This window comes from Macrobrachium rosenbergii, chromosome 54 (assembly GCF_040412425.1).
Source record: "Macrobrachium rosenbergii isolate ZJJX-2024 chromosome 54, ASM4041242v1, whole genome shotgun sequence".
NCBI classification, from domain to species: domain Eukaryota; kingdom Metazoa; phylum Arthropoda; class Malacostraca; order Decapoda; family Palaemonidae; genus Macrobrachium; species Macrobrachium rosenbergii.
Genome location: NC_089794.1, coordinates 3,065,169 through 3,353,526, shown reverse-complemented (window position 1 = coordinate 3,353,526; position 288,358 = coordinate 3,065,169). Strand labels below are relative to the sequence as shown.

Here is a 288,358-nt window from a genome sequence, read left to right as displayed (position 1 = left end):
AAATTAAAACATTATAAACAGTAAAAAGTTTACTTTAAGTTTTTTTTGTCCTTTGTTCCTAAGTACCTAGTACAAAAGCAGTCATCATCAACTCTCAAAGACCACATTAAAAATACTAGCAAATTCTTGTTCCTTATGTGTCTAACTCTAAAAAGTGCCCACTCTGAGATAAAATCACTTGAAATGACTAATGACAGCCCAAAAAACATTTATATATAAAATCTTCATTTCATGCCTGAGACACCAATAATTAAAACTGTAATGTGACTATTTTTAAGAAATGCAACTACCAGAACTTTTACAACAGAATCATTTGTGATGCTATTCGTTACAAGAAAAAAGTATAATGGCGTGCTTCTCCAACAGCCTAACCTATTTTTCTACAATTATAGAGAATTGTTTAACCTAAGCTAAAGTTAAAGTGACTAAATTCCTGAGTGATAAGTCCAGGTAATTTACACTTAGGTCAATACCTGGATTTTAAAAATCATGCTAATAATTTCCTAAGACTTAAAAGAATACTGTAAAACTAAAAAAAGAAAAAAATAAATATTTCGTTCACATAGCAAGCATACCACCAACTTATGCTATCCTTACCTTTGCAACCTTTAGGTATTCTCTCAAGAGACCATGTATAAAGTCCTCTAACATTTTTCTTTCTACTTTCATCATCAACAGCTAATCAATGACCCTCTAAAACATTACTATTACTAGTCACAAGGCCATGCATTCAAAAATACTACATCCATAAGTTGGCAAACAGAATGAAAATTATATAAAAAAAACTGAAGCAGGATTTCAACTAGCATGTCTGAAGTTGTGCATTGTATATGAACACTTGTACCAAAATATATATATATATTTCATTTACACAACTTTTTATTTACATTATTTATTCATGATAGTTTGTCTCAGAGCTAAGCAGCTATGCAAACTTGATCATGATTGAATGCACAAAAAAATATAACTTACCCTACTAAAAAGTAGTGAATACAGTAATTTACATAGCATACCCAATAACATGGCTTAATATTGACATCAGTCAGCACTATCTACATAAAATAATCTATACTATACACCATATTTGATATAATTAACAGTCTTTTATCATTTTATCACGTACGAAAGGCACATACTTTCACTAATATCAATTCTTTGTCCTCATCCATTTGGTTATAAAAGAACTAGCTTAGTATTTTATTATCACCTTAAATACTCAGGATGCATTATTAGATATTTACAGCCAATCCACACAAAATAATCCTTTGCATGCCTAAGACTAAAAGGAATTAAAAAGAATATCACTTAAATACAAGAGTAAGGTTTTCTATAAATTAGCTATGACTGAATAAATGAACCGACTGCTAAGGTAAGTCACTTCACCTTATGAGAAGGATCACTAGGAGTAGATTCTTGAACAGGAAGGCCTAACAGTGATCTCACTCTGTCTGGGACGTTGTTCGACTTAGATATTTGTAAGTATATGGCTTCTGCTTTTTTAAGTGTCAGTTCAAGGTCAATCCGACATGAGATGTCATTGATGTGCTGCATAAAATGGGAGAAAATGTTAATTTATTAGACAAAAATATAACATGACTTTATAAAAGACAAACTGTTAATTTTTAATAACATAACACTCTTCAACAACAGCATTATCCAGCAAAATTATTTTACGTTGTAAAGCCCTATGAGCTTCATGCCTTGAGATTTTGAGAAGGGGTTCCTAAAACTTCTGGCTCAAGACCACATGGGGCTTGTCAACTACTCTCCTGTACAACTCTGAGCAAATTTATTTTTTTATAGTATATTGATGACTATCACTTCATATCAAAGTTGAACACTGTACTTTTACTTTATTATGGTATATTAAAAAATGGAAAACTATAAGAAGTCAAAATGATGAGTTGAAGTTAGCTGAAATTTTTCTACAGGCCACATTATTTCCAGCAACAAACTAGTAAAAATGCAGTGAAGTTTCTTTGGCACAATCGACTTTTCTGTATATCGTATAATCAAGGCCACCAAAAATAGATCTATCTTTCAGTGGTCTTGGTATAATGCTGCATGAGCCGCGGTCCAGGAAACTTTAACCACGGCCCAGCAGTGGCCTGTCCTATATAGTTGCCAGAAGCATGATTATGGCTAACTTTAACCTTAAATAAAATAAAAACTACTGAGGCTAGAGGGCTGCAATTTGGTATGTTTGATGAATGAAGGGTGGATGATCAACATACCAATTTGCAGCCCTCTAGTCTCTGTAGTTTTTAAGATCTGAGGGCGGACACAAAAAGTGCAGACAGACAGACAAAGCTGGCACAATAGTTTTCTTTTACAGAAAACCAAAACTCAGGGGTTGACATTTGCATACAGCAAATAATGTCATCAGTATTTCAAAGAGTTAACTATCATGCTATGTAATTCCAAAAATGTAAGGTTTCTAAGATAGCTATAGCAAGTATACAAATAAAAAAGTTTTGACGTAGGAAAAACCTATTTTTAGTAGTCGTTTGTTTCATCCTCAAGGAGTTACCTTGCATGGTCTACCAGAGCTCCATGGTGACCAAACTAATATCAAAGAATTCTCTTCTAGTTGGTCTTTTTGGCCAGGTATTGTGTCGTACTGATTAACATTATAACACATGATGGAGTACTGTATACAGTAAAGCCCCCATATTCGCGTTCTCACGATTCGCAAACTCACGTATTTGTGGATTTCTCTGTGGAACGTATCTACCCATTATTTCCAGAAAATTCACCCATTCGCGTATTTTTCACTCGAGAAATATTCACTAATTACTGTATTTTCATATCATTTTCATGGCTAAATGCACTTTTTGTGATAAAACTATTAAAATACTCAGGTATAAGCATTTTTTGAGGGTTTTTCTTGTGTTTAAACTATCAAATAGGCAGTTCTAAATATTTTTAGAGGGGTTTTCAGTACTCGCGGATTTTAGCTATTCATGGGGGAGTGCGGTACGCATCCCCCACGAATACGGGGGGTTTACTGTATAATGGACTCAGTGATAAGAGGGCCCTTTCCCTATCTTCAGCTAAGCTGAACCCAGTTTTTCCAACGTCAAAAGAACCTGCAAGAAGGAGAAGTGACTATTCGCATGCACATACACCCTCTTGTTTACAACCAGGCCATTAACCTCTTTGGTCTATAGCGAATGGTTCACGTCGTTACCAGCGCCCAGAAAAAATTTTACTTTTTTCTCCGTTTTCATTATCGAGGATTATAGAAAGATCAAAAATAGCAAGATAAGTATTTAATATTAAGTTCCAGTTAAAAGTTTTAGTTTTAAAGTTTTGGAATTGATAATTTCTTTGTAAAAGCCAGAACCTGGCTTGTTGATTGCTACCTAGTTTTGTAAAGCGTTGATTGCTACCTAGTTTCGTAAAGCAAGAATTGTTTTAAATTCTAACTAAATGTTTTAACTGAAAGAAATGTTCCACAACTTATCATTAATATAGAAAATCCTTTCAGATTATACAATGTCTACAATAATCTAGGCAGTAGGTGAGAATAATTTAGACTAGATTAATAGTGGATGTTGTCTGTAGCCTAGGTCCTAGGATTACGTATCCTTAAATGGCCTAGCTTAGACCGAGGACCCTAGGATCAGATAATAACAGTATCTGGGCAAAATAACTCAATAGCCTAACGATATGGCTACATATTAGTAAAATTTTTTCCTTTTATATAAGCCTGTGCACTTAAGCATGAGCTAAATAATCCAGGACTAGCCTCGGCATTACCTTATATCAAGTTAAGTGATAACTTTTTATGAAACATCCCATTTTTAAACTAAATTATTAGCCTAGACCATGTAGCCTAGGACTAGATGAAATGGTAATCTGTGCTGAATGAGGTGGTAACCAAGCCTTAGGGCTGCATACTGAGGTAATTGTTATATGTAACCCAGACCCTTAAGTGTGAATTAAATAATCAGGATTAGGCAGTAGCCTAGATTAGAGTAAGTTATAGCCTGGCTATAAGGTTACACATAAGTGAGTTACTGTTTTATATAGTAGACCAAATAGCCTAGGAGTGGAGATAAACAACAACCTGGGTTATACAAAAAATAGTAGACTAACTATAAGGTTACATATTAGTAAGTTTTCTGTTTTTATATACCCTAACCTATACATTTAAGAGTGGTCTATAATAATCTGAATTAGGCAATACCCTATACTAGGTTAAGAAAGAACAAATAAGCCTAGGATTATATATAAACAGTATCCAAGGCTTAATAAAATAACATTTTTTTTTATTTTACGACTCGGTAGCATGTCTTAACTAGGACATATAACTGTATACAAGTGGCTTAAGCTCAAAACAAACTCAAAATGGTGAACTCAGCATCTGGGACATCATTATGTGAAAGGTAAGTGTTGGATTAAGGTAAGTTTTGAGGTTTAACTGCCAAGTAGGGGGGCAGCAAATGAAGAACAATGCATAAAATAAATTTAATTCTGACACCAAAGCCAAAAATCTGAAATCATCTCCTCACACAGTAAGATAAAGGACAGCACACCTTTTCTTTTCAGGTGGCTATGCAGCACCTGCTCAGTCACTGCCTCCCAAACTTACTCTATTGAGAGAATAATCCAAGTTATTTCTCAGAAACTCTTTCCTGTTCTTCCATGCTTAAGATTCTCATCATATTTTCCCATTTTTCTAGGCATACAGCAACCTATGATCTTTCACCTTTAGCCATACTCATTCAAATGCAACACTTCTGTTCTTCCATTCCTTGCATATAAGCAAAGTAATGTCTCCTAGTTTCTCATCTTTTCTCTTATGCAAAAATAAAAACCATGCAAAAAAATGTGATAAAATCCTGTAATTACCTTAAGGATCTCTGTGAATCCAAACTTATTCTCCATAATGGTGTTCTTTTCTGTGTCCAGTAACGCAACCACAACTAACAAGTGGAAGTTTGGACAAGGCTGACCAGTCCATAGCACTTCCCATAACCTGAAAAAAAATGATGACACATTATTACTTCATGGACACATGAATTTAGTAGTACACTCTATAGTTAAGCAAATACTCAAATGGAAATTTTTTTAGTGTAGCCACCATTTGTCCTCAAAGGAGTCACACTCTCATGAGCCCCCCAAGGCTTCATAAGACAGACCAACCAATTGCAAAGAATTCTCTTATGATTGGTCTCAGCCAGATTAGTGCTGTGGGTACAGTGATAGAATATAAAGGACTCAGGCTCTTTCTCCTGTCCTGCAGCAACTGTCTAGGTTTTCTCTACATTCCACCAACACAGATGTAACAACAGTGTGTATGTCAGACATCTTCCTCATTACACTCTGGTCTGTCCAAGAGTTCACTAATCCCCAGACTTTGCTCTGGAACAGAGTTCGACTATGCATTTTTCGATCATCATAATACCATTCAAGCTAAGTTCTTTGTTTTAAGACCCAGTGAAAAGTTTTACTTCCCCAAAATTTTACCAGGTAGGCTTATATTTGTCAAAATTGGAAGCCAGTAGGCCTCTTGAAAGGCGAGAAGTTCATAGGTCGGTAGGCTACGCTGTAATTGCCATGCTGTTTTTATCTTGTTTGACCAAGTGATAATTAACATTAAGGCAATAATATATATTAGATTATTTTGTTACTGAATCTCAATATTCAATGACTTTTTAACATTAATAGATACTTTAAGATTACTGATAGGATAAAACAGGTGAGCCTAATTTCTTGCTTACAAAATATTCACGTAATCGTAGTTCCAATCATGCTTCACTTTAAAGGCCAGTACAGTATTTCCTTTGTAGTATTTTATAATCAAACTAATGGATTTTGTGATATAGACAGTTTCCCAGTTATCCTTAGTATCAGTGTTCCTTTCAAGTATTAAAGGTAATATATTCATGTGGATCTACTTCCAATAGGTACTAACCCTGCTGGTAGTGATGTCACAGGTGTTGAGAAAAACTGTCGTAATGCTTGTCTTTTTCCTAACTGAATACAAAAATACTTTTTCGTAATGGTGAGCCTATAGGCTATGTACCCTTTACCTGGTGCTTGGGAATATGCTGGGTAATCAGTCATGTAGAAATATATAGTATGGATATCCATTTAGTTCTCTCTTAATTGAGTTAAGGAGCATTTCTGAGTAAATCCTTGCAGGCAATGTTACTGTAGTAATTGTGAATTACAGTCACCACCCTACTTACGAACATTCATATTATGAACATTCAGAGATACAAACATACAGAGTCTTATGTTAAAACTGTGTTTGGAGCACTCACCTTTGCCACCCAGAAGTTCAAATCTTGCTCTGTGTGCCTATTCTGCTAGTAAGAATTTTTATAAAGAACAGAACACGAGGAAGAAGAACCTGTTCCTTTAACCCCTTCTCTGATTATCCTGAGTATTTTCGTGATTAACTACCCTGTATTCTTCTTACAATCACAAGAATACTCGTTCATATTGGTAGTAGACCCTCTTTCAAGCAAGTACTTATGAAAGAAATTGCTGCATCAGCTGCATTGATCTTTTATGCAGTTCTTCTCTATTTTCCTTATAACAGTTTTCTCTCTGTTACTGCAACTGGTGAGTAACAGGCTAATGTGATTCATCAGGAAGAGTTAAATTCCAGGGATTTCTGTATACATCTATTAAGAGTAAGTCAAATGTGGGCATATCCCGTAGAGTTATATGCACATAATGATAAGTATATGTCAAATTTGGTTGCAAGTTGAAATCTTGAAGTGGCCAACATTTCCCCCAGATTCATCAAGTATGATCATGGCAGTGGATCAGAGCTGACTGGTGATACTAGAGGGATCTACTCTATAAATAGTCGTAGGTCAGCGGGAGGGTGGGGTTTGCTTCATGCTGATTTGTCATTGGTTGGCGGCACAGTGCTTGCCTCCTGTCATTTCTCAGTGTTGAAGGTTGCGCTGGTGCAGCCTAGCAGACCGACGAGGCAGGGGCGTGACATCGCTGGGTGATGCGTGACGCTGCGTGACATCATGGCAGCTCAAATTTTCATTGGCTGCTGGGTTGCCCGCCTCATTAGGTATTTGTTGTGCAACATCATGGCGGCTTGGATTTTCATATTCCTATTTATTTCTATCTTGTTTTCCCTTGTTCTTTGATGAATTTCTATTTTCTATATTTCCTCTCCCTACAGGAAATGTTTAGTATGTATTTTTGTCATTAGATGGCAGGTGCATTGTTTTAATTTGTGAACTTTCAATGTCATATACTGGTCCTGCAAAATTCTCTCCAAATTCATAACTTTCAAAGCATGGAAAAAATACTAATTTTGAATGCTGCATGAATCAAAACTTTATTTTCTTATTTTTAATTTTCTAACATCCAAGGTAATTCTTTATAATACAGTACTGCATGATTTAAAAATAGAGTGCAAATAGTATAATCTATGACTGCTAAGTTATCTCAGGAATGTAAACATCAACAAAAAATTTTGCACTGAATATTAAAAACCAACTTACGAACAATTCAAGATACAAACAGCCGCCAGGGATGTAACTCATTCGTAATCAGGCAGTGACTGAAATATTTTATTACATTACTACTACTTGATGGATATGACCCATGCTACCTTACATCATACCATGAACATGTCCTTGTGGCAGTGTCGGCCCATTTTAATTTGAAGTGTTTGTTGCCTATACTGTGCAGTACAGTGATATAGGTAGCTAATGCTAAGTAGTTTTTAATAAACACTTGTTCCTTTTATCAATACAGGCAGTCCCTGGTTACCGGCAGCCTCGGTTATCGCCGATCCGGTTTTACAGCGCTTATCTAGCAAGAACAATAACCGGGTTTTCAACACCAATTCCTGGTTATCAGTGCCAATCTCCGGTTATCGGCACCGATCCTCGGTTACCGGCGGCGCTGATCCCTGGTTATCCGGATACCGGCGCCGATAACCGAGGATCGGCACAATTATCGCCAATTTTCGGTTGTTGGTGATTTTCAGTTATCGTCACGATGTCAGGAATGGAATCCCACTGATAACTGGGGACTGCCTGTACTGGGCTACTATTACACAGGACCTACACATTACCTGCGCCGTAGCAAATTGCTCAAGGCTGCTTTTCACCTGTGGAAATGGCTCATAACTTCCCAACTTCCTGCCATGAGTCAGGAGAACTTGGTTGGTTGCTGGGCATGTGGGAAATATGCAACACATTCCTGGTAGCAAGTTTAAATGATGAAAGAGCTTATTTTTAAGCTGTCTATGAGTTATAGGTTTCAGTAGGAGTACGGAAGAAGGAGACTACTGTACATTGTTCCAGCAGACCTATGTAGTGTGCTTCCATCCCTCTACAAGCAGAATCCACATTTGGGACAATACTCCTAAAGCAGTGGTTCTACGAACTCCTACTTCAATTCCTCAAATGGAGACAAAGAGTCTTTCTTGGTAGAGAGGTCACTGATACCCAACATAATGCGGATACAGCCACTGGAATTTCCATTCCAAATCTGGAAGATCAAAGGAACAGGCTTCTGCTTTACATGAGCGAGATACTTCAGATCAGAATCTTGCCTTTCCCATGCAGTAATCATGTATTGAAAGGAACCCTGATAGGGTCCACCCAACCCTTTGGAGGGTCTTTACCTTCTAGGGGGTAGTGATTTATCCTGGACTTCTATACTGCTCAGCAGTGATGACACAAATACCTTGGCTCAATCAGTTCATGCAAGCTTCCCTGATAGGATACTTCTGCTTGTTGTACTTTCTATACTGCCAGGCAGCAGTGATACAACTGTCTTGGCTTAACCAGTTCATGCAGGCTTCCCTAATAAGAAAATTCCGCTTGCAGTACTTTCTATACTGCCAGACAGCGGTGATACAACTGCCTTGGCACAGTCAGTTCATGCAGGCTTCCCTGATGGGAAAATTCTGCTTGCAGTACTTCCAGAATTTCAGGAGGAAATCATGAATGATATCATGAAGGACCTTGAAACTGAGCATCAGGCATCAGCACATCAGAGATACTATCCATGATTCCCCAGAGGAATTCAGGTCTGTCCTGGATTTGGAACTGGGTGTGATGTGTAATAATTTCTCATCCTTTAAAATAGAGGATAGAGTGGGGCACACTGGTTTTCTCACTAAAAATCTTAGGTCATAGGAACATGGTAATAAAACACCCAAGCCCAAAAAGAAGTTGAATCAGTTGTCTAAATCCCCATTGAAATAAGAATGGGTAATAAGAGACAGCCTACTCACTCCTAGTGCTCCGACTGGTAACAATAAGACCAGGTCGGACAATATAACCTCAAATTAGAGTGTAGCACAGGCACCAATATCTGACAACCCTGAGAATAATACTGACCATTAATGAAAGGAAAACTGACTGAGGTTGATGTAGAATTTCAGGACAGATTGGCCTTTCCCAATATACTGAATGGCACTTGGTCCCTCTTTCAATAGGAATTCAGCAACTGTCGAAGGAGATAGTTATCCTGCCATACAATATAGCAATGAAAGTCATAGAAGCAAGCTTTCTTCAGTTAATAGAAAATATAGTGAAACAACAATTTTACAGAACCAATAACCTCTCTGGGAGGCATCAGACTTCTGTCTCTTCACTTTTGAAACAATCACCCATGTGCAGGTGGAATTTTAGAAATTTGTGTTGACTAGAAAATGAGAGTTAAAGCCATTTGTCTCTACCATCCCAGGATCTGATAGTGCTACAAAGGAATGGGCAACACTTGACCTACCTGATTAAAGGGAAAAGCTCCCATTGGACATGGCTACCCAGCAATTTGGTACCCCTATAAAAAAACAATCTCAGGAGACTATGCTGTAAGTAGCTATTAAACAGTTTGTTTGAATAAATTTTTCTTTTTTTTATTTTATGTTCGTGAGTGTGTAAGATTATTTGATAAATCTTTATTTTTCCTTTTTTACTTGCAGTTTGCTTGAGAGTGATAGGGTAGAGTGGACCTCCCTTCACCTTAATGCCCATATTACTTAGAATGAAAGAACCTTGTTGAGGAACAGTGAAGGAAACAAAGCCCTTCCTCTGAATTTCCCTCCTAGTCTGATTTATTCAAGTTCCCAGTAGAAAATGACAATCCAAGACACTATAAAGCAGTGGTTCTCAACCTCGCAGCAAGTATTATGAGGCGAGGCCTACGGAAAATTAAAAATTACCAGTCGTTATTCTCTGAACTGATAATATTCAGAAGTTTATAAAAAGAATAAAAATTCAAGTTCTATAGTCTACCATTATAAGAAAATGACAATCCAAGACACTATAAACTCCTTTTGTTTCTCTTTTTTTATTTTTGTAATCTGGAGTACCATAGATGCAAGGGGGCTTGAGGGGGGACATTAGTAAAAAAAACACTGCTATAAAGCGATTGTTGAGAGGAAAAACATTGTGAGAGAAACTAGTGTGTGAATTAGGCTAACAGGGGAAGTGACATATAGAACTCAATAGAAAGAAAAACACATTTGGTTCTCAAATAATCTTTGCTGGCCAATCCCAAGTAAACTTGTGGAAGATTTATCTTCCAAGCATTGGATGTGTTTCTGTTCTGTGAATCAAAACTGTTATATATTAGATTAGGGTTCCTTTAATTATTGAGGGAAAACCATAATAAGTTACATTAAGGAACTAAGGATAAGTTTTGATGAGCTATAGTATTAAATTAGGCTGAGTTAGTATAGGTTGAGTTAGGTAGAGTTAAGGTTGAAGGCCATAGACCACTGTAGTATTAATATAATAAATTAGGTTAAGGAAAGTCAGAGTTTTATTTAATGACCTCTAAATTTGTTCCCAACATCCTGCTCCAATTGTGTAAGAGAAGAGAGCCCCTTCAACGTCTTATTTATTGTATCTGTAAACTTCATGTTTGTTGAATAAATTGTTTACACTTTGAGTTTCTCTGGTTCTTCTTACTTTCTCTGTTACACATCCCTTATTACATATTTAATAATTTATATATATTATTTACTTAATATTTTATATACAGTCATACCCCGAACTTTCGAGAGATTAGGTTCCAGAACCCTCGAGCAGGCAAATTTTCTTGTAAGTTTGGCACGGTCTCTAAAAATGCTAATAAATGCTTATTTCTAAAGTTGAAACACTAAATATGATCCTAACCATGCTCCCAAATTATTAGGCTAACTTTGAAATGAAATTAAAGTTACTGTAATTTCATTTAAAAGTTAGTTTAATACATTACCCTTAAAAAAGAAATAAATGGTTGACATACAAATAGAGAGTTGGAAGAGAATTTCTGTCTCTCCCCTTCTGACCGATCTATTTTTAGAAATCTTCTCAACCTCTTTTTAATAACTACTTTATTCTACATTTCTTTCTCTTTGTTCTGAAATGCTTTTTCATGAACAAACAGTGTTTTTTTATTTGAAATGGATACAACTCTTATTTATTATGTCTCTATGTTTTAAACGTATTTACCACATTAGCACATTTACACTTCGTAGATGGCACAGGTAAAATTAGATCAATTTAAACTATCTACTGTACAGGTAAAGATGAACAGAGAAATAAGTTGTAAAATGTGTGAGCGCTAACTATGAGAGAGAGAGAGAGAGAGAGAGAGAGAGAGAGAGAGAGAGAGAGAGAGAGAGAGAGAGAGAGAGAGAGAGAGAGAGAGATACGGGTTGTCTTTACTTAACAGTGAAATTATTTATCAATTATTACAATTATTACAGCAACAGAGAGAGAGAGAGAGAGAGAGAGAGAGAGAGAGAATGTCCTTACTTGAAATGTTAAGTTATATTATTTATTAATTATTACGGAGACAGAGAGAGAGAGAGAGAGAAGTTATTCTTACGTTGGATATCAAAAGAAGGAAATTCAGTATTAAAATAACTTTTAAATGAAATTAAAGTTACTGTAATTTCATTTAAAAGTTAGCATAATACATTACCCTTAAAAAAGAAATGGTTGACATAAAAATACAGGAGTGTATGAAGATTGGTGTACTATTTCTCTCTCCCCCATTCCACCGATCTATTTTTAGAAGTCTTCTCATCCTCATTTTAAAAACTTCTTCATTCTGTCTCTTTCTCTTTGTTCTGAAACGCTCTTGTCTCTATGCTTTAAAACAGCGCATTTACAGTTTGTAGATGGTACAGGTGAAATTAGATTAATTTAAAATTATCTACTGTACAGTTAAAGACATACAGAGAAACAGTAATACGTAGTTTGCACTAACTATGAACGAGAGAGAGAGAGAGAGAGGGAGAGAGAGTGAGAGAGAGATATAACAGTCGACATGTCTGACAGCTTTGCCTTCAAGCTTCGAACAAAAGATGAGGGAAAGACATTTGTTAGTTTAAAATATGTATCACGTACGAATTTTGTAATCACAGTTATATTATTATTATATTATTATTATTATTATTATTATTATTATTATTATTATTATTATTATTATTATTATTATTATTATTATTATTATTATTATTATTATTTGAAAATTAGTACTTATTATTAGGTAAAAAATTTATTTACCATACAAAACAAATAAACATGTACATGTACCACAAAAATTCTCTCATTTCAGTAAAAGAGAGAGAGAGAGAGAGAGAGAGAGAGAGAGAGAGAGAGAAAGAGATTATTACTTTTATTACTTAATGTTATTTAATTTACACAGAAAAGCTTAAAAACTTATAAATTACATAAAAATTAAATATACTTTTGCTGGGTTTCTCAGTGGCGGTTTTACTTGACGGGGTTCCGTTTTGCGCTGGCGTTAACGAAAATTTACGGAAAATCGTCGAAAATCAAAAATCATAAGAAAACCTTACTTTTAATGCTCTGGGTGCATTGAAAACTTATTATTATTGAGTTTTACATCAAAAAATTCAAATTATGATTATTCTGCCGTTTTGGGGCCATATTTCTTTGCTGACGGTCGTTTAAGCTTTCAGGAAATAATTTCTGATGAATATATTTGAAAATTAACCTCGAACAAATGGAACCGTGTCGTAAACCGGGACTGCCTGTATTCGCAAAGGTTCGCGTGTCTGTGAAAAACTTGTGTATGACAATTAGTTAGGTTCCAATGAAAAGTTTGCGTGTCTGTGAATTTGCACAACTCAAATCGTGCAAGTTCAGGGTATTACTGTATCTTTTACTCATTAATTTATGCTTTGCTCTGATTCAAGGTTATCCTGTTTTTCATTCTTTAATGCTTTCAGAAAGTTCAGCAACTAAAATTGTAAGTTCTTACCCATTTATTTAATCAAAGAGCAATGCAAACTCAATTTAGACAGTACTGGACAGAATTAAAACCTTGTTTATACTATTAACCATAATATACTCTATCCTCTAAGTCAGCGATGTTCTATATAAAGAACCTAGTATACAGTAATGAAAAGGAAAAGCAACTATATTAGTGCATACAGAATTAGAAATTTAAAGAGTCAATAATCTAACCATACCAGTGAAAAACAATTCAAACAGAATTAGCTTTTGTGCTATAAGTTTAATATGTCCTACCTTCTAAGTGTGTGTTCTACATAATGCACTGCGTGTACAGTGATGAAAAGGAAAGCACTATAAATTACATCACACAGAATTAAAACCAAGGATCACTGTTAATTACTGTATCACTGAGACACATACCTGCCTCTAAGAAAAGCTTGAAAATGAGGAGGATTAGCAAGAACTGATGCCTCTTTAAAATAATTTCAAACCGAATGAGGTTAGCAAGTCAGGGTGAATTGTACCCTGCATGAGGATAACTTTCACCTTTCTCATTTAAAACTGAAGGACACCTTTACGTCACTTTACCCCTTCTTGAAGTACACCTCTTATCCCTTATAAAGCAATATCATCTTGGCACATTCTTAGTTGGCTGCCACATTAAGCACTAAATTCATTCATGGACTCTACAGTTGTGGTGCAACAGTTTATAACATATAAATAACCAATATAAAAAAAATGCCATACCTCAGAGTGCTGGCGTAATTGAGCTCTCTCTTGAACCGTACCAAGAGCCATCTAAAACAGAAATAGAAGTTTGCAGACTCCCGAGCTTCGAGGTAGGACATGAGCTCTGGGTCAACCACCTGTACCAGATGATGCACATCCAGAAGTTGTTGCTTCATCCCTGACTGGTCCATGTCAAAATTACGGTACTGGAATTTGAAGTACAACAATGAATAATGAATGTGTTACTGAATAATTAACTTAAAAAAAAAGGAAATGATTATATTACAAACCACTGAATTTTTTCAAGTAGAAAAAATGTTAAAATCAACAAGATTGTTACAGTCATATACTTGCCACCATGTCCATGTAGCCCACAAAGCACCAAAAAGCTGTAGGTTCATTCTGTGTGACATAAAGGATTGGAGCAAGGAGATCACTCATACCCTGGACATAGCCCAGGTCAAAGTTATACATGACATACGTCATCAGAATGTCATGAAGTAACACTACATTTGGGTTGTGCTCTCCTTCAAAGAAGGGGTGGTTCCTGTCCGTTCGGTTCACATCTTTTTCTGTCAATGAAATTGTAAATCAAGTTAAGGATTGATATTTCATTCATAATTATTCTTCTCAGTTTTAACTCTTACAGTAATCTTTTTTCATCAACAAACAACTCAAATTTCCATAATCATAAAATCTGCAGGGCACCTAAAACTTCCGATTTAATGCATAATAACTTCTGATGTAATACATAACAGAAGATTTGTATTACAACTATCCTATAATTAAAATTTATACACAAAATCACAGATGCCTCAAAAGCTAAGAGCATGTCACCTCTATACCAAATACTGAACTATCTAGTTCAACTCTCACCCACACCAATGACAGAATAAACATTTCATGATAAAACTCAAACCTGCAATGGCACAAGAACTGAATGAAAACATACCAATGAGACTTCGGCGTTCTTTGAAGGCACTAAATCTACTCTCTTGGTCTAGTGTAATTGTTTTCCACTGTTGTTTCATTGTGAAGTACAAGTTCTCCTTCTCTCTCTTGTTCTCCTCTCTCTGCATGTAGGTCGAATTCCACTGGTTGTGACCCAAAAGGAAGCACCACAGTTCTCGTCGAAGATTTGGATGGATCCCCTATGTATAGACCGTCAATTAAAAATTCCTTTACCTAGCTAATTTGAAGCCTATCAAAGCAAATGTCCAAAGGATTATGGTTCCAGTATAAGACTGATGCAAAAGCATATAGTTATTCATTCAAAAACTTAATTACCTGAATCATACAACTTGGAGAAGCCTGTAACCTTTAGCTACACTTAACACCCAGTACAGTAACAGACAAAAAAATTCTAATTGTATGATGGACATTAAAGCAGCATAAAGTATGAGTCATGAATATCATAAAATCCCCTTTAAAATCATTTAAGCAATCAAAAAGCCATGAAAATGATTAACAGTGAAAATCTTAAGTTTTTGGAAGTTATATGAAGTCTCTTGAATGGAAAAAATCTGATTTTTACTATATAATGTTACTCCCTTCCATAAATACCTCCAGAATAGAAGGCTTCGAACTGCTATTCATACACAAATACACTGTGTAAAACCTTTGTTTTTGCTGAATAAACTATTTTAAATTATGTCAACATCTGAAATGTTTTCAGCAATTTACATAATGAGATTACAATTGATCCCTAGTATTCGCAGGGGATGCGTCCACAACCCCCCACAAATATCTAAAATCTGTGAATACTTGACAACCCTCTACAAATGTTTATAACTGCCTATTTTCATAGTTCAAACACCAAAAAATGCTCTAAAAATGCTTATACCTGAATATTTTAATAGTTTTATAAAAAAAAAATGCATTTAGTCAAGAAAACATGAAAATACAGTAATCAGTGAATACAGTAAAACCCCATATTCGCGGGGGGGTACCACAACTACCCCCGCAAATGGCTAAAATCCATGACTACTTAAAACCCCTCTAAAAACACTTAGAACTGCCTACTGTACTTGGATAGTTCAAACAAGAAACAAAAAAACCCTCTAAAAATGCTTATACCTGAGTATTTTAATAGTTTTATCACAAAAAGTGCATTCAGTCATGAAAGTTATGTGAAAATACAGTAATAAGTGAATATTTCTCGGTGAAAAATACAGCAAATGGGCAAATTTTCTGTGAATAATGTGTGTTTATGTTCCATAGAGAAATCTGCGAATAGGTGAGTCAGCGAAACATGAGGATGAGAATACGAGGGGTTTACTGTATTTCTCTATGAAAAATACCACGAATAGGAGAATTTTCCGCAAATAATGTGGAGATATGTTCCACAGAGAAATCCGCAAAAAGGTGAAGCCACAAATCCGGAACTGTGAATAGGAGGGGGTTTATTGTATATTTATCAGGTTAAGACAACCTAGATGACATATTAAGGCAACCACATCATGCACAAAGTCTTCAGAGAATAATATTCTTCAAGAACCTTATAAACAAAGCCTTCAGAGAATAGTATTCTTCAAGAACCCTATAAACTAAGTTGATCAAAATGAAAATAAACTGAGAATGGATCTTCTCTGCACCTCCACTAAAGTAAACTTGATCAAAAACTCACATAAATTTAATTTTACATAACCATCTTCATCAACACCTCCACCATCACCTATATTGCTGTGTGACACAAAGAGCCTCTGAAATTCAGCCACTAAAGTCTTTCCTGAGTTTTGTCTTCAAGTATTTACTCATCTCTAACCTCCCTTCACATAGTTTTTATCCAATCTCATACAATTCTCCAAGGATTAAATAAAGTCTAAGTCTAAGCCATTTCAGTCTCCCTTTCCTCATTATCTCATTTATGTACAGAACTTCCATAATTTCCTATTTCCCTTATGGTATCCTTTCTCTCTATCCTGCCATCTGACACCAGATACATATCTTAACATTTTATTTTCAAATCATAATTGTAATCCACATCATACTAGACTTATGTATAACTTACCCCTCTAAATATTCTTTGTTGTAATGGCTCAACATCTAGAATTCTCCCATCATCTTCTATGTATTGCTGGAATTCATCATGAGTAAGTGGTGACAGTCTGTCAACATCAGGCCGTTCAGCAAGTTTTCCCTTCTTGGTTAACAATTCATAACCTTTAAACAAATGCAATTCATGTATTAGGAGCAATAAACCTGACCTTATGAAAAAGAAATCTTCAATTCACTGGAAAATATTCAAAGTACACTTTCAAGATATTACAAATCTTATCTTCAAATTAGAAAAAATGCTCAAGACAAAATAAGTTGTTTACCTGTAAAGCAGTCAAATTAACAAGCATAAATACTTCACCTGGTTCCAGAACTTCAAATCCATTAAGACTGTGGAATATCTCAGCAACGTCATCTTCCCCGTCTGATTCTCGAACATATCCATCCACCCCATTATACACTGTGGGTAAAATAAGCATAGGATATAAAAACTAAAATGATACATGCATCACTTTGCAAAACTTGCAAAATCTATTTCTAAACTGCTTTAGTGATGTAACCCAATGACTGAGATCTCACTGTGGCATTCTCTCTGTATTGCTTCAACATCACAACTCCAATACATTTAACTCCCCACTTTCTTTTCTATCATAGTACTTACTGTAATTGCACTGTACTAAGCAGACCAATGCTCACAACACCATCAAACTTTGGAGAAGACAAATGAAAGAAACCCTTCAAAAGGTGTACTATAAAGATTCCTTCTAGTCTTCAGTGCCATCGACTATCATCTTTTCAACAGAAGCGGGATCTCCTTGTGTAATTACAATTATCATAGGAATAGCTTAAAATTATGTAGACCTTCGGGTCACAGGTCTACTCACACAGGGCTGGCCTAAGAATTCATTCTATTCGTATGGCATTTCAAAATTTCTAAAATTTTACCTAGATTGCCAACTTGGTGCTGCTTAGCATGGCAAACAAGGTAAACTGATGGAAGTACAATGTCCCTATAGGCAAAACTGTTGAAGAAGAAAAGATGCTCATACAAAGGTGTGAACTGCTGCTGAAATTTGCTTAAAACTGCAACCTGCAGTGATACTTCCAAAGAACATGGCTAATCCAAACAATGCTTTTAACCTCACTACAATAGCAAATGCTGGCTATATCTCACTGGATATTGGTGTGACCAACCCAAAATACCTATCTGTGCCAGAATGAGAATATTTGTTAAGGAATTTTTGAGACACAATTTATTAAGAGATTATGTGCAATTGTGAAGATTTTATTTGATGGACAGCAATACAGTTTCATTACAGTGAGAGGTAAAGCTGATACTGTTTTTATAAGACAATTACAGTACAGAGAAGAGGCTAGAACGTAATCAAAAGTTCTACTGTGCATTTATAGATCTAGGGAGGGAATCTGGTAAGAATTACCAAGAGAGGGAGTCTTTTGGTGTTTAAGAAACTGAAAAGTGCCTAAAAAGTGGTAAGGTTGGTTGAAAAGATGTAGAAAAGAACAAGGACAGCAGTAATAACAGCCTGTGGCAAAACAGACACATTTGAAGTTAGAGCTCATTTACATCAAGGTCTGGTAATGGCCCACTTCTATTGGTCTTGGTTATGGATGTAAGGGGTGAAGGGATTAGAAACGTAAATCTATGAGATTCTCACATGCAGATGACCTAGTGATTATGGAAGAGACTAAAGAAGAATTCCAAAGACAGGTAAGAGGGCAGGAATCTCTTGAACTGGGTGGCATGAAGGTCAAGGTGGGTAAAAATGAGGTTATGGTGCCCAGCAAGCGGAGAAAGGATAGGTTACTTATACAAGACAAAAGACGCATAATTTTTTTTTTAAATTGAGAATTTCAAGTACTTAAAATCTACTTTTAAGCCAAAAGGAGGATGTGAAGGTGAGTTTGAAAGCAGAATAAAAGCAGGCTGAGAATACCAAACAAAGTAATAATAAAAATCTACTGTATTATAACCATACTAGTGATCATGTACGACTCAAAAACATGGGTATTAAGACAGCTCAAAAACACAGGCATGAAAACAAGAGGAGGAACAAAAGTTGGAGCAAACAGAAATGAAGATGCTGAGATGAATTTTGGGGACCTCATTAAATGAAAGGCAAGAAAATGAGAGAAACACAAGAGCAGTAATAATTACTGACATCATAAAAGTTACAAATGAGATGGTTTGGGCATGTAGTAAGGATGAGTGAGGAGGAAGGTATGAAGAGAGCTTGGATGGAACCTGTTAGGGGTAGAAGCATGAGAGGGAGGCAAAGGACTAGATGGCATGATAAGTGAGGAAGACTTGAAAAGACACATCAAGGCAACCAACCCTTTACCTTAGGGACAGCAGTGAGATGAAGAGAAAAAGACAGCAACAAGACAAATATCAGGAATCAGTTGGTAGGGTAGAGTTAGAAATTATATCAAAAGGGAAATTACAGAAGATTGCTATGTAGATGAGATAATTATGGAAGGAAGATGGAGATGGCTTGAACTTTCCCTTCATACAATCCCTGAGAGAACAGAACTTGCTAGTGTCAGCTAGACTCCTGTGAACATAATTGAGTTCCAAGTCCCAACTTGCACGAGAACTATGAGAAAGGAGGCTGGAAATGAGTGAAGATGTGTGAAAGATAAAGTACTGAAGACATACTCTTCCATGGCAGCATTCCACAGAGGCCATTTTTGTCTCAGGGTGTTGCAAGACGGGGACAATAATTAAAGTTAAAAACACCAAGGCTCAAAACTCTACTACACATTAAGAAGATATCATAAAAGGTAAAATCCCATAAAAAATGGAGTAGTTCAAACTTTACACTTGCACATATCACTTGAGGTCTAAAAATTTGTAGCGTTCTTATGAAATATTCATCATTATACATAATACTGTATATTCTAACACAAAAAAGATAGTTAAATCTTTATTCTTGAATTGCTGGATAAAAGGGTTTTGTCTCAAATATGGGGCAAAAATTATAGCAAGAATTTGAAAAAGATGGCCATTCAACCACAAAGAAAAAAAGTAAAAGCCACAAAGCATTGCATGTTGGGTGAAAAAAGTGAAAAGAACACTGATTATTGTTTTAAGTGTGCCCAGCAAATTAAGTTGCGATATACAGTATACAGTAATCCTTCAATTATCAGGTTTCACCCTTTCTAGACCTCAATGTCATCTGGAGAGTCCCCGGGACCACAATATACATGTAAAATAAATATACAATTCATAAAAAATTTTAAAAACTGCACTTGAATGGTTGGCAACACTGAGCAGGCAGGTAATGTGGTAATACTACTTCCAAGCATAAAAAGGCTGAGAAAGGGTTACTGTTGGGGTGGTAGGCCAGTGAAAGATTTTGGGGTGGTTGGAGGAGGGGATCTGAATGGGTGGGAAGGGGTAAGTAGATGTTTGACTTGAGAGATTTTGCAACAGTTTTTGGCTCAAAAGCATCAACATCACTTAAACATCATACTGTTTATCACTTTTGAGTGGCTGAGTATTGTGGGGAGAGTGGGTTTTGGCCAGGGTAAGCACTTACATAGTGGGAGGGCTAAGAGAGCTGAGTGGGGAGGGTTGGGTGGGCCTTTTTCAGCTTCAACTGTCATGTCATTTTTTCATCCCATTTATTTCAAAATACTTTTTTTTTTTCATGTTCATTGACTTTATTAATAAATAACCTTTTCTGAAGTTGAATTACCAGCAAACTGAAAAACTTCAACAGATTACAAAATAGTATTGGTGTAAACTACCCAGCCATACTGCATCAGAATTATTCTTGCCCATCGGTGTTTCAGTCTGTATTCGTTAGTATGCGTACACCAAGTATGTGTGTATAAGTACAGTACACATATGCATCATGTTGACGTAAACTACAGTATGCATTTCCTGTCAATTTATATGGCATGGCATACAAAAGATACTAATCATGACTCATCCCAAATACATTAAGACAACTTATGATAAAATGATTAAGCAGCATTTTCTGATCTTGTTTGAAAGAGAGAGAGAGAGAGAGAGAGAGAGAGAGAGAGAGAGAGAGAGAGAGAGAGAGAGAGAGAGAGAGTTTGAGTAATCAATAAAACAGACATTCTCAATTCTCTCTCAGAATTCTCTCTGATATTGCCTCTCCTCTCTCAAAACAAGACTATGCAATGCATTTAGTTCTTGATCACTTTTCTCTTCTCTCAATCTCTCTATCCTCTCTCTCTCAAGACATGATAAAATGATTCAGCATTTCTCTCTTGTTTCTCTCTCTCTCTCTCTCTCTCTCTCGTTGATTTTCACAACTCAAAAACTTTGGCATGTGTCTCTCTTTGTTTCTATAAGCTGCTCATATTCAATGTATGAACTCAATGATAAAGTTAATATCCCTTAAATGGAAATAATAAATATAATTGTGTTAATCAGTAAATATAGTGCATTAGATATTTACTAAAGGTTTTCATAGTAATAGAACTTACGATAGCCTAAGCTCTATTACCTAATGATGTGTTTCAGATGGAGTAAAGATTTCATAAATTTTTGTATGCAATATAAAAATGATAGCGCTCTAATACATCCTGAGAAAGCCCTGAACACACACACACACATTTTAATTAAATGTTTATTCGACTTTTCATGTGAAGGTACTAAAAGGAAGTAGAGGTACCAATATACAGTAGAAAATGGTAACTACTCATTCAATAGAAAATCAGCATGTGTACATGGACATGTGTATACATACACATATGCATCAAGCTGCTGTGTGTTTGCTTGCCTTTATCTTTTTCTCTCTGGGTTATTCTTTATGAAAAAAAAAAAAGTCAAGTCCAACCCATGTAAGCACTTTCAGTACATCACAGTTAAGACAAACCGAGAGAGAGAGAGAGAGAATTTCTGTGTTAATTTTTTAATATATTTTGTACACTGTATACATCAGTTTGCTTTTTATTTTGTGTACAATACTGAACAGTGTATTCTGTTGTTTATAAGCACACTAAAGTGTGTTCTTTATTGTTTATTCCTTATTGTCCTATTTACTGTACAGTACAGTATGTCATTATGCAATACTGACAAGGTGAGGAAGTATATGTATAAAGTTGCTGTTTTACATCCATATACAGGGTTTTTTATTATATATGGAAATTTCCATTATCTGGCGTGGCCTTGGATGTATTAATCTGAAACAGTAGAGATTATTGTACTTTTGAGTCTTGATTTACCTTCCTAAAATTTGAACAGACTCATGAAATGACATGCAAGACAAACTACTTACAGTGCGCCCCCATTTTTATGGGGGAATAGGTTCCAGAACCTACGGCAGAAATTAAAAATCCACAGAAATGCAAAATTCCCTCTAAAAATGCTTGTAACTGGCTTATAACTGCCAAATACCTTGTACCCCTTGAACTAAAGTGCTTGTAACTGCCCATTTTAATATTTCACTGCTTAATTTGACAGTTAAAACAAAAATACACCATAAATTATCATACTAAAACAATTTAATATTTCAAACACAAATACACCCCAAATAATCATCCCAAAACACCCAAAGTAACCTTACATTACAGTACTCTCCTACTACTGTTACTCTTAAGTAGGCCATATACATCCCTAAGACTCTTATAATGGCCTATTTTAACAGTTCATTGCCAAACTTGACAGTTCAAACAAAAATATACCTCAGACCTCAGATTATCATCCCAGAACATCCTAATATTTCAAAGTCATGTTGCAAAATTAAGTATCCCTTATCATTCAGACATTCACGTTTTCTTTGGCCTACGTAACTTTCTGCATCTTTCTGCTCATATTGTATGTAATGCACTGGCCGTATATTTTATGTATATTTTCCTGTGTTGTAAGATGATTTTGAAATGATATTTACTATACAGGTACGTATTTTAGGATAGTAATACTGTATAGAGCATATCTAAAATATGTGGGCAGGGACATGTACATACAGTACCTCCAAACAGAATGCTACGTTTGTTAATAACGTCATGTTAATATTTTCGTAATTACATACAAATACATTTATGATAAAAAAAATTATTTACTACATTAAGTTGTTATTAATCTTTGAAAATATTATTGTTGTCATTTCAAAGTCATCTTAAACATTTTACAGTAAACCTCCCGTATCCACGATCTCACTATTCGCAGACTCACGTATTCTCGGATTTCTCTGTGGAACTTATCTACCCATTATTCACGGAAAATTTGCCCATCTGCCGTATTTTCATCAAGAAATATTCACTAATTACTGCATTTTCATATTTTCATGACTATATGCACTTTTTGTGATATAACTAATAAAATACTCAGGTATAAGCATTTTTTAGGTTTTTTTGTGTTTAAACTATCATCCTAAGTGTTTTTAAGGGGTTTTTACTGTATTTAAAAATAATTTTAGCTATTTGCAGGGGAGAGAGAGAGAGAGAAAGAGAGACCCTTAAAAATAGAGAGAGAGAGAGAGAGAGAGAGAGAGAGAATTTTTCAGTATCATTCGTAGTTATTTTATTTAACCACCAAAGGGGTGGCGGCATCATCATCATCATCATCATCCATCATCATCATCATCGTACTGTATACTGTAATTTAAAAATTTATGTCAGGTATTTGACATATATGACAGGTCCAACCTCCCCCTCATTTCAGAGCTTTGGAAAAGATTGGGATAAGTACAGTATTTGTTTGTTCAAAATTTCACATAATTTACCATAGAAATACATAAATTTTTCATTTACAGTATATTATTATTATTATTATTATTATTATTATTATTATTATTATTATTATTATTATTATTATTATTAACTATTTATTATTATTATTATTATTATTATTATTATTATTATTATTATTATTATTATTATTATTATTATTATATAAAAATTAGTAATTATTATTAAGTAAATCATTTATTTATCATACAAATGTGGTTAATCCTCACCATCTCCCATAAACTTATTAAAAAATGCTTGTGCCATCATTCTCTCTCTCTCTCTCTCTCTCTCTCTCTCTCTCTCTCTCTCTCTCTCTCTCTCTCTCTCTCTCTCTCTCTCTCTCTCAGTATATATATATATTTTAATGAAAAATTTAGTAACTAATGAATACACAGTGCTGCTCTACAAAAAAGCAAATTAGTGATAATTTTAGAGATACAGCCCAGAGAAAAATCTGCAAATTAGTGAAATTTCCCTTACGGACAAGTGGACGATGTGTTCCACAAAAATCCACAACAAAATGAAACGCGGAAATGTGAAACACATAAAAACTGGGGGGGGGGGGGCACTGTATTATAAAAATTAATATACTACACATTAACTCAGGTTGAAGCACTTTTTGCCTTTACTCCCATGTCAAGTTGCTTAAGAGCACCTTTCACACTACACTTATGATGGTTCAACATCTTTGACATTTTAGGTAAATCATTTTTATTCTAGCCAAATGAGCAAATACTTGGTAAAATCAAGGATTAATCAATAAGAGAATTACTTCCAATTCAGCCACATACATAAACTCATAAAGGTCACCAACTGAGAACACACACACACACACACACACACTACTCATCTGTCTTGCATGCACTCTCACTTCCTGGATATTAGGGACCTTGTGTTCTAACATCTTCCATGCAGTCCACCCAAACCTTTGTTTTATGATGCCTGTTACATTCTTCTAAGATTTTCTTCCTAAATCAATCTTGATTCAGTTATTACAAATATCTACACATTATTTTGAATGTTAACTTCTCTACAAAGACATCTGAAATGTACACAGGATGATGAAAAGACAAGCATCCTGTTCAAGTATTTAATCACATTAGCTTTACATGCAAATTCAAAAAGTGATGTAACAAGCAACAATAGTTGGTTGTCCTGAGATTCAGGCTACGGGCACCAAATCAGCATGACCTGAAGGTACACAGAATCATTTGCCTCTAAATCCATTTCACATTACTATGCTAAACTTTCAAAGAATCTTTACAGAAACTTGGAACAATCATGACAGTGAAGGTTTGTGATGCAACATAACTCAGCCAAATACTGGGAAGTTTAACACATACTCAGCCACATGCTAAGAAATCTAACAATATATGAAGAAATGCAACAAATTCAATTTTACTCAACTGTCAAGCACAAAAATTGCAACAATACTAATACACTACTTATTATTATTATTAAAGTAGTTTAACCAGACCACTCAGACTAACAAACTTACTATAATAAACCACGACTGTAAGAGCCTAAATTTCTAACAGTAAACTAAAAAAAGAAAGACTGAATCTGTTCAATTAGTGGGGCTACATCAATCTGGCTTAAAGTCTCCAAAAACACAAAGCCCTCATAAAGTGCAACGGCAGAAACAAAATGAAACTGATAACCCAGCTCCAGACAGACGTACCTACCCTCCCATGGCAATGGGGAGGTTAGGCCACTTCAAAGAAAAGGTCTGTGTCAACCTAACAAATTTGCTTTAACAAGCAAACAACCCCGAAAGCAAACACACACTTCGAAAGGGCATTAACAAGTGAACATTTTTTTCTTCAAAATAAATGATACAACATAACTGGAAAAATGCATATTTCTAGTCAGTCAGAGCAAGGTAATCATTATACTAACTCTTCAAATTTACCTTGTCCTCTTGTTGATAGAAGGGCCATCTTGAAGTACTCCAGAACATAGTGGGCACATTAACTTCTGGACACTGATCAATTGCAAACTATCCACATATACTTAAACTGTTAGAAAGCTATTCATGACAGCTTACCCTTTACAGCTTAAGTAAACTATCGTAAGAGAACACTTTTGAGCAGTCCAGTAAAAGCCTTCCTCTGAATTCTGACTGACTCAACAGTGACTGGAGACAACTGGTATCCAGAGCTTGTTAAGCTACACTAAAGTTTTCTCTTGGAATTCAGACTGACTCATCCATGACCTTCACGCTTCTGGTTTCCAGTTCACACCTCTCTCATTCAAGGAGACTTCAACTGTCACTACAAAACATTTTCTGCAAGTCATGCAGTCTCATACAATTTACTTATAGTAGACTTGTATCTGGAGATAATTTTTTTTACAAAAAAAAAATCATTAAATATGATTTCTTGTTATATATATGACTGTACATTAAGATTCCTTTTACTGTTACATACTGGCCAATTTCCCATTTCTATATACAGTACTATATAAAAATCTATTCTAACATAATTTCTGAACACACCATATCATACTATCATCCAAAATAAGTGAACCAAAATAAGTAAAAATTAATTTAGATTGAACAGCAACAGACTGAAATATATCAAGTTAAAAATCAAGCTAAAAGAAGTATGAAAAAATCTTAGAGAGAGTACTAAATTTCATAAGCAAACCAAGTTACACAAAAACAATTTTTTTTTCCAATTACACAAACGACTATGAAAAATTTTAACAAACACCAAAAACTCTAGCACATCTAATGGACACTTGTAAATAAGAAAGAACTGTTTGGAAAGATATAAAGAAATGGAACTCAGTGTTACAATTACACTACCTTCCGTTAGTAATAATTACACCTGCAGTAGGCAGTAGTACTACCCATTAGAGAACCATCACCATATGACACATTCTTTGCAGCACCCTTAAAGGGTGTTATAAAGTCTTCCTATTTCTCATCTATTTCTTTCACCCCCTTCAAACGTTTATCAGCAGCACTGACATTTTTTGTTCCCCACATTATCTACCAATAGGAGTGTCTATAAATTTAATTCTAATATAGTTTAAGCATTTTATCTCCACCTCAAATCATTAACTGTTAATATTTCATGAACTATCACTGAAAAACTTACTACTCCATATTCTGTAACTCGTATTACTCAGAAATCTTCTCATACGTGTGGACGGACAGAAATCAGACAGTGTTTTACATACATCTACAGTCAAAATTACAGTGCACCACTTCTAACCCTGCTAGGAACAATGGTCTCGCCTAACTTACACACGGCATCATAGAATTTGGAGAGTGTGCTGACAGTCGTGGTGTATGGATCTCTCTTCCAGTTGTTGAAGAATCCCCAAACTCTCTGCTGGGCATTACCCCAGGGAATTCCACTCGGTCCACCTCCCCCTCCCCATCCACCTGGTCCTCGACGGTCTGGCACCAAGTTCAGGGCAGAAAGCTTCTCATCAGATGAGGCCTGCTTCTTGTCGACAATCAAATAGAGGTTGCTGTCCTTTTCAGATCTGCAAAAAATATCAAAATGCATCAGGAAGCAAAACAAGCTCATATTTATAATGATTCAATTTACACACACATACTGGTATTACATATGCAGTTCATTCCATTTACACATGCAAGCTCAGCACATTATTGCACATCATATATAAAAATAAGAGCAGCCAAGACAAAATTTGGAAATGTGTGAAGACAGCATCTAGGATGTTCACTCTCTCTCATGCCCAGTACTGTATAATCTTTTCCTAACCTGTTGGTGACGTGTCGTCTCTAGGCTAATACTCTGGAAGTTTTTATGATTTTATTTTGGCATTGGCATTCTTACTGAGAGAGTCAAATTAATACAGTAGTCCTTCAATTATCTGGATTAACAGAGCCAAGGGTCCATTGGATAATAGCAAAATCCATATAATGGCAAGTAAAAAAATCTAGGAGTGTTCAAGAGCAATTCTGTACCCTTCCCCCAGCGAAATCCATATAATGGTGAGTAAAAAAAATCTAGGAGTGTTCAAGAGCAATTCTGTACCCTTCCTCCACCTACCTTGTTATTACCACATAACCACATAACTGGAAACACTCGATATGCTTTTAAGAACAACCATCACACTTTAAACTGAAAACTTTATGCAAAAGGCAATTATCTACCTTTTTTCCCCCATATTTGTGACAAAATATACTGCATAAATACACTTTAAAAAAAAATGCAACCCCTTCTTTTTCTCTCCCTAATAAATGGCACAGTTCAGTAGGCAGGTAGCCTACATGTGTTAACCACAGGCTACCACGGTTTTATAACCATTAATGTATATTTATACAGCAAATTCCTTGTCAATTCTCACCATATTGTATTACCATATACAAGACAAAAATGTGTAGGCTGTGTGTGATCTATAGACCTAGGCTAGCCCAGGTGTTACACTCAATGTATCCATTTGCAAAAGTCAAACAAGTAAAAAATGCACCGAAGTTTCTTAGGCGCAATTGAGTTTTCTGTACAGCTTATAATCAAGGCCACTGAAAAAATATCTATCTTTCAGTGGTCTCAGTATAATACTGTATAAGACGCGGCCCATGAAACCTTAACCAAGGCCTGATGGTGACCTACCCTATATCGTTGCCAGAAGCACGATTATGGCTAACTTTAACCTTAAATAAAATAAAAAACTACCGAGGCCAGAGTGCTGCAATTTGGTAAGCTTGATGATTGGAGAATGGATAATCAATAGACCAATTTGCAGCCCTCTATCCTCAGTAGTTTTTAAGATCTGAGGGCAGACAGAAAAAGTGCGGACAGAAAAAAGTGCAGACAGAAAAAAGTGCAGATGGACTACAAAGCCGGCACAATAGTTTTCTTTTACAGAAAATTCATAGGCTATTACAGCTCTATATAAATTGGTAATGTAATTTAAACTGATCATCCTTCCATTTGTAATGTTTAAGTTCTCAGAATCAGCTGACTGAGCCTACTACCAAAAGAATTAGGAAAATAATTTTTCACTTGCTAAAAGAAATGAATGTATTAAAAGGGAATTAAAATCACAAAAAGCTGTTTCCTACATTTGTTAAATAAAACAGTTATACTGTACAAAAGGTAAACTAACTCTCTTCTCTCTCTCTCTCTCTCTCTCTCTCTCTCTCTCTCTCTCTCTCTATTCATTAAATGTAATTACTGTATATCATAAACATAAAAATACAAAACTAAAACTCCAAGAAGTTCACGACACAATCAAATGATTGCGTGCACACTTACTTATGTGTTACCATTTTTTTGGCTTTGCTTGATTTGCTATACTGTTTTATTACAAGTTTAGTAGACTCCACGTATTATTATTAAAATACATATCATAACAGTACACAAGAGAACATTTTATCACTGTTGATATTTCATCTCTAATCACTATAAAAATATTTAAAATGCAAATTTCATATGTAGGCAAGACAAAACCAAACAGGCTGTACCAAGTTCACCAATGGCATGGAATGCATCTGTGCATACGTACATACCCTACACATACAATTGCTTTTATCTTTTGGTATGTAAAACTAAAAAAAAATTAGAAAATGCAGTACAAATATAAACGAAATTACTGTGGCATAAAATATAAACAAAACTGTAAGAATATGTGTGCTATGGTCTTAGGCTTTAATGTAAACGTACATTAGTTCTCTCTCTCTCTCTCTCTCTCTCTCTCTCTCTCTCTCTCTCTCTCTCTCTCTCTCTCTCTCTCTCTCTCTCTCTCTCTCTCTCTCTCTCTCTCATATACCAGTACTGTACATGTCCTTTAACGAAGTATCAATTACTGTACCATAAACATAAGAACAAGAAACTAAACTAACTCTAGCATGTTTACAATGCCATCAAATGAGTGCGTCCATACATAGGTATGTTGTATTTTTTGCTTTGTCTGATTTACTGTGCCATATTTCATTACAAGTTTAGTTGACTCTAAGTATGATTATCACATATATCATAACAGTACACAAGAGAATATACTTTATCATTGTTGATATTTCATCTCTAATCACCATAAAAATATTTAGAATGCAAATTTCATATGTACACAAAACAAAAGCAATCAGCCTGTAGCAGGGCCATGCCACAGAATTAGTGTGTACATACGTGTTGTCATTTTTCTTTTTTTTATTTTGCTTTGCTTGATTTATTGTACCATATTTCATTACAAGTTAGTTGATCCTAAATATGATTATCCCACATATCCTAATAAGACAACATTTTATCTCTCTCTCTCTCTCTCTCTCTCTCTCTCTCTCTCTCTCTCTCTCTCTCTCTCTCTCTCTCTCTCTCTCTCTCTCTCTCTCTCTCTCTCTCTCTCTCTCTCTCTCTCTCTCTCTCTCTCTCTCTCTCTCTCTCTCTCTCTCTCTCTCTCTCTCTCTCTCCTAACCTATTCTTTAATAAAATGTGAATTACTATCTCAAAAACATTAAAACACAAAACTAAACAAGCTCTATCAAATCAGGTCTACCTAGCCCTCTTCACCCATCCAACACTGCATCCCCACCCCCTCCAAGCCATCTGACCAACCCTCTTCCCTCCACCATGGAAGCTTCTTGAGGCCTCCCCCAACCACCAGTCAGTCCGAGCATTTGCAGTAGTACCAACATTTTCTTGAGGCTCTTCAGCATTCCTAACCATCAAAGGGCAGTTTTTTCAAATTTTTAAAAATTCATATATATCATCTATCTTTGGGGCCTTGATCCCTGGTCCGGGTGTGTTGGATAATGTCGAGTTTCGGATAATGGCGATCCGGATAATTGATGGATTACTGTACACAATGCCTTTCTTACAAATGATGGTATCATTTGCTTGTGAGTTTGTTTTAGGCATCTTAAACCTTAAACGCCTACTGGACGTATCATACGTCGACTAAAATTGTCTGTTGGGTGTCCAGTGGACGTGCCGTCACGTTGACTACAAAAATTTCAACCTTCGGTCAACCTTGACTCGACCAAATGGTCGAAAAAACGCAATTGTAAGCTAAAACTCTTACATTCTAGTAATATTCAATCATGTACCTTCATTTTGCAACAAATTGGAAGTCTCTAGCACAATATTTCGATTTATGGTGAATTTTTGAAAAAACTTTTTCTTACGCTTGTGTAACTTTCGCCAAAAATTTCAGAAATTCTTTCGTCATTTTGTCATAATTTTTGCACTGTTCTATATTAGCCGTTACATAAAGTTTTATATATGAAAACGTGTGCAATTTCATGTACAATACAACAGAAAATAACTCACGGTTGTAGCTTTTATCAGTTTTGAAATATTTTCATATAAATCACGATAACTGCCAAAATTTCAACCTTCGGTCAACTTTGACTCGACCGAAATGGTAAAAAAACGCAATTGTAAGCTAAAACTCTTACGATCTAGTAATATTCAATCATTTACCTTCATTTTGCAACCAATTGGAAGTCTCTAGCACAACATTTCGATTTATGGTGAATTTTTTAAAAACTTTTTCCTTACGTCCGCGCCAGAAATTCTTTCGTCACGTTGTCGTAATGCATGCACTGTTTTATATTAGTCGTTACATAAAGTTTTATATATGGAAATGTGTGCAATTTCATGTAGAATACAACAGAAAATAACTCATGGTTGTAGCTTTTATCAGTTTTGAAATATTTTCATATAAATCACGATAACTGACAAAATTTCAAGCTTCGGTCAACTTTAACTCGACCGAAATGGTCAGAAAACGCAATTATAAGCTAAAACTCTTACATTCTAGTAATACTCAATCATGTACCTTCATTTTGCAACAAACTGGAAGTCTCTAGCACAATATTTCAATTTATGGTGAATTTCTGAAAAATTTTTCCTTACGCTCTGTGCTGCTGTAACTCGGCGAACATCTCAGAAATTCTTTTCGTCATGTTGTCGTAATGTTTGCATCGTTTTACATTAGTCGTTACATAAACTTTTATATATGAAAATGTGTGCAATTTCATGTAGAATACAACAGAAATTAGCTCATGGTTGTAGCTTTTATCAGTTTTGAAATATTTTCACATAAATCACGATAACTGCCAAAATTTCAACCTTCAGTCAACTTTAACTCGACCGAAATGGTAAAAAAACGCAATTGTAAGTTAAAACTCTTACATTCTAGTAATATTCGATCGTTTACCTTCATTTTGCAATAAATTTTAAGTCTCTAGCACAATATTTCGATTTATGGTGAATTTTTTAAAAAAACATTTTCCTTATGTCTGTGCGGTAACTCGGCCGAACATCTCAGAAATTCTTTCGTCTCGTTGTCGTAATATTTGCACCATTTTATATTAGTCGTTACATAAAGTTTTATATATGAAAATGTGCGCAATTTCATGTAAAATACAACAGAAAATAACTCATGGTTGTAGCTTTTATCAGTTTTGAAATATTTTCATATAAATCACGATAAATAGAAAAAATTCAACTTTCGGTCAACTTTAACTCGACCGAAATGGTCGAAAACTGCAATTGTAAGCTAAAACACTTACAGTCTAGTAATATTCAATCAATCACCTTCATTTTTCAACAAACGGGAAGTCTCTAGCACAATATTTCGATTTATGGTGAATTTTTGAAAAAACATTTTTTACGTCCGCGTTATTTAATTCATGCATCATTTCGTGATAATATTTTCTCTGTGTTGCTTTGATCGTTTTAAAATTTGTTATATACCAAAATCATCGCAATTTAGTGTACAATACAACTAAAAAAATTAACTCATTAGCTCTAACGTTGTGCTTACAGCACGATTTGTATACAATTATATGGTTTTTTTTCCTGTCATATATTCCAATATTTATATATGATAATGATATTTTTTTCATTTCTGATGGTTGCATACTAAACTTCAGGCAATGACAAAAAAAAGGAGCCAAAAATGAACCCTTAATCTTAAAAACTAAGCGTGCTGTGATTTTTTGAAAAAAACTTTTTTCCGCTTCGGCGCTAACTCACCGAACGCCGCCGGCATATGGGAGACGTTTTTGTAAATAGGGCTTCGGCGTTTAAGGGTTAATCAATTTCTTAACAGCTATTCATTTCTTAATTTTCTTTTATGATTTTAACATATAATTTTGTGAATAGTAATTTTTCTCTGTTTTAAAATTTTCCTATAAGAGTATTTTGTGGAGGCTGAAGGTGTTTTTGCTTATTCTGCATGTATGTTAATTTATTATAAATAATAGTACAGTACATGGTTTTAATAATGCCCACTGGGCAACACGAAAATTAAACTGGTGGTATAGCGTTACACCCCATCCACAGTGGCAAAGATATTTGCTTCTCCTTGTAAACCCAGGCACTTCCTATAAGTGCCAGATAAGAAAAGCTTTATTAAAAATTTATTATAATATAGGTGAATAGGTTACCTTCTTTTCCTGTACAATATTAAAAAAGAGTGCCCTTACTTATGACTCCTCCTCTCATTGCTAAGTGTGTTTATGAATAATGAACACATTTCCTGCAGCCCCTACTTTTTAACATTTGACTTTCCCAACACGTACATATCAAGTAGACCACGCAAGAAGCAAGTAGGCAGTTCATTAAGAGGGAAAGAGGTCTAGGATGGACAGTAGCCATAGCAAATCAGTAATTGCACGAGGTGCAGCCCAATAAAGGCATACTTGCTTTTGTGTGGTCTGCTTGATATGTATTTGTTGGGAAAGTCAAATGTTAAAAAGTAGAGGGCACAATAAGAGTGTTCATTATTCATAAACACTTAGCAATGTATATATCTATATATATATGTCTATACAGTATATCTATTCATAAAGAAAACACAAAGGTCATCAACTTCAATGCAAATCTCTACAGAGCAGAATACCCTGGTAAAAAATAAGTACTAGAACATATAGTATGGACTGGAAAAATACACAAACAAGACAGACAAACTCTCGGCTAGCACGCTGTTGTGCCCAGCGTTCAACTCTCCGACTGGCCAATGAAGAATTAGAGGAATTTATTTCTGGTGATAGAAATTCATTTCTCGTCATAATGTGGTTCGGATTCCACAATAAGCTGCAGGTCCCGTTGCTAGGTAACCAGTTGGTTCTTAGCCACGTAAAATGTATCTAATCCTTCGGGCCAGCTTTAGGAGAGCTGTTAATCAGCTGAGTGGTCTGGTTAAACTAAGATATACTTTACTTAAGACAGACAAACAGGTTCTTAACATTTACATCTTAGCATGATCTTGAACACATTTTTTATAGTTTCACTTTGGAAAGAAAAAATACTATTATCTTCATCCTAACTGAGACTTACATGTAGAATTAACATTAGAAAGTCCAGTCATTCAGTCTAATACATCAGAAGCCTAATTGTTAAGTAGGAATTACTCCCCTTCTAAACATGTTTATTTGAAGTAAATTCCAGATTGTTGAGATATATTGTCATTATTTTTTATAAGAGAAAATATGTTGGTAATATAAGGTTCTTAAACATGTTAGGAACTGGGAAATAAGTGAATTTGTTATAATATTGTAGGAGGTAGAGGTGGTCGATAATTTGGTCATTTTATCTTAATCAGAGTAGACATTATTATTAACGATGGCAGTGATATTTACAGGAAAAAAATTATAGGTAACCAATATATAACACAGTTTGAGATTTAGGTAAGTAGGTGAACCTGATTACAGTACTGAATTCAAAAGTTAAATAGGTGAACCCTGATTACAGTACTGAATTCAAAAGTTATATAATTTGGAACAGGTTTTTTCCTAAAAAAGTTTCATAATTGGACTTTTGCCATTACTATCACAAATTGTAATGAGATCACTACGTCACATTTTTTGTACTTTATGTTTGTCCAAAGGGTTGCTATAAATTGGAAGTGAAAATTGAAGCACTAGTCAAAGCAAAGTTTCAAAATCTGGATGGGAAGAGACCAAGAAAAGTGGACAAGGAAAGAACCTTGAGTACTATTTGCACCATGTACTGTACACTATAAACTGCATCCACCTATTGAGAGGAGAAGTCATAGGTAAGGGCACTCTTTTGAATACAGGAAAAGAAAGTGAACCCATTTACCTATATTATAATAAATCTTTAATAAACTTTTCTTACCTGGCACTCATAGGAAGTGCCAGGGTTTAGAAGGAGGGTTTAGAAGGAGAAGTAAATACTGTATCTGTGCCACTGTGGATTGGGTGTAACACGATACCTCCAGTTTAATTTTTGTGTTGCCCAATGGGCATTATTAAAACCATGTACTGTACTATTATTCATAATAAATTACATATATGCAGAACAAGCAAAAATACTTTCAGATTCCACAAATTTATTTTACAGGAAAATTTTAAAATAGAGGAAAATTACTATTTCAGCAACACCTTCTCCAACTGTATTTCCTACTGCTCATTTCCTCCCTTGCAATCCTCTTAAAGGTCTAACGAATTGGTGTTAACGTTACTTGTGTTAAATTGCTCACAAGTATCACTCCCAATTTGTATTATATTGTATCTTGAATGACTTCTCTCTCAGCCTTCAGCTCTCTGAGTAAACTTTACCCACTGCTGTAACAACTCAAGTGATTGAGTGCATTTTCTATATTGCAGAATAGGTGTATGTATTGCTGTGTCACCCTACTGTCCCACAGTGCCTCCCCTTTCATCAATCAACTTTGATAAGATTTCCTCAGGGTATAAGCTATATCATTGTGGCACAATGTTTATGTAACATAATCCGCAGTGCTAGTACAGGCAGTCCCCAGTTTTCGGCAGGGAACCCGTTCCAACAGCATGACAATAAGTGAAAATCGCTGAATAAAAAATCGGTGATTTTCGGTGCTTACCAGCGCCGATAACCAGGTATTGGCACTGATCCCCGATTACTGGCGCCGATAACGGGGGATCGGCGCTATTATCTCCAATTTTTTATTATTGGCGATTTTCAGTTATCGTCATGCCGTCATGAACAGAACCCCCAACAATAACCGGGGACTGCCTGTAAAGCATTAATAACAATACATGTTTTATCTCTCAAAATGGCAGAATTTATTTTTAACCCATTAACTAGAAGATGGGATAAAAGAGGTGGACGAAAAGAGGTTAGTCTAATGTACAATAACGATTGTTCTTTTATAATTATAGTGGGATAAAGATGAGGAGGTTTCTATGTACAATGAACTGTTCTAAACAGTTGTATGTAATCCAAAATTGTGTTATTTCACCAAAATGATGATGAATTTTTAATGAAAAATGAATATTATGTTATCCTAAATATTACTGCTACCGTAATTACACTACCACTAACATTTCTGAAAGGTTACCAAAGGATAAATGTTTCTGTGAGCACAACCATAACTCAATGTTTACATTTCTCAGCCAGGGTCGCACTGATAAAAGTCGATTTCATTGATATGGACTTATTCTTGAATATGCCAATAATATATAAGGTAAAAATGGTTTTATTACCTCTATTATTAGTTTATTTCATAAAGTGAATCTTTTCATGTAAGTCGGTGGTTATCGCACCGAGGCCGTGGCTACCCAACGGATAAACATCACCTAGAATTCAAGGTTTGATTTTTAGAATGGTAGTATAAGACAACCCCCTTTTTAGGGCTGAATTTTACAATTTAAAGGTTGTCTTATATGCAGAAATATACGGTAATTAAGTTGGACAATGATTTTCCCTTAAAGCCTCAATTAAACTAATTTAGAAGTCCCTTCCTTTCTTGTTATGAATATTGACCCCAAGTTTCGAGGCTTATTCGCACCGAAAATCGGCAATTTTCGGTTATCAGCATCTCTATTAGGTATGTATCAGCACCAATACCCAATTATCAGCGCTGATAAGCAGAAATTGGCGATTTTCGGCACCGAAAATTGGCGATTTTCGTCGCTAGACAAGCACAGTAAAACCGGATCGCCATTAACCGAGCCCGCCGTTAGCCAGAGACAGTCAGTCCCCAGTTATCGGCGGGGATTATGTTCTTGACGCCGTGACAATCACCAAAAATTGGCAATAACAGCGCTGATCCCCAGTTATCGGTGCCAATAACCGGGGATCGGCACATATCGGCACTGACAATCCAGTTATCGTCGTCGCTAGACAAGCGCCGTAAACCCAATCGCTGGTAACCGAGGCTGCCGATAACCGGGGACTGCCTGTCCTAACTTTGCCATTACTGCATGCTAGACAAAGGACAGCAGGTCTTAAGTGGTTAGAAATTAGCCAGGAAGTGCAGTAATAACAGTGATAAAGAGGTGAAATTCAGGGAAAGTGCACATATTCCCCTCTGAATTTTGCTAAGTCCTCTTTGCTAGAAAAGACATATCTGGCAATTCGTCACACCTATGGGGAGAGTCAAAACCTCTTTTCCATTCCCAGTCTCACTTTCACTCTCTCACTAACCAATTCACTGTTAAAGTCTGAATTTATCTTGCATATTCCTAGTCCTTTCATCTTAGCATTCACATTCAACATTATATCTGACTTCATATCTGCACTTCGAGCTTAAAATAAACATATATAGTTGACCCCAGTATTCACGGGGGATGCATACCACAACCCCTCGCGAATAGCTAAAATTTGCGAATACTTAAAACCCCTCTAAAAGTTCTTATAACTGTCTATTTTGATCAAACAAAAAAAAACCCTCTACAAATGCTTATACCAAGTATTTTAATAGTTTAATCACAAAAAGTGCATTTAGTCATGAAAATATGAAAATACAGTAAACCCCCCGTATTCGCGTTCTCATGATTCGCAGACTCATGCGTTCGCGGGTTTCTCTGTGGAACATATCTAGCCATCATTCGCGGAAAATTCGTCCATTCGCGGTATTTTTCACTGAGAAATAATCACTAATTACTGTATTTTCATATAATTTTCATGAATAAATGCACTTTTTGTGATAAAACTTTTAAAATACTCAGGTATATGCATTTTTGCAGGGTTTTTCTGTGTTTAAATTATCAAAATGGGCAGTTCTAAGTGTTTTAAGAGGGGTTTTAAGTATTCGCGGATTTTAGCTATTTGCGGGGGGGTGTGGGACGCATCCCCCACGAATATCGAATATGGGGGGTTCACTGTACAGTAATTAGTGAATATTTCTCAGTGAAAAATACCCCAAATAGGTGAATTTTCCGCAAATTATTATTATTAAAATAGTTTCACCAGACCACTGAGCTGATTAACAGCTCTCATAGGGCTGGCCCGAAGGATTAAAATGAAATGGAGCCCCTGAAATGAAATGGAGCCCCAGGTCTAAGCCACAGGATAAGCACTGGGACTAAATGATGAATGAATAATGAAACTTTGAAAATAAGCAAAGACATATGCTTCCACACTAGAACACATGCACACATTAAATACATTTACTCAAGTTTCCATCTGCATAAAAATAAAATAAACAAAACTGAGTAGTGATAAAAATCTGAATAACTTAGCATTTTTAAAATTAATTTGTATATACGTTCCATAGAGAAATGCGCGAATCCGGAACAGCGAATAGGAGGGGGTCGACTGTATATGGTCACACGTTAATTCATTCATAGAAAGCCATATTTAAATTCCTGGCGCCTGCCTACAGACGACAGTCTATGTGTTTTGATTCGCCAGACAGCCTTGCCTCACACTCACCCGTCAAGGTCAACTTTGACAGCTGTCAAATATCTTACTGCCAACACATAACATAAATTCGTCTGCACACACTCATGATCACAGTCATTCTAAATCCTTTTAAGTCGAAAGCAAGACACTTTTATATTATTTGTCATATCAATACTAATAGTATTTAATTCTTTACCCATAGTGGGAATCTTTTACTTTAAAATTTATCTATAAGAGCAGTGTCTCATTCATTCATTCCTCATGTAAGCTAAGTCTGTGAATAATTATAATTGTATGATTACAAACCATACGCTTTACTAACTACATGCCTTGGCAAACAAACCCAATTCACTATGCAAGCCAATATCACGGGAGTCTGCCTTATCCACAAACCCAATTACGCTTATACTTCATTTAATATAACGCACACACGGTTTTATAACTATGTTTCCTATGGCCAGCTCCTCAATTCAGTAGGTATCAAGAGCCAAATTTCAGCTCAATTCTCCAGAACAAGTGCCATGAACAAATTACCATTCTTCGGAACAAAACAAGCCCGTTCTTTTTGAACAAACCAGAACCATTCTCTTGCATATCAGCGTACTATTGTTGCAGTGTTTTATTTACGTTCTCCGTAACAAACTTACGTTTTATAGCCTGTGCGTATTATTATTGGCACTGATTTCAATTTTTATTTTATCTTATATTGTTGTGTGTTCCACACCGCTCGCTTGCATCCTTTTGCAATGCCGAATTTATGACTAACTGACTTTACTCTGAATGGATCCTTACCTCTGTTCCATGTTACCCGTGTGACCGTGAGCAAGTTAACTAAGTTTTGTGTTAAAGTACCTCCAAATATGTGCTATCGTCCATTATGTGTGAAAAATTAATTGCAGTAAGCAATCAGCTTATGCACGTTTGGTTTGTATTGATCGCCTCCTGTAAGCTTAACAAAATCATTCCTTGTGAACAATACACACCATTTGTGCCTTGCACACCTAATAATTGGACCTGTGTCTCTTTGAATTATTCAGTTCTTCAGAACCCGCTACACTCCCATTTACTAGTGGCGCCGCCCATTGGCGCACATCACTACATAACCACACCCTCCCAAAAGCATAACCACACCCTCCCAAAAGCAGAGTGCCTTTTCCCTTCTGAGCAATTGATTATACAGGCAGTCCCCAGTTATTGGCGGGGGTTCAGTTCCGACGGTGTGACGATAAGCGAAAATCGCTGATAAGCAAATATCACCGATAAGCGAAAATTGCTGATAAGTGAAAATTGCCGATAAGTGGGTATCGGTGCCAATAACTGGAGATCGGCGCCTCTGTTGGGTAGGTATCGGCACCAATAAGTGGAAATCAGTGATTTTTGGCGCCAAAAATCACCAATTTTCATCTCTAGACAAGCACCATAATACTAGATCACTGATAACTGAGCCCACCAATAACCAGGGACTGCCTGTATGGTCTACCACTTACCTATCTGCCACCTTGCTTGGAACTTTAGGCTCACAACAGCTGCAGCAACATGTCTGTGTCTACCGAAGATTACAGGAACTTCCTAGAAATTGAGAAGGGGCTGAGCTTCAGGGGGGACCAACTGAGCTCATGAGTTCAAGACCAAGTAGCTGACACTAAGAAGGAGAGAGAATCAAAGGAGGAGAAGCAACGACAGTTTGAGCTAGCCTTGGCCCAGGAGAAAAGAGCCCTCGCTGAATTAGAAAGACAAGAAAGGGAATTAGATAAACAAGAGGGGGAATTAGAAAGATGAGAAAAGGAAAGCCAGTGCAACCATGAGCTAGCGCTTGAAAAGTCTCGCCAAGAGATCGCCCAACATAGGGCCAAGCATCCCACTCTGGCCACTCCACAATCCACTCTCAACAGCATAAGCTCGATAATTCCGCAGTGGAATGATGTTGAACCTGAGGCCTGGCTGGACAAAAAGAACACATCTACACAAATTTCGAGCTTACAGCAGCAGATATCTCATTGATTCTTGGAAAACACATGGGCGTCAAAGACCTAGTCGCTTTCTGTTCCTTAACCAATGACGATCAGGGGGACCTCTCGAAGGCTGTCACAGAGGCCTATGAAATTACCCCTGAACTCTGGACAACACTGGCGTGGGCCAACCGCAGGAAACAGATCAAACTTGGAAAGACTGGATCTATCATAAGACTCGAGCTGCTAAGCGTTGGCTGGAAGACCTCAACATCACAACGTTGAGGAAATTTTCAAGTGCATGCAGCTGGATGATTTTTTCTACCACTTATGTGAGAAACATCCCAAGACACTCGATGAGTGCTGCCGCTTAGCGGATGACTGGGACACTTATCATTCTTATGCCAGTTCCCTGGATAGGAAGATTATCCCTCCAAGTCACACCTCATTGCAAGCCCAAACAAAGAATGGGCCCTCTTCTAAAGTTCCTGTTTGCACTCACTGCAAAAGGAAGGGGCACTTGGAATCCCCGCACCACTCTAGGGGAGGAGCCACTGCAATGCCTCTCCTTGATCAAGCCAAGAAACAAACCTCAACCTTCCCCAGCTCCTCAAAAGGATTTTAGCAAGATTTATTGCACTGCATGTAGTCTATGGGCACTCCTTCCTCTGGAAGAATTGCCCTAGCAAAGCAGCTGCACCTAGCATTGCACTGGCAGTTACCAATCATCAATATCTAGGCGCCCCAGCCAAGGGCCCTATATTTGCGTCACCTCCTCAAGGTAGCTAACCTGCATGCAGGTCAAGGCATTTGAAGACACTAGTGTGCAAATCTCCCTGATAAGGGAAGGCAAAGTCTGAAATTGAAAAGCATAAACTCTTCACCATCAAAAGTATTAATCGAGTGAAACTGATTCTCCCAACAGTTTGTTTGAGAGTCACCAGGCCCCACTGAACTAAGCTCTGCACCCTTGCGGTGCAGATTACCTTCCTGGAGGTTACAACCTCTTCCTGGGACAGGACTCTCCATCCCCACCTAATACAAGACAACCCAGCAGTTCTGACCCCTCACAGTCTCCATCAGGCACAAATAGTCCTCACAGACCTGCCTCAGAACCACTGCCAGAGTCACCTGAGCGCCCTGAGCAGTGCCATGCTCCGTCCACCTCAGTCATTTAGCCCTTACCAAATTTAATTTCCGTGCCTGTCCCTGCCTTAGTGCCAGTGCCAGAGCACACCATAGATCTCCCTTCAGGAGATCCCAAACCTGCCTCAAACTCCCCGCCAGTACAACTTGAGTGCTCTGAGCAGTGCCACGTTCCGTCCATCCTGAACGTTGAGCCAACTTCAAATTTAAGTCCTGAGCCTGGCCCTGCCTTAGTGACAGTGCCCAAGTCAAATCCAACTCCAATCCCTGGGCCTGGCCCAGCCTTAGTGCCAGTGCCAGAGCACACTATAGAAGACCTGCCTTCAGGAGATCCTAGTCCGGATCACCTCTCTTCTCCTGGCTTGGCCCAGCTACCAGTGCCATCAAGAGAGCCAACTCAAAGTCTACTACAGCCCCTTCCAGAATCCCCTGACCTCAGCAGAAGCTCAACCCCTGGCATGGCCTTGCAACCCATGCCTGAGTTGGTCATCGTAACCTGCGAGCCTCTCACGCCCACAAAGACTTCTTCCTCTCTTTCCCAGTCTTCAGAAGATAATATCCTGATGAAAAATTCATCCATATCTCAGCTTTCTGCAGAACTCAAGGAATTGCACCAGCAGATGGTAGAAATTGTTGGCACTGCCCCATACTTCAGTTGCTGCAGCAGCAGGAGTAGGTGGCACGCCAGCACCTTCCTCAGTTTCCGTTGCACCAACTCCTCCTATAAAACTGAACCATCAGTCTAAAAGGGAGCCAACAAAGAAAGGTCGGAGGTGTAGGACACCCAAGTGGCCTAAGAGAGCCAACAAGTTCTCCTGGCACTCATGCCAATCTGGCACAGTGCTCCACTCTGAGTAATTTGGCACCGAAACCAGACTAGGATGCAAAGTCATTCCCTTACTCTCCCTCTTTGTAGCCTGTATATTACCTTCTTTTTGTAATGTTGTAATTTTGTAATGTTCCCTCTAATCTTAAAGTTAATCATTGTTAATCTCACTTTACACCTTGTAATAGTACACCTTTCACGTTGCATCATCCTATTTACCTTGCACTAATCATCCTATTTACCTTGCATTACACTTTGCCAATGCAGAGTGCCATCAGCCAGATTTACTGGCCTTATAAGTGATTGACTTTTCTTTCCATGCAATTGCTTGCATGATGAACTTAGAACCCTTGCAGGGGGATAAACTGTTTGTATCTTAAACTTACTAAAGTTTGTATTGAAATAATCAACTTGTAGAAAAGGCTGGTATCCACCCTAACAGGCAGGAACCTGTACTATTCTAATTACACGTATGATTAATCGATTTTATATTTTGCACTTTGTGATTTCGTATTTCCATAATATCTCAAAAATTAAGATAATTCTAAGACTACTATCATTTTATACCCACTGAAAAATAACACTGTAATGCTAATTCTTAAAAAAATAATGATTACTTTCTGCTTAGTGCTGGTGCTGCTAAATTAATTAGTGGTGTTGGAACCCTGTAACATTCACTTCACAGCAGACACCTTTTAGCAACTTAAATATAATAACTTTAATGTACAAAAAGAGAGCAAGGTTGAGAAGAGAGAGAGAGAGAGAGAGACTTTAAAATGCTTCGGGCTTTTGCAGACACTGACGCCCGAAAAAGTCATAAAATGTCTACTAGTAGGGGGAGCTGCTAAGAGTGTTTATGGATAATGAACTCTCTTACTGAGCCCTCTGCTTTTTAACATTTGACCTTCCCAACACGTAAATATCCAGCAGACCACACAAGAAGCAAGTAGGCCTCTATTGGGCCACATCTCTTGCAATTACCAATTTGCTATGGCTATTGTCCATCTAGACCTCTCTCCCTCTTAATGACTTCTCAATTGTCCCATTTCCTGCTGAATCCCCCTTCTACTGAGATGCTCTCCATATTCCAGGCAAACCGAAAAACAAGGACAGAACACCTGAATCACCAGAGGGCCTAAGTAACGGGAACCGCGCATCTTGGACCCAAGCCAAAAAATACAGGAATGAAAAGCATACAAGAAGGTGGTCTGAGGTCAAACAGAGCAGTATTGGGCAGACCTCTACCGAAGGCAAACTCCTTGCCGTGTGCTAAGCAGCCAACCCGCCAGCCCCCCACAGAGATCCTCTCTGTCTCTCGTTGACCAAATTACTGCCACATTAGTGCCACCCGTCGATGTCCCTACTGACAAAGATCCCAACTGGCTCTAAATTCAAGATTCCTTGTCCCAGGAATTAAGGTACGTACTGTGTGGTTTTGGAAAGTTATTTCACCAACACTTTCTCCAACTATACAGTCAATCCCCCATATTCATGGGGGATGGATACCACAACCCCCTGCAAATGGTTAAAATCCACAAATACTTAAAACCCCACTCTAAAAATGCTCATAATTGCCCATTTTGAAAGTTTAAACACCAAATGTATAACTTAAACTATCATCCTACATCAAATACTCCTTAAACTATTATTCTATTACTGTATTAATCTTTGAAATGATATTATCATTATTTCAAAGTCATCGTAACCCTTAAACGCCTATTGGACGATCATACGTCGACTAAAATTGTCTGTTGGGTGCCGAGTTGACGTACCGTACGTCGACTACAAAAAATTTCAACCTTCGGTCAACTTTGACTCGACCGAAATGGTCGAAAAACGCCAAATTGTAAGCTAAAACTCTTACATTCTAGTAATATTCAATCATGTACCTTCATTTTGCAACAAATTGGAAGTCTCTAGCACAATATTTCGATTTATGGTGAATTTTTGCAAAAAACTTTTTTCTTACGCACGGGCGGTAACTCAGCCAAAAATTTCAGAAATTCTTTCGTCATTTTGTCGTAATTTTTGCACTGTTCTATATTAGCCGTTACATAAAGTTTTATATATGAAAATGTGCGCAATTTCATGTACAATAGAGCAAAATACAACCCATGGTTGTAGCTTTTATCAGTTTGGAAATATTTTCATATAAACCACGATAACTGCCAAAATTTCAACCTTCGGTCAACTTTGACTCGACCGAAATGGTCAAAAAACGCAATTTTAAGCTAAAACTCATACGATCTAGTAATATTCAATCATTTACCTTCATTTTGCAACCAACTGGAAGTCTCTAGCACAATATTTTGATTTATGGTGAATTTCTGAAAAACTTTTTCCTTACGTCCCGCCAGAAATTCTTTAAATCACGTTGTCGTCATGTTTGCACTGTTTTATATTAGTCGTTACATAAAGTTTTATATATGGAAATGTGTGAAATTTCATGTAGAATACAACAGAAAATAACTCATGGTTGTAGCTCTTATCAGTTTTGAAATATTTTCATATAAATCACGATAACTGACAAAATTTCAAGCTTCGGTCAACTTTAACTCGACCGAAATGGTAAAAAAACGCAATTATAAGCTAAAACTCTTACATTCTAGTAATATTCAATCATGTATCTTTATTTTGCAACAAACTTGAAGTCTCTAGCACAATATTTCGCTTTATGGTGAATTTCTGAAAAAAAATTTTTTCCTTACGTCTGCGTATGTAACTCTGCCGAACATCTCAGAAATTCTTTCGTCATGTTGTCGCATACTGTTTGCATCGTTTTACATTAGTCGTTACATAAACTTTTATATATGAAAATGTGCGCAATTTCATGTAGAATACAACAGAAAATAGCTCATGGTTGTAGCTTTTATCAGTTTTGAAATATTTTCACATAAATCACGATAACTGCCAAAATTTCAACCTTCGGTCAACTTTAACTCGACCGAAATGGTAAAAAAACGCAATTGTAAGTTAAAACTCTTACATTCTAGTAATATTCCATCGTTTAACTTCATTTTGCAACCAATTTGAAGTCTCTAGCACAATATTTCGATTTATGGTGAATTTTGAAAAAACATTTTCCTTACGTCTTGCTGTAACTCGGCCGAACATCTCAGAAATTCTTTCGTCTCGTTGTCGTAATATTTGCACCATTTTATATTAGTCGTTACATAATTTTATATATGAAAATGTGCGCAATTTCATGTACAATACAACAAAAATAACTTATGGTTTTAGCTTTTATCGGTTTTGAAATATTTCCATATAAATCACGATAAATAGAAAAATTCGACTTTCGGTCAACTTTAACTCGACCAAAATGGTCGAAAACTGCAATTGTAAGCTAAAACACTTACAGTCTAGTAATATTCAATCAATTAGCTTCATTTTTCAACAAACAGGAAGTCTCTAGCACAATATTTCGATTTATGGTGAATTTTTTGAAAAAAACATTTTTTACGTCCGCGTTATCTTAATTCATGCATCATTTTGTGATAATATTTTCTCTGTGTTGCTTTGATTGTTTTAAAATTTGTTATATACCAAAATCATTGCAATTTAGTGTACAATACAACTAAAAAAATTAACTCATTAGCTTTAACTGTTTTAGCTTACAGCGCGATTTGTATACAATTATATGGGTTTTTTTTCGCTGTCATATATTCCAATATTTATATATGATAATGATATTTTTTTTCATTTCTGATGGTTGCATACTAAACTTCAGGAAATGACAAAAAAATGAGCCAAAAATGAACTCTTAATCTTAAAAACTAAGCGTGCTGTGATTTTTGAAAAAACTTTTTTCCGAGCGCTAACTCACCGAACGCCGCCGGCATACGGGAGACGTTTCTGTAAATAGGGTGTCGGCGTTAAAGGGTTAAACATTTTATATTATCATTATTTCAAAGTCATCTTAAACACTTTATAAGTACATACCGTATGGCTTCCAGCTACGCCTGAAAATAATCCAGTCCCCCCTACGTATTCAGGTACCCACACTTTCTTTCATACAGTTACTATTCAAGCTGTCCCGTTTTCTTTTACAGGGGAATCATTGGTATGTACATAATTCACGAGAGAGAGAGAGAGAGAGAGAGAGAGAGAGAGAGAGAGAGAGAGAGAGAGAGAGAAATACATACATATGCACATTAAAAAATTTAATACTATGTTGATTTCCGCCGTAAGTCGGTTTTTCGCCACTATCTGCGCTTGAATGGTGCTAACGGCACCAAAACTTGAGTTACGGCGTCGTAACTTGATGTTGCCCACTATTAAGATTTACATAATCATGAATGTTGATTAAAGATGATGACGATGAATCAGCTGTGCAGTCTGATGAATGAGAAGATATGACTGTACAGCAAATCAGAGGAGTTTCATCTCCTCTGAGGGTGTCTCTCCCCCTTTTTCAGGAGGCACTTCTTCAGGCGCTTGGGGAGGCCTGATCCGTCAGGGGGCCAGCGTGGGCATCAATGAGGGTGCTGATTTCATCCAGGGTGATGTCCCCAAAGCCTTCTCCACCAAGGATCCTCGCTAACTGAACCACCTTATCAATGGCCAAATGTTGAATTTCTTCAGGCAAGAAGCCTTTATAATCGTGAGCACACTCCAGCCACAACTTCTTCCAGCAGGCATTAAGGGTCTCCTTCTTCATGTTACTCAAGGATCGGATGACGGTCAGACATGTGGCAGTCATGAATTTACACCGATACTCCTTCAGCGTAAATTCATGGTCAGTGTCCACTGCATTCACAAGGTGCTTGAGGGAGTTCCGGGCGTAGAGTGCCTTGAAGGCCAGGATCAAGCCCTGGTCCATAGGATGGAGGAGAGAGGTGGTGTTGGCAGGGACGAACTTGAGCTGGACTTCCCCGTAATAAAGATCAACAGGGTGGCCACCAGCATTATCCATAATCAACAACACCTTGAACTCCATACCCAAGTCGTTGAGGTACTGCCTAACTTGGGGATGAAGCTCTGAATGAACCAGGACTTTGGTGATCCAGGCCTTGAGGTTGTACATCCAAAACACAGGCAGCAACGCCTTCTTATTCTTGAGGGCCATGGGGTTTGCAGCCTTGTAAATGACGCCTGGTTTCAGCACGAAGCCAGGTGCATTCCCACATATTATGAGGGTAACCCTATCCTTCTGGGCCTTGAATCCAGAGGCTCTGGCTTTGTCCTTCATGAGGTATGTCTGGGACAGCAACGTCGTCCAAAACAGGCCAGTCTCATCCATACTGGATACCTGTTCTGGATGGTAGCCTTCTCCTTTATAATTTTATTGAAGGTCTCTGGATATTTCGCGGCTGCTTCCGTATCTGCAGATGCTGCTTTCCCATGAAGAGAAACATTCTTCAGTTGGAACCTCCTCTGAAACCGGTGGAGCCACCCCTTGCTGGTCTGAAAACCTTGAGGAGCTGATGATGGTCCTGCTTGTGGCTCTTCCTCCTCCTCCTCTTCTTCAGGTGAAGAATTCTAATTCCCGTGTCATCCACTTCCTGTGCCTGTACATCACCGCCTTCTTTTGCCTGTACATCGCCATCTTCCTGTGCCTGTATGTCACTGCCTTCCTGTGCCTGTACGTTGCCACCTTCCTGTGTCTGTACTCTGCCACCTTCCTGTGCCTGTACGTCACCGCCTTCTGTAGCAGTCAAATGCTATTGGTATAGTTGTCGTGCTTTTTCGCGAATGATGTTCGAGTCGAGGGGGATGTTTTTCCTAAGTGTGCAATGTCTATATATTGCAGAATAGGTGTACGTATTGCTGTGCCACCCTACTGCCCCACAGGGCCTCCCCTTTCATCAATCAACTTTGAGAAGATTTCCTCAGGGTATAATCTATACAATTGTGGCACTTTATCTGTTTCTGTAACATAATCCGCAGTGCCAGTATATATTATTGATCATCTTTTAAGAGATTCCCTCAAAGTATGATCTGGATGTTTGTGACATGCTTGCTTCGTCAACTAAAGTAAACAAGGTGCCAAGGAGCCAGTGCTTAGAGCTCCCTTGTGTTACTGTTAAGACATTGATTTTCCCTTAAAGCCTCAATTAAGCTAATTTAAGAGTACCTTCCTTTCTTGTTATGAATACTGACCACATGTTGGATGCAGACACATCTCGGATGAGAGAATAACTGTTAATAGTCGATATTCATAAAATATATATAGATATACAGGCAGTTTCCACTTACCAGCGGCATCAGTTAATGGCATTTCGGTGTTACGGCACTTGGATAGCAACGTAGTTAACCGGATTTTCGGCGCCAATCTCTGGTTAACAGCACCGTTAATTGGGGATTCTGGCACCAATCTCTGGTTAATAGAGCCGTTAAGTAGGGATTTTGGCGCCGATCTCTGGTTAACAGAGCGTTAAGTGGGGATCTTGGCACTGGTTAACAGAGCCGTTAAGCAGGGTTTTCAGTGCTATTATTGCCGATTTTCAGTTAGCAGTGATTTTTGGTCAGCAGTGCTCGGCTAGGTACAGAACCCCTCGGTTATAGATATACACCTGTATATAGAGATATATATACTAAATAGATATACAGTATATAGATAGATAGACAGATAGATAGATAGATAAATAGATAGTTGTGGATTTTTGTGGAACATATCTTTCATTTTCCGCTGGGACTTGCACCAATTCTCGAATTTTTTCTAAGGATCATATCTAAAATTATCACTAATTCGCCTTTTTTTCATAGAGCAACACTATTTATTCGTTAATTACTTTATTTTTTCATATTGTGTTCGTGACTAAATGCAGATTTTTATGATAAAAATGATTTACAGTGTACTTATGCTGTATAACTGTACCTTTAAGTTCATTCCCAGGTGGGCCCCAGAATGAGCACAAAAGGTTTATGATTCTCTCTCTGTTACAACTTTTTTTTTTTTTATGTTTTGCATATTACCACTTCATTTTCCACTAATTCTACCTCTTTTCCAGGTCTCTGGAATGAATGCTGTACCCTCTTTGGCATTAAAGTAGAATCTTGTGATTTCTTGTTAAATACAAACCATTCAGAGTTAGCAGTAGCTTATCTTTTAGATAGACTGAAGACTGCAGGAGATTTTATGAGTACTACTATCAAGTCATTTGTAAGAGGCATCTTCCACTGAATCTCCCCTAAACCTACCATCATCAATTTTGAGCATCAAGATTTTAGAACTGTTTGAGTGGTAAATGCTACATGTTGTGTTAGCATTAACCTGTGAAAGAAACCGTTAACTGGTACTCCAATTGTTATTTTGTAAAGGTAGCATTATTATATAAACTACCATGTTCTTACATTATTCATTCAACTGCTAAATTTAAGTTCAGTATTTAGTTATACAGTAAGCACTTGTTTGTAAATGTTTGTGTTGTATGTGTATAAATATATTCATAAATACAAAGTAAAAGTTTGAAGTGTGCTTATCTCTTGTTACCACAAGTGATAGAAAACCACTACAAGGCAGGAAACAACTGCAACATTACTCATAATCTAAAGAATATGCTTAGTCACTTGCAAAACCCAATAATTTATCCACACAAGCTATGCCTTGGCCACTGCAAAACTGCCACCTCCGGATATATTGAATTTCCTTCCCCAAAGGGTATATTCAAACACACTAACCTTTACTCATCCCTCAGTTTCAAACTAAAATCTGCCTTCATTCCATTTTAAAATATGATATTTTAATGATAAAATAAAGTTTGTTCATACTTACCTGGCAGATATATATATAGCTGTATTTCTCAGAATTTCAAAACTCATGGCACACGCAGTGTGGCCAGGTGGTTAGTACTCATTCCTGCCGCTGGGAGGTGGGAATCGGGAACCATTCCCATTTTCTATTCAGATTTTCTAGTGCCACTGTCTCAAGAGGGGAGGCGGGTGGGCACTATCATTTAAATATATCTTTTCAAGTAGGAACAAACTTTATTTTATCATTAAAATATCATTTTGTTCATGACACTTACCTGCCAGATATATATATAGTGCTGAATCCCACCGTTGGAGGTGGGAAGAGACAGAATATCTATTTTAGGAAACAAATAAAAATGTAGGCGATTGACGCCTTGGTTCCTTACCTGTTAGCATAGCTGACTTCAAGGTTACTGTCACCCAAGCCTGCTTCTGCTTTTCCAGAGTCTCCAGCAAGGTAGGGACCTATAAAGCTGGCGAGATCTAGATAACCTGTCCAGAGAAAGCAAAATGAAATGCGTGACCACAATAGGACTAGATCATGATGGACCATACAGAGAGGGAAAAGGAGCAACGACCAAAACACCTGACCGGCCTATCTAAGCATTGAACCTAACATAGGCTAAAAAATTGGGACGTCCATCTCAATGGCCACCCAACAACCAAAAACACAACAACAAGATTAAAAAATACTACCTAACCCCTAAAGGATAGGATGAGTAATTGCCCTCTTCTCCCAACATCGTGTTCGGAAACGTATGGTCCCAGCGAAGAGCAGTCTTCAAATGTTGTCTTCACATCCGCAAGTAATAATGATTTTTAACACTGAATTACTTTGCTAGAAGGTGGCACCCAGAATATCATTAAGGGACATATTCTTTTGGAAAGCCACCGAAGTTTAGGATGGCTCTTACTTCATGAGCCTTTACTTTGAAGTCTCATGTCACCTTCTAAGCATGAGGAATGAGCCTCTGGTGTTTAGTGCTTCTTAAAAAAAAGAATGCTTTAGGCATTCTTAGACATGGAAGATCAGGTCTCTTCACTTAACACCACAGATTGTCCGATGAGCCTCTAGTCTCCTTGGTCTTGGCTAAGTAGAACTTGAGAGCCCTGACAGGACACAGGACTCTTTCTGACTTCTTGCCCAAGATCTCTGTTTTGTCAAACCTTTGATTTCAAAAGACTTGGGCCAAGGGTTTGAAGGGTTTTCGTTCTTAGCTAAGAACAAAGGATTTAGGAGCATACAGCATTAGGACCCCTAAAGCCACATATGTTTGCTAATGGCTTGCACTTCACTAATCCTCTTAGCTGTCGCCAGAGTCGTTAGGAAGACAGCCTTCCCTAGTCACGTTCTTGAGGGAAGCAGAAGACAGAGGTTCAAAGCACTTGACATAAGGAACTTCATGACAACATCCAGATTCCAAGTGAGGGGTCCTGAGTTGAGGAATTTTGACAGTCTCGAAGGATCTCAAGAGATCGTGAAGATCCTTGTTGTCGGACAAGTTCAGGCCTCTGTGTCTAAAGACTGCCAACAGCATACTCCTATAGCCCTTAATAGTTGAGACTGCCAGCATTTTATTCTTTTGCCTGAGATGAAACAGGAAGTCAGCTATTTGTGGTACAGAGGTCGTGGTCGAGGAAATTCCGTTGCTCCTGCACCATTTCCTAAAAGCAGCCCACTTGTACTGATAGACTGAAATAGCCGCATTAGATGAAGGTCTCCTGGCATTGGCGATAGCCTTTGCCACTGCCTTCGAAAATCCTCTTGCTCTTGCCAGCTTTGTGATAGTCTGAACACAGTCAGACTCAGAGCGGGAGGTTTTTGTGGAACCTTTCAAAATTCGGCTGCCTGAGAAGGTCCACCCTCAGTGGAAGCGTCCTTGGAAAGTCCACCAGGAAGGCCAAGGTCTCTGGGAACCAATCGCTGCTGGCCAGAAGGGGGCTATTAAAGTCATCCTTGTTCCTTCTCCGACGTTTAAATTTCCTTATCACTTCTCCCAGAATCTTGAAGGGAGGAAAAGCGTAAAGGTCGAGGCCTTTCCAGTCCCAGAGGATTTTGTTTTAGCTATTGCTCCTGGGTCTAGGACAGGAGAGCAATAAAGGCTTTAGTCTTTTCGTCCTGGACCCGCAAAGAGGTCCACTAGAGGACGTCCCCATAACCTCCACAGTTCTAAACATACCTCCTCGTGAAGGGTCCACTCGGTCGGTCAGGCCAGGAGCTGATGTTGCCGACTAAGAAGGTCCGTAGGGGATATTCTCCACGCCCGCAATGAACTTGTGAGGATCGTGACCCGCGTGCATGAGTCCAAAGCAGGATCTCCTTTCGCCAGGGTGAACAGGGAACGGGATCGAGTACCCCTGTTTTTGAGGTAAGCTAGAGCTGTGGTATTGTCCGAATTGACTTGGACAATTCGGCCTGAAACTTGGTCTTCGAAGAATTGAAGGGCCAGCAGGATAGCCCCAATTCTTTGAGATTTTATGTCCTTTGCCAGGACACCTGTTCCCCTCTCCAGGTGCCTGACACTTCCTCCCCTCCTAGTGTTGCTCCCCATCCTTCCCTGGGCGCGTTTCCAGGAAAACAACACTAGGTCGGGGCTCTGAAGTCGAAGAGAAACCCCTTCTGCAAGTTTTAAGGGGTCGAGCCACCACTTAGGTGATCCTTGACTAATGGAGAGATCTTCAATGTCTCTTCCAGATCCTCCTGTCCATCCAGTTCTCCGCCATGAAAACTGGAGCAGTCTGAGATGAAGCCTTCCCAGGGAAACAAACTTCTCCAGCGAGGAAATGGTCCCCAGCAAACTCATCCATTCCCTCACCGAGCATGTTTCTTTCCCTGAAAGAAAGGACGAAACTTTTCTAAGCAAAGCAGTTGACGTTCTTTCGGGATGGAAAAGCACAAAAGCCACTGAATCCATCTGAATCCCCAGATCCACGATGGACCCTTTGATCTGGGGATCAGATGGGACTTTTATGGTTCACAAGAAGTCCCAGGGACTTTCGTCAAATTTAGCAGGAGAGTGGAAAGTCAGGTCCTCCAGACACTTCTCCCGAGAAGAGGCTCGGATGAGCCAATCGTCCAGGTAGAAAGAACAGGAACACCCGCCAGGTGAAGCCAGCCCAACATTTTTCATGATCACCGTGAAGATCATGGGAGCAGTGCACAAACCGAAGCAGAGAGCTCTGAACTGGAAGACTCGTCCCCCAGCACTGAAACCTCAGGTACTTTCTTGACTGAGGATAAATGGGAACATGGAAGTACCCGTCCTGTAAGTCCAGAGAGACCATCCAATCTCCTGGCTTAAAGTGACCGAGAACCAGACCTGACTGGGCGTTTCCATCTTGAATTTTCTTTCAAAATAAAGCAGTTGAAAAAAAAGATGCTGACATCCAAGAAAGGTCTCCATTCTTTGACTGTTTGGGACTAAGAATAGTCTGTTGTAGAACCCCGGAGAATCCAATTTCAGAACTTGTTCCAGGCTCTCTTCCCTATCAACTGCTCCAGGAGGTCAAAAGAATCTGTTGACTTTATGATGGTAAGAAGGCGACAGATCCCTCAGCAGACGATGCAAAGGGGTGGAAAAATAAGAAAGGGATCTTGTAACCCTTTTCTCTAGAACACTTGAGAGACCAGGAGTCCGCCCCTCGGGTCTTCTCCAGGCTCCAGTAAGAAATTTAAAAATAAAGAAGCCTGGCTCCTACTGGTGTCTGGAGCGAAATGTCCAGAGTCACTTTTTCCCCTAGGTTGAGGGGGCTGCTCCTCTGGAAACCTCTTCTCCCATCCTCCGGAGGGGCTGCTATGTCTCCTCCCCCTTCAATCCTATGAAAGTCAGGGGAAATTTCTCCTGGAGACAATCAACCAGAGGAAGAAGTTCCTCCTTGAAAGGGCTTCTTCTTCCTCCCAGGACAAAACTGAAGCTGAAGAAGGAGGAGCTGAAGGACGTCTCGAAGAATGTGCCAGAAGGTCCGTGGCCTTCTCCTTAAGACTAGAAGAGATGTCCCTAATCAAAGACTGGGGAAGAGATGGTTGGACAAAGTTTTATCAGGGGGCTAACAATAACTCTGCCCTTTGCAAAGGGAGACTGATTTAGAAACAGGTAAAGTCGCAAAACAAGGCCCTCTTCTTTAAGAGGTTGTACCAAAGTGAGAAGCCAGTTCTTCTGATCCATCCCTGACTGCCTTGTCCATACAGTTAAGGACACTAGAGAGCTCCCCAGGCTGATCGAATCGGAGCTCCTAAGCTTAAGGTCTAAAGCTCCCAAGCACCAGTCCAAAAATTAAACACCTCCATGGTGCGGAAGAGTCCCTTTGAGATGATGATCTGTCTCTGACAAAGTCCAAGAAACCTTAGCAGTAGACAGATGGGACCTTCTGGGAGGCGTCGACAAGGCTGGTGAAATCCCTTGAGAAGAAGAAGGAACTCTAGGACTGATATCCTCTCCTGTCTCATACCACATACCAGCCTTGCCACAAAGCTTAGACGGAGGCACTGAAAAAGAGGTCTTGCCATGGGACTTCCGTTCCTCCATCCATGCGTTGACTTTCTTAAAAGCCCTCTTGGTAGCCAACGAAGAAGTCATCTTCATCAACCCTGGCGCCTCCTGCTTTGGAAGAAGCTAACTGTGAAGGAGGAGAGAGAGGAGCGAGGGTTTAAACTTATCTCCTCAACAAGTCTTTAAGAAGTCTTGGTTAACACTTGATGGTCGGAAGTCAAGAGGAAGCAGACGAGAGGCTCGACGTCAGCAGGATCCAGTCGCCAGAAACCTCTCCCACAACAGCCGGAGAAACAACCGATAGTCACCCAACACTTTAATGGAACGAAGGCCTTGAGGTCCCATATAAACGAAGAAGGGATCTTCTTTTCTTCCCCAGACGAAATAAGAATGCTCTGGAACGCCTCGAAGAGCAACAGAAGGGATGTCCTGGGGAGCATCCAGGGATTGAGCGCCCTGAAGAGCGCCCATCCGGACACCCAGCCCAAAGTCCAAAAGAGCGTCCTCTCTATCGGCGCCCTGCACAGAAGCGTCCTGAAGAGCGGCAACCAAAGCGTCCTGGGAACAAGTTCCGGTCTGAGGCGCCACGTTGACGAGCGCCACGACGGGGAAGCTCGTGAACTAAAGAGGCGACAAACCTGACCTCAAGAAGCAGGAGACGGAGACGAAGAAAAAGGAGCAGGAGAAGGAGACTTCTGGACTTCTTGACGGGCAAGGTTAAGTCCTTGACGACGGGTCAGCGAGCTAGTGGTCCCTCTCAGCAATAAGAGAAGACAACTGCCGCTGCATCTCCAACAAAATCTTCTTAGACGGAGAAGAATCAAGTCTGGGGGGAGAGTTAATCCTACAGTAAGACGAGGGGCAAGGGGACGCCTTCTTCTTCCTCACAGGAGCTAAAAAGGTTCTCTCCTTAGAGCGACTGGGGCGCTCACAAACGTCCTCATCAGATGACGTCTTGGTCCTCTTCTGTGGTGGGAAACTTCATGATACCCAACAGACGATGAAGACTGACGAGAAGCGTCCTCTTGAACGAAGCTCCTCTTCAGAGGAAGAGAGTCCTTCCGAGAGTTCCATCCCCTTGCGAGGGGAGGACGCCTCGGAGGACGTTTTAAAAGCAGTCCAGATATGAGAATACGTGTCGAAGCACGATCCCTGGCAGCCTGGGAAGTGACAACAGGACCTGCCGAAGGGACGTCAGATCGGTGGGAAGCCCCCATAACCTTCTTGCGGCTTTCGACATGCCTTCTCCCTGAGTCCTGGAAGTCTGACAGCGGTCCAAGCCTAGAAGCATTATGGGGCCGATCTGACGCCCCCTCCACAACACTGGGGGGAGCACTGCACTTCACCACACTTTGAAGACAGATGTCACTTTATTTTCGAGCGCACGGATGGAGTTCATGATCTCCGCCAGGCCAAACCCTCCGCAGACACAACATCAGAGCCCAAGGCAAAACCACAGGGACAGGTGCAACATTATCTACTTTAGGATTATCAGGAGAGGAAATAACCTGACTCTTGCACACACTCCTGGAGGAAGACCTCCTGACCCTGTCACGCTCCAACTTGCGAACATACTGAATCATACGACTTCCAGCTCGCATCAGACAAAGGTTCACACTCCTTACATCGATCATCTATCAGACAAACATGCCCCTACACCTCAAGCAAACCGAGTGAGGGTCTATATTCAAGCTTTTGTTTAGCCTCACCTACAATCACTCATGCAACATACACGAAAACTAGCAGAACTAGATCCAGACATATTTAAAGAGCAGTCATAAGCAAAATCCAAAACAGTCCAGAATTGTTTTTTTGTGCCAATCCACAGTCCAAGGTCCAAAACCAAAAGTCAAGAGAATACTTAAGTGGAAACCAGCAAGTTAACGAAATCCAGAAACGGAGGTATTGACAACAGGTGTTGACAGTACCGTGTCGACAGAGAAAATCTGAATAGAAAATGGGAATGGTTCCGATTCCCGCCTCCCAGCGGCGGGAATGAGTACTATTCTGCCACACTGGGGTGATGCGAGTTTTGAAATTCTGTCGGATTTGAGAAATACAGCTATATATATATCTGGCAGGTAAGTGTCATGAACAAATTTAATATTATTCTATCTCAGTTCATTGGCATTTCAGCTCTATCATTTAAATGTATGCTCATTTTCAAGGAAAAAGCAAAACACAGTTCAAAATACTTACTTCTTCACATCAACGTATCTCAGTAGGACATCTACAAAACAGTGCACAGACCCACTGTGAAAAGCCAGTGCTGGATGTGTGGTTCCATCTCGCTGGATAAGAACTAATGATCTATTGTCACCAATCTGTAAAGAAAAATAAAAATGACCATTCTGTGAAGATTATTATTATTATTACTATTATTATTATTATTATTATTATTACAATACTGTAAAAGGAATTATCACGAATGAAGTTCCAGCAACAATCATCAGTACCAGTTGATCTATCATCATACCTAAAAATGCCTCGCCATACCAGTTTGAAACTACAGATGAGACATATCCACAATGGAAACACTAAAACAGTAAACATAACATTAAGGATGCAGAGAAACATGACCATCATACAATTTACATTTGGCGAGTGGACTCAGTAACCAAGCTCATTTTGTCAAGGTGTACTGCTGGCTTGCTTTCTGCCTTATATACAAATTTGTTCTGCTATGCCTCAGGAGAAAAGACTAGAACAGAATATAGAATTTAGGCCATACACCAGGTGCTGGGAACTATGAGGCCATTCTGCACTGAAACTGAAATTGACAGTAAAAAGGTCTGAAAGGTGTAACAGGAGGAAAACCAAGCAGTTGCACTATCAATCAATTGGTAGGATAGGGTGGAAAGTAAAAAATAAAGAGAATATGAAGAGGTAAAGTAATAGGAATGAAAGGGGGTTGCAGCTGGGGGCCAAAGGGATGCTGCAAAGAACCTGATGTAATGCCTACAGTGCACTACATGAGATGCACTGACAACACTATCCCCCTAGGGGCCTATGCATGCTTTTGTAAGGTTTCCTGCTACAGGCAGTCCCCAGTTATCAGCGGGGGTTCAGTTCCGACGGCGTGACGATAAACGAAAATCGCCAATAACCAAAAATCAGTGATTTTCAGCGCTTATCAGCGCCGGTAACCAAAGACTGGCACCTCTTTTAGGTATGTATCGGTACCAATACCCGATTATCAGCGCCGATGAGCAGAAATCGGCGCACATTTGTTCTAAAAATTGCTGATTTTCATCACTAGACAAGTGCCATAAAACCAGATTGCCGATAACCGGGGACTGCCTGTAGAGTTAATGTCTTGCAATATTTTGTACTGTACTGCTAGCTTTCTTCAAACATTAAAGGCTTAAATATACTAAAACATATTATCATGATGGGGTGTGTATAATATCAAATGCAGTACAAGCAGTCTCCAGTTATCGGCGGGGGTTCCCATTCCAATGGTGTGATGGTAAGCAAAAATTGCCAATGGCTTTTTGGCGATTTTCGCCACTTTTTCAGCGATTTTTGATTATCAGCGCCTCTAATAGGTATGTACTGGCATCAATACGTAATTCTCGGCGCCGATAAGCAGAAATCGACACATATCAGCGCCGAAAATCGCTGATTTTCGTCACTAGACAAGCACCAAAAACCGGATTGCCAATAACAGAGCCCGCTGATAACCAGGGACTGCCTGTAATTATAACTATCTACATTAAGATATCAGCGACTGCCGACTCAGTCAATACCAAATTAGTTAGCAATAGCACCACAATTTCATCTTAATCTTTCCCTTACTGAGATCTGGCTTATACAAATGCTACACTACTTAAAAGATGTCCTAGTAATCACAGGTACAAAACTACACAACTGGAAGCAACACCTCACTTACTTACCCTATAACTACGAAGATCAATCAGTTCTATGCAGATCGGCCGGACATACCGACGAGGGGTTGATATTTCAACAGAATCTGGAAATCACAGCAAATACTTTTAGCCAGTTCTCTACATAAACCCTATCTATACATTAGATAACTTTGACATAACTACCTAATCTGAGATATTCAAACAAGATTATTATCAAATATTTTCTCTACCCAGGAAATCTACTTAACAGACCAAAAATTAAATCACTTGCCTGAGATATTATGATGCGTAAAAGTGACAGCAGCTGTATTAATCACTGCCCACTCACTCTCTGCAGAGCATTCATCGTCTGAGCACCTCCACTCCACTACGACACCATGACGCTAGTAAGAGATACAGTATTATTTCAGTATATCAGTATAATTCACTGATGTATATAAAAATACGAAGATTGGTTCCCATTACATGGGATTACTGTTTCAAATAAGCAATAACTAATATACAGTACAGTAGCCACATTTACACCAATTACCTTGAAAAAAAAAGGCTTACACATAAAAAACTAAAATTTAAGTTCAAGTACTGTATTCCATAAGCACCTTCTCTAAGATCCGGAGTTTTCCGCTAACGGAGAGTTCCTCTTGAGAGGCCGGCAGAGTGTACACCTCATCTTGTTCATACACAAGCTGCAACACAGTATTGTACTGAAACAGAGTAGCATTTTAATATGAAGTTCATACTAAACATAAAAAAAAAAAGAGAGCATTAGGCCACGTCAGATATTAAAGCATTCAATCAAACAAGCGTTGTAAACACCAACACAAGTCAGTTACAACAACCACAATACTGTAATAATGATAACAGTATAAGCAGATACTGTACTTCAAAATGCAGACTTGAAATTTCAAAGAACATCCATGCATCCCATTAATACAAATATAAAAGCACAAAACAGTGACAGGCACATTACGTCAATTGTCAAGGCAGCTCAAAAATTGATTTAAAATAACACTGTACTAATATAAAAACACTTAGTAAACTTTTACTACCTCTGAGAGGCAGAAGGAACCTTGGTAAAATTTTAATTCTTGCCTGTAGCAGAATGAACAATGAACAGTGCGTTGGTGGCATCATCTAACTAATCAAAAAAAATATTAACGATAAATATTCAATCATAACTGATCCTCTTGTGAAAAACACAGATGCATAAGTGCATGTGAACAGATATACAAAGAATAAAATAGGTTAAATGACAAATTTTTAAATTAATTTGTATTTTTCATGGCTAACAAACCTGCAGTCTTAACTTATGGATAACCCTTCTAGTGCCAGCTGGAAACTGATAAAAAGAAAAACACACAAGGAATTTGTGGTAACGAGGTAGGTTGATATAACTAGGTGGCAACTGTCACCTCCATTGCATATGAATCGAGGAGAAGACGCCTCAGTTTCTCCCAGCCCAGGAAACTTGATTGAGGGGTGGCTAGAGGTGGGCAATATAAGTTAAGACCACAGGTTTGTTAGCTATGAAAAATACAAATTGATTGAAAAATTTGTCATTTGTTTATATGCAGAACAAACCTGTCTTAACTAATGGATAGACTCACTTTTGGAGGAAGGAAAGAAAGTCTGGAACCGACTGGAAGTTCAGCACACCTGGTAACTCTTCCTGGCTTAAAGAAGCCTGTGGAAGGTAACTGAAGCCTCTGGTGATAAAAAAGAGATCATTTAACAGCCAGACTTCTGGGTCTTTGTACAATGTAACGCAACAATGTAGAAGGAAGTTAAAGAACTATATCTGTGGATAACAAACCTCTGTAGCCACCACTAGTTTGCTATCAAACCTCTCTCCCCTTGCTAGAGAGAGGCGGGACTTACTTTTGCAAAAGTTTTAATATTCATGTAGAAATAAGCAAAACTCAAATAAAAAGGCAGCAACCTCACCTGTATCAAACCCGAACATGATGGAATGATTTCTCATTGCCCACCGGGTAGAGAAGAAGAGAAAGGAAAAGGAAAGACACCAGTCATTTTCTTCATTCTCTTTTCATACCATCATCTTAGGTCAGATACAAACTGTCCTGCTAGGGGCACTGGATGAGTCATACAACCTGTTGAGCAGCCACCACCGGACCCAAGGGAAAAAGTGTCCAAGGAACTGTGGGCAACGTCCCGCAGAAGTGAAGGTGGTCTGACAAAGCCAAGTGCCAGCCTTCAAAATCCTTTTAACAGACAAGTTCTTTTTGAATACCAAAGAAGGGCCAAGCCCTCTAACACTGTGTGCTCTTGCATGCACTGTTAGGACTGGGGCATGAGGTCAAACTATAAGCTTGTCTAATAGTTTCATGAAGCCAAAAGGAGATCGTATTCTTGGACACTTCTTTCTTGTTCCGGCCAGTGCTAAGGAAATGTCACTGGCACCCCTTGTCTTACATGACGATTCCTTTTCAGATAGCAGCGTAGTGCTCTGACAGGGCAAAGGAGCAATTCGTCCAGATCGTTGTCAACAAAGTCATTAAGAGGCGGATTTGAAAAGGATTCAAATCTGTCATCATGAGACAAGGGGTTATGAGTCTTAGCCAAGAATTCCAGGACAAGTTCGAAGGCTATGGATGTCCAACCCCTCGTACGTTTGGCATCAAAGGATAGGCCACAGAGCTCACCAACTCGTTTTGAAGAGGCCAGAGCCAACAGGAAAACCGTCTTGAAGTCAGGTTCCTGTCTGACACACGGCATAAAGGCTCAAAAGGAGCACGGGTGAGGCTGCCCAGTACCAAAATCAGGTCCCAACTGGGTGGTCTAAGCTCTTTTGGAGGACAGGACTGCTCGAAGCTTTTGAAAAGCATTGAGATTTCCCACGAGGACGAAAGATCGACATTCCTCATATACATAGAACTGCACTCAAGGCGGCTCTGTAGCCCTTGATGGAAGACACAGAAAGTCGTTTCTCCTTGCAGAGAAAAACAAGGAAGTCTGCTACTTGCCGAACAGAAGTTCTGACTGGAGAGATCCCTTGTTGAAGACACCAACCACAGTAAACAGCCTACTTGCCCTGATACATGACTGAGGAAGATCTAACACAGTGCATGCAAGGGCACATAATGTTAGAGGGATTGGCCCTTCTTAGGCATTCAAAAAGAACGTCTGTTCAAAGGATTTTGAAGGCTGGCACTTGGCTTCATCAGACCACCTTCACTTCCTTCTATCTGCAGGACATTGCCCACAAGTCCTGAGACACTTTTTCCTTGGGCGCAGTGGCGGGACACTTTGTATCTGACCTAAGATGATGGTATGAAAGCAAGATTGAATAAGATGACTGGTCTTTTTCCTTTTCCTTTCTTTTCTCTACCCAGCGGGCAATGAGAAATCATTCCTTCATGTGCTGGATCGGGTTTGATACAGGTAAGATTGCAGCCTTTTTGTTTGAGTTTTGCTTACCTACATGAATATTAAAAACTTTTGCAAAAGTAAGTCCCTCCTCTCTCTAGCAAGGGGAGAGAGGAACGATAGCAAACTATTGGTGGCTACGAAGGTTTGTTATCTACAGAAATAGTTCTTTAACTTCCTTCTACATTATCACATTATATTGTACTAAGTCCCAGAAGTCTGGCTGATAAATGATCTCTTATTTATCATGCCAGAGGCCTCAGTTTCCTTCCGTAGGCTTCTTTACGCCAGGAGGAGTTACCAGGTGTGCTGAGCCTACAGTCGGTTCCAGGCTTTCTTTCCTCCCTCTAAAAGTGAGTCTACCCTTATGTTAAGACCCAGGTCTATTCCACATATGAACAAATGACATGTTTTTTAATCAATTTGTATTTTTCAGAGTTAACAAACCTGCGGCCTTAACTTATACTGCCCACCTCTAGCCACCTTTCAATCAAGTTTCCTGGGCTGGAAGACTCAGAGGTGTCATCTCCTCGATTCATATGCGATGGAGGTGATAGTTGCCACCTAGGTCTATCAACTACCTCATTGCCACCAATTCCTTGTGTTTTTCTTTTTACCGGTTTCCAGCTGGTACTAGAAGAATTATCCAGCAGAAATCACATTATAAAGGGTACCGTCAATGATTCCCAGGAGAGTACACCACTCCCATGCATGACAGGATACAAAAAAATCTTAAGATTCTTACAGAGGTTTTGTATTAGTATCATATTAGCATATTGCATGCTGTTACAATCAACAACACATAAAGGACACTTGCAAAACAAAGATGACTACAACGGAGGTTTCAAAATCAAAATTAAGGATGTTCACTTGACAAGGGTTTTTAACACACAGTCTACCCAAACACGACAGATCATTGCTGTTACAATCTTCAAAGGGGAATAATACTGCACAGTCTTGTATTCAACAATACAATCAAATTTGGGACTGCAAATAGAAGATGGTACAAATTTAAGCTACCACCAAGGCAACTTCAATATAGGCTAAACCTTGGTAAGATACACTGACGGACAAGGGTAGAGCACGTGAGAAACAATGTTGGGAAGAAATGAATGGCAATCATTCAGGGAATACAATGCCACCTATCAGGTTGTGTTATCCATTGTTAGGTTAGGTTGTACTGTACATGAGTAAATGAGGATGCACTGTACATGCTACAATTAGTTTCAGTATCCTGATATAATCTGCAATGTAGGTAGTATTGAATTCTTGCAATATGGGTACCCAGCATGTCAGCATACAGAAATCATTTAAACTGGGATTATCTTTTCACTTTCTAATCACCTAACACTTCTTAAACTATCTGAAAGTTGATCCTCTCTACGCAGAATATTCACATAAAAATAAAACAAAAAATAAAACAGCCTGCAATAAAAATAAAAAAAAGCAAGCACACACTGCACAAAAGAAATTCATCTTTCCTGAAACTACTTTTAAACTGAGCAGTACATATACACTTGTGTAATAAAATCATCAAAGCCAGTTACTGTACATTATCACAAAAGCATCTTGTGCACATACAAACTAACCAACAAAAATGCATCCCACACACAGTTAATGTTAAATTAGCTAGTAGCACAGCAAACAAAAGATAGCAAGCATGATGTGTGCTACAGTATGTACAAATTGAATGAATGCTGCACAGACTTTGCAGGGTTTAGCTTTACACTTACCATAAACCATAAATAGTGGCATTTAGAGAACTACCGTACTGTTAAACAAATGCCAAGGAATGTGGCCCATTTCAGTGGGTGTCAGCTTAGGCAAGTAAACTTTAATAACCTGGATTGCTGAACAAAACTCTTAATTTCTTTGGTTTAAAAACATAAATGACAGAACAAAACCTCTAATTTCCTTGGTTTGTGTAACAGATAAATTCTTTAATTTTAAGTTTTATTAAAACAAGTCCTTACAAACTGTAGCCTACCCTGATATGGCTTGCCTACTACATAACTGAGATGCAGTCACAAAGTCTGGGTAGCAGCAGAGAAATTAATCTACTGTACCTTCAGAAGAAAAATTTTATATTTCTGTAAGGTACTCGCACCACTGTCATACCTCTAAGGATTTAAGGATTTATGGGTACATATCACTTTGAGAGTTGCCAAAGATACTGGTAACTTTGTTTTGGTACTCAATTTTTCTTCAACCAGATTTAACCCGATATGCGGTACTCACATCAACTTTTGAAAACACTGTTAAAATAACATTGTAAAATATTTCCAACAGCCAGGAAAATGACATTTTTATGGTAAAATAAACTTTTATATATACCTAGCAAGTAATTACATTGCTAATAGTTTCATCACTCGGCAGCTAAAATTTTGAAATTCGAGGATCGCACTATTTTGTTTTGGTTAGGTGACTCGCCCCGCCCACTTTCAGGGAAAGAGAGGATCAACTAGCAAATATGTTTCAATTTGTTTATGCCCTATAATCATGTGTGGGGAGGAGGGTGGGTTCTGATCATGTAATTACTTGGTAAGTATATAAAACTTCATTTTATTATTAAAATAGGGGCCGGATAACCATTTATGGACCACGTCTAAATTCCAAAGAACTACTGCTACCATTTTCTGTTTTGTGGTATCGAACGATTAACCCTCTATGCCGGAAAACTGAGGCTAACATGGCCTTATAACCTTTGATCGTAGTCGAAGAAAGGCCTCTATCAGTTTTCAAATGTAGCAGGAAATCTGCTATTTCTGTCACAGATGTTTGACAAGAGGAAACTCTGTGGGACTTGCACCAAGCTCAAAATAATGCCCACTTAGCCCTGTATACTCTGTCAGAGGATTCACGCCTGCATTTGGCAACAACTTGTGAAGCCTGATTTTGATTTCTTTCAGAGGAATTCCCTGACAGTTTTTGCCTGTCAGGGCCAGAGTAGACAACCCCTGATGAAACTGCCTAAAGAGGGGTTGTTTGAGTAGACAATGTTTTTGCAGTAGCAGTCTTGGAAAATCCAACCGAAATTCGAGAAGGTCCGGGAACCACTCCTTCGGTGGCTAAAAATGTGCTACTAGGATCACTGAGACATTCTGATGTAGTTGGAATTTATTCATCACTTGTCTCACCATACTGAGCGGAAGGAATGCATAGAGGAGCTTGTTGGACCAGTCCTGGAGCATGGCATCTGTTGCCCATGCCACAGATCAAAACAGAGGGAGTTGATGATTTCTGGAAGTGGCAGAGGTCAAGAACAGGTGGCCCCCACAGTTTCCATAAATCTCGGCACACTTGATGATCCAAGTCCATTCTGTGGGAAGTACCTGCTCCTGGCGACTCAATTCATCTGCCAGAACATTTAACTTCCCTAAGATGAACCGAATCAGACGAGATGTTTGGTTTCGATCCATCTGAAGAAGCAGCTCCCTTGCTATCTCATAAATGGAGAAAGTGTGTGTTCTCCCTTGATTCTTTACGTAGGGTAAGGCGGTTGTGCTGTCCGAAAGGACCGCCACTGTCTTCCCGCTAACTTCTATGCTGAAAGACTGAAGTCCCAAGTATACTGCTTTCAGTTCTTTGGCATTTATATGCTATTCTCTTCGGTTCCAGGGACCACATCCCAGAAACTTTCTTGCTTCCAACAAGAGCTCCCCAACCTAGGTCCAACGCATCGAAGTAAAAGTCTAGGTTGGGGCTCAAGGGAAGAAGGGACTTCCCTTCCGCTAGTCTTCCTTCTACACTCCACCAGAGCAGGTCTTCCTTGATCTCGGGGGAGATGCAAAACTCGAAGGTGCCTGGAAAAACCTTCCTGTCCCATGTGAAGTCTACCTAGGTGAACGAACTGCTCCATGGACGATAACTTTCCCAGAAGGCTCATCCACTCATTGGCTGAGCAGAGATTGAGGGTGAGGAACTTGTTTGCTGTCTTCAGACAAGACTCCATTCTTTCTAGGGAAGAAGAAGCCCGAAAACTTCGAGAGTTGACAAACATCCCTAAATAGAAAATCTGTTGAGCAGGAATCAGCTGGGACTTCTGAAAGTTGATTATCAACCACAGATACTGCGCTAAGGCTCGATTGGGCTCGAAGGAGCCAATCGTCGAGGTATAGGGAGATCTTGATACCCATCAAATGAAGCCATTTGGCAAGAGCAAGAACTCTGATGAATACTTGTGGTGCCATCAAAAGCCAAAAACATGGGCACAGAACCGAAAGACTTTGTTCCCGTAGACAAACCTTAGATACTTTCTCGATTCCTGGTGTATTGGAATATGAAAATATGCATTTTGCATATCTATTGATGTCATCCATTCTCCCTAGCAAATGGATGACAAGACAGTATGGTTTGTCTCCATTCTGAATTTTGTCTTCTGAACAAAGAAGTTCAGGGCGCTGACATCTAAAACAAGTCTCCAGCCTCCTGATGTCTTTGGCACCACAAAGAGACGATTGTAGAACCCTGGGAAATTCTCGTTCTCTACTGTCTCTATCCTGAGGAGGGACGAGACTTCCTTCGAGAGGGCCGAAAACCTCCTTGAGCCTCCAGAGTATGCCGTCAATGTTACTGGAGAGTTTACTAAAGGAGGCTTTTCTTGGAAGGGAATGGAGTATCCTTCCTTAAGAACACTGACTATCCAAGGCTCAGCCCCCTTCTTGCTCCATCTCTTCCAGAAGTGAAGGAGTCTGGCTCCTACTGGTGTTCGGAGGAGAACATTCGCACTTGCTAGAGGATGTTCGGGAAGATGACTTCTTGATGGTTCTTGACACAAATCTGTTCCCAGAGCAAGATCTGGAATACGACCTTTGTCTGTTACTCCAAAAGGGATGTAACTATAAAGGGGAAACAGTCCTGAGGGGAAGCACGGACATCTCCTTAGGGCGTCTAGAAGACTGCAAAGGAAGATCCTGCATGCTCTTCTTCTGCAGGTCAGACGAAAAAAAAAGTTTAGTATACCTTAGTTTTACCAGACCACTGAGTAATCTCCAGCACAATCGACTGGTGGAACAAATGAAGACGGTCTACAGGGGAGAACAAAAGTGCAGACTTTTGAGGAGGAGTTACCCCCTCAGAGGTGTACAAACATCACAGCTCCCTCTTTTTAAGAACCCCCATGGTGTAAAGGGAAGCTAGCTCCTGAGAACCATTTCTAATCCCTTTATCGATGCGTGATAGTACCCCCAATCAGTCAGAGGAACTATCTTCCAGTACAGTCGCGCAGTCTTTAATCTTATGGGCTAGAGAGCCCACAGCCCAATCCATAAAACTAAGGACCTCAAACACGTTCTGAAGAACTAAACATGATTTTAGCTGAAGAAAAGGCCGATCTTCGTGAAGAACCAATTAACCCAGAGAAGTCCCCCTGGGAGAAGGCAACTCCCAGGGAAGGAGCTTCCTCTGTGGCGTACGAAAGATGTCTCCTCTTGGTCAGCCTGGACAGAGGAAAACTAAAGATAGCATGCCCTTGCTCCCTCTTCTCTGAGAGCATCCATCGATATCACTCTTTGTCAGCTTAGAGGAGTCCAACAACTGCACATCCATCAAGAAAGCAGAAGCAGGCAAAGAAGGAGCTGCAGGAGAGAAGAAATTTGGGAAGGTAGCTAATAGGGACTGTAACAATGACATGCAAGCCAAAGGATTAGTGTTATGCACAATAACATCCCCTTCATCGCCTGAAGACACAGGCAACAAAGCCAAATCTGTGGACTGGGGAGCCAAACGAGCCTCTTTCAAAAGGCTCAAAATGCTGTCCAACTTGACCTGGATAGGGTCCACTGTAGAAGGCAACTGCACACTAACCATGGGTTGAAGCAGGTTAGGCTGAGGTGTAGGAGAATCAACAAGTGCTGCTTGTGTCGCAACATGAACAGAAGTAAGAGAAGCATCCCCAGCAGATGAAAGGCGTTCAGCCAAACGTGGGCACTCAGGCACCAACGGGCGCTTCGTAACAGATGGGTCTGCAGGAGAAAGAAGGCGCTCAGTCAACAACAGGCACTCGGGCACTCTATCCCACTGAAGAGAAGACAGGAGCTTGGAAGCTGAAGAAAGTCCGGGCGCTACTGGGTGCTTATACAACTCCTGGCGTTCAGGCGATGTCTGGCATTCAATAACCACAAGAGCTTCCATAACTACAGGGTGCTCAAGAGCCAAGGAAGATTCGGGTACTGGAGGACGCTCAGGAGAAGATACTCTACGTGAAGGTGGGCGCTTGCGAGACGAAGATCATTTAGAAGCCACATTCTGACTTTCCACTGCTGGAAGAACGAAAGAAAACCACTCCGGGCTATCCCAACCACTACATGAAGGATGGGGACTATCCAATGCATCCTTAGACTTCTTGCAAGGCACTGGAGAAGAATGTCAAGCACCACTAGCACATCTTTTCAGAGGATGTGACTCATCTACAAAGCGCCATTGCCACTTACAAGAAGAATCATCTGAACTAGAGGAAAGACAATGAACGTCCAAGGAAACACCTCTCCAGTGGCGTTCAGCTGCAACCTGGGATTAAGCAACAGGTTCAACCGAAGGGGCAAATACCCGAGGGCAGAACCCACCAACCACCCTTAGACTACCAGTTAGTCTCCTCCCAGGTTTAGGGAAGTATGTCATTGACCTATGCCAAAGAGAATCATTGGGTTGGGCAGCCACCTCCTCCACTAACACTTCACTTGCACCGGGCGCTACTGTGCTCTCTACCGACACAACGCTAACACTGGGAGCTACAGGGTGCTCCGACTCACTCTTGCTATCCATAAGCACTTTAAAGGATGATGCTAACTGTGGGATAGATTCGACAATTAATTCAAACCTTTTATTGATCTTTAACTCAAGGCTGGTCATGGGGCTGGGTAAAGGAGACGGTTGCGCAGGTGAGGGGTTAACAATGGGATTAAGAGAAATTAAAAGAATGTCAACATCAACGTCCACATTATCAGAATTCATGGAACTACGAGAATCCCGGCTAGCTAAAGATTTGCTGGTACTCCTAGCAGTAGCTTTCCTTTTCTTATCCCTAGCCATTTTGTTCAAGTGTGATTTTAGAGTCTTCCATTTTTTTCAAGCCCCATTCAACACACTCGCTACAATATAAATCTCTGAACAAACTTGTCCCCTATAGCCTGTGCAAACCATATAAGATTCTTTTGTCAAGTGAGTATTGTAGCCTTTGCTGCAATACTTAAAACTAGAACAACTTGAGTCTGACATTACATAAAACTAAGTCAGCTAAATTCAAAATCAGGATAGTCAATTCAATTAAAAAGTCCCAATTAAAGTTCCTAACTCTATCTAAATATGCTGTCAAGGATACAAAGACAGAATACTTCACAGCTGCTGCTGCTAATAACTGGTGTACAGCCATCAGCTGGCAGAAACAACTTGAAGCCCATTTGCTAGTTGATCCCTCTTTCCCCAGAAGTGGGTGGGGGAGTCACCTTACCAAAACAAAATAGAACAATCCGCGAATTTCAAAATTTTAGCTGCCGAGCAAGTGAAACTATTAGCAATGTAATTACTTGGTAAGTTACTTATTTAAAACTCTTATTACAACTAAGCATTATACAATCTGCTGTTAGTACTACTATATAGCAGGTACACAATAAACTACGTGTAGCTCCTTAAGCTTACGTCAGAATAATTGCCTTTCTTTATGAAGAATTGGTTAAAATACTACCAAATAATGAATTAACACTGAAAACAAGCTTCACTTCTTAAAATACTACCAAATATTAATTGCACACAAGCTTCATTTCTAACACTAAATACTGCCGTCTTTGCAAAAGGACTGAAAATCATGTTGAAATCATGTAAAATTACATTAGGAAAGAGACAGCATTAAATGTCTATGTTTAATAGGAAATCAAAAATATCTATACCTCATAACCTTGAAGGGCTGGTATTAATATAACAAATTAAGCCACTCACATGAACCACTATGGGAACTGTCCTTGGAGCACTTGTCTAGGCTTTACTTAACAAGACCAAAGCACACCATAAAACAAGCCTGCTAAAAGAAAGCTATCCCAAACTGTTGACCTAATCTACACTAATTTTACTATATGCCCTTGCATTGGAACCTGACTAATTGGCATAAGCGATTTTTTCACACACACACGACATTTAAGAAATCGAAAAATCCTGCAGAAATGTTTATGCTTAATTTTTGAAGTAATTTACAAGTTTTTTATACTTTTATGTGTAAAATCTGTATGAAACTGTATTATTTTATGTGTAAAATCTGTATGAAAATGTATTATTTTATTTTTGTACATGCACAAATATGATACAAATGTAATTACAGCACGTACAGTTAGTGTACTTTTACAAAATGTGATACCCATTCACAAAGTTACTGCACTTTTCAAAGATGTGATACCCTGCAGGAAGTGTTTGTTTGATTTTTAAAGTATTTTACAAAGGCAGTACACTTACTGTATTATGCCCATTTGCAAAGTCTTTGTAACTAGGACCACACATGACCCTGAGATGAGATTGTTCAGTCACGTTCTGATAAAATGAATTCATTAACATACTAAAACATATCCGAGATAACTAAGGGTTGTAATAGAGTCGTTCTGTGAAAATTACTTTGTTAACCTCAGAGAAAAGTGCTGGTGCAATCTGTGTTAAATGCAATTACACCACATACAGTTAGTGTACTTTTACAAGATGTGATACGCATTCACAAAATTACTGCACTTTTCAAAGATGGATACCTCTGCAGTGTGTGTATGTTTAATTTTTGAGGTATTTCATAAGTTTTCATGTTTTTAAGCGTAAAATCGGTATGGAAAATTTGCATTACAGTCCAATATTTTTATAATGCCTATGTATTTCTCTCTCTCTCTCTCTCTCTCTCTCTCTCTCTCTCTCTCTCTCTCATAGTTAGCACTCACACATATTTTTACAAATTATTATTTCTCTGTATATCTTTATCTGTACAGTACATAATTTTGAATTAACTGAATTTTACCTTTACCCTCTACAAACATTACATACCATTTCTTCATTTTATTGAATTGTTTACCTTTGTTATGAAGGTACACAACTCAATATAACTGAATAGTGATGCAAAGAGAACGTCTTTTATTCTGCGAGTGAAAAAGAAAATGGCATCCCACGAATTAGGGGTAACATTAGTATACATACGTACCTCCCGTAAATGAGCTAGTGTGGCATGTACAGTACCCATTACGATACTGTACTCTCCTTTTACGTCAACCATTTATTTCTTTTTTAGGAGTAATGTATTAAGCTAACAAACTCTAGAAATAAGAATTTATTAGCATTTTTAGTGACCGTACCAAACTTACACAAATCCTTGCCTTGCGCAAGGGGATCTGGAACCTAACCTCACGTAAGTTCAAGGTATTACTGTAATTTGTGAATATTTCTCCATGAAAAGTACTGCGAATAGGCAAATTTTCTATGAATAATGTGTATGTATGTTCCACAGAGATATTCGCGAATACGTAAAGCTGCGAATACAGAACCGCGAATAGGCAGGGGTCCACTGTATGAACATCGGAAGGGCGTGGAAGGAGGCAAAGGAAGAGTGCATGAATGGGATTTGGAAAAATCTGCTAAAAGTGTATGTGAACTCATTTAAAGGTTTTGATAAGAATGAAAAAGTTGTGGAAATTAATAAAAAGATCTTGACACTTGGGAGAAGTTTAGATTTAGAATTTGAAGAGAAAGGTATCCAAGAACTCATATATAGGTGTGCGAGATGTTGAGCGAATGGCAGAAGATTTAACTGAACTTGCAGACGAGAGAAAAAGAGCAAAAGAGGAAGAAGAAATCGAAGAGGAGCCAGAGTAAAAGTTTACGATGAAAACAATGGCAGAAGCATTTGCCTCAATTGAACACGGAATGAAACTTTTCTGTCAAATGGAAGTGAACTTGAAACAATTTGCTAAAGTTAAGAGAACACCTCAAGACGTTTTTGCATTTTACAAAGCTGTTTATGAATGAAAAAAACACACTGTGCAAGCTACAATGGATGCCTTCCTCATGGAAACGACTCCAGTTCCATCACCTTCCCCCCTGCCTTCCACCACATTTGAGCCTCAGCCCTCTGCATCTCGTGACGGCTCTTTCCTCGAAATCCTACCCCCTACAACACCTGAACTAACAGCTGAAGAGGAGCAAATTGATGATCCTGCTGCTTTATCATCACCATGCTCTCCTTCCAATTTTTAGTTAAACATAGCCATCAACAGCCTGACACCAGGGTTCCATTCCTGGGCGAGCGCCACTAACCAAAAACCGCCGCTAACTGAAAATCAGTGATAACAGCGCTGAAAACTCCACTTAACGGCGCTGTTAACCAAAGATCGGCGCCAAAATTCCCTACTTAATAGTGCTGTTAACAGGAGCCAGGCGCCAAAATCCCACTTAACAGCGCCATTAGCCAGAGATCGGCACCGTTAACTGGAGATTGGCGCTGAAAATCCAGTTAACAACATCGCAAGCCAACCGCCGTAACATCGAAATGCCCTTAACCAATGTCACCGGTAAGCAGGGACTGCCTGTATAGGCATTATTCATTTCACTGTTAGACCCTTCAGTGCTATTTGTAGGCCATTATAGCTCCAAATCATACAATAAAAATCTAAAACAATATTTCCATGTGATACAGACAATCTGGTATAGGCCTAGGCCAATGATGTCTTTTTATATGTGTTACTATAATGAAAGTAAACTTCACTGTCCAATTCATGAAAAATTGAACAAACCCCTCAGTTCTAATTTAAACTCAGTCATTAATATTGTATGAGAATAAACGTCTTTTTAAATACATATTTAGTCTATACTGCACTCTGTTATGTCTTTTTACTTCTTTCTTGTTTATTACGTGAATCACTGCAAGAGTGAGCCTTCCACCCCCCACATCATATTAAGAAAAAAGTGGCAAAACACTTTCCTATACAGCCAACTTCAACTTGTGATAAATATTTTTTATATTGGTTTTAGGGACGTTTTTAACATAATAAATTACAACTTATTATCTTTACAATGACATCAAATTCCTTAACATAGAACTGTGTATAAAGTTACACATACGGCATCGATAAACTTGGTCAATTCATACAATAACTTAATCATGATTCAAAGAAAATCTTTCCCTTTTTGGAGGAATGTTAGGCAATCGGTATTTATTGTTTTGAATAAATATGCATTGATAAAAGATAGAAATGAATACTGTATATATTCTAATATGTAATCATTTTATTTTCCTATATGATGGGAGTACTGTGCACAGTGTGATTACATCAGCAAAAGGTATGAACTGACATATTGTGTAAGTTTGTTCTTCCTACAAGATGTTGGTGATCATGTAATACTATAAATGATGTAGGATCGTGTGTAGGACCATTTCAACACCATATGCAAAAAGAGAATGTGTTTATTTACTTATTACAGTGAACTTCCCCTATTCGCGGGAGATGCGTACTGCAACCCCCCGCGGATAGCTAAAATCCGCGAATACTTAAAACCCCTCTAAAAACACTTACAACTGCCCATTTTGATAGTTTAAACACAAAACCCCTGTAAAAATGCTTATACCTGAGTATTTTAATAGTTTTATCACAAAAAGTGCATTTATTCATGAAAATTATATGAAAATACAGTAATTAGTGAATATTTCTCAGTGAAAAATACCATGGATGGGCGAATTTTCCGCGAATAATGGGTAGATATGTTCCACAGAGAAACCTGCGAATCGTGAGAACGTGAATACGGGGGGTTTACTGCATATCATATAACATCTTCAACCATACGTATGAACGGGCAGTGCAAGTGACATGTGATTATCGCTTTTCGTATGACGAAGTGGTTGCCAGAAGTCGCGTAATTAAAATTTGGTCGAGTCATACAATAACATAATCATGAATCAAACATCTTTCACTTCTTGGAGGAATGTTAGGCAATCAGTATTTACTGTTTTGAATAAATACATGTTGATAAAAATAAAAATGAAAATGAATATATATCATTCTAATATATAACCAAAACAATAATTTTATTTTCCTAAATGATGGGAATACTATTCCTTACTGTGTAAGATAAGATTACATCAACAAAAGGTATGAATTGACGTGTTGTGTAGCTTGTTCTTCCTACACGATGATGGTGATCGTAATAAATGACGTAGGATCGTGTGTAGGACCATTTTAACACTGTACACAAAAAGGGAATTTTTTTTTACTTTTTTGTTTGAGAGAGAGAGAGAGAGAGAGAGAGAGAGAGAGAGAGAGAGAGAGAGAGAGAGAGAGAGAGAGAGAGAGAGAGAGAGAGAGAGAGTTTGGTAGTGGTTTCTGCTGGCTGAAAGTGTTGCGTTTAGCCACTACTACACCTGCAATTGATTTAGGTTTTCAATGTAGATTTTAAACGTACGGTAATAAACAATTATATTATTATCATAAATTATGATCAAAATTCATGTAAATTCCAATAAAATATTGATGTTATAGGGGATTTATTGTTGTTGGTTAATCATACTTCTGGCAGCACCAGAAGAAAAGGTGAACCATCACGTGAAAATGAGAATAAACCCAAAAATCTGAAGGAAAAGGTGATGTAAAAACAAAAATTTCATTTGTTTTGTCTGTGTCTGTATGTCTGTCACAGGGTACACATTTGATTTTGAGTTATAAACCTTTCTATGATGACATAGATGCTGTGTGCAAAATTTTGTCTGGGTCTTTTGGATTTCTATAGAAGCCAAACAAATATAATTTACAAACATTCATTTTTATATACAGTAAACAGTATAGATTATACTGTATACACTTAGTGTAGGCCAGGCTACTTTCAAGTTGCAATTATTTCAAGTAACGATGGGGGTCACTGTAACCTAACCCCAAATCGGGGATTGCCTGTATATGCAAAATCAATACTGAACATAAATTTTTGTCAATCTGGAACAAATTCCTTCCATTGATAACAGTCCCTCCTTCACAAAGACACTGTTTGGCTAACTTAGGTTACTTACCATGACTGGGACAAAGGGATCAATGTGTATCTTCTAACTGTATTTCCCAGCCTTAAAGGAAGGAATATACTGTGCAAAATACTAAAGGGAAACAGGGTGCGGCCCCCTTGCCAATTAAGGGCCCCTGTGAGCAAGGTTAAGTTGGGAAGAATTTCCCCAGTGCCCTATGTTATATTAAGATACTCCCCTGCATTTTATTCACCTCTATGATCTATAGGCTACCTTAGTTTTGCCAGACCACTGAGCTGATTAACAGCTCTCCTAGGGCTGGCCCGAAGGATTAGACTTATTTTACGTGGCTAAGAACCAATTGGTTACTTAGCAATGGGACCTACAGCTTGTTGTGGAATCCGAACCACATTATAGCGAGAAATGAATTTCTATCACCAGAAATAAATTCCTCTAACTCTTCATCAGCCAGCCGGGGGAATTGAACTCCAGCCCATCGAGCAACAGTCCAGAGCTCTACTGACTCACCAACAAAGGGCTACCTCTATGACCTACAGCACTCACAGTAAGGTGGGGGGGGGGTGTTCTAAGGCCCCCAGTTAGGTGGAACTAACTACCAAAGAGTACTGCAAGTTAGGCTTGGGAGATAAAGTAAAGATGCATCACATTAATTGCTCTTATGGCATCCATTCTTTATGTTTTGTGACTGATTTGTGTGTGAACATTATATTTTCATAATAAAATTAAGTTTCATATAAACTTATCAAGTAATTACTTAGGTATAGCTTTAACTCGCGCGGCAATCCTAAATTCAAAAAAACATGGTGGCACTTCAATTGCATAGTGTAGGTGACAAGCCCCGCCCACTGCATGGGTGAGTGAGTAACGACTTCTGCTGGTGGTGTCATTCTGCTTGTGCCCTTATGCCCATGAGAGGGGAGGAGGGAGGGCTCTGATTCTGTAATTACTTGGTGAGTATATATGAAACTTAATTTTATCATAAAAATATTTTCATATGTAACTTACCAAGTAATTACTTAGTGAATCCCACGTTGATAGGGGGGTGGGATGAATGGACATACGTATTCTACTCCAAAACATTAAGGTGTGATAAAGACTTTGAACTTTTAAATAGAAAGGATGGCTAGCATTGGAAACAATGCTTGTCATTCCCTTACCTGGTAAGAGAGCTACTGCAGGTGAATACTGCCTCTGGTTGGTGCTCATCTTAAACTGTAGCAGCGTGGCGGTTGAACCGAGGGTCGCCTCTACGTCAGTGGGAGTCTTGCAGCGGAGGATAGGCCTGATTGCTGACAAGACACACTAACAAAAAACCACTACCCCAGGTACAAAGTACCCCCAGGCTCCCCAAAAACTTGACACCCTACATCAAGGAGAAGAGAGAGAAGAGAGAAAGGATCTCTCCTATGCTTCTTCCTCCAGTACCATGCCAGCCACTGATAATGGCCAGAGGGTACAGCAATTTTCAAATGCTGTTTCAACTTCCTTCAAGTAGGAGATGTGAAGATCAATTTGCACCTCCAAATGGTAGACTGAAGAATGGATGAAAGGGATAAATTATGCTTGAAGGTAAGAGAAGTAGAGACTGGTCAGGCTTCGTGCGCTTTCACTTTGAAGACAGGCACAGCATCTTCCTGAATCCAAGAATGTGCCTCAGAGATCAGGTCACTTAAGAAGAACAACAGAGCGTTCTTCGAAAGGGGGCAAGAAGGATTCTTGATAGAACACCAGAGGTTGCTAGAGTTTCCTCTGATCTTCTTGGTCCTTTGCAGATAAGATCTTAGGGTTCTGACTGGACAAAGAAACCTTTCCTCTTCCTTCAGGCCAAGAATTTCCATTATACTCCTATTATGGAAGGAATGAGGCCAGGGCTTGGAAGGATCCTCGTTCTTGGCTAGGAAACCTAGGGTGAAAGAGCATGCCAAATCTCCCTGGGAGAAGCCTACCCTCTTGTCAATAACTTGCAGTTCACTAAGGAAGAGCGTTTTCCAAGTGAGGTTCTTAAGGGAAGAGGAACCGAGGGGTTCAAAGGAAGGGCCTGTGAGCCACTTTAGGACGACATCTAGGTTCCAAAAAACCAGATCGGACTACAGTACTTCTGCTTAGAAGTGTTGAATGACTTGACGAGGTCATTAAGATCCCGGTTTGATGACAGGTTCATACCTCTGTGCTTAAAAACCGAGGTAAGCATCACCCAGTATCCTTTAATGGTGGAAGAGTACAAACCTCTAGAGGTCCTCAGATAGAGGAGCAAGTCCACTATTTGGGTCAAAGATGTCTCAGGCGATGAGACATTATGTCTGAGGCACCATCGATGAAAAACTGTCCACTTTGATTGGTAGATGTCGCAAGAAGATTGTCATCTGCACTTTGCAATAGCTTCCGCAGCTGCTCTTTAAAAATCTTTCACTCTGATGAGTTTCCTGGCAGACTGAAGCCTGAACAACCTTTGGTGGTATCTCTCGAAGTAAGGTTGTTTGACTAGCCATTGTCTTTGAGGAAGCAGCCTCGGGAATCTACCAACAAACTTAGAAGGTCCAGGAACCATTTCTTCATGGGCCAGAACAGGGCTACCAGGGTCACCGAGACTTTGTGGTGCGATAAGAACTTTTCAGCACTTCCCTCACCATGCTGAAGAGCGGGAATGCATACAGATCCAGGCCCGACCGGTCTTGAAGCATGGCATCTGTCGCCCAAGCTAGGGGATCCGGGGCTGGAGAGCAGAAGAGAGGAAGGCGATTGTTTCTTGAGGTGGCAAACAGGTCTAGAGTCAGTTTGCCCCACAGTCTCCAAAGATTGAGACAGACCATGTGATCCAGGGTCCACTCGGTGGGAAGGACCTGCTTCCGACAGCTCAGTTCGTCCGCCAGAGCGTTTACTTTTCCTTGAATAAACAGAGTGACTAGTGTCACTTTATTTTGGTGTGCCCAAAGAAGAAGATCCTTTGCTGCCTGGCAGAGAGAAAAGGAACGAGTAACCCCCCGCTTTCGGATATATGACAGTGCGGTGTTGTCTGCATGGACTACCACAGTCTTGTTGTAAGTCATGGTCGAAAAGTACAGAAGACCTAGATGAATGGCCTTGAACTCCCTGAAGTTGATATGAAGTTTCCATTCTTCAGGGGACCACGTCCCAGAAACTTCCTGATTTCCCATAAGGGCTCCTTAACCTAGATCCGAGGCATCTGAGAAGAAGTCTAGGTTGGGGCTCGAAGGACGAAGAGACTTTCCCTGTGAAAGTCTTCCTTCGGACAGCCACCATTGGAGGTTCAATTTTACTTCCTGAGTGATGGGAACATGACAGAGTCCGGTTGGGTTTTCCTGTCCCAGTTGGCTTTTAGGTAGAACTGGAGGAGTCTCATGTGCAATCTGCCTAACTTGACAAAGGTCTCAACGGATGAAAGAGTCCCTAGTAGTCTCATCCGCTGACAGGCCAAACATGACAAGAGGTCAAGAAAACTGTGGATCATCTGGAGGCAGTTGGTGATTCTCTTGTGGGATGGAAAAACCCGAAAAGCCCGAGATTTAAAAGTCATCCCCAAATAGAGAATCTCCTGTGTTGAGGTTAACTGGGACTTTTGAATATTATAAGAATTCCCAGTTCCTGAGTAAGGCGAAGAATGATCTGTAGGTCCTTCGTGTTCTCCTTCGAAGGGGATCGAAGAAGCCAGTTGTCCAGGTAAAGCGTGATGTTGATGCAGATCAGGTGAAGTCATTTGGTGGGAGGGGAGAGGACTTGAGTAAACATCTGGTGTGTCGTGGAGCAGCCAAAACAGAGGGACCGAAACTGGAAGACTTTGCCCTGGAAGACGAACCTGAGATACTTCCAGCAGTCCGGATGTATGGGGATATGGAAGTATGCATCTTGCATGTCCAGCGTTATCATCCAATCGCCTGGGTGAATGGATGCCATGACTGATTGGTCTGTTTCCATCTTGAACTTGTCTTCCTTACAAAGTGACTGAAGGCACTTACGTCTAGGACTGGTCTCCAACCCCACGACATTTTGGGGACTACAAACAGACGATTGTAGAAGCCCTCTGTGCGGGTGTCCTCGACTTCTATGGCTCTCTTCAGAAGGAGAGAAGATACTTCTTTCAAAAGGGCCAAATGCTTCTCTGAGCCTGCTGAGTAGGCTGTCAAGACGATGGGAGAAGTGACCAAAGGAGGGTTCTCCATGAAAGGGATGCAGTATCACTCCTTCATAATCTTGATGATCGATTGGTCTGCCCCTCTGTGATCTCACTTCTCCCAAAAATGGAGAAGTCTAGCTCCTACTGGGGGATAAAGGACTTCTTGTTCACTTCTTGGGCAATGTTTTGGAAGAGCTCCTCTTGATGGGAACCGGCTGCTGGAGTGAGGCCTAGATTGCAACTTAGGCTTTTTCTGCAAAAGGGATGCTATTGCAGCAAAGAGACCATCTTAGATGCAAAAAACGACGACAAAGAACTCTTGGGGTGCTTACAAGACTGAGCTAGGAGGTCTTGAGTGGACTTCTTCTGGAGGTCCAAAGTGATCTCTTCCACAATTGACTGTGGAAAAAGGTGAAGCAGATCCAAGGGTAAAAACAACAACGCCAACCTCTGAGACTGCGTGACTCCCCTGGTGATGAAGGAGCACCAAAGTTCTCTCTTCTCCAGAACTCCAAGAGAGAAAAGGGTCGCGAGTTCCGAAGAGCCATCCCTGATGGCTTTGTCCGTGGATGACAGCACACAGAACAAGTCTGCCGCAAAGTGCTTGAAGTCTTCTATTTCTTCACAAGGGCTCCTACCGTCCTATCTAGAAAACTGAACACCTCGAAAACCTTGAAGAGGTTCTTGACTAGGTGGTCCAGCTCAGCCAAAGGGAACATAATCTTTGCTGAAGCAAAAGCCAAACGACGAGAGGAGTCGATGAGGCCAGAGAAGTCCCCCTAGGAGGAGGCTGCGACTCCCAACGAGGGAGCTTTCCCGGTGGCATACAACAGGCATCCCCTCTCAACCAGACAAGAGGGAGGATTGGCGAAAGTAGCCTTGCCTTGCTCTCTGTTAGCAGTGAGCCAGTCTTTGATTTCTTTCTTTGATTTCTTTCATTGCTTTCTTGGGTGATGAGGAAAGAACCATCTTGGGGAGCTTGGAGCTCTCTTCTGGGAGGCTCCTCATCAGAAAGGAAGAAGCAGGCAAGGCTGGGGCAGCTGGAGCCAAAAAGATGGAAAACTCACCAACAGGTAGCGAAGAAGAGCTGCATATGCTTAAGGAGAAGCAGAGTCTTGGTTGATCTCCTCTTCATCCTCTGACAAGATTGGAGAAAAGGCTAAATCCTGAGGAGGCTTAGAGGTGGGAGCTTTCTTAAAGAAGCTGTTCCCTGATGGGCGCCAAAGAAGGCTAATCTTGATCTGAGGTAGGGCTTGGCAGTTGAGAGAGGTGGACAGGTGGCAAAGAGTTGGCATCAGGCGCATGGACGGTGGTGTCGGGCACTCAGAAGCTGGTGCTGGGATAGGGCTTTTGGGAGTCAGCGCTAGGCACTCGAGACAAGACGGAAGCCTGGGCAACAGGCGCTTGGAGTGATGCGTCGTTCGCTTGACATCCAAAAGAGGGCATTCGGTAAAATGGAGAAGAGGAGAGAACTTGACTGGTGAATCCCATAGATGAGAAGGCAGTCGGACAGATGCAAATACTGAGGGATCCACAGCGTGGCTGCAAGAAGGCTGTGGGCTATCGAAAGCCTCCTTGTACCGCTTTAACGGGTAGTGGAGCAGACCAACCAGTGTCATCCAAGTGCCTCTTCAATGGCCAGGACGAATCGAAAAAGCGCCGGTGGCACCCGTGATCAGAATTGGAATCCGAACTGGAAGACAAACGACACACATCCAGAGACAAGCCTTTCCAACGGCAGTCTGTCGAAACCTGGGATTTTGCAACAGGCTCGACTGAGGGGGCGGCAACCTGTGGGCAAACCCCACCAGCCTCCCTTGGACCTCCAGTGTGTGTTCTTCCAAGTTAGGGGAGCAGGACAGTGACCTTCGTCTAGGAGAGCTGGCAGGACGAGAAGCCACCTCCTCCACTTGCACTTCACTAGACACTTTCTCACAAAACACTTTGTCCATTAGGACTTTCAGGGATGCCCCTATCTCAAGACACTGAACTCACTACTAGACTCAACTTCTAATCAACTTGGATTCGAGGTTGGCAATGGCATCGGGGTCAGAAGCATGAGAGCTAGCCTAAGCACAGGAGTATGAGGAATAATGGGAGGGGGGGGTGGGAATAGGAGAAAAGGCATTACCTGGGGTAGAAGGAATAGCAAGACTAAGATCTGACTTAGGCTTAAAGGAAGAATCTAAGCTAACAGAAGCCCTACTCTCGGCCCTCAAGGCTGCCTTTCCTCTTCATATTCTTTTCAAGTTTACTAAGGTGAGATTCAAGAACCTTCCACTTTCGCTCATCCTAATCCTTGCATTCATCACAAGTACAGTATACTCCTTTGAACACACCTGAGTTCCTCATTGGACGTGGGGTATCGTTCTCAGCTAGCACTCTACTGGTCCCACGTTCGATTCCCCAAACAGCCAATAAAGAATTAGATGAAGTTATTTCTGGTGACAGAAATTCATTTCTCGTTATAATGTGGTTCAGATTCCACAGTGAACTGTAGGTCCCGTTGCTAGGTAACCAATTGGTTCTTAGCCATGTAAAATAAATCTAACCCTTCTGGCCAGCCCTAAGAGAGCTGTTATCAGCTCAGTGGTCTGGTTAATCTAATGTATACTTTAACTTTTGAACACACCTGCCCTCTACAATTACTGCACGTGGTATGTGCATCATAGCAAAACTTAGTCAGCCTAGACTTACAACCTTCACTACAATACCAAACACTAGAAGCACTGGAATCAGACATAACTAAATCAAAAGACTAATCTAAACTGACAAAAGCAAAGATGTAGTTGGAAGGCTTCACTAAAGTGAGAATACTTCACCAACTTCCAGGGAGAATACTAAAAACCGGTGAAACAGGACTGCAGCAGTTCAACGATGTTGCTCGTATGCGCAGCAAAAGCAGAATGACGCCACCGGTGGAAGTCGTTATCCACACACCCATGCAGTGGGCGGGGCTTGTCACCTACACTATGCAACTGAAGTGCTGCCATGTTTTTTTTTTAATTTAGGGTAGCTGCACGAGTTACAGTTATAGCTAAGTAATTACTTGGTAAGTTACTTATATGAAATTTGGTTTTTCCCTCACCATAAAATTGCTAATATCCACTCTGTTCTCAGTAAGGCCCTCTTACAATTGTTATGAAGTACATTTGGGGTGTTACAATGTATATTTGGGGCTGCATAACACATAAATGAGTGGCTTACGCTAACATTAACAGATGCGTATGAAACAGGATGTGCAGTTGTAAAAATTAGTGATGCATATCTAGTGAGAAATAAAAATTACCCAATTTTATTCTGAAAATGTTGTGGGTTACTACCGTTAAAATCCTAAGGTGGCCTGCCCAAGGGCCTATTCCTACATGAAATTCATTTCTCGCTATAATGTGGTTCGGATTCCACAATAAGCTGTAGGTCCCGTTGCTAAGTAACCAATTGGTTCTTAGCCACGTTAAATAAGTCTAATCCTTTGGGCCAGCCCTAGGAGAGTTGTTAATCAGCTCAGTGGTCTAGTAAAACTAAGGTATACTTATTCCTACATCACATAGCTTTAACTGTGCAACTAAAATTTACCTACTTTAGCTCTTAGTTTTTTGCTGTCACCTTGTCAAACTCTTAAGTTTTACTTTATGCTATAAACTCTAATAGCATATTACATTATTTTGCAAATGTTTATCCAACGCTGCCCAATATCAAAACCTAAGCTCTGCACAGTATATATATACTTAGCAAATCATGACCAGCAGCAACATTTCATTTTGCATCACCTTTCCTTGCTAAGTTAACTTTTAATACATGGTTTTTGTTCAACTTACTTTCCATTTGCTCTGCCAAAACCACACAAGTTCTTACTATGCATAGGCTAAATATATTTTGTGCTATTACAGTACAAGTAGTAATAAATGGTTTGCAGATTAAATTAAAAAAAATCAAATTAATCTTACATAGAGAAATTGTGATCTCTCAAAAAGCCTAGGTACCCCTATCCCTGATACTTGATTACAGTACTCCCTCAATTATCCAGATCTTCATTACCCGACATTCAACACTATCCAACAGCACCAGACTAGGGGCCAAAGGTATATATAATATATATATTAATTTCAAAACTGTTGAAAACCCGCTCTCCAATGGTTGGCAATGCTGTGTGGCCTAAGCAAATACTGGTAACACTGCTGAGACTCATAAGGAGACTGAGAAAGGATTTTGGGGTGGGGGAGACCTGGAGAAGTTTCCAGGAGGGGGAGGGGGTCAGATGACTGGGCACCATGTTGAGAGAAAGGGCAGTAAACCTGTGTAGAGGAGCTCACTCAGAGAAATGGCTTTTTCAAAAGGTGGGTGTAACACGGGAGCAGTTTCCCTGCCTGGGAGAGGGTGGGAATGCAGTGTGGGATGGGTGGAAAGGGGTAGGAGGGCATCTGACTTTGCTAGGTCTTTTTTTTGTTTGTTTTTACATTTCTGCTTTTCCCACATTTTATTAAAGGGCATGTACAGTTTTGAACTGTAACTTGTAATGAAATACATCAAGCAAAAAGCAAAAAAAAAAAGAAGAGAGAGAGAGAGAGAGAAACTGAGGTATCGCTTACACTGATGCCTATAACTCACACTCTCTTTCCCTTTTTTATTTTAAGCTATTCTTATTTTCATTTTTACTGTACTAATTTTTTTATTCTTACAACCCAAACATAAACACGTTCAGTATCCCCTAGCGTGAGCGTAAAGTAAGTACGTAAACACAAACTCCTTCACTTTGGGTGACTGCATTGAGACAAGTTATCAATAACACATCACGTTGCAATCATCTACAAATTTTAATTTTAAATATTTTTACATAGAGACGATATGTGCGAGTCAACTTAACTTGCAATGAAATACTGTACAGTAAATCAAGTAGGGCAAACAAAAAGGGTAATATGTGATTCTACACTAAGAAACACACACGAACACACAGCGAAATACTTTTACAGTTGTAACTGGATTAAAAGCACGTCACTTGAAACGTCACGGAACATCACTTTGTTAATTGCTTTTTATTGGCTGATCTGGTTAAGTCATCAGTTTACTAGCATATGGTAGGAGGTATGTGGGTTGGCAAGCACTCAAGTTTTTTGTAAGTTTTCTCACTATTGGGGGAAATGTATATGTCCTTGTGAATTTTTTATCTTGAATGGCCGATATACACAGCACCATAAACAAATCTTATGCTAATTGGTTACATCCATAAAGTATCAGTGCACTCGGTAACATAGAGCGTTTTCCTTCTTTGTACAGACATGCATGATCAGTTGCTTGTTTGGAGTGTTCCCGAGTGCTTTGATAATGCAATGCAATTTCCCGAGCTAGTGGATTTCATTGTAGTGCTTGCAGAATTGCAAGTCTCGCTTGTATTTTATGTGGTGCTATGTATTTTGTGTATAGCCCCATCTTGTCCTAAGAGGGCGAGAAAGATGTTGACTCTTCAAGAGAAACTTGAAATCGCTGGGAGAATGGAGCAAGGCTGGTTTAGGTCACGAGTCATGGAAGAGTATGGTATTGCCCAGTCAACCTTACTTGATATCAAGGTGTCCCAGGACAAGCTGAAGTAGTACACGATAGACTTCGGTAAGAAGACAGCAAAAGTCAAGCCTGCAAGGTCACAGCAAAAGGCCGTTATGAGGACAATGATCAGTCTACCTTAATGTGACTTCATAAACAAAGGAGAGCTGGTGCAAACATATGCGGTGCTGATTTGAAGGCTGCGGCTACGAAGTTTGCAGGCTTGCATAAGGTTGCAGACTTGGTGTCCGAAGGTTGGCTGTATTGATTTAAGAATGACATAGGCTTTCTTATGACAAGACTCCTGGCGAAGCTTTGGATGCTTCTGAGTAGGAAAAGCAGTTTTTTCAGCTGACAGAAATTCTCTTTTTCGATGTTGATGGGCCAAGTCATCCGATGACTTTCACTGACCAGGACCCTCTAGACATCAAGGAGGTATAGGAAGTACAGGACCTTAATGATGCAGTGGTGTCGGAGGAGGGAGAGGAGGAGATGGACTTGTAAACCTTCCCACAAGCTTTTAAAAGGCTGACCAACATATTTAGTTTTGGCACCACAGAGAAGAATGTGAGAGAGAAAAAGTTGTTTCATTATAGCAGCCATGTTTAAGCAAAATAGAAAAAAGAAAGTGATACTCATGGGGTTTGCTTTTTTCCTTAGTATTTCTAGAGAGTATTTTATTACAAATTTAGGAAAATATGGTAGATAATTGCTTTTTGCTTCATGTTTTCAGTTTAGAGTGTGATGATTATTGTTCATAGGCATATCTAGTCTTTACTCTTACTTTGTGGCATTGACAAGGTAAGGTGAGGAAGGATACAGAGTTGCCCCTGAACACCTGTAGAGTATTTGACTTGCCCCCATCCAGATTTCACCATTATCTGACAGGACCTTGGATCTATTAATCCAGCTAATCAAGAAATTACTACAATATTATGTGAATTATTCTTAAGGTGATTACACAATCTACTTACTCTCACCAAATTTATGAGCTAAAATCATTTTTGTTTTTAATCCATTACTGTTAGTGTAAACCAAATTTTTCCTATCAGAACATCAGGGGTATCTCATGTGCTAGATTGGGCTAACGTAGATCCAAAACTATTTTATTTTGTGAAATAGGCTAACTGCAACTTGATGGGTAATTGTATAGGTTATATAAATGCATTCGGGTCGTTTCGGCCGTAAGTTATTTTGGCCGTGAGAACGTTTACGTGCAAAACATGAAATAATAATGGTAAATACCATAAACATAACGGTAAATACCATAAACATAATGTCTTACATTGTTTTGGATGTTACGGCCGAAAGTGACTTACGGCCAAAACGACCAGGACCGATATAAATTACCCACCAAATAGTATACATAAAGCTTGTATTTTTTCTAACCACTCACCTTTGGCTTTGTGTTTATGACTGCTTTTGCTATAGAAAATCAATAGGTTTTGTGTTTCCCTTATCATTAGACTTATGAATTACCGAAGGACCCCCGATGGCAATGGGGGTTTTCTGGCACCTCTGGCGATCACTCTGGTCCTTACTTCCAACAACTCTGCCACAAATTCAAGTTAAATTCTACTGAAAAAGCACACTAAGCCCAAATTCTGAAGGAATGCCAAGATACCCTTGAGTCTTACCTGTAGGGATATTATTTTGCTTTAAACTATTATTGCATTTTGAAACTGACAATATCCCTATCTTACGTTTTGATGTGTGGTTTCAACATTTCTGACAGATTCATTAGCAAATTAGTATTTTCAGAGTTAGTGTACCCCACCTTCACATCCAACAATTCGAGGGACCACAGTGTGAAAGCAGGGCTTTTGGGTGGGGAAAACACAAAACAAGTAAAATACAAGGACCTTCATCCCACTCCCACTGGTAGTTCTCAATAATAATAAAGTCATTTTAAGGAACGTTTTCATACTACTATGCACCAGGGAAAGGATATGGTACCCTAGGTTAGGTTAAGTGTGGTTGATTAGGTCATCTGGTAACAAAACAAATACCAGAGACATTCAGAGCATGCAGCAAAATGTAGGAAAATATTTTCCAGTGCAAAATACGATAATAGTTTAAAGCAAAATTTTACGACTACTAGCATCACAAGCCTTGCCTACACTCATCATTTTACAGTAAAGTTTCAAGTCCTACGTAACAAGCAGCCTAGGCAATTTAATATATTCTTTGCGGCAGCCTGGGATAAACAAAAGACAGCCATGCCCTGCGACGGTGGCCTACAGCAGCGGTAGGCCTGTTCGAACAAAGCAAAGTCTCAAATGCTCTCTTCTCTGAACCTAATGAAAACAAACAAAAGATAAGGCACAATGAAAAAACCAACGCTAGGCTTCTTTATTTATCATGACGTCTAAGGCAACTAGCCAGGGCTAACCCTCAATGCCATTGAGGAAATCTTCCATTGTGACTGACCACGATTTGAATGACAAATTTCAGTCGTCACTCGTAACTAACGGCGTCACTTAGTTACTTTTTCGATTAGATATTACTTAATAACAACATCTGGATGTCATGATAAACTTTTCAACATTAAAAAGCTACTTAAAACCAACAATTCTTCTACTTACTAATTCTTCGTCCATCTTTGTTTACGTCCTACAGGTGATGATGACTAACATAGAATTGAAGGCTCGTTCATAACATTTCCCTCAACACTTAAAAACGCTTTGTGATTTGTCCGTTTATCTTTGTCTCCTTCAGATTCCATTAAGCTTATTTTGAAGATATTACGATGAATTATAATTTAAAGTAAATGTAAGAAATATAATTATATATATCTATTACTCATAATATGAGATATTTTTAGATAGTTTCATTAAACAAACCATGAACTGTTGATAGCGTGATTGCGAAGTCAATCTCACGTAAACGAATGCCTTCGAACTAAAATCACGTACATACTTCTTGTTCTAGATATATGAACTGAACAGACAACTGTGTAGGGTAAATTGTCCAATCATAACACAGGAAAATATCAACATTGCATGTGATTGGGTGACGTAATACGACGACATTTAGCGAGTAAAACTACTGCGATGGTTATTTTTCCTCATAGGGATGACTCTGTCAAGGATATAGATATCACGTGAACGTTCGCTGGAATTAGGGGACAATTTTCTTGTAATTTTCTAGAGTGTACAAGTTATCGGAGCTACCATCATGGTCAAATTTCAAACAAAACAATCCTTTTTCATGAAGTCGACTCGACTTTTCTCCCCACCCTAGTATCAGTACTTTAATTAATTTTTAGCAAATGGCAATTCTGATCTGTGGAAGAGCGCTTTTCAGATCGATGAACAAGCTCCTAGCAAAATTATTCTTTGGATAACTAATTCAGGGAAAACATTGCCGCTGATGAAATAAACATGGGTGTCACAGAATTCATTCACTGTTTCAAATCCCAATATCGCCACCATTTAAAACCTTACTAAGCAAACTGTCATGTGTGAGCATGTTATTTATTTTTCTGTATGTAATACAGATGGTCCTCGGGCAAAGAACATCAATTCAACTATTACAAACTCGTAAACAAGAACATCATAATGTACTTGAAATAACATGAGCGCGATTCAAGTGCAAAATTACTTTTAAAAAAACTGCCAGCGCTCTTGACGGGATGTGCAATAACGATACTAATAACAATATAATAACAATAATGTTTATGTCTTCACGTTTCAAGGAGCTAAAATCCGTTTCGGGGAAACTGAACATATATAAAAATAATAATGACTCAATCGTTATTCGGAGAATGTGGCAGGGACTGTTGTTATTCACTCGAACAACTCTGTTTTGGTAACAAAACAAAAACAACGGTTTTAGGACTAATATCACTAATGCTGTTGCTACTATATCTGTTCTTCAATAAAAGACCACAACTAACTAGACAAGCTTTCAAAAACAGAATGCCACATGGGGAAAAGTAACTAAAAATTGAAAGAAGACTGTTATCATAATTAAATAAGAGTGGAAATATGTTTGAACAAATTACAGAGCTCCCAAGACCTTTTCTTGCTCGACAATAAATGAAGCTGAGAGCTTGGGGTGATTCAAACTTCCCTGTAAGACTTTTCATATATTAGAAAACATTGCGAATTTCCCCCTTTACGCATTATTATTATTATTATTATTATTATTATTATTATTATTATTATTATTATTATTATTATTATTATTATTATTATTGCTGTTGAATTAGTCTACAAAGATAGTCCTGGGTTTTAGGTGTGATTCTTCTATGTAATCGAGGAGTTCAAACATTGCATCTCTTTGGTGTAATATTGATGATTCACATTTAACCACTAAGTTAACTCATCCAATCTTTGTTCTTCAAGTAAACAAGGGGTAGCTCTGCGTCAGACGGTATATCTAGCGGTAATTTGCGGTTGAATTCGCACTTGGTAACGACGGGAACGCTTGTTAAAACCAGATATCACGGTCACTTCAACATAACGACTGCGTGATTCAAGTGACGATTCTTATCTGTAATATATATATATATATATATATATATATATATATATATATATATATATATATATATATATATATATATATATATATATATATATATATATATATATATATATAATATACTGTATGTATACAGTATATACTGTGTTATATATAAGCTGTATATGTAATAGTATATACACACATATATATATGTACTGTACATGAATACATATGTATATACAGCATATATATATGTATATATATGTATGTATATATACATATATATTTATATATATATACATATATATATATATATATATAATGACAAAACATGCATGATAAAAATATGCTGCAAATAAGAGATAGAAGTAAAGTAAAAGGATGTTTTCCAAGAACTTTCGTGTGTTTAACTGTAAAACATCTTCATAGGTATATACAAAGTGTATATAGACTACAGTACAGCACTTGGAAACTTTTTTTACTTCACATTAATTCTGGAATTTGTAAGATATATATATATATATATATATATATATATATATATATATATATATATATATATATATATATATATATATATATATATAAACCTTTAAGAAAGGATGACATGGGAAAGTGTTTGTATACCCATAATCACTCAAAGCGTCACGGTAGCGTTAAATTATTAGTCTACTCTTTCAATGTTTAAAGAGCGTTAAGAATTTGCAGCCGGGGTTTTAAGTGAACAGACTACAAGGTTTTTGACTCTAATGAACAGCTTATGTATCAATAGAGTTCATGGGCAAGACTTTAGACAGGGCCGAGGAAACGTTTTATTCAATAAAAGATTGGGGAACTTTTTCAAACCCATATGTTGGTTTTAAATAACGGATCGTTGTTATAGTGGTTAGTGTCTTGACAAGCCACTCAGATGTCATGGGTTCGTGCCCCCACCCCATGGCGATAAAAAATCGCTGGCTTTGCATCATGATCGGTTACTGCTGCATTGTGGGGTCTGCGGTGGGAGGGTGAAACCAACATTCATTGGAAGCTTGAATTTCAAATCAATGGGCCTGTAGGCTTATTCTGTATGAATAGGTTTAATCAACTTAATAAGAAAAATTGCCATAAATTACCTAAACTGCTGAAGTGTTTTAATGTCAATCTATTTTCAAAGAACTCAGATATATACTTTAAATAATATTCGCATAAAAAGTTCCTTCCCCGGTGTCATATAGAGGCTCTTTGTAGCATTGTCATTAAGCAGGAAAGGACTGTCTGTACACGACATTAAATCAGCATAAATACTCTGTAAGAGCAGGAGAGTCCCTTGGTGCTCTTTTCATAGGTCTCAGTTGCCATGACTATCCCGCAGGACGGACAAACGCAAGAATTTGTTTACAGCAATGATGTTTTAGGAATACAAAATCGTTTTTTTAGAACGCTTTCAAATTTGAGCCCTGATGTGCAAAACATAGACAATCATATTGTTGATAAAATAAAGATCAGCTTTAGGATTATTATATGAATGGCTTTTTGTCTTCCAGATTATTATTATTATTATTATTATTATTATTATTATTATTATTATTATTATCATTATTATTAATATTATTACTGTTTTTGTATGTTTAGGTGAATTAATGCATTGTTAACAAGTAGTTAGGTTCTTTCAATCTTTAGACTTGTATTTATTAAGCCGTTTATTGTATGGCTATTCTATGGTTGTTGTAGCTCACTGCATTTGTTAGTCATTGTTTCTGTGAGTAATGGCCTATGATCAGTTCTTCCTTTTTTCATTATGCAAGAAAAGAGGCCGCTTGCTCTCTTGTATTTCATATTCTGCGTCACTTGTGCCCTGAAAATGTGTCATATATATATATATATATATATATATATATATATATATATATATATATATATATATATATATATATATATATATATATATACAGTATATATATATATATAATATATATAATATATATATATATATATATATATATATATATATATATATAGATAGATAGATAGAAAGAGAAATAGATACGCGTGGGTTTAATATATATTGTAAAATGAAAACGATTTTTGCATCTCAACTTTTTCTCTCTTTCGTGGGAAAGGGAAATCACATTTGACATTTTATTATCGCATTTGATGTTGTATCCTGATATTGCGCAGAATGTTGGAAGTAAGGAGCAAGGACGCTACGACTTTAAGTACGTATTTCAATAACAGCAACGGCTTTGAAGCCCTTAGACAGCGCATATCTGCGCCTTCCTAATAATAGTTAAATAAATAAATGAATAAATAATTAATCCATGAAGTAGAAAAACTAATATAAGATAGTTTCTCATGACTGGTTTCATTCTATCCCTATGAGCTGCAGAGCAAAATATGACAGCATCAATAATATCAATGATTATGTCCTATTAGGTGTTAAGATGCTTTAATCTGTAACTGTTCCAAAGTTTAGTGGCAGGAATGGCTGACACTCTGGTTGCAAATCAACAGGACACGAGTCTGGAACTACGTGTATTAAGTTACCAACTCCTAACAGAGACAGGATAAAACCAGTTCCCGGCAGACAGAGAGAGAGAGAGATCAGTTCAGAAGCAAGGAACAGAAAGTGTTTGGCAGAGGCAAGTGCTGTTACAGCATCATGGACTTTTTAAAATGAGGGAGTGATCACGGAGTAGAATTTAATATGGCCCCCCACTGCATTTGCCGAGTACACACATCAAATCACTTCTATTTCAGCCTCATTTTGCTGTGAAGTACAGAAGGTCTCACCAGGCCTCTTAATGGCTCTTATACCTTTTACCACTATACATCTTGCATGGGCCGCCTTGCTGATATAAGGCCGGCTTAATAAAACCAGCCTAGCGACAATTTTCAACTGTCGTTTGTAGATTTGACGAGCAGGGTTTTCATTGCAAACAAACAAATGAAAGTAACACTTGAATGTTACGCTGACGTAACGTCAAGGGCGAATCATCAGACGGAAAGCCATTATATGCACGTCCATTCTCGTTGATTTAAACTCACACTTCCATAAACTAAGATGCCGTTAGCTTAGGTGCCGGGTAGTTATTTAATAATGAAAACTCGTATCAAACTCGATCTTATAAAACTGCTGATTCATTTACATCTATTCATTCTTTTTCTTCTCCATCCTTAGAGTTACCACGACGTGTCTTATCACACATAACTAACTGAAAGCACCAAAACGATAGCTGGAACAAATTGCTTGGAGAAGGGACTTGGTGTCGTTCGCTGAGCAACTCAACGTCCCTGAGAATGTTTGGTGTAAAACAGACTGTTTACCTAGGAACAATTTTAATGCGTTTTACGCCATTGTAGCCTAAAGCGTATTCCTTTCGGTTATACTCTCTTGATAAGCATGCTGAAGAAAGTTCCCAAAGCTCAACAGCTCAAAAATATAGCCTACAGCAAAAAAAAAGAAAAAATCCGCTCTTTCATAACTTTTTTTAAACCAACACATTGGACAGAAGAAATACTACATTTGACCTTCGTCTCTAATACCTAATGACTATTGCTATACGAGCTAATTTCACAACTACTGACCTCAGTACTGATGAAAATTAATTCCTTTTTCATGTCTTACTAACGGAAGATTATTCAGATCACAAGTGAACTAGTCGTGGCAAAACAGGATAAATTTCATACCGTGTAACGCACAAGGAAAAACTGACAATATTTAAACGCCCGTGATACCTTCCACGTCAGGTATACTCTCTCCCTCCCCTCTCTCCATGCACTCATACTTCCAAGTAGTAGCAAATGAAGAAGAAGACGAAGAGGAAAAAGTGAATAAAAGATGTATGAGTAGTCTATTAGAGCAAAGTTCGACAAACATGTTAGTACATAAAGATTATCTTGAAAATTAATTATATAATGACGCACAGCTGTAACGCGGACTCACAATGCCTCCTCTCCAGAGACCTCCCGTTATACAAAAATTAAACAAAATTCATCTGCCACAAAAAAGGACGGGAGTTTTTGTTCAGTTTTTCCTGCTGAGATTCGCTGTATTCTGTTACGCGCGTCTGCTCGGCGTCATGGCCTCGCATGAATATCTTCAGTAATGTGATATCAGTTTAGTTCTATTTTTCATCTCGGAGAATGCATAACTATGCCTTTATTTAACGAAGTTATCACTTTGCCGCTAAACAGAAGGAAACGAACGTATCTGAAGAAGCTGGCGGTGTTTACGACGATTTGGGTAGTGGTGAGTCTCTTTTACGTGTCATGTTTCTCATAAAATCGTATTGATCCACCGGAATGAATGCCTCCAGAGAGAACCAGGATAGCTGGCACTGCCTATGTTTTGGGAGGATAAGTTTCACAAAGGTTATTTGTCTAAAGATCAGCCGCTTTCACGTTAAAATAAGTGGCTTCGGAGAAGAACAGTGTAGCCAATACTGCCTTTCACTGCAATAAACGTTTGTATCGCTGACAAAACAAGTCAAGAATGCGCCGAAGTTACGTCGGCGCAATAGAGTTTTCTGTACAGCGTATAATCAAGGACAACGGAAATACACCTATCTTTCGGTGGTCTCGGTATAATGCTGCTGAGCCGCAGTCCATGAAACTTCAACAACGGCCCGGTGGTGGCCTGTCCTACATTGTTGCCAGAAGCACGATTATAGCTAATTTAAATCTTAAATGAAATAAAAATTACTGAGGCTAGAGGGTTGCAATTTGGCATGTTTGATGATTGGAGGGTGGATGATCTACATAGCAATTTGCAGCCCTCTAGCTTCGGTAGTTTTTAAGATCTGAGGGCAGACAGAAAAAAGTGAGGACGGATAGACAGATGGCACAATAGTTTTCTTTTACAGAAAACTAAAAGGGGAGGGTAGAAAAAAAATGATACATCAGCCTCTTATGCAAAAATGCTTCTAATAATCAATTAGGTATATTTGGTAGTTAGTCAACAGTAGTGACAAACTGGAAAATCATTAGCACTGCCAATCACTCAGCAACACTATTCTGTAAGAAATGGCCAAATACTGAATACACTATGTGTGCACTTGAGAGATTCTGGTAATCCTGCCAAATGGAGTGACGCAAGGCCCATAGTTCCGCGCGACAATACAGTTAAAAAGAAAGTCACTGAATATTCTTTTATCAATGAAAACTTTGGTTGTGTTTTAAACTTAAGCCCTGGACAGTGTGAAGAAAAACATATATACAGTATATATATATATATATATATATATATATATATATATATATATATATATATATATATATATACAGAATCTACTGGTCACTTTTTACCAGATACATATGTAACTGTAATAGCCACAATGCCCTCTTAACTTCTCGAATTCTTCGTGCTTTTTTGGATACACTTGTCACAACAAAGCCTTAAGATCCAAGTGCAAGAAACTGAAGTGGTTGTGATGTCCAGTGGTGGGAAACGAGCGAGAAGGTCGGCAACCTGACCTCCTTGTGATTATGGTGACACGGGTTCGTTTCCCGCTACTGGACATCACATCCACTTCAATTTCTTGCTCTTGGATCTTAAGACTTTGTAGTGACAAACATATCCAGAAAAGTGCAAAGAATATGAGAAGAGGGCATTGTGGCTACTACAATTACAACACACACACACACACACACACACACACACATATATATATATATATATATATATATATATATATATATATATATATATATATATATATATATATATATATATATATATATATATATATATATATATATATATATATAGTACACGTGGAAAGTTAAGCCACACCCCTGAAAAAATGCAATTTTAGGATTAGTCATTGAAAAAGTATGATTTGGAGCACTTATCTCCTCACTAATACTTGGTTGTGTTGCCCTGGTGCTTGATGACTTCTCTAAGTCGCTTGGGAACACTGTCTGCAAGATTTTGGAGGGTCTCTGGCTCCAACGACTCCCAAACCTCCCTGATGGCTACTTCGAGCTTTGGGAGAGAAGAGGTATCCCGGGTTGGGAGTTGCCTCTTAATGATGCTCCAAAAGGTCTCAATGGGATTTAAATCAGGCGAGGACCCTGGCCAGTCACTAAAAAAGGCCATGTCACAGTCTTTTAACCAATTGACCACTAGTTTGGCAGTGTGGCACGGTGCTCCATCCTGCATGAAAAAACTGGTGCCACTGTTTTCAAAAGATTCCTCTAAGTGATCCCCCAAAAGCTGGAAGTAGTTAAACCTGTTCATATACTCATTCTTGGGGCAGAACACTAACTTCCCAACACCATCATACCCAAAAGAAGCCCATACCATCAGGGTAGGTGGGTGCTTTACCATCTTGGAGGTGTACTAGGGGAGGTGGGGATCGGAGCCATACGGATGGTATACCCTCTTAGCACCACTACCTGTCACACTGAACGTAGCTTCACCTGTCCACAACACCTCTTGCCACTTAGTAGGCTCCCAAACCATGTACTTTTTTTGCAAAAGCAACCCTTTGTTGCTTTTGCTGAGCGGTCAGGAGCGGCTTCTTCGTGGCCTTGTAGGACCGCAGCAAGAGGTCGTCGTGGATACGTTCTTGCACCATCCTTATGGCCACATTTCCCAGCACGTGAGCGTTCTTATCCTTGATCTCAGGTGCTGTGAGAGAAGGATTCTTCTTTAGCTGACGGTGTATAAGCCTTAAGGTAGCAGGATTGATCTTGTGGGGCCTCCCAGACCGGGGTTTTGGGGTAGGAAGGGTATTGGCGTCTCCCTCCTCGTACTGATGGATCCATCACACACAGTACGCTTCGATAACCCCTTTTGCACAAAAATTTCATGAACAGGGATACCTGATTTGTGAAGATCAATGATTGAGGATATCTCCTCTCTTCCGACAACCTTCCTGGACATCAGAGACAGACGACACAGCACAAAATGTGGAAAAAACCATGAGGAACAGATCGTGAAATAATGGTGGAAACAAAAAACAAATCAGTCACCAGCCACAGACTGCAGATGACTAATGGTTTTTATTGTTTGAAACGAGGGTTGCCAACCCATAGATTATCTGACATGCGGTAGCTTAACTTTTAGCTGCCTTCCTTTCGGTTTATAGGGTACTCTCAAAAAGTGCAAAAAATTATAGCCACTCACTAAAAAAATGGCTTATTTTTCATGTGTACTGTATATATATATATATATATATATATATATATATATATATATATATATATATATATATATATATATATATATATATATATATATATATATATATATATATATTTATAGTAACATGTCACTGTTATTTGCAATAACAAGTGAAGCTCCACATATCAAAAATTAATGTAAAAACCAGAAACATAGAATAAAGACTGTGAGTCAACTCATGACCACCCAGAATCAAGGAACAGGGAAGTGGTCAAAACACCTCTGAACATTAGCACCAGCTAAATCCTCGAAGTCTTGATGAAAAACTCCACCCCTTCTCTCTAAGTTTATTATCCCGCCTTTGTCAGCCTTTAATTTTCCATGGGTACTGTCGTTCATCTTATTCCAGTGCCACTCCTGTGGATGCCGCCAAGACGCGGGACAGGAACCGGCGAGTTAACGGACAATCGCCCATTCTCAGGACAGAGACTGAAAGGCGGGAACGAAAGCTGTATAAGGACCTGATCAAGGGTCAAGTGAGTAGTTCGTTGCCAGCAGACACAGTGGAGTCTTTGCCAGGTCAGTCTCCGACTGCCCTCTCCCCTTCTGACCTAGCCAACCTTTGTTGTGTTAACATTGTCCCACTAAAGTCCCTTGCATTAATTAACAAACGTCTGGCCTACACATCAAGACAACACATCCTATGGGACAAGGTACAGTTTGGATTTGAAGTTTGTTACAATGCCCATTCTTCCACTATTGTTTCCATTCTTTTCTAAGATTCATGCCCCTTGGAGTCCTGAGACAATAAGTGAAATGTTAAATGTTTTCCAATTCAAGTAACGTAAGCATCTCATAGAATTTGCTATAAGTTATTACCCTCTCAGGCTTCAGCATTATTGGAGGGAATGTGAAAGTGTTACCCTTGCAAACCAAGTGATAGTGAGTTTGTCTTGCAGAATAGGTATTTGATGTTGTGTGCCTACCTGTTTGTCCAAGGTGCCAATTCCTGAATTTTCGACATGGAAGAACACTTCAAGATTAATGTCTGAAGATATATCTGCCTAAGTGGCAGAGTTTCTGTATATATACTTACTTTTAGAGGTCCCTACCACAGTGTGATTTATTTCAGATTATGATTAATTCTCTAGATAAGAATTTCCATCATAGATCATAAAGGCTTTGCTATTGTCACTGCTTGATTTGTGATTAATGTAACAACAGTGCCAAGGAGCTAGTGAGGAGCTCTCTTTGCAATATCCTTCTGATCTTTGTAATAAAACAAATTAGTGAAGTTTTGCTTTCTTTAAGAACCATTGAATTTACTGTTAACTTACTTCTTTTAATGGGTTTGGCCAAGTCAGTTACATGTGTTTTAGATTGTGATTAGAGCTAGAAAGACCTACCCTGGTCAGGGTAATATGTATATATATATATATATATATATATATATATATATATATATATATATATATATATATATATATATATATATATATGTATATATATATATATATATATATATATATATATATATATATATATATATATATATATATATATATATTACATTTGTCCATGTAGGGTATGTCTTGACTTGCTTTCACCGTGGACATACGAAAAACACCAATTAACACAGAAAATGTATCAATTTACATATAATAAGAATGGTAGGTCACCAATTTAGAGTCTAATCAATACAAGAATATCTCTTTATTAAACACAACCAAAGGGAATTACTCAAGGAATACTGACTTAACTCTAAATAATTAAAGTTCCTGATAGAGTTAAAATCACAATTTTTCAAAGTAAATTGAATTTTTCCTAACTATACAAACCTAAGGTCCTTTACATTAGGAATTACTTTCAGCGAAGCTGGAAACGGCAGTCGAGCTTTTGAACAAAGTGGTTAGGCAGTTAACTACTGTCCGGTAGGTGGGAGTCCCGCCTGCCCGGATGTAAACATTCCAACTTGCCTTTTGGCCCAGGTGTCAGACTGAGGGGTGGCATGAGGTGGGCATGAAAATGTAATGTAAAGGACATCAGGTTTGTATAGTTAGGAAAAATACAATTTACTTTTAAAAACTGTGATTTGTTCCAACACGATATACAAACCATCAGTCCTTTACATTAGGAAGACTCACTGGCTGGAGGGAGGAATCTGAGTGACTCTCTATGAACTGAGTGGAGTAATGGAGTTCACTACACCTTGGGTTTCCTTCCTGGTCAAGCGTGTGAGGAAGGGAAAACGCAAGATCAATTGTCAGGCTTCTGAGCTTTTTTGTATGAATGAGGAAGATGTCATTTCATACAAAAATAGGCTTGGATGAACCTTAAAAAGTCGGCAACAGTAAGGCAAATACAAGTATCGGGTTTGTCTTATTGTCATGGTCTCCTTCCTCCCTTGCTAGAGGAAGAAATGGGTTTGCTTCTATGATCCTGAAAAGAAATAAAACAGAAGCTTGAAGTGTATGCTTACCTGCATCAACTGCCAGATCCAGTATGTAATGGCACGTCCACTCTCTGCCCACAGGAAGAGAGCCAGGGAAAGAGAAGAAGGAGAGGCCAGTCACTCCCACACTCATTCACACATCCACAACTGCACATCTTAGGCGAGATGCAACCCTGTCCCGTTAGAGGAGCCGGGTAAGCTACACAACTTGTTGAGCAGCCACCACAGGTCCCAAGGAAAAGGTGTCCAAGGACTTGTGGGCAATATCCCAGAGGTAAAAAGAAGTGAAAATGGCCTGTTGAGACGACACCCCTGCTTTCAATAACTGGGGAACCGACAGGTTCTTTCAGAATGCAAGGGTTGGACCAATGCTCCAGACTTCGTGACCTCTCAGGTGGAAGGTACCAGTGTCGTCTTCTCCAGTAGCAGAGTACGTTCTCCTAATCGTCTCACGAAGTCAGAAAGATATCGTGTTCTTGGACACCTCTTTCTTGGCCAAGCCAGCACTAATGAAGAGTAGTCGACACTCAGGCCAGAGATGGTGAGTTCTCTTCAGATAGCTCCACAGCACTCTAACAGGGCACAGTAACATCTCATCTGGGTCTTTACCAACAAAGTCCTCTAGGGAGGGGATCTTGAAGAACTTGAACCTAGAGTCAAGGACTGATGGGTTCTGAGTCTTCGCTACGAAGTCCGGGATGAAATTGAGTGTAACTGATCCCCATCCCCTCGAGTGTTTAACATAGAAGAAAAGTCCGTGAAGTTCTCCTACTCTCTTTGCCAATGCCAGGGCAAGCAGGAAGAAGGTCTTGAGGGTCAGATCCCTGTCTGAAACTCTCTTAAAGGCTTGTACGGTGCACGAGTCAGGCTCCTTAGAATGAGAGTCACATCCCACACAGGGGGTCTGGGCAGAAAGACAAGGAAGTCCACAACCTGCTGAACAGTAACTCCAACCAGAGAGATACTAGGTCTACAACACCAACCACAGAAGACGGCCCACTTTCCCTGGTATACCGCTGCAGAGGACTGCCTGAGGTGTCCAGTCATCTCCATCGCTGTGTGACGTGAAAAACCTCTTGCTCACAGGAGATGGTGGATAACTGCCAGCTGTGAAGACACAGGGACTCCACTGCCTGGTGGTACCACTCTACACGGGGTTGACACAGCAGGTTGGGCCAGGGAGGAATCTCTCTTGGTGCCTCGGAAAGAAGAGATAGCATGTCAGGATACCAAACAGCCTGGGGCCATTTGGGAGCCACCAGAATCATCCTGAGATTCGGGGTGATCATCACTTGGCTGATCACCCTACAAATCAGACAAAATGGAGGAAAGGCGTAGACATCAAGGTTGTCCCATGGGTGTTGGAACATGTCTTCTGAAGCTGCCCATGGGTCCAGCATGACCGAACAGAAGACCTGAAATTTCCTCTTGTGCTGGGTGGTGAACAAATCTATGACTAGACGCCCCCACTCATCAAACAACTTCTCCACAATGTCTGGGTGAAGGGACCACTCTGTCCCTATCACCTAATTCTGGCGGCTGAGCTTGCCTGCCACTACATTCCTCTTGCCTGGAATGTACCTGGCTGATAGCTCTACCGAGTGGGCTAGAGCCCACCCGTGTACCTGCATTTTTAACTGATGAAGTGGAAGGTACACCAAGGCCCCTTGCTGGTTGATGTATGCCACTACTGTGGTGTTGTTGCTCATCAACACAACAGAGTGTCCCATAACTCAATCCTGAAACTCTTAGAGGGCCAGGAAGGCTGCCTTGAGTTCCAGGATGTTGATGTGAAGGCACTTGTCATCTCGATGCCACACTCGCGAAGTCAACAACTCCTCTAGGTGTGCGCCCCATCCTTGGTGGATGCATTCAAGAACAGAAGCATGTCCAGAGGGGGAGTATGTAGGCATATTCCTATTAGGAGGTTCCTGTCTCCCATCCACCAGTCTAGTTCTTCTCTTACCTCCTCCAAAAGAGGGATGAGAAAGGACTGGGGGTCTCGAGACTGGGACCAGTACTCCTTCAGTCACCACTACAGAAACCAAAGGTGTAGACACCCATGAGGGACCAGCTTCTCCAATGACAACAGGTGACCAATGATGACTTGCCATTGCCGAGCTAGCTGCTCCTGTTGAGACAGGAACGGCTGTGCTGCCTTCCTGAACCTGCTGATATGAGAGTCTGAGGGAAGACTCTTGCTGCTACCATATCTATCAGCTTGCCCAGGTACTTTATCCTCTGCTTGAGATTTACCACAATCCCTAGATCATGGCAAAACTCGAGGAACTGATCCCTGTACTGAAGCAACTGTGAGCGGGAGCTTGCCAGGACCAGCCAATTGTCGAGATACCTCAATAGATGTTTCCCATACGAATGAGCCCAAGCTGACACTAAGGTGAACACTCGCGGTCTAGAGCCCGAAACAGAGTGCCCTGAATTGGAACAGTCTCCCCGAGGATAAAGCGAAGGTAATTGCGGGAGGATGGATGGATGGGTATTTGAAAATATGCATCCTTCAGATCCACTGTAAGCATGAAGTCATTCTCCCTGTTGGAGGCAAGCACGGAACAAGCCGTCTCCATTGTGAACCGAGTCTGGCGAATGAATCGGTTCAGGGGAGAGAGGTCTATGACCAGTCTCCAGCCCCCCAAAGCTTTCTCCACAAGAAAGACATGGCTGTAAAAGTCTGGAGACCAATCCGACACGACTTCCACAGCACCCTTGCCCAGCATGGCTTGCACTTCTTGCTTGAGTGTGAGATCCTTCATTGAACCAGGGATGTAGGTACAGAGATGGACCGGAGAGCTAGTGAGGGGTGGCTGAGACTTGAAGGGAAGTAGATATACCTCTCAAAGGACATCCACTACCCAGGTTTTGGCTCCATATTGCTGCCATGTTGCCCAGTGGCTCGATAGGCACCCCCCACCATTGGCAGCAGCTGGAGGGAAACACCGCCCCTGGCGTTTCCCCTTCTTCTTTGCCTTGCCCCTTTTACCAGACTGGAAAGAGGGCTGAAAGGGTACATGATTGCCTTTCCTTCCTGGCAGAAGAAGAAATCTGGGTGTTCCTGTGGGAACCCTTTGAAGTCTGGCACTTCTTGGGGGCCAAGAAAGTGCTAGCCTGGCCTGAAGGCCGAGCTGCAGTGGAGTGCAAACACCCGGAGGTCTTGGCTACTGCCTGGTGGACAAGGCGGTCCAGGTCAACCTTCTTGGTCGGCAATGCCCTCTCCGAGGGCATATAGAAGTGCTTCTGCCGAGGCAGAGGAGGAGGAAGCTTATCCAAATGGTTCAAATGAAGTGAATTATTTTACCCAGAAACAAGATTATTCACTTGATTGAGAACTCCTTTGGCAAGCGTGGACCACAGCAGCCCCACCAAAACCTTAGGTTCCTTTTTCAGATCCCAGAAGGATTTGAGGTGCGAAGGACAATCCACAGATGAGGCTGTAGTCCCTTCCCCAAGGTTGCTGTGTTGACGGACCAGCACAATGACCTCTGCAAAAGTCTTCTGTATTTCGGGGATATTGGCATCCTGAGGGAGAGGACCTTCAAGTCCTTCCAGGATGTGGTCCTCCCAATCTACTCTCCTGGCAGGAGGGAGAACCTTGGCAGACCCCTTGGATCCCTCCTGCACTATGCGGGCGTATGACCTAGTCAATCCGAGGACCAAGGCAGGCATGTATGCCTTTGTAGTTGATCTCTGGAGAGAGAAGTCTCCAGAGTTCCTCCTGTTTTACTCACCCCTCTCAGGGAAACCCAGGAGGCTGAGGGAACAAGTGAGGAGGATTGGGCACCCCCATCATTCCTGCTGGCAGAACCAGCAGGAGGAGCAGGCTGAGAGCGGTCATCAATCCGCAGTGATTGTGGCCACCCGGGTCCAGGAGAGCTCTTTCACCTCGGCGAAGCGCTGTCCTGAGGAGAACATAGCAGTTCAAGCAAGCCGAGATGGGTGCTTGACTTGACCAAGCCAGGCTGGTTACGCAAGCATGATCGGGAACTGGGTGGAGCTGAACGCACGGCTGGCTGATGAGAACTTGCGCTGTCCTCTTGATGGGCCCCAGTCTTCTTTGAGGCTGGGACCTGGTGAAAAGACTGTACGGGGGACCTCCTCTCTGTCTCACCAGGTGTTCGGACTCGAGAGACAGAAGCACCAACCAGGGAACCTGGCTTGATGTTGGGGGCAGTGCCAGCAGAGGGAGCCAAGACACCTGCATGTCTTGGCTCCCTCTCCTGTCCTGTGCCCGAATCAGTACAACGAGCAGACTCTCCAGTACTGGTTCGTGATACCCGAGTCTCCTTAGAGGCCTGGGTATTCGGAGTGGCTCGCAAGTGAGCTCCTGACACAGTACCAGCCTTTGAAGCAGACTTCTTAAGTGTGGCAACCGGTGTGCAGAACCAAGGTTTGCACACCCAAGGCTTCCGAAATGCTAGACCCAGGGGTCAATGATTTGGTTCCTTGACCCAAAGGACAGGAAGAGCCGAAGAGAGATCCCGCTGCTTCCACTGTGGAGAGATGCAGTCCCTTAGAAGTCCCAGAATGGGATTTCTTAGTGGGGAAGAGACAGCCTTCGTTTTCAACCGACGAGCCCTGGAAGAAGAAGGGGAGGAGGTAGCAGACGACGACGATGACAAAGATGAAGACGATAAAGACAAAAATGACATCTTCCTAGACCTCTTCTTTGACTTCTTGTTTGTCATCTTCAGGATGGTGGTTATGTCCCCCATCCAGAAGGGAGCAGCAAATGTTGTAGGAGAAGCTGGGGTGGCCAGGGTAGCAGAAGCAACTCTGGCAGCAGATTTGTTAACAGTGGAGGCAGCCGCAGCCAGGGCAGCCAATACAGTCTGGGAACCAGGAAAGCCAGGAGCAGCAACTGGGGCAACCAGAACGGCCTGGGCAGGTGAAGGAGTCAGGACAAGCCAAGAGCCAGGGAAGCCAGGAGCTGTGACCAGGATAGCCAGGGTAGGTGGAGCAGCCAGGATAGCCCAGGAGCCAGCAAAGCCAGGAACAGCAGGAGCAGGAACCATAAGATGAAGGGCAGAAGAGGTTACCATCATGGAGGGTCCTGGCTGGGACAGTTGGGGCACAGAGAAGACAGAAAGCAGAGGGATTTATGTTGGGTGATGAAAATAGTGAAGCAAAGAAGATGAGAGATTTTAGTAAGAGAAACAGACACTGGCATTTAATTGCTAAATTCAGACTTACTGGCAAATTCTGTATTGAAGGTGCACAACTGCATTAAGCTTGATCCAATAGGCCTTCTCTGGCAACTAAAAGCAACTTGAATCCACAGTCTCTTGTGACCTTAAGGGCCAACATGGCCTACCAGATACAAAGGAATGCACTCCAGAGGTAGGACAAGGGACAACAATATGTTACTCAGATGGGGGCTGAGTTGCGGCTGCTATAGGGCCCTCTCTGTTCTCTTCATGGGACATGGGGTGATCCACTCAGATGCCCTTAGGCCCAGAAGCAGGTGCATCATTAACAAAGATGTACCACTTTCCTGAAACAGCAATTAGAACCAGCAGACAGGAGGTCACAGAAATATAGTTCGTGGGGCAAGAATATCTAAAGGGCAGACTAGCATGTTTTATTAATCCCATGACTAATTGAAGCTACTGCCTGGTCTGACCACTCTTCTCAAAAATATCTCTGACCACCACTTCTGTAGCTGGGTCTGGAGTCCCTGCCTTACCTTTAGTCTGGCTGTCTTATCTTTAAAAGTCTGGAGAAAAGAGAACAGCATATTTTGACAATATATAAATATATATATATATATATATATATATATATATATATATATATATATATATATATATATATATATATATATATATATATATATATATATATATATATATATATATATATATCTAAGCATATATATATATATATATATATATATATATATATATATATATATATATATATATGTATATATATATATATATATTATATATATATATACAAAGACTCATATTACAAGAATCACGGATATTTGACGTAAAGTAAGGTCCCAGCACATCTGTTTCGTCGGAAGGTCCAAAGGCCACACCATACCTCCTTTCCCCGATTACACTTTATCACACTGTTTAAAGGCGAGGGCCCATGCAGGCATAAAGGCGGCTTGATCTCAACCAAACAGCAACCAATCATATGCCAGCTACTGGAAACAGAAAAAGAGGTTTCAAAGGCACAAGTGAGTAAACCTCAGTTTAGGTGTGAAATTAATCGAATGAGTTAAGGAAATCGCCTTTGGTTCGTCTATTGAGGAAGATGACCAAAGACATGTTCGATATTACCTACTGATGCATAGGTATATGTACGTGCGTGTATTTGTGAGAGAGAGAGAGAGAGAGAGAGAGAGAGAGAGAGAGAGAGAGAGGTGTTGCCGGGGAGAGGGAATCTAAAAATGATTGTAGAGGGCTACTGAAAAGAACAAATTGTGTTGTTTCGCGAAAGGACTAATAAGCCAATATGCCATGAAGACAGTAGCAGCATCGGCCAGAACAGACGTGGAACAAGGTGACCATTTATTTTTAAGCTTCTAGCAGTAGCAAAGACAACAGGCATCGAAGCTGTTTGGCATGCCTGGAGGGCGGTGTAGTGAGGAATAAACAATGATACAGCGTTGCTCTATTGAATGCATTATTATTGTCTGTAACCGTTGGCTACTTCCGTCAGTCTTTGTCTTTGTTTTTATATATTCTTTTTATTTTGTCACATCATTTGCATTCTGTTCAGTGGAAGCCTTCCTGACAAGTTGATAGTTCTTCTGGGTTGTGTGTTTCGATAATAATAATAATAATAATAATAATAATAATAATAATAATAATAATAATAATAATAATAATAATAGGTGGGATTAGCAGAATTTTCTCTCTAAAAGGGAACATTTCCGATTAATGAATGAATGATAAATAAGTAAATAACCATACTGCAACCATAAAGGCAACGAATGTATGGCTGCGATTATCATTTTAAATGAGAATCACTACAATATTACAGTCCATCGAGATAAGACCACTGCATTCACGTTGTTATTGTTTCTTCCAAAGTCTTCCATTTCACTTTACGTCACATCCATCCCAATCCCAGAATTTAGAAAGGCCATACTTGATCCTCCTCTTTTAAAAAATCGTAATTCTACAAATACCGCTGTTGAATAATCCAACATCTTCCTCCACCCTCTGGATGACACTTGTGTTTACTTCTTCTTCTTCTTCCTCTTCTATCTCTCTCTCTCTCTCTCTCTCTCTCTCTCTCAAGCACATGATCTTGCTGATATGATTTTGCTGATCTTTCTTAGGTAGTGACCCTCAAGGGTTTTAACCCGCTATCTATCTACCTTTGCGGCATGTTTAGTACAAACCCGTTGGGGATTACCGTAAAAACATAAACAAAAGACTAAATATCATAGATAATGACCCCCAAGAAATATTAGTCCTAGATAACGACCCCGGCAATATGCTGGGGTCACTATCTAGGAAAGATCCGATTTTGCCTCTCACAGACATTTCCAGGTTGTCTATGGAATTCGGGAAGAAATGCCCAGTAGAAAGGCAAAGCGTAACATACGTACAATGACTGAAGTAAACTCAGACTGCCTCCCAGTAAAGGTGAGGTCGAGGTTACCTTACGGTTCTATTAGATAGTGAAAGTCTCCATCAGTTTCGTTTTTAAAGGGAACGAAATTGTCTTCCTGAAATCATGACTGCCAGTAAAACATTTGTGTATTGAATGTTAGAGTACTCAAATTTGCTGTACAATAATAATAATAATAATAAAAATAATTTTAACGTTTTTCCGTGGTTTTTAGTTTGAAATAATAAGACATAATAATAATAATTTAAGTTAATTTAGCCTTATGGTTCTAATGTGAAGCAAAAGTTTTAAAAAACTAAACCCTGTGATTAGACTATGAGTCCTGACCCTCTCCCATCTCACTATAATATTTTATGGTATGGGTAATTTATTGTATTTACATAAATGACTATTTATTATCGGGAAAGAGGAATTCAGTTTTAAATTTGAATCAAACTGGGGTTGTTTACATCTACCAGCAACATTATTTATTGAAATGAGATATTACATTATACGCCAGTAATGAAAATAGACAAAAGAATAATTATTTCGGAAGAAGACTCTCTGAGGGTGCCCTCATAAAAAGAATAAGCCATCCAAAGGCCATTGAATTAGATTATTATTATTATTTTATTAAGAAAATATTATTATTAAAGCGTGACTGAAATGGAGCTCTTATTATTATACCTTAGCAGATTTGCAAAGAGTAAAGGCAACATGCGTGGATGACTTGCAAATGTCAGGGGAAAGTCACGTGGTGATAAACTGACATTAGGGGCATCAGCGATGGGGGCATAAACTCCAAGCAATGGCGTTGGGCTCGTAAGGAATACGGTCGAAGGACACCTTTAGATTCTACTTTCAGAGAGCCACGTGGTTAGGATGCAATTTTGGGCATCGGTGGGGCCAGGTGTTGAGGACGTCAACTGCAAGAACCATCTTCCAGATCGAGACCTCGTGGGTTTGAATTATTCCTATGGGGCAGGGGGCGTCCATCACAGATGCTTTGATCATTGCTGAAAAGTATGCAGGGGAGGTTTTTAGCCTGTAGGAGAAACGCCCAAGCCAGATTACTTTAGCTGAGGAAAGATCTTGATCAAAAATGGTAACTGCTTTAATCTTTTAAACCCTTGTTTTTAAGTCGAGAGACAGATGGTCTATCGATCGGCCGCTGGCAACTAAATGAACAACCAACAGCTGGAGGTATGAACAATTATTGCTAATCATAATACCTCCCCTTACAAGATGATGACATACCTCCTTCGGGTGTGTACATCGATATTATATGGCAGAATGAGCAGCAAATGCTTTAGATCTTACATTCTGCCTTGCAATGAACTTTACTATAAGGGTTTTATGAAGCTGCTGACGTTACTAGATCACATTGGGACAATTATGTTAACAGAACGCAAAGTGATTTAAACACTTAGATCTTAAAAGAATAATTACTTTAGATTTGCAAAAGAAGAACCCCTTAGATCTGGTAACTTTATAAAGTATGAACAATTGTGAATTAATTAAGATTATAGATTTTAGGCTCAGCCAACAAAAAAAGAATGGTTATTGTTCAAGAATTCAAATCTTGTTACTTAATTTTAGATAAAATACATGATGGTTAGTACAATCTGCCTTGAAGATCTTGTAAATGAAAACAGCGTTTATTTTTTATGGCAACTGCAAGAACTGTAATGACTATAGATCTTATTTATCTTCATTTTGAAGTATGAACGGATTTTGTGGTAACTGCTGGAACCCTTTAGGTTTTAACTCAGAAATACGAACTATTATTTTATTGCTGGAACCCCTCAATGATCTTGGCTGAGAGCAGATGAACAATTATGGTAGGACAAACCCCTTAGATCTTGGAAGGAAATGGAACGATTATAATAGCATAACAAACCCCTTGATCTTAGCTGACAAGATGAGACAATTATGGAAACTTGCATATGAAAGGGGGACACGTCTCTCAGATTTTTAACAAAAGGCATTTAAATGATTAGGGCAAGTCTATGAACCCCTTAGATCTTAAAAGAAAGATAAATAAATGACTAAAAGAAGGTAACTGCTGTATTGGCTTAGGTCTTAGGGAAAGAAGTGAGGGTTTGAACGATTATGGCAATTTGCAGAACCCCTTAGATCTTAACCGGAGAACTTATGAACAATTATGGTAACTGCTAGAACCCTTTAGATTTTAGGCGGTGCCAAAATATGAACTATTATGGCAACTGCTGTAACCCCTTAGATCTTAGCTGAGAAGTATGAACAGTTTGGGGAAACTGATGGAACCCCTTAGATCTTAACTCTTGAGGAATTTATGAACGATTATATAAACTGCAAACTGCTGTAGAATTTATACCATAAGTCTTAACTGTAGAAGTATGAACAGATTCTGGCAACTGCCACTGCTTCTGGATTAGATCTTAGCTCGAAGTATGAACAATTAAGGAAACTGATGGAGCTCTTAGATCTTTGTAAATTACCTGAACGATTATGGCAACTGCGTGGTAAACCCTTAGATCTTAATGGGAAGTATGAACGGATTGAAGCGTAGGGCTGCTGGAACCCGGAGTACCATGGGCCTGCTCGAGAGCTATGAACTATTATGGAATTGTTGGAACCCCTCAGATCCGTGAGAAGCTCTTGAACAATTATGGCAACTGCTGGAATGGCTTAGATCTTAACTGAGAATTGCGTCGGAGGGATGAGGCAGAGAGGAGGCTGCAGGAACCCCCTTGATCTTAGCTGACAAGATGAACCAGCTGGCAACTGCTGAAACCCCCTTAGGCGGTGGTCGGGAGGGCTATGAATGATTATGGCGGTGCCAGGCTGATGGAGGGGGTTAGATCTTAAGAGAAGTAGTGTGGAACGATTGACCGACGCTGGCAACTGCTCCTGGAACCCCAGGGTCTTAGGTGGAAGTATGAACGATTATGATCAGAGGCTTTCAGGACTTAGATCTTAACGAAGTATGAACGATTATGGGGCACTGCAAGTGGAACCCTTTAGAATTTAACATCTCCTGAAGGAGATTCTGATTGGGGCCCTGGCACTGCCCACTAGATCAGGGCTGGGTATGAACAATTATGGCATCGGGAACCGATTAGATCCAGCTGAAACATATGAACTCAGGTGGCACTGGTGGGGAGGAACGTCCTTCTGGTACCCAGGGGCGCCAGTGATTGCAACTGAGGGGAAGCGGGGAACTTAACTGTCGTGAAGTATGAACGATTATGGAAAATGCTGGAACCCCTTAGATTAGTCTGATTTATAGGGAACGATTTGGTTGATTTATTCCCAGGAATCCCTTAGATCTTAAATGATAAATATGAACGATTATGGAAACTGTCGGAACCCCCTTAGACCTTAGGGAGAAGTATGAATGATTATGGCAACTGCGGAATGAAGATTTAGATCTTAACTGATAAATATGAACGATTATGGAAACTGCTGGAACCCCTTAGACCTTAGCTGAGAAGTATGAACGATTATGGCAACTGCCGGAATCCCTTAGATCTTAACTGATAAATATGAACGATTATGGAAACTGCTGGAACCCCTTAGATTTTAACTAAGAAGTATGAACGATTACGGCAACTACAGGAACCCCTTAGATCTTGACTGAGAAGTATGAACGATTATGGCAACTGCAGGAATCCCTTAGATCTTAACTGAGAAGTATGAATGATTATGGAAACTGCTGGAACCCTTTAAATTTTAATTGAGAAATATGAATGATTCGGCCCTGCTGTAACCACTATAGATCTTAGCTGAGGAGGGGAACAGTTATGGCAATTGCAGGAACGGCTCTTAGATCTTAACTGGAGAAGTATGAACGATTATGGCTGCTGCTGGAACCAATTTAGATCTTGGCGAGAGTATGAATGATTATGGAAACTGCAGGAACCCCTCAGATCTTAGCTGAGAACTATGAACAATTATGGCGCACTGCTGGAACCTCTTAGATTTTAACGGAGAAGTGATAAACAATTAATCTGGCCAGGACTGGAACCCTTTAGATTTTAACTTCGGAATATGAACCATTTTGGCAACTGCTGGAACCCGAGTAGATCTTGGCTGAGAAGTATGAACGATTATGGCAAGTGCTGTAACCTCCAGGATCTTCCAACTGGAGGTAAGTATGAAGGATTATCGACCTTCCTGCAGGAACCCCTTAGATCTTGGCTGAGAAATAGGGAACAATTGTGGCAACTGCAGGAACCCCTTAGATCTTAGCTGAGAAGTATGAACGGTTATGGCAACTGCTGGAACCCCTTAAATCTTAACTGAGAAATATGAAAGATTATGGCAACTGCAGGAACCTCTTAGATCTTAGCTGAGAAGTATGAATGGTCATGGCAGCTGCTGTAACCCCTTAGATCTTAGCTGAGGAGTATGATGAATTTAAAAATCCTGCTGCAGGAACCTTGGATCTTAGCTGGAAGTATGAATGATTATGGCTTGGCCAGGACTCATTTTAGAGCTTAACTGAGTCGTTGAATGATTATGGAAACTGCTGGAACCCTTTAGATTTTAACTGAGAAGTATGAACGATTATGGCAATTGCTGGAACCCCTTAGATCTTAACTGAAGTATGGACGATTATGGTCCATTCTGCATGAACGAAAGATCTTAACTGGAGAAGTATGAACGATTATGGCAACTGATTGATTTTAGGTCTTAACTTGATCAGTATGAATGATTATTAAAACTGCGACTGTAGAACTGTAGATCTTGGCTAAGAAGTATGAATTTACAGCAACTGATGGAATTCTTAGATCTCTAACTCTTAACTGAGAAGTATCGACTATAGCAACTGCTGGAACCCCTTTAGATTTTAATTTGGAGAAATATGAGCGATTATGGAAACTGCTGGAGTCCCTAGATTTTAACTGGAAGTATGAATGATTATCGAAACTGCTGTAAAATTTTTAGATCTTAGCTCCAGAATATGAGAAATTCGCCAAGTGATGAAATTTTAGATCTTAGACTCTTTGAGAAATTCTCGCCAAGTAGAATTGTACGATTCTGATTTTGAAGCTGCTGGAACCCCTTAGATTTTCTGAAGGAGAGTATGAACGATTCTGGAATGACTGCTGGAAGTCACTTAGATTTTAACTGAGATTCGTCCTTAGGACTTAGAAATGTTTGAATGGCAACTGAAGGAACCCCTTAAATCTTAACTGAGAAGTATGAAAAATTATGGCAACTGCAGGGCATTAGATCTTAACTGGGAAGTTATGAATGATTTGGCCAACTGTAGGTATTTTTTAGATCTTGGCTGAATGAAGTATGAACAGTTATGGCAATTGAGGAACCCCTTAGATCTTAACTGGAGTTTAAAGTGAACGGCTTAGGAGAACCTAATTGACTTGAGAGAATGTTTAAATGAGAAACCTTGTTAGATGGGAATTTTAGCTGAGAAGTATGAATGATTATGGGAACTGCAGGAACCCCTTAGATCTTAGCTGAGAACTATGAACAATTATGGCAACTGCTGGAACCTCTTAGATTTTAACTGAGAAGTATAAACAATTATGGCAATTTATGGAAGCTGATTTTGGAACCCCTTTCCTAACTGGAGAATATGAACGATTATGGCAACTGCTGGAACCCCTTAGATCTTAGAATTTGAGAAGTATGAACGATTATGGCAACTGCTGGAATTTTAGATCTTAACTGAAGTTTGAATGATTAACACAACTGCTTTGGAATTTTAGATCTTAACTGAGAATTGTCCCTTAGATCTTAAGATTATACTAATGGGAACGCACAGGAATGAAAAGTTTGAAAGATGGATCTTAGCAGGTGGAAATGGCTAACACTGGATTGTGGCAATTTTACACAAAGGGGTTCTTAGATCTTAGCTGAGAAGTATCCTGAAATTAGGCAACTTAGTAATACGGTTATGAACAACTAATGGAAGGGTTTTCTTAAGAACTGAGAAGTATGAATTTTAGGAGACTAATGAGTTTAAAGGTTTTTCCGTTTCCTAGTATGAAAATGATTATAACACTGGAACCCTTTAGATTTTAGCTGAAGAAATGCAACGGAAAAGATTATGGAATTGAAAACTGGGGAACATTATGAGATATGGCTTGGCTGAGAAGTAAAATTTGGAAATTGAGAGATATTTACATAAATACATTATCACAGAGAGGAAGGTAGATCTTAACTAAGTATGAACGATTATGGCAGCAAGAATATGGACAAGGAAACGGGAAAACTTAAAAACTGAGGAAACAAGAGGATGGGAATTAGCACTGAGAAAATCTTAGCTGGAAATATTACAAACACAAAGGCAATTTAAATTATGGCAACTTACATAAATGACATTAGACTTAGCAGACTCAGTAGATTGAAACCTCTTAGATTTTAAATGAAAGAATAAAACAACAGCGATGACTTAAAAAGCTTCCCTCTATAAGACTTTACTGTTGAATGATTATTTTAAACTGCAAAATGTGCGTAGATTTTAAAGAATAATTTCTTCCAACGTGGTGAGATCTTAGCTCTTAAAGCTGGCAAGATTATGGGAAAGGAAACCCAAGCAATGGCCTTAAGAAAATATGAATACGGTTAAAACACTGATGTAAATGGGCCAGTGCCATTTAGGATGCAAGGGCATTTCCGTGGTTTTAGTGTTGAGGATCTTAGGGTTTTCCAGCCAGGTGTGCAGTGAGATGCTCGTGGGCTTTTGCCTTTGGCTCCTATGGGAAAACAAAAAATTGGAACACAGAGAATTTGACTCATGAATAGATCTGGCAGGGGAGGTTTTAGGAGAAGTATATTAAGAAACACTTTTGCCTCGAATGTAAGAAGGGCATCGGTGAGTGTATTTATCAAGTTAAACCCTATCTTGACATTAGGGGGTCGAGGAACTCAGTGGGCTTTTGCCAAAGTTTGAATTATTTCCCAGCCCGTGTCAATTAGATTGAATTTAACTTGGGATTAACGCCCAACCAGTTTTTACTTTTGGAATAAATGAACACATTCGATCTGTAATGAAAATAGAACAAAATCTTAGAACAGTTATGACGGGGTTGCTGGGCTGCTGGAAAACTTAGATTCTTTAATAAGAAAATAATAATACATTAGACATAATAATATTATGGCCCTTTAAATTAATTTTAATAATAAAATGGCACAATGTAGATCCTTACTTTAATGAAGACATTATTACGAGGGCAAATAGGAACCCTGTGATTAGACTTTATAAGCTGAGAATCTCACTATAATATTTATGGTATGGGTAATTTATTAAATAATGCTATTATTATAATAACAAATAGATTTAAATTTGGTCAAACTGCCTGACAGCTGAAAAACTTATGAAACGGTAATGGAGAATTATTAATTATTATTATGGCAACTGCTGGATTAGATTTTTAAATGAACGATTATGGCAACAAATGGAATTATTATTCTTAATTATTATTATTAATTATTGAGTCAGTATTATTAGAATTATCGGCAACATTTATTATTATTATTTCCTATTATTATTATTATTATGGCAATTATTAATATTGGATTATTATAACTCATGAAGTTTCTTTAACAGGGGAGAGGCAACATGAAAGATTAGCAAATGTCATGGAATTAGTTAGAGTCATATAAACTGAAATTATGAACGATTATAAAACAGGCATAACCCCTTAGATCTTTCCTTGAGAAGTATGAATGATTATGGCAATCTTCTATAACCCCTTTAATCTCTTAACTGAGGCAGTACAAAGGATTATGGCAACTTTTGGAACCCCTTAGATCTTAGCTGAACGATTAGAACCCTTTAGATCTTATGAAGTATGATTATGGCAACTGCAATGAACCCCTTAGATCTTAAGCTGAGAAGTATGAACGATTATGGAAACTGATGTAACCCCTTAGATCTTAGCTGAAAAGTATGAACGATTATGGCAACTGCAGGAACCCTTTAGATTTTAACTGAGAAGTATGAACGATTATGGCAATTGCTGGTTAGATCTTGGCTGATAATGCTATGAACAATTATACAAACTCAGTGGAACCCCTTTAGATCTTAACTGAAGTATGAACGATTATTTGGCAACTGCAGGAACCCCTTAGATCTTAACTGAGAAGTATGAACGATTATATTAACTTTCGAAGAAGAACCCTTAGATCTTAACTGAGAAGTATGAACAATTATGGAAACTGATGGAACCCAAGATCTTAATTGAATTATTTTATTGAAGTATGAACAATTATTAACTATTATTAGGAACCCTTAGATCTTAACTGAGAAGTATGAACGATTATAAAACTGCTGGATGACTTAGATCTTAGCTGAGAAGTATGAACGATTATGTATGATGGAACCCCTTAGATCTTAACTGAGAAGTATGAACAATTATTATGGTAAACTGATGGAACCCTTAGATCTTAGCTGAGAAGTATGAACAATTTAACTGATGGAACCCTTAGAGTATGAACGATTATGGCAACTGCAAGAACCCCTTAGATCTTAACTGAGAAGTATGAACGATTGTGGTAACTGCTGGAACCCTTTAGATTTTAACTCAGAAATATGAACTATTATGGCAATTGCTGGAACCCCTCAGATCTTAGCTGAGAAGTATGAACAATTATGGCAACTGCTGAAACCCCTTAGATCTTAACTGAGAAATATGAACGATTATGGCAACTGCAGGAACCCTTTCAGATCTTTTAACTGGAGAAGTATAGAACTGAGAAGTATGAATGATTATGGCAACTGCTGGAACCCCTTAGATTTTAACTGAGAAGTAGAACAATTATGAAACTGATGGCAACTGGAACCCTTAGATCTTAACTGAGAAGTATGAACGATTATGGCAACTGCTGGAACCCTTAACTGATCGATTTAAATCTTGAGAAGTATGAACGATTATGGAAACTGCTGGAACCCCTTAGATCTTAACTGAGAAGTATGAACGATTCTGGCAACTGCTGTAACCCCTTAGATCTTAGCTGAGAAGTATGAACAATTAATTAAACTGATGGAACCCTTAGATCTTAACTGAGAAGTATGAACGATTATGGCAACTGCTAGAACCTTAGATCTTAGATCTTAACTGAGAAGTATGAACGATTATGGCAACTGCTGAACCCCTTAGATCTTAACTGAGAAGTATGAACGATTGAACGATTGGCAACTGATGGAACCCCTTAGATCTTAACTGAGAAGTATGGACGATTATGGCAACTGATGGAACCCCTTAGATCTTAACTGAGAAGTATGAACGATTATGGCAACTGCAGGAATCCCTTAGATCTTAACTGAGAAGTATGAATGATTATGGAAACTGCTGGAACCCTTTAGATTTTAACTGAGAAATATGAACGATTATGGCAACTGCTGGAACCCCTTAGATCTTAACTGAGAAGTATGAACGATTATGGCAACTGCTGGAACCCCTTAGATTTTAACTGAGAAGTATGAACGATTATGGCAACTGCTGGAACCCCTTAGATCTTAGCTGAGAAGTATGAACAATTATGGAAACTGATGGAACCCCTTAGATCTTAACTGAGAAGTATGAACGATTATGGCAACTGCAGAGAACCCCTTAGATCTTAACTGAGAAGTATGAACGATTGTGGCAACTGCTGGAACCCCTTAGATCTTATGAATGATTATGGCAACTGCCGGACCCCTTAGATGAGAAGTATGAACGATTATGGCAACTGCTGGAACCCCTTAGATCTTAACTGAGAAGTATGAACGATTATGGCAACTGCTGGAACCCCTTAGATCTTAGCTGAGAAGTATGAACGATTATGGCAACTGCAGGAACCCCTTAGATCTTAGCTGAGAAGTATGAACGATTATGGCAACTGCTGGAACCCTTAGATCTTTGAGAAGTATGAAGATTTTAACTGAGAAGTATGAAATGAATTATGGCAACTGCTGGAACCCCTTAGATCTTAACTGAGAAGTATGAACAATTATGGCAACTGCTGGAACCCTTAGATGAGTATTTAGCTGGAACTGCTGGAATTAGATCTTAACTGAGAAGTATGAACGATTATGGCAAACCCCTTAGATCTTAACTGAGAAGTATGAGAGAAGTATGAACAATTATGGCAACTGATGGAACCCCTTAGATCTTATGAGAAGTATGAACTGGTAACTGGAACCCTTAGATCTTAACTGAGAAGTATGAACGATTATGGAAACTGCTGGAACCCCTTAGATCTTAGCTGAGAAGTATGAACGATTATGGCAACTGCTGGAACCCCTTAGATCTTAACTGAGAAGTATGAACGATTATGGCAACTGCAGGAACCCCTTAGATCTTAGCTGAGAAGTATGAATGATTATGGCAACTGCAGGAACCCCTTAGAGCTTAACTGAGAAGTATGAACGATTATGGAAACTGCTGGAACCCTTTAGATCTTAGCTGAGAAGTATGAACGATTATGGCAACTGATTATGGTAGCAGATGGAACAGAACTGAAACCCCTTAGATCTTAACTGAGAAGTATGAACGATTATGGCAACTGATGGAACCCCTTAGATCTTAACTGAGAAGTATGAACGATTATGGCAACTGCTGGAACCCCTTAGATCTTAACTGAGAAGTATGAACGATTATGGCAACTGCTGGAACCCCTTAGATCTTAACTGAGAAGTATGAATGATTATGGCAACTGCTGTAACCCCTTAGATCTTAGCTGAGAAGTATGAACGATTATGGCAACTGCAGGAACCCCTTAGATCTTAACTGAGAAGTATGAACGATTATGGTAACTGCTGGAACCCTTTAGATTTTAACTGAGAAATATGAACTGGAACCCCTTAGATCTTAGCTGAGAAGTATGAACAATTATGGCAACTGCTGGAACTTAGATCTTAACTGAAAGTATGAAGATTATGAACGATTATGGCAACTGCGATTATGGAACCTGGAACCCTTTAGATTTTAACTGAGAAGTATGAATGATTATGGCAACTGCTGGAACCCTTAGATCTTAGCTGAGAAGTATGAACGATTATGGCAACTGCTGGAACCCCTTAGATCTTTGATTAGATGAGAAGTATGAACGATTATGGCAACTGCTGGAAACTAGATTTTAACAGAAGTATGAACCTGCCTTAGATCTTAACTGAGAAGTATGATTATGGCAACTATGAACCCCTTAGATCTTAGCTGAGAAGTATGAACGATTATGGCAACTGCTGGAACCCCTTAGATCTTAACTGAGAAGTATGAACGATTATGGCAACTGAACCCCTTAGATCTTAGCTGAGAAGTATGAACCCCTTAGATCTTAAGCTGAGAAGTATGAACGATTATGGCAACTGCTGGAACCCCTTAGATCTTAATGAGAAGTATGAACGATTATGGCAAGCTGAGAAGTATGAACAATTATGGCAACTGCAAGGAACCCTTAGATCTTAACTGAGAAGTATGAACGATTATGGCAACTGCTGGAACCCCTTAGATCTTAACTGAGAAGTATGAACGATTATGGCAACTGCTGGAACCCCTTATGATCAATTATGGCAACTTAACTGATCTTAGCTGAAAAGTATGAATGATTATGGCAACTGCAGGAACTTAGATCTCTTAGATCTTAACTGAGAAGTATGAATGATTATGGCAACTGCTGGAACCCTTTAGATCTTAACTGAGAAGTATGAACGATTATGGCAACTGCTGGAACCCCTTAGATCTTAGCTGAGAAGTATGAATGATTATGGCAACTGCTGGAATTAGATCTTAGCTGAAAAGTATGAACGATTATGGCAACTGCTGAACCCCTTAGATCTTTAGATAACTGAGAAAGATCTTAGCTGAAGTATGATTATGGCAACTGCTGGAACCCCTTAGATCTTAACTGAGAAGTATGAACGATTATGGCAACTGCAGGAACCCCTTAGATCTTAGCTGAGAAGTATGAATGATTAACAACCCTTAGATCTTAACTGAGAAGTATGAATGATTATGGCAACTGCTGGAACCCCTTTAGATCTTAACTGAGAAGTATGAATGATTATGGCAACTGCTGGAACCCCTTAGATCTTAGCTGAGAAGTATAATTATGAACGATTATGGCAACTGCTGGAACCCCTTAGATCTTAACTGAGAAGTATGAATGATTATGGCAACTGCTGGAACCCCTTAGATCTTAACTGAGAAGTATGAACGATTATGGCAACTGCTGGAACCCTTTAGATTTTAACTGAGAAGTATGAACGATTATGGCCTTAGACCCCTTAGACTGAGAAGTATGAATGATTATGGCAACTGCTGGAACCCTTTAGATCTTAACTGAGAAGTATGAATGATTATGGCAACTGCAACCCTAGATCTTAACTGAGAAGTATGAATGAACAACTGCTTAAGATCTTAGATCTTAGCTGAGAAGTATGAATGATTATGGAAACTGCTGGAACCCCTTAGATCTTAACTGAGAAGTATGAACGATTATGGCAACTGCTGGAACCCTTAGATCTTAACTGAGAAGGTATGAATGATTATGGAAACCCCTTAGATCTTATGAGAAGATTTTGATCTTAACTGAAGTATGAACTGCTGGAACCTCTTAGATTTTAACTGAGAAGTATGAATGATTATGGCAACTGCAGGAACCCTTTAGATTATGGTATGAATGATTATGGCAACTGCTGGAACCCCTTAGACTAACTGAGAAGTATGAACTTAGCATTTTAACTGAGAAGTATGAACGATTATGGCAACTGCTGTAACCCCTTAGATCTTAACTGAGAAGTATGAATGATTATGCAACTGGAACCCCTTAGATCTTAACTGAGAAGTATGAATGATTATGGCAACTGCTGGATGCTGATTATGAACAGATTATGGCAACTGGCAACTGCTGGAACCCCTTAGATCTTAACTGAGAAGTATGAATGATTATGGCAACTGCTGGAACCCCTTAGATCTTAGCTGAGAAGTATGAATGAATGATTACTCTTAACTGAGAAGTATGAATGACTGCTGGAACCCCTTAGATCTTAGCTGAGAAGTATGAAGATTATGGAACTGATGGAACCTCTTAGATTTTAGCTGAGAAGTATGAATGGTCATGGCAACTGCTGGAACCCCTTAGATCTTAACTGAGAAGTATGAATGATTATGGCAACTGCTGGAACCCCTTAGATCTTAGCTGAGAAGTATGAATGATTATGGCAACTGCAGGAACCCCTTAGATCTTAGCTGAGAACTATGAACAATTATGGCAACTGCTGGAACCTCTTAGATTTTAACTGAGAAGTATAAACAATTATGGCAACTGCTGGAACCCTTTAGATTTTAACTGAGGAATATGAACGATTGAACTGGAACCTTAGATTGGCTGAGAAACGATTATGGCTGGAACCCTTAGATCTTAGCTGAGAAGTATGAATGATTATGGCAACTGCTGGAACCCCTTAGATCTTAACTTATCTTAACTGATCTTAAGTATGAACCCGATTATGGAATGATTAACTGCAGGAACCCCTTAGATCTTAGCTGAGAATGATTGCTGGAACCCCTTAGATCTTAACTGAGAACTATATAAACTTAGCTGAGAAGTATGAACGATTATGGCAACTGCTGGAACCCTTTAGATCTTAACTGAGGAATATGAACGATTATGGCAACTGCTCTTAGATCTTAGCTGAGAAGTATGAATGGATTATGGCAGCTGCTGTAACCCCTTAGATCTTAGCTGAGAAGTATGAATGATTATGGCAAGTATAGAAATGAGTATGAACGATTATGGCAACTGCTGGAACCCCTTAGATCTTAACTGAGAAAGTATGAATGATTATGGCAACTGCAGGACCTCTTATATCAGCTGAGAAGTATGAATGGTCATAGAGCTTAGATCTTAGCTGAGGAAGTATAAATGATTGAAACTGCTGGAACCCTTTAGATTTTAGCTGAGAAGTATGAATGATTATGGCAACTGCATGGAAACCCTTAGATCTTAACTGAGAAGTATGAATGATTATGGAAACTGCTGGAACCCTTTAGGTATGAAATTATGGCCCTGGAACCCCTTAGATCTTAACTGAGAAGTATGGACGATTTACTGAACCCCTCAGATCTTAACTGTATGAACGAACAACCCTTAGGTCTTAACTGAGAAGTATGAATGATTACAGTAACTGATGGAACCTCTTAGCTCTTAACTGAGAAGTATGAATGATTATGGAAACTGCTGTAACCCCTTAGATCTTAGCTGAGAAGTATGAATGATTACATCAACTGATGGAACCCCTTAGATCTTAACTCTTAACTGAGAAGTATGAACGACTATGGCAACTGCTGGAACCCTTTAGATTTTAACTGAGAAGTATGAGCGATTATGGAAACTGCTGGAACCCCTTAGATTTTAACTGAGAAGTATGAACGATTATGGAAACTGCTGGAACCCCTTAGATTTTAACTGAGAAGTATGAACGATTATGGAAACTGCTAAAACCCCTTAGATTTTAACTGAGAAGTTTGAACGATTATGGCAACTGATGGAACCCCTTAGATGTTAACTGAGAAGTATGAACGATTATGGAAACTGCTGGAACCCCTTAGATTTTAACTGAGAAGTATGAATGATTGTGGCAACTGATGAAACCCCTTAGATCTTAACTGAGAAGTATGAATAATTATGGCAATTACAGGAACCCCTTAGACCTTAACTGAGAAGTATGAGCAATTGTGGCAACTGCTGGAACCCTTTAGATTTTAAATGAGACATATGAACAATTATGGCAACTGCTGTAACCCCTTAGATCTTAGCTGAGAGGTACGAATGATTATGGCAACTGTAGGAACCCCTTAGATCTTAACTGAGAAGTATGAGTGATTATGGCAATTGCTGAATCCCCTTAGATAATAGCTGAGAAGTATGAATGATTATGGCAACTGCAGAAACTGCTTAGATTTTAGCTGAGAAGTATGAATGATTATGGAAACTGCAGGAATCCCTTAGAGCTTAACTGAGAAGTATGAACAATTATGGCAACTGCAGGAATCCCTTAGAGCTTAAGTGAGAAGTATGAACGATTATGGCAACTGCAGGAACCCCTTAGAGCTTAACTGAGAAGTATGAATGATTATGGCAACTGCAGGAACCCCTTATTGCTTAACTGGGAAGTATGAACAATTATGGCAACTGCAGGAACCCTTTAGATCTTAACTGAGAAGTATGAACGATTATGGCAACTGCAGGAACCCCTAAGATCTTAACTGAGAAGCATGAAAGATTATGGAAACTGTTGGAACCCCTTAGATCTTAGCTGAGATGTATGAAGACTTATGGCAATTTCTGGAACCCTTTAAACCTCTCTTGTGAAGTAAGAATGATGAAGGTAACTTCCTGGATTCTTTTAAGTGTATCTAGAGAGGAAAGAACGATTATGGCAACTTTTAGAATCCATTTAAATCTTTCTTGAGGAGTGTGGACAATGAGTTCTTTCTTGAGAACCCCTTTAAGATTTATCTTGAGTAGTTGTAATAATCATGGAACCTCTTGAATGTATATAGACAAGTAAGAATAATGACAACGACTAATGGAAACCCTTTCAATCTATCAGATCGGTTTGTACACGGGCCGAGGAGGTCTCATACACGTGCAGAATCACGGACCGAGGCACATACATGTGGGAGTCGGCCCAAGCCACAGCGACGAGAGAGAGGAACCCCGGGAGCGACGTCCAGAGCCTGGGAAGAGAGGCTCAAAGGACCTCTGGAGGCGGACGATCCGCGAGTCGTTGAGGCTCTTCAAGACCACCATCTCCACGCTCCTAGCTCCAGTCCTTACAGTTTGGACGCCTACCAGAACAGGCTGCGATACGAAGTGAGAAAGAAATAAACGCAGAGAGAGAGAGAGAGAGAGGAGGGGGGGAGGGAGTAAAAGAAATGGAGTATGAAAGATGAAAAGTATGTAAGGAAGTGTGTGAGAGAGAGAGAGAGAGAGAGAGAGAGAGAGAGAGAGAGAGAGAGAGAGAGAGAGAGAGCTTGGGGGTAGGGTAGGGAGAAGGAGAGTAGCTCTGCGAAAAAGGAAAGAGAGGTAATGAGAATCATAATAAAATTAATATAAAAAAATAAGAGAGAGAAACCGAGTGAGCGAGCGAGAAACATGAATAAAAAGTTATTAAGTGAGAGAGAGAGAGAGAGAGAGAGAGAGAGAGAGAGAGAGAGAGAGAGAGAGAGAGAGAGAGATAAGCTAATAACTGGAGTACCGGAATATGAGAAAGGTGTCACTTTAACCAACAAACACCAACGACTACATGTTGCAGATTTTCAGGCTTTCAGTCCTTTATTTTCCTTACCGTTCTCAACAATTGTTCTCATGTATGTGCATTTATCATTTGTATTTATTGTTATCATTATTCTTTTCATGTATCTATTTATTTAATTATTTATCTATTTATTTGCATTAATCTTCTCTTTGCCATTTTTCTTCAGTGCAATGGCCTTCAGGCTCACTCCGTGATAATCCCAACAGTAAATCTTCAAGATGTCATTCTTGCTAGTTTGCCCCTATTAGTAAAAGGTCCTTTTTATTTCATAGCAAAGCACATTTTACTAAGTTTCATGCAACAATCTGCCTTTTAACTGACTGGATTATTTGTTTTCTCTACATATGCTGGAGTCATGGGGTTTTGTATTCAATAGAGTTATGGAGGCTTCTGTTTTCCAGCATATAGAATCCTCTACATTTTTATTTCCCAAAACAACGTCAAAGAGGTATCTTCGATAGTACAAGGCGTCATTAAAATACTTTTCTGAAACGTGAAGTCTTGGAAGTTAATGTTTACCTTGGAGTTATGGGATTACTGAAATCTTTGTTTTCCGAGACATGGAGTCATATCTTTTCCAGAGCATGGAGTCGTGGAAATTTCTGCACAAGACAATAATCGAGCTGTTTGAGGACAGCCCTCCTGGATTCTTCATTGAAGCTGGAGCTCTGGACGGACAGTATCTTTCCAATACATTGCACCTGGAGAAGGTGAGTGCTGGGATTGCGTGTCTTGTTTTCTCAGGATTGTTCTTTACAATCAGTTTCAGAAGACGTTTTCATAATTTGGTCTGAAAAGGTATTTGGGAGTTTATTTGAACATAATGAACATGAGCACGGTTAATGCATGGTATACAGTAAGTAGCTATGCAGACGGGAGCAATGGTATGAATGGTATGCTGAGAGAGAGAGAGAGAGAGAGAGAGAGAGAGAGAGAGAGAGAGAGAGAGAGAGAGAGAGAGAGCCCAGAAGTTTTCCTTCTGACATTCAAAATGTGTGGTTTCAACACTGGTGATTCTTTAATGTCTGACACAATGAACTGATATGCTGACACGCAAGTTATTAAACGTGAATTGAAAGTTTTTATGTTTTCTATGTCGTCAGCCTTTTACTTCTAACAACCATTTTGCTGTGATAAGGAGGTAGTTGGAACCCTCCAGTTATGCGTTTCTGCAACAAGGGACGAGGTTGCAACTCCCACTTGCTCTGTACGCTAGAAGAGAAACCTCTGCTGCAAGTTTATCCATAGGTGTGACTGTGATAGGAATAGTCTTTACCCAGAGTCAACCATGCTACTGACTGCTACGAGAGATTTTTTGACGAAAATAACTGCAGTACATGAGATTGATTTATAGTTAGCAGCGTCATTCTAAATTACTGCATTTCAGGAATATGGCTGGACTGGGTTATTAATTGAACCCAACCCCAGTTCTTACAACGAATTGCTGAAGAAGAACCGCCACTGCTGGTCATCCAATACTTGTTTTGCCGTAACACCCTACCCAAAGGTAAAGAAAGTCTGTTTGTGTTTTGATAAATATATATATATATATATATATATATATATATATATATATATATATATATATATATATATATATATATATATATATATATATATATATATATATATATATATATAAATATATATATATATATATATATATATATATATATATATATATATATATATATATATATATATATATATATATATATATATATATATATATATATATATATATATATATATATATATATATATATATATATAGTCCAGATAGTCCAGCTGGGAAACTACCCTATTTGTGGGAGATTTCTGGAACACGTCCGTGTCTTTCTTCAGAGCCCCAGAAGGTACTTTGCCATTGATCATTTCTGCATCTTTATTTCTATAAACAGAACACGTCTATCGCCTCACAAAAAGGCATGATCATTGACGCATTAGTTTTATCCGTTTCCTATACTAAACATCGATTTCCTCTTAGTCAGAAAGATGATAATATAAACTTCGGTTGATGATAAAAAGAACTTTAACTTTCAAGCATCAGACGCATTGTAATAAAACTAAAAATCTGGCCGAGGTGAAAATTCCTCGCCATTCTTCTTTATTGCCCGTATGTATGTACAAACATCCATACTTGAAGATGTCCAGCAACTAGCATTTTGAGTTATTAACTTAATGATTTATAACGATAAAACAAAGAAGAAGAATGTCTGTTGTAGAAGAAGAGAGGAAATATAAAAAAGAACTCATCCTAGAAGTCCATTTGAGGTGCCATTGCAAAGGCGAAGCTCACATATCGCAACTGAGGCTACTAAACTTCTCCAGGAGATGGTTCTGGAGATGATGGACACCAGGGAACAGGCAGCGACGTCGCAGGCGATGTGGGTCATTCGAGGTGGCAGTTTCCTGCAAGAGGGAGCAGGAAGGGCCCAGAAGTACCAGGCAAAGACGCACCTCAGCACCTATGCGGTCGTCCAGTGCTTCCCTTTTTTAACGTACTGGAAAGCTCTTAATCTTACAAGGGTTAGTATTTATTAGATAATATTGATTTCGTTCTATTGTATGTTTCGTCATTATAACTTTAAGTGGAATTTCTTTTTGGATATTTTGTGTTTTAGCAGACCTCTGGCAACACGGTTTGGTGGCTGTCTGTCGAACTTTGGGAGTCTCTTAAATTCCTCAAGAGTTTGGGCTACACTATCATCGCTTCCAGTGCCATGCTACGGAAACGGCCTCTGAAAAATTTTGCCACCCATGTCTCTCCTTTGTTTTATCTTCCATAAATCTCTACTCGTCCTCAGCATCCCCTCTCATAGTACTCATCCGAGTAGATCTGGGTCCTCCAAGCTGACAACATTATATACTATTTACCCCCAGGGATTGTGCGAAGGACATGTCTGAGTCATCTACATCCCCTTTCATCATGATCTCACCTATTTATGTAACGTCCGTAATCTGCATAGAATCATTTCTTTAGATGTAGTTTCTTTGCAATAACATGATCACTTTAGACTTATGAGTGTTACCTTTGTATGCAGTTTCAGTCTATTTGATTTCCAAATATCATTCAGCCTGCCCACTGTTTGGTTTGTACTTTTTAGTCTTGCACTAAAATCCAACTCAGGAGAACCTGCACTGGATATTATTGTTCCTAAGTATTGGAAAGATTCATCCTCATTAACCCTTTCTCCATATAATAATATTTCATTCCCTAGTACATACTCTGTCCTCATTACTTCGGCTTTTCTTGGGCTTTTTTGAGTCCCATCTCTTTAGAAATATGATTCATTCTGTTAAAAACTTTGAGCATCTTTTCGTGTTTTGCTTACTAAAACAGCATTAGATGCATATCCTATGTCTGTTGAGATTCTATCCTTTCTCCAGTCTAAACTTTCTCCTCCATTCTGATCATTTATTCATTATGAAATCTATGAGAAGGGCAAACTGCAAAGGTGTATCAAAACTCTCTTGCAGCTTCCACTATTTACTGCAAATTCTCTTGATGATATCCCCATCAATATTAACTCTGGCTCTGTTTCTATCTTGGATAATTTCTTTAGTTTTACATATTTAATGGAGATACCGTAGTTACGCAAGACCACTGGTCTCTGGACGCTGTCAAATGCCATCTTGCAGTCAACAGAACATTTCAGAAAGGAATATTTTAATCCCATGCATTGTTGTGCAATAGTTCTTGATACGAATATCTGCTCTGTGCAAATCATACTTTTCTAAAAACAGCTTGTTGACCTCTAAGTTTCTTATCAGCTTCTTTCTCCAGCCTATTGAGAATAAGCATCTGATTGTTTTCCTTGCAAATGCATGTTGTTACCACAATCAGTCAAGTCACCTATCTTTGATACCTTTGCTAAGAGTTCCCGAGTTATTTTTTCTTGCTTCTTCTTTTGGAACATTCTTTCCTTTACAAGGCAGCGATTACTTTTCGGGACGTCAAACTCCTTTTTATTTTCACTTTGTTAATTTCGGGCTTTACTGTGACCACTTACCTTACTCTAGGCTTCCCAGGTCTGCTAAAAGTTTCAAAGCTCTGCCCAAGTACCGACCAAACCAATCATTACATCGTCTGGGAGGCAGTAGAACAGCCTCCCAGAGGATGTCGTGCATTTGGAACTTGAGAAGTTCAAGTGAAAATGCAATGCATTACTACCCTGATACTATTCTTCTTGCGTTTTAATATTTTTGTCTATCTATTAATTATTTAATTAATTAATTAATTAATTTTTTTGATAAGTGAGAAATTTTTTTTTCTGTATTTCACTTCCTCTTAATTCTTCCTGATGAACACCATATACTTTGGAAACTTGAATCTCAAGTCAGTGCCCCCTGTGGGCTTGTTCCATAGGAACAGGTTTCATCTACTGAATACTAATAATAGTAATAATTACCTTATTTCGCTGATTTGACTTGTTGAATTACGTACACGGACTAGTAGCAGTAACAGTAGTTTAGGTAGTAGTATCAGAGTACATAAGCTGAGTATCCTTGGAGATAGGAAGAACAACAAACTGTTCGGAGATGAACAATACATCTCCTCTTCCGGTAACAAAGGAAGCCATTCTCCCATACAGGTGCCAAGCCTGGTCTAGACTCTATTTTTCTTAACAACTTAGTGTTTGTTTGAAGAGAGAGAGAGAGAGAGAGAGAGAGAGAGAGAGAGAGAGAGAGAGAGAGAGAGAGATACAGTACATTTCCTTCATACAGGTCGACCTCTTCTCGCTGGACGTGGAAGGAGCCGAGGAACAGATCCTGAGCACAATTCCGTGGGACGCCGTGGACATCAGAACCCTGATCCTGGAGCACTACGGTTACTCTAAAGAACCGGACCAAGTCTTTGTTGACAGCGTAGAGCAAAGGGGTTATTCTCTTTACGATTACAATATTGATAAGGATTTCATCGGGGATTACATCTTCGTCAAAAAGGAGTTGACGTGAATGGGAATTATCGTTACATTTCTTGATCAAAATTACTCCGCTTTTCTTCATGAAAATAAGCCACTACTCTTCAACTCATATTTTCAATGTATTTCTAATTTTCTTTGTAGATTTATTTATCCTTGCTCATGTTATTTGCTTAGGTATTTTAATGTGGTTATGTTCCTTTAACTGATTTATTAATTGCTAAGTTTATTTATTCATTTATTTCTCTTTTGAAAATCAACTTGTCTAATTAACATTCCTCATGACTGAATTACACAATACAACTCTGCGATTTGCCCATTTCCTTCAATTACCCTTTCGTCGTCAAAATCTTATCTTTAACCATGGGCGAGAAAATAATAATAAAACGAAGTTTCTGAAGTGAAATATTATATATATATATATATATATATATATATATATATATATATATATATATATATATATATATATATATATATATATATATATGTGTGTGTGTGTGTGTGTGTGTGTGTGTGTGTGTGTGTGTGTGTGTGTGTGTGTGTGTTTGTGTTCGTGTATTTATTTTTCAACATTAAACTGTTTTCCCTTGCAAGGGTTAGCCCCAGAGCAAAAAGGGCACAACAATTACTGACACATTCGTACTTGAACTGACTGAACCTCCAGAATAGGAAGCTTCCCAACATTATGCGCATCATCCACCTAACGCAGAAAGTCAAACGTCTTGCAAACACGCTGCCTTTCACCTTTGTCCCGTACACACCCTCACGCTTCATGCATATCAAAAGTCTTCTCATTTCCAATACCTCTTTCGCTCAGTTTATCCAAAGCTCTCCAGGTCTTTCTCTCACCCCCAGCCCCTCCCCACCCTTCCTAACACGTCCGAATTTTGCAGTTGTTTCATCGACAAGTTCATTGACTTCCATTCATTCCACAAGACAAGACCGTCTGAAAACACTTTGCTATGTCCGCACACCTACACTTAATTTTTCACGCTCTCTAAACATCCACACATTTCTCACCCTTCCAGGTTTTCTTTAACATATTTCCTACTCAAGCAGTTCATATCAACAGCTTCAGTCTTTTTTTTTATGGGCGGCATCCACACTTCACTTGCATGAAAGAGAATTTGAAGCAAATAAGCCTTTTCTCCTAAGGCCAATGATAATTGCGCTTTTTCTCCTGTGCGATGCCAGGAGAGAAAAGGCACGCATGCCACTGAGTGGAGCTCAAGGTTTGCCTGGCTCATGCTCGGCACTGTTGAAGCACAACAACATGTATATATACAGGTATATATATAAAAATTCCTGATTTACATCAGGATCGAACCCAGGTATTTCAATTTAATTGTGGGTCTGAAATTTATTTCTGTTCCACACGTGATTGTATGTTGATTATTCTATGTATGTATGTAGGCCTATGTATGTATGTATGTATATATATACATATATATACAGAAGATAGATAGATAGAAAGATAGATAGATAGATAGATAGAGAGATAGATAGATAGATATACGTATGCATGTATGTATGTATGTATGTATGTATGTATGAATGTATGTATGTATGTATGTATGTATGTATAAGTGAAACTAAAGTGCTTGGTACGACTTCTGCCTTCTCTAGGCAGATCTGGCATCTTCGTATATGTAAGTTGTCCTGCGCAGACTATCGAGTTCCACGTGAATTATGAGAGTATCCTGGAGGTAGTTAAACTCATCACCTTCAGTGAAAATTGGTACACGCTGAACTGCATTGCATTTAATTTAGCATCTTTATTAACAAGTACTCTTCATGATTCCTTTTTCTGAAACGCCGTGCCTCAAAACATCAGCAGACTGCCAAGAAAACACCAATCAAATGCCTGTCCCATTAAATGTGCTTGATACTTTGTCTCACTCTGATCAACGAAATCAGGTGAATATTGTCTTCAATATACTTAAAGTTCTTTGGCAATAAAGTCGTGTGCGTGTGTGTGTATTTTTTCACATGAGCTAAATCGTACTACTTACGCTTATGCATGAACGTTCATAAATATGCGCGCGCGCACACACACACACACCCCTGGTATTTATAAAATAAAAAATCAATTAAGACCGAGACAGTAACTTCATCCTTCAAGAAACTAAGACAATTCTTACATTACGTCGAGACTGTAATATTCATTTCGTGGTGTTTTCTAAGTAAGAGGAATTTATTAAAAAAAAAAACTCAGACCAGTCATATTTGTTCTTTTCTCTAATACAGTGGTTCTTAAAATTTTTTGCCTTGCGCCCCCTATGCACTATGTATAGACCCCACGCCCTCCTACCCCTGAAAATTTTGCCAACTATAAACAATATGTTGTTGTCTATTTACATATTATCATAACTTGTCATAACAATGAAAGACAATTAATAAACAAGATTTGAAATGAACATTGACTTATATTTTGAATTTTTGGTATTTTTTGAGATAATAATTAGAAAACACATGGAAACAGTGATAATGTTTTCGGCAATTTTGTAATTAACATCACAAATTAAAAAAAATAATAAGGCACCATCTGGCAAACCTTCTTGAGCTCCCCTTGGAAGCTTCTGGCGACCCCCAGTTTAAGAATCACTGCTCTAATAGTAAGACTCTCTCTCTCTCTCTCTCTCTCTCTCTCTCTCTCTCTCTCTCTCTCTCTCTCTCTCTCTCTCTCTCCCCATTCCCTGTTGTGTTATTCTTTCACGCTATTTCCATCTCAGGAAGTCAATTTTTTCAGCCTCTGATGTGTTCTCCATTTCTGTATTTATTGAAAATTACTTTTCAATTAGGTGTTTTCCTTCGCTTATAGAACGCTCATCTGAGCCCTTTTTCTCTACCTTGAGCTAATGTTTCAGAGAAGTTATTGACAGAACAGAGCTAGATCAAAGTACCAAGTTTATTTAATACATTGTTTACTGTATAGGGGAATGTGAATATTACTTTGGTCATCAAATAGATAAATAAGATATGTTAAATATTTTGCTCTGTTTTCAAATAATTATTTTGTACCTTAATATACTAATTGCGACACTACCTTTGACAAAAAATGTATGAAACGGGACAAACAAGTGAACAACTAATCGCTGCCATTCAGGTTATCAAGAAATTTGGATAATTGATAAAAATGTATTAAAAATAAATTCCACTTGACCGTTCAGCGCTATTTTGGGTATTATGTGATAGTTGGGCTTCGAGGTACACCTACAGTAGAACTTAATGTTGGAAGAGGTTTATATATTACTTAAAGGGGTTTATAAGACTTAAAGAGGCTTATATCACTTAAAGAGATTTATATAACTTAAAGATATTTAGGCTATATTGTTTAAAGAGGTTTATATTAATTAAAAGGCTTTATATTACTTAAAAAAGTTTATATGACTTCAAGCTGGGGCTCAGTGTGACTCGGGAATTCATTTGTCCTAAACAATTTTGCAGAGACATTAGAAGAGTAATACTGCAGACCCAATATCATCTATCTAATCAGCACCAGCATAACATTCAGAAAACAGGAAATTCTCTAGTTTTTTCTCGATAGACTTTGTGTTTTCAGTCTTTCTGGTCCACCCCTGTGTGCTTGTTCTATGCGAATGGGTTTCATATACTGAAATAATAATAATAATAATAATAATAATAATAATAATAATAATAATAATAATAATAATAATAATAATAATAATAATAATAATAATAATAATAATAATAAGTGGGAGCATTTTGCACGATCTTGGGGTTGCAGATCTCAAGGCTTTAAAAACCAACTGTGAAAGAGTATCTTGGGTCAGATAACTTGAGGCAAACTGTAGCTTCCGTTGGCTATATTCGTTGGCTTTATCATACACAGCACATCTCTCAAACATGTGAAAATCATCTTTTGTCTTGATAGCTGGATGACGAGTCATAGCATACATTTGAAACATTGTGCTCGCTTCTCTTAAACTTCCTTTTCCGGCCTGAGACTTCAGTTGTTGTTGGTTTAACTAAGTTTGTTTGTCGTTTTCTTCTCTCTCCGACTTACTCGATCACGTGTGATGACTTTTAAGTGATAGTGCATAGTACATGAATAAAATGACACTGATAAAAATTGAAGACGTGAAAAACTTTATAAGTGCTTCCTAACAAACTCTGCTAAACTCCATAGTACAAAATTATGAAGAAGAAGAGACAACTGAAAGAGAAGATGGAATTAAGAGAGACGAACGGACAAAGAAAGAAAACAAAGTTTTTCTGAGAGGCAGCTTCGTCACAACAATCAGGATGCGCTTTATCTGTTTGATAGAGGGCGAAGAGAGTCATACAGCAATATATACGACAGAGAGCACTCATTAGAATGTAAATAAGGGCCCTCAGCAGAGCCTTAATTAATGCCCTTAGAAAGGCTCATATCAAGATAATAGTTTTATTTTTTTGAGGGGTGTCAATGTACTGTGGTAAACCTGCTGAGTCACCAACTGTCTCTTCCCGCTTTCAAGCTCAGCAGTGCCTTTATTTTTCAGCTGTTTGAGTCCTCAGCACAGATATTTCATTTAACATTCATTATATTAATTCACTACTAAAGGCATTTCATCAGAACAATGACGACAGAGCTTTCTTGATATAATGATCACAGATGCCATCTAGAAATTGACATCTTTTACGATGCCTCCTATCACATTCACATCGTAACTAATCTCTTTCTTTTCCCCATTTTGGATCTATTATAAGTGGGAAGAATAATCTTTCCCCTTTTACCAGCCATAATGTAATTTCATTGATACTTTTATTTTCTAATAGTGGTTTTCTTCGTGTTCAACACAACTAGTTAAAAAAAAAAAGAAGAATAGGTTTCTTCAACTCAAAAGACTAGAGCATTCAGTAAGTGCATCCCCTTTGTATGATGCCTAAGCACTTAGCTTGAACCATGATTGTCCATAACAAAAAGTACTGCAGTATGTAAGAACACCTGTTACGCCCACTTAATTAAATTTGCTATTCTGTTATTGAAACTCCAGGTGAGAGAGAGAAAGAGAATTCATATCTACCCTGTTTTTTCATTAAAGGAGGAGTCAGTGTGTGTATATATATATATATATATATATATATATATATATATATATATATATATATATATATATATATATATATATATATATATATATATATATATATATATATATATATATATATATATATACATATATATATATATATATATAAATATATATATATATATATATATATATATATATATATATATATATATATATATATATATATATATATATATATATATATATATATATATATATATATATATATGCATATATATATATATATATATATATATATATATATATATATATATATATATATATATATATGCATATATATATGCATATATATATACATATATATATATATATATATATATATATATATATATATATATAAATATATATATATATATATATATATATATATATATATATATGTATACACACATGAATATACAGTATATATATATATTATATATATATATATATATATATATATATATATATATATATATATATATATATATATATACATACATACATACATACATACATACATACTGTACATATGCTTGACTCTTCATTGGGTGAGTCGGTAGAGCTGCAGACTGTCACTCAATGGGCCAGAGTTCAATTCCCCGGCCGGCTGATGAAGAGTTAGAGGAATTTATTTCTGGTGATAGAAATTCATTTCTCGCTATAATGTGGTTCGGATTCCACAATAAGCTGTAGGTCCCGTTGCTAAGTAACCAATTGGTTCTTAGCCACGTAAAATAAGTCTAATCCTTCGGGCCAGCCGTAGGAGAGCTGTTAATCAGCTCAGTGGTCTGGTAAAACTAAGGTATACTTAACTTCTTTTTTTAACATACGCTATATACCGTACTGAACAGTGTATTAAGTTAATTTATGCAAGGATTATGAGTCTGTGTTATATTTAAATACGCTAGTGGTCCTGGAACAAATCTTCCATGAGTCAAATGCTGATTGCACGATGAATTAATTTCATTTTTATTTCTTTAGTGATGAGTGTGTGTGTGTGTGTTCATGGGTAAGTATGGGACTTTTCTCTTAACTGTATTTTGCTGTGATCCACATGAACCTTTGGGGCTTATTAGTGTGGTTGAACGAGATTACTTATTGCTTACAATTTTTTTTTCTTTACGTTACTGATGTATATATAGTTTTACAGAAAGATGAGGAGCAATAGTACTATTTGTTAGAAAAGGAAGAAAATGATTACTACTTATAGCATATTACGTAAATGAGAATCGTATCATTATAATATAAGATTTAGCCTACTGGAATTTCTTGACTTTTGTTTTATTGCTTTATAAGTGCCATTATTGTGTGTAAGTGGGCATGCATGCTAATGCATAAATATAGTGCTGTTTACAGTTCAACTCATGTGCTCCTACATAAGCAAACTTCTGGCTGTTGCCGAAAAACTATAACTATAATCGAAGTTTCAAACAATTTGACTCTGGGATAGGCTTTTTTTTTTTAAAGACTACTTAAAGTCTGTTGATACTTTAAGGTATGGCACTCCAGAACGATGGATCAGAGAGATGATTTGTTGATAAAAATGTCTAATTACAAAAAAATGCAGTTCAAGACACACTAATATTTCACCCAAAGTGAAGAGTTTAACCTCCGGTTTAACAACCGGTGAGCTTGATTGCAATGTTGCCTACAAAAATACGACTGAGACTGGCCTGTATGGGGAAGGACTGCTAAACAGTACTATACCTTCACTTTGCAAAACAATGTGTATTTAAGAAAGATTATTGAGCCGATTCCGATGTCTGATTTTTAATGACTTATAGACTTATCGTAAACTTTACAACTCATTCATAGATGTCATTTCTTTGAGTATCTTTCAGGCACTAATCTGTGTACTAAACGATACTGTTTTCTGTCATATACTGCATATCTGTCTTAACGAGCCTGGATGGATAACGTAAATTTTATCAAAAGAATTTGTTAAATTTTTGGGGAATTTTACGCAAACACTCAGATTCCTCTTGTCTCAATTGAGCCATATAATGTGAACTGTCCAATATACAGTTGGTATCAAACTTTTACTTGCTTGGGGTAAGTGGATCTTCTCTACTTTCATCCTGTAGTGTTAACGGAAATTTCTACAATGGGAATGACATAAGTGAAGGGTTCTTATTGCTCACTGCACGCAGGTGATTTTCTACTTAACAGACGAACTGTGTTTTACAAGAAAGATACACATTGTCTATTTTTCAGCAAGAAATGTAGTTTATGGACACCAGCAGAGAAATGATAATGGTTATAGGACATGTAATTGAATTAGAAAGTAGAAAAGATTAGTAATGTCTTGCCTTGTAATTTCAACACGTAAAGTGACATCATTTCCAAACTTGTAAAATAAAGAAGTATCAAAACAATAATATTCATAGAGACGTTCAATAGAATTATGAACTGAGATGAAGTAGTATTAAATGTCGCCATATTGCTTCCGGTACCAAATCGACTAACCGATGATGAATAGACCCTATAAAACTTTTCAATAATTGTATGTAACCGATACACTTTAATTCATTCATTATTAAATTTCTTTCAGTATTATACAATATAGCTTGTATGAACTGTAAAACAGTGTTATGTCGACTATATATCTAGTCGCTAAAATTGTTATTACTGGATTAATTTTTCATGTTAACTATTGTTTGTAGAATATTTGAATGCTTAGTATTATTTCATGCAAACAGTCCATTTCCTCACCTCCCTTTTATTATGTCAGCGGAATATATTAGAGAAAATACATTTAAGCAGGCACGTGCTTAGTCGACGAGTTTCAGACTGCCACTCTAAGTGATATGTCAGTGTCAAGAAGTTTCTCAGCTCCATACCCATAGATAAAAGTGCGCTGTATATAATTTGCAGATTCAGGTACTTTCAGAATCACTGGTTTATTTTACATCTGTGATCCCAACGCAAAGGTGAGTGTCATTTGTTCGTAATGAATTTCATCGGTAATTTAATAGCCTGGGCATTCATGAAGATAACAGTTGATAAGCCACGCTGCTGCTATCAGACTGTCAAGCCTACGAGCTCCGTCAGTGATAGCATGATACTCATTTCTTCATATATACATGAACCATATAGTCTTTTTGCCCGTACTTCGGGTTAGTGTCGCCAGTGCACCTCACATGGTGCACTGTAGGCATTACTTGAGGTTCTTTGCAGCGTCCCCTCTACCGTTAAAAGCTGCAACCCCTTTCATTCGTCCTACTAAGCTTAGTAGGGTAGCCTACTTCCGTTCATAATCTCTTTCGGTAAAACTAGAAGGTATCCCGAACAGACTACCATGTTGTTGTTATGGAATAGCTCTGCAGTTCCGCAAGTCATTAGCAAGCCCTATGTTCAAGAAGGGATTGGCTAAGGAAACCTATTCTAAAAGGAACTACACTAACCTAAGCTAACCTAGCAGGCCGTGTTCTTGCTTAGCCGCCTGGATCCCCAGGTGAAGGAAACTCCACTTTTTACCAAAAGCTTCCCTATACCACTGTGCATGCACGATAACATTCCAGGATGGCCAGCATACAAAAATATATCAGTTCTGAAGTTAATTACAGTCAGCCACCAAAAAATAACAGTAAATTGTTGTTAATAAGCAACCAAAATACTACAGGAAAAGTCAGTTTCCAAGGTAATACCTGATGCGGAGCAACCCCATAGTTCTACCTCTCTTCCATCTTACTTTCTACCCTCTTGTAACATTTGATTCATAGTGCAACTGTGAGGGTTTCCTTCTGTTACACCTTTCAGACCTTTTACTGTCAATGCCTGTTTCAGCGCTGAATGACCTCATAGGTTCCAGTGCTTAGCCTTTGGCCTAAATGCCCCTCTGGCCAGGTCAGGGCATTTCACCTTAAGTTAGGTTAGGTAGGTAAGATTTGGATAGGTCAGGACCTGGCATTACAGGAAAGGTTAGGTCTATTTATGCATGAGGAACCTGTCCCGGTCGACAACTGGCGGGAATCAGACCACGCGACTGTATTGTAGTTTTATCACTAAGGTTTTAAGGGGGCCCACAATTGCACCTGGAATGCCCACAGTTCCAAAAACCATGAGATAAATATTCTGAAAAATAGCCTATATGAATTTCCTAAGGCGAATCTCTATCACAGTCACAAAACCTGTTGGGCTTTAGGCTTTTGCAAAGGACAAAGCAATGTTGCAAGGCCTATTGGGCTACAGGAGCCAAAAGGGTAAAACTGAAGACTACAGCTAGGCCCCTCTGTCTTAGTAATTAGGTCTAAACTACAAGGTTCATTCAAAATGGGTGCCTTGTTTAATAGCCTACTAGCCCCTTGGGTATGAATGAAAAAACATACACAAAAGACACCATCAGAAATATAAACGGAAGACATAAACACAAATAAAAACATAAAAAAAGGCAATAAATATTCCAGTCAGTGACTGTCGGGAACCAGGCCATGGTAGTAGCCTAGTCTTCAGTTTTACTGCTAAAGTAATTGGAGCACCTAACCTTGCTCACATTGTCATAACTGACAGGGACCACCTTTAGCCTACCCTTTTGCATTGTACACTCATCCTTACCTTAATGTTGGTAGCGTAGCTTTTGCCCCTTTCTGGAATTAACTAATTCATCCAAAGTTCAATTTGGGGAGGAGAGGCATTTATAGTGGAAGGGATTAGGCTACCAGAAGTATAGTCATGTTATAGGTTATTTAGTACCAAAGGTATCACTTAGGCCTTTGATGTCCATCTGCACTTGTACACACAAAGCAGCCTTCGCAAAGCCAAATTAACTTGTGAAATCTCGTAGAAGTCAGAAAACATTCAATCTATTTATGGTATTATTATACTTAAAACCATTATTGTATTTTGGACTTGAAAATATGTTTTTATATAAGCTACTTACCAAGTAATTACATGGCTCTTAGTTTCTATTAACCGGCAGCTAGAATGTTTAAATTCGCAGTATCGCCACTTTTGTTTTGGCTAGGCGAGTGATCCCGCCCACTTTGGGGCAAGAGAGGAACCAGCTTAGCAAAAGACCTCAATATGTTTCTGCCGGCTGATGGCTGTGGTTACGGTGATTGACAGCAGTGGTTTTTTGGAATTTCTCTTCTCTTTTGATCTTGGAATCATTGGTGAAGTATTCTCTTTATGGTAGCCTTTTTGGCACAGTTAGATAGTGTCAGGTTTTCACTGAAGACCAGTATTACCTATTTTGGTGATTTTTGATATTTTCTTTGACTCACGACTTGTTAACAATGTCCAATTCAGGCTCTCAGAGTGTTAGGTATTGCAGTAAAGGCTGCAATACGAGACAGACTAAAGCCTGCTATGATCCTCATACTCTTTGTACATCTTGCAGGGGTCAAATATGTTCCCCTGATTTGACTTGTAATGAATGTGTTTCTTGGGATCCTAAAATGTGGAAGACTTTGAATAGTCATTTGCCCAAATTAGATAGGGATAAAAAGAGGAAAGCAGCGGCTAGAGCTAGTAGCAAGAAGATTTTAGCTAGTCAGGTGTCTGCAAAATCTTTGTGTGATAATTCTGATTCTTTATCCATTGTTCCACCTGATCCCCCGTCTCAGTCTGTACCAGTAACTCCGCACCCTGGCTCCCTTACTCCCAATCCCGACCTCATTACCAGCCTTGAGTCTAGAATTAATCTTAAGTTTGATTTACTTGTTGATACAATGGAGAAAATTGGTGCTTCTGTTAAAGTCCTAATGGACAAAGTGAACGTGAAAGGTGATAGTGAAGTGTTAGTGGAGGAGGTGGCTGTCTGTCCTGGCGATTCTCCTAGGCCAAGGTCCCTGGCAAACTCCCCTAAACCTGGGAGGAGCTAAACTGGCAGCCCAAAGGAGGTCGGTGGGGTCTCCCCACAGGCAGTCCCCCTCAGTCGTACCTGTTGCCGATTCCCAGGTTATGACAGAGCGCCGCTAGAAAGGTGTCTCTATGGAAGTGGATTGTCTTTTGTCTAGTATTTCCAGCAGTGACTCCAGTCCTAGGCACCAATGGCGTTTTCAAGGTGAATCTCATCCTCTGAAGAGGCACACTGGGTGCTTCTCAGCCTACTGCAGTTCCTATTAAGAAGGTTAAGGAAACTTCTCCAGAACATCTTCCTTCCTGTAGCTTTCGGGACGGTCCGGAACGTTTCTCCCAGGATTATCCAGAGTTAGTGGGACAAGTTCAGCCTTCTAAGTGCACTACTTCTTGGAAGTGCTCTTCTGCATCGAGAACTTCGTCTTCTTGTAAGAGCCCATCTTTAGCTTTAGAGGGTTTGCATAGGCAGATAGTGATGTCGGAACGCTCACCAGCACCCATGTGCCCAACTCCTGTTCCTGTAGCTCATGTACAATCTGCCTTACCTGAATCTTCTTTGGCCGAGAAGCGGTCTTTGGCGCCAATGCACCCAGTGGCACCAGAACTTCCCTCTCCAGTTGAATGTGCTGTTCCTTTTGGTGTGGCTCTCTCCGAGCACCCTTCATCTTCTGTGCGACCATCGTCTCCTGAGTGCTCCTTAGTGGAGCGCACTTTGGCTCCTGAGCGGCTGCTGGCACACATGCACCCCTCGGCTCCCTAGCGCTCATTGGCTCCCGAGCGCCCATCGGCTCCCAAGTGCCCATTGGCACCCGTTCACCTCTAGCAGCAAGAGGTTTTGTTGGCACCCAAGTCTATTTCCGCTTCCGAGCGCCAGATTTCGTTTGTTTCTTTGGCAGCACCCGTGTCTCCTTCTGTGCTGCTTACTCCTGCTCCAGCAGTTGCAGTTTCACTCCCAGTTACGTTTTTTCCCTCGTCTTCTGCAGTGTGACAGATTCCCCTCTGTTTTGGATCCTTCTGTTCAATCGATCCAGCTCAAATTGGATAATACCCTGTGTTTAATTCAGAAAGCTCCATCGACTCCCCAGCCCATTGCGGAACTGTCGCTAATTTCTCCTTCTGAGGAGGAAGAAGCGGACCTTGATACCCCTCCTTCGGCGTATGCCTCGTTACTCAGATTTCTGCTGGTGACTTTTCCAGACTTCTTCTCTCCTGCAGCTCTGGCTTCTCCAGCATCAACATACCTTATGGATAATCAGATGACTTCTTCGAGGCTTCCTAAAATGGTGCTGTCCTCCTGAGCTAATAAAGCTCTTTGTGAGGTGGAAAACTGGCTGTCGAGCAAGAGGGAGCAGGGAAGAGCTTCTTTTAGTTGTCTTCCGTCTAGATTGTCGCAGAGAAGATACTTTTCTTATGCGACCAGAGAGGCTCCATCCATGGGAGCTTCTGCCTCCTCTCAGGGAGACTTCTCTGGGTTAATTGACTCCTCCAGACGGTCGGCGTTCAATTCAGCCAAGATTTTGTTGTCGTCCTCGGAATTAGACCACCTTATCAAGCACTTATTCAAGGTCTTGGAAGTTCTCAGTTTTCTCAACTGGGCAGTAGGAACTCTTGCCTGTAAATTGAAGGATTGCCCTCATATCCCAGAAGGTTTTTCTTTGGATTTTTTGGGGGGTCATCTCTTGCCTAGATAAAGGTATTAGAGATGGTTCGTTTGAATTATCGTCGCTATTTGCAATGGGAATCCTCAAGAAAAGGGAGCTTTGGTGTTCCTACACTGCAAAGGGAGTTACTCCTTCTCAGAAGTCTGTGCTCCTCTTCTCTCCTCTTGATAATAAGAATCTTTTCCCCCAAGCAACTGTGCTGCAAATTGCTTCTGATCTGCAGAAAAAATCTTCACAGGATCTCTTCTCACACAATCAGCAAGACGACCTAGAGAGTCTCAGGCCTTCACCTCTAGAACAGTTTCTCCAGTTCAGCCCCAGCCCTTTCGGGGTAGAGGCAGACAAAAAGGCTTCCTCAGACCTTGCGGAAACACTTGTTTCACCCCCAGAGCAATCAAGAAGTCCTCCAATAAACCACCCGCACGTAAGTGAGGGTCTAGTCCTCCATACACCTGTGGGGGCAAGACTCTTCCACTTTTGGGAGCATTGGGAAGCAAGAGGAGCGGAGAGTTGGATTGTTCAAGTCCTGAGAGAGGGTTATGCGATCCCGCTTCTGAAGAAACCTCCCTTAACCAACAAGCCTGTGTTATTGACGACCTACTCGTCAAACTCTGAGAAGTTTTCAGCCCTCTCCCAAGAAATGATAGCTCTCCTCGGAAAAGAAGCAGTCGAACTAGTCGAGGACACCTCCTCTCTGGGGTTCTACAATTGGCTGTTTGTAGTCCCCAAAGCCTCGGGGGGCTGGAGGCCAGTTCTGGATGTAAGTGTCCTGAACTTGTACGTGCAGAAAACAAAATTCAAGGTGGAGACGTTCCAGTCCGTCCTTGCATCCATTCGTCTGGAAGACTGGATGATCTCGATAGACATATAAGACGTCTACTTCCATGTCCCAATTCATTGGGACTCGAAGTTTTTAAGGTTTGTGTTCCAGCACAAAGTGCACCAGTTCAGAGCCCTTTGCTTTGGTCTGTTGACGGACCCACAGGTATTCACGCATGTTCTAGCCCCAATAGCGAAATGGTTACACTTGATGGGGGTCAACATTTCGTTGTATCTCGACAATTGGCTTATTCGCTCCCAGTCGAAGGAAAAATGTGTGGAGGACCTTCACATGACCCTTCTTCTCGCCCAGGATTTGGGCCTCTTGATAAATTTCCCAAGGTCTTGACTGACTCCTTCTCAGGAGATAGCTTATTTGGGGATGAGGATAAACTCTCGGATTTTTCAGGCTTTTCCCTCCCTCCAAAGGATAGACTCGTGCCTTCAGAAGGTAAACAAATTTCTTGCCCTTCAGTCCTGTTCTGCGAACAGTTGGATGAGCCTGTTGGGGACTCTCTAGTCCATGGAATGGTTTGTGTCCCTGGGAAGGACACTCATGAGAAACTTAGTTCTTTCTGAAAATCAGCTGGAACAGAAAGAAATACCTGGATTCTTTTTGTTTTTCCAATAACAAGGGAAATAAAAGAGGATCTTGCGTGGTGGAATTCAGAGACAAGCTCTCTCAAGGGAAGTCACTCCTCCCCTAGGTTGGGGAGCCCTCCTGGGAGACAAAGAAGTTTCAAGCCTGTGGACTTCAGAACAGATGAAGTGGCACATCAGTGCTAAAGAATTGATTGCAATTTACTGGGAATTGCAAGCATCTGCATCGGAGGTGTCTGGGAAGACAATGTCTGTCCACTCAGACAACACCACAGCTCTGTCCTATATCAGGAAACAAGGGGGAACTCATTCATTCAACATGTTAGCAGACGAACTCAGCCATCAAAAACAAGTTCTCCCCACGGAATGAACTCTCGACCCTCTTGTATGTCTAGAGTTGTGTCTCCCCCTGTATTGTTCGCCAGCGCCAGATCCACAAGCATGGGCGATAGATGCAATGCTTTTAGATTGGTCGAACATGGACCTTAATGCCTTCCCCCCATTCAAGATGGTAATTTCACTCTCTTAAGTATGGACAACCCTTATCTCTCTCTCTCTCTCTCTCTCTCTCTCTCTCTCTCTCTCTCTCTCTCTCTCTCTCTCTCTCTCTCTCTCTCTCTCTCTGTAATAATTGATAAATAATTTCACTCTCTTAAGTATGGACAACCCTTATCTCTCTCTCTCTCTCTCTCTCTCTCTCTCATTCATGGTTAGCACTCACACATTTTTACAACTTATTAATACTCTGTACAGTAGATAGTTTCAATTGATCTAATTTGACCTGTACCAGTCTCAGAGTTGTAAACGCTGGATTTGCTAGTGTTGTTGTGGATTCTAAAACATAAAACATAATAACTAAGAGTTGTATTAGTCAAAAAAAAAACACTGTTTGTTCATGAAAAAGCATTTCAGAACAAAGAGAAAGAGACACAGAGTAAAGAAGTTATTAAAAAGAGGTTGAGAAGACTTCTAAAAATAGATTGGTTGGAAGGGGAGAGACAGAAATTCTCTTCCAACTCTCAATTTTTATGTCAACCATTTATTTCTCTTTTTAAGGGTACTGTATTAATCTAAGTTTTAAATGAAATTACAGTAACTTTAATTTAATTTAAAAGTTACCTTAATAATTTGGGAGCATGATTAGGCTTATATGTAGTGTTTAAACTTTAGAAATAAGCATTTATTAGCATTTTTAGAGGCCTTGCCAAACTTACGCAAAAATTCACTCTGCGTGAGGGGTTCTGGAACCTAACCTTGTGTAAGTTCGGGGTATGACTGTAGTCCACTTGGACAACACGTCAGCTCTGGCCTACATAAAGAATTAGGGAGGGACCCACTCCTTCTCACTATATCAAGCAACCAAAGATCTCTTTATCTGGGCACAAGGAAATCAAACCAAGATTGTTACCTGCTTTATACATGGTAAACTCAGTGTCGTAGCGGACCAGTTAAGTCGTTGCAAACAGGTCTTACCCATGGAATGGACACTGAATCTGCAGGTATGCACCGACCTGTGGAAACGGTGGGGAAAACTGTTGATAGATCTATTTGCAACGTCGAGGAATCACTGACTTCTTTGTATTGCTCTCCAGCCCCGGACCCTCTCATGTGGGCAACAGATGCGATGCTCCAGGACTGGTTGAACCTGGATGTATACGTCTTCCCACCGTTCAGTATGGTGAGAGACGTAAGCAACAAATTCATCCTACATGACAACGTGTCAATAACCCTGGTAGCTCCCTTCTGGCCAGAGAAAGAGTGATTTCCAGATCTCCTCAGTCTCCTAGTAGACTTTCCAAGATTACTCCCACAGCAGCAAAATCTACTCAAGCAACCGCACTTTCATCGGTTCCTTCTAGGACTATCCACTCTCGCTCTGACAGGCTTCAGACTGTCAGGAAGCTTGTCAGAGCGAAAGGCTTTTCGAGATCAGCTGCGGAAGCAATTGTGAGATGTAGATGTCAGTCCTCCTCCATCTACCAGAATAAATGGACAATATGCCGCAGCTGGTGCAGAAGACACAAGGTATCATATTCTTCTACCTCTGTAGTGCAAATAACAGATTTCTTGCTATTTTTAAGGCCTTCGTGAGGATTGGCTACATCCATGATCAAAAGCCACAGAGCGATGCTCAGCTCTGTACTCAGACTTAGGGGTCTGGCTCTATCAACGGATAAAGACATCGGTGACCTTATCAAGTCACAAGATACTGTGAAACAAGAGAGGTCAGATTCCATATCCTGGAATCTAGATGTAGTTTTAAAATGGCTCGCAGGTCCACCTTTTGAACCTCTTCAAGCCATATCCCTCAGGGATCTTACGAGAAAAACACTATTTCTAGTTGCTCTAGCTACTGCCAAGAGAATTAGTGAGTTACAGGCTCTGAGCAAGAAAGTAGGATTCACACAAGGAGACGCAGTCTGTTGCTTTTCTTTGGGGTTCTTAGCGAAGAGTGAAACGCCCTCCTTTCCCTGGCCCCGTTCATTCACAATCAAAGGTTTAACGGACATTCTAGGTCCCACGGACCAAGAGAGAGCCCTTTGTCCAGCAAGAGCACTGAAGTATTATTTACAAAGAACTAAGAATATCAGAGGCACATCCCCTAACCTCTGGTGTTCAGTTAAGGATCTAACCCGTCCTTTATCCAAGAATGCATTAGCGTTCTTCTTGAGAGACGTGATTCCAGAGTGGCACGTGAATATTCAAGAGGAAGACTTTCCAATTTGCAAGGTTAAAGCCCATAAAATTAGGGCAGTAGCCACTTTGATTTCCTTCAAGCGTAATTTATCCCTATCTTCTATTTTACAGTCCACTTTCTGGAGGTGCAAATCGGTGTTTGCAAATTTTAATCTACTTGACATCGAAACTGTTTACAAGAACTGCAGTACCCTTGGCCCATTATCAATAGCTGGCATGATATTGGGGGAGGAAGGGTAGAGGGTACCCTTACAACCCTCTATCTACTCGCCTTGAATTAGGTTGTCGAGTTTTGGGAAGTTAGGGGGTACTGAGTATCTGGATCACCCATTATTTGTTGTGTTGTGTTATGAATGGGTTATGGTAACTGATCTGTTTTATGGTGTATGTGTAACTTGTGTTTTATGGTCTTGGTTTGGTACTGTGCCAAGGGCAAGGGCTTTTGTGTTTTGTATGCTTTGGCACCCATCGGAGTACTCCTTGGCTGCAAAGCCCCACTAATGTAGAGGCGCCTCTGGCTTCACTGCCACGCCACTACAGTCGAGATGAGCTGCATCAGAGGCAGTATTTTTCTGCTGGGGCTCTCTTGCCAGGTAGGTTACAACTAACATTCTCAATGTTAGCTACAGTAAACCCCCATATTCGCGTTCTCACGATTCGCAGACTCACGTAGTCACGGATTTCTCTTTGGAACGTATCTACCCATTATTTGTGGAAAATTTGCCCATTCGTGGTATTTTTCACTGAGAAATTCAGTATTCACCAAATACTGTATTTTCATCTTGTTTTCATAACTAAATGCACTTTTTGTGATAAAACTATTAAAATACTCAGGTAATACTCGAGTTACGATAATTCACCTCATGATAATGCAATTTTGCAATGGGGTAAGCAATTAATACAGATACAACAATATTAAGAAAGTATTTTAAAATTTCCTGTAGGCACCCACAGGCAGCAGCGTACAATCAGGCAGCAGGAGAGACCAAATCACAATAGACCAACTCCTTTTCCTCCATCTCTTTTTCCCATCTTCTAGTTAAAAAAGTAAAAGAGAATGATAAAAGTATTGTTAGTAACGTTATACTCTTGTGCAAATGCGTACAGCCATAAACAACCGACCAAGAAACTGTTGTTTTGTTTATAAATGAATTGGATAACAACAGCCGTTTACCTGTATTTTAACCATTGTACGGTAATAAACAATTACCGTAGGTTATGGCACAAATAACGTTAAGTAGAATAGGACTGATATAGGTATGGATAAAAGATCGTCAAGGAAATATACTACAAGTTGTAGCTGAAGCTGAGAAAACAATGTTCAAGCTGCTAATGACTATACAGTACTGTAAATTATTGTGCGTTGGCAACATGGATGAAACTCGATCGTAATTAAAATGGAAGAGAAAGTATTTTAATCAAAACTACTGGGCATGAAAGAACACATTACTGTTATTTTTACGCCGATAAACGATAAATATGTAAAGCTCGTATTATGATGAAATCAAGTGAAAATACCAAACGGAATCTTGATTTTATTTTACACAAAACAAACACCCCAAACTAGATAAATTAATTTCACAACGAGATGTATTTTAGTTATATTTTGACTTGAAAACACTTCTTATAATGAAAAATAACCTTGCCCCTTATAAATAAAGTATCTAGACTCTAGAGATTCACTTACGCTAACTAGAAGCAAGAAAGGCGCTCTGAACTGAGTTAAATGCGGAGAAATAAACACCACGTAAATATTTCTAAACCAGAACACTGATCGCTATGAACGCAATTTTTAATACAAAAGCAATATAAGAATTAAGGCATAACAATTTAAAACATCCAGGGAAAAGATGCATATTCGTTATGTTGACGTTTGTATAATATGATATGCAAATATAGAGTACAGTATAATGTAGGCTATGCTACCGTGTATGTATACAATATACCATAGTGTAGGCTAAGCTAATTCTTGTTTGTTATTCAATTTCTCTTTGTACTGAATTATCATAAGTCACTTTGCATGAACCTCCAGAATTAGCTGATATTAATAATTACTATTCCGTGTATGTAAAGAGTATACATATTTATAGTGTAGGCTAGGCTACCATATATGTATACAGTACATGGTACTGAATACCGTAGTGTAGGGTAGGCTATGTTTGAGATATGTTTGGGTATTTCTTACGTTTTTTGCAACAAACAATGGTTTTTTTTGGAACCTAACCCCATTGTAAGTAGGATAATACCTGTATAAGCATTTTTAGTTTGTTTTGTGTCTTTGAACCATCAAAATAGGCATTTCTAAGTGTTTTTAGAAAGGTTCTAAGTATTCGCATCCCCTGCGAATACAGGGGTTTTACTGTACTTACTATTTTAAGATTCATCTTCATTCATGAGTATTTGTTCAAGTAGTATATACATGCCCATGCATCCCACCTCCTGTCAATGTGGGATTCAGGCATGTAGTTACTTGGTAAGTTTCTTATATAAAAATGACATTTTTATAATGAAATAAAAGTTTTATATATACTTACCAAGTAACTACCTGATCAAAGCCCTCCCTTCTCCCCTCCCAAGGGCATAGGGCATAAACGAATTCGGCTCGTTAGTAGTGTTGTACCTATCCTTCTCCGAAAGTGGGTAGGGCGAGTTACCTACACCAAAATATTGGAACGCTACTGCGAATTTTCAAATTTATTCTGCCAATATATGAAATGTAGTTACTGGGTAAGTATATATAAAGCTTTATTTTATTATAAAAACGTCATTTTTCCTGCTTTTTTCTCGCCAGTGACTCCATCCTCACCTGTGTCCACGTTCGAGATGAGCAGTCTACCTGTGGAGTCTTTCAGGTTGCTCAAGATGGTGCTCTCTACTTTGGCAAGGAAGGCACTGAGTGAAATAGAAAGTTGGCTCTCAGTCAAGAGAGAGCAAGGGAAGGCTTCCTTCAGTTACCCTTCTTCCAGGCTGTCACACAGAAGATATTCTTCGTATGCCACCAGAGAAACTCTTTCCTTGGGTGCTGCTCCCTCCTCCCAGGGCAACTTCTACGGTCTCATTGACTCCTTGTGGAGATCAGCCTTTTTGTTGGCCAAAGAAATGTGTTCTTCAGCTGAAATTGATAATTCACTTAGGAATTTGTTCAAAGTTTTTGAAGTGATCAATTTTTTGGATTGGTCGGTGGGTGGCCTTGCATCCAAGATACAGGACTGCCCTTCTTTGCCTTTGGACTTCACCTCGGATTTTCGTAGTGTCCTCTCTTGCACTGATACAGGTGTCAGAGACGCTTCTTGGGAGTTGGCTTCTCTTTTTACAATGGGGTTTTTAAAGAAGAGGGAACTGTTGTGTTCATACACCACCAAGGGAGTTACTGTGGCCCAGAAATCTGAGCTGCTTTTCTCCCCACTGGTTCGTAATTACTTGTTCCTGCAGTCAACGGTGAGTGAGACTACATCGACTTTGCAAAAGAAGTTAATTCAGGACCTTTTGCCGCAGTTATTAAGGAGCCCAAAGGATCTTCCCTCTTTCAGCACCAAGGCGGCCTCCCCTCTGCAGCCTTATCCCTTTCGTGGAGGTAGACAAAGGTCTCAATCTAGATCTCGTCTTTTTTCATTAAGAAGTCCTCAACTAGGCCTTTCTCTGTGAAGTGAAGACCATGTCCTCCATGCCCCAGTAGGTGCCAGGCTCTTTCTGTTTTGGGAAAGGTAGAGTGAGAAAGGACCAGAGCAGTGGATTGTAAAAGTCCTAAGGGAGGGCTACTCTATCTCGTTTGGGGAAAAACCTCCATTAGTCAAGAAGCCCATCGTCTTGACTGCTTACTCCGTAGGATCAGAGAGGTTCTCAGCTCTGTCTGAGGAAGTGTCCTCCCTCCTCAAGAAGAGGGCAATAGAGGTAGTTGAGGACGTGAGCTCAGAGGGATTCTACAATCATCTCTTTGTAGTCCCTAAGTCTTCAGGAGGGTGGAGACTGGTCCTGGACGTCAGTGCTCTGAATGTCTTCGTTCAGAAGACAAAATTCAGAATACTATATAGACAAATCACTCTATTCTATCATCTGTTCCCCAAGGAGACTGGATGGTCTCAGTAGACATGCAGGATGCATAGAGTAAACCCCCGGTATTCGCAGGGGATGCGTACCCCCACCCCCTGCGAATAGCTAAAATCCATGAATACTTAAAACCCTTCTAAAAACACTTAGAATTGCCTATTTTGATAGTTCAAACACAAAAAAAATCTCTAAAAATGCTTATACCTGAGTATTTTAATAGTTTTGTCACAAAAAGTGCATTTATTCATGAAAATGATATGAAAATACAGTAATTAGTGAATATTTTTCGGTGAAAAAATACTGCGAATGGGCGAGTTTTCCACAAATAATGTGTACATACGTTCCACAGAGAAATCCGCGAATAGGTGAGTAAGCGAGTCGTGAGACCATGAATACTGGGGGTTTACAATACTTCCATGTCCCCATACACCTGGACTCAAGGAAGTACCTGAGATTTTTTTCAAGCCCTATGTTTTGGACTATCGACGCCCTCTCAAGTATTCACTCGTTCTCGTCCCTCTTGCAGGGTGGCTCTATCTTATGGGCATCAACATCTCACCCTACTTGATGATTGGCTCCTTCGCTTCCCGACGAAGGAACAAAGCACGGAGGACCTTCAGAAGACCCTTCTTCTAACCCAGGATCTAGGCCTGTTAACCAATCTTCAAAAGTCCCAGCTGGTTCCGTCTCAGGAGATAGTATATTTGGGAATGACGTTGAAATCTCAGATTTTTTGGGCTTTTCCGTCCCCCAAAAGAGTGGAATCCTGACTATGAACGTTAGACGAGTTCCTCTCCCTTCAGACTTGCTCAGTTAACAAATGGATGAGTCTCCTTGGAACTCTGGCCTCAATAGAGCAATTCATTTCCCTGGGGAGGCTTCATATAAGAGTCCTACAGTTCTTCCTCAGAGCCAGCTGGGACAGGAAAAGTCACCGAGACTCTTTCTTTTTTTCCTGTGACCCAGGAGATCAGATCAAGAAGCACCTGCTTTGGTGGAGGTCAGAAGACAAGTTGCTGGAAGGGAAGTCCCTACTCACTCAGCATCCTGACCTAAACCTTTATGGAGATGCATCAGACATAGGCTGGGGAGCTCTCATGGGAGACAAGGAAGTCTCTGGGACATGGTCACCAGAGCAGAAAAAATGGCACATAAATGTGAAGGAGTTAAAGGTGATTCACTTTGGGTCACGAGCCTTTGCATTAGAGGTGTTCGGCAAGACGGTGGCTGTCCATTCGGACAATACCACAACCCTGTCTTATATCAGCAAGCAAGGGGAACACATTCTTTCTCCCTCTGCAAAGTGACGATGGATCTTCTCCTCTGGACAAAACTGAATCAGATGAGAGTCATAACCAGATTCATCCAAGGCAGACTGAATGTTTTGGCAGACCAGCTGAGCTGACAATCAGGTCATCCCCACAGAGTGGACTTTTGATCCACTTCGTCTGTCTAAACCTGTGGAAACTTTGGGGGGAAGACCTACTCTGGACTCCTTCGTGACTTCCAGAAACCATCGTATCCCTCTGCTTTGTTCGCCAGTTCCAGATCCCTTAGCATGGGTGATGGATGCCTTGCTGCAGCACTGGTCGAACAAAGACCTCCTCGCTCAATCTGTGAGGCGCCCTAGAAAAACTCCTGCTTTCACCTCTAGGACGGTTTCCCCCGTTCAACCTCCATCCCTTTCGTGGTAGGGGCAGGCAAAGAGGCTTTCCCAGACCATGTGCGAATGCCCGTTTTGCCTCTCGGGTGATTAAGAAGTCCGCCACTAAAACACCCTTACGTAAGAGAGAACTTACTTTGAAAATACCAAAAGCTCCAAGCCTTTTGGGAAAGGTGACGGCAGTATTGGAGCTGAATGCATTGAAGTTGTAGGTGACCCATCCCCCAGCTTTTTCATTGACTCTTCTTGCTGGAGAAGTCAGTGGGATGTTAGAGATTGGTCATTGATCTCTCTCATGTTAAACATGTTGCTCATCAACCTATAATTTAAATGGAAGTGACTATTTGCTGTCTGTAAACCTGAAGGTTGTGTATCTCCAGATACACATCCATGAGGACACCAGGAAGTGCCTCTGCTTTATCTGAAAGAACCATTTACAAGTTCAGAGCTTTTTTCTTTGACAAACCAGCGATGGGCCCCTCAGTTGCTCACGTGAGTGTACTCTTTAGTTTCACTTGGGCCCATTCACATAGGTTGTGTCTTCTGCACTGTCTTGATGATTGGTTGATCCATACATTCAGTAGGTGCAGTTGCTGTAGGACAGAGATCACCTTCTCACATTTAGCTATGATCTGGGTCCTGCTGGATTGGGAGAAGTTGGATCTCATGTCCTAGCAGTAGAGGGCTTGGCCTTGCTGATGAATAAAACAGCAGCAAGTCTTTCTGTTTTAATCTCAATCAGCAGGTTCAGGGAGTCTACAGCATATGACAGGAACACCCGGCTCAACTTTGGCAGGTATTCTTCAGACGTTTGTTATGCTTAGAAAAGCTAATTCCTCTCAGGGGGACCCCAGAAGCATTTGTTTTAGTTATGCTCCATGCCTGAAGGAGCACTGGTCAGTCATCTCATCCTGTGCCCTTCAGCCAGAAAGATGACTGTAACCTCGATTGAGTGTCAATGGTTTCCTTTCTTCTCTGTCAGTCTGTAAGGTAGATGCATGAGAGTGCTGATCCTTATGCCATCAAGCTGTCAGCAGGAGGAATGATGGGGTAGACAAGCTCAGTCACCAGGAGCAGGTTTTTGGGATAGAGTGGTCTCTAGATCCTTGTATGGTGGAAAGCTGTTGGAGCTTAGGAGAACACCAGTGATTGTTCAGTTCTCCACACGGGTAAACAGAAGGCTCTTTGTGTTCCTATCCCATACCCTTGGGCTGCACTGGAGGATACCTTATCTGGTTGTGTATACCTCTCCTCTGCTCAACCAGGTGTACCTGATCAGCTGGTCTTGATGACCCTGAGACTCGATATGACCTGGTGGTTCCTTGTTGACCTTAAAGCCAAGTGGCATCCCAGTTTGTTAGCTTGTCTGGTCAAGTCACTAAGAAAAAATGCCCCATGACCCATATCTTTGTTAGTTTCACATGGTGAGGTACCAGTTCATGAAGTTGCTTTGTCTTCACATGTGGAAACTATCCAGCAGGTGCAAGAAAAAAGGCTTTTCTCACAGGACTGTATTGGTGATGTCCCATTGCCCTTGAAGGTTTTCAGCACCTTTCTGCCTGGGGTAAGAGGGCCATCTTTTGTATTTGACGTTGTTGGCCATATATTGTGATCAGTGCTGTTGAAAGGGTTTCTCTCTAGTCAGAGCCGCTCACAAGAGACTGTGGAGTCCCTTTTGCCAAGATAAGCGTATCTCAGTCTGTACAATGAAAGGTTATTGTTTAGGTTTGATCAAAGAATGGCAGAGACTGTGGTTCTTTTGTAGCATATGCCTGGGGTTCTAATATAAGTTTGTTTAGAGACCTCTCTTTCAAGATTGCTTATCTGCTGGTTCAAGATTGCTTATCTGCTGGTTTTAACTTTGGCAAAGCATGTAGGTGAGCTGCAGGGCTCATTTTTGGAAGTCTGGCATTTGAAGGGTTAGGGTTTGTTCTCATTCTGTTTGTTCCTAAGTTTCCAACAAAGGCTCTATCCCTGCCCTCCAATACATTGTAAGTGGTGATTTGGATAAGTTGCATGTGTGTCCAGTGTGAGCCTTGCAGTACTATCTGTACAGGACCCAACATCTTATGCCTGAATGTTGACACCTGTTTGTTAGTATTAGCAGGTACAAGACAGAGGTGTCAAAGAACACTTTCTTCCTAATTTTGAGAGTCAATTAGCAGACTTACGGGTCTTTCAGCAAGGGGTAGGATTATCAGGTCTGAGTGAGAGCTCACAAAGTCAGGATACTTAGACCTTCTGGCTCCACAGTTATTGAGGGCTGTGGTGTTCACAGACTGCTTACAGTACCTTGGACATTTCCTCATTTGGACTTAAGGTGGCTGCCCAACAGGTTGTATAGCCAACCCAAAGGCAAGGGTTGACATAAGGCTGGAGTTGAAAGAATAGAGTAAGTGACTGGCAATTCTCACCCATTTCATTTTTCGTTTTCCAAGTCAGCAGTTAAGCCTAGTGCAAGCTGGAACTGGCCTTTATGTAGGTACACAAGTAGAGTATATAAACAAGGTATGATGGGTAGAGCATTGCTATGTGGACCCAGTATGACATATTGCTGCCCACTAACCTTCGCTTCCATTCTTATGGGCATGGCAGTAGCCTCCTGAATATCATAGGGTTTATGGACAAAACTCTCTCTCATACAGGGCGCTATCAACCTCTCGATCAAAACAGTAGGCCACTTAGATTGCAAGAGTTAATTTTGCCATTGCTTATTACCATGACTCGGAAAAAGTAAGTATATCTTAGTTTTACCAGACCACTGAGCTGATTAACAGCTCTCCTAGGGCTGGCCCGAAGGATTAGACTTATTTTACGTGGCTAAGAACCAATTGGTTACTTAGCAACAGGACCTACAGCTTTTTGTGGAATCCGAACCACATTATAGCGAGAAATGAATTTCTATCACCAGAAATACATTCCTCTAACTCTTCATCAGCCGGCCGCAGGAATTGAACTCCGGCCCATCAAGTGACAGTCTGAAGCTCAACTGATTCGGCCAACAAAGGGCTATCATGACTCAGAGAGTGACAACTCACGGTAGAGATAGGAACACCTTAAGTAGTTCTTTTGGGGCATGTCTTGTACATAAGAGGCAATGGTTTGTGTTTTTGTAGGAACAGATAAAGTATTTTTAAGATAATTTGTATAAAATACTTTTAAGATAATTTGTATTATTTCTAGATATGCTACAAGAGTCGTTTATTATGATCCCACATCAACCATATCCATGTATATCCCAATGCTTTAGGGTTTACAATGGATGAGAAGGTGGTACCCTACCACTCACCTACCTACCACCAGTTAATGACCTTGATACCAAACTTCAACAACTGCTTCCACCTAGTGCCAGAAATATGTGGAAAAGACACTGGCTTGTATTTATTGTTAATGTGCAAGTAATATTTAAAAATTGGTTCATTAAATAACATATGCAACCTTGAAAATTCAACTTTTTATCCTGTTACATCAGTTTATGATAGACATTTTATTTTCTAGGTGCTGTTCAAGCCATGAGTTTTAGCAGTTGTAAAAAACTCATAGAAGTTGGAGACACTGTTATCCTTTATATATCAGTTACTCATCTGTATGCAATAGAGGTAAGCCAAAGCTATTATATTTTGGTATTAGACTTAATATCCATTATCAGTCGTGAAAAATCTTGGTATTGAGATCTAAATGTAGTGAACAACAGTCAGACATAAAGAACATGTGCCTTCTGGGAATGATAATGAAACCTATTTGAAATGTTAATTGCAAAAGTAGAGTAATTGATTCAGCTGTCATGAATAGCAAAATAAGATGGCTTTTCTAGTTATTTGTTTGCAGAAATAACAAATTTTGTAGATACTGAAAGGTAAGTACAGTACTGTACTGTGTACTGAACTGTTTTTAGTCTTTTGTGGTTGCGGAGTTGATGAAGTGTGACTTCCTTTCAGTTGCAAAATTGATTGTTAAGTGGTACTTTGATAAACATTTTGGCCTGTTTGAAAATCAGCCTCATTATTTTATAAAATTTAATACAAAACTACTGTATTTTGAGTAAAATTGAAAATAATAAACATCATTTTGTGATTGGTAATGCAAAATAATATTTTGTTTATTTCAGGTCAAACCCAAAATAATAAACAAGAATGGCTTTGAGATTGACAATGTGTTCCAGACGCGCTATGGCTGCCTAACTGTGGCAGATCTTGTTGGTAAACCATTTGGCTCAAAGATCATTCTTCCAAAAGGCTGGGTTCATGTATTATACCCAACTCCTGAACTTTGGACAGTCACTTTGCCACACAGAACACAAATTTTGTATACCCCAGATATATCTATGGTAGGTTAATACTTTAAATTTAATTTTTTTATTTTAATCTTTTTACCATTGTCAGGTCACTAGCCAGTTGAAACGTTGAGAAAACTACAGATCCAGAAATTAATTTTTGGAAAGATTGTAAGGAAGAAAATGATGGTAGAAAAAAGTAAGAGGGAAACAATCTCAAATAGAAGAGAATCAAGAAATAGAAGAATCAAAGTAACAAGTAGAGTGTGGTGTACTGTGTTCATTTGGCACTTGAGGGTACAAATTCAATTAATCTTTGTTTTTATATATGACATTTACCAAGTAATTACATAGCTGTAGTTTTTACTTTAAACGGCAGCTTAAGAATTGAAAATTCGTGGTAGCGCTCTTTTGTTTTGGTTCAGGTAAGTGCCCCTCCCACTTTTGGGGAAGAATTGGTACAACGTAGCTAAAGAGCTCAGGTCGTTTCTGTCGTTGATGACCGAATATCGGTCGTTCGGCAGCTGTGTTTTGTTAATTCAGGAGTAGTTTCACCGGATGGTTTGGTTGTCTGTTGAAGGATTTGGTGAAGTATTCTTTCATTTGGTAGCCTCCGAGCTATATTTTTGTAGCTTAGCTTAGCTTAGCCTTTTTATAATTTTTTGGATTATTATGTCAGAATGAGTGTGACCAGTAACCAGTATTGCAGCAAAGGCTGTAATACCAGGTTGACTTCACGTAAATATGACGAACATTCTGTTTGTTTTCACTGCCGTGGACAAGTATGTTCCCACGACTTGACTTGCGAGGAATGTAAGGATTGGGCTGTAAGTAAATGGAAAGTGTTGACCAATCATTTGGATAAATTAGAGAAAGCTAGGCTTAGGAAAGTGGCTGCTAGATCTGAGGCTAGAGCTTCTGTGTCCTCTACCCCTAAACCGGCTTTTTCTACACCTTTGACTTCTTGTTCCCCGATTCCTACTTCTCTCGCTCTCCCTACAATTTCGTTACCTGGCTCCCTTCCCTCTGAACCCAGTACCATCTCCAGTGTCAAAGCTTGGGTGGATAAGAAATTCGATGTTTTAGTAAGTACTGTTGCTCAGATAGGATCATAGTGCAACTGTTGGTGCAAGTGCTAGTGCCTGTACCGGGGTTAGTGTTGGGGAGGGGGTGGCTACTCGTCCCACGGATGCTCCTAGATGGAGGTCTCTGCCAAACTCCCCTGCACCTGGGAGGAAGCAAACTGCAAGTCCAAGGGAGGTCGGTGGGGTTTGCCCACAAGTAGTTGCTTCCTCAGTCGAGCCTGTTGCTGGTCTGTGGTATCGACAGACAGCTACTGGAAAGAAGTCTTACAGATCTCATAAATTCAGTCACTGTCAGACTCCCCTGCACGTGGGAGGAGGCAAACCGTAGGTCCAAGGGAGGTTGATGTGGTTTGTACACAAGTAAATGCTTCCTCACCCGATCCTGTTGCTGTTTCCCAGGTTTCAGCAACCATATTCTTGAAAGGTGCCCAATTGGATCACACCTTATCCTCCAGTGGTTCGGATTCCGAACCCAAAGGACACGGTTGACGTTTTCAGGAGTGTTCCAAGCCTTTGAAGAGGCATGTTGCGGAGGTGCAAACAGCGATACCTTGCAAGCGCCATAAGGATCAAGAACCCCCTTGCAGGTATTGGGACGACAGAGAGTTCCCTTTGGACAACGAGCTCCCATTGGCTCGTAAGCGCCCATTGGCTCGTAAACGCCCATTGGCTCTTAAGCGCCCATAGGCTCACAAGCGCCAATTGGCTCCCAAGCACCAATTGGCTCGCAAGCGCTAATTGGCTACCAAGCGCCAATTGGCTCCCAAGCGCCAATTGGCTAATAAGCGCGCTTTGGGATCTCACTCTCCCATTGGTTCTGAGCTCCCAGTGGCTCATAAGCCTGCTGCAGGTTCAGTTCGTGCTGTAGCTCCAGACATCCCGTTGGCTCCCAGCTCTCCAGCATTGGGATACGAGTCTGAGACTCCAGATTCAGACATCCCTATTGCTGCAGGTTAACCTGTTTCGGTGCCATCTGTGTCACAGATCCCCAAGGCTGTATCCTCTTCACCTGTTGCTGATCGTATGAAGTCTGCAAGTACATCAGCACCCCGAGACTCTTCTTTGCTTCCCATTCACCAATGTTTGGACAACATCCTGGAACTGTTGAAGAACCCTTGTCTTTGAAACCAGAAGAACCACAGCAAGATTTGGCACTTTCCGCTGTATCTTCAGCAGAGGAGGAACCTGAACCAGAACAGCCTTCATCAGCTTACGCTTCATTATTGAATTATTTTCTGTTCTGCTTCCCGACATATTTCTCCACCGCAGCCCCTTCTTCCCCAGGATCAGCATCCTTGTTATGCCAATCGTTGAGTACCACCAGACTCCCATAGATGGCCCTCTCTAGTTCGTCCAAGAAAGTGTTGTCGGGGATCGACTCTTTGCTATCTTAGAAGAGGGAGTTGGGCAAAGCTGTATTTTGTTCTCCTCCTCCTCAGTTTTCCAAAAGGAGATATGTATTCAATACAACCGGGGAAACTCCTTCCTAGGGAGTTTCTGCTATATTCATACATGCAGACTGGCTCGGAGTCCTGTCGTGTGCGGACAAGGCGATTCGAGATGGGGCACAGGAGTTAACTGCTCTTTTTTTTTTTGTCATGTATACTGAAGAAAAGAGACATCATCCCAGAGATCTGCTCCTCTTTTTGCTCATCTGTACAAATCAGCCTTTTTTCCTTGAATGATATTAGAGCGGGTAGCTACGGAATTGCAAAAGGATACTCATGACTTGCTTGCGCAGTTGTCCAAGTGAACAATGGAGTCTAACCGAACACCTGCTGTTTCATTTAATCCTCGGCCTCTCTCTCCTCTCCAGCCACGGCTCTTTTGAGGTAACAGAGGAAGAGCTTCCTTGCGCCCATGCACAAATCCCAGATCAGTTCACCCTATCAGCAAGACGTCCTTTTCTAGATCAGTCTCTAGCAAGTGAGACTTCGGTCCTCCGTCTACCTGTGGGCGCCAGATTCCCACACTTCTGGAGACAGCGAGAAGCCAGATCGATAGAACCATGGGTACTATGGGTTCTCAAGGAAGGATATGCAGTTCCCTTCAAAAAAGGAAGTCATAGCTCTTCTCCACAAGAGAGCTATAGAAGAGGTAGAAGACTTGTCATGGGGGGGTTGTTGGGGGGGGGCTTTTGCAATCACCTCTTTTGTAGTCCCCAAAACCTCCGGGAGTTGGAGGCCGGTCCCGGATGTAAGTGGTCTGAAAGTCCAAACCACAAAGTTCAGGATGCAGACGAACAGCTCAGTTCTTGCTGCAATTTGCCAAGATTGGATGGTCTCGATAGACACGAAGGACACTTTCATACCCCAATACACCGGGATTCCATACCCCAATATACCGGGATTCCAGGAAACTCCTGTGATTTGCTCTCAGGACAAAGTTTTCCAATTTCAGGCTCTATGCTTCGGGTTGTCAACAACTCCTCAAGTCTTCACCAGGCTAATGAGCGTGAAAGTTTGCCTATATCTGGATGACTGGCCTTATGTTCATCATCCCAGAAGAAGTGCATGGAGCACCCTCTCAGAACCCTTCAGTTAGCCCAAGAGTTGGGCAGGAAAAGTCCCAACAAGTCCCTTCTCAGACGATAGTCTGTTTGGGGATGAAGATAGACTCTCGGGTTTTTTGGGTTTTTCCATTAGAGAAGAGAATACTATCATGCACCCAAAGAAGTCCATCATTTTCTGAGTCTTCAGACCTGCTCAGCCAGTGACTGGATGAGCCTTCTGCAGACTCCCTCCTTCATAGAGATGTTCGTTCCTTTGGGATACTGCTTGTGAGGCCTTTACAGTTCTTTTTTGAAGGTCAGTTGGAACAAGAAGATTCTTTCAGATTCCTTCATATTCCCCATCACACAGGAAATAAAAGATCTTCAGTGATGGCTCGTAGAAGGAAGATTTCACTCACAGAAGTCCCTATGTCATCTGAACCCGAACCTCTCATTATTCTCCGACATATCGAACTTATGTTGGGGAGTGACACTAGGACGATTGAAAGTGTCAGGGAAGTGGTCCTTTCAAAAGAGGAAACTGCACATAAATCTGTAGGAGTTGAAAGAGATTCACTTGGGTCTTCAACATTTTGCTGTAGTAACTCGTGTCTCAGTGATTGCAGTTCATTCCAACAACACGACGGCTCTGGCTTATATTTGAATCCAAAGAAGCACTCACTCTCTGTCACTGTGCGAGTTAGCCAAGGATCTCTTTCTTTGGGCACACTACAATAAACTCACCTGCTGTGTTCAGGGCAAGTTAAGTGTAATTAGTGGGCGAATTGAGCCGTTGCGAACGGGTTCTACCCACAGAATGGTCCATGAATCCTCAGGTGTGCACCGACCTGTTGAAACAGTGGGAACACCGTCAATAGACTTGTTTGCAACATCCAGGATCCATCGCCTCCCCCTGTATTGCTCTCTGGCGCCAGACCCTCAGACTTGGGCAACGGAGGCAATACTTCAGGATTGGTCACACCTGGAAATGCATGCCTTCCCTCCATTCAGTCTAATAAGAGACATGATCAACAAATTTAAGACTTCGCATCACGCATCGTTCCGTGGCTCCTCCCATAGAGGAAAGACCTTCTCAGACAACCTCACTTCAACAGATATCATCAAGGTTCGTCCACTCTCGCTCTGACAGGCTTTAAACTGTCAGGAAGCTTGTTGGAGTGAAAGGATTTTCAATAACATTTGCGAATGCTATCGCAAAATGTAGATGTGACTCTTTTTCAAAGCACTACCAGGCTAAGTGGGCAGTTTTTAGGAGATGAGTTAAAGAATGTAGCATCTCGTCTTCTACCTCTGTCGCCCAACTAGCCGAATTTTTACTTTACCCAGGATCTTTGAGAGGCCTTTCAACATCTACGATAAAGGGTTACAGATCCATGCTGAACTCAGTATTCAAGCATAGAGGTGTGAACATTTCCTCAGACCTGGACATTTCAGACTTAGTCAAGTCTTTTGACACCAGGAAACGGAAGTCTTAGCAGCCAGTGTCTTGGAACCTAGACGTAGTCCTACATTGGTTGTCAGGCCAGCCTTTTGAACTTATGCAGATGTTCTCCTTTAGGGATCTGTCTAGAAAGACACTTTTCCACTTTTCTTAATCACTTTAGTCACAGCGAAAGAGTCAGCGAGTTACAAGCCATGGACAAACAAGTTGTTTTTTCGCAAGAGACAGCTATTTGCTCATATTTTAGGCTTCTTAGCCAAAAACGATTACCTGTCTTAACCATTGGCCTCATCTTTTTCGGTCCAGAGTCTTGCAGAACTGGTAGGACCGTCTGAACAAGAGAGAGTGTTATGCCCAGTGAGATCATTAAGATTTTACATCGAGAGACCCAAGAATATCAGAGGGAATTCTCTTAACCTCTGGTATTCTGTTAAGAACCCTTTACGTCCTCTCTCCAAGAATGCTATCTCTTTCTTTTTGGGAGACATTATTGTAGAGTCTCACTTGGGAGTTCAGGAGAATAATTTACCACTGTTAAAGGTAAAAGTACATGAAGTACAGGCAATAGCCACTTCATTGGCTTTTTAACGCAATCTGTAGCCACCATAAACCAATCGACTTATTGGAAGTGTCGCTCGGTCTTCGCAAACTATTATCTAAATGACGTTGAAACTGTGTTCGAGGAGTACAGTACACTGGCTCCGATCTCTGCGGCTGGCGTGGCACTAGGAAATGAGGGGCAGGAGTGATCCTCCTATTTCTCTGTCTCGTAGCCTTGATTAAAGTTGTTGAGCGTTTGGGAAGCCAGGGGTACTTAGTGCCTGGAGTACCCTCCAATCTTCGTTTTTGATGGATTGGTAATATGTTTTTTAAATGGTGTACAGGTAATATAATTTTATGATCGCATGTTAGTTGATATCTATTTTTCGCCCAGGGCAAGGGCAGTTGCTGTGTTTAAGCTTGTCGAGTCATAGAAGCACTCCTTGACCATAAAGCTCCCACTGAAGTAGGGACAATCCTGACACTACCGGCCATGTCCCTACGGGTCAAGATGAGCAGCGACCAAGAGTCAGCATCTTCCTGCTCTTGCTTTCTCCCCAGGTAAGGTTACAACAAGCACTGCCACAAAGCTGGCTTTTCTTTTCTATTTCAAATGCATTTCTTTATAATGTTTTTGGAGTAGCGCATGTCCATTCTTCCCACCTCCTATCAATGTGGGATTCAGGTATGTAATTACATGGTGTCATATATAAAAATGACATTTTTATTGTAAGGTTTCATATACTTACCTAGTAATTACATGAACAGAGCCCGTCCCTCCTCCCTTCACATGGACTTAGAGCATAAATGAACTGAGCTCTTTAGCTATGTTGTACCTATTCTTCCCTGAAAGTGGGCAGGGCACTTACCTGCACCAAAACAAAAAAGAGCGCTACTATGAATTTTCAATTCTTAAGCTGCTGTTTAAAGTAGAAACTATAGCTATGTAATTACTTGGTAAGTACAGTAAACCTCCCGTATGGTCTCACTATTAGTGGACTCACGTATTCACGGCTTTCTCTGTGGAACGTACTACCTATCATTCGCAGAAAATTCACCCATTCATGGTATTTTTCACAGAAATATTCACTAATTACTGTATTTTCATATCATTTTCATGACTAAATGCACTTTTTGTGACAAAACTATTAAAATACTCAGGTATAAGCATTTTTAGAGGGTTTTTTTGTGTTTAAACTATCCAAATAGTCATTCTAAGTGTTTTTAGAGGGGTTTTATGTATTTGCAGATTTTAGCTACATGGTGGGTTTACTGTATATATAAAACCTTATTTTATTATGAAAAGTCATTTTTACCTTCAAGCCTTATACAGTATTTTCCTCTGATTTTCATTTCTGTATCATTACAAGAGGGAATTTATGCTTGAATGTATTAACAGAAATGAAACTTATATAAAACAGTAGCATTGCACAATACAGTATCTTAAATTATTTGGGATGAACCTTACCTACTGTTAAAGATAGCTTATATCTCTGTGCCGATAGGCGAGTCAGCATTCAAACAAAATATCGAATGGCTGCCCAGATCACTGTCTAGTACACCTGTTTTCCAACAGGTGTGTTTCGAATAGTTTTAGCTCTTGTCAGAATTCCCCTTGTCGCCATTGGGTATAGGCACTTGTTGGCATTTCATGGCTGTTTGCTGCTATCATGGTGTTCTTCTTCCCAGCTTGTTCCCATTTTTATATGGGGTCGCCGTTTCGGATGAGCCGTTTCCATCTATTTCTATCCTGTGCTTCTGCCTCATCAATTCCCTTCTCACGCAGGTCTCTCCTCACACAGTCCTTCCATCTCTTTCTTGGTCTTCCTCTTCCTCTTCTTCCCTGGACCTCCATCCCCATAGTATGTCTACCAACGTGGTCCTCATCTTTCCTCAACAGGTGTCCATACCATCTCAGCCTCCCCCTCCTGCACTTTCTTTGATATTTCCACCACCTTAGTAGACCCCTAATGTAATCATTTCGGATCCTCTCCTCTCTCGTCACCCCAGCCATCCATCTAAGCATTCTCATTTCTGCCACATCCATCTTCTTCTCCTCTGTCTTTCTCAAGCTTGCTGTTTCTGTGCCATACATCATTGCTGTTCTTACCACCGTCTTATGAAATTTTCCTTTTAACCTCAGCGGTACTCTTTTGTCACAAAGAACTCCGGAGGCCACTCTCCAGTTGTTCCAGCCTGCCTGCACCCGATGTTTTACTTCTTCTTCCATACGTCCTCCAGCATTAATAAAGGATCCCAAATACTTAAAATTTTCAACTCTCTTTATTGGTTCTCCCCCAAGCTGAACACTTTCCCTATCACCCCCATCATTGGTGGTACACATATATTCTGTCTTAGATCTACTTATTCTCATTCCTCTGTCCTCGAGTACTTGTCTCCATCTTTCCAGTTTCATTTCCAGATCTTCCCTGCTCTCTGCACACAGGACAATATCATCCGCATACAATATGTTCCACGGTACTGCCTCCCTTACTTCCTCTATGATAACATCCATCACTATGTTAAAAATAAATGGGCTAAGAGCTGACCCCTGGTGTAATCCTACTCTCACCTCAAAACCCTCCGTCTCCCCAACACTGCTCCTCACTCTGGTAAATACATTCCGGTACATCTCCTGTATCAATCGCACGTACTTCTCTGGCACCATCCTCTCCCTCAGGCTCCTCCATACCTCTTGTCTGGGGACTCGGTCGTAAGCCTTTTCAAGGTCAATGAGTACCATATGTAGGTCCCTTTGTTTTTCCCGAATTTCTCCATTAGTTGTCTCAGACAAAATATACCATCTGTTGTTCCTCTTCCCTTCATAAATCCCATCTGCTCTTTACCTATTTCTACTTCTTCCCTTAGTCTGGCATCTATCATCCTTTCCAGTATCTTCAAAGTGTGGGACATTAGTTTAATACCCCTATAATTACCACACTCTTGGACATCTCCTCTCCTTTGAAAATTGGGATCAATATACTCCCATGCCACTCATTTGGTATCTTTTCCTGCTCAAGGATCTTTATCATAAGATCGTAAAGTATATCCACTCCTTCATCCCCTAATGCCTTCCATGCCTCCACAGGTATCATGTCTGGTCCGGTTGCCTTCCCATTCTTCATCTTCTTCAGTGCATCCAGCACCTCTTGCTTAGAAAACCTCATCACCATGCCAATGTTCACCTGCCCATCCCCTCTTATTAGCCTATTATTTTCTTCATTTAACAGCTGTTCGAAATATTCTTTCCATCTCTTCACGATGTCTTCTTCCTTTCTAAGTACTACCCCATCTTGATCTTTTATTTGTTTGATATGTGTAATATCTTTGATGCTCTTATTTCTAGCCTTTGATAGCTTGATCATCTTATTTAATCCTTCCTTCGTCCCCAGCTCATTATACACATCATCATACGACTTTGCTTTAGCTTGGGCTACCATCTTTTTCACCACCTTGTTTTTCTCTCTGAACCGATCTCTGTCTTCCACTGACTGTGACTCTTCCCATCTCTTCTTTGCCTCCTTTTTATCTTTTACTACTTTCCCAATGTCTTCCTCCCACCACCAACTCTCCCTTTCCTCCCATATGATCCCCGATGTCTCTCCCAGCAGCTCCTTTCCATGTCTTCTAATTACTGCTGCATTTCGTGCCCACCATTCTTGAACATCTTCAATTCCTATATCAATGTCCTCCAAAACCCTCCTCTTAAACTCTCTCTTCTTATCCTCCTCCCTCACTAATTTGTACCATTTAATTTTCCTTATCCCTTTAGCTTTGGTTTTTCTTTCCCTTTTTAGCTTCAAATCCATGCATAGCAGTCTGTGTTGGGGGGCTACATGGTCGCCTGGGATAACTTTGCAGTTCTTGACCTCCCCCAGCTTTATCCTTTTATATAGAAAGTAGTCTATTTGGGAGCATCTTCCCCCACTCCTGTATGTTATTAGGTGTTCCCTTTTCTTCATAAAGAATGTGTTTACTATTGCCATGTCGAGTGCCACAGCAAAGTCCACTACATTCTCCCCTTCTGGGTTTCTCTCCCCAATTCCATGGCCCCATGCACCCGACCAATCGCCTCATTTTCACATCCAACATGGCCATTCAAATCTACCCCCACTATCACCCTCTCATGTTCTTCCACTTCTTGCATTACTCCATCCATGTCTCTCCAGAAACTTCCCTTCTCTTCTTCTGTGCAACCAACTTGTGGTGCGTATGCACTTATAATATTCAGACTCTCTCCCCCAAAGCACATCTTCAATCTGATGATACGGTCATTCTTTCTTTGTACTTCTATCATTGTATTCTTCAATTCACCAGACAGTACTATGCCAACTCCATTTCTGCCTTGTTTATTTGCTCCACTATAGTACAGCTTATATCCATCCCCCAATTCTTTAGCTTTATTTCCTTTCCATCGCGTTTCTTGCACACACAAAACATCTACTTTCCTTTTCCTCATCAGGTCAGCCAACTCTCTACCTCTCCCAGTCATAGACCCAATATTAAGCTGACATACTCTAAATCCAATGTGAGCTCGCTTCTTTAGCTGCACCCGCTCCTGATGCAGTAGCCCTCGCCTTATCACAGAGTTAGGGCGATGTCTCTGTGCGTCGTTTACGGAGTACGCCCTAGCATTACCTCTTTCCATATTTCGGCTCATTCCATGGTTTTGGCACAGATTTTTACGGCCGGATGCCCTTCCTGACACCAACCCTCCCTATTTATCCGGGCTTGGGACCGGCACCCATGAAAGTGGCTAGGTTGTTTGCTGCTATCATGGTACTTTACATTTATTTTTCCTAGGATGCCTCCACTGAAATCAAGGCAAAGAACGTCAGGTTATGTAGGAATGATTACTGCATTAGCCCGATGTTGATTTTTTTAGGAGATACACACTGTTTGCGCCAGCTGCAGTGGTATAAAGTGTGTTCTGGAGAGTAGATGTGGGGAAGTAGGGATTTTCGAAGGACTTTCTGCTTAAGTTCGTTAGTATAGGAAGAGAAGGGAAGTAGATAGATTGCGAAAGCAACTAGTTAGGTCAAGTCACCAACCTGTTATTTGTCCCCCTATTCCAGGTCCTTCATCTGTGTTCATTCTTACTCAGTCCAGGCTTTTCCTTTGCTAATAATGTAGTTAGTACTGAGACTTCCTCTTTAACTCCACCTTCTGCTCCCCATTCGGTTCAGGAAAGCGTATTGAAAATTTAGAACAAAACGTATACTGTACCGTATTTTGGTTAGTACAAGGTTTGTCTGAATTGGTTAGGGAACTGGTCCAGGTCCCCCCATAGTTTGCAATCATTTTCACATTCCCTTATAAGGAGTAAGGTGTCAGTGCCCTCGCCCGTCTGTAGCCCGAGTCTAGGACTGCCCTGTGACAGTTGGAAGCATCCGCTGACAGGGAACTGGGTCGGTTCTCAGGGCGATGTGGTTCTGTGCCCTCCGTCACCTGCCTCTCTGTTTTTCACGCTCCAGGTCTCTTTTAATGCGTTAGCTGAAAGATCGTTTTGTTAAATGTTAATATTGGCTACGCATGTGACTTCTACTGTCATCGGCACCTAGTATGAGGTCATTAACACCAGTAGGACTAATTATATAGGTATAGACAGTTTTATTGATAATAATGTGCCTGTAGCGAGTTTTACTTATTCAGGTATTATTTCGACTCGGCCGATTGTTTAACCAATCTCTTCATCTTTTGCTTATTCTAAATCCTTGTTTGCTAACCTATTCCTCTTTCTCTGTCGAAATGCACTTGTTCGTTCTTTACATGCGTTTTCTTCGGCTGTCGACAAATCTCTTACTTCTGCCTTGATTAATATTTCTCTTTCCAAATCTACCATGGTTACAGTATCTTTTGCTGTTTCCAAGCTAGATATTATTGTAGCTGCAAAGCTTTCTAAGGATGTGTCGTATGGGAATTCTCTCAAGTCTGTTGAGTCGCTTTTGGACAAGGTGGAAGAATCATTGTTACTCCTCTTTCCCCCCACCTCCCAACATTCCCATTTTCTTTTGCTCAGCCGACTTGTGTCGACTCAGCTGAGTCTCTTCAGCCTGCATTTACCTGTCTCCCTTTCATCGAATTGCGGTGTGTCACTGGTACTTGGCTGCTGTCTCCTCCTGTTGTCAGCTGACGTGCTTTTGGACACGGTGGAAGAGTCATTGTAACTCCTCTTCCCCCTGCCTCCCAACATTTCCCATTTTCTTTTGCTCAGCTGACTAGTGTGGACTCGGTTGAGTCGCCTCAGACTGCGTTTCCTTGTCTCCCTGTCAATGAGTCGTGGATGTGATGCAGGTATTCGGCTGCTGTTACCTCCTGTCGCCCTCTGGTGGAAGAAGAGTTTGAATTGGAGGAGCTCCGTCAGTTTGATTGGCTTTTGCTGGAGCATTGCGCTTCGCTGTATCCTTATTTAGTTGAGGAAAGAGACCACATAGAGAATAGGTCTCAGTTGTCTTTTGAGTATTATGGTGCCCTTTAAGTATTTGGAGAAAGATATCCCAAGCTTTCTCCTTCAATTAGAGCATGTTTCATGAGTTTTCTCATACTCGGGCGCATGAAGCTTCCTTTAAATCTGGTGGGGATTGTCTTCTGGTTTTTTATGAAGTCATGGAGCACTGCCTCTTGTGATACAGGTGCTTAATCTGCACTTAAACTGTCTTTGGTAGAAGATATGGTTTACTTTATCTCTTTCCTGCGAAGAGACGAACTGGAGACTGACAAGTGCTTTGGACATGCTGAAATGGAGTCTCAGTTTAGATTATTGAAGTTTTTACCTATTATTGAACTTTTGCTTAGTATTATTGCCTCTTCTCTGTGTCAGCTTAGAGAGGCCAAGGCGCCATCTCAGTGTGTTTTAAGTGCCAACTTGAGTTTAGTGGGGAAGAGTGTTAGCTTTTAACTTGCGCAGTCAAACTTGTTTCTGATGCTGCAGGCTAATGTTCTCAAGCTTATACTAACTCAGTTTGGAAGAAGTAAGAACACTTATGCTTATGTCTGTAGCAAAGGCTTGTGCTGCACTGGTTAAGGCAATAAGGGAGGATATATTAGCACAAGTATTATTTTATACCTTTCAGGGATAAGTTCAGCCCTCAGGTTCTGGTAGATGGCCAGTTGCAAGCCTCCTGGCATGCTTGGAGAGATTTAGGAGCAGAATCTTACATGGTGGAGGCAGTGAAGGAGAGTTATAATTCCTTTTAGGTTACCCTCCACTGGTTTAGTCTCCTATACTTGTTCCTTTTTGTCTCCAGCAGAAGTCTCTCATTCTTTAGCAGGAGGTTGTAAATTAGAGAGAGTGAAATGGGCCAGGCCAGGGATTTCACCTTAGATTTTTCCTAGTTCCATAAGCAACTGGAGATTGGCGCCCAGTGTTGGACACATTGAGACTGAATAACTTTACGTGTGTGTCCCCATGCTTTTTGAGTTTCCAGCATGGTTTTAGTGACTTTCCAAAAGAACGATCAGATGTTTTGGTGGACAAGCAGGAGACTTTTCTCATACCAGTACATCCTCAGTCATGCAAGTTCCTTCGAGGTGTATTTACAGGGAAGGTATTGCTGTTCAGGGTACTTTGTTATAGCTCGTATACATCGCCTCTATAAGTGTTCACAGGGAATTTGTTGCCCATAGGTGGATGGTGTCAACAGATGCCTACATCGCACACTCCTTCACTTTTTTTTAATTTTCTGTTTACAGTACTCTCACTGATATTTTTTCTGCATTTTCTCTTTTTTTAAATTTTTATACTCCAAAAGATAAACAGTTATGTGCGTATGGTACATACATACAGACACTCCTTCACTTTGGGTGAAGGCATGAGAGAAGTTGCACAAAGCACAACATGCTGCCAACATCTACAAATTCACATTTTAAATATTTTTAATTAGAGATGAAATAGCAACAGTGAAAAAATGTTCTCGTGTGTACTGCTTTGATATTTGTGGTAATCATACTTAGAGTCAGCTAAACTTGTTCAATAATGAAATACATACAGTATATCAAGCAAGGCAAAAAAAAAAAAAGCAACACTTGATACTGCACTAAGAAACATGCACAAATGCACACACTGTGTAAAAAAAAAGTTAAGGACACCTTAGTTTTACCAGACCACTGAGCTGATTAACAGCTCTCCTAGGGCTGGTCCGAAGGATTAGACTTATTTTATGTGGCTAAGAACCAATTGGTTACTTAGCAACGGGACCTACAGCTTATTGTGGAATCCGAACCACATTATAGCGAGAAATGAATTTCTATCACCAGAAATAAATTCCTCTAACTCTTCATCAGCCGGCCGCGGGAATTGAACTCCGGCCCATTGAGTGACAGTCTGAAGTTCACCCGACTCGGTCAGCAAAGGGCTGCTGTGTAGAGACGATGACATCAACATTGATGAAATGCCACATGTGGTTGTAAACACACAGTCGCACAGTACAAGTAAAGCTTCTGTGATATAAGGTGAAATGAAAAATCATTAATTACAATAAAATATAAAATGATCAACTACTTCTAGTAGTGTTCTTAAAATGAATTTGCTTGGACAGTCATTGAGAGATGCCATGCTTGGACAGTCATTGAGAGATGCCATATGGATTAAAGATGTAAACATGGTGTTTTACACAAACACAGTTTCCATGATTGGGCAAAATGAGAAAACAAATGAAATATGCCATTTATACTCATGTATCATTCGATTTCATGTGTCATTTGACCCTCAAAATTTCTTCCCCTAAGCATGATTCCATTGTATATCTCAAAAGCCCAGATAACGTTAGGCTAACTTCTTTTCCTCAGTAATCATATCTGTTGAATAAATGAAAGTGTAAATGAAGTCTTTAATGAAAAATTTCATTTTTGATGTATTATACTGTACAGTATTAGGCTGTGACCATGGAGCTAATTTCATTTTTGGTAGATCATACTTTACTAGGCTATGCTTGTAGAGCCAATTTCATTTTTGATAGATTGTACTAGGCTAGGCTTTCAAACAAGGTTACAAAGCTTATTGCTTATGTGACAATTCATATCCATTGTTTATAATGAACAACCACTTAATACATTGCATGATCACCGCTTGCCAAAGAACTAACGTAAACAACATCGAGTGTGACATAAACAGATGAATTGGGAAACAGCTATTTTGTAATTTTGAGGGATTTTACTTTAACATGAAGTATGTTATATTACCTTTGTACACCCATTTTACATTTTTGTACAAAAATAAAAGCAAGTCCAGTAATAATCTGTTTATTTTAGTAACTAAAATTAAATTATTCTCCTAATCATATAGGTAGTAGACCTTAACCAGCTGATTCTGAGAAAGTAAACATCAGCCTAGCCTATTTCAATGCATATGGTAGATGATCAGTTTTTAGTTTTCTGAGAAGACTATTGTGCTGGCTTTGTCTGCCTGTCCGCACTTTTTTTGTCTGCCCTCAAATTGTAAAAACTGCTGATTCTAGAGGGCTGCAAATTGGTGTGTTGATCATCCTCCTCAAATCATCAAACATAAATTGCGGCCCTCTAGCCTCAGTAGTTTTTATTTTATGTAAGGCTAAAGTTAGCCATAATCATGCATCTGGCAACGCAACAACATGGGCCACCAACTGTGGCTCATACAGCATTATACCGAGACCACCAAAAGATAGATATATTTTCAGTGGCCTTGGTTATACGCTGTACAGAAAACTCGATTGCACCAAAGAAACTTCGGTGTATGTTTTACTTGTTTTTTTATTGTGATGATATGATAATAATACAGTATAAATGGATTCAGTAAGGAAGGTATCAGTTTCATTACTGTTACCTTTATCTTAAATACAACTCTAATAGCCTATTTTGACTTATACAAACGGATACTGTAAGTATAACCACCAGCCTAGGCCAATGTAAAGTCACTGTACAGGCAGTCCCCAGTTAACGGCGGGCTTGGTTAACAGCGATCTGGTTTTATGGGGCTTGTCTAGCGACGAAAATTGGCAATTTTCAGCGCCGAAAATCACCGATTTCCGCATATCGGTGCTGATAATTGGGTATTGGTGCCAATACATACCTAACAGAGGCACCGATAACTGAAAATCGGCGCTTTTCGGCACCAATAACCGAAAATCGCCGAAAACACCAAAATCACCGATTTTCGGTTAACGGCGATTTTCGGTTATCATCACACCCTCAGAAACGGAACCCTGCCGATAACCAGGGACTGCCTGTATAGGGAAAAAGGTAGGTAATTGCCATTTGCATAAAGTTTTCAGTTTAATGTGCGATGGTTGTTGCTTATAAGCATATTTAGTGTTACAGTTATGCAGTATTAACTAGGTAAGGTGAGGAAGGGTATGTATGGAGTTGTCCTTGAACACCCATAGATTTTTTATTGGCCCTTATCCGGATTTTGCCCTTATCCGACAGGACCTTGGCTCTATTAATCTGGATAATCAAGAGATTACTGAAATTCTAAAACATATCTACCCACTCCAAAGATTCTGAAGTTTGTAGAAAGTGCCTTGTGATTTACTGAATCAAAAAAAGCACTAAAATCTTTTTGAATTACTCAGCATTCGAAAACACTTATCAGGGTTCTCTTGCAAATGGCATGTCAAATCTAAAAGAGCACTGCTTCCTATATGATTATTGACTAGCAGCTAAAAATCCTTTAGATTCCACTTACTTATATAGTGGCTTAAAAATAGGTTTTTCTGCAAATTTAGAGAGCAGAGGGAGAATAGAAATGGCATGTAGTTACTGCAATGTGCAGATATGCCAATCTTTGGGAAGAGGAACTGTAGTACAGTACAGTACTAAGCTTGCACTCATCTGCAAAGAAAGTACATTGACTGAAAAATCTATATTTTTTAAATGAACCTTACCTCTCCATTGTATAGCCTTCAACTTCCATGCCAGCGGGAGTTCGACAGATTGAAACAAAAAATGAGAACACTTGGTTTTCTACGAATATCCTTCTTCTATCCATCTACTTCCCCCATCCCCCACCCCCCACCAGGGGACTAATAGGTGCAAACACCCAAAGCCCACAGTCTACTTCTGTCGTTGGTTTTGGTAGGAGTCTGGCAGATGGACTCTGTTTTTCTGTTGGGTTGTTTCTTTTATTTTTTAAAATTCTTTTAGTATGGTTCTGTAAGGTATGAGTTGCTGTAATAGGCATTGTTCCAGTTTTATTACCCTCAGGGTACGTTTTGCTGAGGGAAAAGTTGTGATTGGAAAACTGTATGAATCGTGATTGAACGAAATGCGGTAAATGATCATTAACGAAGAGAGCTTGTTAGGTTGTAGAAACAACTACAGAGGATAATACTGTACTAGTAAGACTTACGGGATGCATGTCTTGTCTGCTTTCCCATTCAGTAACTGGTCAGGTCCTCTGCTACTTCTCTTCAATCTGTCACTCCAAATGAGCTTTCCATCAATTTAAGGCATTAGAATAATTTTTTATTGTTATTATTTTTAGTGTTTTATTTTCTGTGCCGCCCTCCTGAGAGTCTAGGTAAGTTTAGATTGTTTCCCATGTTGGAGGAAGGATCAGCGACCCCGCTTCTTATTGCCTTGTCCTTGGCATGTCCGCCCCCTCGACTTGGGACCACCTTGACGTGGTGAGGGGGCTCTTGAACCTTGGGAATTTGTTCCTGGGTTTGAGTCCAACAGTCTCATATTATTATATATTTCTTTGGATTAATTTTTGTGGAATTGTCCACTTTTGCTAAAATTTATTGGACCTGATAAATAGGAAAAGATATCATAGCTCGGAATGGGTTTATATCCGAAGCTAAATAATGCGACTGTGGTAGGGTCGTCAACTGCCCAATAATGTTCGGACCTGAGAGATATCAGATTGATAGCTCAAAGGTGGAACTATTCTTTAGGGCTGGACCACGGATTCCAGGGAGTCTGGTTCTGGGGATAGGACTCTTGGCATTCTGTCCGGTTTGCCCATAACATGATTAGGGTGGGGATGATTGTATTCTTGCAGTACTCTCAGTTGTAGTGAGTGGGTTTGGCTTACACTTGGGCTACCCCAATCATGTTGTGCTATCCCCTGTGGGGTAGGGTAGGAACGTGGACATTTGGGAGTTGGTTCTCACTTGTGCTATTGGTGGAAGAATAAACTCCATGAAAGGCTAGTGATATCTTTTTAAGGTTTTCAGTTTAATTTTTTTTCTCCCTCTCAAATCTTTATGAAAAGTAAAAGTAAAGATTTGAGTACCCCTGGGCCCTTTGATGGTACCGGCTCGGCACAGTTAATGACCGCTGGAACCTCCTCTGACAACTGTTTAGAAAAATGTAAAAAAAATCTTGGTGTAATGACACTGGAACCCTATGCTCCAGGACAGAGCAAACTATAGAAAAATGTAAAAAAAATCTTGGTGTAATGACACTGGAACCCTATGCTCCAGGACAGAGCAAACCTAAAAAAAGTAAATATCATTTTGACCCAACCTTGACTCACTTTGACTCCCTCTTTGGGAGTGGAAGTTGGTCAAGGTTTCTAACCTTAGAAACAGAGTAGAAAAACTACCTATTAAACAGACATTCAAAGGCAGAAATATCGTTCAGACAGATAAGAGGAAATATGTGGCTTATAGAGGCCACAACAAAGAGTCAGTCTGAGGACTATATGTCTATAACAACAATAGATAATACTGTATAAATGTAAAAATAAAAAAAAAGTGACAATGAATAGCATTCAGGGTACCATTATGCTGCCTGAGAACAGTGAAGTGAAGAACTAGTCGAAAATAGTATTCTCTTGGACTTAAAAAAAGATATCCCAGAGTCTCTTAAAAAAAAAGATATCCCAGAGTCCAAGATTGTGAGGTATATAATATACTGAGTAAGCAAAGAAATAAGGAAATGGAAAAAATCACCAAAATAAAATTCGAAGGCCCAGATCTACCTCAAAAAATAAAGATATTGGACCAAAACAGAGAAATATGACCTTATGTCCCAAAGCCACTACAGTGTCATAATTGTAGTAAATATGGGTGTGCAAAGAAATACTGTAGAAACGAACCTGTGTGCGTGTATTGCATATCTGAAGAACATTCCACGCAATGGAAGTGCAGTGAACCAAAGTGTATAAACTGTGGGCAAGACCATCATGCAAGGTCCAGAGAGTTAAAAATATTACAAGAAAGAGCTTGTAGAGTTAAAAGTGAGAGGAATTCAAGATCTGTCACAAAACATTCATATTTTTCAATAACAAGAACTAAAAATGAAAGAAAAATGCATACAAATAGTGGTAATGGAGCACAGGAAAATAAACCTCAAAAAGAAATTAGTACTTTACAGAAAAAACTAAAACTGTAAAGAATCAAGAAACAGGTGTAAATGATATGGATAATACTTTATCAATTTCATTTGAAATATTAATGCAAATAGCTCAAGAAGATCCTACCACAGTAGTAGTAGAGGAAAGTTGTGATGGACTAGAAATTAAAGACAAAAAGAGACCTTTGGAGAGAACTCCACCCAAAACGAAGAAACCAACTATTATTAGAGAAACATCTGTTAAACCAAAGACAAAGGATATGAAGAAAGAACGAAAACAGAAACAAGCTAAGAATATACCTTTATCTCCTAAAATAATAATAAAACCTATGGATGCAGATATCCAAAACACTGAAGAAGTGGAAGGGACCCATACCATAGATGAGAATGATTGTGTCAAGGGAGAAGAGATTGCTCCATCACCAATAATTGGTACAAGAAGGGTAAATGAAACAAGAATTGTACATGAAAACACATGTGGTTGTAATAATTGTTTTGTAGAAATATGCAATAATAACAAAACCAATGAAAGATAGTTTAACAAAAATTATAAGAAATTTTATAAAATATACTGTTTGAGCAAAGATGAAAAAGATTGCATGTGCATTGAGCACTTAATATATATTATAAAGAAAAAGAAATGAATGTAGCGAGTAAATTATTGGAAAAAATCCAAATTGATGATGGAAAAAAGAAAACAAAACTTGACCACTATAACAAGATATTTTCAGTAGCTATATTATACAATGAAACATAAATGGTCTACAGACCAGATTACACCTAGGAGAAATCTACCTGCCTCCTAACTTGTCTCTAATCCAGCTTGTAGATCGGGAGGTAATAAGGACATGTAAGGCATGTTACAGTTGGTACTCAGTGAAAAGAATTGTTCGGTTTATGGAAGATGTTCTTATAAACAAAATTAGTTTCAGAGATGTGGAAACTTCATGCAGTTGCTGATACCATATACTGTATACTGTATTATTGAAAAGAGCCATGAGAGCTGTCAAGCCTGGGACAATAAACTCATGCTGGAAAAAACTTTGCCTAGAATGTCAGTGACTTCACCAAATTTACCTTGGAGCTCACTAAGGAAATAATGAAAGAAATGGTGGCTATGGGAAAGAAAGTGGTTGAGGAAGGGTTTGAAGATGTGGGTCTTGGGTAAATTCAAGATTTATTGATGCCACCCAAACTGAGTTAATGGAAAATGTCATGATGCCATACCAGAAGAACTGTTGATATTACTTTCCTTGAAAGTTAAGGAATTGGCAGAAGCAGCAGTTGAACCATATGCATAAATTTTTAAGGAAAAGAAATCAAAATTAATTTCCCAAAGGTCACACCCAGAATCCTGGCCTCTTCTCTTACCCGCCTCCATCTCTTCCACTCATGCCATCATAGAGGCTCTAAGACTAAACCATTCTCATCTTTCTCATATGGAAGTTATTGACAGAAGCTAAAGATCTTGATCCAACTCAGCTTATGGAATAAATGTTAATAATGGTGTACAAATAATGAAACGCTCGTTTTGTTTTGTGTGCATGTGTATACCTTCATGTGTAAGCGTAATAGCTTTATAGAAAGAACTGCATCAGCATATTTGTGGTGCATTTTCATTTTCATCATCATCATCTCTTAGTAATTGTGTAAGACCTAAGTGGAAGTGGATACATATTAGCATATTCTTATATGTGCATAAGGTGCAAAATATTTTTAAGATCAGAGCAATTTTTTAAAATTAGGATTATTTTGTATAGTACTATATTTAATAACTTCAGTACAGTATAAAAGATAAACTACTTTATGTAAACTGTTATCATCGTGCAGGTACAGTACTTTTATATTCTCTCTCTCTCTCTCTCTCTCTCTCTCTCTCTCTCTCTCTCTCTCTCTCTCTCTCTCTCTCTCTCTCTCTCTCTCTCTCTCATACCCTATATTATGAGTAGTATAGTGTTGCATGTAATATTGGTAAAACTTATGGGTAAAATTGTATGTACAGTATTAGGACTTGAGGTTTGTGGGAGGTGGATTGCCAAGAATTATTCACGGATTTTCAGTTTTCGTGGGGAGCTGACATCCCTAGTCCTCATAGAATTCTAGTGAAAACTGTGTAGGTAATGAAATTTGACAGTAACAGTGAAGCCTTTTTTTTGTAATTTATAATTTTAACCAAGAGGCATGCCAAATTTCACACAGATCCCCTAATGGAGGTTTTCTCCAAATCTTATAAAATTTCCAATTTATCCAGTGATCTGATCTTTTGGAAGCACTGAACAGTAGTTCCATAATTATTTAAAGAAGATGAAGATTTCAGTAACAGTTTAGATAACAGACCCTTTGGGTCAGCCCTATGAAACAGGATGGAGGGTGTTTAGGTAGATGGTCTTGTTTAACTACTGTTCTGTGTTGAATGATAAAGATGCTGAACACCTCTGACAAATTTAGGCCATTTTTTTCCCCACACAGAGGGATATTAGTTACTGTGTAACTTGCATGGTTGACCATACCACTGCACAAATGCCTCTTTGCAGTGTTCTTTCAGCCATAATTATGCTGCTTGTTTGCTTTCATTTCACATTTCATTTGGTCAGTTCCTACTTAGGTGTTCGTCAATAAACAGTTCTTGCTCCAATATTTACATCTCATTTAAGAACAAATCCTTGGGAAAAAAATTTAGAGTTAAGTAAAATGCCTCGTTGGTCTCACAAAACGGTTTTATAATACTATAAGTATAATTTTCTTGTCATTATCTTTTTTGCCAAAAATAGTTTTAGCCATTTCACTAGTCATTATAATTATGAATCATCAAGAAGCCATCTCATTATTTCAGGTTATAACGCAACTGGAGATAGGGCCAGGCTCATTTGTGTGTGAAGCTGGCACTGGAAGTGGTTCCCTGTCGCACGCGTTATTAAGAGCAATAGGTCCAACTGGAAAGTTGCACACATGTGATTTTCACAAAGAACGTGTTCAGGTATTTACTTGTGCAAATGATTTTCATTTAAAATTCAATAGAATGTCATTTGGCATGTGCCTAAGTAATTCACTGCAGTATTGTACATTTCATGCTTCAGAACAGTACATAGAAATCCAGTTAGCTAACATTAATTTTGTATTCAGGATATACTGTACAGTACTAGAATTGTAGACTAGATGGCCTTTTGTTTATTACTAATTTACCACAGCACATGGCATTTATGACAAATGTCTAGATATTTTAAGCATTCCGTTTATAATATATTGGAACTATATAAGTAGTGGAAATGAATAGTTGTATGGCTATTTATATACTTTTACTATATTGTTACTAAGGAACATTTAAGTGATATTGATATTTCTGTTAGGTAGCTCTTGATGAGTTCACTCGCCATGGCTTTGGTGATCGGGTGACAGTATCCCATCGAGATGTTTGTGTTGAAGGTTTAGGAGTTGAAGGTGTGGCTGATGCAGTCTTTCTTGACTTACCCAAGCCCTGGGAAGCCCTGCCCCATGCTGTGTCAGCAATAAAAACTGATGGTGGAAGAATATGCTCATTTTCTCCTTGTATTGAACAGGTATGTACCAAAGAGTCAAAGTATGATACTTTATGTCTTACTTTTTTCACTTATACAACTTACCCGGTAGTTACATATAGCTGTCGTCTTTGACGTCACGGCAGTATTCAAATTTCGCGCTAGCGCTAGCGTTAACGACAGGTGATCCCTCTACCCCCCGCCCTCTATCGGGGTATCGGGAACCGTTCCAAGAACACGTCATTAGTTTTTGCCGTGCCAAACCGGTAATACGGTTCTGCTGCTGGTGATATTTCTCAACAATTTGAACTTGTAGTTCCTTTTTTGGTGAAGTACTCGGTTTGTTGTTTTTTGCTGGCGCTAGTTATCGCTTTAGCGTTATTCTTAGTTAGACTATTATGTCTGATTTGGGTTCTAGTGGTATCCGGTTTTGCAGCAAAGGCTGCAAAACCAGGCTTGTTAAGCTTAGTTTAGACCCGCACACTTCTTGTTTTTCATGCAGGGGGCAAAAATGTTCTGCTGACTTGACTTGTAACGAGTGTGAACTACTGACTTTGTCTGACTGGAGTGCTTTGGGGAAGTACATGAAGAAGCTAGAGAAAGATAGTATAAGGAATGCCTCTTCTAGGTCTTCGAGGTCAGGAGGTAGTCAAGAGGTTTTAGTAAGCCCTATTAACCCTGCTCCCCCTGTAGTTCCTGTAGTTTTACCTGCCCCGGACACCATTTCTCCCAATCCTGATACCGTGTCAGTCCTTAATGCTTTTATGTCTACCATGCAGAAAATGGGAGACAATTTGCAGCGGTTAGTAGACCGCAGTGATAATGCAAGTGTTGTGCCTTGTGTAAGTGTTGTGGAGGAGGTAGCTTCTCGGCCCATTCACGCTCCCAGGTCTAGGGCCCTGTCAGGCTCCCAGGTTCCAGGGAGAAGGCATGCCGAAAGCCGAAAGGAGGTGAGTGGGACCTGCTCCCGAGCAGTTGCCCCCTCAAGCAGTCCTGTTTCCGCTTCCCAGGCTGCTGGCCCTCACCACCGAAAAGGTGAGGAGCAGATAGTGTCGAGTGGCTCCAGTTGGAGTTCCTCTCCTCCTAGAGGATGGCGTTTTCGCGACACTTCTAGACCTTTGAAGAGGTCTTGTCTGCTTTCACCATCGAAGATTCCTAAGATGAAGGCTCTTCTGGAGGATCCTACCCCTTCCTGTAGCTTTTGGGCAGAACCGGAGAGGCTTTCTTCGTCGGACTTGTCTCATTCGTTTTCGGCTGAGCCTCCTTATAAGACAGTTGCAGCTGAGAGGTCTGCTTCGTTGGCGCCAGCGACTCCTGTGGCTCCTGTTCCTGTGACGCCTGCTCCAGCATTCGATGGACCTCAACAGCTAGTTATTGACGGAATCAACGCCCGTCTGGACTCGATTTTACAACTTTTGTCCAAAAGTCAAGTCTCTTCTTTGGCTCCTCCTACGATGCCAGCGGCGCCCGCCTCGACTCCTCTTTCAGTCGCCCCGGTAGCGCCTCCGCTTGCGCCTCCGTTGGCGCCACCTTTGGCTGCTGTGCCGACTGCGCCTCCTTTGGCGCCTCCTGTGATGCCAGCGGCGCCCGCCTCGACTACTCTTTCAGCCGCTCCGGTAGCGCCGCCGCTTGCGCCTCCATTGGCGCCACCTGTCGTTGTGGTACCGACTGCCCCTCCTTTGGCGCCACCTTTGGTTGCTGTACCAACTGCGCCTCCTTTGGCGCCTCCGATGGCTCCTCAACAGGCTCAAACTCTTTCGGTGACACAGCAAGAGTATGTCACGAGCCTCCCAGCCCCCGCTCGTGTAACTCAGGTTTCAGTTCAAGGGGACTTGGATGAAGACGTAGTCCAGCTGGACTTGTCCCCAGTATCTGACGAACTCCTCTCGGGCTTAGAGGAGCAGTGTAAGGAGGAGAAGTCTCCGCAACTCTCTTCTTACAAGAAGCTCTTGAAGTTCTTCATTGAGAACTTCCCTGATTCGTTCTCGCCTGCGGCTCCTCCGTCTCCTGGGTCCCAGTACAAGAGGGACAAGGCTTCTGTTTTTTCTTCGGACTTTACGAAACTTGTCCTGTCCGTCTCGGCGAAGAAAGGCCTTAAGAAGATGGATGCTTGGCTGGCCGAGAAGAGGGAAATTGGGAAGAACGTTTTCTGTCTTCCTCCTTCTCGTCGTTCCTTCTGTAACCGGAGTTGGTACGAGACTGGGGAAATGTTTTCCCTGGGTGTGGCTGCCTCCGCACAGGGGGACTTCTCCAGTCTCGTGGATGCCAGTAGGAGGTCCGCTCTTAATTCTGCGAAGGTTTTCTTTACGTCCTCCGAACTGGATCAAGTTTTCAAGAGCGTGTTTCAGACTCTTGAAATAGTGAACTTCCTGGACTGGGCGATTGCGGCCTTAGCCAGGAAGATTAAGGATTTTAATCTTCCTTCCGAGCTCTTGGATGATGTGGTAGGAGTAGTGGATTGCATGGATAGGGGCATCTGCGACGGTGCAGTAGAACTTGCTTCTTTATTTACGGCAGGAGTTCTCAAAAAGAGGCAACTTTGGTGCTCCTTTTTAGCAAAAGGTATTTCTTCAAACCAGAAGTCGGCTCTCCTGTTTTCTCCTTTGGACAAGGCACATCTGTTTCCGCAGGAGTTGGTGGCTGCAATTTCCCAGGCGTTAGCTCAGAAGTCAACCCAGGATCTTTTGTCGCAGTCTGCCAAGAAGGCGAAAAGACCTGTGCTTTCTACCGCTTCTGTGCGCGGTGTTTCGTCTCCTGCTATCTCGTTTGGTCAGTATAAAGGGAGATCCTCTAGACGTGTTTTTGGCAGGGCCAGAGGAAAAGGCAAAGCCACACCTAGAACCTCGACGGCCCCCGAGAAGAAATGAACCTTTGGTCCTCCATTCAGCAGTAGGAGCCAGACTGCAAAGGTTCTGGCAAGAGTGGCAACGGATCTCTGCAGACCCTTGGACGATCCAAGTTTTAAAGGAAGGATATGCCATCCCCTTCCTTTCCAAACCTCCTTTAGTGGAGGCTCCAGTTTCTTTACAGGCGTACTCGCACAACTCCGCGAAACTAGACGCCCTTCGCTCAGAAGTCCGAGCCATGCGGGAGAAGGAAGCTATAGAACTGCTTCATGCCCCTCTATCTCCAGGTTTCTACAATTGTCTGTTCCTGGTTACGAAAGCATCAGGGGGATGGAGACCCGTACTGGACGTGAGTGCGTTGAATGTCTTCGTTCAGAAGACAAAATTCTCCATGGAGACAACGCAGTCGGTCTTGGCGTCTTTACATCAGGGGGATTGGATGGTTTCTATAGACCTCCAAGACGCTTATTTTCACGTCCCAATACACCCAGATTCAAGGAAGTTCCTGAGGTTCGTCTTCGAGGGACAGGTGTATCAGTTCCGTGCCCTCTGCCTCGGTCTGTCGACAGCCCCGCAAGTTTTCACAAGGGTCCTGTTATCAGTAGCCAGACACCTTCACCTGGAAGGAATTCGAGTTTCTATATACCTTGACGATTGGCTGCTCAAAGCGGCGTCGAGGGAGAGCTGTATGGAGGACCTATCAAAGACTCTTCAATTGGCAAAGTCTCTAGGCCTCATTGTCAACGAGAAGAAGTCTTGCCTTACTCCCAGTCAGCAGATTGTCTATTTGGGAGTGAGTCTGGACTCTCAGACTTTTCAGGCTTTTCTGTCCAGTCAACGGATAGCCTCATGCCTGCAGAAGATCGACGACTTTCTGCAGAGGAAGATTTGTTCCGCGAACGAGTGGATGAGCCTCGTGGGAACCTTAGCTTCAGTGGAGAAGTTTGTAAGACTGGGGCGCTTGAACCTGAGGCCACTGCAGTTTTACCTGCAAGAGAAGTGGCCCAGGAAACAGTTCCCGGACTCCTTCACCTTCGCCATTTCGGAAGAGATAAAGGAGTGCCTCCGTTGGTGGAGGTCAGAAGGAAGGCTGACACAAGGGCTTCCTCTTCAGCTTCCGAACCCAGACCTAACTTTGTTTTCCGACGCCTCGGACAAGGGCTGGGGAGCGACTATGGGGACAAAAGAAGTTTCAGGCCAGTGGCAAAGAGAAGAGAGAAACTGGCATATAAATCGAAAGGAACTAAAAGCGGTTCACTTAGCTCTGTTGGCTTTTCAACAAGAAGTGGAAGGCAAATGTGTCTTGGTCCAGGCGGACAACACGACCGCTCTGGCATACATATCGGAAACAGGGGCACTCACTCATGGTCCTCTCACGAGACCTCGAGGAGCTACTAGTTTGGGCGGAGGAGATCGGGACCAGACTAGTAACGAGATTCATTCAAGGGGAGAGAAATGTAGCGGCGGACCTTCTCAGCAGAAAGAACCAGGTCCTGTCCAACGAGTGGACTTTACATCCCCTAATTTGTGAGGAGCTATGGAAGGTATGGGGATGTCCACTCATAGATCTCTTTGCAGCTGACAAAACGACTCGGCTGCCCCTTTACTGCTCTCCAGTTCCGGACAGCAAAGTGGTTTTCGTGGATGCAATGTTCATGAACTGGTCGGACCTGGATCTTTATGCTTTTCCCCGTTCAAGATCCTGCGGCAAGTCATTTGAAGTTCTCAAGCCATCGGAACGTAAGGATGACTCTGGTGGCTCCATTCTGGCCGTCCAGACCTTCTAAACTGTCAGACTTTCCGAGACTTCTGCCAGAGACCAGATTTACTCAGAGGCACTTTCAGAGGTATCACCAAAACTTGTCCGCTCTTCATCTTGTCGCCTGTAGACTGTCAGGAGACTCATCAGAAAGAGAGGCTTTTCTAGAGAGGCTTGGAAGCTATCGCAAAGCCAAGAAGAGAATCCTCTGACAATGTTTACCAGGCGAAGTGGACACAGTTTAGGTCCTGGTGTTGAAGAGAAGGCGTGTCTTCTTCTTCGACGTGTATAGCCCAGATGGCCGATTTTCTCTTGTTCCTCCACAGAGAGAAAAAGCTTGCTGTGCCTACTATTAAAGGGTATAGAGCCATGTTGGCTTCAGTCTTTCGACATAGGGGTCTTGAAGTGTCTTTGAGTCAAGACCTTTCAGATCTGATTAGATCATTTAATACATCAAAGAGGGACCAGAAGAGACCAGTGGCGTGGAATCTTGACGTAGTGCTGAGATGGTTATGGTCTCAATCCTTTGAACCGATGGCGAACATCTCCTTGAAGGATCTCACGAAGAAGACTCTTTTTTTGGTAGCTGTGGCTACGGCCAGGAGAGTAAGTGAGCTACATGTGATAGATAAAAGAGTAGGCTTTGCTAAGGGGAAGGCAGTATGTATGTCTACTCTTGGTTTCTTAGCCAAGAACGAAGACCCGTCAAGACCTTGGCCAAGAGAGTTTGAAATTAAGGACCTTTCCCAATTGGTCGGTCCTGAAGAACCCGAGAGGTACCTCTGCCCTGTGAGAGCTCTCAAGTTCTATGTTCAGAGAACGAAGAAGCTCAGAGGTCCCAGTGACCACCTCTGGTGCTCGGTTAGAGATCCTTCGAGGCCTCTCTCTAAGAATGCCCTTTCCATCTTTTTGAGAAGCCTGATAAAAGAAGCCCATGAGCATTGTGTTGACTCGGAGATGAGTATTCTTAAGGTAAAGGCGCACGAGATAAGAGCAGTTTCGACTTCTGTAGCCTTTAGCAGAAACTTATCTGTGAAAGACTTATTTAAGTCCACCTTTTGGAGATGCAAGTCGGTGTTTGCATCGCATTACTTAGTGGACGTGCAAACTGTTTTCGAAAAGTGCAGTACGCTGGGGCCCTTTATTGCTACTGACACGGTGTTGGGGGAGGGTGAAGAGGAGTCCGCTCCTTAACTAACATTTTCACCTTGGTGTTGGGGTTGTTGTTTTTTAAGGTTGTCTGGAGATACATGGTGTGGTAGTATCTTCCAGTTTTAATCTTTGGTATTTGGTTTTATGGTAATGTTAGGTGATCCCTCGTTTTTGTTGTTCGTTGTACTGCGCCTGATCAAGGGCATCAGACTTGTCCGCACGCAGCCATGTTCTTTACGGCAGGTACTGTTTTTTATTGTGTCCGACACACGGATCTCTTATGTCCTCTCGGCACAATATAAAGGCCAGCAGACTACAGAGGCAGTAACCACTGAGTCAGCTACCTTTAAAGGTAAGGAACCTATGTCTAACTTGTTGCAAGTAGATAATTCCAAGAATTTTATTAGTTGCCAGTGTCCCACCTCCTCAAGGTGCCAATCAGCTATATGTAACTACCGGGTAAGTTGTATAAGTGAAAATGACATTTTTATGATAAAATAACGTTTCACTTATACTTACCCGGTAGTTACATAATCATAACCCACCCTCCTCCCCTCACCTGGGCAGTTGGGCAAAAACTTATGACGTGTTCTTGGAACGGTTCCTGATACCCCGATAGAGGGCGGGAGTTAGAGGGATCACCTGTCGTAACGCTAGCGCTAGCGCGAAATTTGAATACTGCCGTGACGTCAAAGACGACAGCTATATGTAACTACCGGGTAAGTATAAGTGAAACATTATTTTATCATAAAAATGTCATTTTTCCTAGAAGAGAAGTGGTTTTTAAGGTTTCTTGTCATTCTGATTGCCATGAAGTTTTATCAGATGTTGGAATTAAATTGCTCAATACTTTCAAAGCGGCACATGTCCTATAATGCTCAAAAGTGGCATGAGAAGCGAAGCGGGTTGTATCATATGATAATCCTTAATTCGCTTCATGATATTTGAATGATTTAATGTGGGATACCATTCTGATCACTTGAATAGGCCATAAATGACTACCGTATATAGCAACACTCACACCTCAGCTCGATACCAGGGAGAATAGTCTGACTTGAGATTTGATGGGGGAATGAAATCTGTGATTTTTTTTTTTTAACTGGATGATCTGAAAGTTTGCCCGGTTCCAGGGTTTTGTTAACATATGCATTTAGCCTGACCTGTAATGGTTAAATTGCAGGATTTTCTTGTAGTCCTTATTGAAACCTGTGTGACATGAAGTCATTATTGTATTTATAGTGTAATTATTCTTACTTGTATAGTCTATGTTGGGTTTTAAATTTGTGAAGAACTTTTGTAAAGATGTTTTATAAGTAGAGTAGAATAGTAAGATACTGTTCAAGTGAAAATTCTGTCCAAATAGGGAATGATTGGTACTGTATCCCTCTCTATTTTCAACTAACTGATAGTACTGTACCATTCCTATTATTTTGTTCCCACTAGAATATAAAGCTTCCCGTTTTAAATAGCTCCTTTTGGCAAAACCTGGTATGGCTGTTGAAGCTTGGCAACAAGGTAGTTAACTAGCAGAAGATGAGTGAGCTGGTGGGGTACCCACCCACTCTCTTGGTAAGCAGCATCACTTTATCTTCGGATGTTTTGCTCTGCAGACTTGCTTGAGTATCTCTCTCATCATGGCTGTTGTTGGAGACTCCTTATTCGAGCATTTCTTAGTTTGAATGGTTAATGACTTTGGCTTAATTGTCAATTATGCAATGAATGGTGGTGCGTGAGAATTCTTTCTCAGAAAAGAATGGTCAGTGAAGATTTACTGGATACAAATAAGTCTGCATCAGTTTTATGTCATCAGTAATGATTGATCAAGCATCATTCCGTATGTACAGCTTTCAGAGGTCAGGAGTGTATGTTGTCTTTCAACTCTATTGAGTAACCTCATAGTCACCTGCCTAATGGACAAAGCAAGGGTTGAAGAGGAAAAAGGCAAAAAAGTTGTGAGTCGGTGTCTTTTATGAAGGCATCATACCACCATATCAACCCTTCCCTATTCTGTGGCTGTCTTTACTCCTGCTTCTTGTAATGGGATTGTGTCCTCTCACTGTCCTTTCCCATGTCCGTTGAGGTCAAGGTCACAGCTAGGGGTAGGTGCTTGGAGCTGCCAGAGCATCTACAGTAGGAGCAGCAGGAACAGCAGGATTGTCCACAACTATATGCACTGAAGCTGGAAGGGGAAGGCAGGGCCAAATTTGTAGGATCCACTGAGATTGATAAGAGTTGGGAATTTTTTACTGACATCAAATGTTCCAGGAAATCACTGTAGGAATGGTCTTTCAGCATGTCGAGAGAAGACCACAACACCTTCAATATGTTGTGGATGTCTCAGGGTACAAGTAGTGGGAACTGAATTAGGGATGGTGGGGATGACAGGAACTGGCATCTCACTAGCAGCAGCATCGCTCACAGGGAGAACCAGTCATTTGTCGTCTGGTCTGCCACTCTGAGTGACAGGAACCCTCCAATTCTTGATGAGAGATATGAGTTTTTCTCAATCCCATCCCATGGAGACTTTGTAGATGATAATCAGACGGAGAAGCCGTTGTGTGTTGTTTGAGTTTTACATTACTATCTGCACAGGACTCCATATTTTAGTGCCTAAGTGTTGATGACTGTTCGCTATTACCAACTAACACAAGAAAGAAGTATCCAAGAACACCATCCTTTTATGGCTTTGGGACGTCATCAGGCAGGTTTGCGAGTTGTCTGGTGAGGAGGCTTACTCTGTACTTTTGAGTAATGGGTCATGGAGTCAGAGACGTTGCACTTGTCCTTAGTGTTCAGGAGGAACTTTTGTCACAGGTGCTGGGCTTGTGTTTACAACCAGAGGGACATTTCCTACAAGTTCTTGGATAGTTTCTCCTTCAGATCTGTGGTGACTGCTCAATATTGGTAGCTGCCCAACCTCTGCTAAGACAGAACAGAATCTTGCCTAAGGTTTACAGAGTTGAAGGCAAGATGAGAGAAGAGTGACTGGTATCCTTTCCTTTGTTTTATCTTCTGCCTAGCAGCCAATGGATATAGCCTTGCTGGTTGGGCCAGATGCAATTTAGTTACATACCAGAGCTTCCAGTCTGGGCCCTCTTGGTAGGTAGATGTAACTCCTCCATCCCCCTTTTAGCAAAGGGGGAGTTTGGAGCAAGGTTGGTAGAGTATACTTACTTGGGATGCAGCAGTATTTTGAAACCATCCAAACTGGTCTTCACATCTCACACGAGAAACCTAAGTTCTGATAGTTCTTATGTGTGATGTCTATGAAAAATATGAAGGATGGAGGTAATATTCCATTTATTTAGTTATAGAAAAGCTTTAATTCCTTCAAAAAGGATAGTGATATTGTCATCACCAAAGAGAGTAAGGGAGGAAAAATCATAATAATAGAAAGATATAATTGTAATAAGATACAAGAATTGTTGAATGATAGAGATGTGTATAGAGAATTCATTTCCAATCCTTTCTATGATGTGCATGCTCATATTAACAGAAAACTTAGGAAATAATTAGAAAAGTGAATTTTTACTTCAGTAGATTCATCAGAAGCCTTCCATGTATGCCTTTTGGACTTCCAAATTCCATTAACCAACCATGCCATGACATCCCGTTATCTCTCACAGGGGGCCCTCTTTCATATCCCTTAGCTGAATGGTTAGCATGCCCTTTGTCAGTTGCTTGGTAAGTTTTATGATGTTCAGGTGAAAATAATTTACATTTTATCAAAAAAAAGTAAAATCCTTCCTGCAAGCAAGGAAAGATGATGTTGCAATGTAGTCTTTTTTCTCAGAAAAGTTGATGATGAGTGTACCTTAAACATTATTTCAAGGAATGGATCCATACCTGTTACCACTTTCCTCCCTGGTCTCAATAGACCTAATTTAGTTTTGCGTTAAAGATAATATTTTTTTCTCACAAAAGTTTGATGAGTGTACCTTAAACATTATTTCAAGGAAATGGATCCATACCTGTTACCACTTTCCTCCCTGGTCTCAATAGACCTAATTTAGTTTTGCTTTAAAGATAATATTTTATAATTTAATAGAAAATTTGATAGTAGTATATGTAGTATTTGTCCACAGTACCCCATGGACTAGGTTTGTTGACAATACCTGGTCTGTCTTGTGATTCAGTTAGGAAAGTTTCTATGTATATGTTCAGTAACTTAATCAGCAGTGTCCATGAGTTGAAAAATGTTATTTTAAAGAAAGGAAACCTTTTACTTATCATCAGATGGAGTGACCTTGTACAAATTAGTGATTCCATATGATAAGGATAAAAAATAAACTTTGAAAGATCTGGGAAGTTAGGAGTCAGAGCAGTTTTTAGTTATCCTAGTGTGATAGAAAAGTTTCTAGACAATAATTCTCCCTGTGTTGATTGTGCTTGAAGGGTTTATTACAGTCTTTATAGTGACTGTTCTGATTTTTACTCACAAGAATTAGATTGTTTAGCATATCATCGTAGATTGAACGTAATGAATCAGTTAAGAGAAGTGATGATACAAATAATGCTTTATTCACTCATATGTCCAAAAATAACCATACTGTAAATTGGAATAAAATTGAAATGTTGGACAATGGAAATTCTAAGACAAATCAGCTGTAAGTAGAGCAACCTCAGCCGTGAATTTGAATGATGATTGTTGTAAATGTGACAGTCTCATTACTTCTCCTGTTTTGAGAGCAGCAAACATTACAAGTGTTAAAAGATTAAATAGCTAGTTTGGTGTGACTTGGGTGATCTTTATGTAGTTGTTACTCATTTTTATTTCTTTCTACTCAAATTGACTTTCTTAGCTGCATTCTTGTGTACTCATTCACTTGAAGAAGAGCTTAGTGTGATTCCTCTGGGTTAAGGAATGCCTAAGAATGGATTTTTCATTTGTGCTTTCTTAAATGCACAGTGGAGTTCATCTATATACTTTACTGAGTCTCTCCTATTTTCCTGGAGTGTGATTGCAAACAACCCAAACTCTGGCACAGTGCCCTGTCATCGTTGACATCACATATGCCAGGATCCATAGATAGTGGCAGGAGTTATTCTTTACATACTCATACCAGGTGGGAAAATCCAACACTAGTCATGATCTTGAACAGTAATTCAGATCCAAGAAGTGTCTCCATATAAACAACAAAGGTTTGTATTCTTGTAGGAGGAAATTACGCATTTTTAAACATCTAACTTACCTGGTAGTTATATATATAGCTTAAGTCCCTGACGTCACGGCAGAATTTCAAAAAACTCGCGGCAATCGCCGATCGGTAGTCAGGTGATCCACCTGTGCGCCCTCTACCCAGGTACCTGGAACCATTCCAACTATTCCTCAGATCTTCCCTGCCGCTGTGCCGGTAACATTGTTGGAATTTCGCTCGTAGCCCGTGTTTTTCGCAGCTTATTTTGGTGAAGTACACTTTGGCTTTGGCTTTCGCTCATTTTTGGATTTGTCTTTGGAATTTTCTTACAACATGTCTGACTCTTCATCGAGTGTGAGAATGTGTGTGAGGGGATGTAAGACCCGGCTTGCTAAAGCCTCCTTGGATCCCCACTCAGTATGTGTGAAGTGTAGGGGTAAAAGTTGTGAGTTGGACGATAGACGTGATGAATGTTTGGGTCTGTCTGAATGGGAATGGATTGATTATAGTCGGTATGTGAGAAAGCTTGAAAGGGACCAGAAGAGCCAAGAGTACTATGTCTCGCTCTTCTAGGGATAGCCAGGGGAATAGTTAATTCTTTGCCCTTGCTAACTACCCTATTGATCCTTCTCCCCGTAGTGGTAGTCTCTGAACCCCTACTGAAACAGGTAAAGACCCAACACTTGAAGATATGATGGCGGCCATTCAGGCCCTGGGCCAACAGGTTAAATCCCTCACAGAAGACAGGGATAACATGTGGCCGACAATGATAGATCTAAAAAGTACAAGTGTTAGTGCCGTTGTTAGTGCAAGTGCAGTGGAGGGTGCGACCGCTCAGACCTGTTGTGCTCCTAGCCCTAGACCTCTTCCAAGCTTCCCAACCCCTGGGAGAAGGAAAGTCGACAGGCGAAGGGAGGCGAGAAGTTTTAGCTCCCGAGCGGTCGTCCCCTCGAGTGTTCCTGTTGACGCTTCCCAGGACGCTCACCCTCGCCATAGGAAAGGCGAGGTAATGTTGTACTCTTCGTTGTCGGACGACGCAGTCCCCAGACGGGTCTGGCGTCATGCATCGGAGTCGAGACCTCTCAAGAGGAAGTTACCCCCTATTGAGGGACGTCATGATGAGACTTCTCAGGCTCCAGGTTGTAGCCACTGGAGCAGCCCGGAGCGCTTCCCTTCTAGCTCCGAGGGTAGCTCTCCTGCTAAGAGCAAACGTAGACAATCCTGTTCAGTCAGGACGCCAGGCAGCAAGAGTGTGGTGGATGCATTGCTGCCTTCTGTACATGCTCCTCCTCCTCCTTCGGATTGGTACTCATCTGCTGAACCCTCACCACAATCCATTCTAGACGACGATGAGGAGGAAGTAATTCACGTAGTTGAGGCTTCTCCAGCCTGTCCCCAGCAGCAGGAAGCCCCGCAGATAGCTTTACTGCAAGATATGCAGCAGACTTTGTCTTCTCTGGTGCAAGCGTGGCAACCAGGCAGAGAGAAGAAGGATAACAGATGTCCAGCTAAAGCCTCGAGACGTCCAGATGTTCAAGACGCTGAACGTAGTGAAATTGAAACTCTAGACGCGGGATGCACTGGCGTCAAGCGTCTAGGAGTGAAACACCATGACGGCAAGCGTCAAGGAACTGGACACCAAGACAACAAGCGTCAAGGCATTGGACGTCAGGACGTCAGGCGTCAAGATGTTGGAAGCCAAGACGTGGAGGTAGCTCAGGACGCAGGATGCACTGGCGTCAAGCGTCTAGCATTAGAGGACCAAAACGTCAAGCTTCAGGTGTTTAGACGTCAGGACGCAGAGGTAACTCTGGACGCGGGATGCACTGGCGTCAGCGCCCAGAAACGGAACACCACAAGTGTCAAACAGTAGGGCGTCAAGGAATGGATGGCAGGGCGTCAGCGCCGTCGAGGCTGGGCGCCAGGACAATATAGCCGAACGCTCTGACAGCTTGGATACGGCATCCAGTAAGCGAGACGTCGCCACTTCGGTAATGGCCAAACAGTCGGATGAGGTGGACGACGATCTCCCTCCTTCTCCAGACATTCATTTAGACGAAGTTACCGATGAAGAGAAACACGAAGAGAAACACACCTCGTCGGACTTAAAGAAACTGATGTCAGTGTTTACGGAAGTTTTTCCGAAGAACTTTGTGCCAGCTGCCCCTCGATCTCCTCCTTCTCAATTTACTTTAACGAAGACTTGAAGAAGGCAGTGTTTCTGAAGATGATTATGTCTCGCTCTTCCAAACGAGCATTGAAGACCATGCAGGATTGGATGGCCACTAAGAAGGATCAAGGCCGAACCGTGTTCTCTTTCCCCCCGGCCAGACTACTGTCCAGATCGAGCATTTGGTACGAGACAGAAGCTCTTGGCCTGGGAGTTCCTGCCTCATCCCAGGGGGACCTCTCTAGTCTCGTAGATGCTTCACGCCGCGTAGCCATGGGAAAGGCGAAAGTGTTTTGGTCTCCATCGGAGATGGACCACCTCCTCAAGGGCATCTTCAGGGCCTTTGAGGTCTTTAACTTCTTGGACTGGACCCTGGGAGCCTTGGGGAGGAAGACGGAAGACTTTAAGAACACTGGCACAGAGGAGCTTATTCACCTCATGTCCTGTATGGATAAGGCAATCAGAGATGGTGCCAACGAACTAGCGGCTCTTTTTTCAGCAGGCATCTTGAAGAAAAGAGCCCATCTTTGTTCTTTTCTGTCTAATGGGGTCACGCCCATTCAGAAGTCGGAACTTCTTTATGCTCCGCTATCTTCACATCTGTTCCCGCAGGAAATAGTTAAAGACATTACTTCGGCCTTAGCACAAAAGGCCACACAAGATCTAATAACAAAGACAGCGAGGAAAGTGCTTCCAGTGAGCTTCGTCACGCAGAAGCATAAAGGAGAAGCTCCTGTGACTCAGCTCTTTCGTGGAAAATCCAACAGTAGAGGAAATACGAGACCCGCTGGTAAAAGAAAAACAAAGAGAGGCTCCAGGCAAGGAAGAGCCAGAGTCTGACATGAAGCACCTTCAGACAGCGGTAGGAGCAAGACTGACCGACTTCTGGCAAGTGTGGGAGAAAAGAGGAGCGGACCTATGGTCCATTCAGTTACTCAAAGAGGGGTACAGGATCCCTTTTCTGAGGAGACCCCCTCTAGCAGCAAGACCAATAGACCTTTCAGCCAAATGCAACGACAGAACCAAGGCAGAGGCTCTACAACATCAAGTGTCTATGATGTTGCAAAAGGAGGCCATAGAGAGGGTTCAAGATCTGGAATCCCCAGGATTCTACAATCGGTTATTCCTGGTCCCTTAAAGCTCGGGGGTGTTGGAGTTGGTGCTAGACGTGAGTGCACTCAATGTTTTTGTGCAGAAAACAAAGTTCACAATGGAAACGACAAAATCGGTTCTAGCAGCGGTCAGACAGCACGACTGGATGGTCTCACTGGACCTCCAGGATGCGTACTTTCACATCCCCATACACCCGAGCTCCAAGAAATATCTGAGGTTCGTCCACAGGGGAAAGGTATTCCAGTTTCGGGCTCTCTGTTTCAGCCTAAGCACCGCTCCACAGATTTTCACAAGGCTGATTACCAATGTAGCGGGTTTTCTTCACACGAGAGGCATCAAAATCTCCTCGTATTTAGACGACTGGCTCCTCAGAGCTCCTTCCCGCACACGCTGCCTGGAGGATCTTCAGACCACGATACAGTTATCGGAGGAATTAGGTCTGCTGATAAACAGAGAGAAATCTCAGCTGATCCCATCCCAAGAGGTTCTGTACCTTGGGATGAAGATTCAGAGTCAGGATTTTCGGGCTTTTCCGTCTGTAGCAGGGACAGAACAAGCCTTAGGAAAACTTCAGGACTTTCTAAAGAGACAGACATGCTCGGCGAGGGAATGGATGAGTCTGCTGGGGACCCTTTCCTCGCTAGAACAGTTTGTCTCCTTGGGAAGGCTGAATCTACGCCCGTTACAGTTTCATCTAAATCAGAACTGGGACAAGGAAATAGAACTGGAGACCAAGTGCATCCCCATTTCGGAACCAATAAGGCCATATTTAGAGTGGTGGAACGACCCCGTCAAGCTCCAGGAGGGCCTTTCTCTACATCAGAGGAACCCAGACCTAGTGTTGTTCTCCGACGCGTCGGACTCAGGATGGGGAGCAACGTGCACCCATGTTCTTGAGCATGCTGTATGTGATCATGTCCATTCCTGGTGCAGTGTCTTTGCCTTTTTTGTTGGCTGTATCTAGCTCTCTTTGTGAAAGGCAAGTCTGTATTGTCTGGTGTATTACAAGCCATATTGAGTCTTCTCCATCTTTCAGGATTGATAACATTTTGCCTGTTTCGTGTGGCCACAGTCAAGTGTATTGATCTCGTTCTGTCCATAAAGTGTTCTGCTAATCTGTCGGCCCTCTCCTTGCAGGTTTGGATGGTAGGCTTGTTTTTCTTTCCTTTTCCGGATACTTTGTTCAACTGCCGCCATATTTTCACGATAGGGGTTAGGCGAGGCGTCTGTGCACATCATTATAGCCAGGTTTCTTTTCTAACTTCAGCTGGCTACTTCTGCAACATGAGAGACAACTTCTCTCAAGGCTGTATGCAATTCATCTGTGGGCTGCCACTTGAAAAGCTTTCTAGTTCTGTTCACTCTTGTGTTTACTTCTTTGATCCTTGAATTGTAATGCCAAGAATCTTTGTGTGGTTTTTGTGTTTTTCCAAAGGACTTTTTTGGCATGGATACATTTGCAGCACCCTGAAGGCTTTTGAGAAGTCCTCTCCAGTTTGTCTATGTCATGAGCAGGAGAGAGGATGTACTTGGTCGCCCACTCAGTCATAAAGTTTTGAAAGGCGAACCAGTTTGCTAATTCCAGCCTCCAGCCCAGGGGGGGAGGGAGGATTTTCCTTACTTTTAAGTCGATCTCAACTATGAAGTGATTGCTGGCAAGCACTGGATGCAGATTCCATGTACATCCTTCCTGAAGGTTACTGAACCCAAAAATAATCCAGTCTGCCTCCTTGGAGGTGAGTTGCTTCATTTTTGTCATTTAACAATTTCACATCTGGGAATTCCTCTGATTGATAAATCAGATGTCTTCCTGTTGCATTTGTTGCACCTGGCGAGTGAAGAAATGGTTTGTGTGCATTACAATCTCCAGTGAATAGGGTGCTTTCACTGGGGGCTGCATTGAAAAGGTTCTCTCCTTCAAGATCTTTGTCAGGTCCTTTATAAATATTGTGGATGTTTAATGAGATATTTGCCAATGTTATTTTAACACTTAGCGTTTCAGTTTCTGGCCCAGTCTATATTCCTTATTTTTTCTGAAGGAATGGTTACCTTAATTAAAGTAATGAGGCCCCTGTTGGTGTCAGTGTATGGAGTCCTATGCACTGTACAGCCTTTAAAAGAGAATTTGACTCTCTTAACAATGTCTTGCAGGAGACCAACGTCATGTTTTCCTGGCAATACCTGAGCTTGTAACAGTGCATATTTAGTGTTTACACTGTTTACATTCCACTGTAAGACTTTTAAGTTGTCCTTTGACTCGTGACTGTTACTTTGGTCATTCATGGGGTTAACACTTTCACAATCCATATTAAGAAACTATACCTTTGCCTTGTTCTATGAAGTCAAGGATGATATTTTTCAACTGTTTACTGTTGAGTTCTCTGCCTGGCATTTTCTTGAGAAGCGTCTCAGCAAAGTTTGTTAGGAGTTTTATGAAGTTCTCCGCATTGCCATATATGTAGAGCAAGATTACTTCTTTACGGTTCTAAGTGTTGTGCTCTTTGGTATTTGAAGAGCCTGTAGAGGAGGGAGAGAACTGGGAGTTGCCAGAGGAAGTGGAGGGAAAGGGGATGGTGAGTGGTTGTGAAGGAGAAGATTTGGAAATATAGGAAAAACTGGAGGTGGTGCAGGGGAGAGGTGATGGAGTGGTCACCGGGGTAACAGAAGGCTGAGCGTATGTTATAGGATTGGGAATGCTCTTAGGGGTATAAGAAGGTCGGGGTGTGGGAGTATGATGATGAGATGGTGTGGGGTTGGGAATGTTCCATGGGGCAAGAACTTACCTACCTCCCACAATACCAACTCCTCAACCTTCCAATCCCCAACCTCCTCTTACCCCATGGAACATTCCCAACCCCACACCATCTCATCACCATACTCCCACACCCCGACCTTCTTATACCCCTAAGAGCATTCCCAATCCTATACCATACGCTCAGCCTTCTGTTACCCCGGTGACCACTCCATCACCTCTCCCCTGCACCACCTCCAGTTTTTCCTATATTTCCAAATCTTCTCCTTCACAACCACTCACCATCCCCCTTCCCTCCACTTCCTCTGGCAACTCCCAGTTCTCTCCCTCCTCTACAGGCTCTTCAAATACCAAGGAGCACAACACTTAAAACCGTAAAGAAGTAATCTTGCCCTACATATATGGCAATGCGGAGAACTTCATAAAACTCCTAACAAACTTTGCTGAGACGCTTCTCAAGAAAATGCCAGGCAGAGAACTCAACAGTAAACAGTTGAAAAATATCATCCTTGACTTCATAAAACAAGGCAAAGGTATAGTTTCTTAATATGGATGGTGAAAGTGTTAACCCCATGAATGACCAAAGTGACAGTCACGAGTCAAAGGACAACTTAAAAGTCTTACAGTGGAATGTAAACAGTGTAAACACTAAATATGCACTGTTACAAGCTCAGGTATTGCCAGGAAAACATGACGTTGTTCTCCTGCAAGAGACATTGTTAAGAGAGTCAAATTCTCTTTTAAAGGCTGTACAGTGCATAGGACCCCATACACTGACACCAACAGGGGCCTCATTACTTTAATTAAGGAAACCATTCCTTCAGAAAAAATAAGGAATATAGACTGGGCCAGAAACTGAAACGCTAAGTGTTAAAATAACATTGGCAAATACCTCATTAAACATCCACAATATTTATAAAGGACCTGACAGAGATCTTGAAGGAGAGAACCTTTTCAATGCAGCCCCCAGTGAAAGCACCCTATTCATTGGAGATTGTAATGCACACAACCCATTTCTTCACTCGCCAGGTGCAACAAATGCAACAGGAAGACATCTGATTTATCAATCAGAGGAATTCCCAGATGTGAAATTGTTAAATGACAAAAATGAAGCAACTCACCTCCAAGGAGGCAGACTGGATTATTTTTGGGTTCAGTAACCTTTAGGAAGGATGTACATGGAATCTGCATCCAGTGCTTGCCAGCAATCACTTCACAGTTGAGATCGACTTAAAAGTAAGGAAAATCCTCCCCCCCCCTGGGCTGGAGGCTGGAATTAGCAAACTGGTTCGCCTTTCAAAACTTTATGACTGAGTGGGCGACCAAGTACATCCTCTCTCCTGCTCATGACATAGACAAACTGCGAGAGGACTTCTCAAAAAGCCTTCAGGGTGCTGCAAATGTATCCATGCCAAAAAAAAGTCCTTTGGAAAAAACACAAAACCACACAAAGATTCTTGGCATTACAATTCAAGGATCAAAGAAGTAAACACAAGAGTGAACAGAACTAGAAAGCTTTTCAAGTGGCAGCCCACAGATGAATTGCATACAGCCTTGAGAGAAGTTGTCTCTCATGTTGCAGAAGTAGCCAGCGAAGTTAGAAAAGAAACCTGGCTATAATGATGTGCACAGACGTCTCGTCTAACCCCTATCGTGAAAATATGGCGGCAGTTGAACAAAGTATCCGGAAAAGGAAAGAAAAAACAAGCCTACCATCCAAACCTGCAAGGAGAGGCCGACAGATTAGCAGAACACTTTGCGGACAGAACGAGATCAATACACTTGACTGTGGCCACACGAAACAGGCAAAATGTTATCAATCCTGAAAGATGGAGAAGACTCAATATGGCTTGTAATACACCAGACAATACAGACTTGCCTTTCACAAAGAGAGCTAGATACAGCCAACAAAAAAGGCAAAGACACTGCACCAGGAATGGACATGATCACATACAGCATGCTCAAGAACATGGGTGCACAAGCCAAGGAAGTGTACCTCTACAGTCAATAAAACATATAGAATGTGTCAGGCCCAGGATTTGGAATCAGCAAAATACACAGCCTATTCCTAAGCCAAAAGAACCAAACTTTTACAGGCCCATCTCTCTTATCAGCTGCACAGAAAAAACAGCTGAGTGAATGATCTTAAACAGGCTCCTCTGGAAAACAGGACCCCTGCATAATCGCCTATGCACCTACAGGGAGGGTGTAGGTGCACAAGAGTGCATAGCAGATGTCATGACCACAGTAAACAACAGAAGAACAGAAGAGCTATTGTGGTATTTCTTGACTTAGAGAAGGCATATGAGCTTGCCAGTGCCTCCCCCATCCTCATGACCTTAGTGGACAAAAGAATAAGGGGACACCTCTAAGCATGGACCAAAGAATACATTCAAAATAGGGAAGCCAGAGTCACCTTCTAGAGAGCCACTTCTGAGTTCCTTAGACTAGAGAACGGAACTCCTCAAGGGGGAATTCTTAGTCCCTTCCTCTTTAATAATTTGATGGAGAAATTAGCTACAATCAACTTTCCCATAGGAGTCAAAATTTTCATCTATGCAGACGATGTCTGTATTGTGAGCACGGACAAAAATGAGGCTCACCAGAAAATGCTGAGGGCATTATTTCAAATTGAAAGGAAATGTGTGGAATTTGGTTTGAAAATCAACACTGCCAAAACCAAAGCAATGGCAATAAAACTCAGTCAGGAGTTAAATGAGCTACTGCTTATGGAAGAACCCTTTGAGTGGGTAGAAAACTTCTTATACATAGGAGTAAATATAGATAAACAATTGTCACCAAACAAGGAAATTGAAATACTCAAGGAGAAAACAAAATGTCGATACAATGCTCTCAGGAAACCACATCCCTGAAGCAAGGTGCCATGTATCATACCTTAAAGACCTTCTACGTTCAAACTGTAAGGTCTCAAGTTGAGTACACAGCCCCAGTACTCACAAGCCTCTAAAGCAAGCAAAGAAAGACCCTGGAAGAATACAGAATAGTGCTTTGAGGCTCATCACAGGAGCTCCAATGTGGACAAGATTATGCATTCTAAGAGCAGAAACAAGACTGCAATCGCTGGCATATCGAATAGATCAAAGGAATGCAGGAATTGTCCACTGAAACGCGCAATGAAGAGGTGCATTAACCTGCATGAAGAATTAGAACCACCCAAAACCTTTGCTGGCAGCCTCCTTGCAACTTTGAGGAGGATTTACATGCAGAAGGTTGCTGCTGCAACCAAGAGCAACACGCCTTCTAAAGCATACAAGAAACAGCACCTTGGGAACCAGAGCTCTTCAAAATAAACTTCACAACCCTCCCAGCAAGCAAGACTGCTTGCACACCTCAGCAATTGCAGCAAGCCACGCAAGGTGCAATTGACAGAACAGCAGCACCCAACATATATTACACTGATAGATCAGTTGATCTCAACATTCTAGCAACAGCAGTAGCAGCAGTCTATACAGCCTCTTTCAAAGAAAGTTCGAGGCTTTCCAATAATGCCTCCACTCTTCAGACGGAACTGATAGCCATTGCGAAAGCCTTGGAAGATTCCCAGCATAAACAAGGTAATACAACACCTCACACCAACTCCAAAGGCACCATCCAAGCTATAACAAATGGGAAAGCAAAGGAGAATATCAAACTCCTTACAAGCATCTGGGCAATTGCCTCTTTGCACCAAAACAGAGGCAGGCAGACATACTAAACTGGATTCTGATTCATGTTGGGATTCACAGAAATGAAGAAGCAGACACACTTGCAAAAAGTGGTCTGCAGTGCAGTAACATAAGTGTTAAGCTTGGACCCAGTTAAAAAGCAGAGCGCGCAGGCCTTCTTCTAAGGCTCAAGAACTACCAAATGGTATTTAGAAACCACAGTTTACAGCAGCATAATATATCAAGAGAAACACCACACAAATTAGCTGTTATCATTCACAGATTAAGAATTGGGTATCTGTGTAATTGGCAAAGGATAGGGAACAATCCGAGAGCATGCACTTATTGCAAAATGGTCGCTGAAGAACCATTAGAACATTATTTACTAGAATGCCCAGAAACGATGCAATTAAGAGAAAACTACGTCAATAAGGATAGAACAGCCACAAAACTATCGAAGCACATCCTCGAAAATATTCAGCACTCCACTGGTTTTCTGAGTTCCTACCCACCACCAAGGTAGGAAACAAGTCAACGACTCACTAACTGTTACTTTGCGAACAATCGGGACTTCATAGGATCTGTCCTTCACGAGAAACACCGCCAAAGCTCTGGATCACCTGTGGAGTCTTTATCTCTAACAACCCTTTTGCTTTCAGGAATTTCTCTCCCTTCCCACCCTAAGTGAAATCCCCCCTCATTACCAGTTTTCATTCTCCTCCCATTCAATACTCTCCCCCAACATTCCTAACTCTTTCTCTCCTGCTATTCCTCCGACTAAATATTCCTTCCTTCCTCCATCGATCTCTTCTACTAATGATCAATGCTAATTTTCCATGGAGTAAATAAAATGCGGCATGATAACTCCGTAGATTCTTGCTATTTTTCGTCTTTTTCTCCTGTGACAAACATTTCCTTTTTCCTTACTGGCCATCTCTGACTCGCCGAACTCGCTACTATCATCCTTTCTCTCCTACTGACAGGTGCCTTAGGGCTCAAAGAGGTTTGCAACCTTGCCTGTTAACCTTTCATTTCACTCATACCATATCACTGGCATATCCATAGATCATAATAAAGAGTTTCATATACATATCCTTTACTCACCTACTCATCAAAAAATGACTTACGGGCTGCTCTATGAGCAAGAGCCTATGCTTGCATAAGGCCAGATTAATCAAAAACAACAACAGCAACTAGAGCAGGTCATTGTCCAGTCAACTACACGCTCAGAAACTAGTAACAGTCTTTCATCACTTACAGTGTCGTGAGAGTGAAACAACGTAACTTCGGAACATCTGCTGTAACCCGGAACCGATTTTTCTATGAATATATTTGAAAAGTGCTGTAAGATCAGAACAACATAAGTCGAGTCCAATGTAACCTGGGGACTGCCTGTATTACAGAGTTTAATATGGTTTGTAGTATAATGTCAGTAAAACACATTTGTTCTGTATCTTGGAGAGATAAATTGTTATTCAGTTGCAGCATGAGGCATTTGTGAAATGAATTTACTGGAGAAATTATTATTGAGACTACTGAGTCACCCTTTTGACTCCCATAGAGCTTGTTTTAAGGATTTGTTCTCAACCTAAGGTATTATTTGTAGCAAGACAGGTAAAGAAGATGGACAGCTATGAGGTAAGAGATCAAAGGGTTCGGGTGAATAGTAAAGACAGAAAGCATTATAAATGAGGATTGAAGGGACACTGCAGAGATCATTTGCATGGTTTACAAGGGAAATAAAGTCATAGTATTATAAAGTACTGTGCAGTTGCCTTTAATTAGTACAAACTTTTATCTGTACAGTATTGGGAAATGAAAATGAGCATTTTTATTTGACAGGTTTGCCGTGCGTGTGAAACTATGTCGGCCCTAGGCTTAAGAGAAATCACCACCATGGAGTGCCTAGCACGAGAATTTCAAGTCAAGTATATTAATCTTCCTGTGATACCGGATAGCAAAGATGTAAGTGTGTAATTTGAAATTTGTAATGTACTATTGTACAGCATGATTGTTTTAATATTAATATTGTAATGGAAATGAATTCTTGCACACTTATTTGCCATGGTGCTAAGAAAGGTAATTAGTTACTTAATTTTTTTGAGTGAATTGTACTTAATGGGGTGACCTCCTTTTCCAAAGTAGTTGAATGATTTAGACTGGCATTTAAAGATATCCTGATTGGCACAAGCTTTAGTCAATAGGGACCATCTTCAATCTGCTCTTGTGCCTGGACCTCCAGTATTAGTGAGGTCTGCTCATCTTGCTGAGTATCTGCATACATAATCTTGGGAGGTACCATAGATTCTTCACTATCCAGCACCATGAATTTAAGAGAGGTTGCAATGCTAGTTTGATGTATCATTATGCATCTTATCCACTACCTTGATATCTGTGTCAACTTTTTACATCTGAATTTTACTCTGCAGTCTTTTTTATATTTTTTTCATTAGTGGTCTTTGGCCTAAATTCTATATTCCATTCCATTCTATTTATTATTATTATTATTATTATTATTATTATTATTATTATTTTATATATATTTTTTTATTTTTTTTGGAAGAAGACCCTCTCTCAAGCAAACTTCATTGAACAGCATGGCCATTTGGATGCCATTTAGTGTGTATTGTAGTTTCTCAATCTCCCAAATGAGGTTCTTTGTGGCAGCATGTAAAACATACAGGGCCCAAGAGATTGAGAAGACCATTAGACTGTTCTACAGGTGCTACATGAACACTGAGTACAAGAAAGATGAGGCAGCCCTGAAGAACATCATCAGCGCCCATGTAAATCCCACCAACAAAGACAAAAAAATCAACCTTACGGTCTACTACAAGGATCGGGAGATTGCCCAGTACCTCATGAGGAACAGCGCAATTGCCAGCGACGATCCCATGAAGAGGAGAGGAATGGAGTACCAAGTATCATTCCCTAAGAATGGATGCTGCCATTTGTACATCTGTGTGCCTACAACTCGACTCTCTAAGAGGATCGCCGTTAACTTCCACGCAGGGGCAATATACCAACACTACATGAGGGAACATGACATTGCTTCCCAACGCCAGCAGATTGTAAGGAGCGCAAAAATCCTTGTTGGTGACACCGACCATTGCCGCCTCCAATATAAGGAGGCCCTCGCCATCCTGCTATGGAAACCGTCACTAAACGTAACCCAGGAGACCCTTCTTCTCTCTTCCACCGTTAGGAGAACAGCAAGGCGCGCCCCTGGGATAGCATTTCAACCACCCACTACTTTAGGCAGCATGCCCTGTGACCAAAACTCCCAGGACCTTGCGCCAACCAATTAGTGACTATAGCCAGACTCTCCTGGATGATTCATTCTGCTCCCAGCTTTGCCAAAAATTTTTGTAAGCCCACTTACAGCTATAAATATGTCATAGATGTACCACTGGCTTCATTCGCCTTTAGAGTATGGTAGAAAGCTCTACCAAAACATCTAGGTAAATAAATGATCTTTGGACAGCTGCTTCATGTTTTACCTGATGCTACAAAAAACATCATTCAGGAGATTGAGAAACTATTATTATTATTATAATTGTACAAATGACACTATGTTGCATTTTTAGGCTAATAGGGCTTGTTTGTATGATTTGTTTTTCAATAACTGGTAAAAATTGGAGCAAGGTAAAAAGTAAAGAAGTTGGATAGCTGACTGGGGAGAGACCAAAGAGAATAAGTAAAAAGGACAAGGCTGAAAGCAAGCAGCTAGTACAGAAGGGATGCCGCAAAGAACTTCTAGTACTATCTTCACTGCCATGCGAGGCACATGGTATGATGTCTCTGTACAGCTTCCATCCTGTTGAAAGTAACAGACCCTAAGGGCAGTGGGGAGTACTGCCAGTGCTCTTCCTTGAGCATTGAACTATATTATTAAAGGCTTTTTGCGGCATATATTTGGTCCTAGATGCATCAGATTGTAACTTTTACTTTTTGGATATTCATCCATATGTAATTGATCAACTTTGATTTTATCTGAATTTTCTTGTTTAACTTCTTTTCAGTATTTATAATGACAGTAATGAACATGATTGGTAAGTTTATGGTCTTTATGCCAGCTGTGTGCTCAGTATGAATAAAATTGTAATATAGAGGAAATGCTAGGAGAAACAAGCAGAGTACGAAAGAAACAGGAGAGTATTAAGAAGTTATAACAACAATTACTAAAGAGTGTAATATACTCAAGATATAACAAGTATCACTTGTGCATAAGAAGGAAAACAGTACAGAGCATACTAAATACATGCAAAATAACCTCTCTTACTTTCTTCTTTCTCTAGAAAATCGGAAGTGCTTTTTTACTCCCTATTACAGGAAAGATTTTCAGGGTAGTCATGATCTGTGTAACTGAGCAGTGTTGTTTATTAAATTTACCATCATGAAATTCTAACATATTGTTTTGCAAGTATGATACTCATATTTGGCATGCTCCACTATGTTCTGCACAGCCTGATGTTGATGAGGTATGTACTGTACTTTGAACATACAAAGTGATTATTAAAAGCACATTTTACTTGTGATGGGGTAGAAATTGTGCAAGATATTATAACTGAGAGAGGTGTGAGAACATGTAAGATGTCTTTATGGGAGAACCTGATATTGAAAATTTATCAACCACACTTGTTGTTCACAGTTAATTTTGTTGATTTGCATATATTTGTTCCCTCTTGAGTTATTATTATTGTACATTGTTTTCCTTCTTTGTGTTTACCTAGTTTTTTCATGAGTCAAAAATCATTTCTGGCTACAATTGACAGTGTGCCTTTTGTGGCATACCCTAACCATCTTTGGTCTCCAGCTGCATTGCGTTTTTGCTTTTTGCTCTTTATCTTTTTGTGGCCTTTTACCATGTACAGTATAGTTGTATAATTTCTTTATAGTGCTCCAGTTTTCGCCAAACTACACGTATAGTCTAGAACAGTTAGTTTAGAAAATGACTTATTATTCAAACTATCTTATGATAATAGTAACTTGTTTCACAAGAATGGGTGTATGTTATGAATAATGACATATAAGTAAGAGTAATGAAGTTTTCATAGATGTTTTGTCATTACAGTATCTGAACATTTTTGTCAGATTTTTTGCTTTGGACTCTTATCGTTTTGTCACATGCACATTTTGCTGGAATTTCCATCTGTTTTATCATTTTTTTATCATTTTGTCACATGCACCTGTTTTATCATTTTTTGCTGGAATTTCCATCCATCTGTTTTATCATTTTGTCACATGCACCTTTTGCTGGAATTTCCATCTGTTTTATCATTTTGTCACATGCACCTTTTGCTGGAATTTCCATCTGTTTTATCATTTTGTCACATGCACCTTTTGCTGGAATTTCCATCTGTTTTATAATTTTTGTTTTATCATTTTGTTCACATGCACATTTTGCTGGAATTTCCATCTGTTTTTTATCACTTTTTGAATTTCCATCTGTTTTATCATTTTGTCACATGCACCTTTTGCTGGAATTTCCATCTGTTTTTATTTTGTTCATTTTTTCTGGAATTTCCATCTGTTTTATCATTTTGTCACATGCACATTTTGCTGAATTTCCATCTGTTTTATCATTTTTCACATCTGTTTTATAATTTTGTTTTATCATTTTGTCACATGCATTTTGCTGGAATTTCCATCTGTTTTATAATTTTGTGGAATTTCCATCACATGCATTTCCATTTTGCTGGAATTTCCATCTGTTTTATCATTTTGTCACATGCACATTTTGCTGGAATTTCCATCTGTTTTATCATTTTGTTCACATGCACATTTTGCTGGAATTTCCATCTGTTTTATCATTTTGTTCACATGCACCTTTTGCTGGAATTTCCATCACATTTTGCTGGAATTTCCATCTGTTTTATCATTTTGTCACATCTGTTTTGCACCATGCACATTTTGCTGGAATTTCCATCTGTTTTATCATTTTGTGCACATTTTCTGGAATTTCCATCTGCACATTTGCTGGAATTTCCATCTGTTTTATCATTTTGTCACATGCACATTTTGCTGGAATTTCCATCTGTTTTATCATTTTGTCACATGCACCTTTTGCTGGAATTTCCATCTGTTTTATCATTTTGTCACATCACATCACATGCACATCTGTTTTATTTTGCTGGAATTTCCATCTGTTTTATCATTTTGAATTTCCATCTGTTTTATCATTTTGTTCACATGCACCTTTTTGAATTTCCTCTGAATGTTTTTCCATCTGTTTTATCATTTTTGTCACATGCACATTTTGCTGGAATTTCCATCTGTTTTATCATTTTGTCACATGCACCTTTTGCTGGAATTTCCATCTGTTTTATCATTTTGTCACATGCACCTTTGCTGGAATTTCCAATCATTTTTCCATCTGTTTTATCTGTTTTATCATTTTGTCACATGCACATTTTTGCTGGTTTTAATTTTTCCATCTGTTTTATCATTTTGTCACATGCACCTTTTGCTGGAATTTCCATCTGTTTTATCATTTTGTTCACATGCACATTTTGTCACCTTTTGGAATTTCCATCTGTTTTAATTTCCATCTGTTTTATCATTTTGTCACATGCATCTGTTTTATCATTTTGTCACATTTTGCTGGAATTTCCATCTGTTTTATCATTTTGTCACATGCACCTTTTGCTGGAATTTCCATCTGTTTTATCATTTTGTCACATGCACCTTTTGCTGGAATTTCCATCTGTTTTATCATTTTGTCACATGCACCTTTTGCTGGAATTTCCATCTGTTTTATCATTTTGTCATCATGCACATTTTGCTGGAATTTCCATCTGTTTTATCATTTTGTTCACATGCACCATTTTTTTGCTTTTGGAATTTCCATCTGTTTTATCATTTTGTTCACATGCATCTGTTTTTTTGCTGCAATTTCCATCTGTTTTATAATTTTGTTCACATGCACATTTTGCTGGAATTTCCATCTGTTTTATCATTTTGTCACACACACCTTTTGCTGGAATTTCCATCTGTTTTATCATTTTGTTCACATGCACCTTTTGCTGGAATTTCCATCTGTTTTATCATTTTGTTCACATGCACATTTTGCTGGAATTTCCATCTGTTTTATCATTTTGTCACATGCACCTTTTGCTGGAATTTCCATCTGTTTTATCATTTTGTCACATGCACATTTTGCTGGAATTTCCATCTGTTTTATAATTTTGTTCACATGCACATTTTGCTGTTTTATCATTTTTCACATGCACATTTTGCTGGAATTTCCATCTGTTTTATCATTTTGTCACATGCACCTTTTGCTGGAATTTCCATCTGTTTTATCATTTTGTCACCTTTTGCTGGAATTTCCATGCACCTTTTGCTGGAATTTCCATCTGTTTTATCATTTTGTTCACATGCACATTTTGCTGGAATTTCCATCTGTTTTATCATTTTGTTCACATGCACATTTTGCTGGAATTTCCATCTGTTTTATCATTTTGTTCACATGCTGGATTTCCATCACATTTTGCTGGAATTTCCATCTGTTTTATCATTTTGTTCACATGCACATTTTGCTGGAATTTCCATCTTTTTTTATGTTTTATTTGTTCACATGCACATTTTGCTGGAATTTCCATCTGTTTTATCATTTTGTTCATGCACATTTTGCTGGAATTTCCATCTGTTTTATCATTTTGTCACATGCACCTTTTGCTGGAATTTCCATCTGTTTTATCATTTTGTTCACATGCACATTTTGCTGGAATTTCCATCTGTTTTATCATTTTGTTCACATGCACACATTTTTGCTGGAATTTCCATCTGTTTTATCATTTTGTCACATGCACCTTTTGCTGGAATTTCCATCTGTTTTATCATTTTGTCACATGCACATTTTGCTGGAATTTCCATCTGTTTTATCATTTTGTTCACATGCACATTTTGCTGGAATTTCCATCTGTTTTATCATTTTGTTGCACATTTTGCTGAATTTTCCATCTGAATTTCCATCTGTTTTATCATTTTGTTCACATGCACATTTTGCTGGAATTTCCATCTGTTTTATCATTTTGTCACATGCACCTTTTGCTGGAATTTCCATCTGTTTTATCATTTTTCACATGCACATTTTGCTGGAATTTCCATCTGTTTTATAATTTTGTCACATGCACATTTTGCTGGAATTTCCATCTGTTTTATCATTTTGTCACATGCACCTTTTGCTGGAATTTCCATCTGTTTTATCATTTTTGTCACATGCACATTTTGCTGGAATTTCCATCTGTTTTATCATTTTGTTCACATGCACATTTTGCTGGAATTTCCATCTGTTTTATAATTTTGTTCACATGCACATTTTGCTCGAATTTCCATCTGTTTTATCATTTTGTCACATGCACCTTTTGCTGGAATTTCCATCTGTTTTATCATTTTGTTCACATGCACATTTTGCTGGAATTTCCATCTGTTTTATCATTTTGTTCACATGCACATTTTGCTGGAATTTCCATCTGTTTTATAATTTTGTTCACATGCACCTTTGCTGGAATTTCCATCTGTTTTATCATTTTGTTCACATGCACATTTTGCTGGAATTTCCATCTGTTTTATCATTTTGTTCACATGCACATTTTGCTCGAATTTCCATCTGTTTTATCATTTTGTCACATGCACCTTTTGCTGGAATTTCCATCTGTTTTATCATTTTGTTCACATGCACCTTTTGCTGGAATTTCCATCTGTTTTATCATTTTGTTCACATGCACATTTTGCTGGAATTTCCATCTGTTTTATCATTTTGTCACATGCACCTTTTGCTGGAATTTCCATCTGTTTTATCATTTTGTTCACATGCACATTTTGCTGGAATTTCCATCTGTTTTATAATTTTGTCACATGCACATTTTGCTGGAATTTCCATCTGTTTTATCATTTTGTCACATGCACCTTTTGCTGGAATTTCCATCTGTTTTATCATTTTGTTCACATGCACATTTTGCTGGAATTTCCATCTGTTTTATCATTTTGTTCACATGCACATTTTGCTGGAATTTCCATCTGTTTTATCATTTTGTTCACATGCACCTTTTGCTGGAATTTCCATCTGTTTTATCATTTTGTCACATGCACATTTTGCTGGAATTTCCATCTGTTTTATCATTTTGTCACATGCACCTTTTGCTGGAATTTCCATCTGTTTTATCATTTTGTCTCATGCACATGTTGCTGGAATTTCCATCTGTTTTATCATTTTGTCACATGCACCTTTTGCTGGAATTTCCATCTGTTTTATCATTTTGTTCACATGCACATTTTGCTGGAATTTCCATCTGTTTTATCATTTTGTTCACATGCACATTTTGCTGGAATTTCCATCTGTTTTATCATTTTGTTCACATGCACCTTTTGCTGGAATTTCCATCTGTTTTATCATTTTGTCACACGCACCTTTTGCTGGAATTTCCATCTGTTTTATCATTTTGTTCACATGCACATTTTGCTGGAATTTCCATCTGTTTTATCATTTTGTCACACGCACCTTTTGCTGGAATTTCCATCTGTTTTATCATTTTGTTCACATGCACCTTTTGCTGGAATTTCCATCTGTTTTATCATTTTGTTCACATGCACATTTTGCTGGAATTTCCATCTGTTTTATCATTTTGTTCACATGCACCTTTTGCTGGAATTTCCATCTGTTTTATCATTTTGTTCACATGCACCTTTTGCTGGAATTTCCATCTGTTTTATCATTTTGTTCACATGCACATTTTGCTGGAATTTCCATCTGTTTTATAATTTTGTTCACATGCACATTTTGCTGGAATTTCCATCTGTTTTATCATTTTGTTCACATGCACATTTTGCTGGAATTTCCATCTGTTTTATCATTTTGTCTCATGCACATGTTGCTGGAATTTCCATCTGTTTTATCATTTTGTTCACATGCACATTTTGCTGGAATTTCCATCTGTTTTATCATTTTGTCTCATGCACATGTTGCTGGAATTTCCATCTGTTTTATCATTTTGTTCACATGCACCTTTTGCTGGAATTTCCATGTTTTATCATTTTGTCACATGCACCTTTTGCTGGAATTTCCATCTGTTTTATCATTTTGTTCACATGCACATTTTGCTGGAATTTCCATCTGTTTTATCATTTTGTTCACATGCACATTTTGCTGGAATTTCCATCTGTTTTATCATTTTGTCTCATGCACCTTTTGCTGGAATTTCCATCTGTTTTATCATTTTGTCACACGCACTTTTATCATTTTTGCTGGAATTTCCATCTGTTTTATCATTTTGTTCACATGCACATTTTGCTGGAATTTCCATCTGTTTTATCATTTTGTCACACGCACCTTTTGCTGGAATTTCCATCTGTTTTATCATTTTGTCACACGCACCTTTTGCTGGAATTTCCATCTGTTTTATCATTTTGTTCACATGCACATTTTGCTGGAATTTCCATCTGTTTTATCATTTTGTTCACATGCACATTTTGCTGGAATTTCCATCTGTTTTATCATTTTTCACATGCACCTTTTGCTGGAATTTCCATCTGTTTTATCATTTTGTTCACATGCACATTTTTGCTGGAATTTCCATCTGTTTTATCATTTTGTCTCATGCACATGTTGCTGGAATTTCCATCTGTTTTATCATTTTGTCTCATGCACATGTTGCTGGATTTTCCATCTGTTTTATCATTTTGTCTCATGCACATTTTGCTGGATTTTCCATCTGTTTTATCATTTTGTCACATGCACATTTTGCTGGAATTGCCATCTATTTTATCATTTTGTCACATGCACATGTTGCTGGAATTTCCATCTGTTTTATCATTTTTTTCATATGCACATTTTGCTGGAATTTCCATCTGTTTTATCATTTTGTCACATGCACATTTTGCTGGAATTTCCATCTGTTTTATCATTTTGTCACATGCATCATTTTGCTGGAATTTCCATCTGTTTTATCATTTTGTCACATGCACATTTTGCTGGAATTTCCATCTGTTTTATCATTTTGTCACATGCACATGTTGCTGGAATTTCCATCTGTTTTATCATTTTGTCACATGCACATTTTGCTGGAATTGCCATCTATTTTATCATTTTGTCATATGCACATCTTGCAGGAATTTCCATCTGTTTTATCATTTTGTTTACATGCACATTTTGCTGGAATTTCCATCTGTTTTATCATTTTGTTCACATGCACATTTTGCTGGAATTTCCATCTGTTTTATCATTTTGTTCACATGCACATTTTGCTGGAATTTCCATCTGTTTTATCATTTTGTCACACGCACCTTTTGCTGGAATTTCCATCTGTTTTATCATTTGTTCACATGCACATTTTGCTGGAATTTCCATCTGTTTTTATTTTGTAATTTTGGAATTTCCATCTGTTTTATCATTTTGTCACACACACCTTTTGCTGGAATTTCCATCTGTTTTATCATTTTGTTCACATGCACATTTTGCTGGAATTTCCATCTGTTTTATCATTTTGTTCACATGCACATTTTGCTGGAATTTCCATCTGTTTTATCATTTTGTCACACGCACCTTTTGCTGGAATTTCCATCTGTTTTATCATTTTGTTCACATGCACATTTTGCTGGAATTTCCATCTGTTTTATCATTTTGTTCACATGCACATTTTGCTGGAATTTCCATCTGTTTTATCATTTTGTCATATGCACCTTTTGCTGGAATTTCCATCTGTTTTATCATTTTGTTCACATGCACATTTTGCTGGAATTTCCATCTGTTTTATAATTTTGTCACACACACCTTTTGCTGGAATTTCCATCTGTTTTATCATTTTGTTCACATGCACATTTTGCTGGAATTTCCATCTGTTCTAGGTCTTCAACTGTGCCATCTCTGCTTGAGTTTCTTAGCCCTTGTACTAGTCTTTTTCATTCTGCTTCTATATCGACTATGTTCTCTTCCCTTTTCATGATATGTCTAGACCATCTCAGTCTTTGAGGGGTCTGTTTACTTTCCAGCCTCTAGACATCACATCTCTCAGCCACTTTGTCATTCAGGAAGTGATCTTCCCACCAAACCTTGTCATGAATAAAAATATCTCATCAGTAGAATGACGAGACTTATGATGTTGGCATAAGACTTGCACTACTCTATTCAGCAAACAAAGGCACTGACAAGAGAAATTTTCAAAGGCATGACGATAGAATGAATTTTAGCATTCTGTAGTCATGCCTTTGAAAATGATTCTTGTCAGTGCCTTTGTTTGCTGAATAGAATAGTGCAAGTCTAATGCCAATATCATAAGTGTAGTCATTCTATTGATGATGAGATATTTTTATTTACCATTAATTTAGCTGCAGTTTTTAGACTATATAGGTTATAGTGCCAAGAAGCCAATTATCTGAGGATCCTTGGAACTTCTTTTTAATTGACTTTGAAGTCATTAAAATGAACAATGTTTTTGTTATTGATTCCTAGTATGTTATCTGGCATTGCAAGTGTAGCAGTCACTGATGCCAATATTTTGAGGTGAAGGGGTTCAGATAGGCATAGCTTCCCAAGAAGGTAGGTTACACACAAAAAAAGTGTTGAGACAAGAATTTTACAGTCTGAAAGTAAATGAAATTTACCTTTCAATTTCTGGATTAATAAATGGTATGTGGATACTACTGCAAAGCATGATACTGTTAAGCAAAATATTCTTCTTTCTATGTTCCCTGCCTCTTATGGCTTGCTGTCTAGGATAATTTTATTTGTTATTTGTGTTCATACAAATATTTATGGGTTCTAGGAAGTAAAAGATTCATTATGGTAATTGAGATTAAGTTACCAGAAGTATTGTTTCATTAAGGTGCAAAGAGATGATCATGTACTGTTGGGCTATTACGCATATATTTTTCTCTTATTAATATATATAGCATGTCTGATGATGATATTTTGAAATTAAAAAATACTTCTTGCTCAGTAAAATCATCTCTTGGTCTGTAGTGGAAATTCCTGTTGAGGGCTACTATTTAAAGTGTGCATGGCATGGCACACTGTAAGTGATACTGAATATTAGTTGTGGCTTCCTTTTCTTTTAGAATGCATTGTTTTCTGCATTTTATTTTTCATTAATTCCAGTTGCTTTTTTCTTATCCAGCTGTCCAACTTCTTTAACATTACCTTGCTTCAGTTGTCATGTTATGTAAAAACAACTTTTGGATGAACCATATCAGAATCTCAAAATGTAACTCATTACTTTTGCAAAATCACTTCACTGATAATATCAGAAAATATGACTGACAAAAAAGATCCAGCTCTTAATCTTGCATAAATGTTTTGTCACTTGAATAAGAAAGTAAAATATTAATTTTGTTAATAAAGGCAGTGGAGAAATAGATCAATGGGAAGAGTTGTGTGCTGAAGGTATTTGTCACAATGATCTGTTTTATCATATTAGGAGAAAGAAGGGCCTGTGTCTTTTAGTTCACAATGTTTGTGTGACTTATATAGTTATTTGTTATTGTTTATCTGTCACTGGTGCTGAATGTTCCTGGCATTAGAATTGTTGCTGCCATATCTTTATTACATCTCCATTTGCTTATATGCCTCCAATTTTTTCATCAGAAACATTGTGTTTCTCATAGGTTTATTGACATTCTTGATGTTTGCCAGCACCTCTAATTTGTTTATTATTATTTGGAATGAATCTTACCTACTGTTAAAGTTAGCTTACATCTTTGTGCCATCAGGTGCCATCGGCATTTAAAAAAATTCAAATTAAGCTTGGCTAACCCGTTAGGACTGTTTCTGTAGTCACCTGTTTTCCCACCAGGTTGTGTACGAATGTAAACACTTGAGTCAGAATTCTTCTTGCCATCTGCTTCTATAGATGTGAGAATCGGCATTGTTTTACAGCACAGTATTTTGATGATTTCTAGCTAAATTTCTCGTGTATGGTATTGTACTTGTTTTCTGTTTTTTTGCATTATGTCAGCTGCAACAAGCTTAGATGAAACCATTAGGCTGTATAGGAAGAGTTTGTGGAAACAGTTTCAGTTTTGCAGATGACCATGTAGCCTGTGTTAGCTAGCTGAGGCATGAGCCTGGTTTCTTGTCAAGATAACGAGTGATCTGATGAGATGATGGAGTTTTGTGTACGGACAGTCCCCGGTTATCGGCGGGAGTTCCGTTCTGGCGGCGTGATGATAAGCAAAAATTGCCAATAACTGAAAATCTGTGATTTTCGGCACTTATCGACACCGGTGATTTTTGGGGCTTTTTCGGTGATTTTCGGCACTTATCGGCGCCTCTGTTAGCTATCGATTAGTGCCACTATGCGATTATTGGTGCCGACAAGCGGAAATCAGCGCATATTGGTGCCGAAAATTGCAGATTTTCGTCGCTAGGCAAGCCCAGAAAAACCGGATCGCTAATAACTGAGCCTGCTGATAATTGAGCCTGCTAATAACCAAGCCCGCTGATAACGGGAACTGCTTGTAGTATCGAAAATACTAGAGGGATGACACTGCATCTTTTCCAGCTTTGAACTGGCTTAGAGCTGATTTAGTACTTACGTATGATATAGCCTAAGTTGCCTCTTAACAGGTAAGGTACTTAGATCTTATTGTGAAGCGTAAGTACTTTTCACTCCAGTATTTTGTTCTTAGCACTACATCTTGATTACTGCAAGAGTAATATATATTTATATATACTGTACATGTAGTTCTTGAGATACCACAGTTCGCCTTACGATGATTCGATTTTGCGGTGGGGTTAGCAATTAATACCGATACGACAGTATATATAGAAAATATTTTCAGATTTCATGGCCAACCTTTAGGATGTAAGGGTGGATATATTAATCTATAACAGATATTACATTCTACACCTCTGCCACCATTTAGTACATTTAATGATATTGATAACAGTTAAATATTAGTCCTGAAGATGCAGAGTTTTATGACCCCTAATTGTTTAAGGTTATCACCTAAATACCTCAAATCAGGATATTAAATTCTACAGCCTTTTTGCATGTCAGTTCCTTGCAGAATTTCCAAACTACTCTCAAGGCCATGTGCAGACTTTAAGAAGTGCCTGGCATAGCATCTAGTGGAACCTTTGGTAGTGATGGTTCTCAGGGAAGGATAGCTTGTACCCTTTGTTTATTTCTTTTACCCATATCATCTTCCTGATATCCTTCTCACCACACTCTTCATACTGAGAAGTTCAGATTTTGGAAAGATAGATTAGACAGTTGTTATGCAACGAGGCCATCGAGCTATGGACATTTCATGCCTCAACAAGTTTCTTCATATGGCTCCCTTTTTGATGAGTCTTTCAGTTTGCTCCTGGCAGTCTTTCAGAAAGGCAAAAGGTAATTTCTGTCAACATTTAGGACATTTACTTCCACTTCCTGGTACACCTTCAGTCAAAGTAAAGTACAGTATTCTCTTGTGAGTTGAGGTTTTAGCAGTATGGAGTCATCTGCTTGAATCAGCTTATTGTAGATCTCTCTTGTTTGGATGACTGGTTTGTTCTCACCGAAGGGATTATGATGATCTTGTGGGTGAAGAAGTGTATTTTGTCAAAACCTCATGAACGGTTTTTTGTTCTGTGTCAACTAATTATGCTTTTCTGACCAAGTCACTTGCTTATCTGGGGATGAAGATCAGCTCTCTCTTGTTGGGGGTTTTCCAACAGAGAGATACATTGCCAGCTTTCTACCACTTTTGAGATCTGTAATGGGTTGGCCTGTAGTCCTCAAGAACCTTTATTCTGTGTCCTAATGTGTCTCTAAGGCAGATTGGCGTGCCATTCTGAGAAGCACTTGATGTCGATGGGTTGGAAGGTAAACTCCCTATGGCTCTTGGCAGTTGAGAATGATCTTATGCAAGTCTTGATTCTTACATAAGATGAAAAGAGGACACAGTTCAAGAGAATTGTTTAGACTAGCAAAGAAACTTCCTTATCCTTTGGACAGAGTCCAGCAATGTCATTTCATTACAGTGCTCCCCCACTTTTACACGGAGATAGGTTCCAGAACCCACCTCAGAAATGCAAAATCCCCTCTAAAAATTGTTTATAACTGGCTTACAACTGCCAAATACCCTGTACCCTTTAAACTAAAATGCTTATAAGTGCCTATTTTCACAGTTCACTGCCTAATTTAATGTACCTTTAAGTTATTATACTAAAACAATTTAATATCATATCACATAAAAATACACCCTAAACCATCATCCCAAAATACCCAAAGTCAGCATATATTGCCCTTCTATAACTGTTACTCTTAAGTGCATATACAGTACCTCCTAAAATGCGTATAACTGCGTATTTTAACAGTTCATCGCCCAACTTAACAGTTCAAACAAAAATATACCTCAAGCTATTATCTCAGAACACCCCAATATCATTTCAAAGTCATCTTACAACATTACCTACCTGCCTACAACTGTTATTCTTAAGTATCCCCTATAATTCAGACACGCACGCTTTGCCTAACGTAGCGTTGTGCATCGTCTGTTGTACTGCACGTAATATACCTACATTTTATTATATTTTGCTGTGTTGTGAGATGATTTTGAAATGGTATTTACTGTATAGTACATATTTTAGGATGGTACTACTGTACTGTATAGAGCAGATCTAAAATACGTGGGTAGTTTAGAACAATGGGACATGTTCCTCCAAAAAGAATGCTAGGTTTGTTACGTCATGTTAGTATTTTCGTGATTACGTGCAAATACATTTATGATACAAAAATGATTTAGTATAGTAAGTTCTGGATTTATGTCATTTTGTGGTTAGCCCTTACCATCTCCCATAAATTTATTAAAAAATTCTTGTTCTGTCATTAACAGCAACTGTCATTAACAGCAAAATATCAGTAAAACATTATTTCACGTAAGAATCCATTTATACTGTATTGATCTGATCACCATAAAATATTGAAAATACAAATTTCATATGTAGGCAGCTCAAAACCTCCACTAGCAAATTCTCTGACAACAGAGTCTCAGTTCTCTCTCTCTCTCTCTCTCTCTCTCTCTCTCTCTCTCTCTCTCTCTCTCTCTCTCTCTCTCTCTCTCTCTCTCTCTCTCTCTCTCTCAGTATATCAGTACTGTACTGTACATATCCTTTAATGAAATATACAATTACCATACCATAAACATAAAAAAAACATGAAATAAACAAACCCAGCAAGTTCACTATGTACTAGATCGACGTAGGTAGTGTTGCCATATTTTTTGCTTTGTCTGATTTATTGTACCATATTTCCTTACAAGTTTAGTTGACTATGATTATCTCACATATTATAACACTACACAAGAGAATATTTATCACTGTTGATGTTTCATCTCTAATCACTGTAAAAATATTTAAAATCTGAATTTCATATGTAGGCAACACAAAACCAACATTCTGACTCTCCTCCCAGACGTAGTTTAACCGTGCCTGTGAAGTCTCGTCCCCAGCAAGTAACTTTGCTTAGATGTACTGTATAAACACTTCAGTTGTCTCTCTCTCTCTCTCTCTCTCTCTCTCCCTTAGTATACAAGTCCTATAATGAAAAAAAAGCAAAATATCAATGAAATTTCTCGTTCTCTCTCTCTCTCTCTCTCTCTCTCTCTCTCTCTCTCTCTCTCTCTCTCTCTCTCTCTCTCTCTCACATATCCTTTAATGAAAAAAACAGCAAAATATCAATTCAGTATACATATCAATTAATGAAAAAATATAGTACAGTGAACTCCCAGTATTCGCGGGGGATGCGTCCCACACATCCCCGCAAATAGCTAAAATCCGCGAATACTTAAAACCCCTCTAAAACACTTAGAACTGCCCATTTTGCTAGTTTAAACACAGAAAAACCCTGTAAAAATGCACATACTTAAGTATTTTAATAGTTTTATCACAAAAAGTGCATTTATTCATGAAAATTATATGAAAATACAGTAATTAGTGAATATTTCTCAGTGAAAAATACTGCGAATGGGCGAATTTTCCGTGAATAATGGCTAGATATGTTCCACAGAGAAACCCGCGAATGCGTGAGTCCGCGAATCATGAGAACGCGAATACAGGGGGTTTACTGTAATCAGTGAATACACAGTGTAGCTCTAAGAAAAGAAGTGAATTGGTGATAATTTTAGAGCTACAGTCCATAGAAAAAATTCGCAAATTGGTGAAAGTTCCCGCAGCAGAGTGAAAGATATGTTCCACTAAAATCCGTTATAAAATGAAGCGTGAAAAAGTGAAGCCCATAAAATTGGGTGAAAAAGTGAAGCTCATAAAATTGGGTTAATACTGTACCTCGTTTTGTCCTAGGAAAAATCTCTTGTTATTGAAGACCAATTCAGTAGAAAAAGGCAAAGTCTCCAGTCAGATAGTCTCCTCTTCCTCAGGCTTGCCAGAAGTTGTGGAACCTCTGGGTAGACCCAAACACCCTTCTGTTCATGACTGCCCAAAACACTGCTCTACCAGTTTACTGCCCTTCATGCCTTCCTTCAAGAATGGTCTTTTCTAGACCCTTATGCTTTTCCTTTGTGTGCAGTTTGAGGAAATACTCAAGTTGTGAGGTTTGCAGATCACAGTGATGGTTTTCATAGCTCATTCATGGCCCCAGAGGGTTAGTTCCCTTAACTTTTTTCCAGACGGTAGATGTTCCTTGTCTTACCCTCAGACAAATTTTTTCACTCAGTCTTTTGAGAAGATTCCTTCAAACCTCCACATGCTTCATCTACCCACATAGAGATTGGCAGTTGTTGGTTATGAACTAAAGGCTTTTCTAGAATGGCTAAGGAAGCAATCCTTAAATCTAGAAGGCACTCCCCTGTTAGACTTATGTATCAATAACAGTGGTTAGTTTTTTTTTATCTTGGCATTTGTTTGATGTCCAGCACCTGTTCCACTAGAGATCCTGTTATGTGGTGACGCCATGCAAGAAACCTCTAACTTCCCCACCTGTGCAGATGGCACCCACTGTCGTCAAGGTTATGCTGTGATGTCATACAAAAATCCTATCCTTCTCCACTTGAGTACCCGTTCACTCCGTGCAGTTCTGTCTCCCTGCATTCCATGGCGTCATTGCTAACGTTCTGGTGTTGTCACCTCTTCTGTCTCAGTTCCTCCATTTATTATAGACTTAAGGAGTTCCAGCCATGTTTTTGGCTGTTTCTCCTTAGTATTTAAGCAGTGCATAGCTTGCGTGGTTCTTTTTTTGCATCCTTTTGCTGAACGTGAATCCATTAACCGGTGTCCTTTAGTTTACTTCTGCCTCGGCTCTTGTTAAAACAAATAAGAAGGTAACGTGGATTATGTTAAAGTGCATTATCATGGAAGCAGAGGTTTTGGGAATAGACGAACAGTCTCAAGGGCAAGCTAGGAAGCTGTTTACAGGCAGTCCCCGGCTGAGTTCCGCTAACCAAAAATTGGCAATAATAGCGCCGAAAACCCTGCTTAATGGTACCTTTAATTGGATATCAGGGCCGTTAACCAGAGATCAGTGCCGAAATCCTCCACTTAACGGCGCTGTTAACTGGAGAGCGGCACTGAAGAGCTCACTTAACGGTGCCATTAATCGGAGATCGGCGCTGAAAATCTGGTTAACGACGTCGCTAGCCAAGCACCATAACACCGAAATGTCATTAACTGATGCCGCCGTTAAGCAGGGACTGCCTATAGTGCTTAATAGCTCGGCTCCTACACGAACAGTGTAGTGTGCTCACAACTGTGTTTTGTACATGAGGTATAAAGCCCTTATTCATTTTGTTATGATCGAGACACTTTCTCTTGAACTAAATATGATAGTAACCGTGCTTTCTATCTTATCGTTAGGTGTTAGGAAATCCCGCTTTTGAATTTTGGGAGCACGAAGGTGCACATTGGTGCATAGGAGCATACCTTCATATGTGAAGGTGGTAATGTCTTGTTTTAGTTTTGGAGTGTTGGTTATTGGCTTTCAACCCATGCACAGAAATCACTAGTACTCTTGAAAGTAGAGTCCGTTTTTCCCTGTAAGGATCCTCTGACAAGTCTCGCTACGAGGGCTTACACCCTGTTGTGGTTCCAACGTCTGGCTACAGCACTTGCCAGTAAGGATCACACAACAGTCAGGAATGTTGAGAAGCTTTTTCTTCCCGTTAAAAGCTTTTAGTTCACTTGGCTGAACGTTGTTTCTCTGGCTGCGCTAATCCACCATTTTCATTCAATGTGGTAGTCAGCTGACTTTAACAGTAAGTAAGATTCATTCCAAATAATGATAATTTTCATGATAAAATTAATTATTTGGATACTTACCTAGTGTTAAAGTGGAAACCCACCCAGCCTCCCCACATAAGAGGGTGATCATGAAGAATTCTGACTCCATTGTTTATATTCCAACACCGCCTAGTGGGAAAACAGGTGACTACAGAGACATTCCTAACTGGTTAGCCAAGTGTAATTTGAATTTTTTTTTAAATGCCGATGGCACCTGGCGGTGCAAAGATGTAGGATAACTTTGATAGTAGGTAAGTATCCAAATAATTAAGTATCCAAATAATTAATTTTATCATGAAAATTATCATTTTTATCCAGGTTGACCTTGAAGCAGATAAGAAGACAGAGAAATTCAAGAAAATCAAATTAGATAACGAAGTCACAGATAATGCTGAAATGTCTGCTGAATTTAGCACAACTGATGAGATGTTGGGTGAAGAAACCTCCAACGAAAATCATGAAGCAAAAAGCACTGTGTCAGCAAGACCAAATCTTTCAAAGAAATACAAAGAAGTAAAGTTTCTATCAGGTATCACTAATTTGAAAATGCCAGGTCACACAGGCTATCTTACCTTTGCAACAGTGCCTCCAGGATTGAGAAGAAGCATTATAGCAAGAAATTGTGCTGAGGTTGAAGACAAATTAAGTGAAGATGCATCTCCATCGGATGAATCCGAGGTGCAAGCACTCTGAAAATGTATTTTTCTACAGTGTTTTCCATTACTAAGAAGATAATTTGTATCACTCACTTTTGTTATCAGTGACAGCAGATTATATTTATGTATAATGATAAAGAAATTTAGGTTAAGATTTCAAATATACTGTACTATAAATTATTCATATGAAAAGGTCATCATTTATCCTAGAGTGTTTAATGTATAGTTGTTCATAAATGGAACAAACTGTAGGTCTTTACATATGGGAAAAATCTCAAAGTGCAGCTGGATCCGGTTAAAAATAGATCAAGGTTGTATCAGAGCTGCCCTTTTTAGCATAGAAGCTGGTTTTTTATGCACTTCCTGTTCTTTATTCACCTTGATGTTCTGGTTTTTTCATTCTGTTTTGTTTGTGTCAATGTGATATATTGTGATTATCAGTGTGCATGTGCATTCGAGATGCAAGCCCATGAAACGTCTAAAAAGTCTTTGTCTTACAGGAAATGTCCTGGGGTAGGTAACAGCCCATGCTTTCGTTATCTAGCTTCTCTCGATACTGATCCTCATTTGACTTGTAGTAGATGCAGATCAAATGATTGCAATGTAAATAACACCTGTTCAGAGTGTCATGATTGGTCTCCCGAGCAATGAAGTATTTTGGTAAGAAGAAATACAAGAGGAAATCGGCTATTCTGTCATGGAAGGGCTTTGTGCCTCCAATGGCACCGGATGCTGCCATTCCTTCTTGTTTTTTCTCTCCTTCACCAGATTTGCCTCTCGTTGCATCTTCTTCTCAGGAAGATTTTACTCCTTTTCGTTCTTCTATAGCTTAGTCTCTAGATAGTTTGAGGAAGGGTTTGGGAGATCTTGTGATTGATTCAGCCTCTGTTCTTTTGGCAGGGAGGACGGAAGCAGCTTCCCTTTGTCCTGTCGTTTCAGGGATGAATGCAGAGAAGCTAACCGAGTGCTGGTCTTCACTAGGTCTACCAGGGGAGGCCCACCTTGAGGGCCTTCTGTCCTACCACTTGTCTTCCTGTTTCCCAGTGTCTGCCTCCATGTCACTCTCTACAGTTATGGTGTCTGTGACTTCTGCTTGCGTGTCTACGGCCGTGACTTCCTTGGCCTACACCGTCCCTTCACCGGCTGTGCCCCTACCGTAGGTTTCTGTTCCTGGGCCTTCTGCGTCTTCCCCTCCTGACTCCCATGTTCAAGCCATTTTGGAGAGAGTCTAAGGTGTACTTCTGAAGAAATTCAGCTGCTCCAATATGAAGAAATCTAAGGAGAGACATCATAGATCTCTGTCTTCCTCGTCTTCTTCTTCTCAGTTATCTTCTTCGTCATGTGTTCATTCCATCCCACGAAGGCATTGGAGGAAGAAGGACTTCTTGGCCATGCCTCACAAGAAGATCCACAGGCCCTTTTTGGATTCCTGCTCCTTTTCCCCTTCGTCTAAGGGCAAGGCCAACTGTCCATCTCCTACAGTTGATTCTTGGTTGGTCAGTCACATTCGCATCGTTCCTGGTTCGTCTCCAGCTGGCTCTCCCTGGTCACATGCCGCTACTGATGGCCATGTGTCTGTCAAGGTTCACAGTCATACATCTTCTACCTTAGTTCCTGATTCTTGTGCAGCAAGGTACTCTGCAAAAGAAGTCTCCTCTAAGAGCCATAGATCTACGGATCAGGCTCCTCCTCAAGAACTTGCAGTCATTTCACCTTCTTCCCCTCGTCCTCTTCAAGAAACGAGAGTTAAGACATGGCCATTAAGAAAGACGACAAGGCGGCCATAAGGAAGTTGACATCACACCTGAGGGAACATTCTAGTGTTTGGAACAAGTAGTCCACGGTCTCATTCGCGTGGCTGTGACCAGTCTTTACATAACGAGAGTCCTTTATGGTCGTGGAACCAACCACTGCCGTCCTCTCCTTTAACTCATAGTCCATGCTTTCGTTCTTGTGGCTGGGACCGCTATCAAGGCAGAGTACCTTCCCATTTATTAGAACAATATAACCCAAAGTGTTATGCCCAGACCGTTCTCATGCTCCAGTAGTGAATAATGATGCACTGGATGCCATTGATTTGGTTGACAGGCCAGATCGAGAATCTCGTGTCCTGGAAGCAGAAGGTCCTCTCCCTCTCAATGCACACAACTTCTAAATATGTATGCAGAAGTGGTGGAACCCCTTCGTGGGTACAACGATTTAACAGAAGAGACTGTTCAGATTATCCTTCAGGTCTCGAAGCCCTTGTGGGGCCCAAGTGAATTCTCTCGCCTCTGGACTGGACAACTCGTTTCGGTCTAGCAGGTTATTTAAGTTGCTTCCTCCTCAGCTCCCATGACATAGACATTTTTATGTAACTCCTAATGTTGTGTTACAGTCAAGGCAGGTGGATCTGGACCTAGTTCGCTTAGGCCCAGGTCTGTCTTTAGACCAAATCCGGGCAGAGGGCACCTCCTTTACGCACCAAGAGTTGGCTACAATGGAACTGACTGCTTCTACAGCATTCCAGGTGGTCTTGAGGCTCCTCAGCATACGTATATCAATCTCAATATTCCCATAAAGAATAATGGGAATTCAATTAATTCGTCTTGCACTCAAGAATGTCCCCCATATCAACCCTTTGTACCCACTTCAATACAATTATTTTAAGCGCATGCACAATATATTGTTTGTGATAACCATATTCAGTAAAATAAATAAAAGAATAAAGCATTTCACTATAAAATTTAACAGAAAAGATGAGCAAAATTACGTCACTGCGGTGATGCACAGCTTACTTGAGATAAGGGATGGAGCGTTTAGTTAAGGAGGGAAAGAGAAGAGACAGTAAAAACATTACTGTACTGTATTTACGTAAAAGCAGTAACAATTCATGTAAAAAAATAAAAATAAATTTAACAATTATACAATATAAAAACAATCAAATGCAATACAGTAACAATAAAAAATTGAAAGAGAATCTTACCTCAAGAGAGGTGAGGGAGGGATGGTGGTGGGTTATCGGGTGAGAGACGGGGGTTCGCTTCCCACTGGCTTCCCAGATGTGCCACTGGGACTGGGCTCGGTTGATTTTTCTTTTTCACTATGTTTCGCCCATTTGCTTTTGCTTACACTCGATTTGCCCGAATCACTTCTTTTTTTTACTGTAAAATACCTATCGAGTGACACTTGCTTCTGCGATGTTTTAGCACTCTGCAAAAATAACTCATCCCCACATCATCAAACAAACTGGCACCTCGTTCTGCTTCTGCGTGCCTTGGATTGTTTGTTTCAATTTCTTTAGATTTTCCCATGTTTCACACCACTTCCTGATTTCTGTGGATGACAGTGGCGAAGTCAGCACTGTTTTCACCTTGTTCTCAGATGAAGAAAGTTCCTCTAACTCAGCTCTCTTTGTGTCTTCGAGCATCTCCTTCAATTCAATCACTGTCAACTCCTTGTTGTGTTCGTCAATCAGTTTGTTTATGTCGTCGTGGTCTTCCTCCAGCCCCATGGTTTTGCCAAATGACACGATCTCCTCTACAGTTTGGTCCTCATGAATGAAACCTTCGAAGTCACGTTGAAGAATGCAGTCAGGCCATAGTTTTCTCCATGCAGAATTTAGCATTCTTTTTGTGATGCCCTTCCATGTTTTATTAATGAGCCTTAAGCAGCCGACGATGTCAAAATACTTCTTCCAAAACTCCGTAAGGGTCAGGTTCATTGCTTCGGTAACTTCGAAGCACCTTTGAAACAGAGCCTTATTGTAGAGTTTTTTAAAGTTGGATATGATTTGCTGATCCATGGGCTGGAGTATGGGGGTGGTACTGGGAGGGAGGAACACAATGTCGATGAAGTCAAACTGTCTGTCCAACAGCTCGCGATCTTTCATGGGCAGGTGCGTCGTCCATTACAGGTACGGCTTTGAGCGGCAATCCACTTTCTTCTAGATAACTTTTTATAGTTGGGCAGCACACTTTGTTCAACCAGTGCAAGAACAGAGCTTTATTGTTGGGCTTCCATATGACACCCAGCTGCCTCTTCTGCACATTATGTTTCTTAAATGCTCGTGGATTCTCGGAATGATAAACCAGCAATGGCTTTATTTTTAGATCCCCCGATGCTTTAGCACAGAACAAAAGCGTAAGGCGGTCTTTCATTGGCTTATGTCCTAGCATTTTCTTTTCTTTGGATGTAATATAGGTCTTCTTTGGCATCTGCTTCCAAAAAAGACCTGTCTCATCACAGGTGAATACTTGTTGGGGCTGGTAGCCCTGAGAATCCAGGAAACTTTTAAACTTCTTCACATAATCTTCAGCTGCCTTTGTATTTGCACTTGCAGCCTCCCTGTGCCGGACAACTGACCTTACCCCTGTCCGCTTCATAAATTTTTGGAACCACCCATGGCTCTCCTTGAATTCCATTTCTTGAGAAGGACCTGGCAAGTCCTTGGCAACTCCTCCATAAATAGTCAAGGCTTTCTGTGAAATCATGGCTTGATTCACAAAATCTCCAGCGAGCTCTTTCTGCCTCAGCCAGAGAAACAGCAACTTCTCCATTGCTTCCATCGCTAGAGGGCGCTCCTTAAACCATATTCTTGTTACTCCTACTGCAGTGTCTAATGCCTTAATTTCCTCTTTCTTCTTTAGAATGGTACATATCTTCAATATAGATCTGCCATAATCTCGAGCTAAGTCAGACATGTGTGCCAGCTTCATGCTTGGCGATCGTTTCTTAACTTCAACAGTTAAAGACTCCTTTTTCTTCATCACTTCCTTAACAGGCCTCTTCTTCATGTGTGGCATTGTTATTCCCGATTATTAATCACAATATAATTGCAAAAATATGATGCCATAAAGTTATGCAAAATCTCAGCCACAAGCACAAACATGAACATAAGGTATGATTTAGACTAGCGTGGATCAACGAGTTTGTGTCTGGGTCACGAGGCAAATGAGGTTGATTAAGGACTTTTCAGAACCTACTTTGACATTTTAAAAAAGAGAACCATCATCTCAGTTGTTTTATTTCCTTCCCATTATGTATCCCTCCGTCCCTACATCCACATGGCCCTCCCCCTATAATCAAGGACCAAGGGGATCCCGTCTCTGTCCCCCATAATCCCAGCCGGCCATGCATGAGATTGCACCAAACAGCTTGTAAATAGAATTTCTGGATCGGGGTCCCGTGTCAGCCAGTGAAAAAGTCCATTCAGCACTTATTTCTAGGTAATTCCGTTGCTAGATACCAGAGAAAGCTAAATGAAATGCTGGAGTTACTACCCCCAGAGCGAGCTCCACTAGATGGAGTCGTGTATGGAAAAGGGTGAACTACAAAAACACGGAACCTTATCCTATAGAGATTCCCAATGTCAAAAGTCCCAACGAGAGAGGTGCCGATACAAGCCCATGCACTACTCGCGGACTGTATACAAGGCAACACTAGTCTCATTCCATTTTAGCAGGCGATTTCGTTCACACGTAATTTCGTTGTGATCCTTATTTTGTGCTCTATTTTGGATTTTTTATGGCATCCTCGCAAGGTTCTTCTTCAAAAAACTTGAGTACCAGTGTTTTATTGTTTTTTAGGCGATTGAGGCTCCTTATTTTCCTTTAGTTTAATAATTAAAGGGATTTATAACGCCCGTCTCGATCTCCTCTCACGGCGTCTCTTGACCTCCCTTGGTCTTGGGTCGGCATGTTTGTTTTGTGTTATTTATTAGTATCCCTTTTTATTTGGGATATTTTACCAGTTAATGATCCCTAACTTTAGTGGGTTTGATTAATTTTATGTTTGTTCTGTACCCCGTTACTACGAGAAGTGCTGTTTAGCGTTTAGGCTACGAGCTACCCCCTCGGGCCCATTCGCCTTTTATCATGGCTTCATTACGAGAGTGATGTTTAGCGTTTAGGCTACGAGCTACCCCCTCGGGCCCATTCGCCTTTTATCATGGCTTCATTACGAGAGAGATGTTTAGCGTTTAGGCTACGAGCTACCCCCTCGGGCCCATTCGCCTTTTATCATGGCTTCATTACGAGAGTGATGTTTAGCGTTTAGGCTACGAGCTACCCCCTCGGGCCCATTCGCTTTTTATCGTGGCTTCATTACGAGAAGTGCTGTTGAGCGTTTAGGCTACGAGCTTCCCCCTCGAGCCCATTCGCTTATTATCATGGCCTCATTATGCTTTATTTTTGTCCCTCACTTCTCTTAGCCCTTGGGGATCTTATTTTCATTGGTACTGTTACGGTTTTTACTTTGTTTTTACTTTGTTTTTATAATTTTGTTTATTTTGTGAATTTTGTGTTCCCTTCCTGGTCAAGTGCTGTCTTGCTGTTTAGGCTACGTGGTTCCCCTCGGGCCTATTCGCTTCTTATTTTGGCTTTATTTTGCCTTGTTTTAGACTCACTTCTCTAAGCGTATGGGAACATGATTTTCATTGGTACATTTAATTTTTGACCTTGGGCTTGGATGCTTTTGAATTTTGTTAATTTTGGGGTACTTTCATTTAACTGGAGGTCGGTCATGTCCCTTCACGTTCATGTCATGTTGGGCCTGCCTATCCTCCTACATGTACCTTATAGAAAATTTTTGTTTTATTATGAATTATTTGAGTTATTGGTTAGCCCTTACTCCTCTCCTAGGCTTCCTTCCTTTACATCGCCTCAGTTAGGTTAGCCTAGGGGTTGGCTGTAACACTTTTTCCCTTCGGGGAAAAATCGTTAAGGGAGGGACGATCTCGATCTGTACGTATGAGTTTCATGTCTGTGATCTCGTTCTGTACATGTGTGTTTTATGTCTGGTGCTTCCCTTTGTTTGGTTTTGGCTTGGATATATTGCCTACGTCCACCCTCTCCCTGTTTCGGCTTTTCACCTAGGCTAATGTTCCTAATAAGTTAAGCTGGAATAGCAAGGGTTTCCCTGCGTAGCCTATCCTAGTTCAATCCTTCTTTGGGTTGCTTACCAATGGTGACCGGGAGAGCTCTCCCCACTCCTGTTCACACTTCTACTTCTTTTACTGACTATATATATATTATTTTGTGGTATCGAGAATCCCCTTCTCTCCCTTTTATCCTTTGCTCTCTCTCTCCCCTTGGGTTGTTTTCAAGGTTTGTTAACTTTCCAAGGCTTGAGAGCAATTTATCCTTATTTTATGTTGTAGCCTACATCCCCTCCCTCTGCATTGATTGATTGTCCCTCGGTGTGTCTGAGTTGGCACTCCACCTGGACCTGGAGGTGACCGGGAGTGCTCTCCCCACTCCTGTTCACACTCCTTTTATCTTTCTTTGCTCTCCTGGCCGTAGAGTTTTTTGCCCTTCCTCTCCTTTTCTCTCGCTCTTGTCGTGCAGCACAGCTTACATAGCGAGGGGATCTATGAGAATCTCTGGGCGCCCGGGAAGTGCTGTCCCACCCCTGGTCGCTACTTTGGGTTTCCAACCTCCTGGCCTATCCTTCCCCCTTCCTTTTACGTCAATTGTTTCCCTTCGTGGTGCTTCCTACATGTTCGCACCTCACTGTTTGGATCTCATACGAGGCCAGTTAGCGTTTTCCACCTAACTGTCTTCTGTTTTATTTACTTTCGGCGTTCCCCCTCCTTTTTGCTACTACCTGTTTGGTGTTTCGTTATCTTGTTGGGCGCTCTCCTTGCTTACTGCTCCGGCGGTTTTAGTGTTTAGCGGTCGGCGTTTATTCCCCCCCACCGCTATCACGCCGTTCAGGATATCCTCCTCCGGGTTTTCCTCTCTTGGCTTGGAGTGCGCCCACTTCCAACAGTTCATAACCTTCCCACATTTTGTTCAAACATGATCGCTTCGAATGTTCCGTTGACTCTGTTTTTATGTCTATGAGTTTTGTCCTGTTAGCCCGGTTTTCTCTCCGGTTTTCTCCGGGGTTTTCCTGGTCTGACTAGGCTAAGTCGCTGCTCGGTACTCTGCTCCAGCATCCGTTCCAGCTTGCCCTTTTCTCATACGTTTTCAGCTGGATTTGTCAAGTGCAGGAATGCTCCGCTATCCTGCAACAAACCAGCGATCACAGAGTCTATAGTTCCCATTCCGGTGCGCAGTCTGTTTTGGAGATTTTATAGTTTGGCACGGAAGGTTATGAAGTACGCTATGCTCTCCTCGAGCAGACTTCTTGATGAACCCGTAGGTTTTATATATACCTGTCGGTTTCGTCTCCGCCAAACTCCGCCTCATGTGACTTATTCTTGGCTCGGAAGGTTGTAAAGTACGCTATGCTCTCTCCGAGCAGGCTACTTGATGAATCCGTAGGTTTTATTTACACCAGTCGGTTTTAACTCCGCCAAACGCCGCCTCATTTGGCTTATTATTAGTCGTTTGGCACCCGGCAGATTGCGTTGTACGCTATGCTATCCCGAGCAGGCTACCTGATGAATCCGTAGGTTTCATATACACCTGTCAGTTTTACCTCCGTCAAGCTCCGCCTCATGTGGCTTATTAATAGTCGCTCTTTCGGCGATAAATTGGTAGGTTTCACATATACGCCTATCGATTTCCCTCCGCCAAGCTCCGTCTCCGGGCGAGATTCTCGTTAAATCGTTAGGTTTCATATAAACCTATCGGTTCTCCGCCTCATGTGGCTTATTAATAGTTACTCTTTCGGTGTTTGGGCTCTCTCCGGGCGAGATTCTTGGTGGATCGGTAGGTTTTCATATCGCCCTATCGATTTCGTCCGTCAAACTCGTTTCGGGCGAGATTCTCGATAAATTGGTAGGTTTCATATACACCTATCGGTTTTTCCTTCGCCAAACCCGTCTCATGTGACTTATTAATAGTTGTTCCTCCGGTGTCTGGGGTCCTAATTTTTCCCCTCCTGGAGGCGGCCGCAAGTCTCGTAACTCTTCGCCTCAAGTTAACTGTTTACGGAGAGTTTTCTGAAGACGTTGTGGCCTTCTGTCTCGTTCTCGAACCTGTGAACATCGTCCCAGAGCGATAAATAGGTGCGCGAATAATTGAGGCAAACCTTTTCCGCTTAGCTCGGAATTAGGTGAGGCAAACTTTTCCTTTAGGGGATTCGTTAGCTTCTCATCCCTTTTCGACGGTTCCTGGTCTACCATCCCTAAGGTGAAATCAGTTAAAAAAAAAAAAAAGAGAAAGAAAAAAAAAACTTTTTTTTTAAACCAAGAAGACCCGCTCCAGGGCCCCCTCGAGGACGTCTCGGATCTCTAATCCGGTGCCGTCTACGAGTTTGGCCTCGTCTTCTGGAAAGGGACACGGCCCAAGCAAAGCAAGGCGGTTACCCCCTTCTTCCTTTGTTGAAAACTCTTTTACGGAGCTCGATTTGAGGGTCATTGTCAACCTATTAAACTATCTATCTACCTCATGGTCCATGCCTTCCCTTTCCCAGGAGCTTAAATCCCAAGAGATTAATCTCAAGACTCATTGTCAATGGATCACCTGTTAAATCCTGCTCCGTTCCGGAATTCTATCGTTCCGGACACCTCCACCTCTTTTCCCCTTCAGTCTGGGGAACCTTGGCGCCTTCCCTTTGTGCTTCCCAGCATGAAGGCACCCTCCTGTTGGGGGTGTGGGCACACGGAGGTTGGTGGAAGGGCATTTCTTCCCTTCCAGTCTGGTATCCCCTTATCCGGGTTTTGCCAGACTGTCAGAACGAGCATGGCATCTGTCTGGCAGGATCCATAAGTGAGCCCTCATCTTCGCTAGGGGCTGGACACATCGTCTCCGTTGAGAACTCTAACGGAGTGGCAGGCGGAGAATTCCAAGTTCACGCCAGCTGTGGGGTCTTACCGTGCTCTCTTTGAGAGCCCTGTTTCCTACCCCTTCTGCTCCGAATGTAGCCCCTCTTATCAACAGGCTTGTTTTGAAAATATATCGCTGAGGCATTTCCGGGAGACAGATATCACAGATACGTTCACAGTGAATCTTCTAACCCCGGACTACGCTTCTAATTTATTCAGCGTACAGCTCCTAAGCTTCGGAGTCAATTTCCGGAAGCTGAAACAGGGTGTAAGTCAGGCTTGCCCGTTCCGCCTTGAGCCGAAAAAAAAATATTATGAACAGTTTCACCTGGAGAATTAATCTTTTCCCAGGTGGGCGTTGTTACGCCCGTCTGGGGCTACTAATGTTACTCAGAGCCTCCGTTCTCGTGGGTGTCTACCTTACGAGCAGAAGCGGTCTGATCTTGCCGGCCCTGTCCCAAGTCCGGCAAGAAGTTCATGTAGTTCAAGAGCCCCCTGCTCAGGCGGTGGTGCAGGCTCTTCAGGTTTCTGCCCCTAGACAGCCGTCAGCCTCACACTCCCAGCCTCCACCTCGATGTGTTCGGGTTCAGCCAACACATCAGCCCCTTGTAACACCCGTGTGTCTCTGCCTCCCCCACGTGCCTCCGCCGGGAGTTTTCTTTGCTTCATACGAAAACCCAAGGAAAGAATTTTCACTAGACATTTGGCCAGGGCTCTGACCCTCGGGGTTATCATAGGAGCAGGAAGCATCCTACTCCTCTCCGAGAAATTGGGAAGGCATACGCTTCAGGGGAGGCAATCAAGCCTCCTCCCTGTAGTATTTCTCATATGGGTGGGAGGCTGTACCATTTTCGGGGCCACTGGAACTTCAGTCCCTGGGCCCAGAGTATAGTTATCAAGGCCCGGGGTGGAGCTGGGCTGTTGTCCCCTTCCCCCAATCAGGTTCAATCAGCCTCCGGCCAGAGTTCTGGGGGTCTTTGTGAATGGCCTGTCAGGCTTTTTCAGTCTGCCAAGAAGTTCCCTTCCACTGGAAAATTTTTCTGGGCGTGTCCCGTTTATTTTCCTTATTCAATGCGGCAAGTCTCGGTTGCTTACAGTCTTGTGGGTTCGGATCCTACTGCTCCGTGGACCCGTAACCACCTCTATAGACCTTTCCGACGCTTCTTTTCACATCTTGGTTGTAGAAAGGTCCTATCCCTTCTTGGGATTCAGACTCGGGGAGTAGGCGTACCCCTTCAGGTTCATGCCCTCCTCAATGCAGCTCCAGAGTCTTTGCCAGTTTGAACATTACCGTAGTTCAACAGCTCCGGTATTAGAAGGCTATGCTAGCTGCATATCTAGTTGCCTGGCTCATTTGGGCACCCAGCATCGGGAATTGCCTGAGGGTGCCGGTCATTATAATCGGTTTTCTAGAGTCTTTGGGCTTCTAAGTAAACAGGAAGGAATCCCACCTGATTTCGGAGGGTAGCCTTCAGTAGTTGTGAATCCAGTGGAAGCGGAAAGAGATAACAAGGGCGACCTATCATTTCATCAACTCGGGCATACCTCTCGCCGTGCCCAAGAAAAGGTCTTGGGTTCTCTCCAGTTTGCTTCAGTGACGGTTCTCCTTCTGAAGTCAAAGCTGGAGTTTATGACCGGGATATGGCGGAGTCAGGGACGTGTCTCCCTGATTCCTCCTGTTTGAGTAGTGGCCTTTGGCCTTGCACAACTATCAAGTGCTTACCGAAGTCAGTTTCTCTCCAGCTTTCCCCTCCGGCCTCAGTATTCCACACCGTCACCTCTCTGGGCGGGTGAGGTGGATATTTTTTGGCCCAATGAAGTACATGGAACTTAGTCGGTCACGTTCCGGCAGTTCCATATCAACGCTTTGGAGGGCGATGACAGTCTTCCTGTCCTTGGGAAACTTCTTCCCCCCAAGAGGTTTCATTTTAGGCTGGTTCTGAACAAAACAGCAATAGTGCGCTGCGTAAACAAGTGGTTTTGGACTCGAGTTGCTTCATTCAGGTTATGGTTCATTCTTCTCCATAACCAACAGACACAAGTACCTCTGTCTACCACCCTTCGAAGCTACAGTAATGATGCGGCCGCATTGGCCTCGGGGAAAGTGTTTTGTTGGAACCAGACTCACAGGCTCTTAACTTTCATCCCTAAGGTCTGTGTTCGTCTAAGAACAGTACTCCGTCCACATTCGGTTTCCTGGTCTTTGAGTAATGTATCAGAGTTAGCTTCGGTAACTAACAATCATCTTGTTCTTACCTTTCCTTGTTGGGAAAGACCCAAAAATTTTTAATCAGCTTAGCTTCTAGTGTTAGTTTTTCCTGTACTGTCTGCCCTGTCTGGCGGAACCAATCATTTTGGTTTCCCCTCATCAGGGGTAGTGTTGCGAATTCCTCACCCTGACTTTCTATCTACAATTGAAGGTCCTCATTTTCGGTGGTCACCTTGGAAAGTGCTCCCCTTTTACAAGGTCTGTTTCTGTGCCCAGTTTTCTCCTTACAGGCTTTTTAGACAGGACCTCGCAATTTTGTCAGATCCTCTCTTTTAAAAAAAGGGGGGGTACTGTCATTGGGTGTGGAAGTATTTTATTAATACAAGCCTATTCAGGTTCTATTCTAAGCTCATGATCTTAGACGGTGACCATTTACATTATTTTCATTACATGAATTTAGAGGACCTTACTAATGTTCAGGGTAGAATTCTCCTACTTTTCAACGTCTCTATTTAAGTCTTTAATAGCATAAGAATGATGTTTATTTCTCTGTTATTATTTCATCGGCTGCCACGGGACCCTGATCCAGAAAAAGGATTTTGACAAAGGAAAAATCTATTTCTGGAGAGGGGCCCGTGTCACCTGGTGACCCACCCTGTTTTTCATTCTCTCCCTCCCATGGTAAACATCATTCTAGTGGGGTGGGTGCTAACATGGAATGCGACTAGTGTTGCCTTGTATACAGTCCCATGAGTAGTGCATGGGCTTGTATCGGCACCTCTCTCGTTGGGACTTTTGACATTGGGAATCTCTATAGGATAAGGTTCCGTGTTTTGTAGTTCACCCTTTTCCATACACGACTCCATCTAGTGGAGCTCGCTCTGGGGTAGTAACTCCAACATTTCATTTAGCTTTCTCTGGTATCTAGCAACGGAATTACCTAGAAATAAGTGCTGAATGGACTTTTCACCGGGTGACACGGGCCCTCTCCAGAAATAGATTTTTCCTTTGTCAAAATCCTTTTTTTTAGCTCGTACTTGGAAACAGAATTTTTCGAAAATTTTACTTCGTATAAGGAAAATACGAATAACGAATCATTCATACACCAAGGAACCACTTTATATGGATGATTTTGCTATATATTATTCAGGACCTCGAATAAAACGTGTAGAACGAATCATTAATAAAGGCATAATAAAAATAGATGAATGGGCCTCATCTGTAGGCTTTAAATTTTCCGTAAATAAAACTTAAGCAATCATGTTTTACAAAAATAAAAAGTGGAAAAAGGGTGAAGAAATAGATTTAAAAATCAGAAACCATAGTATATCCATTAGCCAAACAGCAATATTTTCAGGATTAGTATTTGATACTCACTTGAACTGGAAAGCCTACATAACATACATGAAATCAAAATGTAAAAGAGCATTAAACCTAATTAAAAAACTATCAAACAATACTTGGGAGGCCAATACTGTAGACATATCCTTACTGTACTGTACAAAGCAACAGTGCTGTCCATCATTGATTATGGAAGCGAAGTATATGGCTCGGCATCAGACACAACGCTGAAAACGTTGGACCAAGCTCATAATGAAGGCCTTAGAATATGTTCAGGAGCTGCCAGATCATCACCAATGTCATCTGTACAGGCTGAATGTGGCGAACTACTTCTCTCTCTCCATAGAGGGTAGTAATAATAAAAGAGTGCTCTGAGAATTGAGACAAATAATTCTCCAACCAAAAAATTATTTTGATTAAGAGATTTATTTACAGTATAAACAATCATCCACCTCCTTTCCCAATTAGAGCTAGAAGATTGTTTGAGTCACTGAATGTAAATATACAATTACTTTTAATAGTAAAATTACCTCCTCCTTGGACAACAAATAAAATGAGAATTTGTACACACTTAAAATATTTATCAAAAAGTTATTCATATACCCCAGAACACCATAGACAACATACATTAGAACATATAATCAGAAAAGGTCCACATTACGCAATATGCACCGGTGGTTCTAGGTCACAATATGGGGTGGGATATACTGCAGTATCCCAAGACAAAATGTATCAGTTCTCTCTACCAGATAATGCCTCAGTATTTGCAGCTGAGTTATGTGCAATAGCATCAGCCATAAAAATAATTGAAGAAGTCTCGTTTAATAATTTTGTGATTTATAGCGACTCCAGAAGCACTATAGAAGCCATTTAAAGTTACAGTACAAAAAAGAACACAGTTATTGTACAACAAATTAAGATTTCACTCCATATAAATTGTAAAATACTGGAAAAAATATTGAAATATGTTAGATCCCTGCCCATGTAGGGATTAAAGGAAATGAAGAGTCTGATAAAGCAGCTAAAGAAGCAGCCCACATGATGAGCAAATGTAAACATCCCTATTAGTGACTATGAAAGATATATAAAAACAATCATTGTCAGTACTTGTAAATGGCAAAATATATGGAGTGCAGAACCTGAAAATAATAATAAAAAAGATAAAATCCAGTGTTGGGAAATGGAGTCCATCATATCAGAGAGATACACATGCAAGTAATTCTGACACATCTTCAAATAGGCCATACTCGTTTGACACATGGGACACTTAATGAACAGTCTGCGAGGCCCTCCTCCTGAATGCCCAGAGTGCAAAGTGTTGATAACATCAAGCATGTATTTTTTGAGTGTCCAAAATATAACCTGCCAAAATTGATCAAATTTTGGAGGTAGATCAATGAAGGAAATTTCAACAGAATCTTCTACATTTTCAGTAATACCAATTTTAATGTTCATGAGGAGCTGTGATTTAATGGATAAAATATAAAAATAAGTAAATAATAAAAATACAAAAACCCTTAGGGTGTCTAATGAATTTTAAAACAACAAAATTTTAAACTGTTACTTAACTTATTTTGAATTTTAATATACATTTTTAGTGAGTATAAGTAGAAACATGAGTATAAATGTATTTATTGTGTGAGTGTGTTCCAGTATGAGAGAGTATGCCTTTGTGCAGTTTTTAATTTCATTTTCATTCAATCATCACCATACCGAATGACCTATTTGGTCCCAGTGCTAGGCCTCTGGCCTAGACCTGTCATTTCATCCAAATCCTTCAGGCCAGCCCTATGAGAGCTGATAGCTCAGTGGTCTGGTTAAACTGTTTTAGTAATAATAACAGGAGCCCAGCAATCCATTTATTTGCCAAATTCAGTGGTGTAGTAATACTTTTATGTAGTGAATTAGTCCAACCACTGAACAGTTTAACCTGCCTTGGTAATTGTATTATGTATAGTACACTGCCCTACCATCATGAAAAGATTAAAATCACAGCAAAGCATTGCTAGCTTTTTCACTAAAAAAACATTATGTATAATGTGGGTGAGTGTGGCACACCTGTTTGCTGCTTTATTAACTCAGTACAGCTCTTATATGGCTTCAAAATGCTCTAAAATGCCCATAAATGTCCAAAAATTTCTGGGGGGCCTTACAGTGCTCCCCTACCCCCAGCAGATAGGGCTCACTTCACTCACCACCCCACCCATACCATCAGTTCTAAACCTAAATCTGAAATGATGCCACTGATGTAGGCATAATATTAGTGACTTGGAACTGAAAGTTACCAATTTTTAACTTCCACTTATAGGCCTTCTGGCTGATTTGGTGGGCGTTTTCAGCAATATTAGTTGGTTATGAACCCTTACATCTCATTTTATGATTGGAGGAGAGATACTTATCAAGTTTAGAGGATCCAAGAAATATAGGATGTAACTAGTAGTACCTTGGTGGCTTAGGAGGATTGATTTTGGCTTCTGTTGCCTCGTTAGTATATTTCCCTGGAGCTCATTCACCCAGTGATCACACCCATTCTGAGTGAGTGAACGGGCATATGTCACCGCCTTCTTCTCTTTGTCTGGTTCAGGATCCAGCTTTGGAACCTGTTAAGCAACGATTGGACAGTATTATGGACCTTTTACGTAAACCGTTGGTGACTCATGAGCCTGAGAATTTGACTCTCTCTCCCATTTCGTCTGCAGAAGAAGACGTAGAACAGGATCAGCCTGCTTCAGCCTATGCTTCCCTTTTGAAATAACTTCTTGTTTTGCTTCCCGGACTTCTTTTCTCCAGCGATTCCCTTTTCACCGGGTTCTTCTTTCGTGATAAGACAGCCTACGGATGCCTCTAGGCTGCCTAAGATGTTGTCGAAGTCGTCGAAGAAAGCTCTGTCAAGCATTGAGAGCTGCTTGACAGAAAAGAGGAAAATGGGGAAAGCAGTACTCTGCACTCCTTCTCGCTTATCCAAGAGGAGATACTTATCCTGTGTGACTGGGGAAGAGCCGTCATTGGGAGTTACTGCCTCCTCCGAAGGGAATTTCTCCAGTTTAATTGACTCGTCAAGGAGATCTGCCTTCTCCTCTTCCAAGATCTGGTTTATGACTTCTGAACTCGAGCATTTGACTAAGGACATATAGTATTTAAGGTCTTCGAGATCTTAAGTTTTCTTGACTGGACTGTTGGCGCCTTAGCGAAGAAAATAGAAGATTGTGCCTCTCTCCAAGCTAACTTCACTACAGACTGGCTGGGAGTACTCTCATGCGTGGATAAAGCGATAAGGGATGGATCCCAGGAACTGGCAGCCTTGTTCACGGTGGGAGTACTTAAGAAGAGAGAGCAGTGTTGTTCATTCACTTCCAAAGGGGTCACTCCCCAACAGAGATCCACGCTCCTTTTTGCTCCTTTAAATCACCAGGAACTTTTCCCAAGCGTTACAGTGGAACATATTGCAGTGGAGCTGCATAAGAAATCCACACAAGACTTGCTGACCCAGTCCACCAAATGTCCTAAGGAGTCTGGACGTTCCGCATCTTCAACATCGTTCGCACCCAGAGCGATTTCCCCTCTACAGCAAACATTTCGAGGAGGTAGAGGTAGATTCCAGCCCTGTTCCCGAGCGTATTCTAGGTCTGTTTGGCCAATTAAGAAGTCAACAAGCAAATCTTCCTCTCTCAAGTGAGGATATTATCCTCTGTGTACCAGTGGGGGCCAGGCTTCAGCATTTTTGGAGCAAGTAGAAGTTTAGAAATGTAGAACCTTGGGTTTTAAAGGTAACCAAAGTAGGATACTCCATCCCATTCAGGGAGAAACCTCCCTTAGTGTCCTCTCCTATCAACTTGGCGGCCTACTCTTTAGGCTCAGAGAGGTATTTGGCCCTATCACAGGAAGTTTTGTCTCTCCTCGCCAAGAGAGCCATAGAAATAGTCGGAGATGTCAACACGCCGGGGTTCTACAACCGCCTAGTCGTCTTCCCAAAATCATTGGGAGGTTGGAGACCTGTCCTGGACGTCAGCGCCCTGAATTTCTATATTCAGACTATGAAATTCAAAATGGAAACAATCCACTCAGTTCTATCTTCCATCCGTCAAGGGGATTGGATGGCAACCATAGACATGCAGGATACATACAGTAAAACCCCCGTATTCGCGTTCTCATGATTCACGGACTCACGCATTCTCAGGTTTCTCTGTGGAACCTATCTAGCCATTATTCGCAGAAAATTCGCCCATTCGCGGTATTTTTCACTGAGAAATATTCACTAATTACACTATTTTCATATTTTCATGAATAAATGCACTTTTTGTGATAAAACTATTAAAAATACTCAGGTATATGCATTTTTACAGGGTTTTTCTATGTTTAAACTATCAAAATGGGCAGTGCTAAGTGTTTTTAGAGGGGTTTTAAGTATTTGCAGATTTTAGCTATTTGCGGGGAAGGGTGTGGGACGCATCCCCTGCGAATACGGGGCGTTCACTGTATTTCCACGTCTCAGTTCACCCAGAGGCCAGGAAATGTCTACAGTTTGTGTTCCAGGACAAGGTCTTCCAGTTTCAAGCGCTGTGCTTCGGACTTTCGATGGCCCCCTCAAGTTTTCACCCAAGTCTTAGCCCCAGTGGCAAAATGGCTGCATCTCATGGGGATCAACATTTGCGTCTATTTAGACAATTGGCTCCTACGCTCCCCCTCAGAATCAAGTTGCACAGAGGACCTAAAGAAGACTCTTGCATTAGCCCAAGAATTGGGCCTACTGATAAATCTAGACAAGTCCCAATTAGTCCCGAGTCAGTCAATTCTTTATTTGGGAATGAAGATCAATTCTCGGGAGTTTCGGGCTTTTCCATCCGACAAGAGAATAAAAGCCTGCATTCTGACAGTTCAGAAATTCCTCTCTCTCCCATCATGCTCGGCCAGTGTATGGATGAGTCTACTGGGAGCTCTGTCATCCATAGAAAAGTTCGTTCCCTTAGGGAGACTTCACACGAGAGTACTACAATTCATTTTGAAAGCCAGTTTGTAGAGGAAGTTTCTCCCAGACTCGTTTGTTTTCCCAATCACCACTGAGAGCAAAGAGGACCTTCGATGGTGGGTTGCAACAGGAGGGTTTGCAGAAGGGAAATCACTACACCCTCTGAACCCCAACCTCACATTATACTTAGACGCATCAGATCTGGGATGGGGGGCTCTTCTAGAAAACAACGAAGTGTCTGGGACATGGTCACTACCCGAGAGAGAACTTCATATCAATGTGAAGGAGCTGAAGGCAATACACTTAGCTCTTCAACATTTCTCAGCAGCGACTTACAAATTCACAGTCATAGTCCACTCAGACAATATGTCAGCTCTGGCTTACATAAAGAATCAGGGAGGGACACACTCCTTTTCACTGTATCAAGCGACCAAAGATCTCCAAATCTGGGTGCAGGGAAATCAAACAAGATTGTTACCCGCTTTATACAGGGCAAACTCAATGTCACAGCAGACAAATTAAGTCGTTGCAAACAGGTCCTACCTACGGAATGGACACTGAATCCGCAGGTTATGCACTGATCTGTTGAAATGGTGGGGAAAGCCGTCGATAGATCTATTTGCAACGTCGAGGAATTACCGTCTCCCTTTGTATTACTACCCAGCCCCGAACCCTCTTGCGTGGGCAACAGATGCGATGCTCCAGGACTGGTCGAACCTGGATGTATACGCCTTCCCACCATTTAGTATGGTGAGAGAAGTAATCAACAAATTCCTCTTCCACGACAACGTGTCGATGACCCTGGTAGCTCCCTGCTGGCCACAGAAAGAGTGGTTTCCAGATCTCCTCAACCTCCTAGTAGACTTCCCAAGATTGCTTCCACAACGACGAAATCTACTCAAGCAGCCGCACTTTCACTGGTTCCATCTAGGACTATTCACTCTCGCTCTGACAGGCTTCAGACTGTCAGGAAACTTGTCAGAGCAAAAGGCTTTTCGAGATCAGCTGCAGAAGCAATTGCCAGATATAGACGTCAGTCTTCCTCCAACATCTACCAGAATAAATGGACAGTATTCTGCAACTGGTGAGAAGACCCAAGATATCATCTTCTTCCACCTCTGTAGCACAAATAGTAGACTTCTTGCTATTTTTAAGGTCTCTCCGAGGATTGGCTACGTCCACGATCAAAGGCTATAGAGCGATGCTCACCTCTGTATTCAGACATAGAGGCCTGAATCTATCTAATGATAAAGACATCAGTGACCTTATCAAGTCACTAGATACTGCAAAGCAAGATAAATCAGATTCCATATCCTGGAATCTAGATGTAGTTTTAACATGGCTCTCAGGTCCGCCATTTGAACCTCTTCAATCCACATCCCTCAGGGATCTTACAAGAAAAACACTTTTTCTAGTCACTCCAGCTACTGCCAAGAGAATTAGTGAGTTACAGGCCCTAGCAAAGAATGAAACGCTGTCCTTTCCCTGGCCCCGTTCATTCACAATCAAAGGCTTAACGGACATTCTAGGTCATGCGGACCATGAGAGAGCTCTTTGTCCAGTAAGAGCACTTAAGCATTATTTAGAAAGAACTAAGAATATCAGAGGCATGTCCCCTAACCTCTGATGTTCAGTCAAGGATCCAACACATCCTTTGTCCAAGAACGCATTGGCATTCTTCTTGAGAGACATGATTTCTGAGTTGCACATTAAGGTTCAAGAAGAAGACTTGCCAATTTGCAAGGTTAAAGCCCACGAAATTAGGGCAGTAGTGACTTTGATTTCCTTTAAGAGAAATTTATCCCTATCTTCTATTTTACAGTCCACTTTCTGGAGGTGCAAATCAGTGTTTGCAAATTTTTATCTACTTGACATCGAAACTGTTTGCGAGAACTGCAGTACCCTTGGCCCATTATCTGTGGCTGGCATGGTATTGGGGAAGGAAGGGTAGGGGATAACCTTACACTCCTTTATCTACTCGCCTTGAATTATGTTGTCGAGTTTCGAGAAGTTGGGGGTACTGAGTACCTGGAGCTCTCATCATTTGTTGTGTCGAGCTATGAATGGTTTATGGTATCTGATCTGTTTTATGGAGTATGTGTAACTTGTGTTTTATGGTTTTGGTTGGTACTGCACCGAGGGCAAGGGCTTTTGTATTTTGTATTTTTTGGCAGCCATCGGAGTACTCCTCAGCTGCAAAGCCCCACTAATGTAGAGGCACCTCTGGCTTCACTGCCACGCCACTACGGTTGAGATGAGCTGCATCAGAGGCAGTATTTTCCTGCTGGGGCTCTCTCGTCAGGTAGGTCACAACTAACATTCTTAATGTTAACTACTTACTATTTTAAAAATTCATCTCCATTCATGAGTGTTTTTTGAAGTAATACATGGCCATACTTCCCACCTCCTGTTAATGTGGGATTCAGCTACGTAGTTACTTGGTAAGTTACTTATATAAAAATTACATTTTAATGGTAAAATAAAGTTTTATATATACTTACCAAGTAACTACATGATCAAAACCCTCCCTCCTCCCCTTTCATGGGCATAGGGCATAAATAAATTGGTGCTAGTTAGTAGTGTTGTACCTATCCTTCACCAAAAGTGGGCGGGGGAGTTACCTACACCAAAATATTGGAACGCTACCGCGAATTTTCAAATTTAGGCTGCCGATAAATGAAACGTAATAGCTAGGTAGTTACTTGGTAAGTATATATAAAACTTTATTTTATTATAAAAAATCATTTTCTGTCTTCTCGGACAACTCAACTTTTCTGTCGTACCTAAGAAGACAAGGAGGCACGAAGTCAGAAATGATAGTAGCTATTACCATGGATTTACTCCTCTGGAGAGAGGAGAGGAACATTGTCCAAATGTCGCAGTTTGTACCTGGTCGATTGAACGTTCTGGCAGACATGCTAAGTCATCCAGGACGGGTACTTTCCCAAGAATGGGCGTTAAACCTGACAGGTACTCTCCTACAAATGGAAATTAAACCCGTCAGTGTGTGAGGCAATTTGGAAAGAGTTCAGCCAGCCTCCCGTCGATCTCTTCACAACAAAGTAGAATCATTGTCTCCAGATGCATGTCTCACCAGTTCTGGACCCTCAAGCCTGGGCAGTAGACGCTATGGCTTTGGGCTGGGCACACCTTTTCGCATATGCTTTCCCTCTGTTTCCGCTGTTGAAGGAATTGCTCAAGAAATTGAGAGAATCCCGGAACACCACCATGATTCTAATTGTGCCTTGGTGGCCGAGGAGGAATTGGTTCACAGACATTCTAGAAATGTTGATAGAAGTTCCCAGATAGTTGCCTTTTTGGATAAATCTACTTCGACAGACAGGGACAGGGAGGCTACATGGAAATACCAACATGCTTCACCTAACCGCTTGGAAACTGTCAACAAGCTCCTCAGAGGTAGAGGCTTTTCAAAGTCGTGCAGGGACTCCATCCTTGCTGCATGGGGAAAGTCCACTAATATATTATATCAGAAACAGTGGGAACTGTATAGTGCATGGGGCAAGTCCAGGGCCATTTCATGTTTTCACACCAGCATTGATAATGTAATCAAGTTTCTACAAATCTTAAGATATGCTAACGGTTTGTTTGTTTCCTCCATTAAAGGCTATAAATCCATGCTGGCTTCTGTTTTAAGGCTTACTTAATTGGATATTTCAAAGGATGTTGACTTACTTGAAGCTGTTTGCTCCTTTCAACTGGAAATGCTGATGGTTCTTCAGAAACCTCTTTTATTGAACCTAGATATTGTCATACAACACCATAGAGGCCCTCCTCTTGAGCCCCTTAGAGAGGCTTCTCACAAGGGTCTTTCTTTGAAAGCTTGCTTTCTGGTGGCCTTGGCTTCAGCCAAAAGAATAAGTGAATTGCAAGCAATATCATCTGTAGGCTTTTCTCATACTCGAGCAGTGTTATCTTTTCCAGCTTCCTTTCATGCCAAGAGTGATGTTAACGCCAAAGCTCTTCCTAGAGTTTTCTCTATTCGCTTCACTAGAAACTCTGACTCCTGAGGATGGAGAGCTGGTTTTATGCCATTAGGGCTCTGAAGTATTATACGTCCCATCTTAAACCAGTAAGGAAGCAGTGTAGGAACCTATTTTGTTCGGTCAGGAAGCCTGAGGTTCTTATGTCTAAAAATGCCTTAGCTTTCTTGATTAAGTCCTTAATTCTGGAAGCACACTAGGCAGTCTCTCCGGAGGTTTGTCCTCTTTTGAAGGTGAAACCGCATGACGTCAGAGCAGTGGCTACATCTGTTATTTTCACCAACACCTCTCTCTAGACTGTCTAGTCTTGGCAGCAAAGTGGAGGTGTAGCTCTGTTTTTGCTTCCAACTAATTGAGGGACATAAAGATCCAATATGAAGACTGCAGTACACTAGCACCTCTGGTTTCAGAGGGGAGATTATCTCCTAGTCTTCCCATTATGTGTCATGAACAGATAAGGGTTCTCTCTAGCTACCTCCTTCCTGGGTAAAGGGGAACTATATGTGATGAGTTCATACATGGTAGTTTACTCCACTTTATTTATTTGAATAAATTTGTATACTGTAGTTGTCCTTGCTTTGTTTGTTCTTGGATGAGGTCAAAGTTTTCGTTTTTTTTTTTTCAATTAGAGTGAATTATGTTATTTAATGTTGCAGAGCCATTGCTCCTCATTGGAGAAAGCTACCCTGAGCTGATTAAGTACCATTTTTCTCTCAATTTGGGCTTGTTGTTATTGGGTGTAATGTATCACAGCAACTCGATTAGGCAGGTGGAACTCCTGAGGGATCATAGTTTAGTTGTGGCTGTAGCTCACGTCAGCTCTGCAGACCTGAGGCACGGAGCCAATAAATTGCCATTCTGCACTGCACATCTTCAACCAGTGGCCACATTTGGGGTTCACATACCACCTCCTAAGATAGCGGACCTCACTTGATGAAGATCGTCATCTGACAAGTACTTGCCATGGCATCATATTCATCAGGTAGGCAGCAATGAGGATATTTAGAATGACATCTGATAATTCGGTTATAGGGAATCTCATGCCCGCCTCCCGCACACTGTGTTGGAGTCAGGTAAATGACAGAGGGTAAGTTTCACCTCAAAAATAATGATTTTCTGATAAAATCAATTTTTCAGGTACTTACCCCTCTGTCACTGAAACCCTTCCTCCTCCCCTCTTAAGAGATTAAGAGTAGAATGAGCAACCGAAACATTTGCTGTCTATTAGGAGAGTTCGGTAGCATTGTTTCAATTTTAACACTTGTCGAACCCACGCCAAAGTAGTTGTAGATAAAACTAAATGATAGAGGGTAAGTACCTAAAAAATTTATTTTATCATAGAAATCATTATTTTACTTCTGAGATGAATCCGTGGAACTACTGCATGAAAAGCATTGAAGTGATCCATACCTTGTTAGTGTGTTGCCAGTAAACAGGAAGGAGAAGCTTGTTTTTGTTCTTTAGAGCACTGGGATTTTGTGCACAGTGCACAACACCATGCTTAATCATATAGCCTGTCTTTCCATGCTTCAAAGTCTGGCGCTTGCTTAGTACTTTGGTGGATATAAGTCATGCCAGGCATTTCTTTCACACTAGTTCTGTTTCATTGCAATTAAAAACCTACTTGCAGATGCTGATTCTTCAGTAATTTTTAAATTGATGCCTAAATCAATTTAATCGTCACCTACTGTCTGCAAATGGTTTGGTTACCTCTGTAATATCAGTTTTATTGCTAAATTGCTCACACAGGCTTCAGGCTTAAGGCCTTCTGCTTTAAAATCTTTTTCTTAATAGGAACTCTCTTGTACCATGTCTTCTATCTAAACACTTGGAGCTTTTTCTTTTTTCACAAACACTTTATCCAGTATGCTTTTCCTATGCTTAAAGATTATGTGATCGACAATTCATTTTTATTTAATTTCCTAGTGAACATGTCATAAGACTTTATTGTATTTCAGTCATGTCTGACAGTTTCACCTTTCAGCTAAAATGGCAGATCATAGGCTCTCTTGAGCTTCCTCACACTGCCACTTTTACTTCTCAGATGTTTTGAAGCCATTGCAAGGGTTTACTAAGGCTTCTTTCCAACATTGCATGCTAGTTTCACCTTATTCTTTGTTTTGATCATGTTTTATGCTTGTTGTGTGCAGTTTAAAGTTTGCTGTATTTTTTCCCAATAGTCAGCCACAGGTAAGTGGATCAGTAGTTAGTGGATCAACAGACACAGGAGGGTCAAACATGTACAGTATTGCATATGGATATATAACAGCTATACAAGGAGCACTCCTCAATTTCAAGTTTGGAAAAAAATGCCTTTATTTTGGATGGTTGTTAAAGAGCTGAAAGCATTCATCATTGAAAAGAAGGTTCTTTGCTTAATGAAAGGGAACTGTTTTTATAGCTGAAAACACTAAAATCTTTATTGAGATTGAAGGGCCAGTTTTGGGCCTAGATTACTTCAAGAAGCTTCTTTGATTAAAAACAAATGTAAATAATTGATAGTGAGACTAGAAATAATACAAATTAACAATAAATAGAAAGCCTGCTTTAGTCCTTTAATTTTAAAGATAGAATTTTTTTTACTACCACAATTCTTACAGTTGAAAATTTGGGAAAAATGAAACAAACTCATTTATTGAAGAAACTTTCATGTTGATAAAAGTGATTTCAAGAATGAGATCGAGCAGTAGATGTTGCCTTCAGTGCATGTCGTTTTTTGTGCATTCTGTAAAGAGGAAATAATCATTAGAAGAATTATTGTTGTTGTTGTCATTACCTGTAACATTAAAAATTATTACCATGAAGCAGTTTAACCAAACCATAGTCGTAATTAGATTCCCAGTGCTCATTTGAAGGATTTGTTCTTGATGTGAAATTGGATCCAAATAAAGTCAGTGAAGTTGGACAGCTCAGTGGTAAAAAGACCAAAAGGGAATAGAAGTAAAGCAGAAGACAGAAAGCAAGGTAACTTTGGACCAACAAGGTGCTTCAAAGAACATTACCAGCTATTAACAATCTTCTGCATAAAGCACTATTAATAGTGCCTCCTAGGGGGAGAGTAATCAAACTCTGTTTTGGGAAGATGAAGAGAAGTTTACATTATTTTCCTACTGTTTATTCATTTCCAAGATGATGGCAAGCTTACCTAGAATAATGTGTTTCTTTATAATCTTGATTACATACTGTAGTAGCCCCTCAGCTTAGAATTATTTTCTAATTGGTTAAATATGACTAGATTTTCCTCTTGAAAGTGATGCATTTTGCATATAAACTTAATAACTTGAAGGATAAGTGTAAAGTATAAGGTAGCATATGTGAGATATTACTGGAATGTTGGAACACTATTTGATGTATAGCAGTTTAATGAGGTCATTGAATTGCCTCCATGGACTTCAACAGGACTCTACCAGATAATTTTTTCCCCAATTAGAAAAATATTTGGAATGAGGTATACTGCAGTTAAATTTTTAGCTAAGGTAATGTGCATTTTTCCTTGATATACAAGTTGGATGTCTCTTGTGTGGATATAACTTGTTGGCATTGAAGCATGGTAACAAGTGGCAGATGAATGAGAGGTTGGGTGATTCATTCACTCATTTGTAAACAACATCACTTTTTCCTTCAGTATTGGGGACAAGTGTGGGCAGTATTGGGGACAAGTGTGGGGTTGATTAGAGGTGCCAGTTTGATAAAAGACTTCAGGCTCATATATTTATGTAAAATGCAAATTATCTTATCAACAGATGTGTTTCAACAAAAATACAAACCTTATTTTTTTATGGTAGCTCAATCTTTAGACAGAAGGTACTATCCAGAGATCGTGACTGGGGTTGATTTCCACCCAGAAATGTCAGCTTCCCAGTCGTACATGTAAACAGGGAGAAAGATGACTCCCGTAACTGCCTGTTCATCCTGGCATATGTTATGTTGAGGATGACAGGGCCCTCTGCCATTGTATGGCTTGTTTGTAGCATTACTCTAGGAAACAAGGAGAACTTTGGTGTCCCATGTATGCAAGAATATTGGCACAGAAGATTCTACCAACACCCCATTTTGTTGCAAGTGGGTGAAGGGAGTGACATCCACTGACTACCATAAAATTTAGTGATTGCTAGCTCTGTTATGTAACTAACCAGCATCTGGCCTGCTTAGCAAAAATATGGTTGTTTGGCAGAAGAGGTTGAAAGAAGGAAGAAAAAAAGAATACCAGTAACCTTTCAACTGTTCTTCACCACCAGAAACCTTAGTGAGATGCTGTTCTGTCCTAGCAGAGCTCAGGTACTTATGCATCAGGCTGAGCAGCCACCACAGGTTCTAAGGAGAAAGTGTCCCAGGACTTGGTGATGTCGCTAAGGTAGAAAGAGTTAAAAGTGATTTGGCACTGTCAAATACATGAGCTCACTACCTATGACATTGAGAAGTTCCTCTCAAACAGTAGGGATGGAGCAGTTCCCCCTAACTTCATGAGTCCTTGCTCAGGGCACAGTCATCCCTCTTGCCAGATGATTCTTAGGTTTTATGCTTTCATCCAAAAACAATTGCTCTTCCTCAAATTTTCCTGTGTTTGTTAAGTAAAAAAATACAGCATGCCTGTTGATGACCCCTCAAAGTCAGAACAAGATATTTCCTTCTTGTTCTTGCTGGTAGTAACAAACATTTGTTGACATTTGCCATGAGGTGTTGAGTAATGCACAGGCAAAACCATAAAACTTGCTCTGGATAGGACAGCTTCTCTTCTTGGTCCTCACCTACAAGGTCTTGAAAAGATAGGATTTGAAAAAGGACTTGTACTATCTCATGTCAGGAACTGGTGGATCTTGAGTTTTGCCCTGAACTCATGAATGAAACGGAGAAGCAGAATCCACATCCCTCTAAGTGCTGCATCAAGTGGGAGAGTCCATGTAATTTGCTTAGTTTCTTTGTCAATGCAAGAAAAGTCTTGAGCATAACTTCTCTGTCCGTAGTCTCTCTCAGTGGTTTGTATGGTGCCTGGGTAAGAATATAAAGAATAAATCACACCTCACTTTGGAAAACTGAGTCCTGAGGGTTGGTAAAAATGTTCAAAGCTCCTCAACTGCATGGAAATCTCAGCCAAGGCAGAAAGGTCAAGCCCTTAAGATGGAAGACCCAGGAAAGTCCTGAGTAATAGTCCTTATCACAGAAGAGAAAAGCATGTTTCAGCAAAGGTAGATAAGAAACCCTGTAATTTGCTCAAAAATGGTCTCTACCACAGAGATAATTAACTTGAAACCAGTTAAAGAGAGAGGGGTAGTTCTCTTGGTACCCTGACTAGAAGGCCCAGAAGATTGGGATAACACTCAGCATATGGCCAGGGAGGAGCTACCAGGGTAACTGTGACTGGGAGTGACCTGCACTTGAACAACCATCCTATGGATCAGGTGTAATGACATTAAGGTATAGACATGAGGGCCATACCAATGGTGTTAAGATACCTTCCTTTGCACCCCAGGGGTTCAGCACTGGTGAGAGAAGAATACGTACTGGGAGCTTAATGTTTAACTGCATAGTGCACAGGCTGAGGCCCAACCAGGCAGGCTGGCCCATCTACTGGATCAAGGTGACTAGGAGGGCACACTGCCTGTGCCGTATGTTGCGGAATTGATCAGTGCATGGGCTGGGTTGGTGTTCAGGCAGCACTCGCTCACACACACACACACACAGACCCTAGCCATGAAAAGTCACAATTGCAGTGCATCCATTCTCAGTATGTTCATGCACACATTTAACTCATCATTAGGAAGGAACTGTCAGTGTGCTGTAAAAACTTGACTGTTCAGGAGAGATGTAGCTAAGTTAAGAAGAGAAGAAGGAGAAGGAGAAAGAATGCCCAGCGTCATCTGCTGGACAAATATAACCCACTGCAACCCCAGGGAGTACATCCCCTCTCCTTCATGAATAAAATCTCTTAGTAGAAATTGGCAAATGTGGACAGACTTCTCCAAGCACCTGCTTTTAGGACTACTGAAATCTCAACAAGATTGCTCAGAAGTTATGAACACTCACTCTCACCTGTGAGAATTTTACTGTAACAAGAATAAAACCATATTCTTAGAGGTATATTCCTTTTTCAAGAAAGAAACCAAGTTCTTGGGAAAGCAGGAGTCTAACATCATTCTTTCTGAGACGTCATGTCTTTTTAAGATAGTGTACCCCTCGCAGGACCAAAGAGATTGTTTTCAGCTTTATCTGTTAGCAAGTCTGAAATAGCAAGAGGATCATTTTGTTATAATTTTGATTGTTGGTTCTCTCTCTTTTGGTGACAAATACAGGAGAAAAGGAAAGACTGATCAATGACCATCCCCTGAAATGGGTGACTGCTAGACAGGGCATGCAGTTTGCTAATTCATAGAGAAGAGGTAAATGCTAACTGGAAGGCAATTGTTATAGAGAGGTGGTGAAAGAATATCTCACGAATGGACCTAAGGAAAGGTCCTACCTCAGAGGCTGAACTACCCTTTCAGGAAGTACTTCAAAGCCCTGAAAAAGGCACTTATAGTCTATAATTACTGTTACTTCTAACCCACAAGGCTCAGGTATTTAGGGTAGCATAGCCTGGTAGTCTTCAATTGCTGATGCTGAGAATTTCTTGTAATGACAAAACGAATAAGGAAGGCACCACTTGCTGGAACAGAAATTTGGAGAGGATTATTAGTTCTCTTGCTGCACCAATCATCAAATTTAACCCACTCTGATAGGTAGAAGGCAGTGGTTGAGGGCCTATAGTAAGGGTAATGGTTGTGGCAGTGACCTGCAGGCGGCTTTTTTGTCCGAGGTCAGTTTAAATGCCTACAAGTCTGTAGTGTTCTTGTATTGTCATGGAATATGTTGAAGTGTGGCTGTTTCAATAACTTTTTCCTGGTTTGGAGAATCCACAGAATGTTGGCAAATCATTCATGTTGAGGCTACAGGGAACCAATTAGTGTCATCCTGGTTTGGTCAAAGTATTTTAGGTTTTTCTACAGCATTAAGGCTACAAACCACATGATTTTTAGGGGATGCTTGCAAATACTACACCTACAGACTGACTGAAATTATAATTTTGCATTTACAAGTAATTACACCCACAAAGAACCCATGATAGATAATCAAGCACAGCCTGCCTCACAATTTCCAAAGAGCTTAGCAAACTTCCAGGTCCAGAGACCTCTCCAAAGGAAGAAACTGTGATGTTCTCTGTTGACCTCAGACCAAATTCCTAATTGCTGCTGATGTAGAAGAAATGCTCACTGTGAACAGAAGTTCTGGTGATTTCAGAACCAGAGCAACATCAGTGTCAAGAGGTTCGAATCCTGCCACTATTGGGGATCCATTAACATTTTATTCCAAACCCACTGCAAGAAGTGCAGCAAACCAATACTGGTAAGATTGTAAAGTCACCACATCGGCGCCAGGATAGTGTTCGGCGGCGCCATTAATTAAGTCTCCGCTGAGCTTGTTTTCTTTGGTGACTTCCCATTTTCTTCAAGCTCAATTAGTCACGCCTAAAACGTGCCAGGTCACGCATTTTAATCATTTTTACTTTATGCGTATTTATACAAATGTCACACATTGTGTATCACGTGTTTCTTCATTCACAGGCATCAAGACTGTATCCATATTGTAGCTCTGTATGTTTTGTATTGTAATTTGTACTCGTTCACTGCATATTATTGTTTATTGTTTCGACCTCAGGTCACAGTCAATTCCATTGTCTCTCGCGGCCCGGCGTCAGTCGGCCGCAATATAAGCTGCCTGGATCTGTAATAAAGTAGCAGTAACTTTTACCTGCTCGTTTCTTTGACACCTTACAGTGGTGACCCCCGGAGTATCCCGGAGCCATTAGCGGACTCACACGGCGACTTAGTCTTGGCTCCAGGATTTCTCCAAAACGCTCTTAGCGGCCTAAACACGGCGCTGTAACCAGCGTTTGAGCGTGCTGACTCTCGTCGGCGTACCCCACCAGCGTCACTAGCGGAACCACACGGCGCACGAAAGTGCGTACTGACGCGAGTACCCCACTCCAGTAAGGGGTCAAAGGAGCGAGCATGGACGCGGATATCCCCTCCTTCAGGCAGTTAAACGTGGACCCCGCGGACTCGGAGGTTTACCTACCTCCCATCACACCCGCGCCTGCCCCCGCATCGAGGCCCTCCCGCAACTCCACACCAGCGCCCCGAACACACGACGGCCGGGCAACACAATCGCGGGCCGCCCTCACCGTAAAGCTGCCGCCGTTTACGCAGGGGAACCCATCGATGTGGCTGCGCAGGGTGGAGAGCCACTTCAGAATCGCGGACCTGACGGACGAAATCCTACAGGCCGACACAGTGCTCAACGCCCTTCCGAGGACGTGTACAGAAAACTCATCTCGCGAAAGTACCCAAACACACACCCTCACATACAGCACCACAAAAAGTTCCTCCTCGGCTTGCTCCTGCCCATCGCCGAGTGGGGCGCCCGTGCTATCGACCTTGCCATAAACCCACGCCACGACCTCAATTCAAGAGACGCTTTGGGGCATGGTCGTAGATCTCCTGTCACTACCAGACTTGGGTGGCACAAAGAAGCGGCAGGAGATAAGCTTCACACGGGAAATCTACCTTCGCCAACTCCTCCTGGAGGCACGCAACCAGATCGCTCACCCCTACACCATGCCTGTCGAGGACCTCATAGAGACGGCGCAACACCTCACAGACTCCGTCAAGGCTTCACAGCGGCTAAAACCGGCCACACAGCCGGTCAGCTCCGTCCAGCCTGAAGAGGACGAGCAGCAGCCCGCCAACGCCATCGCCAACAGACGCCCACCGAACCACAGCAGATGGAGGTCCCGGGCTTCTGTCGCTACCGCAAGTGGTTCGGAAAGGACGCCCGAAACTGCCTGCCGCCCTGCTCATTCGCCCGTTCAAAAAAACGGGGTGGCGGTACCAGCAGGACAGGCCGCCATGGCAGCCGAAGAACCCAGGGCCTCAAAACAGTAGGTTTTACGTCCGCGACACCGTCTCCGGCAGGATGATGCTGGTCGACACAGGGGCCTTTAAATCGGTCTTCCCAGCATCCAGAGAGGACCGCAACCAGACACCAGACCCGCCGTTTTCCTGACGGCCGCCAACGGAACCCCATCCTCCCCACGGCACCAGGCTCCTGTCGATCTCCATCCTTGGCCAGAGTTACTCCTGGGACTTCATCGTCGCGGACGTAGGAACCCCACTCCTGGGGCCGATTTTCTGGCGCACTTTGGCCTGCTAGTCGACGTGGGGCGCAAGCGCCTCCTCGATACCGACTCTACCGGTCTCTCCCATTAACGGCGGGACCCAGACCCACCATCAGCGCCCGCCGCCCCCACCAGTATGCACACCTACTGTCGGAGTTCCCTGAGATATTTAAGCCTGAGCTTCGCCAAGTCCCCGGGGCCCCAGCCAAGCACGGCATATACCACCATATAGTGACTAAAGGGCCCCACATGCGAAGTTCCGCAGGCTTCCCCCTCAGCGCCTTCAGGAGGCGAAAAAAGCATTCAAGGAGATGGAACAGATGGGCATCTGCAGGAAAGCCTCCAGTCCATGGGCCCCCCTCCACATGGTGCAGAAACCGGACGGCTTCTGGAGACCCTGCAGCGACTACAGGCGGCTCAACATTGCAACAGAGCCCGACCACTACCCTCTACCCAACATGCAAGACCTCACGGCCTCCTTTCATGGGAAGTCACCAAAGAAAACAAGCTCAGCGGAGACTTAATTAATGGCGCCGCCGAACACTATCCTGGCGCCGATGTGGTGACTTTACAAGATGAAGCTGCAGAGACCTCATTCTGAAGCGAGTGCGTGGAACTAATTTCTTGGGTGAGACCAGTAACCAACCAGAAACTCTACAGCCTGGCTGGTGGGTAATCACTACAAGTGGTCTTGAAACCTTGGCTATTGAAGGGCTTACTGACCTTGTCTCTGGAATGATTTCACTCCCAGATATGTTGCTATTGTGGGATAAACTACATAAAATTCTTCCTTTGTATGTGCAGGCCTTAGAACTAACAGAAGATGCATAATTGGCTTAGATCCGGTTTCAATCTTGCTGCAGTTTCTAGGAAAATAACCAGTCACCTAGGTATCTCCTGAACCTCATACTGGACCAGTGCATGCAAGCTGTCTAGGGCATCAAAGTCCAAGTAAAGACTAGTGGGGGTGTCTCCAACCCAGAACACGGTGAAAAAATGAAAAATTGTCTTCTTCCAAATATACCTGAGGAGTTTTATGGATAATTAGTAGATTTGGATGTAAAAACAGACATCCTGTGAGAAAGTCCCCCATTCTTTTAGATTGTTTGACCAAAGGCGGTCAGTTGTTGAAATTTGTTTAACCCTTTCATTGCACAGGACTCTTCTCCTTGGTCATTAAAAGGTCTCATCCATGATATGGGACTTACCTTTCCAGTCATATCTCTTTTGGTTCTAGTTAGGCAGCTTGTAACAGATAATGCATTTCCTATGTCATAGCAACAAATGGCAACTTGTTCCCATATGGATACAAACCCACAACATCCTGTGATTAGGAGATCCTTAGGCGCACATGCACAGACGGCTATGATAGACTTGCTTTGAAGCGTAGCACTAGCTACTTAAGGCATACCCAGGACCTCAAACCCTCAGTTTCTCATTAGCTGTAGCAGCTTATAGACGTGCTTCTTTTTATAAGCTCTGTGTATTTGCAGCTCGCTTTGTGAAGTTTGAAACTGCCTTTCCCTTTTTCCTAAGTGTTAGTGAACAGTGTTACATTTTCCCCGTAATGCCTCTCCGAAGGAAGGAATAGTTCACTGCTTCCTTACATCACGAGATTTCGAGAGACTGGGGACTTTTTGTTATGCTTCGTTTTGCTAGTCAATGCAATTTTGTCGGGGTTTCATGTGTTAATGTGTTTTTCTCCCCGAATGTGTAATAGCTTTGCTGTGGTTTCACATAGTGTTTTTTTGAGTGTCACTAGTGCATTTTTCTCCCAGTCATGAGAGTCACAGTTAAACCAGTGTCTCATAGATGTACAGGTACTGCTGTGCAGGAAAAGGGAAGGTATGTGGAAAGTTTTTGTCTCCGCTCGATGTTAACCCACATTCCGTGTGTTCTAAGTGCAGAGGACAAGATTGTTTTTGAACACTGACTTGTCAAGAGTGAGAATCTTGGGCCACTTTGCAATGGGAAAAGTTCGAGAAAAGGGGGGAGGAAGAAACTTATGCCGTCTTCCATATATAACCCTCCCCACTCCATTACATGCATCCCATCTCCCACCATCTTTGCTTCCTCTCCATTGCCTGTTACTCCGGGAAGAAATCTCCTGTCGATTTCTTCCAATGATCAGAAGACTTTTATTCAACAAGAGATGATGTCAGCTCTATCTAAGTTTTCAGTAAAGGAAATGAGACAGTTAGTGAGACAACTAGTGTGGAAAAGAAAACAGGGAATAGCAACAGCGGGAGTAAGGAATGTAGCTGTTTCCTGTCTAGCCCCAAACCAGGTCCCAGTGGATACCAGCTGAGCAGAGGGAGGGCAGCCTCTGCCATATCAGCCAGCCCAGTACCTGGGCCCCAGCGGTGCTCGACAGAAGAGAAGCAGATCTGACTCCTCTGACTCTCACTTCTCCTCCAGTTTTTCACCAAGAATTTAGAAACATCGCTGCACTAATTTTTCTCCTGTGTGGAAAGATTACCAGTCGTCATCTTTGTCCGAGAGCATCTCCCAATCACATTCCAGAAGTATGGCTCTGCACGCTGCTTCCTCGAGACTAGTGAAACACAGCCAGAAATGCCTGACCTATCACAGCCATCATCCTGCCACTTCTAGAGATACCTCCCAGTCACATTCTAGAAGCGTGATTTGGCACGGTACTTCTCGTAGTAAAAAGAGACACAGATAGAGTAGTAGTCAGCTGTGCCTCGCAAATCCAGGCACCGAGCAGACACTCCCCATCACACACGGTCTTGGGTCACCTTCCGTTCCCGCTCAGGAAGTGTAACATGGCACAGTGATGGCAACGTTTGATTCCCAACTTACAAGATAAAATCAGGATGAGAGGTAGACCTTCAGTAAACATCAAAATGTCATGGAAGGATGAGGTTTCCCTCAGTGATGAATTAGTATAGAGGCCTTTTTTTGGGAGTGGCAATGATAGTACTGGATCTGAACTATCAGATAGCTCTGATAATGACAGCAGTGAATATGGTGATGTTGATTACAGTTTATCATTATTACAGAAAAATCTACCTTAACTCATTTTTTGTCTTTAGGTTTCATTAGAAACAATCATGAATCAGAAGGAATAATAGAGGAGGAAGCAAATATACCAAGCACTAGAGGTGGTGTGAGTACACAAAGAAAATGTGATACAATTTGTGAGTGGAAGACCATTGAAGATTCAGTTGGTAAAAATTGGTACTCCGAGACTTTTATCGGAGGTAATAAATTCTTATTTACTGCAGAACACCAAGTCTACATTTGATTTTCTTTTCGTAAAGTTTTCACAGATGAAATTTTTGGCCAAGTGCAAGATTTCAATGATTTGTATTCAAGATTTTCAAACTGATTAACAGATATGGCATTACTTTACCCCATGCTTCAAAAGGTATCACACTAAAATAAATTACTAATAAAAGCTACATAATTCAGTATTTGAATAATTACCTACATATCATTTGCATTTTTTTAGCATTCTGCTATAATAAAGCACAGTAAACCCCCCGTATTCGCAGTCTCACGATTCGCAGACTCACCTATTCGCGGATTTCTCTATGGAACATATATGCATTATTCACTGAAAATGAGCCCATTCACGGTATTTTTCACTGAGAAATATTCACTAATTACTGTACTTTCACCTCATTTTCATGACTAAATGCACTTGTTGTGATAAAACTATTAAAATGCTCGAGTTATAATAATTCACTTTACGATAATTCAATTGTGCAGTTGGGTAAGCAATTAATACCGATATGACAATATTTGTAAAACATTTTTAAATTTCGCGCAGGCGCAGGCAGCAGCACAATCAGGCAGTGAGAGACCAAATTACAATAGACAACTTTTCCTCCATCTCTTTATCCCATCTTCTAGTTAAAAAAGTAAAAGAGAATGATAAAAGTATTATTAGTAACATTATACTCTTGCGTAAGTGCATACAACCATAAACAACTGACTGAGAAACTGTCGTTTTGCTTATAACCGAATCAGATAACAACAGCCATTTACCTGGTATTTCAACCACCGTACGGTAATAAACAATTACCGTAGGTTATAGCACAAATGACGTTAAGTAGAATAGGACTGATATATTTTTACATTACAGTATACCCTTATTCGATATGGATAAAAGTTCCTCAAGGAAGTATATTGCTAAATTTAAGCTGCAATGTTAACTACAGTAAACCCCTAGTATTCGTGTTCTCACAATTCGCGGACTCACGCATTCACGGATTTCTCTTTGGAACGTATCTACCCATTATTTGCGGGAAATTCGCCCATTCGCGGTATTTTTCACTGAGAAATATTCACTAAATACTGTAATTTTGTCTCATTTTCATGACTAAATGCACTTTTTGTGATAAAACTATTAAAATACTCTGGTAATGCTCGAGTTACGATAATTCACCTTATGATAATTCAATTTTGCAATGGGGTAAGCAGTTAATACAGATACAACAATATGTAGAAAATATTTTTAAATTTCCTGCAGGCACAGGCAGCAGGTACAATCAGGCAGCGGGAGAGACCAAATTACAATACACCAACTTGTTTTTCCATCTCTTTATCCCATCTTCTAGTTAAAAAAGTAAAAGAGAATGATAAAAGTATGTTAGCAACATTATACTCTTGTGTAAATGCGTACAGCCATAAACAACCTACCAAGAAACTGTTGCTTTGTTTATAAATGAATCTGATAACAACAGCCGTTTACCTGTATGTCAACCATCGTACGGTAATAAACAATTACCGTAGGTTATGGCACAAATGACGTTACGTAGAATATGACTGACTGTATTTTTACATTATACCTTTATTCGGTATGGATAAAAGATCATCAAGGAAATATACTGCAAGTTGTAGCTGGAGCTGAGAAAACAATGTTCAAGCTGCTAATGACTATACTGTAAATTATTGTGTATCGGCAACATGGATGAAACTCAAACGTAATTAAAATTGGAGAGAAGGTATTTTAATCAAAACTGCTGGGCATGAAAGAACACATTACTGCTATTTTTACACTGATAAACGATAAATACGTAAAGCTCATATTATGATGAAATCAAGTGAAAATAGCGAACCGAATCTTGAATTTTTTTACACAAAACAAACGCCCCCAAACGGCCATCATCATCCAATAACGAAAATAATAGATGAATTAATTTCACAACAAGACATATTTTAGTTATATTTCGACTTAAAAACACCTCTTATAACGAAAAATAACCTTCCAACATATAAATAAAGTATCTAGAGATTCATTTACGCTAACTAGAAGCAAGAAAAGCGCTCTGAACTGAATTAAATCATCTTCTTCTTTTAACGTACTTTTTTCCCATTTTTGTATGGGGTAAGCACGATGCCTTCTTTTGAAGGACTTTTGATTTGGCTTTGGGGTAGACCTGTAGTCTCGATCGGCTGCCCTGCCTGACATCGCTTAGACCCCGGTAGTGTATGTTTCATGTATCATACCCGACCCAACGCCCTTTCTTCCCAGCAGCGAGAAGTTGTTGCGCGGGTAGGGCGAGAGTTCGAGACATGTGAGATGTTTGTTATGGTTTTTTTAGAAGGTGTTGTAGTGGCTTTGTTTTGTGTGTGTATTTAGTCTGTAACACCCATTTGCTTTTAAGCAAACCTATCCGTTGATTACATATATAATCCCGGGATGTCTACACGGATAGCAAAGTGTCTGCCTCTCTGATCAGTCGGCTGCGGATTTGAACCCGCACCACAGACCTCTACAAAGTCCGAAGCTGCTGCTGTGACCGACTGAGCCATTGAGGCTCCTCTGAACTGAATTAAACACGGCAAAATAAATACCGCATAAACAATTTCCAAACCAAAACATTGGTTGCTATGATCACAATTTATAATAGTACAAAAGCAATATAAGAATATATACAATATGTTGTGAAAAATTTCAGCGCACAGAATTTTTTCGCTTCAAACTCCCGCCGATTCTACGGGGCTGACCAAATGGCGGGAACTTACTAGACAAAGCATGCCATAAACACAACTGTTATTGCACATTTTGTTGAAATGCACGTACAGCCACAGTATACAACATCATGTTTAGTCTTGTCACATGTTTTAGTGATTTGTTGTGAGTTTGGGGTCCTTAGGCCCGAGTAACTGAAGGTAGGTTAGCCCACTTAGCAACCGCCTGGACAGGGAAGTGTGACTGTCGCGTGCTTGTCTCTGCCTTGTCGCTCCAGGGGTCTTGTTCTTGATGGACGTGTGTGTTGGGGCTCCTAAGGGTTTGTGTAAGGTTAGTAACAGTGAGTGCTCCTGCGTGGTTGTAGTGAGAATGACTGGGTAAGAATAACTGTTTGGGCGCTTGTATACTGCGGTGGTGTTGCATTAGTTGTGATTAAATTTCAGTGGTTTCTTAGAGGTTGAGGGCAGTTGTTTGGCCCACCTGTTTCGTGTTGCAGGTACTGTACAGAGATTGCAAGTTTGTTAGAGTGTGTTTTTTTAAGGGGGTTTTGTGTGATTGTTATGTATGATGATTGAGATGGTTTTATTTTTGTAAATAAATTGAAAAAACCTGATACGTGACTTGTTTATCCTTGCATGGGGGCTAAGTCACTTTCGTAGATCGTGGGTTGATTGTGCAGTCTATTGGCACAACGAAAATACAGTGACGTCTGTCAAGGAAATTCCTGACAATATTACTGGATACAGTGAATTAAGGCATAACATTTTACAAGATCCATGGAAAAGATGCATATTCGTTATGTTGCTGTTTGTATAATATGATATGTGAATATAGAGTACAGTATAATGTAGGATATGCCACCGTATATGTATACAGTATACCACTATGTAGGCTACGCTAATTCTTGTTTGTTATTCAATTTCTCTTTGTATTGAATTCTCATAAGTCACTTTGCATGAATCTCCAGAATTAGCTGATAATAATTACTATACCTTGTATGTATAGAGTATACTTTATAGTTTAGGCTAGGCTACCATATATGTATACATGGTACCGAATACCTGGTGTAAGCTAGGCTATGTTCGAGATACGTTTTGGTGTTTCTTAAGTTTTTTCCTACAAACAATGGTTTTTTTTTTTTAGAACCTAACCCCATCATAAGTAGGATAATACAGTACCTGTATAAGCATTTTTAGTTTGTTTTGTGTGTTTGAACTATCAAAATAGGCCATTCTAAGTGTTTTTAGAAGGGTTCTAAGAATTTGCAGGTTTTAGCTATTCGCGGGGGGCGTGTGGTACGCATCCCCCGCAAATACGGGGGTTTACTGCATTACAATAGCATAATAGTACAGTATAATACTATAAAAGTAATGAAAATAACAAACTATGAAAGGACAAATATAAAATGGAGAAAATTAGTCAGCTATGCAATTAGCAGGACACTGATCTTGTCACTAGTGGTGATAACAGGCTCACAACAAAAGGGTTAATCAGTTGAGGTTGTTGATTGGAGCAGCAGCCTGGATTTCTTTCAGTCAAGGAAAAGATGGCTGTAAGAGCCCAGTGACATGTCTAACACTTCCTCCACTCCCTTCTTGGGAACCATATTCTGTGTCTCCATGGAATATTTTGACCACCTAAGTCCCTAAATCTATCAGATGCAAGGTCAAATGTAGAATTTCCAGAAACAGGAGTCTGTAACCAGCACATATCATATCTATCAACCACAGATCTACACCTGTTTTTTGCCATTGCTTTCAAAATTTCTGAAAACAAGTCCCCACCAATGAAAGCACTAAGGTTGGATGAAGACTTCACTTTCTTAATGCATATGAGCTGGAAGCCCCCACTTGTTCTCTCCCTCACTGAAAGAGTGAGTGCTGCCACCTGGAAATGGCTGTGCGTGGGCAGAGTAAAAGGTCATTGAGGAGTATATATGACTGCTGATGTCTGACTTGCGTAGATAGAGTCTTAGGCTGCTAAGGCTTATCAGAGGATGAGATGGTATAGGACTGTCTATTAATCCTGTCGGGGTGGAAAGAGCCCTATTAGTTGACAAACTCAAGCTTGTCAAGGCATCCTTAGTGGTACTGGTGGCCAGTACCTGTGCCAAGTCCTTTACCAACTTTTCTGGGAAATATACTGCTCTAGTCAAGATCTACCATCCTTAGATCTTTCAGATCTGTAGGGGACAGAAGAGGAGAGAAGTCATTTGTTGCCGCATCCCTCTTCATAACGAATTAGACCAAGAGGTAAACAGTCATCATAATGTTGAGGATTAAAGCTCTGCTGAAAAAAATAGACCATCCTTTTGTCTTTCCTTGTTATTGCTGATGCCCAATCTTATCTCTGCCTTGCATACAAAGAGAGGTGTCAGTAAATTTGTCCTTAACTGCTGTTGCTAAAGGTAATTCAAAGGACCTATGACTGATGTCATTAAGAGCTCTGCAGCTGAAGTCTCCTTCCTTTGACACTGACAACTTTGGAGTTTGTAGGCTTTGCAGACCCAGTCCATAACCTCTGTTAAGGTGAATGCTTTTTGTAATGATTGCGCTACTTTCTACTCTTTCTCATTTGCAAGTTCCGCCAAGTGAGCCAAATCTCTGGTTAGGTTAAAATAGGTTCTCTTAGGTGTGATAGTGGGAGAAACTGTGCCTTCATGTAAAGCTTGAACTCTGGCTTAGAATACAGTGCTTAAGAGGAGTTGTAGGAGAAAAGTTCACTGCAGATGAAGAGTGATTGGTAAATGTCATCTGTTTTACAGGAACTGTGTCTATGGTGTTTATCCAAACATCTCAAAGAATGGCATCTAACAGGCATAGGATGGTCACAGGAACAAAAGTTCCTATCAAATATCTAAGGACCTCAAAGATTGGCATCTAATAGACAGAATTGTCATAAGGCCAGGAGGCCCTATCATGAGCATTGATAGAAGATTAAGGACTCTTAAGGGTTCCCAACTCGTATGGGCATGACCCCCTGTCTGCATAGTTACAGCAGAAGGCACTACAAGAGAGGTAAAGACTAGACTGTAAGAACTTGGTAAAGGGATATCTTGTACTCTTGGAGGTCACATCTACAAACTCAAAGGAGCTTGGTCTGGAAAGGATGGAGTTACTGGCAGACTATTCTCAGTGCTAATGGAATGATAATGCATATAAACTACTTCAGAGGAACTGGTGAAGCCAACATGGTTGAGGTTAGGGTTTTTGGTGGTACAGAAGAGGCCTGTATGACTCAGGAGACTGCAATGGGAGGAAATGGTGCTACAGAAGTGATCATGATAGAAAATGTAAGGGTAGGATTACAGTCACTTGTTTGTGATAATATGTAAGTAATCTTGAAATGATTGTTTGGTTTCAAGTTTACTACTGTTATTATTACAAACTGTTCACCTTTCTCATTTCTTTACCTTTCATTGAAACATCCTCTGGTGCAGTGAGTTGCTTCTATGAACTTGTGATTACACTCCTAACAGATATTTCCTCAAAAAATGGCTCAAAAGGAAAAGATTAAGAGTAAACAAACCTATTCAGTGAACCATTACTACTGGAAAGAGCTGCAGTTAATGAAATACCAGTGGATTAAGCATAGCAAGCATAGCATGAGTGCAAAGATGCACAAGGAGAAAGGGCAGCCATGTACTGTATTCTCATTTAAGGTAAAAATAAAATGCAAAGTAATTGAAGTGATCCCAGGATTATTAGTGATTCTCAGCCAGACCCTCATTGGCAGATTTCAGTATCACTTCCGAAGCTTAGTTCAGTCGTTTTCCCACACAAATTAAAAATCTGGTGTACCCTCAGGGAGGATTTTGGTGAGCTTCCTCAAATCTAGGTCCTGCTTCATGCGCATCAGAAATTTACAAAATTGCTTGCAGTGTACCCACAAATCCCGTTTGTAACACTTCAAAAATAAGTATTGGTTGTGGTGGTAATGGTCATAAGGATAAATATGAAAATTTATGTAGATTTCCAAATCATTTCAGTGAATTTTGTTGCACAGGGATCATTCAAAAGACTTAAGGTGAAACTAATCATGAACCTCTTAGCATTCATCATCTTAAACTCAGTGATAATCATTCAGAAGAACTTGAAAAGCAAGACCAAAAGTTTTTTTTTTGAAGGAAGCTAAGTAACTGGCTAAGTTGAATGAGACTTCTGGTAGTGATAAGATCAGACCAGCTACAGAAGCAAGGACTGCAATTATTCAAGCCAAGTTGATACCACTTGGACACTGTTTTGAGTGATGCATCTGATTTTCAAATATGGTACAACAAGGAGTCATAAAGCCATCGAGTGATGAACCATATAAATGGTACCATTCCATGGTAGCAGTACCAAAAAGTAGTGAAGGAATACATATCACAGCTGATCTTACAAAATTTAGCAAACTTTTTTTTTTTTTTTTTTGCCAAACCCAACCATCCCCTACCCAGAGATGTTGTTAGGCAATGTTTAAATTTTCATCTCTATTCATTTCAATGGATGCAGTGCGTGTGAAAAAAGATGTGATTGCCAAACTTCACGATTCCCTCAGAATAGTAACTACTAAAGGAGCTTGACAAACTGTTGGTGGACAACTATCACAATTTACATGGAAAATACAGTAGAAGCATGTGATACTTGTCAGTGGTCGCTTCCATCCCTCCCCCAAAAGCAGTTTTTGATGTAGGAAAAATGTATGTTTGGTAGTCGCTGTTGAGTCCTCAAGGAGTTACCTTCCATGGGTCTGTCAGTCCATGGTGACCAAACTAATATCAAAGAATTCTCTTTTAGTTGGTCTCGTGGCCAGGTATTGTGTCGTAACGATAAACTGTAACATGTGATGGAGTATGTAATGGACTCAAAGCTAAGAGGGTTCTTTCCCTTATCTTACAGAAAAGCTGCACCCTGGTTCTTTCCTTTGCCAATACCTGCAAAAAGAGGAAATGATTAAGGCACATACGCAGCTCACCATATTGTCAACAACGGACTGGTGAGGAAGACCAAGAAACCATTACTTTCTGTTGGTCAATGCAGGATGATCCCTCGCCCATGCATTTTCGTTAGGGAAGTGGGTGGGTTTTGAGGATTCAGTAGCAACTACCAAAAAAAGTTTTTTCCTACATCAAAACCTGTTTCTTTTATAGCGTAGTCGCTTGCTTCGTCCTCAAGGAGCTTTAAAAAGAAATTGACAGGTGATGAAATGGCTTATCCAACAACCCAAAGAAAAAACATTTGTGGTCCCAGGTCAAGCCACAAGTTTCAAGCTCATTCTTTATTACAAATACCCGTTAGGTTTTGGTAACAAAGAACAAGAAACTAAACACGAACTTATGTTTTAGGATATGGTTCTAGAGTGACTTACCTAAGCATGCTGGGTTTGGTTTTAGTATTGTCACACCTTCCCCCAGCGATAGTTTGCATACCCACCTGTTAGGAAGACCCCTGGTTTTCTGCTGCAGCGCCTATGGGGCTACTGACACACAGTGTAGTTGTATTTGTTCCAGCTCATGGCCTTATTGTTTTAAGAATACCGTCTCTGATGACCACCCTGTACACTTGGAGACTTCCTCGAAAGAGACATTTCTGAAGAAGGCCAATGATGTACTTACTTTCCTAATGTCATGTGACCTATTAAAGGTGTGTGGATTTGCCTTTATAATGAGGGACACTTAAATTATTCTCAGCTCTCTTAGAGAGTAGTTTGTTTGTTTGTGTAGAAAAATAGGACCCTCTGGGATGTTTGCCGTGACCTCTAGGTAAACCTTAAGTGCTTGAACTGGGCATAATGTCTTGTTTGCTAAGCTGAGTTTTCTTATCAAAATAGTTTTCGTTCTTAAAGGATTCTCATTCTTGGCCAAGAATGGTGGGCCAGGGACAATAATAACTGATGGTTATCTGGTTGTGCGATGTATCATCCCCATCTAAGAGAACCCAGTTCACTAATACAAGCTCCTGATGCTAGAGCAATCTAAAAGATTGCCTTTTGCAGCATGAGAATTGTGGTTGTATTGGGTCTGTTGAATTGAGGGGTTGACAGAAGTCTAAGCACTTTATTCAAGGACCAAGTAATTGGAAGCCTTTCAGGAGCCGGTTTTTGTGGTGCAAAAGACGGGAAGGGACGTTACAGTTTCTACACTAGAGTCAATCCCAAATCCATAAAGCAAGGGTTCCAGTAATGCTGCCTTGTATGCCAAGATTGTTGTAACAGCAAGGTGTTGTCTTCAAAAAGGTATATGAGAAAATTTAAGTGTTTCCATAGAGATCTCAACTGGGCTCTCAGCATGGATATAATCTAACCATATCTTCCATATGGACTGGTATTGTCAGACAGATTACGTCCATAGTTTTTGCACTAGGTACCTAGCAATGTTGGGTTAGTAATTTTCACAGGTGACAATATTTTAAAAAATCCACACGTGAAGATCTCAGCTTAGAAAGGAGGATGCATAGACAACTTTCCCTCCTACTGTCTGGGATAGAACAGTGGATGGTAGTGGAATTGAGCTCTTCACTCGTTGTTGGAGTAATTGGAACCAATGCCTGTTTGGCCAATTTGAGGCTGTTAAGTAAGCTGTTCCTTTGAAGGTTAGAGGCTTGCTCAAAACCTTCGAAATCTGGGACGATGGAGGAAAAAGGTTTATTGTCTTCCATTTGCTTTTTGTTCCATTCATGTAAGAAGGCATCTCTTGCTGTTGCTTGATTGTCCAAGTTCAGAGACACTTACACTGGAAGTTTGTGATTCTCAGTTGTGGAAGCATGTTGGCTATTGTTTGAGAAGAGTGGTTGTCCAACCTCTACTCTGTTGAGGCTGTCGTTTTCCTTGATAAAGAGTCTGCTGTTACATTGAGAGACCCTGCGAGGTGAATTGCAGACAAGTGCCACTTCCTTGCTTATGCCATCCTTTGGATGGGTAGCATTACCATATTGAGAGAAGGTGAATGTGATCCTGACTTCTTGATGCAGAGCACTGCAGTCATGTTGTCTAGAACCAACAAAATGTGTCTCCTTTGGAGGTTTGAGTTTTTTGAGAGACAAGAAGACAGCCATCTGCTCCAGGAAACTGATATGACAATTCCTCAGATTAGCTGACCACCTCCCTGCCACCTGACGATCCTCCCAATGTTCTCTCCAATCTGTTAATGAGGCATCTGTATGTATTGTCACTCGTACAGGCAGAGGAGTCAGGGTAACCTGCTTCGCCGTAGACTCCTTCCGGATCCAAGGCCGAAGTATCTCTCCAACTTTCTGATTCTTTTGATGGGGTCAGTCTCGCATCTTTTTTCTTGCATGTGATAGCCAGAATTTGTTCACATTTTGTAGTTCTAATTTGAGCATTGAATCTATTACTGATGCGAACTGCAGCAGGCCCATCGTACATTCTAATGGCCGTCTGGAAACTCTGGGCTGTGCAAGGAACATTTTTGAGGTCTTTCCTTATTATGTTTTGAGCATTGATTGGGAGAGACAACTGGCCATGAAGAGTATCCCAACACAGTCCCAGCCACTGAAAACATCTGCTGGGCATGAGGCGGGATTTTTTCCAAGTTATTGTGTAATTATAAATTGTGGAACATTTCTTATAGTTAAAACATCTAATTGAAATGAAAAACTTTTAAAATAATTTACACTTTTCACAATTAACATTCAGCAATTATGACTGCGTTAGCAAGAAAAGCTGGGTTTTCGGCTTTCACACAATTTAACTACCAATTCCAAAAGTTTAAAACTAAAACTTTAACTGGAACTTAAAACTAAGCACTTAACTTGCTTCTTTAGGTGATTCCATTATGAAATATGGAACACTGAGAAGTGAAACTGATCCAGTGTGAACAAGGAAAGTAATGATTTCTTGGTCTTCCATGCCAGTCCGTTGTCGACAGTATGGTGGACTGCGCATGCACTTTCTCTTCTTGCAGGTTTTGGCAAAGGAAAGAATTAGGGTACAGCTTCGTTGTAAGATAAGGAAAAGAGCCCTCTTATCTTTGAGTCCATTACATACTCCATCATGTGTTATAGTGTGTATCATTACGACACAAGACCAACTAAGAGAATTCTTTGATATTAGTTTGGTCACCACGGAGCTCTGACAGACCCATGAAAGGTAACTCCTTGAGGACAAAACAAGTGACTACGCTATCAAAAACCCTTGTTTTCAGAGCCACTACCTTGAGGTCTCTTGAGGTTGTATCCACAAATCCATTTTTGCATGAAGGCAAGGATTTCTTTAATTTACTGTGATTATCTGTTAGGCTGGCTACAAATTGGAGCATATAGCAGTCATGCAGTATCTTGGGACCCAGTTTTTCTAGTTTGTGAATGTTTTACAAATGTAGGAGTTTTGTTTGGTCACAATCAGATTGAGGTCCTCAGCTTTCAAGTGAGAATTTAAGGCATATCTTCAATAATGGTATCTGCTCCATAGTACTGTGTCTATAATCTAATGGCCATGCTAAAGCATGTGTGAAGGTTGTTAAATATTGAGTTCTGAAGGTCACAGTTAATGGCAATTTGGATGAAGTCTTGATACCTTTCCAAAGTTATACAAATTTCATTGAAATCTGAAACATAAATCACCTTAGGTCATCCACTTCAGACAGCAGGACCAGCTCATTATTGTTCATTTGCCCTGAGTGAATGTGATGCACACTTACTCTCAGCAAGGGAAAAGGCCATTCAATATAGATATGGCAGTGTGAATCTTCTAAGCTCCTGTATACACAGTAATTGGAAAAGGCTAGGAAGTCAGAGAAGCTTCATACACATTCATCCACAAAGTAGCAAGAGTCGCAAATTTCAGAACCGGCGTGGCAGCTTGAAACGCGGTAGCATTGTAGCAAAGGCATGAAACTCCTCAGTGGTACTAGTAATCGTAGAATTCAGGTTGGTCAACGGCACACTGGCAGTTGGGGCGGAGCAGATCATAGATACAGTTATCAGCATAACAGGAACAACAGATAGTATTGATGCTGCTATTATAATCCATGGGAAATAGGCGAAAAAAGGTGGTTTACTAAAACAAATTGCTATAGTTTGTTTTACTGCATGAACATGTTATTTGGACCCTTAGGAACACCATATCCAAAATGGGACAAATTCGGCCGTTTTGAAATAGTGAAATTTATATTTTTAGTCTTTTTGGAGGGTAAATGTTTCCACAATTTCCCATTTTTCTCCAAAACGGTGCATCATACATGTAAGAGGAATAGATATAAAAAAGATAGGAAATTAAATTCCACACAGGTTTTTCTCTGTACGTTGTTTCCCGAAAATTGAAAGTTTCTGAGCAAACAAGCTCGGAATTGGAAAGCACGTTTTTGAAAAAACTGAAAAATTCAATTTTGTACTCAATTTCCTTCAATATCTCCTAAGCTACTGATTTCACGGCAAAATGTCATAGAACTGGTCTTAAAGAGTGAAGATTTATCATTATATTGGCCTATTTGTTTCCCTGTATATCCTAATATTTAGCACAAGAAACACACAAAAGTACAGTAAATAAAGCCAAATTCAATTTCATGCAAAATATACTAATATTGGGGGGAACAGTCAAACTATTTGCAATTGTTTGTTCTATTGCATGAAAGTGTTGTTTGGACCCTCAGGAATAGCACAGTTAAAAAAAAAAGAAGACAAATTCAGCCATCTTGAATTTACATAATTCCATATTCAAAATGGTGCCCATTCTCATTGACTGAGTTGAAAAATCTCAAGTATCCACTTTTTAATATATAAATATATAGATTACTAAAAGCAACATGATCATAAGGAAGTCATTTCAAGCATCACGTCTAGGTACCCTGTGTCAAAGGGCAACATTTACCTTAGCAAAGTGAGGGTTCGGATCTTTGATTTTCATTTACAAAATCCGCACTGAAATCACCTATGCTGTATAATTGTTTAGGTTATGTAGAGCAAATCATTCAGACATTAGTATGTGTTCAGTTTAGTAATTATTGATTTAATAATGACATGCAATAACACAAAATTAAATTTTGCTCAGTTTATTATATTCATGCATATATTGCAACTAGAAATCAACTATTTACAGATTACTTCTCTTTTTCTGACAAGTAGTCATGCATGAACCACTAAACTTAAGACCGTGTGTGTAATCTGTGGTGGTGCTGTGGATGCTGAGGATGGAACAGTGCAAATTGGTGAAAAGGCAGCATCTACAATCAACAATGCAAGAATGGAAAGAGGGTCTTCCATTACTGTTCAAGCAGGCCAGCTTGTCCACTCTCGTTGCAGGCACAAACATACAAACAAGAAAGACATAGCAACCAGCAAGAAGGGGATGGCAGAAGAAAATGTTCTTCCTTCGCCATCATTAAGATCGAAAAAGCCAGCTTTCCAGTATGCTACTCATTGTCTTGTATTGTACAGTGAAGGCTGTTGATGTGGATGGATTCCCATTTGAAGACGTGTTTCGAGTGTCAACTTGGAATTGTCAAGATGCTATTCTAAGGTCTTGTTTGGAGCTTGGAGACAAGTGGGCTGATGTCAAATCAAGAGTTGAACTTGCAAGAGACTCTCCTGCAGCTGATGCTATATATCACAAGGTGTGCAGTGGAAATTTCGGAACTGGAAGAAGAATACCAGCCAGATATGACTTAGACCTAAAAGAAAAAGTAGAAAGGAATGGAGTGGTCGAAAGGTAGATGTATCCAGAGAGGAGGCATTTCAGGTTGTTGTTGCTCAGTTTATAGAAGAAGAGGAGGAACTCACAACACTCTCAGACTTACAAACGAGCATGGGTAACCTTTGTCAAGATCCAAATAGCATCCCATACCTGAAGCGGAAGCTCGTAGATTATTTTGGAAATTCTTTCATTATTGGTACCAGGAAAATACAGCAATGTAGTGACATTAAGAAAAACAGCATCTAGCATTCTCAGTGAGTCCTACAAAGATCAGAAACAAGGAGATAGAGGAGAGAATAGAAAAATGTATATGTTGACAGCAGCAGCAGCTTTGATAGAATCAGACATCAACAGTATTGAGGACGATAGAGAAGAATACCCATCTATTTCAGGGATAGGTGATACTGAACGAAACTTGAATTTTGTCCCTTTTTCATTCAGAATGTTTCTTGCTGAAATTTTCAAAGGAAGAAAAAATAATAATGACTTGAAGATTGCAGCAATAGGACAATGCATCATGCAACAATGCCGGCCAAGAAGCATCATGGCGCCAATGCAGTTCGCATTAGCAATGCATATTCACTGGGCTTGTGGCTCAAGTGAACTGATTGATGATTTGAGCTGCAGAGGATTTTGTTTGTCATGTGATGAAGTGAAGCTGTTCAAAGCATGTGCAGCACATCAAAACAAAGATCAGCTTGAAAATATGGCAAACAGCTTCTGCCACTTCATTGCTGATAATGTTGACCATAATACAGTAACAATTGCTGGAAAGGACACTTATCATGGCATGGGTCTTATGTGTGCAGCCACACCACCAGTAGCCACATTTCAAAGTCATTCGGAATTAGAATATGTTAAGACTAAGCCAACAAGTATTGCAGTAAGAAAATGTAGAAAACTAGGAAAAGTGGGAGACATGTTGAATTACAAAGCAATATCATCCATTGTCCATGATGACATCAGGGAGCATCTTTATACTTGGTCTGGTTTTATGCAGATCATTACCCAAGGTAGCCATTTAGGAAAAGCATCCTTCCACTTCTTACCCATGGTTGACTTGGATCCAAACAATATGAGCTGTGTCTTTACTACCCTAACGTTTGTAAGTGATGAGGGCATGAAACACAACCTATCACCTGTCCTCACATTTGATCAACCATTGTGGCTTAAGGCAAGACATATCATCAGCCATGAAAGCCAACTGCAACATGTTGTTCTCATTCTTGGGTCCTTCCATACCTTAATGAGCTTCCTAGGCACTATGGGTCACATCATGAAAGATGGTGGACTGAGAACACTAGTGGCCCTTGTGTATGGGTCCAACACTGTCAGTCATATGCTGGCTGGAAAGGCATGTGAGCGAGCTGTGAGTGGCCACTTCTTAGTTGATGCTGCTTTGAATGCATTACTGGTTATGAAAGCATGTGAGCATAAGGGCATCCACAAAACAATAGACAGAGCATTGCAGAAGTCTGACCAAGTTCTTCAATCAACAGAGACAGAATTGGGGCCTCAAGCTGGGGACATAGTGGCAGTTGAAGAAAGCCTTAGAGATGTCAAAGATCAGCTACAGCAGAGCCCAAATGGAAAATTGTGGGTTCATTACATGGAGATGATGGATATCGTATGGTCTGCACTCAGAGGTCAAAGAACCAGCCAGCCTACATTGTACTTCAGGGCACTTCAAAGTATGCTGCCATTCTTTGCTGCTTCTGGACACAACAACTATACAAAATCAGCACATCTATTCCTCCAGGACATGATGGATCTACAGAAAATGAATGAGAAACTCTATGACCAACTTATTGAGTCTGGTTTGTTCTTCATTAGAAGATCTGACAGGTACTGGGCTGGGTTAGCATCAGATCTTGTTATTGAACAAGAGCTTATGAAATCTATTAAGTCCTCAGGAGGCTTAACACATGGACAAGGTATGGATGAGACTCAACGAACAAGATGGTTACAAGCTTTGCCCATCTTTGCTCAGATAAGTGATGAAATAAAGAGTGTTCAGGAGAAGAATTGCACTGAAAGAAACAAAGACTTAACCAAATCCAGAAGGATGAGAGACCAGGAAGGTATTTCAAAGATTTTTCGGTACCTAGAACAACATAGTCCTTTCATAGAAAATTACTATTTGTTCAACATCATTTCAGGAATGCCTGCACCACAGTCAAATGCTCGCCTTGCCAAAGATTTTGGGAACAATATAATCAAAATGATGGAAGGCCAAAATGCAGCAAATTATATCTTCAGAAAGAAGCACCAAATCAAGACAATGGGTCACAAGATAGTAACTGATGGAGTCGAAGTGCAGGTGGATCCTCAAGCACTGTTTCAGCACTTACTTGTGATAGCCAGTAATGCTGAAATCAGCTTAAGTGAAATCATGAGGTATGAGCTTTCTGTCTACCGACCATCACTGTTCACAAGCAATGGTCTTCCTCGAAGTGCTACCAAACCTCAGCTTGCAAATGCCATAGCAAAGTGCACTTCAAGTCTAGCTGAGGCAACCCCTGAAGCTGACTGTTCTGCTTTTGATGGTGGATCCTTGCTGCACCGCATCAAATGGACCATAGGAGAAACCTATGAAGAAATTGCATCCAAGTATGTTGCACTTGTCAAAAGAAACAATGATTCCATTGTTGTCTTTGATGGATACAACGATAGTGCATCAAGAAAATGTGTAACTCATCAAAAACGTACTAGGGACTTAACTGTTGCCCCAGATGTTCACCTAGCACATACTCAAGTTCTTTACCTTTGAAAATAAGGAGTCATTTCCAGCAAATCAGAAAAATAAACAGAGATGTATTGACTTCCTGTCTGAAACTCTGGAGGAGCATGGGGTATCCACAAAGCATGCAGAGGGAGATGCAGATCTTCTGATAGTGCAGGAGGCAGTTAACAAGGCAGCTAGCAAGGTAACATATGTCATAGCAGAGGATACTGACATATTGGTGCTACTCTGTCATCACATGAAGCCTAACAGTCAGCCCCTATTCATGGTATCATAAAATTCCAACATGAAGCACCACATTTGGAACATAGGAAAAATTTGTTCACAACTTGATGAAGAATGCTGTACGTATTTGCCATTCATGCATGCTCTGTGTTGATGTGATACCACATCAAGGCTGAACAACATAGGAAAGGGAGTTGCGCTGAAAAAACAAAGTGTCCTCTTCGAGTGTGCAGTGCCATACTTATCTGACAAGTCCACTCATGAGGAAGTAAAAAAGGCAGGAGAAAAAGCACTTAATCAGGTCTACAGCTCTAGCAGTGATTGTTCATCTCTTAATGAGCTGAGAAAGAAAAAGTTTCAGGGCAAAGTCATCAAGAGTTTGAGAAGTGTTGATGTTAAAGACCTGCCACCTACTAGTGATGCAGCTAAATATCACTCATTCTGTGTTTATTATCAAACACAAGTCTGGCTAGGAAATAATAATATTAAACCTGATAATTGGGGATGGAAAAGCGATGGAAAAAAACTCATTCCTTGCACGATGGACAACAGCCCTGCCCCTGATGCCTTACTAAAAGTAATCAGATGCAAATGCAGTGGCCTTTGTGACACTCAGCATTGTTCATGCAAAAAACATGGGTTATACTGTACAGAGTTTTGTGAGTAGTGTCAAGCTAGCACTTCTGTCAACACATTAATAGATGAAGACACTGAACATGACTAATCTACAGTAGTTTGTGCATGTTCTTTGAGGCAGAATTATTGTAGATTTTTTCTATTATTTTTTAAATACCGCAAAGATTCAATTACTCTGTTACTGTTTTTCATTTTAGGTAATTGTATATAATTATTACAATCAATGTATAATCCCAAATCAATTTCCAAGATATGTATTTTATTTCATAGTTATTCTTGTACATGATTGGTATGATCAGTGTATACCCCAAATCAATTACCAAGATATGTATATTATTATTTTCTTATATTAAGTGCAGCTGACATTTGACCCAGGAACCCACAGATGTCAAGGGTCAGATCTGATGCCTGAAATGAATTCCTTGAGATCATGTTCCTTTTAGTAATCTATATATTTATGTATTAAAAAGTGGATACTTGAGGAGATATTTCAGCTCAGTCAGTGAGAATGGGCGCCATTTTGAATATGGAATTACGCTGAATTTTTCTTTTTTTTTTTTTTTACTGTGCTATTCCTAAGTGTCCAAACAACATATTCATGCAGTAGAACAAACTATTGCAAATAGCTTACTGTTCCCCCTATTTTAATATATTTTGCATGAAATTGAATTTGGGTTTATTTACTTTTGTGTGTTTGTTGTGCAAAATATTAGGATATACAAGAAAACAAATAGGCCAAAATAATGATAAATCTGCACTCTATAAGACCAGCTCTATGACATTTTGCCGAGAAATTAGTAGTTTAGGAGATATTGAAGGAAATGAGTACAAAATTGAGTTTTTCAGTTTTTTCAAAAACGTGCTTTCTAGTTCCGGGCTTGTTTGCTCAGAAACTTTCTGTTTCAGCGCAACAGCGTATAGAAACAAACAAATGTACAACTTAATTTCCTATTTTTTTTTATATCTATTCCTCTTACCTGTACGATGCACCGTTTTGGAGAAAAAACGGGAAAATATTGAAAAATGTACCCTCCAGACAGACTAAAAGTGTGAATTTCACCATTTCAAAATGGCCGAATTTGTCCCATTTTGGATGTGGTGTTCCTAAGGGTCCATGTAACATATTCATGCAATAAAACAATCTATTGCAATTTTTTTTATTTAAAAAGCTATTTCCCATAGACTATTACTGTCAGTGACGGAGAAATGATGGCCACGCGAGCCATCAAGGCAAAAATGCTTTCATGGATTGAAACAAAATAAAGGGCCTGGTACTTGATAACATGAGAATGGCGCTGGAGGGAAAGGCAAGCATAACTATGCATCTGAACAACCATTTTTATTTATAAGATTTTTACTTGTGGTTATTGTAAACTAATTGTTAATGGTGATAATCAGGCAGTTGTGTCTTCCTTCAATATGTAATGACTGGATTTGGCATCTTAATTTGTGATCTTCAACAAAAAATCGAGAAGTATATTTCAGGTAGTGAGAAAAAGGTGTGTAATTACCTCTCAGCCTGTAGACCCTGTCCCAATGGGTGCAACAACTCTTCTGATAACGTAAGGTTGTCTTGAAATATCCATAAATTGAAAATCTGCAGTGAATCCTGTCCCATCAAACTTGTCATTGCTTTTGAAGGTGACACGGAAGTATGAAGCATCGCTTTGCATGACCGTTGGTGCGACGGATCCACAGTAAGGTGGTATCTTTCTGTCAGCAGAAGGGAAGTTGGAAAATTCTAGGTAATCACTGTCTGAGGTCCTGTCACACCTGGAAGAAAGAGGACAGGGTTTTGTGGGAAATCTTTCCGACACTTGAGGGTAATGATTCTTTGGCACCTTACACTGGAAACAAAATGAGGAGAATCTATTTGATAAGATCAATAAATAGATACCACCACGGCTGGACAAATTTTAATGATTTAAGCTAATATTGCTGGACAAGGAAGAATAATAGTTGGTAGAACCTTGTGTGGTTATTACAGTCATATCATTCGGCTCTCTTTTTTGGGCCATTTTAAAATCGTAGGAATGTATAATTTTTGCCTTTAATCCTTTCTGTTACTTGTTAATTTTTTTTTTTAAATGAGGCTTCTTAGTAAAGTTTAAGAGGACAAGATTATTATCTCATTTTCTGGTTGAAAATAGATTCAACTTTTTATTAAAAAGATATTACATAAGCCATACGGATACCATTAAATGGTATGGGTTTAACAATGAATCATGCACACGGGATAGTGTGTAGGTGAGCTATCGACTTGAAAAACACCTGATCAGAATACATCTAGCTCGTACACTGATTCTCGTTCTCTAGAGATTTAGTTAATATTTTATAACGGTCTTGTGTGGTTTGCAAAGAAAAAGTGTTGCTGATGGTGACATGCAGAAATACTTGCAAACATAAGGGACGTCATAATTGCCATATTTGTTACAGTTTCTTAACACTACCTTGAAACTGCACGAGACTTCTATTTGCCAATCTTCTTTTTGCCCAGTCTTTAAATGCGTCGGGAAACAGGTCTCACTTATCTCTCCGAGAATTCATAAATTGTAGATCACGTATGAAAGCCACAGAAGAAGCAAATATTTGACTTATTTGAACTATTGACAATTTATTACAACTTAGGAGGTAGAAAAAACTGGTTGCAAAGTGCGTTTGCTTACGGCAAGATTCCTTCCACATCAAAGTACTTGAAGATGAGCCTCACAATTTCGCCGGGTCGTGCCCGAAAGATGTAATGGCAAGTGGTGTCTTGCGGGTAAAACCCTCCAGGGTTCGGCGAGTTTATGGTGCCATTTGTGACTGCAGTGCTGTTGTAGATGAATTCACAGGTTCCGGGAGTAGGCTGGTGACCGGAGGTTATTCCGAAATCTGATTGACAGATAACATTTGGTATGACAGTACGTAATAGTACTCAGAACGAGGCCTCATTTATATGGAACAAAGCACTAAACTGAATAAGTTTACTGAGAATAAAATAATAATCTGTAGAAAAACCAAGAAAGGCTAGAGCAGTATAGTAAGATACATATGAACTTGACAAAAGAATCTGGATCAGTCAATAAACAAAGACTTTATACAAGACGCGTGCATATACAGCTGCTGAAAAATTAAGGTAATGGAGCATGGAATTTTCAAGTCATTATAGCTGCTTAGCTTAAGAACGTCAGCATAGATAATTGCCACAGCTTTAAAGGTGTTCAGTCGTACGAAAGTTCCCAATTATTGGGTGATGTGACAGCAATTCCACTAACAGAACGCCGAAATGGAAATCATGCTTTTCATTCTAAACTGATATTTTGTGAGCCATATAATGAAAGCAGGTCTTGGCAGTCAGATGAGACTTAAGATGCAAAACTATTGTAGATCTGTGGATGGTATAGGTGAACGGGAAATTATTAATACTGAACTATTATTGCCCAGCAAAATATGAAGGATTTGTTCTTAAGTGGGATGAAAGTTTGGGTGAGTCAAATGGAAGAAACTGGACTGCATGGGAACAGACCGCAGAGAGTGAATGGGGTATGTAAGAGAACAGTGCAGGTGGCCGCGAAGAGGTTCAGCAAAGAATGTGTGTGAGGCCAACTGTGTAAATAAACATGACTTTTCCAAGTGTCTGTGCAATTCGTATGAGATGTATGCAAATACTTGCCTTTGACAAATCTGAATCTCACGGAGAATCCGTACACAAACGGGTGTGGAAGCCTGGTCGAAGGATTGGCTCCTGATTTGAAAACCACCTGCATACCTGCAAATATAAGGCAGTATTTACCTTATTTAAGATTACACTTATATTTTGTTTGCATGTTCACCGTGGGTGTGTTGTCACCGCAGCAGCAGGAGAACTTACTGTATGTTGACTGCCATAATTCATCAGCTCAGTTGAAGTTGAACCTGACCACTGAATCAAAGGTTTTAACTCTCCAAAGGGTGCCCTAAACGTTTTAACTTGTCAAATTTGATACAACATACAGTATATAATACTGTAAATACATTCTTTCACATGCATAAAAGATTTTCATGCACACATATACACCTTGACATGAAATTATACAACAGTAATTATGTCTTGCATGTTACAACATTTTGAAAAATTGCACGAGTTAGGATGCAAATATTATTTGCCAGATACTTTACTAAATAAAGGTAACGAAAGGACCAACAAACTTATTTTAGTAAGTAAATAGGTATTTCATCTATATTTTTCTTTTGACCTCGGTACTCATTACACAATTGGTGTTTTGCGTGAATCTGATTAACTTTTGCAACTTGATTAAGACATCATGGACAGCTTCTACAGTATCATCTTTTTGATGGTGACTTTTTTCCCCTACTGAAGAATGAATGCTTTGATCAGCCATAACCAGACCAAATGGTCTGGTTATGTAACCTCACAACAGTCATGATAATAAATAACCTTCACCTTACCTGACTTGGATGACATGACTGGGAGTGGAACCGACGAGCCACAATAGTGGTCGATTTCTCTGCGGATTGTGTTGTTGTTCATGTTGTAAACGGCAACGAAGTCTGTGTGCAAACACCTGCAGTCATGCAAAGAAACATCAAGCGATACAGGTTGTGACTGGCGTTAGTAAATGAGCTTGTTACGCTGAACACATGATTATTTGAGGAAAGGATGTCAGCTGCTGCTGTTGGCTTTTAAAATTGATTGACCACCTCATCTATGACCCTGTGTATTCATGATCTCTGGATCTGTCGTATACCTGTTTCTGGTGAGGTAAGAGTGCTCAGATTTTGAATTTATGTGTGTGTGTGTGTGCAGAATGATCCAGCTAAGGGAGATTGGACTGTAACAGAACTAAACTATTTTGTGATGATCCGTAAATAATTTTCTGGAATACCAAGCTAACAGACAGAGGCAAAAACGAACAAAGAAACGATTAGGGTTAAAATTAACATCGTTGTTTGGAAAAACAAGGCCAAGTCTCGCTTTTGCTAGATCGTCCCACAGTGACATGTTTTGAGCATTGATTGGTTCAAGAGCTCCACCGGCTCTCGCAATAACCATAAAAATCATACTGGGTAACAGTTGCAATTTTCGCTCTAAATGAAGGAGAAAAAGGAGCTGCCCCTTTTAGAGGTTTAATTAAGAACACCAGAGACCTTTTTTTTTAAATTAAAAAGTTTGTTTAAATGAAAAAGTAATAACTAGTTGCCCTTTCTAGAGGTTGTTAAAAAGGCTATAAGCCAGCTTCTTTTTTAGTTTAGAAAATTTCTGTTTCAATGAAAAAGAAAAAATGAGCTGACTTTTAAGAAGGTCAATGTCCTGTATCTTTCTAATTTAGAAAACTCACAAAATATAATTAATATATTGTATACACTCTTTAAAATAGTATGATGGCAAAGTAAAACTTTGAGTCGTATTATACATGTGTTTTATATGGATGTAGAAATGTTGTAAAGCATTAGTTCACTAGTAAAGCTTTTACAGCACAAAAACTCTGCCCATGGCAGTCTTCCAGTTAATCATTCAGTGTCAAACAACCTTCCACACCCAAAAGAAAATAAAGACACTGTTAACGATTTGAAGCAGTTCGTTTGCAATACTGTTAACAAGTGCCCAAATACCAATGGTAAGTGACAGCAACAATTCTTAATAAGGTGAGACGAAGTAAAGATTATTAACTTCCATACATCGCTAAATTAGGAAGAAATTGGCAATACAGGTTAGAACATAAAGAGCCGGTAAGGAATTGGTTGACCATGATGCATTATTTGTACATATGTCTAAAGATGATTATTCAGTTTACTAAGAAAGATACAAAAATAGTTTGTAAAGCTGAAGAGGGAAAGAAAAGAAAGATTGCTAAATCCAAGGTTATAAATTCTCTCAAAATGTCAACTTAAATCGTGGCTTATACAACTGTGACGGCATAACTTCAAAGTATATAACAAAAAACGCAATTCTTCAGAAAATATTCAAACAACCCAAGGATGTATATGTTGTCCTGCTGGAATTACGAAAATGTTCAAAATCTATTTCTCTCTCTCTCTCTCTCTCTCTCTCTCTCTCTCTCTCTCTCTCTCTCTCTCTCTCTCTCTCTCTTATTCTTATTCTATGCCTGAAGATGGTAACAGAAGGTTCCGAAAGGCTTTCAATAAATGGATATTCTCATAAGAAGAGGTAATTCCTCAGCTCTCATTATTTCCAAAGTCAGAGAGGAAGTGATACCTAAATACCTCTGGTGCTCTGGGATGTCCTTTGACGGGTCAGGCAGATTGAAATGTGTAAATATCAGCTGTACTCTTTCCCCAGGCTTCCCCACGAGGGTGTAGGCACAAGTGATGCCCTCCTCATAGTAATTTGGGTATCCCAGCGATGTGATCTCGCCCTCTTTCTCAAAGTGGCTCGAAATCGTCGTGTTGCATTTTCCTGTCGGTATAAAAACAATCATATTCACTCTCCTATTTTTCCTTTCACACACACATCTATCTATCTATCTATCTATATATATATATATATATATATATATATATATATATATATATATATATATATATATATATATATATATATATATATATATATATATATATATATATATATATATACATATACATATACATACTCATAAAATATTCCTCGCAGCACGTCTAAATCTCTCGCATATCATTAAGTAAGCTTACCAAACTAATGAAAGGTTGTATATGCATACTCTTCCTGATACTCACGTGGCGTCATATGACTTATGTGTGAGGAGCTGAGAGACCAAACCTGGCCCCTCGAGAGGATGATCAAGATGCATGACGTCACGTGCAAGGCCAGTCTGCCTGTTGACATTACTGAAGAAGAAGACGTCTTTTGGTCAAAAATATAAAAAAATTAAAGATGCTTTCATTAAAATGCACTAAAAATTAATCATGCCTAACATGGAAGGAAATGATACAAGAAATAAGAAATATATTTCTTTTTCTGTAGCATTGCCTTCCATGTTTGGCGCCCACTTTTTTTTTTTATGTAGACATAATTAATTGCAAGAAAATCCGGTTGTCTCAGATTATAATTTTGTACTTTTTAGTCCATTTTAATAAAAGCATGTTTAAAAAGATATTATGTATATTGTTTTTATTTTATACTTTTTAGTCTCGACAGAATTTGTAACCGATTTATGATTGTAGCTAACGAAATTGAAGATGATATTCTATAAAAAATATCCTGTCCAGCCAAAGGAGGTTTGAAAAATCCGTAGGGTTATTCTACCGAGTCCAAGAAGTTATGAAAAATCCGAAGAGTTATTCACTTGATACAAATCCCGAGATACTGGGAAAAGTTAAGTATACCTTAGTTTTACCAGACCACTGAGCTGATTAACAGCTCTCCTAGGGCTGGCCCGAAGGATTAGACTTATTTTACGTGGCTAAGAACCAATTGGTTACTTAGCAACGGGACCTACAGCTTATTGTGGAATCCGAACCACATTATAGCAAGAAATGAATTTCTATCACAAGAAATAAATTCCTCTGACTCTTCATCAGCCGGCCAGAGACTCGAACTCGGGCCTAGCGGATGCTAGTCCACAGCTCTACCGACTCGCCCAACAAAGAGCTTCGAGATACTGGGAGAGGTCACTAGAGGTCACTGCTGACCTACTGATCATGTAAGGTTGCACTATCACCGGGATTGAGTAACCATGCGAAATTTCAAGTCCACTGGACGAAGGGAGCAGGTCGAAAATTGAGCTACAAGATTTGATCCAGACAAAAAAGCAAACTAAATAAAAGCATATAAAAAAATAGCATAGGTCTAGTCTTCAGTGTCTTGAGTATGCACTTTTCGGGGTCACAGAATAGCTGTGTTGCAATGATAGTGAAGGATTCAAATGTGGGAAGGTTGCTGATCGCGGGCACATTATGATAGTGACATACACATGCAAATCCTATATAGTCCAGTAAATCTAAGCCCAAAATTGGCCAAACCCACCACTAATTGCAAGAAAATGAAACCTCCTGTATTTTGTTCCTCTGGATATACTCTATCTCTGATTAAAAACCCCAAGAAATCAAAGTAGTGGAACATGGTGAAATTTGAGGTTGATTATATGGTATCGGGTGTTATCGGCATCATATGTGCTATGAATGAAATATATTTCCCCCCCTTTTTCAAACAATATACTGTGAAATCTTATGTTTTTTTAGTCAATCGTTAAGATGAGAATGATTAAAATTACCTAGAATTACCCCTTGTACCTCTAACTAGGGTACCCATACCTCCGGACTGCGATTTTGATGGTTTTGGACAACGATCTTTTCCACTGGCAAGCAAAAAATTCTAGCAATCAGGGTAATATTACTCATTTTGTATTGGTATGGGTCCAGTCAATGACATATCCAAAGAAATGTTCAATTGCACTTGTTTCAGGGCATCTGACTCTGTGGCAAGTTGTTCAGAGGAGTTCCAACATCCCGTGTTAACAGTGCTTGCTGAAATGTATGACCAGTTTGTGGCAGGTGATATTACCCCAGAAGTCATTGAATCATCAGAAGCATTTGCCACTATCAAGGACTTGATAGGTGAAAAAATTAGTCAAGAAAGAGAAAGAACCAGTCAATTATGGCTCATGTACATGAAGATGATTTCTATCATTCGAAAGTTTATCACATCAGAAAGAACCAGTAACTGGGCTTTCCATTTACAAGCACTGTATGACATGCTACCTTACCTTGCAGCAACAGGCCACAACCTCTATACCAAACCTGTCCATATTTATTTACAGAAAATGTATTCCCTTCCAGCAACCAACCCTGCTGTCTATGAACATTTTGTGAATGGACTTCATGCAGTCAGGACAGACAGGTATTGGGCAGGTCTTTCTGCAGACTTAGTTATTGAGCAAGTACTGATGAGAAGTTTGAAGACGACAGGAGGACTTACAAGAGGAAGGGGAATGACAGAAACTCAAAAAATTGTTTGGGCCTTGGCCAGTCCTGTCTGCACTGAAGTGAATGAGGCGATGCAGAAGCTGCCATCACTGAGTACAATACTAATGAACAACACAAAGACTTATCAGTGGCACGTCAGAAAAGAGATGCAGATGATGTGAATAAGCTTGTATCATTCATTCAGGACAAGTCTCCTTTTGGAAATGATGAAAATCTCCGAAATAGTAAATGGTGTGGTAGCAACAGAAAATGCGAATGCTGAGAAAGCAGAGAAAATTGGGTGCAAAATCTTGGAGGGGATGGTGGGGAAACAGGTTGTGAACTATACATTTAAGAAAAAGGACCAGGCTATAATAATGGATTCAAAATCAAAGATGTCAGTTGATGGTGAGGAAGTAAGCATTGATCCTCTTCTCCTCTTCCAAAGACTCGTCATGGTTAGCACGCAGAAAGAAAGTCTCCAGGAAGCATTTTGGTATGAACTCTGTGTTCGATGGTTACCAGAGTGGTCCAACTCCAAAAGGATGGCACGCAAGCCCGACGCACAGCTTCCAAGTAAGCCCTGAGCGTTCAGTTCAATGAAAACATGCCTCTTTAAATGAAAAAGATGAATTCTTGGCAAGCAAAAGAAAAATAAGCAACGCTTTATTTACCTTCTTGGGAAACACCTAGAAATAGCAGGGTTTTAAGTCCTTTGCAAAAGGAGATGCTGATATCCTACATGCAAAAGGAGATGCTGATATTTTGATTGTCAAGACTCCATTGCACGTGGCAAGGAAGAGTGAGACCATAGTTGGCGGTGACACGGACCTATTAGTGTTGTTAATCCATTACACAACAAAGAAACATAAGAAGATATATTTCATGCCACCACCCAAGTCTGGCTCTCTTGCCCGTTACCTTGACATTCAAAAGGTGCAAGAGGTCCTAGGTGACAAGGTTTGCCTTAATATCTTGTTTATCCATGCAATCCCTGGATGTGACACGACCTCAAGATTGTTCGGATATGGAAAAGCTCTGGGCCTTTCACTGGTGAAGGACAAGTCTTTTGTTAAGGCAGCTGAGGCATTCAACAGAACAGGAGCTTCCCAAAAAGACATAATTGAAGCTGGAGCAAGGGCACTAATGTCCATATACAAGAAGGGAATGGCAGATGAAAACCTGAACAAACTTCGATGTAGAAAAGATATTGAACTCTTGGCAACCAGGAAACAAGTTATTCATCCAAAATCACTCCCGCCAACGCAGGCCGCACAAGTATCATTCACTAAGGGTGTTCCATCAGGTACAGACTTGGCAGGGTGTTGCTCTAAATCCTCAGGAATGGGGTTGGAAGGTACAAGGAGGGGCACTAGTCCCAGTAGCAACTGATTTGGGCTATGCGCCGAAAGAATTGCAGAAATAAGTCAGATGCAATTGCGAATCTGGCTGTCAAACGAACCATTGTGGGTGTCGGCAACTTAGAGTACCTTGTAATCCAGCTTGTGGGGAATGCAGGGGTGTTTGTGAAAACATGTCTGATAAGACGGAAAAAGAAAATACTGACGTTTCTTATTGATAATAACCTAGTGATTGTGCTGTTTGCAACAATGCTCATCCTAGAAAAGGCAACCTTGACTGAATTACCAATCGATGCTGCTACAGGGGTCAGTAACCCCCTAGTTTGACCCCCAGGAATCTGGTAAACATAGATAACTGACAATCAGTGAGAATAAAAATCAATAAATTGTCAGATTTGATAATTAACTTTAACATCATGGATGACATAATGGTTTTTGAGGGTGTATATCTATCGTACCTAATTTAGCCAGGTCCCTAATTATGCGAAATTGAGGACCATTAAAAAAATCATGTTCCACTGGGAAATTTTTGGGGGATTTTTTATATGTTATTTGGTGTACATAAAGTAGCAAAATAACACTGGTTTCATTTTTCTTGCAATTAGTGGTGGGTCTAACTGTTTTTTTTACTGGACCAATACACAAGCGCAGTCTTACTGTTACTCAGATACACAAGTGGAAGTAAATGCACCGGATAATACTTGCATACACATGTTCTTTGTCATATACATATTTACACATACATGAATTCACTCATGTTTTGTATGAGTTTGTTTATTAGTACATGCATACATTAATTCATACATAATAAAAACATAGATGCATACGTATGCTGTTATGCATGGATAAAGGAGTATATAAAAGCATACCAATTTTGTACGTACATGCATTTATTATACATACGCATGTATGTTTATATACATAAAATTTTGCATATGGATACATGTACGGTCTTATAAAAAAACACAAAAACATACACTAGTCCACAAGCCCACATAAAAAAAAAAAAACACTAATCCACATGAACTCCTCTTCATTCGAGGAACTCTGTCTCGCCTTCTCCACACACGGCACCGACAAGACCAGGACTGTGCCTTCGTGAATTTGCTTCATTCCTCGAAAAATATAAGCTCGATCTAGTCTCTTTTTTGTGAAACCACTGGTTTTAGTTTTCTGTAAAAGAAAACTATTGAGATGGCTATTTGTTTGTCCATCCACACTTTTTCTGTCCGCCCTCAGATCTTAAAAACTATTGAGGCTAGAGGACTGCAAATTGCTATGTTGATCATCCACCCTCCAATCATCAAACATACTAAATTGCAGCCCTCTAGCCTCAGTAGTTTTTTTATTCTATTAAAGTTAAATTTAGTCATGAATCGTGCGTCTGGTACCGCTATAGGTCCCAATAACACAGGCCACCATCGGGCCGTGGCTGAAGGTTTCATGGGCCGCGGCTGAGAGTTTCATGGGCCGTCCTGAAAGTTTCCTACAGCATTAACGCTGTACAGAAAACTCGACTGCGCCGAAGAACTTGATTGCTTGTTTAACATTTACGAATGAATCGTCGTATTTTTGGTTAAATGAAGGCAGAAACGACCTTCATCTCTGTCAAAAATGAATGAAACTAAAATAGCAGGCTACAGAGGAGAAGGAAAATGCCGTTTTGCACATTCATGCAGAAAAGAGCGTTTTAGCCTTAGCCTTCAAAGTAGTAGGCCTATTAACAAATATTATTTGGCTGCCTTTAACATTATTACAAAATAAAGATGATCTTTTTTACCTGAGAACATGCGTGATGGCAAAAGTGACCTCCATTTGTTTTGTAGATTCATATATAAAATTTTCTTATGAAACATTACCCGGAATTCCCACCGACAAAGCAATGGCACTGTGGTAAGTTCCACTGAGAATAATGACTGAGATGAGACCTGGCACAAATAAACAGAAAAAGAAGAAGGAAAGGAGGAAATACGCTTAGGCCTATTTTTGAGTAAACAGTTTTAGTAATTGTTTGGCTGCACAGTTACTTATTTTCATTACTGTTACTAGACAATGGTTGTTGTTATAAGATGGTAGCCCTGTCGAAAGGATGTAAAAGAAGGGGGAAAGTAAGCCTAATCCAGAAAGTAAGGGTTGACGTAGAAGTGGTGTTTCGTACATACATGCTTGCAGAGATGAAAGAAAGTGATGGAAAACTGTAAAAAATAAGCTTTCACGTGGTTAAGTCACCAAATAGCTGTCTGCAGGTTATTTATTATTACTACAGTTGTTCCCTAAACACTTTGTTTTTCAGACAATAGACAAATGACAACAGTTTGGCATAATACAAGATGAAGTCTTTGAAAGCACAGTTGGGGAATCCACTAATCGTGGCAACTGTTTAGCTTGTTTTGACGGCATGGATGGTTGTCTGTTGGTAATTAATATAAATGAGTTTTTAAATGAAATAATAGTCTTTTGTATTTGTATATTTTCAAGTCATGGGATCTTTCCTAGATAGTGACCCCCAAGGGTTTTTTTTTTATTGTACCTGGTATGTATTCACCTTACGGCATGTTGAGTACAAGGCCGTTGTGGATTACCGTAAAAACATAAACAAAAGACTGTAAATATCATAAAGATAATGCCCCCAAGAAATATTAGTCCTAGATAACGACCCGAACTTTGTTGGGGTCACTATCTAGGAAAGATCCAAATCATGTGTAGTCAAAGGAAGAACTATTAATGTCAAGAAGAAAGGGAAGCTGGCAGTCCTACGTCAGGGGAAGAATTCGAAGTATTTGAAACAAGATGCGGAGCACAGGATTTGAAAATGTGGAGGTTTTCGCCCCTCGCGTAACCACAAGACAAATTGCTGTCCCCTGACTCCCTTTTTGTAGCCTAAGCAGTTTATAATCGGTTATTTTTGGAGTTAACTTCTGATGTAGCGAAACTAGTGAAAATGAAAACAAATGAAAAAGTTATTAAATTTATAACACAATGCCCATCATAGAATAATCTAGTTATATGTGTTTTCAACTTCGCAGTACGGACAAATATGTAGTCTTTTGTTATCTCTAAAATCGTTAAGTGAAATAGATGGAAAAGACATGCTTGATGTACTGAACAATTATACGTAATCTCACAGGTATAAACAATATACATATAAATTATATATATATATATATATATATATATATATATATATATATATATATATATATATATATATATATATATATATATATATATATGGGTGGTACCATGGTGTGTAAGGAATGTCTGGACAAAGGAAAAGTTCTGGAGGAATTGGTGAGAGGAATAAATGTTCTCGTGTATAAAGGTAAGGATGACAGGTGACTAAGAATTATGGGGACATGCTGTTACTTAGTATATATCTGCTGTGTGTTGGGGAGATGTGGCGATCCCACCGCCCAACGTTAGAAGTAAAATCGGCCAAATAGACGCTGAGGCAGACTGGTGCAGTGCCTGGTTCATGTTTCTAGGTTCATAGATCACTACTGGCCAACTAGTCCACCCAGCATATGCTGAGGTCTAGAAAAAGGATATGGGGCTTGCAATCTCAAAAGTCTGTTCCGTTCTGGATTCATATGTATATTTATAAGTTTTTTCTTGTATGTGTGTGTTTTTTTTAATATAATTGCATGGTAGAGGATTGCAAAGTTCTTGCCCACAGCCAGAGCTTCGAGGATGTCATATTTTCTTTTCCTGGCATCCCACAGATGTGGAAGTCAAGGTTACCCTTGGCCTCAGTTGACCACCACCTTAGTAAAAATTTGACAATGTCGTTGCCGTAGAGGCAAGTCTCCTGTATTGCGGTGGAATGTGAACGATAAATGTTAATGAAAGAAGGTTTCAGCTGTTGAGATGCCTGGGTAGTTCAGGGCATAAGGAGAACCGAAAAGGTGAGAAATGTGGAGGTACGAATACATGGTAAGAGGGTGAGTGTAGGTGAAATGATGCATGTGAGAGATTTAAATGGTTTGATCAAGTGGAAAGACTGGATGACAACAGGTTGGCGGAAAGAGTGTACACTATAGATTTTTTGGGAAGGAGGAGACCTGCAAAGCACCGGACAGATGCCAAGGAAAGGGAGGACCTTAATATCCACGAAACATGATAGTCTTCAGGTAATAGTCAGAGGTGCGATGTGTAAATGGAGTTCGACATGTTGCTGATGAGCAGTCTTTGCAGGTTTATGAAGTATTTCACGCTGTGGAAGTTTACTGCTTATGGGTTTCATTCACGATTCAGCAATTCAAGCATGAATGTGACACTAACTGTAGTGTTATTCTTGGAACGACCCCTTGCTTAAGAAGTAGTTTAGTATTGCAACACAGACATATATGCACACACACATTATATATATATATATATATATATATATATATATATATATATATATATATATATATATATATATATATATATATATATATATATATATATATATATATATATATGTGTGTGTGTGTGTGTGTGTGTGTGTGTGTGTGTGTGTGTGTGTGTGTGTGTGTGTGTGTGTGTGTGTAAACTTCGCAGTGTTGATTGAACCACTGAACTGAATGCCAATGCCACTTGAATGGGGTAGCCACAAGAGTTTGAAATACTGGTTTTACATCGTTAATCTGAATGGTGACTTTTTTTTTCTGTGCCTTTAACCTTCGTAAACCTAATTGCTTGAAATAATGAAGCGTAAATTTTTTGTTCGCTTCCGCTGTGGTTTTATCGACAGAACGATTGTTTACTTGCTACGCAGATCTATTTTTGTTCTGGAGTTCCTCCGGTAAGTTCGGATTCTTCTTCTTTTATTCCTTTTAGTTGGCTGCTGGTTGCTGTGGTGTGAGAACGTGGAGTCTTTGTTTGTGCTCAGAAAAACGATTTTCGTGTAATAATCAAAATGATTATGAGTGAGAGGTTGAGTGTGAGAATTTCTGCAGATTTCAGCTGTTTTGGGGGTTTTCAGTGGTCGCAGAAGTAAAAAATGCAGAATTTTCCCCAAGATTTCTGAAATGACTCTGATATAGATATTCAAGTATAACGTATGTATATGTATATATATATATATATATATATATATATATATATATATATATATATATATATACATACATATATACATACATACGTTATATATATAATGTATATATATGTGTATATATATACATTACTTTTGCGATTTTGAATATCCCACAGGACAGAGTGCAGATAACATTGAGTTGATTCATTTTTTCAGTATCTGAAGTAAGGCAAGAAAAGGGCTGTGAGGGACGACACTACAGTTGTGTATGTGACACTGGCCATTAACCCATAAGTGAAGTAAAAGAAGACGATCGTACTTCTCTGCGTCGCCTTTTGAGAAGCGAGGGACTTGGATTTTTCATGTGAGTTAGATTTACTCGAGTTGTATTTTCACGTTGATATAAAAAGTTTGCCACTCCTTAAAATTGGCAAAAATTATCTATACACTCATGAACAGTAAGGCAGGAGTGTCTTTTACCATAAGCGAATTTTGGCACCCCCAAAAATCTCAAAAGTTTAAGAGGCTAAAGCATGGCAAGAATGGTTAAAAATATAACTGGGTGGTTGACCATGGTGTGTAAGGAATGTCTGGACGAGGGAAAAGTTCCGGAGGAATTGGTGAGAGGAATAAGTGTTCTCGTGTATAAAGGTAAGGATGACAGGTGATTAAGAATAATGGGGAAATGCTGTTACTTAGTATACCAGGGAAGGTACATGGCAGGATTTTGAATAAGAAAGCAGGGAAGATGACAGAAACGTTGATAGGAGGAGAACAGTGTGGATTTCGACAGGGGAGAGGGCACGTTGGTCACGTGTTCGGTAAGAAACACTTTTGTGAGAAGTTTGAAAATGCTGGAGAAGGACAAATCTGTATGTGGCATACAGTACATAGTCCGAGAAAAAGCTTAAAGTAAAGTTCATAAAAATGCAAAGGGGAGGTTATTGACGATAGTTACGGAAGAAATGCTGTTGAGAGCAACTGAAGAAACTGATGTGTTTTAGAATATGTAGGCGGGAAAGTGACTAGTTTGATGCAAAAGGGGGCTGAGACAATATACTGTTTTATCTCCATGACTGTCGATACCTTCATGCATGGAGCGATGCCACAAGTCAGAGTAAGGCAACAGATACAGGGCCAAATTAGAGGGAAAGGTAATTGAAAATGGAAAGGCTTACTGTAGGTCTGCAGACTGTATACTGTAGTGCTGATTGGGGAAAGTGGAATGAATTTTACATATAGTATGGCAGTTTATCTGGGATTAAATTTGTCTTGTACTTTTTAAGTTTACTAATTGGTTTTGTCAGTTTTTTTTATATGCCATGAAAAAATCCGTTCATTTCGAAAAATTCTTGGAAGAAAAGTTAGGAAAACCGAACTATTACGCAACAGAATTAATGCCGGAGGAGCATGTATTGTATATAACAGGTGTCCAAAAGCAGGACTTCTCCTCCAACAATGTATATATAATATATACATATATATATATATATATATATATATATATATATATATATATATATATATATATATATATATATATATATATATATATATACTGTACATATGCATATACATATATAAATATAAATATTCATATTTATACACCCACATATATACAAACAGATATTCAAATTGAAGTGGGTGAGATAATTTGACCAAAACTCGATTGCGGACTTCAACACAATGAGCAGATTTTACGATATCATAAGGAAAACAGTATTCGCAGTTTAATAGCTTAAATAATACGTAGGGTATTAAATAAAGGAATTTACTGATGCTGATGTTCATTTGTAACTTACGTCGGTATAAAGAAAATAGGTGTCATGTCTGGTCTGTTAATGTTCCAGTTGCTGAATGATTCATAGAATTCCTTTTCTAATGACTGAACGGGTTTTTTGTCATGCTGACTAAATTTGACACTTTTAAGCGCCTTAGTTTAATCCCATTATGCCTCTGTTTGCTTATATTCATTCTTCTCTCTCTCTCTCTCTCTCTCTCTCTCTCTCTCTCTCTCATTGTAGTTTACGTAGATGATATATTAATTCATTTAAACAAACAAACGTGGAATCCATAACACGTTCTCAAATAATCCAGTGCCAATAGGAAACACGGAAAAGGCCGAAGTAGTTGTAGAGATTCAACTGGATGCGGAACTTAGTCCTTCCTCTATGTTTCTTCATCCCCGTAAGGGGAATATCACATACCGTGTCCCTTCTCACCTAGCTGTTCAACCCCTCGAACCCTGCCTGTTCTAATCCTGAGGACGACCATAATAATTGCGACCGAGTCAAAGCCGCCGCCCGCCTCCTCCAAGCGGGACGTCGAGGGGACGAGAAAAACAGATGGTCGGGTGTCAGGTAATCGACCGACTTTTAATTACCCCCGAGACTCCAAAATGCATTTTCGCTGGTGATTTCCGCCAAGCAAGCCATCAGCAGATCAATTTTCAAAAAGCAATTTACCTCGAGCAAGCCATTAGCAGATCATTTTTCACGTTTTCTACCTGTCACAGGGAGATGAGAGCAAAATCATTTCACTGGAGAATATTCAGATATCTAATGCAACACGCAAATTAGATTCCTGGGAGCTCAAAAAATATTTTTCCTTAATAATTTGCAGGTATGAAGCCAAGAAGCTCGTTATAACGCCCAAGATCATCACAAACGTACCGTAGGATTGATATTACACCTCCCTCCCACACGAGCTTAAAGCTATACTGTCCAACAGGCCAAGCTCTGGCTGGCTTCGCGCGCCCGGGAGACCAAATGAGAGGTAACTGCTCGTGAGTCAGTCAGAAAGACAGGCACCCAGAGACATTGTCACTTTTAAGCAGAACACAGCCACATTTCCTCATGAATTATTCAATTTCGTTCTGTCTGCATTGTGTGTGAGAGAGAGAGAGATAGAGAGCGAGAGTACAACTGTTTACAGTTAAATCGCTGAGCACCTTTTAAGGAGACAGAAAAGGACAGCCAGAGACATAATCACTATTAAGCAGAACACAGCTACAATTCCTCATGAATTATTTAATTTCGTTCGTCTGTATTGTGTGTGTGTGTGAGAGAGAGAGAGAGAGAGAGAGAGAGAGAGAGAGAGAGAGAGAGAGAGTATAACTGTTGACTGTTAAATCGTTCAGCATGTTTTAAGGAGACAGAAAAGGACTCTCATAATGAATGGGAATTATTGGGGGTGACCTTTCTGTTCTCAGTCGTATTTTAATTCCGACGAAACTTTGATCACCCGCGTATTTTAAATTCTCTCTCTCTCTCTCTCTCTCTCTCTCTCTCTCTCTCTCTCTCTCTCTCTCTCTCTCATACACACACACACAACGTTCACGACTCGCTTAAGTCGATTAACCACTGGTTACTAATATTCTGCGAAGTTCAGTGAGCTTTTCATAGAGAGAGAGAGAGAGAGAGAGAGAGAGAGAGAGAGAGAGAGAGAGAGAGACTTGTGTCTGAAAGGTGAGTTGGCGGGAAAAGTGAAGCTGCTCTTACGACTCTTGGCATTGTTGCCATTCTTTAAGCTTGGCAGTTGTAAGCTACTGCAGAGGGCCTGCGAGGATCTTCACGTTTAGTGGTACTAAACATTCTGTGAGTTTGATAAGACTTGCGGTCTCGTGTGCTGGTTAATCGTCGCTGTTTGTCTTTCTTAGGTATGTAAAGAGGAACTGCCATTGGTTACCGTTTCAAGGTTTTAAGTTTAGATTTAGATGGACGGTTTCAAGATCAAAGTGGCGAGATTTTTGCCACATCGGTCTATTGTCTTGGACCCTTTTTCTCTGTATATATCTGAGACAACTGTCTGTTACGACAGTTCTGGGGTATTAATTTCTTTTCATTTATATTTTAAGTTTGTTTGTGTTCATGTAGTTGATATCGGCAGAAACTTGAGATAACGACGGGTTTAAGCTCATAGTTGGCTGTGTCCATCGTTTTACGGCCGGTTTCTTTGCGTATGTCTTCATGATTGGAAGTGTTCCTATGAAA

General features: G+C 40.1%; 5 protein-coding genes across 7 annotated transcripts in view; 2 read left to right on the top strand and 3 right to left on the bottom strand.

Moving 5' to 3' along the window:
• The window catches only part of Tbc1d15-17 (TBC1 domain family member 15/17), a 124,778-nt gene extending 32,338 nt beyond the window's left edge, over positions 1-92,440 (bottom strand). Inside the window, exons 1-13 of one of the 3 annotated variants that reach the window (XM_067097329.1) lie at positions 92,261-92,440; positions 58,790-58,876; positions 58,462-58,573; positions 58,218-58,294; positions 56,521-56,645; positions 26,911-27,155; positions 17,290-17,388; positions 16,942-17,093; positions 14,884-15,082; positions 14,286-14,503; positions 13,950-14,137; positions 4,858-4,984; positions 1,384-1,545 (exon numbers count right to left, since the gene is read on the bottom strand). In XM_067097329.1, coding sequence (XP_066953430.1) covers positions 1,384-1,545; positions 4,858-4,984; positions 13,950-14,137; positions 14,286-14,503; positions 14,884-15,082; positions 16,942-17,093; positions 17,290-17,388; positions 26,911-27,155; positions 56,521-56,645; positions 58,218-58,294; positions 58,462-58,573; positions 58,790-58,876; positions 92,261-92,293 — 1,824 coding nt within the window. In that variant the 5' untranslated portion in view covers positions 92,294-92,440. Of the gene's footprint in view, positions 1-1,383; positions 1,546-4,857; positions 4,985-13,949; positions 14,138-14,285; positions 14,504-14,883; positions 15,083-16,941; positions 17,094-17,289; positions 17,389-26,910; positions 27,156-56,520; positions 56,646-58,217; positions 58,295-58,461; positions 58,574-58,789; positions 58,895-86,808; positions 86,948-92,260 lie in introns of those variants that run through there. The other 2 variants (XM_067097328.1, XM_067097330.1) reach the window with 2 other exon arrangements.
• A 29,084-nt stretch (positions 92,441-121,524) lies between these two features.
• Positions 121,525-127,297, top strand: LOC136834735 (uncharacterized). The gene is made up of 5 exons (XM_067097332.1): positions 121,525-121,653; positions 122,680-122,808; positions 123,486-123,605; positions 124,430-124,627; positions 126,827-127,297. Exons 2-5 carry the CDS (start codon positions 122,683-122,685, stop codon positions 127,055-127,057), a joined length of 675 nt encoding a protein of 224 aa, XP_066953433.1. The 5' UTR covers positions 121,525-121,653; positions 122,680-122,682; the 3' UTR covers positions 127,058-127,297.
• Positions 127,298-134,884: 7,587 nt separating this feature from the next.
• Trmt61 (tRNA methyltransferase 61) lies at positions 134,885-217,684 on the top strand. The gene is made up of 7 exons (XM_067097327.1): positions 134,885-135,037; positions 152,892-152,992; positions 153,502-153,720; positions 175,353-175,496; positions 175,867-176,076; positions 198,472-198,594; positions 217,163-217,684. Exons 2-7 carry the CDS (start codon positions 152,906-152,908, stop codon positions 217,535-217,537), a joined length of 1,158 nt encoding a protein of 385 aa, XP_066953428.1. The 5' UTR covers positions 134,885-135,037; positions 152,892-152,905; the 3' UTR covers positions 217,538-217,684.
• A 3,652-nt stretch (positions 217,685-221,336) lies between these two features.
• LOC136834485 (tigger transposable element-derived protein 1-like) lies at positions 221,337-222,284 on the bottom strand. The gene has a single exon (XM_067097084.1). The coding sequence runs from the start codon at positions 222,282-222,284 to the stop codon at positions 221,337-221,339; it is 948 nt and encodes a 315-aa protein (XP_066953185.1).
• A 20,058-nt stretch (positions 222,285-242,342) lies between these two features.
• On the bottom strand, positions 242,343-287,145 carry LOC136834731 (suppressor of lurcher protein 1-like). The gene is made up of 8 exons (XM_067097326.1): positions 287,039-287,145; positions 275,799-275,909; positions 275,307-275,499; positions 273,531-273,646; positions 272,755-272,850; positions 271,766-271,973; positions 270,611-270,872; positions 242,343-242,436 (listed from the first exon to the last, which is right to left on the bottom strand). The coding sequence occupies exons 2-7, from the start codon at positions 275,905-275,907 to the stop codon at positions 270,614-270,616; spliced, it is 981 nt and encodes a 326-aa protein (XP_066953427.1). The 5' UTR covers positions 275,908-275,909; positions 287,039-287,145; the 3' UTR covers positions 242,343-242,436; positions 270,611-270,613.
• Positions 287,146-288,358: the final 1,213 nt, after the last annotated feature.

Coding starts and splice junctions, on each gene's coding strand:
- Trmt61 (XM_067097327.1), top strand. CDS start 152,906: ATGAGTTTTAGCAGTTGTAAAAAACTCATAGAAGTTGGAGACACTGTT. Junction 152,993..153,501: donor CTCATCTGTATGCAATAGAG/GTAAGCCAAAGC, acceptor TGTTTATTTCAG/GTCAAACCCAAAATAATAAA. Junction 176,077..198,471: donor TTTCTCCTTGTATTGAACAG/GTATGTACCAAA, acceptor TTTATTTGACAG/GTTTGCCGTGCGTGTGAAAC.
- LOC136834731 (XM_067097326.1), bottom strand. CDS start 275,907: ATGTCAACAGGCAGACTGGCCTTGCACGTGACGTCATGCATCTTGATC. Junction 273,647..275,306: donor GACATCCCAGAGCACCAGAG/GTATTTAGGTAT, acceptor GCATGACTGCAG/GTGTTTGCACACAGACTTCG. Junction 270,873..271,765: donor GATGTGGAAGGAATCTTGCC/GTAAGCAAACGC, acceptor TCTTTCTTCCAG/GTGTGACAGGACCTCAGACA.
- LOC136834485 (XM_067097084.1), bottom strand. CDS start 222,284: ATGCCACACATGAAGAAGAGGCCTGTTAAGGAAGTGATGAAGAAAAAG.
- LOC136834735 (XM_067097332.1), top strand. CDS start 122,683: ATGGAGTCGTGGAAATTTCTGCACAAGACAATAATCGAGCTGTTTGAG. Junction 122,809..123,485: donor ATACATTGCACCTGGAGAAG/GTGAGTGCTGGG, acceptor ACTGCATTTCAG/GAATATGGCTGGACTGGGTT. Junction 124,628..126,826: donor AAGCTCTTAATCTTACAAGG/GTTAGTATTTAT, acceptor TCCTTCATACAG/GTCGACCTCTTCTCGCTGGA.